This window comes from Malus domestica, chromosome 08 (genome assembly GCF_042453785.1).
Source record: "Malus domestica chromosome 08, GDT2T_hap1".
In the NCBI taxonomy this organism is placed as follows: domain Eukaryota; kingdom Viridiplantae; phylum Streptophyta; class Magnoliopsida; order Rosales; family Rosaceae; genus Malus; species Malus domestica.
The window spans coordinates 6,353,448-6,641,805 of record NC_091668.1 but is presented as its reverse complement, the minus strand read 5'-3'; the positions used below and the strand labels follow the sequence as shown (position 1 = coordinate 6,641,805).

General features: G+C 37.1%; 18 protein-coding genes, 8 long non-coding RNA genes, 1 other non-coding gene and 1 pseudogene across 56 annotated transcripts in view; 11 read left to right on the top strand and 17 right to left on the bottom strand.

Annotated features, from left to right (window-relative positions):
• Positions 1-1,621, top strand: part of LOC103426424 (strigolactone esterase RMS3-like) — a 1,701-nt gene extending 80 nt beyond the window's left edge. The window contains exons 1-2 of the mRNA XM_008364517.4: positions 1-589; positions 706-1,621. The exon at positions 1-589 is cut by the window's left edge and continues 80 nt beyond it. Coding sequence (XP_008362739.2) covers positions 216-589; positions 706-1,135 — 804 coding nt within the window. The 5' untranslated portion in view covers positions 1-215 and the 3' untranslated portion in view covers positions 1,136-1,621. The remainder of the gene's footprint in view (positions 590-705) is intronic.
• A 29,854-nt stretch (positions 1,622-31,475) lies between these two features.
• LOC103426434 (strigolactone esterase RMS3-like) lies at positions 31,476-33,013 on the top strand. The gene is made up of 2 exons (XM_008364526.4): positions 31,476-32,134; positions 32,252-33,013. The coding sequence occupies exons 1-2, from the start codon at positions 31,761-31,763 to the stop codon at positions 32,679-32,681; spliced, it is 804 nt and encodes a 267-aa protein (XP_008362748.1). The 5' UTR covers positions 31,476-31,760; the 3' UTR covers positions 32,682-33,013.
• An 8,446-nt stretch (positions 33,014-41,459) lies between these two features.
• LOC103426443 (U-box domain-containing protein 4-like) lies at positions 41,460-43,559 on the bottom strand. The gene is made up of 2 exons (XM_008364533.4): positions 42,265-43,559; positions 41,460-41,846 (listed from the first exon to the last, which is right to left on the bottom strand). The coding sequence occupies exons 1-2, from the start codon at positions 43,243-43,245 to the stop codon at positions 41,769-41,771; spliced, it is 1,059 nt and encodes a 352-aa protein (XP_008362755.1). The 5' UTR covers positions 43,246-43,559; the 3' UTR covers positions 41,460-41,768.
• Positions 43,560-49,811: 6,252 nt separating this feature from the next.
• Positions 49,812-50,726, top strand: LOC139197999 (2-hydroxyisoflavanone dehydratase-like; annotated as a pseudogene).
• A 1,272-nt stretch (positions 50,727-51,998) lies between these two features.
• Positions 51,999-52,072, top strand: TRNAT-AGU (transfer RNA threonine (anticodon AGU)). The gene has a single exon. It is a non-coding gene; the product is annotated as a tRNA-Thr (tRNA).
• Positions 52,073-55,438: 3,366 nt separating this feature from the next.
• LOC103441238 (F-box/kelch-repeat protein At5g43190-like) lies at positions 55,439-56,948 on the bottom strand. Its single transcript, XM_008379939.4, has one exon. It carries the CDS (start codon positions 56,892-56,894, stop codon positions 55,731-55,733), a length of 1,164 nt encoding a protein of 387 aa, XP_008378161.3. The 5' UTR covers positions 56,895-56,948; the 3' UTR covers positions 55,439-55,730.
• Positions 56,949-58,515: 1,567 nt separating this feature from the next.
• On the bottom strand, positions 58,516-61,065 carry LOC139198238 (uncharacterized). The gene is made up of 2 exons (XR_011583586.1): positions 59,726-61,065; positions 58,516-58,881 (listed from the first exon to the last, which is right to left on the bottom strand). It is a non-coding gene; the product is annotated as an uncharacterized lncRNA (long non-coding RNA).
• A 676-nt stretch (positions 61,066-61,741) lies between these two features.
• Positions 61,742-69,757, top strand: LOC103426654 (increased DNA methylation 1-like). The gene is made up of 2 exons (XM_008364742.3): positions 61,742-63,771; positions 69,619-69,757. The coding sequence occupies exons 1-2, from the start codon at positions 61,742-61,744 to the stop codon at positions 69,755-69,757; spliced, it is 2,169 nt and encodes a 722-aa protein (XP_008362964.3).
• Positions 69,754-71,496, bottom strand: LOC139197998 (WD repeat-containing protein ATCSA-1-like). The gene is made up of 6 exons (XM_070826222.1): positions 71,288-71,496; positions 70,980-71,188; positions 70,514-70,581; positions 70,230-70,319; positions 69,876-69,944; positions 69,754-69,795 (listed from the first exon to the last, which is right to left on the bottom strand). The coding sequence occupies exons 1-6, from the start codon at positions 71,494-71,496 to the stop codon at positions 69,754-69,756; spliced, it is 687 nt and encodes a 228-aa protein (XP_070682323.1).
• A 4,383-nt stretch (positions 71,497-75,879) lies between these two features.
• On the bottom strand, positions 75,880-83,011 carry LOC139197965 (probable disease resistance protein At4g27220). Its single transcript, XM_070826151.1, has 5 exons — positions 82,833-83,011; positions 82,590-82,734; positions 81,987-82,067; positions 77,045-79,419; positions 75,880-76,749 (listed from the first exon to the last, which is right to left on the bottom strand). The coding sequence occupies exons 4-5, from the start codon at positions 79,415-79,417 to the stop codon at positions 76,168-76,170; spliced, it is 2,955 nt and encodes a 984-aa protein (XP_070682252.1). The 5' UTR covers positions 79,418-79,419; positions 81,987-82,067; positions 82,590-82,734; positions 82,833-83,011; the 3' UTR covers positions 75,880-76,167.
• Positions 83,012-87,852: 4,841 nt separating this feature from the next.
• LOC139197997 (uncharacterized) lies at positions 87,853-98,178 on the top strand. Its single transcript, XM_070826221.1, has 2 exons — positions 87,853-87,999; positions 97,636-98,178. Exons 1-2 carry the CDS (start codon positions 87,853-87,855, stop codon positions 98,176-98,178), a joined length of 690 nt encoding a protein of 229 aa, XP_070682322.1.
• A 307-nt stretch (positions 98,179-98,485) lies between these two features.
• Positions 98,486-109,612, bottom strand: LOC139197964 (probable disease resistance protein At4g27220). Of its 7 annotated transcripts, XM_070826145.1 has the most exons (8): positions 109,274-109,562; positions 108,000-108,160; positions 107,190-107,298; positions 106,581-106,661; positions 100,996-103,361; positions 100,233-100,598; positions 99,467-100,127; positions 98,486-99,338 (listed from the first exon to the last, which is right to left on the bottom strand). In XM_070826145.1, the coding sequence occupies exons 5-7, from the start codon at positions 103,357-103,359 to the stop codon at positions 99,471-99,473; spliced, it is 3,387 nt and encodes a 1,128-aa protein (XP_070682246.1). In that variant the 5' UTR covers positions 103,360-103,361; positions 106,581-106,661; positions 107,190-107,298; positions 108,000-108,160; positions 109,274-109,562; the 3' UTR covers positions 98,486-99,338; positions 99,467-99,470. The 7 variants fall into 7 exon arrangements, 6 of the variants coding, with proteins under 6 accessions (XP_070682246.1, XP_070682245.1, XP_070682247.1 ...); XR_011583392.1 differs by lacking the exon at positions 108,000-108,160 and having other exon boundaries at positions 101,073-103,361; positions 109,274-109,556; XM_070826144.1 differs by lacking the exon at positions 108,000-108,160 and having other exon boundaries at positions 109,274-109,558.
• Positions 109,613-120,238: 10,626 nt separating this feature from the next.
• LOC139197966 (uncharacterized) lies at positions 120,239-122,585 on the bottom strand. Its single transcript, XR_011583396.1, has 3 exons — positions 122,275-122,585; positions 121,759-122,013; positions 120,239-120,690 (listed from the first exon to the last, which is right to left on the bottom strand). It is a non-coding gene; the product is annotated as an uncharacterized lncRNA (long non-coding RNA).
• A 3,193-nt stretch (positions 122,586-125,778) lies between these two features.
• Positions 125,779-126,779, bottom strand: LOC103441236 (WD repeat-containing protein ATCSA-1). Its single transcript, XM_070826220.1, has 2 exons — positions 126,383-126,779; positions 125,779-125,873 (listed from the first exon to the last, which is right to left on the bottom strand). Exons 1-2 carry the CDS (start codon positions 126,777-126,779, stop codon positions 125,779-125,781), a joined length of 492 nt encoding a protein of 163 aa, XP_070682321.1.
• A 7,652-nt stretch (positions 126,780-134,431) lies between these two features.
• On the top strand, positions 134,432-136,324 carry LOC103426272 (uncharacterized). 2 transcript variants are annotated; one of them, XR_011583393.1, is made up of 5 exons: positions 134,432-134,983; positions 135,298-135,373; positions 135,493-135,542; positions 135,664-135,694; positions 135,794-136,324. It is a non-coding gene; the product is annotated as an uncharacterized lncRNA (long non-coding RNA). The 2 variants fall into 2 exon arrangements; XR_011583394.1 differs by having other exon boundaries at positions 134,530-134,983; positions 135,207-135,373.
• Positions 136,325-136,996: 672 nt separating this feature from the next.
• On the bottom strand, positions 136,997-145,544 carry LOC139197963 (probable disease resistance protein At4g27220). Its single transcript, XM_070826143.1, has 6 exons — positions 145,434-145,544; positions 143,088-143,154; positions 139,409-141,786; positions 138,750-139,115; positions 137,982-138,644; positions 136,997-137,853 (listed from the first exon to the last, which is right to left on the bottom strand). Exons 3-6 carry the CDS (start codon positions 141,779-141,781, stop codon positions 137,125-137,127), a joined length of 4,131 nt encoding a protein of 1,376 aa, XP_070682244.1. The 5' UTR covers positions 141,782-141,786; positions 143,088-143,154; positions 145,434-145,544; the 3' UTR covers positions 136,997-137,124.
• A 13,485-nt stretch (positions 145,545-159,029) lies between these two features.
• LOC103434119 (uncharacterized) lies at positions 159,030-172,690 on the bottom strand. The gene is made up of 11 exons (XM_070826153.1): positions 172,435-172,690; positions 171,920-172,223; positions 171,603-171,657; positions 170,605-170,646; positions 169,931-170,009; positions 163,431-163,666; positions 160,875-162,592; positions 159,850-160,007; positions 159,652-159,741; positions 159,339-159,407; positions 159,030-159,251 (listed from the first exon to the last, which is right to left on the bottom strand). Exons 1-3 carry the CDS (start codon positions 172,538-172,540, stop codon positions 171,630-171,632), a joined length of 438 nt encoding a protein of 145 aa, XP_070682254.1. The 5' UTR covers positions 172,541-172,690; the 3' UTR covers positions 159,030-159,251; positions 159,339-159,407; positions 159,652-159,741; positions 159,850-160,007; positions 160,875-162,592; positions 163,431-163,666; positions 169,931-170,009; positions 170,605-170,646; positions 171,603-171,629.
• On the bottom strand, positions 161,118-162,590 carry LOC139197996 (probable disease resistance protein At5g63020). The gene is made up of 2 exons (XM_070826219.1): positions 161,909-162,590; positions 161,118-161,716 (listed from the first exon to the last, which is right to left on the bottom strand). The coding sequence occupies exons 1-2, from the start codon at positions 162,588-162,590 to the stop codon at positions 161,118-161,120; spliced, it is 1,281 nt and encodes a 426-aa protein (XP_070682320.1).
• Positions 172,691-188,191: 15,501 nt separating the features above from the next.
• LOC103443108 (probable disease resistance protein At4g27220) lies at positions 188,192-207,083 on the bottom strand. 10 transcript variants are annotated; one of them, XM_070826134.1, is made up of 10 exons: positions 206,636-207,083; positions 205,208-205,361; positions 204,231-204,375; positions 203,901-203,981; positions 200,778-200,965; positions 195,717-195,904; positions 190,759-193,136; positions 189,938-190,303; positions 189,170-189,832; positions 188,192-189,042 (listed from the first exon to the last, which is right to left on the bottom strand). In XM_070826134.1, exons 7-10 carry the CDS (start codon positions 193,129-193,131, stop codon positions 188,320-188,322), a joined length of 4,125 nt encoding a protein of 1,374 aa, XP_070682235.1. In that variant the 5' UTR covers positions 193,132-193,136; positions 195,717-195,904; positions 200,778-200,965; positions 203,901-203,981; positions 204,231-204,375; positions 205,208-205,361; positions 206,636-207,083; the 3' UTR covers positions 188,192-188,319. The 10 variants fall into 10 exon arrangements, with proteins under 10 accessions (XP_070682235.1, XP_070682233.1, XP_070682236.1 ...); XM_070826132.1 differs by having other exon boundaries at positions 190,759-193,133; XM_070826135.1 differs by lacking the exon at positions 195,717-195,904 and having other exon boundaries at positions 190,759-193,133.
• LOC139197967 (uncharacterized) lies at positions 194,246-196,282 on the top strand. The gene is made up of 4 exons (XR_011583397.1): positions 194,246-194,471; positions 194,573-194,641; positions 195,382-195,431; positions 196,106-196,282. It is a non-coding gene; the product is annotated as an uncharacterized lncRNA (long non-coding RNA).
• LOC139197968 (uncharacterized) lies at positions 199,413-201,343 on the top strand. The gene is made up of 4 exons (XR_011583398.1): positions 199,413-199,534; positions 199,636-199,704; positions 200,443-200,492; positions 201,167-201,343. It is a non-coding gene; the product is annotated as an uncharacterized lncRNA (long non-coding RNA).
• Positions 207,084-227,016: 19,933 nt separating the features above from the next.
• Positions 227,017-231,082, top strand: LOC139198323 (ubiquitin-conjugating enzyme E2 4-like). Of its 7 annotated transcripts, none has more exons than XM_070826848.1 (9): positions 227,017-227,153; positions 227,819-227,933; positions 228,039-228,091; positions 228,169-228,297; positions 228,845-228,901; positions 229,362-229,424; positions 229,529-229,600; positions 229,682-229,781; positions 230,631-231,082. In XM_070826848.1, exons 7-9 carry the CDS (start codon positions 229,568-229,570, stop codon positions 230,825-230,827), a joined length of 330 nt encoding a protein of 109 aa, XP_070682949.1. In that variant the 5' UTR covers positions 227,017-227,153; positions 227,819-227,933; positions 228,039-228,091; positions 228,169-228,297; positions 228,845-228,901; positions 229,362-229,424; positions 229,529-229,567; the 3' UTR covers positions 230,828-231,082. The 7 variants fall into 6 exon arrangements, with proteins under 7 accessions (XP_070682949.1, XP_070682953.1, XP_070682955.1 ...); XM_070826851.1 differs by having other exon boundaries at positions 227,027-227,529; XM_070826853.1 differs by lacking the exon at positions 227,017-227,153 and adding an exon at positions 227,375-227,529 and having other exon boundaries at positions 229,529-229,593.
• A 13,967-nt stretch (positions 231,083-245,049) lies between these two features.
• Positions 245,050-254,225, bottom strand: LOC114826487 (probable disease resistance protein At4g27220). Its single transcript, XM_070826152.1, has 9 exons — positions 254,092-254,225; positions 253,318-253,498; positions 252,568-252,595; positions 252,362-252,470; positions 251,761-251,841; positions 247,141-249,523; positions 246,475-246,840; positions 245,706-246,368; positions 245,050-245,582 (listed from the first exon to the last, which is right to left on the bottom strand). Exons 6-9 carry the CDS (start codon positions 248,128-248,130, stop codon positions 245,493-245,495), a joined length of 2,109 nt encoding a protein of 702 aa, XP_070682253.1. The 5' UTR covers positions 248,131-249,523; positions 251,761-251,841; positions 252,362-252,470; positions 252,568-252,595; positions 253,318-253,498; positions 254,092-254,225; the 3' UTR covers positions 245,050-245,492.
• Positions 254,226-257,302: 3,077 nt separating this feature from the next.
• Positions 257,303-259,342, bottom strand: LOC139198386 (uncharacterized). The gene is made up of 2 exons (XM_070827044.1): positions 258,895-259,342; positions 257,303-258,746 (listed from the first exon to the last, which is right to left on the bottom strand). Exons 1-2 carry the CDS (start codon positions 259,138-259,140, stop codon positions 258,552-258,554), a joined length of 441 nt encoding a protein of 146 aa, XP_070683145.1. The 5' UTR covers positions 259,141-259,342; the 3' UTR covers positions 257,303-258,551.
• A 2,918-nt stretch (positions 259,343-262,260) lies between these two features.
• Positions 262,261-264,674, top strand: LOC108172483 (uncharacterized). The gene is made up of 7 exons (XR_011583395.1): positions 262,261-262,563; positions 263,481-263,556; positions 263,673-263,722; positions 263,834-263,870; positions 263,973-264,009; positions 264,135-264,210; positions 264,289-264,674. It is a non-coding gene; the product is annotated as an uncharacterized lncRNA (long non-coding RNA).
• A 689-nt stretch (positions 264,675-265,363) lies between these two features.
• LOC103434122 (probable disease resistance protein At4g27220) lies at positions 265,364-275,404 on the bottom strand. 8 transcript variants are annotated; one of them, XM_070826125.1, is made up of 9 exons: positions 274,962-275,404; positions 273,747-273,930; positions 272,646-272,785; positions 272,462-272,542; positions 268,191-270,571; positions 267,641-268,006; positions 267,112-267,477; positions 266,343-267,005; positions 265,364-266,214 (listed from the first exon to the last, which is right to left on the bottom strand). In XM_070826125.1, exons 5-9 carry the CDS (start codon positions 270,564-270,566, stop codon positions 265,495-265,497), a joined length of 4,491 nt encoding a protein of 1,496 aa, XP_070682226.1. In that variant the 5' UTR covers positions 270,567-270,571; positions 272,462-272,542; positions 272,646-272,785; positions 273,747-273,930; positions 274,962-275,404; the 3' UTR covers positions 265,364-265,494. The 8 variants fall into 8 exon arrangements, with proteins under 8 accessions (XP_070682226.1, XP_070682225.1, XP_070682230.1 ...); XM_070826124.1 differs by having other exon boundaries at positions 268,191-270,568; positions 274,962-275,399; XM_070826129.1 differs by having other exon boundaries at positions 274,985-275,351.
• Positions 275,405-279,812: 4,408 nt separating this feature from the next.
• On the bottom strand, positions 279,813-280,345 carry LOC139198245 (uncharacterized). The gene is made up of 2 exons (XR_011583600.1): positions 280,209-280,345; positions 279,813-280,120 (listed from the first exon to the last, which is right to left on the bottom strand). It is a non-coding gene; the product is annotated as an uncharacterized lncRNA (long non-coding RNA).
• A 1-nt stretch (position 280,346) lies between these two features.
• On the bottom strand, positions 280,347-281,246 carry LOC103439856 (uncharacterized). Its single transcript, XR_011583599.1, has 4 exons — positions 281,066-281,246; positions 280,942-280,973; positions 280,776-280,838; positions 280,347-280,617 (listed from the first exon to the last, which is right to left on the bottom strand). It is a non-coding gene; the product is annotated as an uncharacterized lncRNA (long non-coding RNA).
• Between the last annotated feature and the right edge of the window lie 7,112 nt (positions 281,247-288,358).

The following is a 288,358-nucleotide window of genomic DNA, read 5'->3' as shown; positions in this document are numbered from 1 at the left end:
GAAAACAAACCTGTCACAATTTCCATCAAATTTCTCACCCAAACCAACAAAATGCTGCCAATCTTCTTCCCTCCATACAAAGATTTTGATACTCCCTTACCAATATAAATACCGCAACACTCCTCCACAATCCACTCCTCCACAATCCACTCACCACCACTCTCCAACTAATTCCCATTGACTTCAATCCTCCCCCAAAAATTTAACAGTCAAACATGGTCAGCACCACCATCCTCGACGCTCTCAACGTCCGCGTCGTTGGCTCCGGCGACAAGTACGTCGTCTTCGCCCACGGCTCTGGCACCGACCAGTCCGCCTGGCAGCGCATTCTCCAGTACTTCACGCCATACTACCGCGTCATTCTCTACGACCTCGTCTGCGCCGGCAGCGTCAACCCGGACTACTTCGACTTCCGCCGCTATACCACCCTCGACGCCTACGTCGACGACCTCCTCAACATTCTCGATGCCCTTGGCGTCAACCGCTGCGCCTATGTTGGCCACTCCGTCTCCGCGATGATCGGCATCCTAGCCTCCATCCGCCGCCCCGAACTCTTCTCCAAGCTCGTACTCATCGGCGCTTCCCCGAGGTAAAATTAAAATTCGCACATTTTCTCAAAAGCTAGAAATTTCTTCAAATTGTTAATACCCAATTGGATATTTCATCCGAATTGAAGAACCCAATTGTTTAATTTTATTTATTTAGGTTTCTAAACGATCGAGATTACCATGGAGGATTCGAGCAGGAGGAGATTGAGAGGGTCTTTTCGGCAATGGAGGCCAATTACGAGGCATGGGTCAACGGCTTCGCCCCGCTGGCCGTTGGGGCCGACGTCCCGACAGCGGTCCGAGAATTCAGCCGCACCCTGTTCAACATGCGACCCGACATCTCGCTTTTCGTCTCTCGGACCGTGTTCAACAGCGATCTGAGGGGGGTTTTGGGGCTGGTCCGAGTGCCGTGCTGGATAATCCAGACGGCGAAGGACGTGTCCGTGCCGGCGTCGGTGGCGAACTACCTGAGGGACCACCTGGGCGGTCGGAACACGGTGGTGATTCTGGAGACGGAAGGGCACTTGCCCCATCTGAGCGCCCCGGGTATGCTGGCTCGGAAGCTTCGCCACGCCCTTGCGTCGTAGGTGGGGGCGGCGGGAGGGGAGGACTAGCTGCGAGGCGAAGAATTCAAGTGGTACACATGTGTTGTGCTGGGACGTGGTGAGAAATTTTATATTTTAAGTTGTTAACTTTTAGCACATATATTTTAGTATTTGTATAATGATACGTAGGATATCATCTTGTGTACCGATTACGTTAAAAAATCTATCATGCGGGACGGGTTCAAGATGAGGTAAATAAGCATGGAGATAGCGACACGTGGTCCAATACCTGTGGACATTAGTCCTTTTGGAGCGAAACTAGTTTTGGAAGGATAAGAATCTCCACGTGAATATCACGTGATGACGTAGCCCTCTTTTGTCAATTAGCAATGGCCCAATCCTCCTCCTTTTCTTCTTCCATTGTTCTTGTGCTTTACGATATGTCTTCTTTGGGTTGAAATCTTTGCCTTAATTCTGCAATTGTACTCGACTTCTTATATCCAGCTTTTTCCATTTCACTTTTAAAAATATGTTCTCTATGTTCAAAAATATGATTGTGTTTCGGCTTGAGGAATATGATTGGTTAACGGAAAGAGGTCTACATGATTGAGAGTAACAAATTGCGAAAGAAATTTGTAGCTGAAGTGGTTATACACTTGAAATTCCAAAGATTTCTCATTTCCCTAGTTTCATTTGTATAAGAAGAACAAAGACAAGTGAAATATTGATACAATAAGTAATTAGATTGATCTATCCATGATAACGAGAGATTATGAGCAAGGTTATTTGCCACCATTATTTTTTCCTCGTAAACACGAATCAACTGACAGGCAACTCCACTATATGTGAAGCAAGTCCTTACAAAATCGAATGGAGCTATAGAGAAGATGATATGATGAGCACCGAATTGCGCTTATCTGTTCTTCATATACAAAATTCATTCCAATGAAGCTAATAATGGGCAAAAAGAACACAATTTCATTGCGGAGGACTTGTAGCTTAGCGGCTTAAGATCATTCATTCTTACACTCGATGTTCCGAATTCATTTCTCCTCTCCCAATATTTCTTGTATCAAAATAATAACCCAACCTATCTTGTTCCTTTTGGGCTTTTATTTGTAACTTTTCATGTGCAAGAGCATCACTTGTAGTTAGAGCCCAGTCTTGGAGTTTCCACAGACAAATTAACAGTTCATAAGCTGTGTTTGTGAAAGCCTTCTAATTGTTGCGTTAGCCTGTTGGGTTTACCGTTTACCAAAGTCTCCACCCAACTAATTATTTTTTCTTTTCTTTTTTCATTAAAAAACAATAGATACACAATCTTTTTAGCATCTCACATACTTTCAATGGTTGCTTAGTTTGATTTATTCCCTTCAATGATTTTAAATAAGAGGGGTGTATGATAAGCTCAAAAGGATGTGAGAATTAGTTCCCATTTCATTTTGGGGTCATTTGGGATTGGACAATGATCTTCTTCAATTCAACCAATCAGACGACCGAAAATTAAGAATGGTGTCTGAGAAGTAAAAATGAGTGTGTGACAGCACGACCCAAAAAATATGGTCAATACAAGGAATTAATCTAACCAATATATTTCAGTAATGAAAATTGTTGTTTGCATATAAAAAAAACTGATTTTCAATTACTTAAGATGTAACACCATTTTGTTCATGTCACTTGGTACTACAATTTAGTAGAATTCATCTTTACTTTGTAAGTTAGAGGTTTTAGGTTCGATTCTCGTCAAAGATGAATTTGAACCACATTATTGCTAGCCCATTGTGAGACTAAGCTCATCCCCTCTCTATTAGTGTATATAATATCGTTTATTAAAAAAAAACACTATTTTGTTCATTTGTCAATAAAAATAAGATGACTTTATATCTGAAACTATTATAACATAAAATATTATCGAAAAATTAGATGGTCGCCTGCTCAAAATTTAGAAATATTTCACGGCTTTAACCAAGCTTTTATTGTGACATCCCACATCGTCCAGGGGAGTGGATTCTGTAAGCCTTATATGTATATTCCCATTTCTACCTAGCATGAGGCTTTTTGGGAGTTTACTAGCTTTGGGTTCCATCGGAACTCCGAAGTTAAGCGAGTTCGCGCGAGAGCAATCCCTTGATGGGTGACCCACTGAGAAGTTCTCGTGTGAGTTCCCAGAAACAAAACCGTGAGGGCGTGGTAGGGGCCTAAAGCGGACAATATCGTGCTATGGTGGAGTCGAGCCTGGCACGTGGTGGGGGCCCGGGCCAAGATGTGACAATTTGGTATCAGAGCCAATCCCTAGCCAAGGGTGTGCCGACGAGGACGTCGGGCCCTTAAGGGGGGTGGATTGTGACAACCCACATTGCCCAGGGGAGTGAATCATGTAAGCCTTATATGTATATTCCCATCTCTACCTAACACGAGGCCTTTTGGGAGTTCATTAGCTTCGGGTTCCATCGGAACTTTGAAGTTAAGCGAGTTCGCACGAGAGCAATCCCATGATGGGTGACCCACTGGGAAGTTCTCGTGTGAGTTCTCAGAAACAATACCGTAAGGGCGTGGTCGGAGGTCAAAACGGACAATATCATGCTATGGTGGAGTCGAGCCCGGGATGTGGTGGGGGCTTAGGCCGAGATGTGACATTTATTTTTTTTTACCCCCGCACATCAAATTTGATTAAGCATTTGACAATTGAAGGATGTAACTTGTGTGTGCAAAGTTGATGGGAAGCTTAGAGGAGTAACCAAAGTCAACTAATTAACCTACTAATCATGATTAACATCTACTAATACAGAATAACTTGGTCGAAAACAGAATAAAACACAAGTTAATTATGATCTTATAAGCTGGAGCTTTTGTGTGGTCAAAATTGGGTGCCAAAAGTGGAGAGAATTTTTAATGGGGTACGAGACGTAGCGCGTAAAGTCATGTGTTATTATACAAATAGAAGAATTTTTTTTTTCAAGTGTTCATATACTCATATAATGACATATTGCGTATGTGCCTGTATTCCTAACACACTGAAAAATTTCTCAACAGAATCCTATTTGACCGCAATTTTTAAAGAGTGGGTCGGTAGAGATAGCAAAGTAGAGGGTCCATATCGTCACACCCCCAGATGACTCAAGCAAGACCTGGTCAGTTTTGAACCACCCATGAGCCTAGTGGTGCAAACAAATAAACCACCACAAAAAAAAAAAAAAAACTAATGAAAAGGGTTTGAAAACTTTGAGTTTTAACGATAAGGACAAAATAAAAGGTAAAGTGAATAGTATCAGGATTGACTTTTTAGTGTAAAAATGTGGTTTTTTGTTAAAGTGAACAATACCGGGAGCTTTTCGTTAAAGTTCCAAAAAAATAAAAACGAAACGTCACTGTGTCACACCCAATTTTCTCAAAAATGTTGGTCCAACTTAATTATTTTTGGGTATGAAAACGAAATTGGAAATTATGATTAGTTAGGCTGCATGGAATTGGATCCCCTCCGGACTCAAAGAAACTGAGTCCAATGATCAAATGATCTGGGCCATTGAAATCAACGACTACAAACAGGAAGTCCCTCTAAAGTTATAATAATTGTAGCCATTGAATTAAATTTCAATGGTTCGAATCATTTGATCCTTAAGCTCAGTTCCTTTGGGTCCGGAGGGGATCCGGTTCCAGGCTGCATAGAGATGGATGACTCATTGAAGTGATGTGATGTGAAAGCTTCTTTGTCACAAGGAACCTAATGTGCAAGCAAATGGTGATGTAATGGAACAAGTTGGCTTCTCCTTGATCTCATGTTTTAGATCAATTTTTCAATGTACTAGTAACACGGCTCAGTATATCAAATGTCATAATACAACTAGTTGAAAAAAAAAAATTCTTTCAAATATTTATGTTGACTTGTATTTCCTATAATTTAGGATTTCCTAGTTTAGGATGGATCCCGTGTAATTTGGGAGAAATCTCTTTGTAATCTCCTGTAATTATTCTTTCCTATTTGGTTAGGATTAATATTGTATATTATACCTCTTCATGAGAAGAATAAACATATCATTCAAAGCATTCTCTTCTTGGCACCATAGCCTAGGTTTAATAATAATAAAAAAAAAAGTTGCGCACTATGCGCAGAACAGAACTCATAGTCACATACCAGTTGTGCTGTGCCATCCAACGAGCAAGCGACGCCATCATTGCTGACCCGAGTCCACCGTCCCAATCCCGTATCCATCATGATCCACTACTGCATCACGCCCAGATCGAAGCTCGCATGCCTCGTAGCTCACGAACCGACATCGAATCATCGCTGCTGCAATACTGACGCCAACCCAGTTGTCGATTCACTGCTTCTACTGCTGAATCGACGGGAACACTTTGCCTGAAATCATTGTTGCACAAACCTATATGACTGAAATCAATTTGACCCACATCATCATCTTGATCTAAATCTGCACATGTCGCTATAGTCTACTGCTTCTCATCTGCACTTGCGCTTGTTTTGAAAGCCCCATGATGAAGAAAAAAAATGGGTTTTTTCTTTTGCAATGGGGAAGGTTGTCCCACCTTCCACTTGAAGCCACGCTATTCACCATTTTTTACGCTACAATTTAATGGCTTGCAATGAGATCAAACCAAAGGAAGATATTTCGACTCTTGGTTTGTTCTAATGTCTACCCAACAAGTACTCTCACTATAGTTTGAAAGGGCATTCAAAAGATTTTTTGAACTTATTGGCTATCCTGTTAATTGGGATAAGACTCGTGATCCCCGTTGTAATAAGTCGCATGCATTAATTGCTAAAACTAAGGTACATTTTGAACATACAGTTAATGATGGTAAAACTTTAAAGGTTTCTGCATCGGTTACAAATAATACATGGATAATTGATTCTGGTGCTACTGAACATATGACTTGTGATTCTAGACAAGTACAAACCCTAAAACCATCTCCCAAAATTGTCGTGAGTGTTGCCAATGGTAATGTTGCCCCTATTATCGAGGAAGGCGATGTTTCATTTTCTGATACCCTGAATCTTGATTCTATACTCGTTGTTTCTTCTCCTGACTATAATTTATAATCTGTTGCTCAAATAACTGTCATCCTCAATTGTCTTGTGATTTTTTGGCCTTTTTTGTGTTTTAAAGGACATTCAGACTCGCAAGACGATTGGTTATAGTATTGGGAAGAGGAAGCTCTACTACTTGGAGCTAATATCGAACAGTTCTTGGATTGACTCAAGCTCTTGCAGTGGAAGGAAATCAGGGGGATAAGACTAAAGCTTCAGAGATTTGGTTGTGGCATCGTTGACTTGGACATGCTTCGTTCGGCTATATGCGGAGCTTGTTTCCTAGCCTATTTGTTAAGCATGATATTTCTAACTTTAAATGTGATGTTTGTGAAATGGCTAAAAGTCACCGTACTTCGTTTTCACCTAGTTTGAATAAAAGTTCAATCTCGTTTATGATAATTCATTCTTATGTTTGGGGACCATCTAAAACTGCTACACTTTGTGATGCTCATTGGTTTGTTACTTTTATTGATGACTGCACACGTATGACTTGGGTTTGTTTAATGAAGTCCAAAAGTGAATTTACTTCTTTGTTTTAGCAGTTTTACAAAATGGTACAAGTACAATATAAGTCACAAATATAGGTTCTCAGGAGTGACAATGGCAGCGAATATGTAAACTCTGAAATTTGGGCCTTTCTTGATCATTATGGTATTTATCATTAGACTACATGTCCATATACTCCACTACAAAATGGTGCTGCAGAATGCAAGAACAGTTAGCTTCTAAAGGTTGTTTGTGTTTTTTTGCTAGAGATGCGTCTCTCGTTATCTTTTTTATGACAAACTCTTACCTCAGCTGCGTATCTCATGAATCATGTTCCATCTAGATTAGTCGACTTTCAGACACCGCTCCAGACTCTCTCTTCATATGTTGATGTTCATACAGTTCCTAATCTTCCACCTCACGTGTTTGGTTGTGTGGCTTTCGTTCATCTTCATAAACAGCAGAGAAGTAAGCTTGAACCTCGGGCATTACTGTGAGTGTTTGTAGGGTATACCTCAAATTAAAAAGGGTATCCTTATTATCACCCTTTGATGAAAAAATTGTTTGTCACTATGGATGTTGCGTTTCATGAGAATAATATGTACTTTGCCAATCCTGAGTCTTCACTTCAGGGGGAGAATCAGACAGAAGTTCAAACTATTGATTATACTATTCCACATATAGTTAATGTGAATGATTTGGATTTAAGTGGTGATGTCTTGAAAATAAGTGGTGATCATTCACATGAAAACAATGATGTGAATGAATTAGAACTAAGTGGCAATGTCTTAGAGACAAGTGGTGATCATTCATATGGGAACAATGTTGAAAATCTTGAAAGGGAATAGTTGACATCGCCAGATAACTCAGTGCCAATTTCCTCACCACCAGACAGTCATGTGTCGCTAACTACCTCACATTCGATCTTGAGTCCCAATAACCATAATCAATCATCTTTGATCTCGGATACACCACCACCATGTCATCTCCCTGATTGCGTCAACCGAGGTATTCCTAAACTTACTTATAAAGCTAACCCTAAATGCAAAACTAGGTATCCGATGAGTAATCTTAACCCTAAGTCTAATGTGTTATACATGTTAAGTAATTATGTGTTTACCAGTCACCTGTCAGAATCAAATAAGTCATTTGTGCATCAATTATATATCGTATATATTCCTAATAGTGAGCATGAGGCTTTAGCTGATCCACGTTGGCAAGTAACAATGAATAAAGAGTTGAAGTCTTTGAAGAAGAATGCTAACTGGGAGACCACAAACTTGCCAGCTGGCAAGAAACCTGTGGGATGCAAATGGGTAAGTACAGTGAAGTACAAAGCTGGTGGGACGATGAATCGCTTCAAGGAAAGACTAGTAAAAATGATACACTAAAAAAATATGGAATTGACTATATAGATACATTTGCCCATGTGGCCAAGATCAATACAGTCCATGTTTTGTTGTCCTTGGCTGCAAATCTTAATTGGCTATTACAGTAATTCGATGTGAAGAATGCATTCTTGCATGGGGATTTGACAGAAAAGATTTACATGGAACTCCTACCAGAGAGTAATTTTCCATAAATGCATAGACAAAAGGTGTGCAAGCTTCAAAAATCATTGTATGGGTTGAAGCAATCCCAAAATCGTGGTTCGGTAGATTTACCAAGTCTATGAGAGCATTTGGATATAAGCAAAGTAACTATTATCAACGCTGTTCTTGAAACGTTGGAATAGAAAGCTTACATCACTCATTGTATATGTGGATGACATGGTATTTATCGGTAATGATCCGGATGAGCGTGTAGCCTTGCAGAAATATTTAAGTACACAATTCGAGATGAATGATCTTGGGCCTCTAAAATATTTTCTCGAGATTGAGGTATCAAGAAGCAAGTCAAGAATCTTCCTGTCACAGAGAAAGTATATTATTGACCTGTTAAAAGAAACTGGTATGTTAACATGCAAACCTGTGACTACTTCGTTTGCAGAAGGAATGAAGCTGAGAATTGATTTAAACCAAGTACCGGTAAATAAAAGGAGGTAACAACGGTTTGTGGGAAGGTTAATGTATTTGACATATACTAGACTAGAAGGTTAATGTATTTGACACATATTAGACCAAACCTTGCTCATGATCCAGGAGAAAAACACATGAATGCAGTTATGAGAATATTAAGTTATTCATGATCCAGGAGAAAAACACATGAATGCAATTATGAGAATATTAAGTTATTTGAAAGGAAGTCCAAGGAAAGGGATTTTATTTTAAAAAATGGTCATTTTAGTATTGAAGGTTATACGGATGATGATTGGGTCGGTTCAAGTGATGATATGCGCTCAACATCAGGTTACTTCACCTTTGTTGGTGGAAATCTGGTTACTTAGAGAAGCAAGAAATAGGGAGTACTAGCAAGGTTATGACGACCAGTCCCTAATTTTCTATGTAATTTCCTTCCTGAGTATGTAAAATGACAATTATACCCTTGATAGTAAAGTGGAATCTGACGTGGACGTTGTCATTCAACATTTACTTTATTTTTCGTATTATCTTAATTAAATATTACTCGTTATAACGGACGCGTGAGCGCTAACTAAACCCAAATCGGGGTTTGTAACGAAAAAGTTATGCTTAGTTAAAGTACGTTAACAACGGATAAAATTGTACATGAATGTACAAATTATGCAGTATTAATTAACAATGTAGTGTATAATGGGTTAAGTTTCTGTATTTTTCAAATCATGAAAGTTGGATCCTTTCCAACTTTAAAAATCGGCCAGAAATCCACCATACCTACCACACTAACCGAAGATTCATCCCATTATTTCTATCAGTAATCATTCCTTTAATTTTTTTTATATAGCAATCAGACACTTACTCCCTTATCATTCAGACATTTTCTCTCTCTCAAACCGTATACCTTTCTTCTCTCTGCAACATAAACACCATCATCATAGTAAATTAAACTTCAAATCATCACCATCGTGTTCCTCTCATCCCCACGAGTCCATCCATATGAACATATTCAAAAGTAACCAAGTTTTGAATGTCTAACTCGAAGCTCCGACTCTAGTGTAAATTCTCTGATGACTTTCCGTTCGAGTTACAAGGTTTTGGAAGGTTTAGAAGCTACTACACAACTCCTCGATGTCCCTAGCCTAAGTTTGAAGTTAAGCCAACGTGAAAACACACGGTTACGAGACATCGAAAAAAGGGCTAAGGCTTCATGTGTATGTTCACATTACACCGTATGCTCACCTTGGATCCATTGTAGGTGCCTGTCATGTCCTAGGTTGCAATGGGCAACTAGGACTCGTATCTGATACGCATAGCGCCAATTTTCACGTGATTATAGTACTAGAGCATATATATTATGATTACACCCAATGATGTTCATGTCAGAATTTCTCTGAATGAACTCGTGTGTTAGCATAGACTGATGAGCACTTGATTTACTAATGAGAACTTGATTTTCTTATGCCGCAGTTGAGATATTATGAATTGAATGTTCCTTGAATTATTGTTGAAATACCTTTGATTTCATACTTATACGTAGTATGATTTTCAGGAAATTATACTTGATTTACGGTGAGGGGTTAGTATGTTCAAAAAGGAAATGTGTTTCATAAACATTTTGTTTTTCGCCCTTCCATGACTTAATTAGCTGAATCTTCTGTGACGCACCCAAATAAATGTAGGAGTTTATTTCTGGTTGTGTAATAAGTACCTTAACTAGTTTCGACTGCTTTACTTGTGTCGTATTGTTATTTATGCTCTGACTAGTTACGCTTTATGGGTTCTTTCTACTACTGTGCACACTCTTTATTAGCTTAAATAAATTTTAGCTTTGTTTTAAATTTATCCACATTTATACATAACTTATCTTATGGCTACGTCACCTTCGGGTGTCAGCCAGCATGCCTTGACTCCAATCGGGGTGTATCACAAGTCGAATGTAGAAGCGGAATACATAAGTATGGCTCTTGGTATTTGTGAGATTTTATGGCTTAAACTACTACTACAAGATTTGGGTGTCAAATATAGTCAACCGATGAAGTTGTTTTGTGATAATAAGGCTACTCGCGATATTGCTCATAATCCGGTGCAACATGATAGAACTAAACATGTAGAGGTTGACAAGTTCTTTATTAAAGAAAAGCTAGAAGGTAAAATAATTGAAGTGCCTCCAATCAAAACGGAAGATCAAATAGCTGACATTCTTACCAAAGCAGTTTGTAGTGAAAAGTCAAGTTGGGCATGTGTAACAAAATTAATCTGCAAAATTGAATAAAAACCATAAGATTAATTGATCTAACAGTTTTTATTCAATTGTATTGGTTCTGTAGTTGTAATGTGCACTAGTAAAAGCTTTTTAATGAGTTCCCAATTTTGCATCATGGTTAAAAATTAGGATAGGTCTTAATGAACTGCATTTACGAAAAGGGTGTGCTATCCACACACACATTTTTACTTCTCACACACTCCTTGTTAATTATTGTCATTTGATCTTCTTTAATTCAATCGATCTGACGGTTACAAATTAAGAGGGTGTGTATGAAGTAAAAAGAGATATGTGGATAACACATTCCTTAAGAAATAGTCTTAATACGGTTGCTAAATTGGTTAACGAGGTAAAAACACGAAGATTGGTTTGGTATTTAGAAATTTGTTTACACCGGAATGGTATTTTCAGACATAACTACTCCCATGTTCGGTATAACATCTCTGGTGGCCTCTTCGCCGGAATCACCGCCCCCTACTTCTCGATTCCTCTTGGCTCCCCACATGAAAGCACAACGATAAAGTGCAGTAACAAAGATTTGGGCCTTTGAAACGGTACTTTTCAATTGAGGCCAAGAGGCCCAAAATAAAAAAGGGTTCAAACACTCGTGGACTCTGATTTCATGGGTTTCAAAATTCTAGCTCAACAGAAAGAAATATAACATTTTTAGAGGCACCTATACATTATGTCATAGAGATTTGAGATGAAATCGTCACGTAATAGATAGAACAGTAACAAAAACACTAAGCAGACAACAACTTGGAAATCCAACAATCTTACAATTACATATCCAAAAATGTGTGGACGTACATTTGTTTCCAATGCACGCGTGCGTGCACACCATATCTAATCTAATCATACTACAAATTATAGCACTTTATATATTACCTAGAAACCACCACCGGCGGCTCAATGGTTGAGGCGAATTTCATGCCTGTATTTTACACAGCTCGTCCTAAGTTTGATTTCTGGTGTTGGTGAATCATGTGATGGTGGTCAGAAGAAACTGAAATGCATCTTTGAGTATTTCTAACACTTAAAATAATGGATTGTTGTGGCTCCACCACCAAATGGTCATTTTTTTTATTATTAAAATAATAATAATAATAAGCTAGAAGAATTCAGATCCTTGTCTCTTTGTAATATGCTAGATTGATAGAATCTACGTGTGTGCCAAAATGTGAACATTCAACTCAAAATTAATTTACTAGTGATACAGAACTCTAAGATCATTCAAACTCTTATGAAATGTGTTATGTTACCGATGTGATATCAAAGCTAACCCACCATATACAATAGAACTATGTAATAAGACGAGATAACAAAAGTACTACACGTGCATGACCCTAAACATCCATGGAAGACTTAACCAAAAAGGTCCAAAACCAATTCACTTTCTCGATGTTTCCACTTGGTTCTTCTTTTTACAATTTTCTATATAATATAATACTCCAATATCATAGTTCATCAAGTCAAAAAATGTGTATGTAGTCCAACGTTTTAGTAAAAAAGATGTTAAATTTCTACCAATACATTTTGGATGTGAAATGCCCTCTCTTCAAATTATTGTAATAGGTCTGAATCCTACTCTTTTTCTTTGACAATAATAATTTATAAATAAAAATAAAAAATAAAAATTCATAATAGAGAAATTAGGGCATGTGGTTGAATTTTTTGCGTATGACCATAATCCCACCACCTGATACCAATCAATCTGTTTTAAATTATTAATTATATGCAACTTGTTATAATTTAAAGTATAAATTTCGCATTTTGCTCATGTATAATTATAACACGTAAAATTAATAACACGATGTAAACGATGCTATCAAGACACTCAAAATCTTTTGGAGTTGATGCATGATGATCTTCTAAATTGTGTAATAGGAGGAAATTGGTCGATCGTACGTTGTTATCCACCTTATCCAGGTACATCAAATCTAATCTAATCTAAGTGATGAAAACTGAAGATGCAAAAGCAAAACACAAAGTCGCATCCTAGCATGGGAAACCAATAGATCAGTGGGAGGCAGATTCATGCACACGCGTGCTCTCTGAGAAAAATGAAATATGTTCAAAACTTCTTTATTGTTAGTGATTTTTTAGTATATAGGATACTCATAATTAGACCTAGCATTCATGTCGTGTTTTCCTTGTTCGTGTCGTTTTCGTGACATACCCGATATCTTAACGGGTCGTGTCGTGTAATACCCGTTAAAATAAATGGGTAAAATGACCCGACCCGAAATCGACCCGATAATATTAACAGGTAATATGACCCGACCCGTTACCCGTTAAGGAAAATATATTTTAAACCAATAAATAATCAAATGAAAAACATAAAACTAAATAAGTATATACATATCATATTGTCACATCAAAAACATAAAATCGCATTTTTCTTTTAAGTATATTTCACTTACCTAAAGTCTTTAATAGTTTTTTAATTAATGTAGAACTGTAAAAAAATATAGAAAAAATATATAAACACTCGTAATGACAAGCTTTACAACTTTCATGAAGAGCTTAACTTCGAAATTCGCCACTATAATCATATAAATCATAGATCAAAAATATAGAAAAAATATATAAACACTCATCAAATTTTGTTTTTTTAGAATTTGTTTTTTGAAAACTTGATCTATTAGAGGATGTAGGAAGATGAACGGTTTGGATCATTGATATTATATTCAGAGTTTTACGGTTAGTGAAAATATTGCTTGATGTTTATAAAGTTTCTACAAACTATATGACATCGACTCATATTTCAGTTAAACCAAAATATCAAAACGTGATATCAAAGATCTGAACCGTTCATCTTCTTACATCTGCCAGATGATCATGTTTTCAAAAAAGAAAATTTAAAAAATGAAATCCAGTAAGAAGAATAAAGCGTAAATGGTAATCGACGGTTAAATATAAATTTAAGGTTTATGAATTATAGCGTTGGATTTCGAAGCTGACCCCTTCATGAAAGTTGTAAAGTTTGTCACTATGATTGATTGTATATTTTTTTTACATTTTTTACACTTCTACAATAATTTTATTAATTTTATTAATTTTGCCCTCAAATAAAAAATATTATTTGTGAAGGTTTGGAGGATTTTAAAAATCTAAACTATGATGTAAGTATGACCATTATCTACTCGTTGAGGAATAATGATGAATCACGAGTGTTTATATACTCTTTCACATTTTTCATACTTGTATGTATATCTTCTTAGTTAAGAGCCTATACAAATACTATATTCGTTTATTTTAATTTTGGACAACAACATGTTAAATAAAATTTATCCTAATAATGATAATAAGGAACTCTCATAATAAAAATAAATAATGACTAAACCTTTTTTTTTGAAACTTATATAGAATAATAATACAAAACTATATATTTAATATAGAATATATTGTATATATTTTAGTAATTAAACTTTAAAATTATCAAAATAAATTTTTTCTTAACGGGTCAAAACGGGATACCCACGTGTTACCCGCGTGTGTACCGGTTAAGAACCCGTTATTAACGGGTCACCCGATAATGATCTAATAAGTTATCGTGTTGACCTGAAACCCGTTATTTTCGTGTCGTGTCAGAAACTGCCGGGTCTATTCATACTTAACATACTATTTCATTCGAATTAATATATGTGTATATACACTTTTTAGGATAAGTATCTCAATTCTTCTAATCTTTTAGTGTTATTCCAAATTGGTCTCAACCTTTTTAAACATTCCAAACAAGTACTCAACTTCAAGATTGACCTTGAGGGTAGTCGAAGTAGGAGCTCGCCCAGGGCCCCGTTTCGGAAGGACCCCAAAAATTTTCAATTCAAATTCAATAAAAATATATAAAAAAAAAATATCATAGGCAATAATTTTTTTTTTCTTTTCCACACCTACATGTAACTATAGTTTTACACACATATACAAAATTACTATCTTCTTCACTCTAGTATTTTTCCTAGCCGTCAGATGCAGTTAATCCAAACGTTCATTCATTTAATGAACATAATAGTAGCACTGTAACAATAGAAAAATGATTGGAATTTGACGTACTGGGTAGGAACTCCTCTTTCGGTCCCACTTGGTGGCGACTGGCAGGCGAGCTTGGCAAGGCGATATATTCTTTCCCTACTTACAAGTCAGGTCACTGCTTCTCTAGCTTCTCCGTCTTCTTTTTCCTATAATTTTATTTGTAAACTTGTTTGTAAATGGAATTAGGGTTTTCAAATCCATGCTCCATCTGGGGATTTAGGATTTGAAATATATTAGGGATTTAGAGAGTTAATCCTTTAGAGGTTTCTGGATTACTATATGGACTTAGGATTTGAAATATTTTAAGGATTTAGAGATTCAATCTTTTAGGGATTTATGGATTCAATTTTAGGGTAATGTTGTAATGGGTGGAATATATTGGTTAACGTGGTTTGATTCTTTATTATGATGAATCTGAATATTTGATCGTTTACTTGATTGCCTATGCTTTGCTTATATTAATGGGAGTTCTAACGAAAATGGCTTGGAACTATTCATTCTTAATCAAAAGGATATTTTGTGTATAAAAAGTCCATAATGGATCATGTTCTTTTCTTTATTTACTCTTATGCCATTACAGCGGGGTCCACAATGATGTTGACATTTCTGTCTGGGAATACATTATTTTACATTATGCTATTAAACTTATGCTAATTTACAGCTAGCTCTTCAGGCTTCCATCATGTTGTCGATGTTATGCAGCTCTTCTTCTGTCAAATTATTCCAGTACTGTTCATCGCCTTCTACTAACTCCGCATCTCTTTCTCTATCTTCTTTCACCTTGTAGTATATTTCTGCTATTTCTTCTTTGAAATTTTGGGGCTTCCAATAAGGCTGATGACTGATCCTTGTCTTGCTGTAAATATACATCTCTTCTTCTTCTGCCACTAGTACCATGTTATACCTAAAATCTTCAAACTCATCTAAGGCAAACATTTGGATCCCTCTAAATTTTAAAATATTTTTGTATGAAGGAGTCCACCTATGTGAGGAAATAAGGGTTAGTCTAAAGGACTCTTCATTGATCATGGCTATATGTCTAGTTTTCTCCTTATGCATATGTACATACCAATCTAGAGGACTACTAATAAAACTTATGCAAATTTCTTTCCACCTTTTTAGATAATCTTCTGCTACTTTTATAAGCTTTTCAAGAAATGATTCTAATTGAGAAATACAGTTAATAAATATTTAATCGAGATAACCAAACTCTAATAGTAAGACAGGGGTAACTTCTGCCACATTATGCTTTTTCTGATGCTCATAACTAAAATGCCATGATTTAAAATCTCTCATGTTAATCATGGCCACAGCTACGCTAACCTCTGGTTTACAAATACAATTATCTATACTATCACAAAGACATGGAGGATACATCTTTGTAATAATATACATCCCTGGTTTTAGATCAAAGATGGACTGATACAAGGCACATTGTAATTGTAATTGTAACTCTTTCATAGACTATGATGCTCTGCTCAGGATCTCATTTTGCATATATGTTGACATTATTCTTAGTTTTGCCTTTGAAATTTTATCTAATAAAACATCATCTAATATTAAGTCTAAAGATATATTCCTAAGAAAACTTTCATATTTTTCTTGTTTTTCTTTGTCACTCAAAACCTGATACTGCTCATTACTTTGATGTTGCTCCATTTCAACGTCTTCTTTTAATAGCTCAATCTTAATTTCTTCTATGGGCTCATTAGCCTCTTGTTCTATGGGTTCAATAACCTTTTTTTCCTTTATCCTTATGCTAATCAATTTCTAAACCTATTTTTAATTCTTTTTTCAAGGTGTCACTTGCCTTTTGCTGCATTATAAGATATTGGAGTTCTTGGTTCATTTTGGTAAACTTACCAAGCAATGACTCGTGGTCCCTAAAGATGACTTGAAGGTTGTGCTCAAGAGAATGAATATGATGTTGGTTTTGGTGGAAATTAAAATTAAAGCTATCAAACTCTTGCTCCAAGGCTCTAATTAATTTTTCATGACATAACCTCATGTTTGGCTGCTTAATTTGGATATTCCAAAAATTATCTAAGAGAACCTGCTGCCTATCAGAAAGCCCTGGTACCCTTGATCTATATCTCAAAGTTGGATTTCTGATTCCTTCAACAATATTGCCATTAAAGTTGAACATAGGTACTGGTGGTGATGCTGGTCTGCTCATGCTATTTTTAAATCCATTGAATGGTGGAGGTTGATGGTGCATCATCATGCTATTGAAAGAAACTCTTCTACCTTGCAGCCTTGTGCTCTTTGCTGATGATGGTCCACGATATTCCATACATGTTCAACAAATTAATCTTGATAAGATATCAGCTAATGTATTGTCATTACCTTTTATATGTTAAAAAATTGGTTTAAAACCATTTCTTGCAATTGAATCAACAAAATTAACCCATATTCGGCTGCCTGTTTATTAGCATGTATCTTGTTATAATGAGAAACTATATTTTAACAATTTGTTCTAATCGTAAATACTTCATTATGTAAAAATAAAGAAAATGATTCAAGTGAATTAATTATCCCTAAAATTTCTAAATCTGTTGATGGTAATCTTGACTGTACATCACTAAACTTTCCTTAGGAATATCTACAAACTTGTTCGTCAGACTTTGGAGACTCCCTATTCTTTTTCTGGTATAGTATACCTGCCCACCTTAATGATGAAACATCTGTTTCAACTATCTTGTAACTATCATCTAATGGTAATGTTAATGGCTTAAGTTTAGTAATTTCTTCTTTTATTTTTTGAACTAATTTAATATCTTCACTATTAAAATATTTTTGCCCTGTTTTGCTAATTTTACTATGTAATACTGCTATTTTTCTTCCTAAATCAGGGATAAAATTTCTTGCATAATTTAGCAATCCTAAAAATGCTTGTAACTATTTCTTATCTTCTAAGTTGTCTGGAAATTCTAACACCTTTTTAGTTATATGATCTTGTAATTGTATTGTACCTGACTTGATATACATTCCTAAAAATTCTATATCTTGTTTTTCCAATGCTATTTTATTTTTGCTAATCACAATTCCATTATTGATAAATTCTTGTAATACTATCTCTAAATGCTTCCTATGTTCATTTTTATTTTTACTATATACTAAAATATCATCTACATAAACACTACAAAAATTATCATATTTCTTGAAAATTTGGTCCATCTTTCTTTGAAAGATCAATGGAGCATTTTTAAGTCCAAATGGCATAACAAGCCACTCAAAATGTCCTTTTGGACAAGTAAAAGTTGTCCACTCAATTGATTCTTCTGCTAATCTTATTTGCCAAAAACCTGATTTACAATCAAATTTGCTAAAATATTTACTCTCTTGAATTTTATTTATAAGCTCATCTATATTTGGTAATTTATAACTATATTCGTATGTATTATCATTTAATCTCTTGTAATTATAAACTATCCTAGCCTTACATTTCTTTAGTTTTGAATGTTTTCTTACAATAAATGATGCTAATCTACGTCTAGACTTAGAGGGTCTAATTACTTTTAAATTTAACAACTTTTTTATTTGCTGCTCAAACTCTTGTTTATCTATTAGACTACAAAGCATATCAGTCGTCTTAATGGTTAAATCTGGGTTAATTATATCTAATTTTGTTAGTATTTTATTTTTACTCAAATGTAATTGTGGGTCTTCTCCTATAATCCTAGTTTGTTATGCTAATTGTAACAATTCTTCTAAACTCTTTGGTCTATCTAATTATAATATTTCTATACAGGTTCATTCTTCTAAAGTTAGGTATTCATGTTCAAATATGTCTTCATCAAACTCTTCTACGTTATTACGCTCATCATTTTCTTTTGAGTTTTCTAAATGATAACTATCTTGGCCACTAGGCTCTTCTATACTTATATTTTTGTATGCTTCTACAGTATTACTTTGGTCAGTTATTGTAATGCCTCTTTTGAAAAATGTTATGTTAGGGTTCATAAATAAAAAACCTTGCAAACTTTTCAAAAAGTTTAAACCTAAAATAAATAGATATGATCCTACTGGTGAAACAAATGTTAATGGTAAATTAAATTGTTGTTTTTCTACTTTAATAAACTCATTATTTATACAATGTGTTAAGTAAACTGGTCTCTCATCGAATTGTGTTATTCTTACTAGTTTTGATAATTTTTGTCTACATTTTTCTGGTACTAACTCTTCTCTTATGACACTCTTTGTACTCCCTGTATCTATCATAGCTATCGTTTGTATCTTATGTTCTTTTACTAATTCTATTTCGCAATTTATGGTAATTAAAGAACTATTTTTTGGTTTTTCTATACTATGAACAATATTTCCTAATATTTCATTATTTTCTTGTTATTCTTCTCCATTTGGATAAATATCTTCCTCTTTAACTACTTCTTTTTCTTTTTTCCTAAAGAGTTCCATTTTCTATTATAAAAAAGATTTAGCTTAGGTCTTCTATTATTATTTGCACTAAGTTAAATTTTCTAATTTATCTAGCAAAGATGGTGGAAGTGATGAACATGCGTTATGTAAAACGTGGTTTATTTCTGCTAATTGTTCTTCAACTTGATCTAATTTTTCAGCCAAACTTAAAACTAATTGAATAATCAAATTATTTTGCCTAATGGGAATATTACTATTGGATACGTGTGTTGAAAAATCTGTTAAACCTACTGGTTCTTTATCTAACTTACTAACTTCTTTCAAAGCTTGAATATATTTTATACTAGTTCTAGAATCAGTCATTAAACTAATAATTTATCTATTTTATTATGCAACTTATCTACTTGCTCACTTAACTTTTTTTTGTACTAATTGAATTTTTTGAACTTCTAATTTTAGCTGCTCAACTATTTCTAATGATCTAAGTTCTACTTGCTTCGGCTTACTATCTATAAGATCAACAAGCTCTTTTACCTCTCTTTTGCTAGGAAACCTATGAATATTTTTATTATTATCTTCTAACTGAGATGTAATATAGTCTAAATTCTGGCTAATTATTTTTTTGGAATTTTTCTGGAAATGTTCTAACAACTGGTTTAACAAATGATTATGCTTATTATTTTCTAATTTTATATTTTCTGCTTGACTAATAATAAGATCTACAATAGTATTGGCTTGTGAATTTTCTTCACTGTGCAAAATATGATTATACTTTCTTGATGGAAAATAACAAACTAAACTATTTTGGTATAAAGTTATTTTTCTTTTTTGAGGTTCACTAATTTCTAAATTAAGATAATCTATCATAAACTATAGTCTTTCGCTAGAGTTACGGCTAACTGGTTTCTTAAAAACTCTCTCTCTTCTCTCAAGGTCTCTAAAACTTGATATGTTGTTCTTTTTGCTTCTGAAACTTTATGTTGCACTTCCGTGTTATTATATTTACAAATAAATGAAGAATGGTCAAGATAGCCAAGATAAAACTTTTGCTTCTTCAAAGTACTAATAATTCTTTTGGATATATATGTTAATCTTCTCTTTATGCTAGTTATAGTTGGATGTCTGGGACAATAAATGCCTGGTAATTGTGGTTGATAGGGTCTACATGGACAATAATATCTGTTGTTCATACACAATAAACAAAATATGATATCAGTTGTATCGATGACTTCTATCCTCAAGGTACTTTACTATTATAATTATACTATTAAAATGCTAAACTTGGCTCTGATACCAAATTCGCAACGCATACTCGATTAAATAGTCGGATGACCATTATAACAACTAGACATAAAACCTTGCACATGGAACTCGACATGTTTCAGCATGACGGCCACTCACAGTACAAGTATAAGGCCTTAACGGCTGAACTCAGAGGTACGAAGAACTCAGAGGTACCCTAGTTAATGTCTAGTTATTTATATGGCAAGCATTTAACTATAATAGAGTGCTCGAACAAAGTATAATCGTCAGTTTAGCAGGTTAATAATATAATCACAATAGTGTTTCCCTGTTTTGGACTAGAAGTCTAACTAAACAAACACACTAAAGAAGGAAAAGAAAACTTATTTAAGACTTGGAGATTGCTTGAATATGTACACTTGAACTTTTATTGATATATGGAATGTTTACAAAGATAGTTGTTTACAAGAAAGTGATTACAAAGAAGTGTTTACAAGGATGCTATGAAGGCTACGAATGCTTGAGTGTATGAAGTGGGTATGATGTTTTCAGATGTTCAGATAGGTGTCTTGCATAGGAGGAAAAACTCTCTTATATACAAAAGCTGATTCCTAAACCAAACAAAATAACTTTTCAATATTTACAACTTTTTGGATAGTGACAACACACTGTTTCTGAAAACTGCTGAAAGCCACGTGAACCCATATTGTTTTGGTTGCTGCAATGTTTGCCACCTCAATTGTGCCATGCAAATTTTTTCTGAAAGTGTCACCTTCATTGCTGCAATCTTGTATGCATGTGTGAAGGGTATGATTGGCATTTTTGCTAAGTTTTGTCCTAATGATTAAAAAGAAAGTTTTTTGGGTGTTTTGGTCAGTTTTCCATATATTAATATATAATATATGGATAATGGGTGGAATTTGTGTTTTCAGTTTGTTTCTCTCTCAATTTGTTGTTTTAGGATATTGAGTTGAATGTTGATTGTTGCATTTACGTGTAAAAACACGAGACGGGTAATATGTAAGTAATGTTTGTATATCTTTCTCCTTTTGATATTAATTTTTAATGATATTTGACGTAGAAATTGACTTTTTCACGTATTTAGCGATTTTATTTTTTATTTTTATACATATCAATATACAAAGAGTTGGGGGTCAGAGAACTCTAGGACCCCTTTTGAAGGCTCGCCTAAGGCCTCCAAATTCTTAGGGCTAGCCTTGCACAAATTATTGGAAATGTCACATCTGTTAATCTCTAATTAATTGTTTCGTTAAATGTTCATGTGGCAACGATGAGTCTCACTTTTTAGCTTACATGAACAATAAAATAATAATAAAAATAACTTAAAAAGACATGAAGATGACAAAATAAATAAACAAATTCACAAATAAAATGGAAAACAAAAATGAAGATTGAGAAATATCAAGTGTCACCACGTCCAAGCTCAACCTACAACTACCGAAACCCCATGACCTTCTTTTGAATGTTGGCAGCTTGAGTTTTTGGGTGGAGTTGGATTTGGAGGTGATGGCCTGATGGAATGGTGGTGACTGTTAGTTGGTGGAGGCCATGCTTCCATAATTTATTGATTTTTGAGACAATGTGAACCTAGTAATTTAACAGAAATTTAATTAGAGTCTAACAGATGTGACATTTCAATAGATTGAGTACTTGTTTGTAATGCTTAAAAAGTTGAGACCAATTTAAAATGACACTAAAAATGTTGGGAGATTTTATGCTCAATTTTATTTTTTAATATAGAAATACAATGCATTAATTTTGCCGTTCACTTATATTGTATCATGTAAAAAAATATATCATATGACAAGTGTTTATTGTACACAAAAATTGCTCAAAATATGTTTGGAGGGTTAGGATTGAAAAGTGGAATGAAGTTGGTCCATGAAAATGGAAGAAAAAACTAAAAAGTAGAAATGGATTATCCAAACCAGCCTTTTTTAGTGGACATGGAATCAATGACAAAAACTAGGTTCATGGACTTATACAAGTTCAAAGTATATACATATTCCTCTCTTTTGTAATATTTCAGCTCAACAATAATTTTTTTTTTTTTTGTCAAATTCAGCTCAACAATAATTAAGGACGCTACTTTTCACCTTTGAAATATTGAGGGACCGTGGTTATTGGTAGTACCATGTGTTGGTTTATAAGATGGCATGTCACATAAAACCCAACTTAGTGGGAAAGAAAAACAATTTCAAAATTCCAACATTAGTTATTGATGAATACCTAATTACAACTTTAATGTGGTCTAATATTTTAGTGGTTATGGTGTTGGATTTAGGATCATATGTTCCGGGTTCAAAACTTTATTCTCCCTTAAATTAATATAATAATTTTGAACTGCCATCCTTCTCTTTAATAATAACTAGCAGAGAGCACACACTTTGTGTGTGTGAACAATTTGTCTTAATAAGTGCTTATTTTTTTTAATATTACATAATTACTGTTTTGTCCTCCTTATGTAAGTATTGTGTATCAAAAGTGAGGGTAAAATTGGAAAATAAGTATAAAAAGGAGGGTAAAATAAGAAAAATAGGGATATTGTTGTCATTTTGTCAAAAGGTACAAAATTACTATTTTGCCCTACTCATCTCAATATTGTGTATCCAAAAATGAGGGCAAAATTGGCAAAAGTGGGGAAAAAAGTTGACAAGGGCTCTTCTCTTAATAATAATATAGATAACAATAATTTTCTTTAACAAAAACTTACAACTTCGATGAATGATATGAGTGGCTATTCCCTTGACATAAACGTCATTGAATTTTGAGTTTTGATGGCCTAATAATATAAGATAGCTTAAGAAAGATATCGATTGATTTCTCATTGACTAAAATGGAATAATTCATAGCCAAAATAGTAATATACTTTTAGCTAAACAATGTAAGCAGTGAAGAATTCAAAATTTGTATGTATATAGCTTGGTGTGGTGTTTTTGGCCAAACTTTTTTGTTGGTGGGCAAGTTTTCGTGAACTTTGAGGGAAGTTGGTGAATTTGGATGAAACAGGTTTGCAACGGAGGAGAACAGCCAAAAATGACTGTTGGTTTTTGGTACAACAACAACAACAAAATTTCTTCCACTAAGTGAAGTCAACTGTTTGAATCTTAGAAAAGCACCCGTACTCTCAACCTTCTTCAACTACTAGATGGGTGAATCCAGTATTATAAAGAGATTGTTCAATTCTTGGCATTAAATAAATCTACTCTTAGGCATGAATATAGGAAAAAGTATTGGTTATGACCAGAGTGGGTGAGTGAAGAGTTTATATTTTAGGCTCTAGCATTAATAAGTAAAGTGCATGTGCTTGCATAGGGTACCCCTTTCTAATTAGCCATGGCCAAGTCAAGGATAACATGAAGATTCTACATATAACAAAGTAGAGTATAGAAAAGCAAGGCCAATAAAGTGAACTAGATAAGATGATAAGCTTTATGACTCGTCACCACCAATCTCAACCCAAAGATATTGCACGTACAACTAGTATGAGAGAGGATCCTCGCCAGATTCTCTTTGTGAGGATTCTGAGAATTCTCCAATCGAATTCGTTCATCGTGCATTGTACGGCCAGTTTTATATCCATCTTGGTCACGCGGACAACATATGACAACTGTATAAGGGCAAAAAAGATGAAAAAATTGGATGGATGAAAGGTTTAAAATCTAATGCCAGAAGAAAGATTAGCTATTTATATAAGTTGAGAAAGATAATCGGCTAAAATTAAAATTTATGAGAAAATTAGTTAATTATAAAAGTTCAAAAGGATAATCGACTAAAAATAAAGTAGAGAGAAAATTCACAGCTCTATACAGAATCGGAAACAAATCGACAAATACATCATATATGTACTCACTTCTCTTCTTCCATTACTCTCTCTTCCTAACATTAACATTGTATTGACAAGTATCAAAGGAGTGGGGGACACAAATTTTTTATATCTTTACCTGCAAAACTTTCTAGCTCACATGCCTTCATCCAATTGATGGAACCCTACTTTATTTCTTAGGCTATATATATAGATAGTTAGATAAGCTAATTAGCTGCATCATATGTCACCTAAATTTTCTCTTTAATTCCCGTAATTGATATTTTTTATCTTCTTACCTGATTTTATGTACTTTACTTCAACTACGCACTTAAATTTTTTGTATATAAATATAGGACTTTGAATCCTATGAAATTCTCAAATAAGAAGAAGAGGTTATAGTTTTAACAAGTTACATGCCATTTCGATGTTTACCGGTACTAGCTTTTAGGCAGATTTTTAATATTACTACATATTAACATTTATATATGCAAATGAATAGCGATTACAAAACAATCGACACTTCCAGTTCAGTTTTCTAACACACGATAAATGTATAAAAATAATATAACACACATGCACGATTCAACATATCTAGCGAGCTAGACACATAGTAAATAATAAATATCCCTATTGGCCATGTGTCTCTATAGCATCCACAACTTTCGTTATTTCTCTATTTCTTGCAATGGATCCAATATCATATGTGATTTCTTTTTATGAAGACGGAATGATCAACATTGTTTCTCTGGAAACCATTCGATCTTCGCCATAACTAAACTTCATATCTCGAACCAAGTCTGAGGAGACTGCTGAATAGGGGTGGGCACTTGGAACCGAAAACTGAAACCGAAACATGAATCAAACTGAACTGAATAGTTCAGTTTTGCGGTTTCGAAACCAAACCGCAGTTAGGAAAACGGTTTGGTTTCGGTTTTGGGTTTTCAAAACTGAACCAAAACCGAAACAGCACCATATATTAAATGTCATGTTTTAATTGGTTCTTTATTTGAGTCCATACATTTATAGTATAGACTCAACTACACTAGAATGTCATCCCTTTCCATTTTCCACCTCTATTCGACGGAAGTCATTTTCCACCAGACAGAATGTCATCCCTTTCATTTTTCTTCTCATGGCTGATTCTCGTGCTCATCCTAAACAACCAGCATAAACCTGTAAAAGCAAGCCCCCCTTTAGCTACCAGTTTTGGAATATGGTTGCTACCGTGGCTGGATTTATCATAAACCTAATGATGGCTTTTGTATCCCAAAAGGGTTTCCTCCAACCCCAGTTGCCTTTCATCTCTTTCATAGTTCTATTGGTTCCCTACCTTTTGCTTATTTCAGTACAGATTCTGAGATGCTGACTTGGCATTGGCAGTCGCCGGTTTGGCTAGTGACCCCTGTAGTATAGGAGTCTTACCGGCTATGTTTATAATTAAATTTCTCAATTCTTCGTTTCTTCAAAACCCCCCAAAAAAACTGACTCAACATTTTTCCTTCCTTCTCGAACCAAAACGAAAAGAACCAAAATTCCAAGGAGAAAAAAAAATCTCAAAAACCGAACCGAAACCGTTTGAAATCCCACCAAACCAAATCAAACGGTTTGGTTTCATTTCGATTTTGACTTCAAAACCGCACCGCAAAATGTTTTGGTTTCGGTTGCGGTTTCACTCGAAACCGCACCGCGCCCACCCCTATTGTTGGATGCGGCAACGTGAAAAAGAAGGAGCATATTTCTCATTCAATATGGTATATATTTTCTTTATGTTGAAGGCTACCCCCATTGAATCAGATTCTTCTGTAACCGGCCCTATATAGCTACATCAAACCAGTTCATCATCCATTGTTCTTGGACACTGGCTTTGCTTCAGATGACTCATGACACTCATTACAATCTCATCCATATACCAGGATAGAATTCAGTATCTCATAAAAATAGACATGTGAAAATCATTATTCGCATTCCTAAGATGAGTCGGAAGACTCTAAGTAATATCCACAATGTATGTTGATAGAATTATTTTAATTATAGTTCATGTGATCACCAAGAATATTGAATAGCAACTTGCATGAAATAAATTCACCGTCGCGAAAAGTTTCTGCCCAACAATCTAATGTCATGCAAAAAAACACTTGCAAATAACATTACATTATTACATCAAAACATCACAATAACGATGAACTCGATGCATAAGTCATTCTCAAGGCGTGATACTTGCCTGGCTAGTTCCAACACTTCAGTCCGGACAGGCCCGTCTCATGTGCACATCTTCCCTTCAATCTAATCCAGAATTTAGCTAATGTGTTTCACACCTGGGAGTCCTCCACCAATGCATCGTTATCATGCATGGTGTCCGTACGTCACTTCAACTGTCAGCAATTGTACCATGCTAGGGCATGCATTCAATAGATCTAGGGTAAAAGAAGCGCCATGTGGCACACGACGAAGACTTCGATCGGCACATGATTAAGCTTGTTAATTAGATATTGAGCTCCGTAGAAGTACCCACGACTCTGTCATTCCCAGTACTTATCCTATAACTTGGGTAATTAATGCTTGCCAGGCAAGTCTCTATGTTGGAACAACTTTAGAGCCTTTCTGTTACGTATGGATTAATATATCACTTGATTTTTTTTTTTTTTTTTTAACAAACAATAATGCTGACACACCCCAACCGAAGTCGAGACGTGTTGGCCGTCACGTGAGCGTGACGTAGCCTTGTGCGCAAAGCGGAAGCGATAAAGAGTAAGGAAATACGAACAATTTAAAACCAAGCAACTAGCAATCTCAGTTAAGATAGGATGCTAGTGAGAGTCTAAGTGTATAAATACACTTTCAGAGCAATAAGAAAGTCTAGTTGCAGTCAAATAAGACAATTACTAAGATACAACACCCGAAGGTGAATCCTACTTTTTCAGATTCTGTCAGAACACCGTTGGATTACTCGTGACCACCAAATTCAGCTACCTAAGACCTGGAGGGGCGAAAAACAAAGTTGAGTGGGTCAGTAAAACACAATTACACGAAAACCTTATTTTCCTTTGAATATACTAACCCCTCGCCGTAAAACAAGTATACAGATACTTTCCCAGAAAATAGAATACATAAATATGTATATATCTCAAATCATGCTCAATAAATCAAGATTCATATTTGTATAAATATATGCCATGCCCAATAGCATAAAAATACCAAAAGTAAGCTAGGTGATGCAATTCACAATAACCATCTACTAGCCGAAGTCACATGACGTGATCTATACGGCAGAATCTAGAGCTCATCTCAATCACAACATCAATCTCATATCTCATCATATAAATCATCATGTATATACGTCACATATCTCATCATGTATATACATAACTGCACACGAGTCGGAACCACCTCACGTGGTCTGACCGACAAGACTGGGTGTAAAATAATAGTACGCTCTAGTGCTACGATCACGTGAAAACTGTGCGATAAATCGCAGGTCACCTACGAGTCGGAACCACCTATAGTGGTCTATTCGACAGGACTGTGCACCTAACTTGGATCCAAGATGAGCGTGTGGTGCGGGAGATGAACATCACGTGAAGGACTACGCCCCTAACTCTGGGCGGAAGCACTAACACCGGGGTGCAGATTATGAGCTCTAATATACATCTCAACATCCTCATCATCATATCTAATAACCATTATCAGCATAATGTACTCACATGTAGCTTACCTAGGACGCCACAGCACCATGCAACGATAAGCATAATTATGATAATGCATATACTAAAATATGAGGCATATATGACATGGCATTAAAATCACATTTCCTTTAAATACGTTTTCTGGGAAAAACGTCAAGTATATATATATATATATATACTGAAAATAACTGCCCACTCACAGATATGCAGCTAGGTCGTAACCCTTATGCCTAGCCTGGCTACGCTTGTCCTCCGGATAGGTCTCGCCTATAGGAGAAGTACTGAAATAACGTTATTTAAGCACATATACTAAACTATATAATAACTTGTCATTCATTGCTCAAATTGGGTATATGAATATACCACAGTGACCTACACAATCTCAGGATCTTCCCCATAATTTTAAAATAATTTTTCATCCACTCATGTTCCGCCACGCGCCGGCGAGTGCACGGCAAGACACGCGGCCACGCGCATGGAGCCCTAACGGAAACAGTAACGGCAGTTAGGGAATATTCTATTAAATCCTAACAGATTTCGTTAAACTTAACTGACGGCGTCAGAATATTTCGTCAGAATTGACGGAATATTCCGTCGTCTTCAACCTTAGACTCCGGCGACCGTCGCCGTCGCCAGAAGACTGGGAATTTTTCAAATTGCTATATCTCACTCATTTTTCATCCATTTCCTACGAAATTTGCACCAAAATGAAGCTTACAACTTGAAGAGCATTTCCTTACCAATTTGAAGCTCTAAAAGTCATGGAATCTCGCCGGAGAAATTCCACAAAATCCAGCTAAGCTTGAAACTCACGATCCCGATGTCCAATTTCATCCAACGAACCACTCCAAGCTTCCTTAGGACCTCCTAAAGCTTCCTATGTCCTTAGAATTCCCTAAAAATCAATATTTTACGTGAGCATGAATAGTACCTCAAATCGGGGTTCAGATTTCACGAGTTTTCAAAGGAGTTCTTACCTGAAAATGGTACCATTCAACTTGTCTGAGCTTCATGAACACAATGGTTCCCTTTTCCACTTCGATCCATCACGTTTACAAGGGTTTTGGGTCTCGTCTGTACAAGAGAGAAGAGAGAGAGTGTGTGAGTCTGAGAGAGAGAGTATGGGAGGGTGAGAGAGAAAGTGGTACTTTTGTGTGTGTGTGGTTTACAAACAACCAACCAATCACCACTAATTTCCTTTAGTCCCAATTGGTCCCAAAAACTTAGGAATTTAACATATTAGTCCACTTCCAATAGCATGTCACACACAACACATCTCAACGCCCAAGGGCATTTTAGTCTTTTCACATCAACGATAATTGTTTCTTGGGACGGGCTGTCACAAATGCTATCTAGTTTGTGGCGGAGTCATGATTTTTTAATAATGGTGTCACGATTTTAACAAAAAAAGAACTTTATTGGAGCATTTTGTTGAGCACATGGTAGACTTGTCAATTTTTGGTAACATGCCAACAACTTCAATAATTGTTGAAGGTGGCAATCAGACAACTATGGAGTAATGTTGAAGACTGACAATGTTTGTCAACTGAGGCATTTTATCAAGTATTTAGTGTGCACAATAGAGCTGCACACAAGAAGAAAGAAAGGAAAGACAAGGATGATAAAAAAAAAATAGAAGAAGTAGGATGAGAATTTTTGTAAATTAGTTTGTCCTTACTGTTCATGTGGTTAAATACAATACACAAATATACATGGAGTTTTTTAAGTTGTTGAGGTCACGTATAACCAATGACCTATGCTGCCTTCGCCAATGACGCTAGCGGTTTAAATTGTTACTTGTTAGGAAGAGGAACATTGGTGGAAAAAACTCGTATCATGGTTCATAAACATGGATTTTTTTTACCATAGCACTGCGGTATAATTGTCAAACGACCCTATATTTTTTTATTGATCTTTTCTGAAATTTAGGTTTGTGTTTCGAGAGCAAAATGCCATCTCTATCAGGATGTCGCCGTATATGCCAATGCCATAAAGCCTGTAAAAACATATGAAGTTTCTTTCTGCAAGTTGTGACATATTTTTCTCACACCTTTTGCTACCAGGAAGCTGGACCACATGGAAAAATGCTAGTGATATAGGTAAGCGATGTACTTTGGAAAATTGGCCGAAGTGAGGATTTGTTAAAATAATCAAAATTAAATAACAACGGCATATTGATCGAATATTAATGAGGTTATCAATTAGATTTTGATGACATTTTGACAAAATTTCAAAAAGTAATTATTTCAGCGACTGAGATTTGTGTTTTCATCATTTTAGCTAACTTCACGTTTGCTTTTGACCAACAATATCCATATGAAACATACCATTACCCAATAACTCAAGTTCTAATCAGAAGTTCACCATGAGGATAATCCCCAATTAGAATAAACTAATACTACCAATTGGATTAGTTGCTTGAGGTCTGGTACATGTCAAAGTGTTATCCAGAGACAAGCATGCCTTTGCTACATGATCAGGAGTCATATCATTCATGATTAAAGTTGGCTTTTGGTTTTTGTTGAACTACACACATATATTTGTGAGAAATTATCCACAAAATACCATGCTAAACATACAACTTAGGTGGTAATTACCTTTTTTTCTCTACTCAAAATCAATATTAGTGTAATTTGGTGTTTACGTTATAGAATTCACATTATTGTATATCTTCATCTTTTGAAGAGTGAGATACGCACATAATTATATATTCTCGTTTCTGCTCATGACAATGTGATTTTCAAATTTGCCATACATTTATGTTTTTTCATTTCAGGTTTGATGTTTTGTATTTCACTTGTGCTACATGAAATTTTTAAGTCAAAATGAATGGACCATGTGCCATTTAATTATAATTAAACCCACAAGGGGTGTGCTATCCACATACCAATTTTTACTTCTCACACATCCTTTCTTAATTTCTGTCCGTTAATCTTCTTCATTTCATCTGATCCGACAGCCGAAAATTAGAAGGGGTGTGTGAAAAGTAAAAAAGGATGTGTGGATATCACACCCCAACCCACAAAAGAGTGAGAGACCGTAAAGTTGAAAGAGTGAGGTTTTTCGTGTTTTTGAGACTTCCAACGATACCACCACATGATTCGTTCGTCTTGACTTAAGAATATTCATTACAAACAAACAACAACAACAACCAAACTTTAGCCCACTAAGTAGAGTTTGCTATATAAATCATAGAACGCCACTGCACTCTGTTATGTGTCAAATCTTCCGTTAACTCCAAGTATTCTTAGGTTTTCCTCTATTCCATTTGACTTGAGCTTCCGTCTCATGATCACATCTTCTAACCGAAATCTCTATAGCCAAGCCACCTTAACCCATTTCTCTCATCTAAATCACACGAGCCACCTCTTTATAATGCCAACTAAGTGAGAGAACCATCACACTCCAAGCCTTATCACACATGATAGAAATCTTTTGTCCTATGTTCACCAGTCACTCCTGCATAAAACGCAAAGCTCCACAACACAAAAAAAAACAAACCTGTCACAATCTCCATCACAATTCTCACCCAAACCAACAAAATGCTGCCAATCGTCTTCCCTCCAAACAAAGATTTTGATACTCCCTTACCAATATAAATACCACAACACTCCTCCACAATCCACTCGCCACTCTCCACCTAATTCCCATTGACTTCAATCCTCCCCCAAAAATTAACAGTCAAACATGGTCAGCACCACCATCCTCAACGCTCTCAACGTCCGCGTCGTTGGCTCCGGCGATAAGTACGTCGTCTTCGCCCACGGCTTTGGCACCGACCAGTCCGCCTGGCAGCGCATTCTCCAGTACTTCACGCCATACTACCGCGTCATTCTCTACGACCTCGTCTGCGCCGGCAGCGTCAACCCGGACTACTTCGACTTCCGCCGCTACACCACCCTCGACGCCTACGTTGACGACCTCCTCAACATTCTCGACGCCCTCGGCGTCAACCGCTGCGCCTATGTTGGCCACTCCGTCTCCGCCATGATCGGCATCCTCGCCTCCATCCGCCGCCCCGAACTCTTCTCCAAGCTCGTACTCATCGGCGCTTCCCCGAGGTAAAATTAAAATTCGCACATTTTCTCAAAAGCTAGAAATTTCTTCAAATTGTTTATTACCCAATTGGATGTTTCATCCGAACTGAAGAACCCAACTGTTTAATTTTTTTTATTTAGGTTTCTGAACGATCGAGATTACCATGGAGGATTCGAGCAGGAGGAGATTGAGAAGGTGTTTTCGGCAATGGAGGCCAATTACGAGGCATGGGTCCACGGCTTCGCGCCTCTGGCCGTTGGGGCCGACGTCCCGACAGCGGTCCGAGAATTCAGCCGCACCCTGTTCAACATGCGACCCGACATCTCGCTTTTCGTGTCTCGGGCCGTCTTCAACAGCGATTTGAGGGGGGTTTTGGGGCTGGTCCGAGTGCCGTGCTGGATAATCCAGACGGCGAAGGACGTGTCCGTGCCGGCGTCGGTGGCGAACTACCTGAGGGACCACCTGGGCGGTCGGAACACAGTGGTGATTCTGGAGACGGAAGGGCACTTGCCCCATCTGAGCGCCCCGGGTTTGCTGGCTCGGAAGCTTCGCCACGCCCTTGCCCCGTAGGCGGGGTCAAGAGAGGGAGGTAATTTAGCAATAAGCATGGAGATGGCGACACGTGGTCCAATACCTGTGACATTAGTCCATTTGGAGCGAAACTAGTTTTGGAAGGATAAGAATCTCCACGTGAATGTGACGTGATGACGTAGCCTTCTTTTGTCAATTGGCAATGGCCCAATCCTCCTCCTCCTCCTCCTTTTCTTCTTCCATTGTTCTTGTGCTTTACAATTTTTCTTCTTTGGGTTGGAATCTTTGCTTTAATTCTGCAATTGTACTCGACTTCTAATATCCACTTTTTTCCTTTTCACTTTTAAAAATATACTCTCCTTGTTCCAAAATATGATTGTGTTTCATTTTGAGGAATATGATTGGTTAACAGAAATATGTCGACATGATTGAGAGTAATAAATTGCGAGAAAAATTTGTAACTCGTGGTTATGCACTTGAAATTCTAAGGTTTTCTCATTTCCCTAATTTCATTTTGTATAAGAAGAACAAAGACAAGTGAAATATTGATACAATAAGTAATTAGATCGATCTATCTAAGTTATACATGATAACAAGAGATTATGAGTAAGGTTATCCATCACCATATTTTTTTTCTCGTAAACACAAATCTACTGACTGGCAACTCCACTATATGTGAAGCAAGTCCTCACAAGATTGAATGGAGCTATAGAGAAGATGATATGATTAGTACTGAATTGCGCTTATTTGTTCTTCATATACAAAATTCATTCCAATGAAACTAATAATAGGAAGAAAGAACACAATTTCATTGCGGGGGACTTGTAGCTTAGCGGCTTAAGATCATTCATTCTTACACTCGATGTTCCGAATTCATTTCTACTCTCCCAATATTTCTTGTATCTAAATAATATTGCAACCTATCTTGTTCATTCCCCGTTAATATTCTTAGGCTAGTTTTTCCTTTTGGGCTTTTATTTGTAATTTTTCATGTTAAGAGCATCACTTGTAGTCAGAGCCCAGTCTTGGAGTTTCCAGAGACCAATTAACTCAGTCCATGGGCTGTGGTTGTGAAAGCCTTCTAATTGTTGCGTTAGCCTGTTGGGTTTACCGTTTACCAAAGTCTCCACCCAACTAATTATTTTTTCTTTTCTTTTTTTCCTTAGAAAACGATAGATACACATTCTTTTTAGCATCACATACTTTCAACGGTGCTTCGTTTGATTTATTCCCTCAATGATTTTAAATAACAGGGGTGTATGATAAGCTCAAAAGGATGTGTGAAAATTGGTTCCCATTTCATTTTGGGGGCATTTGGGATTGGACAATGATCTCCTTCAATTCAACCAATCGGACGTTTAAAAATTGAGAAGGATGTCTGAGAAGTAAAAATGAGTGTGTGACAGCACGACCAAAAAAATATGGTCAATACATGGAATTAATCTAACCAATATATTTCAATAATGAAAATTGTTGGTTTGCATATTAAAAAACTGATTTTTCAATTACTTAAGATGTAACACCATTTTTTTTATGTCACTTAGTATTACAATCTAGTAGCATTCCTCTATACTTGTAAGTGAGAGGTCTTAGGTTTGATTCAAAGGCAAATTTGAATCACATTATTGCTAGATCATTGTGAGACTAAGCTCACACCCTCTCCGTTAATATAGATAATATCGTTTGTTAAAAAAAACACCATTTTGTTTATTTGTCAATAAAAATAAGTTGACTTTGTATCTGAAACTATTGCAACATAAAATAATATCGGAAAATTAGATGGTCGCCTGCCCAAAATTTAAAAATATTTCACTGCTTTAACCAATTTTTTTTTTTTTTTACCCCCGCACATCAAATTTGATTAAGCATTTGACAATTGAAGGATGTAATTTGTGTGTGCAAAGTTGATGGGAAGCTTAGAGGAGTAACCAAAGTCAACTAATTAACCTACTAATCATGATTAACATCTACTAATACAGATCAACTTGTCGAAAACAGAATAAAACACAAGTTAATTATGATCTTATAAGCTGGAGCTTTTATGTGGTCAAAATTGGGTGCCAAAAGTGGAGAGAATTTGTAATGGTGTCCAAGACGTGGCGTGTAACGTCATGTGTTATTATCCAAGTAAAAGAATTTTTTTTTTTTTAAGTGTTCATATACTCATATAATGACATATTGCGTATGTACTTATATTCCTAGCACATTAAAAAAATTCTTATCAGAGTGTCATTTGACCCCAATGTTTAAAGAGTGGTTGGGTAGAAATAGCAAAGTAGACGGTCTATATCTTCACACCCCCGGATGACTCCAGCAAGACCTAGTCAGTTTCGAACCACCCATCACCCATGAACCCATTGGTGCAAACAGATAAACCACCAAAAAAAAAAAACAAAAACAAAAAACTTACACCCAATTTTCTCAAAATGTTGGTCCAACTTAATTATTTTTGGGTATGAAAACAAAATTGGAAATTATGATTAGTTAGGCAGCATGGATATGGACGACTCGGTGAAGTGATGTGAAAGCTTCTTCGTCACAAGGAAACGAATGTGCAAACAAATGGTGATGTAATGGGACAAGTTGGCTTCTCTTTGAGTTCATGTTTTAGATCAAGTTTGCAAGATGTTTGGCACATCAAATGTCATAATACAATTGATTAGATTTTTTTTTTCTTTCAAATATCTAATCACTGATATTGTAAACTTAGTGAACTGGACCATGTTCCCGACAAAATAAATAATTTCTTCTATGTTTCAAACCTTCACCAAAAGTAGGTACATATAATCAAGTGCGTTGACTAAAATTTGGACACATCAAGAAAGGTTAGGACAATAGTTAGAATTGGCCTTTTGTCCGAATTTAAGAAAGTTGCCGACGATAAATGAATACCTCAACATACAAAATCCTAAACATTATGTCTCCAAGTTGTTAAGATTTCAAAGTGAATCTAACGACTCGCTACTAATCAACATTAATATTTATTTTAAATTTAATCACATGTGTAGTTCGATAGGTGTAGAGCTTTATACGAAAAATCAATAATTCAATTTCGCTAGATTTTTGGAGTGGAACTTTACACTCTTCACTTCAACACGAGTGTTTCTATTGAAGGATGGACATAATTTACTATTTGTGCAATCTTTTAGTAGTTTCGGGTAGTCTATCGTATTGTTTGTTCATCTTCTTTTAGACACCAAAATATTTTCAATAAATTGAAGATCAATAACTTGCATGCATTGTTTGTTCATCTTCTTTTAGATACCAAAATATTTTCGATAAATTGAAGATCAATAACTTGCATGCATGCATTACCAACAACGACATCCCCCTTCTCGACTGCCTAGTCTTCTTATTCCGTGTTGATCTTCTTTTGTTCGCTTTCCTCTCTATCTTGGTATTTTTCGTGTTTACAAGTCAAATCAAATAGACATGACTTGAGAGAAATGACCTAAAAGGGATAGAGAAAGAAACATACACACAGAGTTGATGTCAACACCAACGGGTGAGAAGAGGTTTTTGATTTGTGAAATGATTTTTGCACTTCCCCTTTGTCCCTTCGCGATCATTCTTTATAATCTGCAGAGTTACCTAATTAAAAAAGAGAAACAGTGGATATACATAAATAAAAGAAGTGAATAAGAAGAAAAATGAGAAGTAAGAAATTTACCACCCCTATTATTATTGGTTCATTTTTCAATTATTTTTTTAGCAGAAGTAGGAATTTTAATTGTTCAGAATGACTCTCATCATGTCTCAAAAGTCGATTGATGGGTTCTAATACGTTAGATATAACGTATTCCTTCTGAAATCCTTATAATTAATAGTTTTAATTAGCTGGTTGTTGGTACTTCAAATTTTCATACACAAATATTCATTCACATATGACACTTAGGCCTTGTTTGACAGCCCGTATAAGAAATCAGATAGGATACTTATACGGAGCCGGGTGTTTGGTGCAACTATATACTAAATAGTACTCGTATAACTTAAACTGGGCCCACATCTTTTATCCGGTGTATGCCCGCTTATTTATCCTTCCAGAAACCTATGTATTAGTTAGTCGGGTCGGTGTCCTCGCTCTATCGAACTGGCTCTCTCGCATCGTTCTGCAAACTCACTTCCATTGCCATCGTCAATCCCAGGTTCTTCTTCTTCTTCCTTTTGCACTCCATACCATTCGCCCTTCTCTTCAGTTCCTCGTTGCGGCCATCGCCCTCCTCTGTAGTTCCTCGTCGCGGGACCCGCACGGGTTCGCGTGCCATCGATCCTGGATTTGAACTAGATCCAACTGAAACCCACGTCGTTGGAGCACCGCCTGCATTCACCTACTGCCTAACATCGCCGCAGCACCGTTGGAATTGGGTTGACTCCTCATGGAAAGAAATGCGAGAGATTAGGGAGCAATCTCACATGCATAGAACATTTGGGAAGAAGTCTCATGCTATTGGGTATAGGGTCTATGTTGATTCTATTGTCCATCCCATTTGGTGTGGTGAATCCTGGGGAATCCTGTGCAGTGGAGAAGATCTGGGGAAGAAAGGATATATTTTTTTTTATAATTTGATTTAAATAAAGGACAAATAGAAAATGCAATATTAAGATTATTTTTATTTAATTTGATGCATTTGGTTGTTGTGAATTTTTATAAAAAAAATTTCCTTTTTTTCATTAGTCATCACTTTTTTTGGTAAAAATAATACAATCCAATCTCTTATCCGATACGGTAACAAACAGATTATAAATAATACGATCATTAGTACGATACTGCACCAAACACCCGATTAATTTAGTCAGTATAGTCCGGTGACAGATTATCCTATCCGACTGAAATAGTCAGTACAGTCCGAGCTGCCAAACGAGGCCTTAGGATCAAGGGACAAAAAATTTTACACTCCTTTGTAGCATTTAGATCTTATAACATCTAACGGTCTTGATTAAGAGGAATTTGGAGACTTTTAAACATTAAATGACTTGATCATGATGTGGATTATAGCTAATAAGGAAAACACTACTTTAAGTTAAAAAGATATATCAAATAACAATCAAACTTTGAAATATCCGGGTTAAAAAAAATAAAAATAGAAAAACAAAAACATGAAAAATCCATCTCCTTCTTTGCTGATGAGATCTGCAACTTCCAGATGAAAACTCTTCTTTCCTTTTATTGAACAATGAACCCTAATTATAACAACAACAAAAAATATCAAGCAGAAAGAACATGAGAAGGGAGAGAAAATTCCAGCAAATTTCACCACTCGCTTATTCGATTCGATTGAAACAAAATATTATAAGCTACCATTTGATCTTTTTATTAAAATCAAACCTTAAACCCAACATTAGAATTGATCAAGAACCCAAAACATAAGAAAAAGGACTAAAAATGGTTAGCAAAAGCATAGGCAAGCATTTGGCAGCATCATTGGTTTCAACCCCACATGATTTATATTTGATCGAATTTTCATCCGGATCTAGAGTTAGAGTTTGATGCAAACACAGAATGTCATTTTCCCCCTTTTTGCAATCTCAAAACATTATTGCTACCCCCTGCTTTAACATCGCTGAGTTTGATGGTGTGAGTGATAGGAAGTCGAAGTTTTGAGGTTGGAAGAAGCAATTGGGATGGTCGTGCTTCTACACTTGCATCCAAACATGCCATTTTCGTTCCTTCTTCGGGTTTTTTTTTTAATTAAAAAAAATTCTCTTTGTTTTTATTATTAGTTCTATTCCACATCATCATCCAAGTCATTTAATGTATAAAAGTTTCCACATCTCTCTTAATTAAGACCGTTGAATGTTATAAAATCTAAAGCTACAAAGATGTGTAAAAATATTTATCAAAATGATTGTCCCTTGATCGGATCCTACACACACACACACACACACACACACATATACATGTACATATTTATGGTGCCGATTTATGACATCACTTTTTTTGCATAATTTTTTACACACGTTTTTATAGAGCCCATCCCATAATGTATTTTAACGATGCAAACCGTCTATCTTTTAGGTCCTTCCTCAAAGATTATGTACCAAAAATCACTCAAATCTGAAATCATATAATCCTTTGATTAAGAGTTTAGGGTTTCTTTGTAGAATTGTATTCATCTATTTCTTTCACTACAAATGAATGTTTTTTGGATTTGTCTGTTTTTTTTGTAAGGATGATTATGAATGATATTCTACAAGATAGACGGTTCAGATCCTTAAAATATATTACGTAGTGAGCCTTACAAAAAACATGTGTCAAAAGTTGAGTAGAAAAAAATGACACCACAAGTTTGCCCCATATTTTAAAGACCAAACAACATATAATAATCGTTGTATATTCGTATAGTTAACTTTTCTTCAAATTGATGATATATCGCTATCTTTTCTTGACAAATCATCTACTAATCGTTGAAATAACAATCTATAATTTTGAAAAAGAAAAGAAAAGAGAAAACTATCTATAAACTTGTAACATGGATCGTGACATGCATGCGAATGCGATGGGGACTGCATGCTGCATATGAATCTCACAAACCCTAACCCTAGAAGCCCGGCTCAATTATCTCTCAAATTTCAATCTATTTGTCAAGCCCTAAAGTAGAAATTAAGAAATGGAAAATCACGAAACCTTTAATTAATATTCATATTCCAAACAACGTGTCAATAATTCAAAAGTTAACCCTTACTTTCTCAAAGCTGTTAGCACTTAGCCGTCATGGATGGGACCCATAACTGAGACCCATGTGATGAGACCAAACGACCAACCGCTATATTAACAGAAACTCGCACACGTGGCGAGCACTTGGATTGCATTTGAATAGGCTCCGAAATTAAAGGTTAATTGTAGGTCTAATTACAGTTTGCGTCCCTCAACTTTAGGATAAATAAAGAGATTCCTTGCAAACTTGCCCCTCAACTCTTTGATTCCCATTTTGGTTCTTACATATATGACAAAAGCGGTCACGTGTCAAGCACGTTGAAGACATTATGTTAAGAAAAAAATAATACTTAGTTACTCAAAGGATAAGTAAAGCTCCTACTCCAAACTATTTGTTCCCAAATCATATATAGAACTTTGTTTTTATGATCATACCGTTTATATTATAAATCACTTTATAAAATTGCTTATGCAAAAAATCAACTAAAATAAGATCATTTAGTCATCGAACTGTATATAAACAGATGAATGGAATTAGTAAAAGCATTATAAACCGTCTATATATTTGCTACAATAAATTGACTAAACTTAGTTTTAATTTATTTTTTGCATGGATGATCTTTATAAAGTGATTCATAATATGAACAGTTATGATCATAAGCACAAAACTTTGTAAGTTGAACACGAAGAGTTTTGAGTAGGAGTTCTTACTCATCCTTAAGTAGCTAAGCATCGTTTTTAACACAAATGTGTTGCACCCCTTGTAAGCCCTTTCGCTTTGAGATTGGATCTTACCAGGAGACTTGATTTTTCTTTTTGGAAAAATAAAAAAACAATCCAAACTCAAATCATTTGTAAAGAAGATTGTTCCTAAGTGACATTAGCGTAACAACAGTATAAGTGGAATGTGGCGAATGCAAATAATGTCTTTGAATTGAGTTTTCAAAACATGAATGACATCCAATCGCTAGAAGTGGTGGCAACAAGTCCGTTGCAAATGTTAATGAGAAACTTTGCTCGAGTGGTCCGTTACAAACATGTAAAAGTTGAAGGCCTAACTTGGAAGAAAATAAAGTCTCAAGGACCAAGGTGGACAAAACCCAAACATTTGGGCAGTGTCAGTGTAGTTTCCTAACCACAGTTGCGACATAACTTTCATTTCCTCATCGTCGTTCTCATGCACGCGAATCTCGTGGTTTATAAAAAATCAAACACCAAAAAACACTTGATTAGTTGATTTCTTAAAGCAATATCCCACTCCCACCGGCGACCCTTCTAGAGTTCATACTGCTTTTTTCCTCTCCACTCGATTCATCATCCTTTTTTTCTCCCTTTTTTTTCTAGTTAATACAGTACAACGATATATTAAACTATACTATACAGTGTTTGAGTTAAGTTACAACGATTGGTGACCTACTACAAGTTTTGTTGTTATGCTGGGGTCTAGTCCTATTTCCTGGGCATCAAAGAAACAACATACTGTTTCTAAATCATTTCCTGAAGCGGAATATCAAGCTATGGCTACTACAACTAGAATTGGTTTGGATTACTCAACTACTTAAAGATTTACAATTTCGATTCCCTCTGCCTCTACGTTTACACTGTCTGCTATGGCTTTAGCTACCAATCCTATGTCACACTCTAAAGCTAAACACATCGAAGTAGATTGTCACTTTGTTAGAGAAAGTGTTCAACAGGGATTTTTGCAACTTCAGTTCGTTTATCAGAATTTGACTATCATTGCTCCATTCTCATGCGTATCATGAGCTTGCGGGGGATGATAATGGTATAACAACTTATAAGTTAGTTTGTATAGGATTGTGACAGATGTCATTGATCCGATGGTTTACGTTGGTCATGTTAGAGTCGAATAGAAAGAAAAGAATATCATTCTCTCACTTTCCTATATCTCTTTCTCATGAGTCCATTATAATAATTTTTTTTGTTAAACGAGCCCATTATAATAATTTAATACTAAATTACCATTAATAATAATCGAACCTAAAACCCTAATAAAGAGCGCATTCGTTTTGCTTTGTTTAGTGGGAAGTAGAACGTACTTGTTTTTCCTATATTCTTTTCTCTCTCCTCAACTCCCACATTTGCCATATTAACCGATAAAATAACACACAAAATGCACTATTGAGAAACACAGTGTTCACTAGTGGTAGGCCAAGAGACACATTTCTTTCAATTTTTTTTTTTAATACAAAGAAAGATAAGCTCCAAAAAGGCAAACCAAACTCAGCTCAATTCAACACATTTATCACAAGCTTTACAAATCCTCTCGTAACACAGATACTTACAAGTTTTCGATTTTTCTTCCCTTTTTTTCTTTTTTCTGGCCTTGTTTTTTCTTCTCTCTTCTGTTACTCTTTCACTGTTTGATTACATCTTACATGGCAACCGGCAATTGTTACATCGGGGAGATTAGCAAGGTGGTGGGCCCACGGTGTTGACGTGGAGGCGAATCATAATGACACGTCGGACGCTCGTGCAGCGACTTTGCCGGATCTCGGTTGCCGGAGAAGCTCTGTCAATGTCTCCGCCTGTTCCCATAAAGACAAACAAAACGACAATCAAAAAACCACTCAACCATCAGACACCCAATTATTTAAAATATAATAAAAGCGACAAAAGAATTTAGTGGCTGAGAAATAATCCACGACGAATTGACGATCCTACCCATGGTCTGATGGCATAAATTATCAGCATAATTGTGGGGAAGGGGAAGTGGGATTTTGCATTTCGCATTTTATTTTTCAGCGAAGAAGTATAAATCGGAAAAGAATATGCCACGTGGCCCACACCACAAGACAGAAAAACCCATTAAATTGAGGAATATTTTCAAAAAGCCCACGCCACGTCAGCGAGGGACTCGGTGGTTGTTGCCCACGGACCGATTGGACCCGAGAAAAAAAAGGAAGGAAAATGTTGACTGTTTTTTTTGTGCCGGAAAATGCTCACCTTTTGCTTGGCGCGATTGGTGCCGGACTGAGACAAAGCGACGAGGGGAGGAATCGCTCCTTCGCGGGCCACCATATTACGGTGGACTCCACTGTTCTCGCAAATCTGCAACAATATCGCAACCGATATCTCCTTCTGCCGCTGCGACCCCACCTCTATGATCTCCACCAGCACCGGAATCCCGCCTTCCTCCACCAACGCCGCGCGGGCCTCCGATACCGATACGAGGACGCTCAGCACGTACGCCGACTTGTCCACCATGTTCGAACCGAAGTCCGCCATCAATTCCACCAGCGGCTTCATGATTCCCGATTGTACGGCTCTAATCTTGTTCTCTTTGACTGAGCAGAGCGAGTACAGAGCCGTCGACGCGTCCTTCTTCCCGCGAAAACCACCGTACTCCAGAAGGTTCACCAGCAGCGGAATCGCACCCGACCGTCCAATTGCGACTTTGTTCTCTTCGATTTGCGAGAGGCGGAGCAGAGCGCAGGCGGCGTTCTCTTTCGCCGTGGCGGTCCCCGTCTTGAGCGACCGGACAAGCGGCTTGATCGCTCCCGATGAAGCGATGAGGTCCTTGTTCTCGTCGCACAGCGAAAGGTTGAGTATCGCGGTGACACCGTACTCCTGGAGCTGGAGATCGGTCGACGATAGGAGCGAAATCAACGGCTTAATCGCGCCGTTTCGGGCGATTTTGAGCCGATTTTCGGACTTGTTCTTGGCGAGGAGCCTGATCTCCATCGCCGCCTGCTTCTGCTCCTCAATCGAACCGTCTTCGAGGACGGCCACGAGCTGTTGAATCAGATCATCGGAGTTGTCGGAAGCGCAGGCAATCAGAAGCCGCCGGCCCTGAGACGACGTCGTCGGAAACTCTTCGGATCGGTCGCTGTTACACTCGCTGAAAGCAGAAGAGTTGTCGCCGTTACTCATATCACTGAAGTTCCTCCCCATATATTTGAAATTCGGAGGATTTTCCATCGCCATATCTGAAATTCCGAAATTCTCAGCCCTCAACGCATCAAATCGTCACCGAAAAACTAATCCGAATCGGCGAAATTTGTTATTTGGCGAAGTTTCGGGTTTGATTCGGATTTCGTGGGTTGGGGGCTCTGGTTTTTGAAAAGTAAGGAGGAGATGGAGGCGTGGATATAAAAGAAGGATGTGAAGGGTAAGACGTGGAGGAAGGCCTTGGGGGTCGCGCAGACACGTGCTCCTTTATTGAGAGATCGCAGTCGGAGTTGGGGGCGAGGAGAACACGTTCGAAGGGTCGCTTTTAACGCGTGCATGGAAGGTTCGCTATTCGATGAAAGTTTTCCAAGCTTGGTCTTAACAAATGAAATAGGAAGAGGTCCTTCTGAGACTGTGGATTAAATGATCTGGATTCTTAAAATTTAATCAAATGATTACAAATATTATGTTCTTTTAAAAGTTATAATAATTTTAACTGTTAGATCAAATTTCAAGAATTTGGATCACTTGATTTGAGGGTTTAGATGAAAGAGATCCGAAAAGAATCTATTTTCAATGAAATAAAATAGGAAATGGCATAGTACGTCACACCGTAACATTAATTTAGATTATATTTTGTAAATCATATAACGTATTTACATCACCATAATCTAATGATATTACTCTTTATTTGTAACTGATAGGTTTTAAGTTCGATTCTCGCCAAATACGAATTTGAACCACATTATTGCTAGCTCATTGTAAGACTAAGTCCACTTCATCTTCCTTAATGTATATAATATCTTTTGTTCAAAAAAAAAAGTTACATAATCAATTTTTAAATGTGATCTGAAAAATTAATTTAGCTAATATTATTCTTAATTTTTTTCATATGGTACTAATATGTTCCTTTATTCCGTCGAATATAATTGTAAATAGGGGGTGATATGAACAATTAACCTAATAAATATCTAAAAAAATTTATAGGAAAATTAGGTTTTAGACTATATTTTATAATCTACGCGATGTAACAATTGATGGTTATAAATAATCTCACAATCAACTGTAAATCACATGATTTACAAAATATAGAGTAAAAAATAATCCCCCTCGCATTTTTCTTGCCGATCTTTATTAGGTTTTTTGTTTTTAGATAATGGTACAAAAGTGTGTGACATCCTAAAATGCCTTTGGTATGCGTATCTTTGACTTCATTAATACTCTGATACGTAAACCGTTAATAGTAAATAATTACCTAATGATACATTTTAAAATTGACTCCAACCTGTTTCATTTCTGGTTCAATCTCTCAGTATATCCCATGTTGAACCTAAACAAGCAATGGATTGTCCTGATAATTAGACCATCAACCCAATATATACCAATTTCAATCTCCCCCTCTCGTTAGTAGAGATTAGCATAGTATGTCGCTTGTAATAAAAATAAAAATAAAAGATTTCTAGTCAAAATGGTCTTTGAGATTAGTATAACTCCTCACTTTGGACCTTGAAATTTAAAATCAATAGAAGTAGTCAATGTGTTTGTCCACCATCAATTAATTTGGTCATTCCTTGAAAAAATCTCTATTAAATAAAAATAAAATGACGAAAATATCATCAATTTAAAAAATAATGGACCAAAAATAATTTGACAAAAAGTGAAGGTACTTTAATTACTTTTTTCTTATTTAATACAGATTTTTCACAAAAAAACTAAAGTGATTGACTGTGGATAAACTCAAAGACCAGTTTTATCGATTTTGATTTTCACGGATGAAATTTAAAAATTATGTCAATCCGAATGACTATTTTAACTGAAAAGCGTAAAAAAAAAATTAACTCAAACCCTCTATTTCATTTCTCCCTTGGGACTCCAAACCTTATAATGCTATCGAATATTTTCAGCCCAGCAAAAAATTTCAAAAGAGAAACTGAAATTTTTAAGGGAAATTTTATTTGAACCCATCTAACTTTTTTCTACACTCAACTTAAATTATAAATATGAATTGTCTATTTTATCCTATTGCATAATTACCATCAAGTACAAGATGAAATTAAGAATAAAACTAAAATTTATTAATAAACTCATACTCAATAATCAAGCTCTACCATCACACAATTTTTATCCTACGTTCATTATGACTAAATTCCTAAGAGCTGCCATAAAACCCTACGATCACCTAATAATCAAATCCGGTTGCTTTTCATTTCCTCTCTAGCTTCATGTTAACTCATTCAAGAAGAGCAATAATTACAAGCAATAGCACCACAAGAAACAAAAGAGTCAGAAGGCTTTCAACACATCGAAATGTTTTCCATGTCATTACGAGTGCATGTTTAAAGTATGAGTTCTCTTCTCGCTATTTGTTTAGTTATGCTTCATTCAACTATGTATGCCTATAAAAGCATCATGTATTGCTCAAATGAAAATTATTGCCATGATCCTTTAAGAAAACGTTATGAGAAGTTCTACTGAAATTTACTTTCACTAAGGTGTCCACATAATTTTACATGATTCAAATTCCAAAAGTACTAGTTTAATTGCTTACCTAGTAGCTACTTAACTGTTTAATCTTGAATTACAAATTCATCACTCAATTCCATGAATCACATTCAGGCTAGCTACTTGGACTACTTTATTAAGAGATTGGCGAAGATCATTTCCTAACAACCTTGCACTCCAAACCGATGTCAACAAAATTTAAAAAACAAATTGATGGTGTTGATCAATTCATCTATAACAATTGGTTGCCATGACAAAATCTTAATTCTGCATTCTCTTATTTGGGATTTTATTTTATAAATGGGTGTAAAGATGAATTTTTATATATTGAATTGAGTTTGTGAGGGCATATTAGATAGTAAATTTGAGTTTAAAGAGAGATTGATTCTTTAATTAAAAATAATATGAATGGAAAGATTAAGTTAAGTGTAAAAAAAAGTTGTATGAATTCAAATAAAATTTTCCAAATTTTAATTCCCCGTACAGTAAGGTATGTTTTGCGTTTTCCTACGTTTGCATGCTGGTTGTGTGCCACGTAGCACGTGAACACAAGAATTTGATTTGTTTATTTCACAGGCTGCACATGGTTTGGTCCAGTATTTGCATCTGTGCAGGTGAGGGGGTCAGGCCCGCCCATAGCCGGTGGGGGCAAATTTATTTATATTTTCTTTATTGGCAAAAAATAAATATCAAAGACCAAGATAACAATTTAGCATTTTGCAAAATTTGTAAATCACCACGTGTGAAACAATAATAATACAACACATGTATTTTTTATTTTATTTTGTAATGACTCGACAAAAACCTAATTAAGGAGATACTTGGCTAATCTTTTGCTCCACATCCAATTCCTCATGGTTTAGTTCATTTCATGCTCTAGAATATAATAAATGCTTATTCAGCTAAAATAATGACTGAGATTGTTATAATTATATATTTTGATTCATGAGTTTTAAAATCAATATGAGTGGTCTATAAGTTTGTCAATCGTTAATTATTTTGATCATTACATGAAAAATCTCTATTAAATAATGATCAAATGACAAATATACTCTCAATTTTGATCAAATCATTTAATCCATTGATTATTAAATTGGAGGTCTTTTAGTCACTTTGGTCTATATTTGATAGAGTTTTTTTTTTACGGAATGACCAACATGATTGTTTGTAAACTAACTCATGAACCACTTTTATTGATTTTAAATTTTAGGAACCAAAGTAAGGAGTTATGTCAATATTAGAGATCATTTTGGCTAACATTCTTATTATTAAAAAAAAAAAACTAAAAGTTCTCAAAAACTTTAGATTTTAACGAAAATGACAAAATAAAGGTGTAAGTGAATAGTACCAGGAGTGACTTTTCAAGGTAAAAATGTCATTTTCGTTAAAAGTTAACAGTACCAGAAGTGTTTCATTAAGATTCCCTGTAAAATATGCATCAAATTAATAATACGATATTTGTTGGGAATTTTTATTAGCACTCCAAAAATCTTATTCTACACTCCAAACTTTCTATATTAGGAAGGAAAAATACATATGTGAAGAATGTAGAATGAGATTTTTAGAGTGTCAATAACACTTGTCTATTTGTTTTAAAGAAATCCATAGTACATATGTCACTACTTACTTCTGGATACGCGATGATATTGAATAAGACATACTATTCCTACTAGACTCAAATATTATCCATTAAATATATAACCTAACAAATACGTCACGAAGTGGAATCAATCAAAATTTTAGAACCAATCACCATTGACAATATAAACAAACCAAAAATAATACTGAAGAAAAGTCTAGTAAGATACTTCACCGGATAATGCTAGAGTTGGACGTGGTATGCGATTTGCCCAAATATTTATTTATGTTTAAAAGATTTGGGATTGGCGATTGGACTAAACTAAATAGGAAAAGGGTTATCTGCCCTTTCACTTCTAGTGTTTTTTTCTTTGTGTAATTACAGTTAAACCACGTCAACATTTTATATTACTATTCATTTTTGTCTTATTATCTCTATAAAAAAATAAAATAAAATGTTGACATGACTTAACCGTGATCATACAAAACAGGATGGCACCAGAAGTGGGAGGGCAGACAATCCTTGTCCAACTAAATATACCCCAATAGTTGTATATGATTACTTTTTTTAATTTTAGTGTCACATTCAAGTGCGTAGGTTGGCAATTTGGAGAGCTTAATTAATTAGGGATTTCAATTGAGAAATGTTAAGGGTTTCTCTCAAAAGTGAGAGCTTTCATGAAATTTTTATCATCTCACAGTTTAACGTTAATTTACGTATCAACATTTAATATATAGAATATTGTACAAAAAACTTGAGGTGGTAGAGTATACACGAAGAGCTCTACTTTTGAACGAGTCTCTTAACATTCTCAATTTTTTTTTACAAAATATATTATTTACACTAAGGGAGTGGGATGGTAAGATAAACCTCATAATGAACTAGTAATAATGTAGTTCAAATTCACTTTTAATAAAAATTGAATCTAAAATCTTTCACTTACAAGTGAAAAGAAAATAATATTAGAAATTTAAGCGGTTTAATAGGGAAAAATTAATTTCAACTCATGGGCTTCAAGTCCCATCCTCATGGGCTCTTCTCCTATGCAGAGGAAAAATGGTCCCCAAACTCTTGAAGCCCTTGTTATGTTTGTTTGTCTTTTCTTCTGGTTTTCATAACGTGAAAAGTTAAATGGTGAACCATTGGAAAATTAAATACATGCTCCCTGCTTATTACCAAAAAAAAAAAAAAGAAAAAAGAAAAAACATGCAACCAAGCGACGGCGGATTTAGAAACTTTTCCTATTCGAGTTAATAAAACTCTGTACTCTAGTTTGACTCGTTGATTTTTATCCTACATTGTTTTTTTTTTGAGGTATTTTATTAGGTATTTTACTCCCGTGACAAGATAGTATAGAAATCTCTCATTTAAATACGGTTAATATTTGATAGGCTTAACAGTTTCTCACACGATTGCTAGTTCAACATGAAACGATAAAAAAATAACAAGCTTCGGATCAACCCGTTAACATGTTGGGTCTTATCAAATCACTAGTTAAGAATTTGTTAACAAGTTAGCTCGTTATCCGAGTACCCATTAAGACCCTGTTAAGATAATAAGTATGACATGAAAATGATGCAAAATAATAGGTTTCAGGTCAACCCGTTAAAGAGTTTGGTCGTTATGATATTCTGTTAAGAATCCATTAAGATAATGAGTTTGACATGATACGATCAATTAAGATAACACGTATGATACGAAAACTACATTAACACGACATACACAACCTATTTGACAAGGCAAGATTGTTGATTTTGTAAGAATAGGAGTATGAGATAGAGAAGTTTTAGGACTAGCTATAGGTGTTCCATTTGATAGAAAAGTCATGTTGATAAAAGGAATGCTAATCCTTGACAAAGAAGGATTTTGTATAGCATTTAGATCAGAACAAGGAAACAAATATTTGATTCCTATATGGATTTTAATAGGGGATCCTAATATGTTATGGTAAAGATTATATGTATGTATATAGTGGTCTCTCTTCTCACAGGATACACGCTCATATTGGACTTTAACCTATTTGTAAGTTGAGTTCTTGAGAATCTGCAAGAGAAGAGAAGGCTCACCGAAAGCTTGCCACCATGACTTCGAGTTCTTGAACTGCTGCAGGTATGCTTTTCTTCCTAGTTTTCTTATACACATAAACTGGTTAAGTCTCTCTAGGTTGTGGTTCATGTTTTGTTCTTGGTGTTTGTTTGTTCTAGTCTAACAGATTTTACATAAATATTAGCTACTGATATACAATATATAACATTGTTAATGTTACGTTAATATTCAATTACAATATCATCGTTCGAATCACTCCGTGTTAGGCTGTTAGCAGGTTATGTGGGCCTCTTTGATGGGCCGGACAAAAAAATGGCTCAGTCGCTCGCACAAATGGCTCCGTCCAATCGAACACAAACCCAACTCCCCTCTCACATCTCGCGCCTCCGAGCACGTAGTCGCGCGCGCTCACAGAGCCACCAAAATCCTAAAGGCGGAGGAGACCCAAACCTGCCTAGAGAGCAACAACCATACCATGGCGGCCCCAGCTATCGAATGGATCCTTCGGGCGGAAAAAGACGGCGGTGGCAGTGAGCTACTGCAAGCGCAGACGCGGTCTGATCAAGATCAACGGCTGCCGAATCAAGCTGGTCAAGCCGGAGATCCTCGGTCGGAAAAGCTAATCGTAAAGATCATTGTTTGCGCTAGTGCCTATATCATTTAATCGCCTCCTTGAACAAAGTTCCGTTGTCGGATGTTTCCATTTTCATGTGCATTTTGCCATGAATCTGCCTGCCTTCTCGTTTCTTTTCCACCTTTATCTCTCAACCGATTGGTCTCAGAAGCCAAAGTTGTAGCTATCTATGTTGCGTAGAGACTTGCCCCAGAGAACCCACTTCCTTGTGCTTATGAAGATGCATGGCTGGGCGGCTCTTCAATGGGTTGCTTCTCACACAAGCAACAAAGAATCAGATGGCAAAAGAGAGCCATGGTTAGTCAACTATGGAGGTGAGATTGTACATAGGTGGTGATAGTGCGGGTGGAAATATTGCACAGAGCCTACGAGTTGAGAGCTTGTTTGGCGTTTCTGTCCCACCCTTATTTTTGGGGTTCCAAACCAATTAGGCAAGTTAGAACCTAGAGGTGAAGACTTCGATAAGACTCTGGTGTATAAAGGTTGGGACTTTGATTACCCGGCCATCAGCTCCCGGAGGGATTGACAATCCAATGGAGAATCTGGCGGTGCGGGTGGCTGGACTTGGGTGCTCTAAGCTGCTTCTTGTGTGTGTTTCTGGAAAATATGAGTTGAGGGATCGATCGGGTGGTTTTGTATTATGATTTTTTCAAGGAATGTTCGTGGAAAGGACAAGTAGAAGAAGGAGATCAGGATCATTTCTCGATTGAGACTGAGGGGAGATCGCCAAGGAGGGACTGCATCCTAACATTCTAACATATAGTTGGGAATGCTCCTAATCCACAAGGCATCCTGCAAAATTGATAAACTCGTGCTCATAACATGAACCGGTAATATTGCAACACATGTTTTCTTGTTTTAAAAACTATTTCATAAATACTTCATGCTCAACCAATGGTAGATTCATAATTTTTTCCTATACGAGTTAATGAAACTTTGTACACTAGTTTGGCTTGTTCTTCATGGTTTCTTACTCTATTCCAACTTCTGCGAGGCATTTTTCAAACATTTTGCTCTTGTGACAATTGTGTTCAAGAAGAACATAAAATAAACCATGAATGAGAAATAATTATAAAAAACTGGGGCATTTGAATACATTGGTCCATACGTGGATCCACCATCGCAATCAACTGGTAACGAGTGCCACATGTTCCATAAAGTTTGCCAAGCCATCAAAAGATATCAAAGTCTATTTGATAGATTTTCATTAGTGTCTAGAAAGGAAAAATTTAGAGCCCTGCTGAAAAAATTTACCTCACCTAATTGCAGACTTTGCAGTTAATTAGAATTCCTCCTATTTGTGTGTTTAAACTCTCAATGGAAGCAGATTGTGTTTACTGTTTAGTAAGGGACTTTTGACTCTGAAGGAAAACAGTTTAGAGAGATTATATTCACACACCCCAAATTACTTTTCTCACACCTTTGTAATTTTTTAATATTTTCTACACACCACTAACACTTGATAGAAAAAATGAAAAGGGTGTGAGAGAAGTAATTTGGGGTATGTGAATATAATCTCCCAACAATTTAGTTAGGGGGTGTATTCAATTGGGAATTTGAGAGATTTTAATACATTCATAAATCCATGAATTTTTATGGAGTTTAACTGATTTGTAGAGATTCCATGTAAAATTTTAATTCAATTCGCTCAAAATCTCATGGGGAGAGGTGAGATTTGTGGATGCTTAAAATACACTACAAAATCTCTCTAATTCCTCTAATTCCTCAACATTTTCAAATTATTTAAATTTAAATTCTAATTGAATACACCTGAAATATTATAAACTTCTTTAAAATCCTAATTGAATACACCCATAATTCTAAGGATTTTAATAAACTATCTTAAAATCCTGATTGAATACACATTGAATTTCAGAGAATCACTTAAAATCCTAATTGAATACCCCTAAATTCATTAAAAGAATTAAAATCCTTCAAAATCTCAATTGAATACACCCCGCTAGATTAGTTTTTCTTTCACTATAACAAACTAATATATATATTTTAAACGGAATCTTAAGCATCAGGGCTCTCGTAGCTCAGTTGGTTAGAGCACCCGTTTAGTAAGCGGGAGGTCTTGAGTTCGACTCTCAACGAGAGCAATTTCTTCTATCTTTTTCTCCCCTTTTTTTGGTTCTGCAAGTACTGAACTCTAGGGTTTTACATGAACTTCAGGTTCTCTCTCTCTCTCTCTCTCTAGAACAAGCTTCTAAAAGTTTCTCTATCCTCTCTACCAGCAATATGTCGACCAAATGCCCTGGCCTCATTCCACCATTGGCAAGAAATCCACAGGTCTCTCCTCTCTCTCTCTCTCTCTCTCTCTCTCTCTGAATCTCTACTGGCAACAAAGCCCCAAAATCCTAGCGAAGGGTTTTACATTTTGAATTTTCTGTTATGGGTTTTTGATGTACTGTTTACATTTGCAGACTTGCTGAACAAGCACCACAGCACTGACCAGAAGATCACCACCTACACTGAAACTGGACTTGTAAGCCCAAATACTATTTAAAACGCTTTTTTTTTTTTTTTAATTTTGTTGGAAAATTTCTTTTTTGGATTTTTGGATTGCTATGTATTATGATGTGCTTTACGATTTGAATTATCAGTTGTTTGCTGGTGGGATTTTTTAGGTAGTTCTTGAGTTGCTGCGTTGGATTTGAAGCAATTGAATCCAGAATCATCACAGTTGCATATTTTGGTTTGCTTAGTTCATAGAGGTAGAAAAATTGGATTCCTTTTGCCTTTTTCCGAATCCATTGTCTTCAACTCAATTATAAACGACTTCTTGAAACGTTTCTTGTCAATTTTGTGGACTGGTTCTTGGAAATTATAAGCTTTAACTCAAATCAAGCGACCTTGTTGGTAGACCTGTAAACGGGTCGGATTAATTGGGTTTGGGTCGGGTTGAACCCGACCCGTTAAGCTAACGGGTCATCCGAACCCGACTCGTTAAGCTAACGGGTCATTCGAACCCGACCCGTTAAGCTAACGGGTCACCCGTTTCACCCGTTAATACCCGTTAACAATTATTTTTATTTTTATTTTTTGCATAAAGTTTATTTTTTGTTATTAAGATTTTACTAAAATTACTAAAATATCCTCAACTAACGGGTGCTAACGGGTGTTAACGGGTCCTAACGGGTCTAACGGGTTGACCCAAAGTGACCCGTTATTTAACAGGTTGTTAACGGGTTCACCCGTTAACGACCCGACCCGTTAAGCATCTACCCAAATACAAATATTAACGGGTTGGGTCGGGTCGGGTTAACAGGTTGGGTTCAAAATGCCAGGCCTACTTGTTGGTATGTCGGGCTCGTTTGGCAATGGGATTTGATTGAAGTGGATAACTCGCATCATCTTTGTTTGCACCTAAAATGTGCACCATTTTACTTATTTAGGCCATTTGGGTAAAATATGGCATTTGGAGGATTATTGTGCAAGATGGCTAATTTGGAAGATATTTGGCTGTATCAAGTGAGATAGTTTGACATTATTTAATGCTTTTCCCATTTGTTTGGATGGTGGAGGTGTGTCTAGAGTTTTGTTTAATCAAAACAAATGCATGCTTTTTCATTGCAAGTGGATGGGAAGGCACCACGCAGGCTTTCGGGCAAAGGGTATATGGTGAAAGAAGCCAACTTGCTTCTTTTAATTATTTTATTGCAAGTGGGAGATAGACATGTGGTGGAAATGCAAGCTTGCCTATTTTAATATTATTTCACAAGCAAGCTAGCAATGGAGTTCATTCGGGCAAGTTTAGGGTTCTCAGCAATGGGCTTTCTCAGATCTCTATATAAAGAAGCAGAGGCACAAGGATTATGGACACTCAAACAAACAATCAATCAACTCTACTCAAATCAGCTTCTCAATATCTTTGTAGACATTTACCTTTAGCCAAGCTCCATTTACTTTCCTTGTTTATTAGCTATGTTGCTCACTAGTGGTATCGATCTCCTTTGTAGTTTTTTACAACTCATTTTCAGTCATTTAATTTACAAGCAATCTACCATACCAATCATTTACTTTCCTCTATCATTTACACTTCCAGGAAACATGTCATTTACATATTGTTACATTTCTCCACATAAGTGAAGTCTTTATCCTTAAGGCAAAGAAAGAACCTTGATTTGAGCCACTTTCACTCAATGGCACAATCTCGTGGTTAGAAGTCGAACTCAGGTGCAATCTCAATCAGTCAAATCCCGTCTACTAGCGGCATCTAGTAGTGGCACGCTCGCACCCTCCAGTTTCATGTTCGAGTAAATTCCCAACATGCCTGCAAGGCTCATGACGAATTTAGGGGGCGAACAGTCTTCAAAGCTTAAAGCAGTTAGATGTGATGAATTTATCTCTGCAGTTTCAGGCCCTTAACTCGGGTTTGGCTAAGAAAGGAGGTCTCACTTTTGGGGATGTAGCAGCACAGTACAGATACAACAATGCCACCCTCGATGTCAAAACTGATACACAATCAAATGTGGTTTGCCTACTTCATTTTTCTTCTGATGTTGATATTTGTTATTTTGTTAGAATTTACTTTCGTATGTTCATAAAAGTACAACAAACTTGTATTTTTGTGACCTGTTCAACTTGGTTCTAGTTTCTAGAGTAGTTGACGAGTGTGGCATGCGTTCTCTTCCCTTTTCTTCAGTTTCTCTCAACGATCAACCAATTTCTTTCTTTTTGAAAAGTCATCTACTTTTAGAAATTAAGAGACTTACTGCTTACAATTTTCCAACCTATTTTTTTTTATAAGAGAAATGTTAAGAGAACTTAAAAAAATGAAATTATTTATAGATTTTCTATCATCTCGTATTTTTAACATAATTTCCGTGCACATATTAGTGAATATTGTGTAAAAAAAAAAAAAATAAGACAACGAAGAATTCATAAAAAATCTTATTTTTAAGAGTTTCCTTAAAATTTATTGTTGGACAAATAGTTTGGAAGGAGGACAATTAGTGTGGAAAGCAATAAAGAATAATTAAGAAACCAACCACTATTTGCCTTCTTTCACTCCAAATTTCAATGCCTTTTTTTTGAATTTACGGCTGAAATGAAATAACTTTCTTCCTATCATGTTCAAAGAAATTTTCGTATCCATAATTATGTTAATAGTGACACGCTAATTAGTATTTTGTTTGGTATTAAATTAAATAATTTAAATGACCAATAGCAAGCAAAGAAAGGGTCAACGGTTGTGTCAGCTTTTCATTTCTGTCATGTTAAGTCAATTCAGACGATATTACTTGCATTAAATAAGAAAGAAAAGTGTTTATCACATAAGTTTTTTCAGTCTTTTACACAATTTGTATAATTTTGACGATTTGTTCTGATTAATTTATTCAATCTAATGGTTATAAATAAAGAGAAATATATGAAGTTAAAATTAATGTTTGAAAATCACTTTTGATAAGAAATTAATGTCAAATTAGCATTTCTTGTACTATTGAATAGGAAAAAAACAAAAATGATACAAAAACGTGGTAGTATATCATTACAAAATATCGTGACACAATGTTCTGAAATACCACAACAAATAAAAATAAAAAAAGTAAAAATCTAATGTCTAAACAGATCTCCCTTTATGAAAATGTACACAAGCAGAATCGGATCAAGGTAACAAATAAGTACATATCAGAAGCAGAAGCAAAAATTGAGAAAAGACTTGCACCCCTTAGATACTACCACCGTCACCTCTCGGACTAACAAGTTAATAACACAACGCCATCGATGCTTATCGTTTCATGCAATTCTTTCTCCTCAAGCCGATGCAAACAAGTTCGGCATAAAGGAAAACCACCGGAACCCGCAGTTGGATTTATCCGGCAGAGAAGGGCATTTGGGGACCCAATGCCACGTCCTCCTCGAAACCTTGAAGTACAAAACCTCCGGCCAATTGTAGCAGCAGACGCAGATCAAACCCTGATGCCAAAAGCAGTACAGGTGCTCGTAATTGTGGAAACAAACCGACATCAACTTCTTGCACATCCTTTCCGGCAATCTCTCCACCTCCACCCACTTCATTCCGCCGCTGCATTCCCATTCCCACACTTTTAAGCTCCTGGCAATCCCATTTCTGCCGACCCCACCAATCAGACACAGCTTCTTCCCCTCTCCTCCTCCGCCGTCTCCGCTGCTGACCAGCCGAGCAAACATGAGCTCTGCCGGCAGCTCCGGAATCGGTCTTCCCCACTTCCCGCTCTCCAATTCGAAGCAGACAATCGAAAAAGGCTCCGGCGTCACGAAATACAAACACCCTTTGAAGTAAACTCCCGTCTCCTGACAATTGTTGCTTAAAACCGTCTCTGAAAAGTTGAATTTTTGCCAAGATTGGGCCTTCGAATCGTAGAGCAAAGTGCTTTTGGACGATGACCCGGAAGAGATCATGAACATATTGTACCCAGCAGGGGTGGCAATCAAAGAGAAAATCTCGAATCCGAAAGGGTAATATGGGAATTCGATCACTCTGGAGGACTTGGTCATAAGGTTCAAGACGAGAAACGAATTGGGAAGAAGAAAACAGAGCAACCCATTGGACGAAGTGAGGAGGGAGGCTTGTGCTGCGCCTGTTGCACAGGGTAGCAGAGGAGAGAGAGACAAAGGTAACTTGCGCCAGGTGGCGGCGGTGGTGTCGTAGAGAGGGAAGTGGTGGAAGCACTGAGGGTGGGAGAGGAGGAGGAAGGAGGGGAAGGGGGAGGAGGAGTGCTTGAAGACGAAGGAGGGAGAGAATAACAGAGACTTGAAGCGCTTGCAAGTCGATCGAAGATTCAGTAAGTTTTTGAGAGGGAGGAAAGAGAGGACGAGCTCGAGGAGCTCCTCCGGCAGCTTGCTCCATATTCCGGCATCCATATCCGGTGGGGTGGAAGGAGAGGAGGAGACGGCTGTGGTTTGACAGTTGTGGTTTGGCTGAGAGTGGTCTTTCATTTGAAACAGAGCATTTGGGAGGAGAGTGTGTGTTTGTACTTTGTAGGTTTTGCCGCGAGAGCGTTGAAGATTAAATACGAAGTGATGTAGAAAGCATTGACTTACGCTAATGACCTTAATTATTCACACTTAATGCAACTGTTAGCTGGTTAATCATTTTTAAGTGCAAATTTTTGGATGGGAAATATTAAGATTTTGATCTAAGAATGTTAGACATGAACGCATGTTCACCTACTGCATAGAAAACTTGAACATAAAGTTGTCAACGATACATGATACGTTATTACGAAGGTTTTTTAATCAAAATGGTCATTGAAATTGACATAACTCTTCATTTTTGTTCCTGAAATTTGAAAGCAATAGTAATGGTCTCTAAGTTTGTTTACCATCAATTATTTTGATCATTCCGTGACAAATCTCCATTAAAAAGGTAAAATGACAAATATATCCTCAAATTTTGTCAAATTCTTTTGGCCCAGTGTTTATTAAGTTGTGGGCCTTTTTTTCTCATTTTGGTCCTTAATTAACAGATTTTTTAACGAAATAACCAAAATAATTGATGGTTGATAAACTTAGGAATTATTTTTATTGATTTCAAATCTCAAAGACTAAAATGAAGAGTTATACTAATTTCTAAGATCATTTTAGTTAAAAAAGCCTATTAAGACTGCGCGGAACATCTTTATCTTGCATACCAATTTAGAATAAATAAATAAATACGCCTCAAGAGAAGCGAGCATGATACTAAAATATATGTGCTAAATAGAACTTTCCATAGATTTGTAATCAAATATAGGACTAAGACATGACACTAAAGTATGAATTATTATTGATTTAGTGTTCCTCTCCCTCAATTTTTTAAAACACAAAATTAACCTTTTTTCATATTTCCCACTAACTTCTGGTTGGCAAAGTCTAAATTAGTTAACCATGAACTACAATTTCAACTACGTGCTTGCTTGTTTTGGATTAATTTCCAATTTTATATGCAACGTATATTGGTGAAGTGATAAATTCTATGAAAACTCGGTGGGCGGTGTTTGTGATGGCATGTGAAAGTCAATTTGGAGTAACTTAACTATATATGATTGGGGGATTCAACCTCCCGTTTCGTGCAAGAAAGATTGTTTTGGACCGTTGATTTGAGCCCTCCACACTTTTTGGATTGATTTATCAACCGCTCTTAGAAACTTATTCACGGGTTGATGCCTAAACATTTTGAATAGATATTTCTAATCCTTTAGACCAATTTTTTATGATTGGGTTAAAATTCAAAATTCAAGTTTTTAACTTAACCAAAACTTCTTTAATCGTTGAGCAAAAAAAAAAGAATTTAGGTTAAAACTTATTTTTAAGCCAAATTTAGCCCGGTTGTTGACTCTGTTGGCCACTTGCGGACAAACTAACAATTTTTTTTTTTATTGTACGACCCACGTGGTTAGATTGCTAGTTCAATCAGTGGTCTAGATTCATTTTTTATATCAAATTTATAAATACATTAAATCCAATGCATAGGATCGAATATGAGCAAATCTAACAGTAAAAAAATTTGACAACTTAAAATTAAATCCAATAGCTAAAACAATTTAAAAAACAATTTAAATAAAAATTCACTCAAACAGTTTATAAATACCTATGTATTTGTTCAAACATCTACAAAAAAATCACTTTTGACACACCCCGACCGAGATCGAGGCATGCTAGCCGTCACATGAGGGTGACGTAGCCATGTGCATAGTGCGGAAGCAATAAAGATAAGAAATATACGAATAAATAAAAACCGAAAGCTACTAATGTGCACTAATAAACAGGAAGTGCTAGGAGTGAGATACAAGTGTAAATACTCTTAATTAGAGCATAGAAAGTCTAGGTGCACTCCAGTAGGACAAATACTAGTTATACAGTACCAGAAGATATCCTACGAATATTTTATTATGTCATAACCGCCGAGATCCTCAATGCCACCAACAGCAAGTCTACCTAAAACCTGGAGGGGCGCAAAACAGAAAATGTGAGTGGGCAAAAACAAATGTTTTTCAAAACAATTTCATCATTAAAATGCTCTAACCCATCGCCGTAAAACATGTATAAATTTTTTCCAGAAATAGAATATAAACATATACATATATATCAATTCAAATCATGCTTCACATATTCATCATTATAAGTATGCTATGCCAAGATATAAACAGAATAAGTAACTCAGGTGAAAATAAATTCATGGAAAATAACACATTAGCCGGAACCCCTGCAGAAGTCTGTACGGCTGAATTCATAGCTCATTAGTCAATCTAGCCGGAGTCATTGCAAATGACCTATACAGCACTACACTGCACACGAGTCAGACCTATTAGAAGGGTATGTACGACAAGACTGGTGTAATATAGTTATGCTCATCATTACGCTCTCATAATAGCTGTGCGATAAATCGCTAGTCACATACGAGTCGGAACCACCTATAATGGTCTGTACGACAAGACTGTGCACCTAAATTGGATCCAATGAGCATATGGTGCAGGAGGTGACATTATATACAGGCCTGTGCCATATCTCTGGCTAATCACTAACATTGGGGTGCAGGTTTATGAGCTCAATGTTTCTCAATTAATCACCACCATTCAATACACATTCACAATTCATAAACTCACCTGGAACCTGGAACTTACCTGAGCACCCACAGCACCAAATCACATTTATGCATACAATTCTAACTCATGGTTTAAGCATAAATCAATAGGCATGGCATTTTCAAAGCATAACTCATTTAAATGCATTTTTTTGGAAAAATATCAAGCATACACGTATATACTTAAAACCAAAAGCCCACTCACTGGTATATCGAAGGGTCGTAGCCCCCGAGTTGCCCTTGACTGCGCTCGTCCTTGGGATAAGTCTCCCCTATATGCGAAACAACTATAAAAACGTTAATTTAAAGCACATAACCAATACTAGCTAATAAATTCTCATACATTGCTCAAATGGGATGTTTGAATATACCAACGTGATCTACACAACCTCACGAACATCCCCATAATTTAAAAAAAAAATTCCGACCCCACGCGCCGCCACGCGCAGGCAAGGGCACGGCAACATGCGCCCCCAAGCGCGGGCACGTGCCGCACACATTGACGGTAACCCTAATGGCGTTAGAAAATATTCCGTTAAAAAATAGCATATACCGTTAAAACTAACTTGACGCTGTTGGAATATTCTGCCAAACTTGACGGAATATTCCGTCGTCTCCTTCCTTGATTCGCCGGACCTTCGTCGTCGCCGGAAAAACTGGAAAAACTTTAAACCTTTATATCTTAGTTGTTTTTCATCCAAATTTCATGAAATCGGTACCAAATTGAAGCTCTTAACTTGTAGAACATTCCCTTACCTGTTTAAAGCCCCAAAAACGATGAAATCTTGCCGGAAAAATCGCGATACTCTGGTCACCCCTGCAACTCACTATTCCCGAGCTTCCTGACGTCCAATTCGCCTCGTTTTTCTTCTCTGAGCTTCGTGGAGATGATCTAAAGCTCCCTAGAAGCTCAAAAACCATTGAAACCTTCACATTTATGTGTGCATGAACAGTGCACCAAAACTGAGTGTCTCAGGTTCGAAGGTTTCGCGACCAGAAAAAGGTATGGTTGAGCTTGTGACAATGAGATGAAGAGGATGATGGTAACTACGAGCTCAATCCGTGCGTGAAATGGAGGGTTCAATGGTCGTCCGTACAACTTGTACAGAATTTGTAGAAAAACCGAGAGAGAAGAGAGAGAGAGGATCAACAGGATTTGGTGTGTAGGTGTGTGGTCCAGTTTGGGTCACCAATAAAAAAAAACAAAAGAAAAATTAGTCCTAATTGGTCCAACAATTAGGAAAGAACTTAATTGGTCCAAAACCTAACTTAACCCACACAACAACACTAATCGTCCAAGGGTATAAAAGAAATTTCACGCCGTCGAAAATAAATATTTCGGGACGGCCTGTGACAACTTTTGCCAAACAATTCTTCTTCTTTATTTTTTATTTTTTGATCTTTCTGCGCACTTGTGTATTTGATTTTAAGAATGGGGTAGGTCGTGTGGTTTTCCATGTTCTTTCATGTGGTGTATATGCGTAAGAATGAGATAGATTTAGCGATTTTCTATTGTTTATCCAAATTTAAATACTTTTATGTTAAAATGTTCATAAATATAAAGTAGGATAATCTACACAAATTTTATTTATATAAAAAAAGTAGTAAAAAAAAAAAAATCATTCTTTAATAATTTCCGCTAAAATTTTAAGCAAATAACATTGAAGAAGAAAAACTGTTTTGAGTTGGAACTTAAATTTTTTGGACTAAAAGTTTAGATTTAATCCCAACCATTGAGGTTGGTCTGAAAAATAAGTACTAAATCGGAACGTTCCAATAAATATAATAAATTTCAAAAAACCAGAAATCCTCAGCCCATTAGGAAAACCCGACCGCCCCATACATATCACAATCCTCAACCGACCCAAATACTTCACTATGAATCTCTCTCAGTTGTTCTCCAACTACTGATTTTCTTACATCGTCAAATATTTACAGAGATTGGCATTTTTCGTTCCATGCCAACAAAATTCGAAAAAAATAGTGGAGACGAATTCAGACCGTTGATCTGGGCAAAGATCAAAACTTTCCTGTTGGTACTAGGAATTCCGTAGCGCCCAAGTTAAATATCCCACAGCTCCTCCATCACATTGAACCCTAATATAACTCTCTCTCTCTCTCTCTCTCTCTCTAACTTCTCTGTCTTTCGCAATTTCTTGAGTTCTTGGATTATATTTTTCTGCATTAGAGTTTTTAGGGTTTGAAGATTTTGATGAAGGCGATGAAGCAAAAGCTGGTACTTACAGTGGAACCAGAATTCTGCCCCTCGGCAGTTCAATACTGGGCGAATGGCAACACGAAGCGCGGACGCGGGAAGTCCGACGTCACTGAGAAGGCGAAAAGGCACCTCTCCGCCTTGGGATGGAAGTTCTGGTATGCTAACAAGCAGCAGAAGACTGAGTTGCGGTACGAGTCTCCCATCGGAAAAGTCTACTATTCGCTACGCCTGGCTTGCCAAGCCTGTGTAAATTCTCCAGGAGGAGTGTTTTCCGAAAGCACTACTTCAAATTCCGTGGTGTCCGTGGAGTGCTCTGCTGCTCCTGATATCGTAGTAGATGTTATGCCGCAATCGACATCAAGAAAAACGGTTAAGAAGAGAAAGATTGGTGAAACATCGAAGGTCGATGATGATTGGAGTCCGAAACAGAAGCGAGGGAAGGTTCTTGCGGATATGAAGAGAATAAGGAAACAGAATAAAGCTACTAAACAGCAGGTCACACGCCTTTTACGGTCTACCAAAACAGCGAGAGAGATTGAGATAACGGATCCTGGTACTCGAAACCCTAGGACAGTCCTGTCTTGGTTGATAGACAGTAATGCTGTGTCGCCGAATGCTAAGGTACACTACCGCCCTAGAAGAGGCACTGACAGTCCATTGGCAACCGGTCAGATAACCCGCGAGGGAATCAAGTGTGACTGTTGTTCTAAGGTGTTTACCCTCACTGGATTTGAAACACATGCTGGTAGCACAAACCATAGACCAAGCGCCCACATTATTTTGGAAGATGGCAGGACTCTCAACGATTGTCAGAGGCAGATGATGAAGAGTCGGAAAGGAAGCACCAACACTGTCACACGGTCAAATGACGACTCGAGGGCTGACAATGTGCGTCAAGATCATCATCATCATCATGAGCAGAATGATGATATATGCACCGTGTGTCACTTTGGAGGCGATCTGATTCTGTGTGATCGGTGTCCTGCTGCATTCCACACTAGTTGTCTCGATTTGAAGGACGTGTTGGAAGGCAATTGGTTCTGCCTATCGTGTTGCTGTGTGAAGTGTGGTAAAGGAAACCCTAAGGAGGATAGAAATAATGATTTTGTGATATGTAGCCAATGTGATAAAAAATACCACTTTGGGTGCCTGAGGAATGAAGGGGTTGCGGAATTGGAAAGGGATTCCAAAGGAAACTGGTTTTGCAGCAGAAAATGTGAAGGCATATATAAGGGAATCAACAAGATTGTGGGGAAACGAATTCTGGTGGGTCCCGACAATCTGACCTGGACAATATTGAGGCCATCTACTCCGTCTGATTCTGACATGGAAGACTTGACAGAGAACTACAGCAAGCTCAATTTGGCCCTGAGTGTGATGCACGAGTGTTTCGAGCCTTCTAAGGATCCTTACACGAAAAGAGACATTGTCGAGGACATTATTTTCAATAGAGAATCGGACCTTAGCCGCCTGAACTTCAGAAGGTTTTACACAGTGCTTTTGGAGAGAGATGAGGAAGTGATTACCGTCGGTAGCGTGAGGATATACAGTGAGTTGGCGGAAGTACCTCTGGTGGCAACTAGGTTCCATTATCGTAGGCAAGGAATGTGTCATGTTATGATGGATGAGCTCGAAAACCAGCTCGTCAACTTGGGAGTTGGGAGATTGATTTTGCCTTCTGCTTCTAGCACACTGGATACATGGACCAGCACTTCATTTGGGTTTTCAAAGATGACAGCTAATGAGAGGATGCAGTTTCTGAATTATACTTTCATGGATTTCCAGGACACCATCTTGTGCCATAAAGTATTGAAAAGGACCAACTCTACGACGCCAGCAACCATACCGTTTGAAGGAAGTATCAAATTTGATGGATCGCCCGGTGCCACCTCTACAGTAACTCAGGCAGAAGACAATCAGCTGGATAATGGAGCTTCAGACCAAGAATTGGGGAACGTTGCCTCCGGTGACAAGTTTTTGATTGATGTTGACTGCATGCTGTTGGACAACAACGAACCTAGTTTCTCGGCATGGTACAACAAACAGAATTTTAGGTTGATTCCAGGATTTTGTTAGGGTGTAACTTTATAGGATAACTGAACAAATTATCGAGGGAAATATTTGACAGATACATTTGGTAATTATGTACAATTTTTTAATGTGTTATTAAACTAAATATCACTTATCAAATTTTATTTCAACAGTGCACAAGTTTTTCCATGAATTCTTCTTTTAATTCAACAGTGCACAAGTTTTTCCATGAATTTTTCCCTTGATTCTACTTTAAGAATGAGTTTAAATGTACATATATATACACGCCGCAAGAAAATATAAACTCAACTAATCATTGTGCCTATCTGTTGTGCTAGGATAGCACCAAATCTTATGGAACCAACTCAAGCTAATCCACAGGAAATTTATCAAATGAAATACAAGAACAAAATATTAAAGACACCAAGATTTTAACGAGGTTCCTCAACAGTCAGTATAACTGGAGTACGTCCTCGGAGCAGTAGGAGCTCACCCAATAATCCACTATCAACCAAATGGGAGTTTACAAAGTGTTGGCAATCTCACAACCCAAATAACCCAATACACACAATAACTCTCACACACTAAAGAAACAAATAGAGAAAGAAATATAGTGATTAATTTCTTCTCTATACAAAACTCAAAGCTATTACAACAATAAAACTTTGATGGAGTGAGAACTAACCAAGAAAGAAAATCACCTTTCTTTCTTATATGGGAGCTGCGTACCTCTCTTCTTCTTTCTGCTGCTCCCTTCTAATTTTTTTTCTTCTATGCGACAACCTTTCTCCCACACCAAAAGGCAGCTATTGCTGCTAGTTAAAAACCAAAGAGTCCCGTGACTTCTCACATGGACCAAAGAAAAAACTTTAGACAAATTTCACTTTTCTTTTCCCCAAAACAAGGAAACATAATCATGTTGTCCTTTCCCTTTTTTTTTTCTTTTGGTTTGTTTATTAGGAAAGGTGATGGCCACTTGGCCACAATTCAACAATCTCCACCTTGGCCAAGTTCCGAAAAACGCCATGATAAGCCAACCAACACAATTAACACACAACATCACTCCCAAACACTAGCAAGAGAACAACTCATGCTGAGCCAAATGCTCCAAAACTCCTACTGCTCAACGCCTTCTTTATATAGGCAAAATATGAGCCAAGTTCAAGCAATGAACAAACTTGGCTACACCAACAACCTTAGTCAACATATCAGCGGGGTTGTCTTTAGTTGGAATCTTCTGGAGAATGATTTCCCTTTCACCAACAATTTCGCGAACAAAGTGATAGCGCACATCTATGTGCTTGGTCCTCACATGATGAACCTGATACTTAGCCAAATAAATAGCACTTTGACTATCACAATGTACCTCCACCTGCTTCTGATCAACCCCCAAATCTCTAATCAGCCCATGTATCCAAATGGTCTCCTTTATAGCTTCAGCAACTGCCATATATTCAGCCTCTGTAGTAAACAAGGCAACAGACGACTGCAAAATGGACCTCCAACAAACTGGTCCTTTAGCCATAGTAAACACATAGCCTGTAGTAGACTTTCTTCCATCCAGATCACCTGCATAATCTGAATCAACATAACCAACTGCAAAATGACCAATACCAGAGTCATCTCTCTCAAAGCATAAACCAACATCTCGAGTACCATGGAGATACCTCAATATCCACTTAGCTGCTTGCCAATGCTCTTTACCTGGATTATGCATATATCGACTCACCATGCCAACTGCATGAGTAATATCCGGTCTAGAGCATACCATTGCATACATCAAACTACCAACCAAATTTGCATATGGTATATTTTTCATTTGCAGCTTCTCTTTATCAGTTTTAGGACACTGTAGAGAACTCAATTTAAAATGAGGAGCCAAAGGGGTACTAACCGGTTTAGTTGAATCATGAACTCCAAACTTCCGAATCAACTTCTCAAGGTATTGTCTTTGATTCAAACTGACCAAACCCTTCTCTCTATCTCTAGTAATCTCCATGCCAAGGATCTTCTTTGCTTCACCAAGATCTTTCATCTCAAGCTCATTCTTCATTTGTTTCTTCAATTTCTTAATCTCTTCAACATTCTTTGAGGCAATCAACATATCATCAACATATATCAATAAATAAATGAAAGACCCATCTTGCAACTTCTTGAAGTACACACAATGATCATATTGACTTCTAGAATAATTTTGGCCTCTCATAAATTTATCAAACCTCAAATACCATTGCCTTGGAGATTGCTTCAAGCCATAAAATGATTTCTTCAATTTGCAAAACAAATTTTCCTTCCCTTTCACTATATACCCATCCGGTTGACACATATATATCTCTTCATTCAAATCACCATGTAGGAAAGCCGTCTTCACATCGAGTTGCACAAGCTCAAGATCATATTGTGCAACAAGAGCTAACATAATACGAATTGAGGAGTGCTTCACAACCGGAGAAAAGATTTCATTGTAGTCAATGCCCTCCTTTTGTGCATACCCTTTAGCAACTAATCTTGCTTTAAATCTCACATTGCTTTTCTCATCAGCATTTTCCTTCTTGGCATACACCCATTTGCAACCGATAGCTTTCTTGCCCTTAGGCAATTTAGCTAACTCCTAAGTCTTATTCTTCAAGAGAGAATTCATCTCATCACCCATGGCATTGCACCACCTCTTCTTCTCCTCACTTTCAATGGCTTCCTCGAAATTGGATGGAATATCATCAATGATAATAGGAAGAGCAAAAGCAACATAGTCACTATACCGAGCTGGCTTGGTAATTTGTCTCTTTCCTCTGTTCTTGGCAATAGACTCTTGAGGTGAGACTTGCTCTTCAACTTGAATAGAATCTTCAAGTTCAACTTCTTCAACATCCTCATGGTCTCCAACTTCTTCACTTGTAGTGGCTTCGACATCAGCGGAAATAGGATTTGAAGTACCAGAGACAACTTTCTCAAGCTCCACCTGTTGGACATCTTTCACATTCTTCTCAGAGACTTTGTACATACTTTCTTCATCAAATGTCACATCTCTGCTGATTACAAGTTTTTTCATCTCTGGGCACCACAACCTGTAACCTTTGACACCACTACTAAAACCAAGAAAGATAGCCTTTTTGGCTCTTGGATCAAGTTTATTTTCAGTCACATGAAAATAAGCAGGTGAACCAAAAATACGGATATAGTCATAATCAGAAGAAGGTTTTCCAGTCCATACCTCCATTGGTGTCTTACCCTGAACAGCAGCTGAGGGTAACCGGTTGATGATATGACATGCATAATTAACTGCCTCTGCCCAAAATGACTTACTTAAACCCGACTGAGACAACATACATCTAACCTTCTCAAGCAAGGTTCGATTCAATCTCTCTGCAACTCCATTTTGTTGTGGAGTTCCCTTGACACTGAAATGTCTTACAATCCCTTCTTCTTTGCAAACTTTAGAGAAAGGATCGAATGTGTATTCACCACCATTATCCGATCTCAAAATCTTAATCTTTCTCCCAGTCTGGTTCTCAACCATTTTCTTCCAACCCAAGAAAATGCTTAACACCTCACTCTTGTGCTTCATAGTGTAGACCCAAGACCTTCTTGAATAATCATCAACAAAGGTCACGAACCAATGTCTACCACTCAAAGATGGAGTCTTTGTAGGACCCCAAACGTCTGAATGCACATAATCAAGAATGCCCTTCGTCTGATGTACAGCAGTACCAAACTTCACTCTAGTTTACTTCCCCAAGACACAATGCTCGCAGAAATCAAGCTTACAAGTCGTGGCACCTTTTAGAAGACCTTTTTTCACAAGCCCTTGTAGAGCTTTCTCACCAGCATGGCCTAATCTCATATGCCACAATCTAGTAGTATCTGAATCAAATGTGCCCATATTTTCAGAGACTACAGATGCTTCACCTGTCACAGTGCTTCCTTGCAATAGATACCAATGGCCACATCGAGGAGCTTTCATCACAACAAGTGCACCATAAGTAACTTTCAATGTCTGTCCATCTGAATGAAACCTGAAGCCCTTGGATTCCAAAGTACCCAAAGAAATAAGATTTTTCTTCAAATTCGGTACATACCGAACACCTGTCAACTCTTTAACCATGCCATCATGCAACTTCAAACGAACTGTACCAATCCCTTTTGTTGTGCAAGGATTGTCATCTCCCATGAACACAACACCACCATCAAACTCTTTCAAGCTTGAAAACCAATTCTTGTGAGGAGTCATATGATGAGTACAACCCGTATCCAACACCCATTTAGTAGCACAATCAAATGATGAGGAAGTGGTTAAAGCAAAATCAAAAACATCTGTTTCAACTTCAGCAACATTGGCTTCAGAACTTTCTTTTCCTTTGGTCTTCAACTTAGGACAATCTTTCTTCCAATGACCCTTATTATGACAAAAGACACATTCATCCCTTTCCAAGGTTTTTCTACCTTTAGAGTTTCCTCTAGGTCGAGAGTGTGATTTTTTTCTACTAGAAGATGACTTCCTCTCCGATGATCTACCTCTAACAAATAAAGCTTCAGAGGTACTATCATGATTTTTATCTCTATGCCTCATTTCATAATTCATCAAAGTATTTGACACATCTTCAAATTTCACAGTTTCTTTACCATGCATAATAGTGGTAACAAAATGCTCATAAGAGTCCGACAAGGAATTCAACAATATTAAGGCCTTATCTTCATCCTTAATATCCTCATCTAAATTTAACAAGTCGGCAATCAACTTATTAAAAGCATCAAGGTGTCTAATCATTTTTGTACCTTCTTTGTATTGAAAGCGGTAGAGCTTTTTCTTCAAGTGTAGCCGGTTCTCTGCACTCTTCGTCATATACTTGTCTTCCAATTTTTGCCACAACACACTTGCTACCGTCTCCCGCATCACAAAATACTTCTGAGTTTTTGCAAGGCACAACCGAATTGAAGAGCAAACCAACAAATTTAATTTTTCCCATTCCGGCTTCGACATAGCTTCCGGCTTCTCTCCCAAAGCGGCAAGTAGATCTTGTTGAGCCAACACATCTTTGACCTCACATTGCCACATCCCGAAGTTGTTTGTGCCATCAAACTTTTCAACTTCAAACTTTGCATTTTGCACCGTAGTTCTTGCAAACCCGGAGCTGCTTCCAAAAGGATTCTCATCTTGCCCGTCTGACATCTTTGGCAACTAGACAGTACCCAAGAGCAACCAGTGCTCTGATACCAATTGTTGTGCTAGGATAGCACCAAATCTTATGGAACCAACTCAAGCTAATCCACAGGAAATTTATCAAATGAAATACAAGAACAAAATATTAAAGACACCAAGATTTTAACGAGGTTCCTCAACAGTCAGTGTAACTGGAGTACGTCCTCGGAGCAGTAGGAGCTCACCCAATAATCCACTATCAACCAAATGGGAGTTTACAAAGTGTTGGCAATCTCACAACCCAAATAACCCAATACACACAATAACTCTCACACACTAAAGAAACAAATAGAGAAAGAAATATAGTGATTAATTTCTTCTCTATACAAAGCTCAAAGCTATTACAACAATAAAACTTTGATGGAGTGAGAACTAACCAAGAAAGAAAATCACCTTTCTTTCTTATATGGGAGCTGCGTACCTCTCTTCTTCTTTCTACTACTCCCTTCTAATTTTTTTTATTTTATGCGACAACCTTTCTCCCACACCAAAAGGCAGCTATTGCTGCTAGTTAAAAACCAAAGAGTCCCGTGACTTCTCACATGGACCAAAGAAAAAACTTTAGACAAATTTCACTTTTCTTTTCCCCAAAACAAGGAAACATAATCATGTTGTCCTTTCCCTTTTTTTTTTCTTTTGGTTTGTTTATTAGGAAAGGTGATGGCCACTTGGCCACAATTCAACACTATCAAATACAGCCCCTTAGATCTAAAAGCAAAACAGGAAACTCCGAGAAAGACAAAGGTGCTCTACCTAGCGGAAATGAGGATCACAAGCACAGCGGATGCTAGTCACTCCAATTATCCTCGTCCTTGTAGGGTCCTTTATCCTGCATTTCCAAACATGCATCAGATACAAGCCGCTAAGCAACTAATAATGTTAGATACACAAAATTATCAGGTGTCCCACCTCATTGGAAACCATTCTTGGCGGCGACCAAACTAGAATTTGTCTATCATCGCCACCAGTGTACAATTCCTGCAATGAGAGACATGAATTAATTACAATTCATACAGGATTCAAAAATCTTCAATAATCCATAGATAACAAGGTGAGCTCATGGAATAAATAAATTAACGGAGGAAAACTTCAACAGGCTTTGAAATTTTTAATCTGATCTTAGAACATGGAAAAAGGGCTTACAACTCCCGTTAATTGACATAGAAGTTGGAGCAACTGACCTTAATATTAAATGCCGTTTTAGTTTATAAAGCATTGATTGGAAAAGACCTATAGAAAAATCGTAAATTGTTTGAAGAGTACCTGATCCTGTGAACTAAACCAGCAACAGTTTACATGTTCATAGTGACCACGAAATTTCAGGGATGTTTTACCTGACCACATATCAAATGCCTGAAAAACAAAATCTGGATGTCAAACGTTGAAGTTTGTAGAGATGGTTGTATTTTAATCCACATGTACAATTCAAAAGACTCAAACCTACAAAAAGAATGCATTACCTTCACAGCTGTCATGCATGGAACAAAAACAAGCTCCGAATTCTAACTTGTAGCTAACTGTATGGGCTTGCTGGTTTGCATACGCACAGTTTCAAAGTTCACCAAAGTGTTGCAGCCAGATTCTATATCCCACAACCTCAGTCTTGAATCGGAACCTGAAATGCAAAAACTCGATCAATGACATGGGCAGTGAGGAATGAGTGAAAAACCAATTAGACTGACTTATGTACGAAAGGAATGAATCAAACATTAGGAAACTAAGGTGTGAGATCCCCCATGCATGCTTTTCTCTTTTTATTTTTTATTTTCTGTTGGAGGTCATATTCTGAAGTGTGATCTATACGGTATGACACCAGCGAATCGGGTTAAACTGCAATAATTCTGTGATAAAGTGTAAACTGATGGATATAATTAAAACAAAGTCCACAGTGAACCTGAACTACTATGATTAGTATAAACATTAACGCGGTTAAAGAGACTCAAACATAGGATAGACAATTTAAATGGATTTCCTTCTTAAGCATAACAAACTTCCAAAATTAAATCACTCAACCTGCACTTAAAAGGTACATGCCGTCTTCAGTGACTTTTAATCCAGTAACAGCACCGTAATGAGCAGTGGCACGATCCTGACTAGACAGCATCCCTGGATGTAATCTTTGCTTCATAGATCCCTTTACTGGACCTTTACCAATAGGTGAGTGTTTTGCACCACTCCCATTCGTAAGAAGCGAATTTTTGCAACATTCGTGATTGTCCACCCTAAATTTCAAGAACAACCCCTGCTTATATCCTCAATATTGTCATCCAAAATGTTTCATGTGTTCACATAACCAGGATAAGAAGTTTAAATTTTCTAACTTTCTATGTATCAAGTGTGCATCAAACGTCGAATTCTGTGAATTTTGGGACATACCACGGTGGCCAGACAAGGTGTGAGCAAAAGCCCCAGAGGCAATATCACAGAGGCGGACTTGAACATCTTGGGTTCCGGCAACAATGAGCATGTGAGAAGTTGCCAACGGCAACATTGCAGTCCGGTACACCTTCCCCGGCATCTTGAAGTCCATCACTACCTAAGTCGTATTCGTGTCCTTAACATTGATATGATGATCGTACGACCCCGTCACAAACAGTCCGGTGTCGACGGGATACCACACGGCGGAGGACATCGCGTACTTATGCCCGTGCTCGTGCTGCTTATCCACCGCAAACAGGCACTTGTGAATCTTGATAGTTCCACCGCCTACGTAATCGGTCCGTCGCTGGACATCGAACACGGCTGCGGAAGCATCGGAGGCGCTGGATAACAGGTACCGGCCCTCCGTCAAATCGAGCTGGAGAGAGTTGACGGAGCCGCGGTGAGGGGAGATAATGCCTTTGTGATTGAAGAGTTAGAGCGTTTGGATCAGGGTCGACTTGATTCGATTCGAGAACAAATTTGGGCGGAGCTTGCCCGCTTCCCTGTCTCCGATTTCCCGCCACATTTTCGGAGCATCTTCTTCTTGTACCAAATGCAAAAGCGAAGCAGAGGTTCACAACACAACGGTGTCGTATCGCAGTGTTTTCTCTCACACTCTGAAGAATGAATTCTCAAACCGGAACCGATTTTGTTGTTACTGAATTCGTTTTCTGTTCTTCCGGGCTTCGCTTTGATTTTCATCCTGGTCGACTCGGACAGATTATTGAGCGGGTTCGGGTTATACTGGTTGACATATGGCTCGTCAGCATAGCGACAACGTCAGCCTATCCAAAATTGACAAGTGGGGCTGTGAATGAGATAGGGATGACAACGGTTCTGTTTGGGGACGTAAATGCTATATCCGTCCCCATAATCTCAAAAATTAACCATATTCATAACTGCCAATTAACCATTGGGTATTATCCATAACCATACCCATCGGGTAACGGATTTCCCATCGGTTAACAGTTATACTCATCTTCGTCAATACAAAAAATATATTCATTTAATTGATGCATTATAATTTAGTAAATATTAATTTCGTCATTAAATATTTGATGTATAAAATGATTTAATGAATGGATCTTGTGGAGCATAAAAATTAAAGCTAAACATTGATAATGTTAGCTGATATTTGATATCTCCCATAAGTACTATTGGTCTGGATTCTTATAAATTTTGATTCATATCAAAACTTTTTAACTTGCCCACAAAATGCAACTCACACAGTGCAACTTTTGTATTCTCAATGTAATAGATTGGGTGAATAATAAATAAATAAATAAATAAATAAATAAATATATATATATATATATATATATATATATTATAATACAATTATATATAAATACTATTATATTAAATATAATTCGGTTTGGATTCGGGGATGGATACGAATTGGAGATCCCTATAACCATACCCAAAACCATAACCGAATATTATTCACGGTTTTTCTTCATATCCAAATTATACACGAATTTTCATGCCAAATCTAATCCATTCGGACATGTAACAACCTGTTTTTTTAATTTAAATGTGGGACCCACTATGTTGTGTTGTAACCCGGCCCATTCTCTTTTCTTCCCCTTTTCTTTCTTCTTCTCCTCTTTCCCCATGAACACTCTAGAACTTTCTATATTCTTTCATTTTCTGCAACCTTTCTCTCTCTCTAAGCTCTCGACTCTCTCTCTATCTCTCTAAGCTACGAGAAGTAAACCACCGCATTTCCTCTCTAATTCGACCAAACCAACTTCCAAAAGTCTAAACGTTGAACTTTTGGGACATAGGGAACTCACCTGTGGCGTTACATGTTGCATCGAGGCACCCCGTGTGCTTTGCCATTAATGCCGAAGGATTGAGCTCTCTCGAACTCCAACTCAGCTTCTGGTGTGGAGCTCCGGTGTGGAACCCGTCGAAATTGGGGTCCCATGAGCTCGAATTGGTCCGGTTCGAAAATCAGAAATCTGGTGACCTTGCTGGTCATTTTTCTGTCGAACTCGAGAATAAATCTACACCAACTGCCAAATCTCAACTCTGGGTAACTCTCTTGACTTTATCTGTGAAGTTTGAAGTTAAATTCGAAGGACTGGGGCTAATGCATGCTCTATATTTTCTACCCAGAAACTGACGAGCATATCCGGTGAAATTCAAGTTGAAATTCGGAGGAATATCTGTTAATCAAGCTTAGCCTTGACCTGATGACGAGGCACCTATTATGGATTTATGCTTGCTATAACGGTGAGTGGAGCCCTTCTCAAATGAATATTTTATAATTAACCATCTAGCATGCAAATTCATATTACCTGATTGGAATACATTTTATAATATACTTTGCTTTACGGATTTCTATATTATGATTTATTTAAATTACGCTTTATGAAATGTTATAACTATTGATTTCACACTTAGAAAAGGTTTACGACTATTGCTTTTATGCACATTGAGATATTTCCGATTTATGAAAGATTACGGATTTGTGGTTTACGAGAATGATTGAGTTAGAATGCTTTCATGGTTTTATATGATTTATGATACGAGATTTTGAGATATGTTTTGGTACTTACCTAGTGGGTCATCATACGGCATGTATAGATGTCTATGGCCATAGGACACAAATGATGCAAGAGTGAGTTATGATATATATTATATACCCCCAGCTTCATCGTCGAAAGCGGAGTTGAACAGCTTCACTAGCTGTGGCTAGTGTCGGTGTGGATGTACGCTATTTTATACAGCTTCACATTCGGGTGATAGACAAGTTATTCAGCTTCACCTTCGGGTGATGGACATGGACTGCCTTCGGGCGACTATGATACCCTTAGTTGAGTACATTGCGGATTTGATTTATAGAGGTTTTACAGATGTTTTACATGGCATGCTAGGATTTTTATCAAACCTATGATGTAGTATTATATATATTTTCAAAACAGGGGGTTAGTATGTTCTTAAATAAACTGATTTTCGCACTATTAGTATTATTATAAACTTTGGTCCACTCACCTTTTCTGTTTTGCGCCCCCTCAGGAGTTAGGATCGAGGCACACGATCCCGACGTTAGGGCACTCCTGCTTAAGCATCTTCGAGCCTCCTCTGCATAGATCCCATTCCTCGGTTCGTACTTTTCCATAATAATTCTTTCACTTTATTCTTGTTTAGTTGTATGCTCTGAATACGATTCTGCATTTGTGTATTTCCTTCTAATCACCTATTTTATTGGTATGCATGTGTTAAAATGGCTTCGTCACCCTCGGGTGTTGGCCAACACGTGCCCATCTTGGTATTTGGGAATATCGGGATCGGGACGTGTCAGTACGGTTATCCACGGTTATTGGTTTTAACGGTTAAAATTGCCATCCCTAAATGAGAGATATCAAGTTTCGTTCTCAAATGATAAATTCAATTTTTAATAGGACTGGCCTATGGGCTATTGTGATGAATGTGATTATTGTGATAAATTCAAGAATACTAGTTCGCTGCTGAATTTTTAGATGAACACATGTACAATTATAATTTTTAGTTTTAATTATTTAGACACGTGTTTATTTATGATTGGAGTTCAGCAACTGTTATTTTATTCAGTAGCAAAGTAGTGTTCTACATTCAATGATAGGCTAACCTAGAATCTACTACCCAACCCAAAATCATTAGGAATTGAGGAGTCGAGGTCTTCTTTGAATCTCTGTGCCTGGAGCCCAAGGACTCAAAGATCGAGGTCGTTGAAAAGAGCAAAAAAAAGATCCAAATCATTAGTTTGTGTGAAATTGGCCCTTAAAATTAACTAATATTATTGCTGTATCATTAACATTTGATCGCTATATTGCCAATTTTAGTTCTAATCAATTCAGCACGTGAAGTTTAGTTTCTAATCATTTTTAGGTTTGACATTGAATAGATAATTTGTACAATATTATTAAGAGACAAATATCTGTGCAAAACGTAGAGGAAAAAAAAAAAAGGAATGAGTGGGTGTGGATCAAAGTGAATTAAAGATTTCAAAAAGTCAATTTACTGGAATCCCATACTTCGTATATCCTAAAAAGGAATGATCTTTGGACTGGAATTAACCTCTGATAATAGGTCATGTCTTACTAATATCAATCCATTTGATTCTATTTATTCAAAGAAAAGGATTCATTGTCCCATGACAATCAAAAGAGAGAGAGATGTTGATAAAAAAAGGTTTGATCTTTTGGGAAAAATGATAAAAAGGGTTGAATTTAATTTTGATATATGATTAAGAATACGTGCTTTCGAAAGGTTTAAGTTTTTTGTGTTCTTAAGTTTATGTCTCTAAAAGCACCTTAATTTTGTGATTGATTTAATTATTTTCATTTTGAAGATGAAATTGGCGGAGAGAATGTTGCGTCAAGATGATCTTGGAGGCCGTCAATATACATGCTACTCTTAGGCACATATATATTCATAACTTTCTACACCTTCAACAATATTTCAAACACCGTAATAATGAGCGGGTGCACTAACTTATGAAAACTAAAAATCAAGCAAATTATTATTTTAAATTATTCAAAATTTAATTTAAAATGCGCAGAAGGTTGTCTTCGTTAAAACCCAAAAGCATTACACACAGAAATAACAAACATGTTAATTCTTTATATATATATATATTGAGTGTAGTTTTGCCACGACCACCACGATCCATCAGCAACATCTGCATCACCTTCGCTCTCTTTGTTAGAATCATCATAGCTTCCGTCATCATTAACATCGTCGCCCTCACCAACACCAGCATCTGCATCAACAGTCATCATCATCATCCTCATCACCCCCACAAATAATCTTCTGTTATCTGCAGTCCTTGTAGTTCTGGGGAACTCTTCCACTCAAAGGAGTTAATCTTCAACTTAGGGCATTCGTATATATTTACAGTTTTCAAGGATGGGAATTTGACAATACAATTTCCAGAGAAGAAATCCTGCAGACTTGGTAGAGAGAAAAGGTCCAAACGTTGCAACTGGCAAAAAGAAATCTCACCATCATTTCCTGCATCATCTCCATCTGATGTCGTTGCCCCTATTTCTGTAATTGTGTTACAATCCCCAATCACCATTTCTCTTAGCCGCTTTAAAGTTTTGGCTATCGTATATGTTGCTAAATATTTCAAGCTGCCACAACCAACTACTTCCAAAGTTGTTAAATTCTGGAAGGGAATAGCAGATGACCCTATATCCTTCAATGCAGAACAACCATATTCTTTTGTCGAAACTATCTCTTCCATTGATGCACAGTTGGTTATCTCAAGTTTTTGAAGTTGTACGAGATTTCTAGCCATGGAAGACGATAATGCAAAAGTTAAATGATCACACCAATGCACCGCCAAGCTTGTTAAGTTGGGCAACACAACCTGCAGTATTTGTACATTCCATTTTTAAGAGAAGAGAATTCACATTAATTGTTATTATCTAGTCAAATGGTATCTTGAGATAAAAAAATTATACCAACAAATATTTCTTGATAAGCACTAGATAAAACGAATCACTTCAAATGATCAAATATATGTAAATTTAGCCACACAAAATCTAGGAGTTCTATGGTGGTTGTTTCTTATTTCTTTATAAATTATATCGCTCAAAAAAAAAAAAAAAAAGAAAAAACAAGTACTAATGGCATAATGGGAAAGAATGACACCAGTGGCATACCTCTTCAGTAATGATACGTGTAAATTGGGCATTGTATTGGACATGGAGATGCTTGAGTTGTTGAAAATCTTCATTACCTGAGTGGTACACAACATTATCAGCTCCCTCCGACCCATCCAAATACAAAACTTCACATGATCTCTTCAACAACATTTCTAGACCATGGTCCAATTCACAACCAGTTGGGAGCTTGAGCTTCAATGTGTTGAGGTTTTCATCCACATCGTACCATTCCCTCGAAGAAGTGCCGATTAATATTTGGTATCTTTTTAACTTGTCAGTGAACAAGTCCCTCGGAATACTGCCAGCCTCTGGAACTTGTATGCTTAATGCAGCTAAATGAGGCAAGTCCTTCAGTTCTGAAAGGCTAGCATTACTTCTTTCTCCGCTTACTCCTTTGGGCACCCATCTGTTGAAGCTGGTTTTCATTCTCAAGTCTTCTAGACTTGTCAGACGTGATATAACATTAGGTGAAATCACTTCGAGTTGAGAGCAGCCGCTTAAATCCAGCAGTCGAAGACGAGTCAATTTCCCTATTTCTTCAGGCAACTCTTTAAACTTGGAATATATAAAGCTGAGAATTTCTAGTTGCGATAGCTGTCCGACTAGAGCTACGTCTCCCAACACGCAACTATCCAAACACAATGTCCGAAGATTTTGCAGGAGATGAAGAGATGGAGGCAGCGACGAAATACGCGCTCTGGTTAAATCCATCACTTTAAGCTCTTTCATCTCCTCAAAGAAGTTACCTGGGATTTCAAGCAAGTCACCATTAAAGTACAAATAAAAATACTCCAGTTGTTGGCATTTCAAAACTTCAGGAAGCCTAGGGATGTTTTTGCAAGACAAAGAGATCATTGTGCAATTTTCAGAAAACTCCTTATTGTTTGGCCATTCCTTCAAGTCATCTCCTTTTGCTCTTAGTAAGGCACGGTGGCCTTTGGATGCAATCGAGATGGCAACATCACGTAACAAATCATGCATTGTGATTGATGTATTGTCCTCGAAGTCGAGTAACAGACCAGAATCTTTAAGCTCTTCAATCCGTGCATGCAATGCATATCGTGCGTCCTCCACTGAATCGATGTTCTTAAACAAACCCAAACCAATTGTATATTTCAACAAGTCTGTCAGATTAGCGCGTCCCCAACGATTTACCACAATTCCACAGATCAAGAATAGTGGCTTCAGCTTTTGATCATCCAATTGATTGTAACTCCACACTAAAGCCGAGTATGCTTCTTGATTGGCTGGGTCTTCGTTGTCAAACACTTTTAGGCCTCTCAAGACATCCTTCCATACTTGTAAAGTACTATTTCTTAAAGAGCTTGCAACCGTGACAACTAAAACTGGCAAACCTCCGCATTTTTTTGCTACATCGGTTGCCACAGTTCGTATGTCGGGATTTTTAACAACATCACCTGCTTTCATCTCAAATAAACACCAAGCTTCTTTCTCGTTTAAAACTCGAAGCTCAAAGTCTTTTTGCAACCGCTTCTCTGAGGATAACAGTTTTCGAGTTCTGGATGTCAAAAGTATTCTACAATTCGGCAGACAAGGAAGTCCTACCGCCTGCAAGTCAATGCTTTCCCAAATGTTGTCTAAAATTACAAGAACTTTCTTGTCTTTTACCCTGTCACATAGACGAAGTGCTCTTACTGACATAGTTTCGCTTTCTTTAACTTCCATACCCAACTTTATGGCAATTTCTTTTTGAATTCCTTCAAGGTCCGGATTTTGCACACTTCTTACCATAACCGCATCAGCAAATAACTTCTCATTTACAGCTTGCTTAAGGACTTCTTCAACGAGTGTGGTCTTCCCCACGCCGCCAATACCATAAACCAAAATCAGGTCGGTACTAGGAATTCTCAGCTCATCCATGATTTTCCTTGCAGTTGAAGTCCTCGAATCAAATGCCTCGTACTGTTTCTGAGAAACCATGCATACCTCTTGTGGGAGGACATCGTACGAAATGTCCTCCCTAGCGAAATTTCCTTTTTCGTAGAGCTCAACAACCGCCTGCTCCAACTTTGTTGATCTCCTGCCTAGCTTGTAATGGAGCACCGGGTTTGGACAAACCCCACGGAAACAGCTCATCTTTGTTGATCTCCTGCATAATTCGTTCGTCTTCTCGGTGATCTCATCCACGCTTTTCAGCCAGTTCTGGACGACAGTGTGGATTTTTTCACCTTTGTCTTCAGCTCCAACAACCTCGCGCTGTAGCCGCTCTCTAGCGGCACTTAATTCGTTAACTTGAGTCTGTAGACTCTCGAGGTTTCTTTTACAGTGAACTAGGTAACCCACTTGGCGTATAGCTGGTTCAACTGCATACTCGGCAACTTTTCCGACAATTTGATTAACAATCTCCATGCCTGCTGATGAATACAAATTAAATTAGAAAAAAAAGGAGCTCAAGAAATACTTTGCTTTTCTAATTGACTTATGAGTAATCTTTCAACAACTTATAAATAAACACAGTACATTTCAAAGTGTATTATGAAAAACGGAAAATTCTATTCCACTTCTTGAAAAAGATTAATTTTTTAATAAAACCTTGTCTAAGATTAGAAACTAACTCTAGTTTTTTGGCATTTAATTGTAATTTTTGAATATTAATTACGTTTTAATAAAGTGGTGCCCACTAACACATTTGGTTTTCATCTCTATTAGAGAAATGATACAAGTGATGGTAAAATTATGTGCTAAGAGTAGCGTTTTTGTTTTCAAAAAGTTCAAAGCAATGGTTGAACTACAATGTGGACTAAAACTAAAAAAGCTTAGAAGTGGTAGAGGTGGGGAATATACCTCAATCGAGTTCAAGGAGTTATGTGAGGATATAGGACTACAGAAACAACTAATTGTTGCTTACTCATCACAGCATAATGGTATTAAAGAAAGGAAAAATTAGACGGCGATTGAAATGGCAAAATCCATGTTGCTTGAAAAGAAGATGCCACATTCATTTTGGAGTGAAGCAATTAAAAGTATAGTCTATCTTCTCAACTGATGTCCAATAAAGACACTTGATAAAATGAATCCTTTTGAAGCATTTAGTGGCAGGAAACTTGGTGTGAAGCATCCAAGGGTGTTCTATTTGTTATGCACAGATGCCAACACAATTGAGACACAAACTTGAAGACAACACCACCAAATGCATCTATGTGGGATATAGGAGTTGAGAGAAAGGGTATAGATTTTTCAAATCTTGAAACTTACAAGGTGATTATTTTGAGGGATGTCATATTTAATAAAGAAGCTGTTAGGAATTGGGATAAAAAGATTGAAGATATCATCTTAGTACCACTTAGACTTGATGAAGTGGAATGTGAAATACAAACTGAGAGTGAAATTGTGTTTGAAATGTAGTCTCCCCAACGTTTAAGTTCAACACCGGAGGACCTAGAAGTGCAAGACTCTTCCTTAGGATCAACTTCATTAAGAATGAGGAGGTTGAGTGAGATTTATGCAACCTGCAACTATCGTATAATGGAACCTGAAAGCTTTGAAGAAGCTGAGAATGTCCAATCTTGGCAGAAGGCAATGAGTGATGGAATTGTATGATTGAGAAAAACTCAACTTGGGAACTTGTGAATAAACCAAGGGACAAATTAGTGACAGGTGTGAAATGCGTCTATAAGACCAAACTGAATCTAGATGGCTTTGTACAAAAGAACAAGGTAAGATTAGTTGCTAAGGGTTATTTCCAACAACCTGGAGTGAATTTCAATGAAACCCTTGCTCTAATGGCAAGGTTGGACAGTATTAGGACTTTAATTGCTTTGGCCACACATAAATTCAGCTTTTCTCAATAGCATACTTGAATAAGGTTTTGTGGTTCCAAATAAAGATGAGAAGGTGTTCAAATTAAGGCAGGCACTGTATGGACTGAAGTAAGCACCAAGGTCTTGGTACAGTGAAATTGACTATTACTTCAGGAAGAGAGGTTTCAGAAAAGGTTCAAGTGAGGCAACAATTTATACAAAGACGGGAAAAGGCTCAGAAAGCTAATTGTGTTATCTATGTTGATGATGCAGTGTTCACTAGAAGCAATGAATGAAGCTATGATTTCTGAACTCATGGAGGATATGATGAAGCATTACGAAATGACTAATTTGGGATTTCATCATCACTTTCTGGGAATTGGAGTGATTCCAAAATCCAGTGGTATGTTCATACATCAGCAAAAATATGCACAGACCTTACTTGAGAAATTTGGACGGAAATGATGCAAGTCAGTTGCTACGCCATTGATTACAAATGAAAAAGTGTAAAAATGATGGAACTGAAGCTACCGATGAGAATTTGTACAAGAAATTTGTTGGCAGTCTACTCTATTTGACAGTAACAAAAGTTGATATCATGTTTGTAGCAAACCTACTATCAAGATTTATCTGAGAGGACTGCTTGGAGTCAAAGCATAATCCATTTAGAAGGGAATGTTGGAGCTAAATGAGATTTGGTTTTGATACTACAACTTGGAACGCAAGAAATTTGTTTGTGTTTGTTTGCTTGAATTCCATAAGGCCAGTGTTACGTAGATGCTAGTGTTACTTTGTTGTTAGTGAACTAGGTGTGGACTTGGTTTCATTAGACAAGTGTATGCACCAAATTAGTTTTTTAGATTGACGGGCTCAGAGTAATTGTCTTTGTTTGGTGGTGAAGGAGAAGAGATAACAATGTATGAAGGATGCTGAGTTGCTACTATTAGCTCAAGCATTTCATCTCTAAAATTCTCTGGTTTGTTCTTCATTCTTTTTCAAGATTACATCACGTATGTACGCTAAACTATTGCAGATTTAACATAAACACGATAAATAATCAATATACTGACTGAAAAGTATAAGCTTGCATGGCACCATATTTAAAAGCAAACCAAATGCCATAAATGAGATCCAAGATTCCAACTCAAATCAAATATGGTTATAATTAAAGAACGTACCCTTAGCTCTGTTGGTTATGGATGAAGTGAGTTGCTCTTCAATATATACGTTCCTTGGAGTACCAATACAAATTGGTCGTACTGTAAATTGAGAATAAACTAATGAAGTAAGAAGGGAGAGTACGTAATAATTTCTTTTTTTCTTGCAAAGTTCTTCTGGATACAATTGCAATTTGCTAACTAAAAGCAAAAACAACTAAGAAATCTAAAAGCACTAAGTTTTATATTCTTCTTCTAATTTAACAACATGTGTACCCTAAAGCTAAATGAAATGGTTATCAAATGGACTCTAAACCGCATGTAAAATTGTGTACTTCACTAAGATCAACTAAAAAAAGATGTAGGTCAACAATTAGGATTGAATAGAAAGTTATGCCCGCGTGTTTCTGGGAGATTAAAAATTGTAAGAGAGATCGTGTTTCAAAGATACAAAGAGTATGCCAAAACAGGCATATTTTTTTTTGCTTCAACGCTAAAAGCTTGTGTCCAGTATTTGTTGATTGTTAAGGAAGCATCCTAGGCAAGGAAAGAAAAATATTGAAACACATGAAGCAAATTTATATGACATCAGAATTATACTACAAAGAAAAAAGGTATGGTTACCTAGTTTTGTTTTTGTTGTTGTTGTTGTGTGGATAGAGTCTGGTTTTGTACCAATTGGAGAGGACGTTCTTTCAGCAATTCAGCAGGACTTCACTACCAACATTCTTAGCTAGATAGTGAACGTTGTATGAGGCATCGTTATTATCTACAAACATGGAATTTGAAAAATATAACTGTTAATTCAAGCTTGAACCAATTTCTGCCTATATACAATGAAAAAAACAAATCACAATTTCAACTCACTCTATCATCAGAATGTATAAGATAATCTGAACTAAGAGGAAATTGATGCAGGGTGGTTGTGCAATTGCTGTTCTTCTTTGCTAGTTTATATAGACAGTGGACGCTTATGTATTTCCAAAAAGTCTCATATATGAAGAGGAAATTAATGCAGAATGGTTGTGCAATTGCTATTCTTCTTTGCTAGTTTATACAGACAGCGGACACCTATGTTTTCCCGCTTGCTTTCTACAATGCAAGATTCTTTGCTCATATTACCAAAAAGATTTGCCTTGATGCTGCTGTTTACTCTCCTTGGACGAAGGGAATAACAGGGTTGAGAGGTGAATGGCAGTGTCGGCCAGCTACTATTTTTTTTATAGAACGTAAACCTTGTTTTCAGAATCTCATATAAACAAACATGATGGCTTACGAATCAATCCTCGACAACAGAAGCAAGCATATACGTCACGGTGAAGCGGTATTTGGCATTCGTGGCCGCTGTTCTCTTAAGCAATTATTCTTTTTTTTTTTTTTTTTTTTTTTGAAAAATTTTATATTCAGTCTTTAGTTACTAATGTTCTTTAATTGAGATCTTATTGACTTTCTGGTTATGATGGAAGTTTCTGACATTAATTTATTAACGTAGAGATTGGACAACCCCGTTTTCCTGAGTGAGGATCCCGAAGATTCTCAAATCACATTCGTTCATCGTACATTGTGCGGTCAGAAGTTATTGTAATTTTTTTTATTTAAAATTAAATATAAACAATACCTAACGAAAACTGATCATACGATGTACGATAAACGATTATGATTAAAGCATCTTTGGAATCTTGATAAAGAGGATCATGCGAGAATCCAAAAGGGTTTTCCTGTTTGCGTTTTGATTTACCAATATAGGAATATGGTGACTTCTTATCAAACAGATTTTGCTAAGAAGTTATCGTATTGAGAGGGTAAATGAGGCGTGGTAGAGAGGAATTAGTGGATTGCAATGATGAGTCAGATTGACGCATGATTGAAGCGCTGAAAGGGAGGAAACTCGCCAAAAGGAAAAGGAAAAGGGCACAGGCTGAGGGAAGTGGGGCCCTGCCTGATGAGTTGTCGGCCATCCATGGGCAATTCCAATTGCATTATTTTGATCGGACGACATGTGGACTATTGGTTGATCCAACGGTCTTGATTTAAAATTATTAATTTTAAATTTTAAATTTATAAATACATTTAATTTAAGAGAGTTTTAAAGAAAATGGTTTAAGCCAGCAAATATTTAACAAAAAATCATACCAAAATGTTATTTAACCAAAATGGCTCAAAGTTTAATAAAAAAATCATCCAAAACTATTGTCCACGGGTCAAACTAACAAGCCTAACCCACTACAAATCTACACTTCTGCAAATACCCCTAAATGATTTGATATTGTCTTGACTCTTCACCAACCTCAACCCAGCACGAAACCATCATAATAACTCTCTGTCTTCCTATCAAATTGAATTCCTACATTTCAAAAATAATCAATTCAAAGTTGAAAACAGAAGCATTCATCGAAACAAAGCCGTCGAAACAAGTTCAAAGAAGTTTAATGGCATAAACTAGCGAAAAAGTGTCTGGAAAAAAAAAAAAGAACCAAAACATAAAACTATTTCTAGATAACCCAAAACATAACACTGTTTTTGGAAGAAAAAAAATCAGATACAATGTTTGTTTCGTCTATGCACAAACAAACACTGTATCTAAAAAGAAAATAAACAAAATAAAAAAACAGTGACTTAAATTCCAAAAACAATGACTTAGATTCCAGAAACAGTAACTCAGTTCCAAAAACAGTCAATATTTAATAAACATTGTGCTTATTTTGCTTTGAATCCAAATACAGTGAACTTCACTATTTCTTTTGTAGCTTACATTTAAGAAACAATGTGTCTATTTCATTTGGACCCAGAAACAATGACTTAGATTTCAAAAACAGTAACTTAGATTCCAGAAACAGTGTTACTTAAAATTTAGAAACAATTTATTTTTACAGTCCAGAAACAGTGACCCGTCGTTATTATTGAATAGCATGTAGATCTCAAATTTATTTTCTGGAGAAACAAACGATGAACTCCACTGACGATGAAAAATTGAAAAGCAATACCTCAAATACACTATGAATAATAACGACGATCACATTTCAACGAAATAATACAAAATATAAATTAAATAGCATGAGGATCTTTTTGTTTCAAAGAAAAAGAAGAAGGTCTGTAAAACAACGATGAACTCCATTAACGACGAAAATCTGGAACTCAACCTAAAAAAGAAGAAGGACACCACCTATGTTGCTCTTTTGTCCAATTATTTACACTAGCCATATATAAATGAAGAAGGACACCACCTATGTTGCTCTCTTCTTGTGATCCAAATTTGAAGACGACCGATGGGGAGGAGCAGTTATAAGTGTCATCCTCTTTGTTTCTCTTATCCCTGCATTGTCAACCAAAAAAACATCAAACCAAGTGCAATATGATAGGATTTTTAACGTCTATGCAAACAGGGTCAAAATCACATGAAATACTTGCAAGAATACAAGAATGTTGTAGTATAAATGTTCATGCAAGGTCGTTCTCCTCAAGGACAATTTGGATAATTTATGTAGAAACAATTCCTAATTACATACTTAGAATTCAAAGTTGAGAAAAAAGATTTTGAAATTGGGTAATATTAAAAACGAATTTTAATTAAAAAAACTAATATGACAAAAGAAAAATATTTTAAATGTCAATTTATAAAAGCACTAGGGTTCCACCATCACCTAGAAATTCTATGTATTTTTACCAATTACTTATGATCTACACATGCCACTTTGAAGGTTAGGTTTTCCTAATTTATATTTTACTTGAAACCTTTAACATAGAATGTATATCTAACATGCAACTCGTCTGGAAGTACAGATCAAATCTAAACATGAAAGACTCATTATGCTTTATGAAAACCCTTTGAAAAACCATGCAACCCTTAAGATATGGTGTTCATCCTAAGTGAAATTACAATTATTAATCACAAGAAACCATCGTCAATTTCAGGGAACCTTTTGACCAAAATTGCCTCGAATTATTTGTCTAAAGATCCTAATGATGACCAGGCATTAAGACAATTAGATAGTTTTAATCACGATGATTAATAATTCAAAGTATGCACGCTATCAATCATAAGCAATTAAATAAAAATCACATATTCATGCTAAGGCTCAAGGCTTCGCCCTAGCGAAATGAATTAGTTACGCATATTCATAATTGAAATCATAGAAAATATTATTAAGAAGAAAAGGAATGAAAACACCTTAAAGTAGAAAATCTCTAAAAACCCTAGCAAAGTTCTTTTTCTCTGAAGTTGAATAATAATAAGTGTAGAGAAAAACTGTAGACGGCAAAGCAATATATCTGCTAAGCCCTCCGACAAACCCTAGGACATAGGTCTTTTATTCCAACTAGGAAACTAAATACTAATAAAATATCTTAGAAAATAAAACCCTAATTAAACTAGGAGAATCTGCCAAGTACTTGTCCAGCCACGTTTTAGCCTCTGATCTCCTCCAAATCTGGCCCAAGATAGCTTGTTTTAAAGATCAGGACGTTCCGAACACATCTCCAGATGACCATGAAACCATCCGAGGTCATCTTGGGCTCCAAAAATGCAATTCAAGCCCAAAACGTCACTATTCCAGCACTGCACATTGCTCTTTATTTTATTGCCAAAAAATAACCGCTTGGTGGAAAAATCTGATATTTTGATACATTCAATCCAAGTGACACATGAAAGTCCTCCAACTGGAATTACTCCAAAATTCATCAATTTGACCACATTTTACTCCAGAGGAAGTCGAAATTCCTGTATTAGAAATATAATTCATAGTATCAAAATTCTTCCAAAATATACTAAGAATAGGGTTAAATATATAATATAAAATCTACTCATCACAATAAAATCTACACAGGTGAGATTTCATAATTACCGAGCTTTATCAAAATTCTATTTGCATTTTTGTGTTTGTATGTGCTGGTGGTGGTATGAGCGTCTACTGACAGTTATTAATGGTATATATCCTCTAAGCATGCATGTTGGTTGGAGTCAAATGAAAAATCATAGAATCAGAAATTAAGGTAATCTATATGCATTTCATTTGAAGTTTCATTTCATAGATTTGCTTCACCGGTGCAGATAATGTTATACCTGTTTTAATGGATGATTTAGAACTGCTTCTTCGTATGCAGATTACCATGTGTATTCAAGCACAGCTGATGTAAGTTCTCTCTCTCTCTCTCTCTCTCTCTCTCTCTCTCTCTCTATCTGTGCATCGATCTGTTTTGTCTGTCAACTTTGCTTATAACTTACTCTCCTAGCTTTCCCCTTATCAGGAAAATTTTACTGATTGCAAATGATAAATGTTACGAGCATGGGAAAGGCATAACCAATTTTAAATCAGCTTTTCAGGTATGCATTGATTCCAGATTCAAACCCTCACTTCCGTTTAGTATGTTGTTTATCATTTAGTGATCATAATGATAAACCTAGTACGTCAGCACCACCAAACCTTCCCGCTACAATCTGCAACCGAAAGGATCATAACTGTTAAAGAGAAAAGAATTCCACTAGCTGTATAGCCTGGACAAAAGGAATGTTGCACATGGATACAACATTCCTTGACAGCTAGACTACCACATGGTTTCTGCACCTGTGTTCTAGTTGCTGCATCGTGGTCAGCAAGGACACCACTTGTATTGCATTTGTTTATTGCATGCGTGTATGTAATAGTGTATATAAATATAAACTCTGCTGTCCATTGTAGTAAGGGGGTAATAACAAAACAGTTTTGAATACCAAGTTTATCATGGTATCTAAGAGCTGACAGTCTAATGACCAAAAGCTTTAATTTTTTTTTCTCTCATGGCGTCCAGTTCAAGTCCCTCAAATCCCATTGCTTTTCCCTTTCTTCCAAATGCTTCCAACTTTCTGACTATCAAGTTGGATCGTACCAACTATCCCTTATGGCATGCCCAGATGTTGCCCTTGCTTCGTAGCAGGAATCTGGTGTCTTTTGTCGATGGAACCAACCCATCTCCTCCTGCCTTTTTGAAGGATGATGCCGGCCAACTCACTGATAAAGTCAATCCTGACTTTGATGCATGGATTCAGCAAGATGCTATGGTTCTCTCTTGGATCAACAGTTCGGTCCATCCCACAGTTCTTGCCTCTCTTATTGGTAAGACAAGTTCTCTTTCTGCATGGACTTGTTTATGTGACATGTATGCTTCTCAGTTTACTGGCTGTCTCCTCCAATTGCGTAGTGAGCTTATGAATACCCATCGTGGTGATTCCTCTATTGATGAGTTTCTTGATCGCATTAATTATCTTGCTGATGAAGGAATTATTTTGAAAAACATGTTCATTTGAGCAACATCATATAGCATGCAATTAACAATTAAAGGCGGAATCATACTTGTATGCACTCAAAAACAAAACATTACCATGAAATTCAAAGCCTAGTAGATTGGTGAACCAATTAATCAACTCAAAACAAAGTGAGTTGAAATTAATACCTTTGTAGATTCCTCTTTGCATAAGCAAAGGCTAATCACCCAAAGAGATAAGGCCTTCATTCCTTGCTTCTTAGATCCATGGATTTGGATGGAAGAATAGGTTCTCCAAGTTCCCAAAATTGAGAACCTCTAAGTCTCTTCACCAAGGTTAGATTGTAGAAGAAATGAGTGACCTTGGAGTAGTAGGATTGCTAGATGTACCCTCCAAGGTGTTGGCCTCTTTAGAGAGAAAATGGAGAGACAATTCTCACAAATTTTCCCCAAAAATAAACCCTTTTTAATCCTTAATGAATATTTGGCTATAAAGTCATTTATATAGTCACTTCTTTAAGTGACCTAAATAACCAAAACCCTAATTCATCACCATATGGCCGGCCACCTAAGGAATTTTGGGCTTTTGGGCTTTAATGAATCTTTATTCATTAAATTGTCATACAACTTAAGTTAATGGGCTTGACGTTCGAAGCCCATTGGGCCTTAAGGTCCAAAACTATCCCCGAGGTCTTTAACGAACTTATTCGTTTGATTAATTAACATATTAATTAATCTTTGCCATAAATAAATGATTAAACCATTTAATCATTCTTACTCATTTCCGTTTAATCTCCAATCTCTACCTTTTATGGTGTGCGATCCATTAGGTTCCTTTTAGTGAGGTAGTGGACGATTAAAACCATTTTACATCGATTGTGAATTGAAACTATTTTCAATTCTCCCTTTAGTGATTACACACGTTTAAGGCTTCTACAAACCATGGTTGACGCCTAGCAGCATGTCATGGTTACCCAAGCTAATCAGAAGAGGTTAGAGAACCTATTCAGTTCGGGATTACAAATGCAATACGGTCTTTCTCTAATCTAATTCATACTCTGGCCAGAGATTCTAAATCATATCATAGAGTATTCTCCCTCAACTGTTTGAAGGTTAGAGATCCCTTGTTGCGCATTCACTTGTCTCCATAGCTAAGTCACTTGACCCCAACGATGCCGTGGACGCCCCGAGGGGGTGACTTTGACATAATCAAAGATCAAGGACTTAACCACAAGACAACTGTGATGCCTCAGGTCAAAGGACTACTTTGCATTATCCCAACCATGAGTTCTTATGTGACATAGAATATGAGAACTCTTCGTTGATCACGTTCAGTGTACTCATTCTCTATTGAGCACCTACGTACTTGTCTTGATGTCACACACACCAATGACTCGAGACTAATCACTCTCCCTGAGAGAAGACATAGTACGTACCGATCTTAACGGACTGTCAATGCCCAATTGACAATCCTATGATCAGGAACATTTAGGATGTGTCTACGAAAGAATGGTCTCATGAATCTAACTTCATTAGATTACATTCTCCCAATCACATATTCCTTGGACTTTATCGTTTAAGCATATAACATTTATATGAGACGGCTCAAACAATAATCTTTGCCCTTTATATGTAAAACTAGATTAGTTTAACATGTGAAATGTCCGTAAAGTATCATCACATGATTGGCTTTAGGGCACATTTCCAACAATCTCCCACTTGTACTAAAGCCAATCAGCTTGGTCATCAGTATGATACCTCTTCTGTAGTCATTTCATAAATGGCTGAGTAGTAGGCCTAGTCAATGGATATCTATATGTTATCCATAGAAGCAACGTTGAGAATAACGACGTCACCATTATACATGATTCTCAATCATGTGGTTCAGTCTCTCATTTGTGTTCGGATCTTGATGAGACCTTGATTCCCAGGCTTGAGCTATCGCCCCATTAGTGTCAAACACTTTCTGGTTGGAACCGAATAGAGAGTTCATAAATGAACTTTCCCATCCAAACAACATTGTTGTAAACTTCTATATGGCAATATACCTTGCATTCATAATGGAACACACTAAAGTCATTACTTTAATGTTTCCATCCAAATATCTCTTTAGTCATAATAAAGAGATATCTGTTTATCTCTTCATTCATAATGAAGAAACATCCAATGATGGATTAGATTCATAATCTAATACATTTACGCTTCCATTACGTTACTTTGATTCTTCCTCGATCTTTGAGGAATTTATCTTTTAGTATTTCTTAAATACTTAAAGACTCACTTGACAGTTGTCATGGTTCTGATCCTGGGCTTGCACTGATATCGTCTTGTCCCTGTTCTAGGTACAACTCATATCAATGTTTTTCATACAATATGAAATACATAAATCACCTTTCTGCGTATGCATAAAGGATTCAATTTACGCATTATTTCTTTGGGAGTCAAAGAGTACGTTCTCTTTGAGAATGGCAACTTGCTAGTCTTACTAGAGTCATCCTTCTAATTGAAGTTTATCATCATATGAGAAACTTCCTAGCATCCATTGTCTATTATTAGGGATTGATATAATCCAATTATATCATGAAATATATCATTATAGATTTCCATCCCATGTATATAGACTATATCTCCCATATACATTCTATCTTCATATAATGTATTAAAGTCATAACTTTAACGAAGAAGTATTCTTTTCATTTCCAAAATTAATATATCATATATATTTAAATTTTTAGGAACATGATTAACTCCCACTAATCTTTTGTAAAACTAGTAAACAAAAGATTCATTTACATCTTTATGAGAAATCAAACGATTTGATCATTTTTCTCATAAAATGCAAATAGCTCCCACTAACTTGCTAAGATCCATGATGGATGGATCTCTACAACTTACATGTCTTGTGATTTATAGTTTTAGACATATTATCAAGACTATCTTAATAATGGTTTCGGAAACCCATATTACGTCCAAACATTGAATCACCATTTAGTTGTAGCTAGCAATCTTCGAATTAATTGAAACTAAGACTACGTCAAAAATGGTTCCTTTAAAGTCAACCATTCTCTTTGATTGTAGTCACCTTAAGCTACCAATTAGCTTATGAAGGTTTCATTATTTCGAGTCAAATGGTACTTTACCATTTTCTTGAGTATATATCGTATATGCACTCAATGTAGTCATAAAGTTCAAAACCATTCAACTGAGACGGTTTATAAATCCTTATCGACTACCTTCGAGCTTGTGGTATAGGAACTAGGTTGTTATATTTGTTGATTACTATCTTGTCTCTCAAAGAACCCATTCTTCGAGTTCTATCTCTCGTTCATTTGCTTTTAGGCAAATCACATTGTAGAATTACAATGAACTACCCAACAAAACAACATTTGTTAGTTGGTTTATAGAAGCGATATCCAAAAGTTATTTTTAAGGATATCCTACAAGATTGTTATCTAACAAATATTGCTTATTAGCACACAACCCCAAATCTTTAACATGCTTAAGATTTGTCTTTCTTTCCAACTACATCTTATGGAGTCATGAAAATATTGGAAGATCTTCTCATTGACAATCATATTGTTTTTAGAAGTATATATCCTATATATGGGTAATAGATAACATCTAACGAACTAAAACTTATTCGAGTTCGTTCTTCTCCTAATGGAGAAATACATTATCTTATGATGCTATTTTCCTTGATATCTTTCAAGGAAACTCATCTAAAGTGTTACCTTTCCTTGGATCAAATCTAAGGAGGTAAATAGTTTAGATGTCTTACTCATCAACTTACATTTCTTGAATTCTTTGAAACATTTTGCAAAGTATTTGGACTTGTGTTTATTCAAAATAAACTATAGTCCAACCGAGAGTGATCTTCGGTGAATGTTATCAACATGAGTAGTATTTATGTTTGTGGACAAGTGCCACTAACATCTAAGTGAATTGGCCTCAACAACTTTGTGATTCTTTCTTCTTTTCAAAAGAATAAAGATTCGAACATTTCGCCTCCATACAATTTTAACAAGAAGGTATTGGATCCGGATCTAACGATCCAAAGCGTCCATTTATGACCAACTCGTAATTTATGTTTTAGAGGTATCACAACTTTAGTTGGGATTAGTCACTACCTTGCAACCTTTTGGGTTTTAAGCATCATTATTTTCTAAACAGTTAACACTACCATATTATCTCTACTATAGAGACAATTAATTAGATTACCATAATCCAATCATTGATTAATAAAGAACATTGTTTTGTCAAACAAAACATTTATCCATTTCACATAGTGACGGAATTTAGTTCCTTAAAATTGGAATATAAAGACAATCTATGTTTTTCCAATTTCTTTGGTAGTTCATATGAGGAAGTAAGTATCATCTGCTTTCGCAGAGATCTATATTTGATTCACGTTTCCGAATGTGAAGCACCTTTTCTTCACTCATATATCTTCTACTTCTTATTAGTCACACTTTTACAACGATTTGTAAAACATAGTTACTAATACGGAATCAAGCATTCAAGTAGAAGAACCAACTGTTTGGAACTATTCAAGAACAATTTACAACACCTTCGAAAGGTGTGTTCTTGACACTTGCAAGACATTTCTTGCAAATACCCCTTCCAATATCCATCCTTTCATAAAGAAAGTTTGTTCCCTTGGAGTTATTTATCTTCTTTATCTGACTTCTCCTTTTGACTACAATAGTCATGGTCCCTAAACTCCCACTATCTCTCTTGAAACCTTTTTCAATTGTGTTATACACATCAAACATTTTGGAGAGCATGTGGTTATTTTTCACTACATAGTTTACAATAAACTTAGTGAACGATTAGGATAGGGAAACAAAGGTGAAGTTCTTGCCTAGTTTCCGTCTCATTAAGTGGTTTTATCACTTCAACACTTAATGATTCAAAATCATTATAAATCCATGTTAATGGACTATTTTTGTCAACCAACCATTATGTTCTAAACATAATTACAAACTTTAAAGAGTTGTACAAGGCAACTCTTATTTCTTCACACAACGAATTGTAAGTGAAGAATCATGGCACATAAAGTGTCCATGCCTTTGTGCTTTCTTCTCAAGTTCCTTGTTCATGCAACAAAGAAACAAGCACTAAGTGTTTGCATTGACTAAGGGTTGTTCAAAGCAACTCCTATTTCTTTATACAACAATTTGTAATTGAAGAATTATGACATTAAAAGTGTTGTCCTCTTTATGATAGACCTTTTCTAACATATTCTTCTAATGATACATTATCAATAGTAAGATTGTGAGGATGAGACTACTTAGATACATATGCAATCCTTTTAAGACATTCTTTGGGATTGTGTTACCTAAGTACGGAAACTAAAACATTCGGTTTTTATTTGTCAAGTGTTGGATAGCGTTTGCAAATATATTGGTAAACAAATACATAACGAATATAAATTGATTGATTTTAAGCCATTTGATTCGGGTCTTTAAATCAAAATAGCACCACCCACTATTTTTGGCAAATTCCATATCCCTCATCGGAATTCGAGAGTTTTGGATGAAACTCTTAGTAGGTTATGGGAGACTCACTATTACCAAGCCCACCTCAGAAGAACTCCATATTGGCTAGCAACAATAATAATGAGAGAGTACGCTTACTCATTTGCAACTAATGCAAGTACCCATCTCGTTTGGCCTCTAGAGAATGATGCCTCAGAAGAACTCCATATTGGCACCATTGCACTTAGTTAAGTCATTCCCACCATGCTAGTTCAAGTAGGGGTTCAAGAATGGCCTCAGAAGAACTCCATATTGGCCACACTCGTTGCCTACCTTTCACTTCATCATATGTGTATAGGCTTCTCCTGAATGTAAGCACATACTTTGCAACCCCAGAATTGGACGAATACGGTGTATGAGTCACACACGATTGAAGCCTACCACGGTGGAAGGCCACGAAAGAGTGTTCTAAGCACTCTCCGCTTATCAACTTAATATTGGTTTGGTTGAGGGTTTTAGGTCTCATCACATATAAACATTCATTTTAATCTCTATTAAAACAATTTTGGTCCTCTTACAACTATTGGTCCATTTGATTGTTTTAGTTGTACATAATACTCCCACTATGCTTTTAAAACGGTTTTTAAAGCAAGAGTATATGTTACTACTAACATAAGGTTTGCATTCATTTGATGGACTATATAGTTGCCTTAGGGCCTTAGGATGACTATGAACCTTTGTTTAGATTCAACACGAGCCTTGTGTTGAATCTCGGTCTAGGGATGGAGATTGATTTTAATTACGCGTTTAACCACATTAAGGCGTGTTGTCATAGGGGCGTTGGACCCAATTACTTCATTTTCATGCATATCATATAAAGCAAGAAAGAAATACTTCAAAGTAAAAGTGAGCTTATGCTCATTACAACATTTGAACAATTCAAATTACAACCAAAATCTTATCTACACATTCCCATGGTTCAAACAAATTTGAAACGGCCTTTCACATAGCTCAATTATTATAGGCTTTGGTTCATAATCATCCTTTAATTAATTAACATTTTAACTAATTAAATTGAATGCAACATTTTCATTTGGATTTTGTATCCATAAAATTGATTTAAGTGGAGCTAAACAAAATGAAAATCCAATTCTCATTTAAAGAGACAAAACAATTTTGTTCTCATCCTATTTGGGCCATCATGCAATAACCACAACTTTTTGGGCCATATTGCGAAAACATAAACTTTTGGGGTCACTTTGTAAAAACACAAAAGTCACTACTTCATGTAAATACAACTAGAACCCAAAATTTAAATAAACTCAAAACTTCATTAAAGGAGCAAAACAATTTGTCCTTTAGCGTTTTTAGGCCTTAACGTCAAAACGTAAACTTTCGGGTCAAAGTACAAATACACAAAAGTATCAAAACTTTATGTAATTGCATAAAAGCCCCAAAAATACCCTATTTTAATAGGGTGGCCGGCCATTTAGGGATAAAAGGTGTGGTGTGTGTTTTGATTTATTAGTTTTGTCAAAAACATTCAAGTGGTGCATAAGAAAAGAAATTCTTATCACCTTTTCTTTTACCTTTCATAATGATGATATATATTTCTTTTGCTATTTAATCAAATATCTAATATTTTAAATATATGATAAATCATTTGAAAAACATATAACATAAACTTTATGAAATAATCAAAACTTTGAATCAAAACACAAAACCTTTTAGTTCTTGGCAAGAACATCAAGAACAATGAAGAACATCCATGAAAACCCATAAGAGCTCCATGAATGTTTTCAAGCCATAAAACTCAAATTTTCACCATTCGAAATGATGTTAACATCTTAGGGTACTTAGGGGTTACAAAAGTCACCTTAAAACACTTTTAACAAGACAAACATGAACCCAAAAAATCACCCTTTGGATTTGGCCGAAAATTCCCAAAATCATGGCACCAAATTTTAGCTCCAATATTCATCCTCATATGAACTACATCTACAACATTTGAGATGGCAAATTTTCAAACAAAATTTACATTCAAAGAAGCAAGAATAAAGCTTGTAACAATTACAACTTTTAAATCATAAACTTATGAACTACAAAACCCAAAAGGATTCACCAACTACTAGACCTAGGCTCTTGATACCACTTGAAGGAATTATTTTGAAAAACATGTTCATTTGAGCAACATCATATAGCATGCAATTAACAATTAAAGGCGGAATCATGCTTGTATGCACTCAAAAACAAAACATTACCATGAAATTCAAAGCCTAGTAGATTGGTGAACCAATTAATCAACTCAAAACAAAGTGAGTTGAAATTAATACCTTTGTAGATTCCTCTTTGCATAAGCAAAGGCTAATCACCCAAAGAGATAGGGCCTTCATTCCTTGCTTCTTAGATCCATGGATTTGGATGGAAGAATAGGTTCTCCAAGTTCCCAAAATTGAGAACCTCTAAGTCTCTTCACCAAGGTTAGATTGTAGAAGAAATGAGTGACCTTGGAGTAGTAGGATTGCTAGATGTACCCTCCAAGGTGTTGGCCTCTTTAGAGAGAAAATGGAGAGACAATTCTCACCAATTTTCCCCAAAAATAAACCCTTTTTAATCATTAATGAATATTTGGCTATAAAGTCATTTATATAGTCACTTCTTTAAGTGACCTAAATAACCAAAACCCTAATTCATCACCATATGGCCGGCCACCTAAGGAATTTTGGGCTTTTGGGCTTTAATGAATCTTTATTCATTAAATTGTCATACAACTTAAGTTAATGGGCTTGACGTTCGAAGCCCATTGGGCCTTAAGGTCCAAAACTATCCCCGAGGTCTTTAACGAACTTATTCGTTTGATTAATTAACATATTAATTAATCTTTGCCATAAATAAATGATTAAACCATTTAATCATTCTTACTCATTTCCGTTTAATCTCCAATCTCTACCTTTTATGGTGTGCGATCCATTAGGTTCCTTTTAGCGAGGTAGTGGGCGATTAAAACCATTTTACATCGATTGTGAATTGAAACTATTTTCGATTCTCCCTTTAGTGATTACACACGTTTAGGGCTTCCACAAACCATGGTTGACGCCTAGCAGCATGTCATGGTTACCCAAGCTAATCAGAAGAGGTTAGAGAACCTATTCAGTTCGGGATTACAAATGCAATACGGTCTTTCTCTAATCTAATACTCTTGACCACATTGTTTGGTTTGATAGTTTATTTGTTCATGTCTACTATCCAATGTGAATCTTGTGCTTATATGATTTACTTGAATGTGATTTGGAACGCATTCCCTAATCTCATTCATACTCTGGCCAGAGATTCTAAATCATATCATAGAGTATTCTCCCTCAACTGTTTGAAGGTTAGAGATCCCTTGTTGCGCATTCACTTGTCTCCATAGCTAAGTCACTTGACCCCAACGATGCCGTGGACGCCCCGAGGGGGTGACTTTGACATAATCAAAGATCAAGGACTTAACCACAAGACAACTGTGATGCCTCAGGTCAAAGGACTACTTTGCATTATCCCAACCATGAGTTCTTATGTGACATGGAATATGAGAACTCTTCGTTGATCACGTTCAGTGTACTCATTCTCTATTGAGCACCTACGTACTTGTCTTGATGTCACACACACCAATGACTCGAGACTAATCACTCTCCTTGAGAGAAGACATAGTACGTACCGATCTTAACGGACTGTCAATGCCCAATTGACAATCCTATGATCAGGAACATTTAGGATGTGTCTACGAAAGAATTGTCTCATGAATCTAACTTCATTAGATTACATTCTCCCAATCACATATTCCTTGGACTTTATCGTTTAAGCATATAACATTTATATGAGACGGCTCAAACAATAATCTTTTCCCTTTATATGTAAAACTAGATTAGTTTAACATGTGAAATGTCCGTAAAGTATCATCACATGATTGGCTTTAGGGCACATTTCCAACAGCTGACACTCTCTCCCTCTCTGGTTCTCCTGTGACTGACTCTGATCTTGTTGCCATTATTTTAAATAATCTTGGGCCTGCTTATGAGAGTACTGTTGCTTCTGCACAAGCACGGGATGAGGCCATCACTTACAGTGCCTTGGAGGCTCTTCTTCTTGGTGCAGAGAGACGTCAAAAGCTTCATACTGTGTTTGAAAATGGGCTCACTGCTGCCCTTGCTGCTGGAAGAGGTCGTTCAGGACCTTCCCGTGGTCCCGGTGCTCCTCGCGGAGGCCGTGGTCACTTCAATGGTGGCCGTGGCCAGTTTCCCCCTCGTCCTCAAGGCCAGGAACACCATGCTCCTCCACCCCGACAACCTCATGATGGCGTTTTTGGGGCTCCTCCTTCTCCAACCCAATCTGGTGGCCGTATCCAATGCCAAATATGTCGTCGTCACGGCCATTCTGCAATCGATTGTTTCAATCGCCTCAATATGGCCTATGAAGGACGTGTTCCTGCTCCACGTCTCCAAGCTTATGCTGCTGCTTGAGAATATGTGCTTTCGAAAGGTTTCAGTTTTTTGTGTTCTTAAGTTTATGTCTCTAAAAGCACCTTAATTTTGTGATTAATTTAATTTTTTTTCATTTTGAAGATGAAATTGGCGGAGAGAATGTTGCGTCTAGATGATCTTGGAGGCCATCAATATATGCGCTACTCTTAGGCACATATATATTTAGAACTTTCTACACCTTCAACAATGTTTCAAACACCGCAACAACGCACGGGTGCACCAGCTTATGAAAACTAAAACTCATAATCAAAAAATTATTATAAATTATTCAAAATTTAATTTAAAATGGGCAGGAAATTGTCTTCATTAAAACCCAAAACCATTACACACAGAAATAACAAACATGTTAACAAGAGAACTATGCAGCAAAGTTGTTAATTCTTTATATATATTGTGTAGTTTTGCCATCACTACCATGACGACCACCGCCGCCAATAATCTTGTGGTCGCTTCTCTGTTATCTGCACTCCTTGTAGTTCTGGGGAACTCTTCCACTCAGAGCTGTTGATCTTCAACTTAGGGCATTCATATATATTTACAGTTTTCAAGGATGGGAATTTGACAATGCAATTTCCAGATAAGAAATCTTGCAGACTTGGAAGAGAGAGAAGTGTCAAACTTTGCAACTGGCAAAAAGAAATCTCACCATCATTTCCTGCATCATCTCCATCTGATGTCGTTGCCCCTATTTCTGTAATTGTTTTACAATTCCCAACCACCATTTCTCTTAGCCGCTTTAAAGTTTTGGCTATCGTAAATGTTGCTAAATATTTCAAGCTGTCACAACCAACTACTTCCAAAGTTGTTAAATTCTGGAAGGGAATAGCAGATGACCCTATATCCTTCAATTCTGGACATACCACCACTTGTAGAACTTCCAAGTTTGGAAAAACTGGGCCTGCCCCTGGGAAATTCTCGTTGCGTAGATGCGTCAACTTCCGCATTTTGTAAAGCTTCAAAACACTTATATGTGGGAAGGCCGCATCTGGATTTACATTATTCTCAAATAAAGAAACTTTCTGGCCCCCCTCAAACGTCAACGATTTTAGTTTCCTAAACAACTGTGATGCGGATGGACCGCACCATATCTCCATGTCTCCGTGTAAGGCCATCGTTTCCAAGTTGGGGAATGATACATCCTGAAATATTACCAACGCAAGAATGATAAACGGCAACAAAAATAATAACACAAGGAGATTTTTTTTCTTCTATGAAGTAGCTTGAAAGGCTAACTTTCGTTTAAGAAAATTGTGTAATGTATTTTTACCTTGTCAATTAAGAAGAGAGTGTTTAATTGGAGTGTCAAGACCGTCCAACTCATGCTTCTGGAAACTTGAAATTTTGGAGACTAAAATATCCAATTTACCACATTTCCTCACCTCTACTCGTTCGAGTAGCGGCCATTCTGAAGCATGGATTCCTGGGTAGAAGCTCTTAAGTTGGTCTAGATTTAAAAATTCAATATTTGTTGCTTTTGGAAACACAAACTTAGGCATCATTTCTAGTCCCTCTTCCTTGGAAACGATTTCCTTCATTCCTTTACAACTAAACACTTTCAGATATCGTAGTTGCTGAAGACCTCTAGCCACTGAGCATGGAAAAATATATTTCAATTTCTCACACTCATATATCGATACTGAATCTAGATTTTCACAACCAGACATTTTCAACTGAGTCGTAGACGTGTCTGGTGTTTCTTTGATCTCAAAAACCACCTCTAAACGATCGCACTCCATTATCGATAAACTTCTTAAAGCATTCAATCTCCCTGCAATACTAGGTGTAAAGATGCTTATTAGTCTACCGCAGTGATCAACGTCAACATCTCTAAGTTTGTAGAAAGAGCCTGGATCAAGTTTGTTGTGCCATACTGTAGTCGAAATAGATAGCTCACTGATGGACAATTTCTCCAACTTTGGAAAGCCTACCTGTATTCGAATTATGAAATTGTTAAATTCTTTCTTTGTCGAACTGAATATATTAGACATCAGATAATGATCTATAAAAGAGATACAATGGTATAATAGTTTTACCTTGTCGTCAAAAAGAAAGTATACTTCTTCAGTCTCAGGTTTAGGATCAAAGATAAATCCCTTTAGTTCTTCACAATTCTGAATTTCCAAACTCTCCAAAGACGAAAACTGGACATTACAGCTTGCTGAGCAGAATCTATAGAGTTTTGGAAGATCTCCTAGCTCCAGATGTTGTAGCTTACAAAACATGCCATCTGTTTTTTCTTCACCATATTCTTTTGTTGACACTATCTCTTTCATTGATCCACATCCAGTTATGTCAAGATTTTGAAGTTGTACAAGATTTCTAGCCATGGAAGACGATAACACAAAAGTTAAACGATGACAACCATCCACCACCAAGCTTGTTAAGTTGGGCAACACAACCTGCAGTATTTGTACATTCCATTTTTAAGAGAAGAGAATTCACATTAATTGTTATTATCTAGTCAAATGGTATCTTTAGATAAAAAAAATTATACCAATAGATATTTCTTGATACGTACTTAGATAAAACTGAACCACTTCAAATGATCAAACATATGTAAATAGAGCCACACAAAATCTAGGAGTTCTAGATATAACATTCGGGCACCCATATGTACTAGATAAAACTGAACCACTTCAAATGATCGAATATATGTAAATAGAGCCACACAAAATCTAGGAGTTCTATGGTGGTTGTTTCATTTTTCTTTGTAAATCATATCCCTCAAATAAAAAAATAAAAAAAATCGTCACTAATGATATGTGTAAATGGGAAAGAATGACACCAGTGGCATACCTCTTCAGTAATGATATGTGTAAATTGGGCATTGTTTTTTATACGGAGATGCTTGAGTTGTTGAAAATCTTCACTACCTGAGTGGTACACATCATTATGAGCTCCCTCGCACCCATCCAAGTACAAATCTTCACATGATCTCTTCAACAACATTTCTAGACCATGGTCCAATTCACAGCCAGTTGGGAGCTTGAGCTTCAATGTGTTGAGGGTTTCATCCACATCGTACCAGTCTGAAAAAGTGCCGATTAGTATTTGGTATCTTTTTAACTTGTCAGTGAACAAGTCCCTCGGAATACTGCCAGCATCTGGAACATGTATACTTAGTGCAGCTAAATGAGGCAAGTCCTTCAGTTCTGAAAGGCTGGCATTACTTCTTTCTCCGGTTACTCCTTCGGGCACCCATCTGTTGAAGCTCTCCTTCATTCTCAAGTCTTCTAGACTTGTCAAACGTGATATAACATTAGGTGAAATCACTTCAAGTTCAGAGCAGCCGCTTAAATCCAGCAGTCGAAGACGAGTCAATTTCCCTATTTCTTCAGGCAACTCTTTAAACTTGGAATATATAAAGCTGAGAATTTCTAGTTGCGATAGCTGTCCGACTAGAGCTACGTCTCCCAACACGCAATGATCCAAACACAATGTCCGAAGATTTTGTAGGAGATGAAGAGATGGAGGCAGAGACGAAATACACGCTCTGGTTAAATCCATAACTTTAAGCTCATTCATCTCCTCAAAGAAGTTACCTGGGATTTCAAGCAAGTCACCATTAAAGTACAAATAAAAATACTCCAGTTGTTGGCATTTCAAAACTTCAGGAAGCCTAGGGATGTTTTTGCAAGACAAAGAGATCATTGTGCAATTTTCAGAAAACTCCTTAATGTTTGGCCATTCCTTCAAGATATCTCCTTTTGCTCTTAGTAAGGCACGGTGGCCTTTGGATGCAATCGAGATGGCAACATCACGTAACAAATCATGCATTGTGATTGATGTATTGTCCTCGAAGTCGAGTAACAGACCAGAATCTTTAAGCTCTTCAATCCGCTTGTGCAATGCATATTGTGAGTACTCCACTGAATCAATGTCCTTAAACAAACCCAAACCAATTGTATATTTCAACAAGTCTGACAGAGAAGCATCTCCAAAATGATTTACCAAAATTCCACAGATCAAGAATAGTGGCTTAAGCTTTCGATCATCCAATTGACTGTAACTCCACTCTAAAGCCGAGTATGCTTTCTTTTGGTCTTCGTTGTCAAACACTTCTAGGCTTCTCAAGGCATCCTTCCATACTGGTAAAGTACTTCTATTTCTTAAAGAGCTTGCGACTGTGACAACCAAAAGTGGCAAACCTCCACATTTTTTGGCTACATCAGTTGCCACAGTTCGTATGTCGGGATTTTTAACAACATCACCTGCTTTCGTCTCAAATAAACGCCAAGCTTCTTCCTCGTTTAAAACTCGAAGCTCAAAGTCTTTTTGCGACCGCTCTGAGGATAGCAGTTTTCGAGTTCTGGATGTCAACAGTATTCTACAAGTCGGCAGACAAGGAAGTCCAACACTCTGCAAGTCAATGCTTTCCAAAATGTTGTCTAAAATTACAAGAACTTTCTTGTCTTTTACCCTGTCACATAGATGAGGTGCTCTTTCTGACATAGTATCGCTATCACGAACTTCCATACCTAACTTTTTGGCAATTTCTTTTTGAATTCCTTCAAGGTCCGGCTTTTGCACACTTCTTACCATAACCGCATCGGCAAATAAATTCCCTTTTACAGCTTGCCTAAGGACTTCTTCAACCAGTGTGGTCTTCCCCACGCCTCCAATACCATACACCAAAATCAGGTCGGTATTAGGAATTCTCAGTTCATCCATGATTTTCTTTACAGTTGAAGTCCTCGAATCAAATGCCTCATACTGTTTGTGCGAAACCATGGATACCTCTTGTGGGCGGACATTGTACGAAATGTCCTGCCTAGCGAAATTTCCTTTGTCGTAGAGCTCAGCAACCGCCTGCTCCAACTTTGTTGATCTCCTGCCTAGCTTGTAACGGAGCACCGGGTTTGGACAAACCCCACGGAGACAGCTCATCTTTGTTGATCTCCTGCATAATTCGTTCGCCTTCTCGGTGATCTCATCCACGCTTTTCAGCCAGCTCTGGACGACAGTGTGGATTTTTTCACCCTTGTCTTCAGCTCCAACAACGTTGCGCTGTAGCCGCTCTCTAGCGGCACTTAATTCGTTCACTCGAGTCAGTAAACTCTCAAGGTTTCTTTTGCAGTGAACTAGGTAACCCACTTGACGTATAGCTGGTTCAACTGCATACTCGGCAACTTTTCCGACAATTTGACTAACAATATCCATGCCTGCTGACGAATACAAATTAAATTAGAAAAAAAGGAGCTCAAGATATACTTCTTTTCTAATTGACTTATGAGATATGATCTTTCAACAACATATAAATAAACACAGTACATTTCAAAGTGTATTATGAAAAACGGAAAATTCTATTCCACTTCTTGAAAAAGATTACTTTTGGAATAAAACCTTGTCTAAGATTAGAAACTAACTCTAGCTTTTTGGCATTTAATTGTAATTTTCAAATATTAATTACGTTTTAATAAAGTGGGGCCCACTAACACATTTGGTTTTCATTTCTATTAAAGAAATGATACAAATAATGGTAAAATTATGTGGTAAGAGTAGCGTTTTTGTTTTCCAAAAGTTCAAAGCAATGGTTGAACTACAATGTGGACTAAAAATAAAAAAGCTTAGAAGTGGTAGAGGTGGGGAATATACCTCAATCGAGTTCAAGGAGTTATGTGAGGATATAGGACTACAGAAACAACTAACTGTTGCTTACTCATCACAGCAGAATGGTATTACAAAAAGGAAAAATTAGTAGGCGATTGAAATGGCAAAATCCATGTTGCTTGAAAAGAGGATGCCACATTCATTTTGGAGTGAGGCAATTAAAACTGTAGTCTATCTTCTCAACAGATGTCCAATAAACACACTTGATAAAATGAATCCTTTTGAAGTATTTAGTGGCAGGAAACTAGGTGTGAAGCATCCAAGGGTGTTTTATTTGTTATGCACAGATGCCAACACAATTGAGACACAGACTTGAAGACAACACCACCAAATGCATCTTTGTGGAATATAGGAGTTAAGAGAAAGGGTATAGATTTTTCAATCTTGAAACTTACAAGGTGATTATTTTGAGGGATGTCATATTTAATAAAGAAGCTTTTAGGAATTGGGATAAACAGATTGAAGATATCATCTTAGTACCACTTGGAGTTGATGAAGTGGAATGTGAAACACAAACTGAGAGTGAAATTGTGTTTGAAATTTAGTCTCCCCAACGTTTAAGTTCAACACCAGAGGACCTAGAAGTGCAAGACTCTCCCTTAGGATCAACTTCATTGAGAATGAGGAGGTTGAGTGAGATTTGTGCAACCTGCAACTATCATATAGTGGAACCTGAAAGCTTTGAAGAAGCTGAGAATGACCAATAATGGCAGAAGGCAATGAGTGATGGAATTGTATGCTTGAGAAAAACTCAACTTGGGAACTTGTGAATAGACCAGGGGACAAACTAGTGATAGGTGTGAAAGGCGTCTATAAGACCAAACTGAATCTAGATGGCTTCGTACAAAAGAACAAGGTAAGATTAGATGCTAAGGGATATTTCCAACAACCTGGAATGAATTTCAATGAAACCTTTGCTCTAATGGCAAGGTTGGACACTATTAGGACTTTAATTGCTTTGGCTAATGGCAAGGTTGGACACTATTAGGACTTTAATTGCTTTGGCCACACATAAATTCAGCTTTTCTCAATAGCATACTTGAATAAGGTTTTGTGGTTCCAAATAAAGATGAGAAGGTGTTCAAATTAAGGCAGGCACTGTATGGACTGAAGTAAGCACCAAGGTCTTGGTACAGTGAAATTGACTACTACTTCAGCAAGAGAGGTTTCAGAAAAAGTTCAAGTGAGGCAACAATTTATACAAAGACGGGAAAAGGCTCAGAAAAGCTAATTATGTTTATATCGATGATGCGATGTTCACTGGAAGCAATGAAGTTATGATTTCTGAACTCATGAAGCAATGAAGCTATGATTTCTGAACTCATGGAGGATATGATGAAGCATTCTAAAATGACTAATTTGGGATTTCTTCATCACTTTCTGGGAATTGGAGTGATTACAGAATCCAGTGGTATTTTCATACATCAGCAAAAATATGCACAGACCTTACTTGAGAAATTTGGACGGAAATGATGCAAGTCAGTTGCTACCCCATTGATTACAAATGAAAAAGTGTAAAAATGATGGAACTGAAGCTACCGATGAGAATCCAGTGGTATTTTCTTGGGCTTCAGTCAAGCAACAAAGTTTTGCACAGTCCACCGCAGAAGCTGAGTATGCGAGTGTTGTTGAAGCAACATTTCGAGCTATATGGCTAAGATTTATTTTGAAGGATTTTCAGGAATGCAATTGGATGCCACACCATTCATGTGTGACAACAACTCTGCAATAACCAAGACTAAAAACCATGTGTTCCACCAGAAGACTAAACACATTAAAAGAAAATTTCATTTCATCATAGAGGCATTGCTGGAAAACACAATTGAGTTGTTATATTGCAAGTCTGAAAATAAGACTGCAGATATTTTCAGCAAAACTCTGCCTAAACACAGATTTGTTTATCTGAAATGATTGCTTGGGGTCAAAGCATAATCCATTTAGAAGGGAATGTTGGAGCTAAATGAGATTTGGTTTACAACTTGGAACACAAGAAATTTGTTTGTGTTTGTTTGCTTGAATTCCATAAGGCTAGTGTTACTTTGTTGTTAGTGAACTAGGTGTGGACTTGGTTTCATTAGACAAGTGTATGCACCAAATCAGTTTTTTAGATTGAAGGGCTCAAGGTAATTGTCTTTGTTTGGTAGTGAAGTAGAAAATATAAGAATGTACGAAGGATGTTGAGCTGCTACTATTAGCTCAAGCATTTCATCTCTAAAATTCTCTTATTGGTTCTTCTTTCTTTTTCAAGATTACATCACGTATATACACTAAACTATTACAGATGTAACATAAACGTACAATAAATAATCAATACACTGACTAAAAAGTACAAACTTGCATGGCACCAGATTTAGAAGCAAACCAAATGCCCCACTTTTTACCCAAAAACTCACAATTGTAGTTAAAAAAAAAATCATAGGGTTAATTGTTATGACCTAGGGTTAAGCGATTACGAGTTTAGGACTCTGCCCAAAGGACGAGTCCTAAACCCTAAATTATAAGCTCCACCTGCCCGCATCCCGATTCCGACACCCTTATCCATCCACTTGTCATGCTCCAATTGATTCGTATTTGTAAAATTGCTTTAGTGTTATAAAGTAAATTGATTCTACAAACTAATGAATTCGGAGCATTTTTCTCTTTTACGAAGGGCCTAATTACATGTGAAATGCCCCTAAATCAAATCAAATATGAAGACAACCACCAAATTACCATAAATGAGATCCAAGATTCCAACTCAAATCAAATATGGTTATAATTAAAGAACGTACCCTTAGCTCTGTTGGTTATGGGTGAAGTGAGTTGCTCTTCAATATATACGTTCCTTGGAGCACCAATACAAATCGGTCGTTCTGTAAATTGAGAATAAGCTAATGAAGTAAGAAGGGATAGTAAGTAATAATTTCTTTTTTTCTTGCAAAGTTCTTCTGGATAGAATTGCAATTTGCTAACTAAAAGCAAAAAGAACTAAGAAAGCTCAAAGCACTAAGTTTTATCTTCTTCTTCTTCTTCTAATTTACCAACATGTGTATCCTAAAGCTAAATGAAATGGTTATCAAACGGACTCTAAACCGCATGTAAACTTGTGTACTTCACTAAGGTCGACTAAAAAAAGAAGCAGGTCACCGATGGACTAGAAAGTTCTACCCGCGCGTTGCCAGGAGATTAAAAATTGTAAGAGAGATTGTGTTTCGAAGATACAAAGAGTATGCCAAAACAGGCAAATTATTTTTGTGTCAGCGCTAAAAGCTTTTGTCCAATATTTGTTGATTGTTAAGGAAGCATCCTAGGCAAGGAAAGAAAAATATTGAAACACAAGAAGCAAATTTATATGACAATAGAATTATACCACAAATAAAAAAAGGATAGAGTATGATTACCTAGTTGTTGTACTAATTGGAGAGGGCGTTTTTCAGCAATTCAGCAGGACTTCACGACTACCAACATTCTTAGCTAGATAGTGAACGTTGTATGAGGCATCGTTCTTATCTACAAACATGATATTTGAAAAGATATAACTGTTAATTCAAGCTTGAACCAACTTCTATCTATATACAATGAAAAAAAAAACAATTCACAATTTTAACTCACTCTCTCATCAGAATGTATAAGATAATCTGAATTAGAAAAATTCACCCAAAAAAGATTAAAATTATCATATTTATAAATCTCAAAATCACAAAACTCCCAAATTTAAACAAAACAAACTACACATATATGTGTTTTTCATGTTATAATCTCAAGTAGAATAAACTTACATACAACTGTTATAAAACACTTATACCAAAATTTAGTCACATTCTTAGTTGTAAGTTATTGATTTGGTAAAAGTTGGTGAATCATAGTGTATTGATACATTCATAGTTTTTTAATCAATTTTTGCATACAATTAATAATATGGGTTGCATGTTTACATTAGTTCTTTCCTAAATTTGTGTTCTCAGATTTTAATTTATATGCCTCTGCGAAAAAAAAAACTGAAGCTTGTAATAGTGCTGAAAAGCATATATGATGAAAGGACCGATAAATGATTAAAAAATTAGAAATAACTTTAATTTTTATACTATTATATACTGGAGTCCCAAGTGGCATAGGAAATTACAAAAAGAATAGAAAAAAAAGAGAAAATGTGAAATTCCCAGATTAACAGTGGTCCTGCTATACTGAAGTGTAAGAACTCTAGTAATCACCTTGTTTATGTTAAAAAAAATAGTTTAAATAATGTTTTGTTGGAAAATAGCATTGGCATGCCAGCTGTCATCGACTTGAGCACTATGAAGAGAATAATTTGCTTCAGTGTTCTTGAATTTGCAAACATTTGAAGCACATTGCGAATTGTTGTTGTGTGTCACTACCAATGAAGTAGAATAGCAGGCACCGAAAAAAGCAAATAATTTGTTATTAAGCATGTAGACAATATATTTCACACTTATCAAAACAATTATTTCTATTAAATACAAATTAAATATCTATCTTATTTATAAAAAATTGCATGGTGGAACAACTCAATTATATATATATATATATATATATATATATATATATTTTAGTACAATAATATATTTTACATTAAAGACAGGATGACTACACTACATAATTGGTAATCTAATTTGATATCTAATTCGTCGTTCACTATATTTAAACTTAAGACCTCTCATTCACGAAATTCGAACCTAATAATAACATACTTAAAACAATTAACAAACATGTGTGATATCCACTCTTTTTACTTCTCACACAACTTTTTAATTTTCAATTGTCAAACAAGATGAATTAAAGTATAAAACCTGAAAAAATTCTATAAAAACATGGTGAAAACACAATTTTCTAAACAACTTAATCATCAAGTGAGTTGAAAATGATAAAAAAGTTAGTAAAATTATAGTGGCAAATCTGTATAAGAAAATATGAAATACCTCAGGACAAATAGATTGGTATTAGAGGACGATCAAATATGTAATTTAAGAGTATTTAATTAAAATTTTAAGTGATTATATGAAATTCAATATTCAATCAGGATTTTTAAAATAGTTTATTAAAATCCTTAAAAATCCAGCTGTCTTTAATTAGAATTTAAAAAAAATTATAACATGTGTATTTAATTAGAAATTGATTTTAAAGAATTTGAAAATGTTAGGAATTCAAGGGAAGTTGAGAAAATTTTAAGCATCTATACATCTCACCTCATCTTATAATATTTTGAGAAAATTGCATCAAAATTTATATGAAATTTTTACAAACTAATTAAATTCTGTAAAAATCCATGAATTTATAAAATTCATTAAAATCTTTGAAATTCCCAATTGAATACATCCTACTAACACTCAACAATTCATTCTAAAAACAACGAACCATTAACCCTCATTAAAAATATATGAACTATTATCCTTATTACTGTGTATTTAATCAGGTCACAAACAATCCCATGATATTCTCATAATATCATGAGGGCATAAACACATACAATTATCAAGAAGAACACAGAACCATTAACCCACTTCTCCATCGCCTTGACTCCTTTAACTTTTGGGTGAGTTTGGGTGGTGTTTGGAGGTGATACGGTGGTGGTTCTTGGTTTTGCCGAGAGGGAGAAGGAGAGTTGCAGAGGGGGACAGATGGTATGAGAGAGAGAGAGAGAGAGAGAGAGTGACGGTATTGGGAAATGGGGGAGTCTGAGTGCAATGAGAGAGTAAATGAGGCGTGGGAGGGAGGGAGGGAGAGAGGAATTAATGGAGTGCAATGATGAGTCAGATGAATTGGATGGGTGATAGAAACCATATGAAAATTTCGGAGATCCAGCTGGAGGGCAGTCTAGGCACAACAACCAGGAAAAAGAAAAAAAGATGACGGACGCGTCTAAACTGTAAAAAAGGTTGGAAACGTGCATGATTGACGCGCCTGGTGAGTTGAAGGAAAAAGTACAGGAAAAAGGAAGAGGACGTAACAATTTCTTGTTTTTTCTTGCAAAGTTCTGCTGGATACAATTGCAATTTTCTATCTAAAAGCAAAGGGAACTGAGAAATCTAAAAGCATGTAGTTTTTACGAAGAAACCGAAATGTCTTTATGAATTTTTTCAATCTTCATAATAGATCATTTAAAAAAAAATATCCATGAGTTCCAAAAAAATTGAAACCTGTAATAATGCTGAAAAGCGTATCTGATGAAAGGAATGATAAATGAAAAAAATAAAATCAAAGAAGGAGAAAATGTGAAATTCCCAAATTAGTGTTACACTACAACACTAGCAATCACCTTGTTTATGTTAAAAAAATAGTTTAAATAATGTTTTGTTGGAAAATAGCATTAGCATGCCAGCTGTCATGGGCTTGGGCACTATGGAGAGAACAATTTTGCTTCAGTGTTCTTGAATTTGCAAATATTTGGAGCACATGGTAAATTGTTGTGTATCACTACCAACGAAGGAGAATAGCCGGCACTAAAAAATGCAAATAATTTGTTATTAAGCATGCAGACAATATATTCACATTTATCAAAACAATTATTTCTATTAAATACAAATTAAAGCAGATTAAATATCTATCTTATTTACTAAAACTAATCATGGTGGAACAAAACAATCATATACTTAACATGAATATTTTTTTACTTTTTCAAATATTTTTATAATTTTCAATCGTTAGATCAAATGAATTAAAAAATATTTTTTTTATTTATAAAAACATGGTGAAAACACTTCTAAACAACTTAGTCATCAAGTGAGTTAAGAATTATCAAAAAGTTGATAAAATTATATTGGTAAATCTGTATCAGAAATGTTGAAATTTCTCAGGACAAATAGATTGGTAACTATTAACGTAAAATATTAATTAATTGAAACCATTGACGAAAAAATCGAATTTGAGAACATTTTTTTCAATGGATTTTGCTTCGTTCTTCACATTGTACATGATCTTGATTAGAGGACGATCAAATATGTAATTTAAGGGTATTCAATTAAAATTTAAAGTAATTATATAAAATTCAACATATTCAATCATGATTTTACGATAGGTTATTAAAATTCTTAATTAAATATGAAGCCCTTTTGGTTAAATAATAGTATAGGATGATTTTTTTATTAAATTAAACTTAGCTGAAGCCCTTTTCATTAAAGCTCCCTTTTTCTAATTGTCAACTTAACAAGTCGTTTTTTAATGATAATAAAAAATATGCTGTCCCAATTACAAGTTATAGGAGTGGGACTTCATAGGATTAAGCTTATACTCTGTTACAAACTTATCCAGTCTAGGCCACCATACAAATCCTTAAAGGTTCATGTGCCAATGTAAGGTTTGCTAGACTATTTCTTAAAGTTCAAGTGATGATGAGCAAAGGTTAACCTGATTGTGAAATTTGTTTGAGGGCACTTTAAATTGATTCAACACTCTTTCACATGGGGTGTGATCAGCATAGTCAGATAAGACTAAAATACAAGTCTTATATATGTTTGGTTAAAATGTGTCTTACTAATAAAGTGATCAATCAGAGAATTCATGTTCCAAAAAAAAAACAACAACAACAACAAAGCCTTTTCCCACTAAGTGGGGTCGGCTATATGAATCCTAGAACGTCATTGCGCTCGGTTTTGTGTCATGTCTTCCGTTAGATCCAAGTACTCTAAGTCTTTTCTTAGAGTCTCTTCCAAAGTTTTCCTAGGTCTTCCTCTACCCCTTCGGCCCTGAACCTCTGTCCCGTAGTCACATCTTCGAACCGGAGCGTCAGTCGGCCTTCTTTGCACATGTCCAAATCACCGGAGCCGATTTTCTCTCATCTTTCCTACAATTTCGGCTACTCCTACTTTACCTCGGATATCCTCATTCCCAATCTTATCCATTATCGTGTGCCCACACATCCCACAAAGCATCCTCATCTCCGCTACACCCATTTTGTGTACGTGTTGATGCTTCACCGCCCAACATTCTGTGCCATACAACATCGATGGCCTTATTGCCGTCCTATAAAATTTTCCCTTGAGCTTCAGTGGCCTACGACGGTCACAAAGCACGCTGGATGCACTCTTACACTTCATCCATCCAGCTCGTATTCTATGGTTGAGATCTCCATCTAATTCTCCGTTCTCTTGCAAGATAGATCCTAGGTAGCGAAAACGGTCGCTTTTTGTGATCTTCGCTAGATTGCTCCGGTCATTAGTGTGGATAAGTATATAAATGGATAGAGATAGGAAAGCAAACACAAGATGTACGTGGTTCACCCAGATTGGCTACGTCCACGGAATAGAAGAGTTCTCATTAATTGTGAAGGGTTTACACAAGTACATAGGTTTAAGCTCTCCTTTAGTGAGTACAAGTGAATGATTTAGTACAAATGACATTAGGAAATATTGTGGGAGAATGATCTCGTAATCACGAAACTTCTAAGTATCGGAGTGTGGTGTCGTCTTGACTTGCCTTATCTGTCTCATAGGTAGATGTGGCATCTTCTCTGGAAGTACTCTTCCTCCATCCAGGGGTGGTATCTTTAACTGGTGGAGATGCACAAGGTAATGTATCAATTTCACTTGAAGCTTACTTGTAGTTTCAAGCTTGGTCAAGCGCGATACAAACCATGTAGTAGGAGTCCCCCAAGTCGCCGAGCTAAGGGGTCTGCTGAAAGAGGTGACAGACAAGGTAAGCAATCAGAGCTCCGACTGATTGTTCACCTTCTCCCCATCTTGCAGCAGCATGAAGGATAAAGAGAAGAAAAATGAGAAGAGATGATATGAGATACTTTTGCTTTTGAAGAAGTAACTTTCCACAGGCTTATTCTTGAACTGAGCTGGAGGGTTTTCTGGTTTCCTCCAGAGTATAAGGCCGACTGAAGAATTTGAGGATCAAAACAAGTCCATCAAATCTAGAGTACGTTCCACCCTGCTGATATGGGATACTTTTGCTTTTGACAGAGTAATGGATGTATCGGCACGTGTGCTGTTACGCTTGTCTCCACATGCTTCCTTGTATCCTTCGCACTTGCCCTATCTGTTCCTCAAGCAGATGCGGAATCTTCCCTGGAAACATAAGATGTTGAAGATGAGTACTCGAGAGCAATGCCAGGTAAGGGATCAGGTAAGGGGTTCCAGGCAGTCAGTTCTTGGCTGGAAGCTTGATTCCAAGTGCTGACTGATTGCTCTCTTTCTCCTTGTCTTGCAGGTAAAAACAAGGCCAAAGGAAAAGACAGGAAAAAAGCATGATATGGGATACTTTTGCTTTTAACCCTGATGATATGAGATATTCTTGCTCTAGTATAGCTTGTTTGCAGAGGTATTATCGGGGGGAAAGAAAGCTGAATATTTCGAAAGGCTTCGTTGGGAGTGCCCTCTCAGATATGATGAAGAGTTGAGCATTTTTGCAGGTCTGCCTGTCCGTTGGGGATGGAGGTCGACATATATAGGAGTCTCCCTAACAACAAGTAGTAATGCTATTCATTTACCCTGCTTGGTCATAGCACGGTAGTGGGAGCTGCCAGTTTCACATGTTTTAACTCTGTCAGAGCACTTTGAAAAAGTGGTCTGTGGTATCTGGCTCTCGAGATTCGGAGAACGATGCCTCTTCGATTTTTGAGAAAGCAATCATGCTGGGGGTCTGGCTCTCGAGATTCGGAGAGCAGTCTCTTCGATTTTTGAGGAAGTAATCATGTTGGGAGTCTGGCTCTCGAGATTCGGAAGGCGGTGCCTCTTCGATTTTGGAGCAAGCAATCCTGTTGGGAGTGTTGTCTCGAATGTGAGTAAAGGTTGCGCATGTTTGCTAGTCTACCTTGCCCCGAAGCACAAAGGTTGACACACAGGGACTTTCCAATTATCTAGCAATGGTACTGTTCCTTTACCCTCTCTTCGCTTTTGAGAAAGTAGTCATGTTGGGAGTCTGGCTCTCGAGATTCGGAGGACGGTGCCTCTTCGATTTTGGAGCAAGCAATCTTGTTGGGAGTGTTTTCTCGAATGTGAGTAAAGGTTGGGCATGTTTGCTAGTCTACCTTGCCACGAAGCACAGAGGTTGACACACAGGAACTTTCCAATTATCCAGCAATGGTACTATTCCTTTACCCTTGTGGGTAATAATATGGTAGCTAGACCTTCAAAATTTATGTGTCTAAACTTTGTTAGTGCTGTTTCTTTGCTATTCTTTTACCTTTCTTGGTCAGAGCGATGTAGAGGGAGCTGCAAGCTTCACGTGCTCAACTTTGGCAGAGAACTTTGGCAAAGTTATCTGTGGTACCCATGAGCTATTGTTGCGTGTGGGAAGTGAGTGATTGAACAGTAAGATTCATGTGCTTTCTACTTCACCAGAAGTCTTCGACAGAATGCCCATAATTTCTGCAAAGCTGAGTGTGCGTGTGACAGGTGCTGACAAGGCTAGAATAGTAGGTGCCTCTTCGATTTCTGAGATCGGCCCTCGTGGTCTCTGAGCAGCCCAGCTTTTGAGAAAGCGAGCGCCTCTTCGATTGATTCGGAGAACGATGCCTTATCGATTTTTGAGAAAGCAATCATGCTGGGGGTCTGGCTCTCGAAGATTCGGGGAGCAGTGTCTCTTCGATTTTTGAGAAAGTAATCATGTTGAGAGTCTGGCTCTCGAGATTCGGAGGGCAATGCCTCTTCGATTTTGGAGCAAGCAATCTTGTTGGGAGTGTTTTCTCGAATGTGAGTAAAGGTTGGGCATGTTTGCTAGTCTACCTTGCCACGAAGCACAGAGGTTGACACACAGGGACTTTCCAATTATCCAGCAATGGTACTGTTCCTTTACCCTCTCTTCGATTTTTAAGAAAGTAGTCATGTTGGGAGTCTGGCTCTCGAGATTCGGAGGACGGTGCCTCTTCGATTTTGGAGCAAGCAATTTTATTGGGAGTGTTTTCTCGAATGTGAGTAAAGGTTGGGCATGTTTGCTAGTCTACCTTGCCACGAAGCACAGAGGTTGACACACAGGGACTTTCCAATTATCCAGCAGTGGTACTGTTCCTTTACCCTTGTGGGTAATAATATGGTAGCTAGACCTTCAAAATTTATGGGTCTAAACTTTGTTAGTGCTGTTTCTTTGCTATTCTTTTACCCTTCTTGTTCAGAGCGATGTAGTGGGAGCTGCAAGCTTCACGTGCTCAACTTTGGCAGAGAACTTTGGCAAAGTTATCTGTGGTACCCATGAGCTATTGTTGCGTGTGGGAAGTGGGTGATTGAACAGTAAGATTCATGTGTTTTCTACTTCCCCAGAAGTCTTCGACAGAATGCCCATAATTTCCGCAAAGCTGAGTGTGCGTGTGACAGGTGCTGACAAGGCTGGAAAAGTAGGTGCCTCTTCGATTTCTGAGATCGGCCCTCGTGGTCTCTGGGGAGCCCAGCTTTTGAGAAAGCGAGCGCCTCTTCGATTTCTGAGATCGGCCTTCGTGGTCTTTGAGCAGCCCAACTTTTGAGAAAGCAAACGCATCTTCGATTTCTGAGATCAACCCTCGTGATCTCTAAGCAGCCCAGCTTTTGAGAAAGCAAACACCTCTTCGATTTCTGAGCAGGCGCCTCTTCGATTTCTGAAGCTCCGTCGAGTGCAGATTTTTATAGGGGCTGGCATTAAGTTCCAAAGCACACTTGAATATCCACCAGTAGAAGCTTCATTCTTGCACTTCTAAGATCTTAATTTGTCCGACCTCTTCTCTCTTCAACACCTTTGAAAATGTCTGGCCCCTCCGACCGTCGTTTTGACTTGAACCTTGTTGAAGAGGCAGCCCCGCCTTCTCCAGACAACATATGGCGCCCATCCTTCGTCTCCCCTACTGGTCCTCTTACCGTTGGGCATTCCGTGATGAAGAATGATATGACCGCTGCGGTGGTGGCCAGGAACATTCTCACTCCCAAAGATAACAGACTACTTTCCAAACGGTCTGATGAGTTAGCTGTTAAGGATTCGCTGGCTCTCAGTGTTCAGTGTGCAGGTTCTGTGTCTAATATGGCCCAACGCCTATTTGCTCGAACCCGCCAAGTTGAATCATTTGCGGCTGAAGTGATGAGTCTCAAACAGGAGATTAGAGGGCTCAAGCATGAGAATAAACAGTTGCACCGGCTCGCACATGACTATGCTACAAACATGAAGAGGAAGCTTGACCAGATGAAGGAAACTGATGGTCAGGTTTTACTTGATCATCAGAGATTTGTGGGTTTGTTCCAAAGGCATTTATTGCCTTCGTTTTCTGGGGCTGTACCGCGTAATGAAGCTCTGAATGATCAACCTCTGATGCCTCCTCCTTCTAGGGTTCTGTCCAGTACTAAGGCTCCAAATGATCCCCCTCCGGTGCCTTCTCTTTCTGGGGCTCTACCGACTACTGAGACTTCTCCTAAGCAACCTTTGTGAAGGCTCCCTCTTGTGTGTTTATTTTGACTCATGTATATGTACATATTTGTAGCTTATCGGGGATATCAATAAATAAGCTTTCCTTCATTTCAACGTATTGTGTTAAATACACCAAAGCCTTCTTCGCTAAGTTCTTTGAATTTTCTTTTGTTGAAGCTTGTATGTTGAAGCTTTCTGAGTGGAGCATGTAGGTTGGGGTGGTGTTCCCTTAATTTCCCGAGTGAGGAAAACTTCTCGGTTGGAGACTTGGAAAATCCAAGTCACTGAGTGGGATCGGCTATATGAATCTTAGAACGCCATTGTGCTCGATCCTGAGTCATGTCATTCGTTAGATCCAAGTACTCTAAGTCTTTTCTTAGAGTCTCTTCCAAAGTTTTCCTAGGTCTTCCTCTACCCCTTCGGCCCTGAACCTCTGTCCCATAGTCGCGTCTTCTAATCGGAGCGTCAGTAGGCCTTCTTTGCACATGTCCAAACCACCGTAACCGATTTTCTCTCATCTTTCCTTCAATTTCGGCTACTCCTACTTTACCCCGGATATCCTCATTCCTAATCTTATCCTTTCTCGTGTGCCCACACATCCAACGAAGCATCCTCATCTCTGCTACACCCATTTTGTGTACGTGTTGATGTTTCACCGCCCAACATTCTGTGCCATACAGCATCGCCGGCCTTATTGTCGTCCTATAAAATTTTCCCTTGAGCTTCAGTGGCATACGGCGGTCACACAACACGCCGGATGCACTCTTCCACTTCATCCATCCAGCTTGTATTCTGTGGTTGAGATCTCCATCTAATTCTCCGTTCTTTTGCAAGATAGATCCTAGGTAACGAAAACGGTCGCTCTTTGGTATTTCTTGATCTCCGATCCTCACCCCTAACTCGTTTTGGCCTCCATTTGCACTGAACTTGCACTCCATATATTCTGTCTTTGATCGGCTTAGGCGAAGACCTTTAGATTCCAACACTTCTCTCCAAAGGTTAAGCTTTGCATTTACCCCTTCCTGAGTTTCATCTATCAACACTATATCGTCTGCGAAAAGCATACACCAAGGAATATCATCTTGAATATGTCCTGTTAACTCATCCATTACCATCTTGAATATGTCCTGTTCCAAAAAAAAATAAAAAAAATTTAGAAAATCAGATGTGTCATAGAGTCATGGAGAAACAAACATTATGATTTTGATTCAGCCCGATATGACTTTGGTTTGTACTGATTCCCAAATTAACATCCTTATCAAACCAATTTGAATCCCCCAAGGTTTTTAGCTGGCCTGATATTTCTCTTCATACACAACCCCATACCCACCTGCTTCAAGTAACTACCATAAATTCAAATTCAAAATATCAGAAATTTTACCATGTTTCGGTGCCTCTTTTTTTTTTTTTTTGGCGTTTAAATTTTGATCATTGTATTCTTAACCCAAAATTTAACATTTCAAAGTTTCAAAATATAAGATTCTCTGCAACGTTCTAAACACTCTCCTAAAACAATAGATACTCTTAACTATTTGTGTTGTTAATGAAGATGATGATGCATGCCAATTGCCAAGGAGGAGGTTGGAGGGTTTTATTTTTTGGTCAACTATTAAGTTTTATTTAATTTAGTAAACTAGCTACTACTAATTATTATGTTTCGTTCACAATTCAACTACTAAATTTGCTAGTAAACACTGACTGAAGGTATTTCAACTAAAATATTACGGGATTAGACTATAGAGAGTATTAATATTTTGACAAAGTCCTAAGAAGGTGGTTAGCAAACCAATTACTAAAGTTGCTATTAAACAATGACTGAAGGCATTTAGTTAAGCTAAAATATTATGGAAATTAGACCAGAGAGAATATTAATATTTTGATAAAGATATGGGAAGGTGGTTGGCAAACCAACTGCGTACTAAATTTGCTGGTAAAAAATGATCGAAGGCATTTCAGCCAAAAATTGTCATTGTTTTTCCTGGTCATCGAGGAGGTAGTCAAGTTATTTGAATCTCTGGAAATATCGATACAAACCGAAATGAAAAAAATATATATATATATAATCGAGTGCTCCCAGAGAATCAGCTTGCATATAAGGCCAGAAAGTATGAAAAAGAGTGCTAGATGCCCTAATAGACTGCTGAGACAGTTGGGTGGCCGCATGCGAACTAACAGCTTGGACGGCAAATTATTCTGTCTACAACCCAACGACACAGCCAATAATGCATAACAAACGACACGGCCAATAGTGCGTGACGATCGACACAGTGTGCAGAGTATGCAGACTTGTCTTAAAAATTGATAAGCAAATCAAATGCACAAAAACTTAGACGAAGTAAGGCATTTGATTTAAAATCACAATAAACAGAACCTGAATTACATCATTACAAACACAAACAAAAGAAAATGAAATATTCCCCATTTGGTGGCTAAGAAAACCTTAAAAAAGTAAACTACCACCAAGAAAATACACACAGAAATTGCAATTCCCACAAATCCACAACAATTCAAGGAACCCATGACCCCATTTTCTTTCCCAAATTTTCCAGGCAACCAAACAGACCCCAACCCAACCCTAATCTCCAAAATTCTCAATCAAACATCACTCAATCACCCGTCAAAAACCAAAGAAATTCAAGAAAACTAAGAATGCAACAGTGGAAAGGTCTTGTTTCTTATCAAAATAAATCCCTCTTAAGAAAGGGGCTTATGTGCACTAAATTTGAATACTCCTAAACCCACAAGTTCCTAATCAATCAAGTTACCAAGGTCCTAAATCCTAAATTGCAGAGAAAGTCTTATGTTCGTTTTAAAAGTGTCTTACTAATAACATGATCAATCAGAGTATCCATGTCCCGATAAATAAGTTAGAAAATCAGAGGTGTCATGGAGTCATGGAGAAACGAACATTATGATTTCGATTCAGCCGGATATGACTTTGGTTTGTACTGAGTCCCAAATTAACATCCTTATCAGAAATTTGAAGCCCCAAAGATTTTCAGCTGCCTGATATTTCTACATTCAAATTAACATCTTTATGCATAACCCCATACCCACCAGCTTCAAGTAATTACCATAAATGCATATTTAATTTTATCATATTAAAAATATGATCATTGTATTAAAAATACAAATATTCATATTAAAAATATCCGAAATTTTATCATGTTTTGGTGCCTCATTTTTATTTTTTGGCATTGTATTTCGATCATTGTATTCTTAACCCAAAATTTAACATTTCAAAGTTTTGGAATCTTATCTCCGCAACGTTCTATAACCTCTCCTAAAACAACAGATACTCTTAACTATTTGTCCTGTTAATGAAGATGATGATGCATGCCAACTACTACTACTAATTATTATTTTTGGTTAGCAAACCAACTACTAAATTTGCTAGTAAACAATGATTGAAGGCATTTCAACTAAAATATTACGGGGATTATACTATAAAGAGAATATTAATATTTTGATAAAGTTCTGAGAAGGTGGATAGCAAACCAACTCCCAAATTTGCTAATAAACAATGACTAAAGGCATTTCAGCTTAAAATACTACGGGAATTGGACTATAGAGAGAATATTAATATTTTGACAAAGTCCTGAGAAGGTGGTTAGCAAACCAAGTACTAAGTTTGCTAGTAAACAATGACTCAAGGCATTTCAGCTAAAATAAAATTTGCTAGTAAACAATGACTGAATGCATTTCAGCTAAAATATTACGGGGAATAGACTTATAGAGAGAATATTATTATTTTGACAAAGACCTGAGAAGGTGGTTTGCAAACCAACAATTAAATTTGCTAGTAAACAATGACTGAAGACATTTTAGCTAAAATAAAATTTTCTAGTAAACAATGACTGAACGCATTTCAGCTAAAAATATTACGGGGATTAGACTTATAGAGAGAATATTAATATTCTGACAAAGACCTGAGAAGGTGGTTTACAAACCAACAATTAAATTTGCTAGTAAACAATGACTGAAGACATTTCAGCTAAACTAAAATTTTCCAGTAAACAAAGACTGAATACATTTCAGCTAAAATATTACGGGGATTAGACTTATAGAGAGAATATTAATATTTTGACAAAGCCCTGAGAAGGTGGTTAGCAAACCAACAATTAAATTTGCTAGTCAACAATGACTGAAGAAATTTCAGCTAAAATAAATTTTCAGAATCCATTTGCAGAAAAGTTACAAAACGACATCAAAACCATCACTGTGCCCTGCTCCCACTCCTCTTCCCAAGGTTCTAATCATACTACCAGAGATTCTGGTACGTGACATAATAGAGAAAAAAATAAGACACAAAAAGTAGGTTGCTTCTTTTTTTTTTCTTTTTTTTTTAATTTATAAAAATAATAAATGTGATTTTGCAGTACTGAAATGTTTCACAATGTCACCATTTTTAATTTGTTTGTATCTGGCTTTAACGGATCACTTAATGCTATGAGTGTTTTAGTTATTAGATTTAATTTTCACAATTATTAGGTCTTTTATTTTGAAACCACAATCCAGGACAGACATGAATTGTTTTGACATAAAGGAACCAACTTCTCCCTCCAACGACCCAAATTCCTGAAATTCCCAAACATAGTAAATCCATTAGCAATTTGTTGATGTTTCTTAGTTTTATTTAGTCTAAAGATTGAAATATATAAGGATGTGCATATATATGGAGTAAAAAGAAGTGGTGCAACCATTAGCAATGGAGTAAAGATTGTGTATTGTGTGTGATTTATATGAGAATTTTAATTCAATTTCTGAGCTGTCATTGTTTTTCCTGGTAATTGAGGTGGTAGTTAAGTTATTTGAATCTATGGAAATATCGATACAAACCGAAATGGAAAACAACAAAAAAAAAAACATGGAATTGAGTGCTCCCAGAGAGTCAGCTCAGAAATTATGAATAAGAGTGTTAGGCGTCCCCAATAGACTACTAAGACACTTGGGTGGCTGCATGCCAAAGGCACGAGCATCTAACAGCTTGGACGGCAAATTATTCTATCCACATCCTAACGACACAGCCAATAATGCGAAACAAACGACACAGCCAATAGTGTGTGACAAACGACACCGCGTGCAGAGTCTGCAAACTTGTCTTAAAAATTGGTAAACAAATCAAATACACAAAAAATCTAGACAAAGCAAGGCATTTGATTTAAAATCACCATAAACAGAACCTCATTTACATCACTACAAACACAAACAAAAGGAAATGAAATATTCCCCACTTAGACGAAGAAAGGTAATTAAGTTATTTCAATCAAGTGGATGCATATTTCAATCAAGCCTCGTTAAAAACAGAAGCTTGGAAAAAAAAAATTCTTACATTTTTAATCACATCCAACAGTAAAAGTCAGCCCTGCCAATATTGGATTTTTTTTCCAGTTGCAACAACATGTATTACCACATAAAAACTATGTTTGATTAAAAGATTTATAAATGCAACTATGTTCGGTTAAACATTTTCAAACACAATGCATGACAATCAATTAGAAAAGTAACTGAACAAAAGAAGATGCATATAGAGATTTAGATGATGAAATAGAAAACGTTTGCATTTTCTTTAACAAAAGAAGACACACATAGAGATTCAGTTGATGAAATCAGATAGAGATTTAGGTTCGAGAAAAAACTACGTACCCCGCTGCAAAGTGGGACTCTTTACTACCCTCTATTTGTGATACAACACCAACCAAAGGTTCCAACTCAGCTGCCCCAACATGAAGAAAAACCAAATCATACTGGCTTGACTCCGCTGCCTTCCCTTCTTGAAAACCAAGCAAGCTTAAGTAACTCATATGCCCCAAAATCAACTGGTTGGTCGGCTCTGGCTGGACTGTTTTTTTAGAAAACAGTCGATTGTGAACACGCTGAAACTCCTTCTCGGCTTGTCCCCTAAACGAAGCAAAGTAAAATCATCAAACCGTCCCACGCCAAATTCCCCACTACAAAGATCATGCAGCAGTTAGAGCCAAAATACTATATTATCCCAAAATCCATGAAAAATCTAACAAATTTAACTAACACCCCAAGCTAAAGGCCTCAAATTTCCCAACTGGGTTCTCATTCAACATGATTATAATCTCAAATTAAACATAATTAGTATGATATTAAGCAACTAATGATAATTAAATTTTCAAAACTTGAACTACATACTTGTTATTACAGCAACAATCGTATTATCCTCCAAACCACCTTCCCTCATGTGATATTTCAGAGAGAGGGAGAGAGGACCTGAAGAGAAATGTAATGGCGATGTCATAGATGGAGGAAGAGAGAAGTGACAGAGAGGGAGAGATGCAATCCCTCAACCCCACCTTATCTCTGCAGTCTGCAGCCAACACACCCATTCCCTCAGAACTCAGAACCCATTGCCTCAGATCACCCTCTCTCCCCCACCCTGTGAAGGCACCGACACCAGACCCCTCCCCACTCCCACCCAAACCACCCCTAATCCCTAACCGTTCGATTTGGATTGAATCAAGCAAAATTGATATTTTACCTACCCAAGGGACAGCCCACTTCGGGCCCAAAAACAACAGCCCCACCCAGCGGTTTTGGGTGAAGCACAGCGCGCGCACACACAATGGGACAACTGTAATTCAGTCAAAACCGAGGGCCCATTCCATAAGAAACATAAATAGTGCAATTTAAATCTCTACAGTAATGTTGAGAGTACTACGACGTATAACATAATGCGAGTGACACAAACATAAATGATATATCATAAATTTAAAGTATAATATATTAATATTAGTTAGCAAAGATAATCAAATCAACGGTGTTGTTCACCGTCTAGCTTGACATGCTCTCCACATAGATATTTCTTTTTGGACTTGGTTTGAAGAATCTTTTATTTTATTTGTTTACTTTCAGATTGTAATGTTGATGGTAGTGTTCTGCGTCCCTGATTTGTAATATGTTTTCTCTTGTCATGAAATTCTACCGTTGCTATTAAAAAAAATAAAAAAATAATCCTATACTCAATTCATGAAAGCTATGAAAAACGCATCAATTAAGGGAAAATAATTGCAATGTGCATATGGGCTGTTATTTTCAAGATTTTTTCCATCAATAGGCACTTCATATCATTGTCTATGATAGAAACGTAGAGAAACAATGGAATCAACTTCCATTTTCCAACGACGAACTCCAATTTTGTTGATGGATTCCATTTTTTTAAGCCTAATTAGTTGTTGGAGTTGTGGTATTTCCTACATCTATGAATTCTAAATAAATGAAATCATGTATGCTTTCATACAATGGTTGAAATGTTGAATTGATGAGGACTTAATTTTATTTATCAAATTGGAAACATCATAACAATGCTCTAACTAAAGGATTATATAGATTGCAATTTTGTGTGTTGAATATCAGGATAGAAAAAAATAATATCTCTAAAACACCATCTTGTCCATTTATGCATTTGTTTCTCTGAGTTAATCATTCTGCAGGATGAGGATTTATACTTCACCTTTTTAACATTTGATATCATAAAAGGATGCAATAACCATTTTCCGTCCGCTGACCAGAGATCTAAAAAAACTACTCTTCAAATTTAATTTGACTTGGAACTATATAGACCTTTACATGTGCCAAATATGAATAACAACTTTTACTTGCGTATTAGACTGAATTGGCTTGAGCATGATTGAATTGATTAGTTTGAGTATGAAAGATTTTGAAAATTTGGATTCATTTGGAATTTAAGGTTTAGAGCTTAAAATGAGTGAATAAAAGGCATGCTAATCTGTGGTCAAGTGGATGCTGAAATGCCTTTATGAGTCTTTCCAGCCTTCAAAAAGAATGGATAACCGTGACTTACTACCTGTTGTCCTTCTTTTTTTTAGAAAAAAATAAAAAATAAAACGCATGTTAAACCGGTCCTAATAAAAAAACATAAGTCCTCGTCAAATGTTGCCTTCTTGCTCAACCTCGGCCAGAGCGTAGAGGTTACAAGTTGCACATAATTGCTATTGTCAATTTGAAACCAAATGATTGAATTGGAAGTGAGCCAATAGATTTCTAAATGGTTCATTGAAACTATTTGCAATAATCTGAGACCTCATTCGTCTGACTCCGAACACCAATCCCACTGGCAATATTAGTGGAGGATTCACTAACTGGTGCATAAATATGGAACTGGATCCCCTCTTAAGCTCATGAGGCTGACCAAATCACACAGACCGTTGAAATTTGATCCAACGGCTGCAATTATTATAATTTTTAAAGAGATCTCCTGTTTGTAACCATTGGATCAAATTTCAACGGTCCAGATCTTTTGCTCAAAAGGCTTAGCCTCCTAAGCCCAGGAGGGGATCAAGTTCCCATAAATATATGTGTAAAGTCCACATGTCACACACACACACACACACACATCTTTTTCAACATACTTTAATCCTTCAAAGAAATTAACTCTCTACATGGATATCATCTTCATATTCCTATTCATATTTGGATTTCAAATCACCAAAAGTGCTTCAGCCTTCTGTGTTAGACAGAAAAAAAAAAATAGAAGTACTTTTGGGGGTCAAAAAAACATTTGAAATATTTCTAAAAGAAACACCATGTGTGTAAATTTTTCAAGAAGCACCTTAAGTGCTTTTCCAAGAAACACTTAATGTGCTTCTAAAAAAGTGCTTTTAATGGGGTCAAAAAAGCACGTCAAGTGCTTTTTGAAAGGAACACCATTTGTGTGATTTTTACAAGAAGTATTTCAAATGCCTTTTCAGAAAGCACCTCAATGTGCTTCTAATGCCTTTTCAGTCTAAACTGACGTATTAGACTGAGGCCTTCTCCTCCATCTGATTCTGATATGGAGGACTTGACAGAAAACTACAGCAAGCTCAATTTGGCTCTGAGTGTGATGCACGAGTGTTTCGAGCCTTCTCAGGATCCTTACACGAAAATAGACATTGTCGAGGACATTATTTTCAACAGAGAATCAGACCTGAGCCGCTTGAACTTCAGAAGGTTTTACACAATGCTTTTGGAGAGAGATGAGGAAGTGATCACCGTCGGTAGCCTAAGGATCTACAGTTAGTTGGCGGAAGTACCTCTGGTGGCAACTAGGTTCCATTATCGTAGACAAGGAATGTGTCGTGTTATGATGGATGAGCTTGAAAACTAGCTCGTCAACTTGGGAGTTGAGAGACTGATTTTGCCTTCTGCTTCTAGTACGCTGGATACATGGACTAGCACTTCATTACACCTAATGAGAGGATGCAGTTTCTGAATTATACTTTCCTGGATTTCCAGGGCACTATCTTGTGCCATAAAGTATTGAAACAGGCCAACTCTACGACACAAGCAACCATACCGTTCGGGGGAAGTATCAAATGCCGTTGCCACCTCTACAGTAACTCAGGCAGAAGACAATCAACCGGAGAATGGAGCTTCAGAGTTCAGACCAAGAATTGGGGAACGTTGCCTCCGGTGACAAGTTTTTTATTGATGTTGACTGCATGCTGTTGGACAACAACGAACCTAGTTTCTCAGCGTGGTACAACGAACAGAATTTTAGGTTGATTCCAGGATTTTGTTAGGGTGTAACCATATAGGATAACTGAACAAATTATCGAGGGAAATATTTGATAGATACATTTGGTAATTATGTACAATTTTTTAATGTGTTATTAAACTAAATATCACTTAGCAAATTTATTTTTGGTTCAGAGACCTCATTGCACCATCACATCCACCTATAAGCAAAACCCACTCGCTAGAAGTAGACCATTCCACAGTCATCACACCATCTGCCATCAAGAAAATACAGCACTTAGGACCATCTAGATGCACGAAACTTTATTCTACGTTATATGTTAAAACTTAAACCCAAGAAACAAAACTAAAAACACTTGTACTTTTGTAAACAAAAACTAGAGAACCGAAAGGAAGAATATGAATCTATCAAGAGCAGAAACCTAGTTTTACGATACTAAGGTTCTAAGCATGAATCCCGCCAACACGGTGTATTGTAAATTTCCTGCTGTCCACAATTACAGGGTTCAACCAAAAAATCCAAATGCTACAAATTACAAAATGCTGAGAAAACCGACTAGGCTGGATTGTTTAAAGAAGTGAATTTTCGCAACATTCGTGACTGTCCACCCTATATTTCAAGAACAACCCCTTCTTATATCCTCAATATTGTCATCCAAATGTTTCATGTGTTCACATAACCATGATAAGAAGTTTAAATTTTGTAACTTTCTATGTATCAAGCGTGCGTCAAACGTCGAATTCTATGAATTTTGGGACATACCGCGGTGGCCAGACAAGGTGTGAGCAAAAGCCCCAGAGGCAATATCACAGAGGTGGACTTGAACATCTTCGGTTCTGGCAGCAATGAGCATGTGAGAAGTTGCCAACGGCGACATTGCAGTCCGGTACATCTTCCCCGACATCTTGAAGTCCATAACTACCTGAGTCGTATTCGTGTCCCAAACATTGATGTGATGATCGTACGACCCCGTCACAAACAGTCCGATGTTGACGGGATACCACATTCCGGAGGACACCGCGTACTTATGCCCGTGCTCGTGCTGCTTATCCATCGCAAGCAGGCACTTATGCCTCGTGATAGCTCTGCCGCCCACGTTATCGGTTCCACGTTGGACATCAAACATGGCGGCGAAAGCATTGGAGGCGCCGGATAACATGTACCGGCCCTCCGTCAAATCAAACTGGAGAGAGTTGACGGAGCCTCGATGAGGGGAGATGATGGCTTTGTGATTGGAGAGTTGGAGTGTTTGGATAACAGGTATCGGCCCTCCGTCAAATCTACATGCCCAATACCTCGAAGGAAAGCTACTTGCTTTTTAAAGTATGCACCATAAAACTTAATCGATTTGAGTTTGCAAAAGAGCCACACCAACTCTCTATATTGCTGGGCAACTTCAACTTTCCTAGCTTGGGAAATGAATCCTGGAACACTACAGGCCAATGTGGGGATGTTTTACAACAGGCATGGCAAAAAATATTGGGTCTTCAATAACTTTTATTCTGTTGTAAAATCGAGTGCAGTGGAATAAATGAAACAAGACACAAAATTTACGAGGTTCCACTACAGTCAGTGTGACTGGAGTACATCCTCGGGGCAGAGGTGGTGCTTTCATTATAATCTGATATAATAAGAGTACAAAAATAACTCCCTCTATTATCTCCTCTCCTCTCCTCTTCCTCTCTTTTCTCTCTTCCTCTTCCTCTCTTTCTTTTCTTTCTTTTCTTTCTTTCTTTCTTTTCCTTCCTCTCTCTCTCTCCTGTGAACCTCTTCACCTTCTTCACCTCTCATTCATTTTATAAACAAAAGAAAGCACTATTCACTTTACAATTTTTCCACAAATGAATAGTGAAAATACTGTGCATAAATAGTAATAAACTATTCATGTGGGTCATCCACATATTATTCACAACACTCCCCCTTGGATGACCATAAATCTTCGATTAACTCTGTAAAATCTTGATCTGTTTTGAATGCTCCCTCTGATGAGTATCTTCCCCTGATTTCAAATCATTTAGGCTGATCGTTGATCATTCTGCTTCAGTCTCTTAGTAAGAAGAGTTGCCGAAAGAGATGCTTTACTTGTTGTTAACTTTCTACATGCTTGTTCTTGGACTGGGCTTAAGGGCCTTCTGTTAGACCTGCTCCAAAAGTCTGAATTTACTTCTTTTATCTGGAGCTAAATTTAATTCAAGGGTGGTAGACAATTGATCTTGAATCGAACTTGTGATTTCTTCAAGGACCTTCTAGGCTTGATCTTGAATGAAGTTGTACTGTGAAGAACTTCACGTGGCAAGTGATCTTCGGCTTTGTCGGGGATGAATCAGCACGTGTTTATTGCACTTGTCTTCACATGCTTCGCTGTATCATTTTCACTTGCCTTACTTGCTCCCCTTGCTTAAGTAGTATTTTCCCTGCTTTTTCCTCATGCATGTGTGGCATCTTCTCCTGCAATATTTGCCTTCTGATGCAGGAGTGGAATGCAACTCTTGCATTTGGATGGTTCATCACTTCTTGGTGACTAGAGACCCAGCTCTAACAATATTTGAAGATGGCTACTCGAGAGCAATACTAGGTAAGCAATCAAGAAAGGCTCCAGGCAGTCGGTTCCTTACCGGGAGTTTAAGTGGAGGTTCCGACATACTGCTTTATTTATCTTTATCTTTGCAGGTAAGAACAAGGACAAAGGAAATGACAGAGAGATTGTATGATATGAGATACTCTTACTCTCGTCCCTGAAGATATGAGATAATCTTGCTATGGTGTGACTTGTTTGAAGAAGTATTCTCGGAGAGGAAGAAAACTGAGTATTTCGAGATGCTGTGTTGAAGATGCATTCTCGGAGATGAGGAAGAGTTGGACATTCTTGCAGGTCTGCCTTGTTATGGAGAACGAAAGTCGACATATATAGAGATTTCCCAATAGCAAGTGGTGGTGTTGTGCCTTTACTCTTGTCAGCAACTGTGGTGTAATTAGAACAGTAAGATTTACGCGTTTTCAACTTTGTCAAAGATTTTTGACAAAATTGCACGCGATATCCGAAAAAGCTGAGATTGTGTCTGAAAAATGCCAACGAACTTTATTCAGGAAAATCTGGCTTTTGAAATTCGGAAAGCGGTGCCTCTTCGATCTCTAAACAAGTGGCTATGTTGCCTCTTCTTTTATAGAGACATCAATTGTGCTCAAGAGTATGCTCAGAAAGTTGCTGCCTGTAGAAATTTCCCCCATCTTGCACTTCTGAAATTTTATTTGACCTCTTTTTTTCCTTCATCATTTCTGAAAATGACTTGCCCATCTAACATTTGCTTAGATTTAAGTCTTAGGAGTGATATAGACGAGCAGCGTTAGGATAATATATGGCGCACGTCCTTCTTATCTTCTAATGGTCCTCTTACGGTTGGGGACTCTGTGATGAAGAATAACATAATTGCTACTGTGGTAGCTAGGAATCTTCTCACTCCAAAAGATAATAGGATCATTTCAAAATGGTATGATGAGTCGGTCGTTCAAGACTCCTTGGCTCTCAGTGTTCAGTGTGCTGGCTCTGTTTCAATATGGGTCAACGCCTACTTGCTTAAACTCGCCAAGTTGAATCACTGATAGCTAAGGTGGCAAGTCTTAAACAAAAGATCAGAAGGCTAAAACACGAGAATAGAGTGCTACAAGTGCTTGCAAATAATTACTCAACGAGCATGAAAAGAAAGCTCGACCAACTGCAGGAATCTGAAAGTCGGATTCAAAGTGATCACCAGAGGTTCGTTGCTAGATTCCGAAAGCAACTGATGCTTTCCCCTTCTGGTGTTTTGCCAAGTACTGGGGTGCCACATGATCAATCTCCAGTGCCTCCCCTTCTGGGGTACTTCCGAGTACTGAGGTTTCACATGAGCAACCTTTATGAAGGTTCCATCCTGTTTGTTTGTTTTAACTCATGTGTATGTACATATCTGTAATTTCTTGGAGATATTAATAGATAAGCTTTATTTCATTCAATGTATTTTGTCAAATACAATAAAGCATATACTTCACTAAGATGTGGTACTTCTGGACCAAATATTAATTTATCTTTACCTTCACGAAGATAAATGATTATTCTTAGTGTCTTCATCATTTGAGTGTTCAACTCATAATCTTCGATCTATATGGTTCTTTTAATATCATAAACATCATGGATAATATTCGTGTTGGTAGATTGTTCGATCTGCAGTTTGAGACAATAATTCTCTCAACACTTTATAATCTTTCTTGACTCTTCAGGAGTCTTAATTTAATATCATCAACTCTTCAGGAGTTCTAATTTAATGTCATTGACTCTTGCAAGAGATTTTAGTATGTTGCAACAATATCATAATGATAGTACTCACTAAGGCAATTTATATTGAGTACATATTTTATGCTTTACCCTTCGGGGGCTTACTTCAAGCAATTTGAATCATTCAGGGATTGTCTACACTTCATGACACATTTTCCTTTGGAATTTATACAGAGCAATTTGCTCTCATGTATACTTGAGTGCTTTACTTATGGAGATATGATGTGGGCGACTCACAACCCTTCATATATAATTCTCCATTTATATGAACTCGTTTACAAGAGTATAATTTCAGGTTTCAATTAGTAACCTTATGTCATATCATGTGAGTGTATTACACTGTATTACAAATGCCCATATATAACCTTATTGGTTCAACATTTTTTGGCTATTTGTATTGTATTCAAATATATAGGTCCATTTTTACACATTCTAACAAAATTGTAATGGAATTGCCTTTCTCCATTTTGGCCAATAATTTTCCTTTTGTCGACGAACAAAAGAACGTGACTCAATATTAACACAGCTCATTGATGAATTTAGTAGCTACTTGTAAAAACCAAAATTACCATTGGTTATCATCAATCCGTGATCCCATATTCTCATGTGCATGCGCATGCATAAAAGCTTTTCATTTCTTTGGATATCCATTGCCTCTTAAAGGGTATGACACTATCTCTTCAAGGATAGTCATAATTTAGAGAATGTGGATCATAACCTCTTCTTGAGCGTTATAGAGCTTGGATTTTAATCTCCACTTCCGGGGAGTTGAGTCATTGGAACCTATACGTCTATCATGCTACATGCATGAGACATCAATATTCCCATGTCAGTGGATTGTCTTATCTGGGACGTGTATCCATGCGGCGACTGTCATGCTTCTGGCATGCAACAGTTATGATTTGGGAATGCAATAGTTCAGTAGTGCCATATTCTTTTTCTTTCAAATAACTAAACCTTTTGAGTCTAAAAGTCTGCCACGCTTCAGGCGTGCAACAAATAAATCATTTACTGTCTCGTTATTTTGTCCAACAGGGACATCAATTCTTGTAGGCACATTTGCAGCAAGTATATATGATTTCATCACTTTCGTTGCATCATTCAATTATTCCTATTTCATTTTCTCATTGATTGCTTTGTGAATCAAAATAAGACAAATTTTCTTCGTTCTTCTGAAACGGTATTTTCTTATCATTCTTCTTGAATGATATTTTCTCATCTTTCTTCTGGAATGATGTTATTTTCTCCCCCTAATGGCGGAAAAATTATCTTATCAAAATGATAGTCCGCAAACCACGCAGTAAACATATCCCCAGTCAAGGATTCCAAATATTGAATGATAGATGGTGTTCAACATCAATGCCTAATCCGCGATGATGCCTCATTTCAGTACGTTGTGGAAGTGCAATAGGCACATAGATAACATAACCAAAAACTCGTAAAAGTATAATGCTTGGATGGTTCCTAAACCCGAGTTGTACTGAGAAGTATTGATGGTTGGTAACATGTCTCAACCGAATTAATAATGCATCATGTAAAGTTTACATGTCCCCATGTAGAAAACTGGCAATTTCGTTTTCATGAGCAGAGCGCGGGAAATCAATTTCATCCGCTTAATAAAGGCTTCTGCTAAACCATTTTGAGTATGGGCATAAGGAACTTCTGGTCCTTATTTAATAATATATAGACTGAGACTCTTATGACCTTTATTATAATTAAGTTGAGGCACTGTGGCACTTCAAATTTACGGTGCTCATCAAGTAACTTCATGTCCTGATCTTTAGGATCAAGGGACTTTATGCTTGATTTTTCTATATGATGGAACTTCGGGTCCAATCATTTTATATGATGAGGATCAATAAACTTCAGGTTCTGATATGATCAAGGAATTTTGGGCCCTATGTATACTTATCGTAACAAAATGTAAGTACAATAAATAAATTAAAGCAATATGCGGTAATTCCAGCCATAGTAAATAAATTGCATTTAAGTAAATAAAACTTATAACAAAAGCTTTAATTCAACACCATTCACATAAATATCAAAGCTTTAAAGCAAATGGTAATAATTATATCCACTGTAAATAAATAGAACTTGTGAAATGATTTTAAGCCAACACCATTCACATAAATCAAAACTTAAAGCAGTAGGCGGTAAAACCGTCCATGATAAATAAATTGCTTTAAAGTAAATAGAACTTGTGAAAGTGTTTTAAGCCAACAACATTCACATAAATAAATATATTTTTTTCCTTTTTTTTTTCAAATGGTACAACACCATCCAAAAGCCTTTACCTATTTTTATTATTATTATTTTCTTATTCATTCACATGTTGCAACATTCCAAGAACTTTGGTTTTTTTTTTTCACATGGTGCAACGCACTTTTCCAAGAGCTTTGGCCCCATTTCCCTTTTTATTTTTGTTTTCATTTCACAACTCTAAGTCATTTTAGTTACTCAAGAAATAATAGTAACAATAAGTTCCAATTGGTGTTCCTCCTCCGGTGAGTTTCGAAAAAATTGAAACGGTTCCCATAAGTTTTGGAGTCAAGAGTGTCTGCAACTTATGAGAAGATTAAACCGTTAGATTTAGTTCAAAATTTAGTATGATATGGATAAGAGGATACCGAACAACTTTCATGAAGAAACAATTTCAATCTGAGCTACCGAAATGGAGTTTTGGTACTCATAAGGTGGCTGTCTAGTTTTCTGCAGAAATTGGAAACTGGTTTGGTATTTCAGACATCTGCGACGATCGCACCATTAAAGTTTTCTGATATTTTGATATGTTGTAGATAGTGAGCAGACGAACAACTTTTAAGAAGAACGTATTTCAATCCAAGGTCCGCAAGTTGGAGTTCCGACGCTGTTTACATGGATGTCAAATTCTCTACGAATTTTGAGTCTGTACTCTTTTGCTTCTGCAAATGATGATATACAATCATACAAAAATCTATATAGTTGCTTCAAGAAAATCAATTGTACTGAGATTTGAAGATGAAATGAAAAGATTTTCTTATCTGTGAGATTCCAGCTGAAAGAGGTGAACAGGATTTGTGGTGTTGTGCTTTCCACTGGCATAAGAGCTTCTCGTGCTGATAACGTGTTGTAAAATCGATGGTGGGTGCAGTAGAATAAATGAAACAAGACATAAAATTTACGAGGTTCCTTTACAGTCAGTGTGACTGGAGTACGTCATCGGGACATCATTGGTGCTTTCATTATAATCTGAAATAATAAGAGTACAAAGATAACTCTCTCTATTATCTCCTCTCCTCTTCCTCTCTTTTCTCTCTTCCTCTTCCTTCCTTTCTTTTCTTTCTTTCTTTTCCTTCCTCTCTCTCCCGTGAACCTCTTCACCTCTTATTCATTTTATAAACAAAAGAAAGCATTATTCACTTTACAAATTTTCCACAAATGAATAGTGAAAATACTGTGCATAAATAGTAACAAACTATTCATGTGGGCTATCCACATATTATTCACAACATATTCATATGAGCAGAAAGAAATGTTCTATTTTGCTTGATAAATTTCAATACAAGTACACTTACTAGGGTGTAAATATATGGATACTTCATTTGGGTATTTACCTAGATCAGGTTCTTGTAGATAGGGGTAGATATCAAAGAGTTGTGGGGAGGTGAATTTATTTATCTCATACTCGTCCTGATATTGCATATGATGTGAGTGTTGTAAGTTAGTTTATGCACTCGCCTAGTAAAGATCACATGGTTGTGGTAATGGAAATTTTGACATATCTGAAGTCTGCACCCGGTAAAGGAATACTTTATGGAAAAACATGGGCATCTAAAAGTTGAGGGGTTTACAGATGCAGATTAGGCTAGCAATGTTACTGACAGACGATCTACATCTAGGTATTTTACGTTTGTTGGAGGTAATTTGGTTACGTGGCATAGTAAGAAGCAGAAAGTGGTGTCAAGGTCGTTTGTGGAAGCTGAGTATAGAGGTACAGCATAAAGAATATGTGAACTTCTGTACTTACGTAAACTTTTGAGATGTCTTGGTTTTGAACTAAAGGAGACTATGTAGTTATATTGTGACAATAAATCTGCAAGGGTGATAGTTGCCAATAAATATGCACGTGGAGATTGATCGACACTTTGTCAAGGAAAATCTTGAAAAAAAAATGTCTCTATACCGTTTGTGGGTTCATGAAATCTTCTTACTCATGCAGTATCTAGTAAGGTTTTTCAAGACTTAAGCATCAAGTTGGACATGTATGACATTTATGCACCAACTTGAAGGAGAGTATTGATTTGAGTCTTAATTGTAAATGTTATTGGAGTCATGTTTTAAGTAGGATGAGAATATGTAATCTTTAGGATTTAGTGTCCTTATATTTTGCAATTACTTTCGTTATAGAATAAGGTGTATGTGCTTATATGTTGTAAAATCCTAAAGGATCCCTCCAACCTCATCTTTCCAAATTCAATTATTTTTCTTTAATTTTAGTACATACACCATCATTCTCCTTTTATGTTTCCTTCGTGTTGATCCAAGTTCCAACCACTCTATTCTTCGATCACACTCATTTTTTATTTCAACCCATCACTGACCTTCTCTTACAATTTCCCCTAAAGAACCATCTCTACCATCTTTCTTTTAAACCTTCCTTTCTCGTTATTTTCTACAACCGGCCCCCTCTTCATCGCTCTTTCTTTTTCTCTTCCTCTCTCTCTCTCTCTCTCTTTGTTTCCTTGTTTCTTTTTTTCTTTTGAGTTCTTTTCCTTTTTCACTCACCTTTCACAAAAAAATAGGTGAAATTCATCTCTGTCGCTCACAATTTGCAAAAAAAAAATCTAAACCTCAAACAAACAAATCGCATAAAACCTCAAACCCTCTTATCAACGAGGAGAATTCCCACACAATCGAAGTTTGAAACCAACAAGTCAGTTTCAAGTGTTAAGCTGCTAGGGTCTGGGTCTTCGAATTCCGACGAGCTGTTTCCATACGAACCGCGGCGCACCGTACCGTGCCGTGCCGTCGAACACAATCCTCGCTGCTCTATCTCCGGCGTTCAAACTATTAAGGTAAGCAATTTCTTATTTATAAAACGAATTAGGGAGTTACATCGGGCATTTGAATTAGGGATTTACAAATTGGGGATATGGACATTTATTTTTTATATAGGGTTTTAATTTTGGAGAAATTAGTAGGCTATGCAGGGGATTAATTTGATTGCGTCAGAATTTGAGTTTTGGGATTGTTGATCTGTGTTTGTTTTGTTATTGTATTATTGGGTTGGTTTTGCAGTGATCCGTGGATTCTTGTGATATCTGAAATTGATTAGATCAGCCATTTTCAATATGAACAAAATGTTTGACTGTTTTCCCGCTTTGATCAGTATGAACAAAATTCTTGCGCGGAACCATAAAAGTTGCTATTCCTCACAAGACAATGTTGCTGAGAACGAAACACAGGTGATATTTCATAATTACCGAGCCTCATCAAAATTCTATTAGCATTTTTGTGTTTGTATGTGCTGGTGGTGGTATGAGCGTCTACTGACTGTTATACTTGATGGTATATATCCTCTAAGCATGCCTGTTGGTTGGAGTCAAATGCAAAATCATAGAATCAGAATTTAAGGTAATCTATATGCATTTCATTTGAAGTTTCGTTTCTTAGAATTTGCTTCACGGGTGCAGATGATGTTATAACTGTTTTAATGGTCTGAATGGATGATTTAGAACTGCTTCTTCGTATGCAGATTACCATATGTATTTGAGAGCACAGCTGATGTAAGTTCTCTCTCTCTTTGTCTCTGTCGCTCTGTGCATCGAACTGTTTTGTCTGTCAACTTTGCTTATAACTTACTCTCCTTGCTTTCCCCTTATCAGGAAAATTTTACTGATTGCAAATGATAAATGTTACGAGCATGGGAAAAGCATAACCAATTTTAAATCAGCTTTTCAGGTATGCGTTGATTCCAGATTCAAACCATCACTTCCGTTTAGTATGTTGTTTATCATTTGTGATCATAGCACTGTCAGGCAGTGTTACTGTTATGGGAGAAAGCAAAGAAAATTCTAATGGGAGAAAGCAAAGTTAAGGTGAAGATTTTGGTTTGTACGTTAGCTTTCAATAATTTCAATGCTAATTAGGGGTTTTTCTTCATTTGTTTTCTTTCGTGTTTCAACTTCCGATTTCACTCAATTTTATGTATTTGCTGAACGCCTTCTTTGTTTTACAAAATGTTTCTATATTCCCAAATAGTTGTACCAAGAACCAACACTACTTAGATCACACGGATAGTACTTGGGCCTAAAAAAAGAATGGCCAAACGGATCTTTTCTCAAAGTCAAATCTCAATTGTACAAATGACTGATTTTTTTAATGTGTTGTTAACGTTTGATCGTTTTATCTTCAAATTTTAGTTCTAATCAATTCATCACGTGAAGTTTAGTTTCTAATCATTTTTAGGTTTGACATTGAATAGATTATTTGTACAATATCATTTTTAAGAGGCAAAAAGTAGAGGAAAAAAAAAGAATGAGTGGGGCGTGGATCAAAGTGAATTAAAGATTTCAAAAGAGTCAACTTACTGGAATCCCATTCTTCGTATATCCAAAAAAAGGAGTGATTTGTGAACTGGAATTAACCTCTTGTAATAGGTCATGTCGTACTAATATCAATCAATTTGATTCTATTTATTCAATTAAAAGGATTCATTGTGCCATGATCTTTTGGGAAAAACGATAAAAAGGGTTGAATTTAATTATGATATATGATTGAGAATATGTGCTTTCGAAAGGTTTCAGTTTTTTTGTGTTCTTAAGTTTATGTCTCTAAAAGCACCTTAATTTTGTGATTAATTTAATTTTTTTTCATTTTGAAGATGAAATTGGCAGAGAGAATGTTGCGTCAAGATGATCTTGGAGGCCATCAATATACACGCTACTCTTAGGCACATATATATTTAGAACTTTCTACACCTTCAACAATGTTTCAAACACCGCAACAACGCGCGGGTGCACCAGCTTATGAAAACTAAAAATCATAAGCAAAAAATTATTTAAAATTATTCAAAATTTAATTTAAAATGGGCAGAAAATTGTCTTCATTAAAACCCAAAACCATTACACACAGAAATAACAAACATGTTAACAAGAGAACTAACTATGCAGCAAAGTTGTTAATTCTTTATATATATTGTGTAGTTTTGCCATCACTACCACGACGACCACCGCCGCCAATAATCTTGTGGTTGCTTCTCTGTTAACTGCACTCCTTGTAGTTCTGGGGAACTCTTCCACTCAGAGCTGTTGATCTTCAACTTAGGGCATTCATATATAGTTACAGTTTTCAAGGATGGGAATTTGACAATGCAATTTCCAGAGAAGAAATCTTGCAGACTTGGTAGCTTGTAAAGTTCCAATCTTTGCAACTGGCAAAAAGAAATCTCACCGTCATTTCCTGCATCATCTCCATCTGATGTTGTTGCCCCTATTTCTGTCATTCTTTCACAATTCCCAACCACCATTTCTCTTAGCCGCTTTAAAGTTTTGGCTATCGTATATGTTGCTAAATATTTCAAGCTGTGACATCCATATACTTCCAAAGTTGTTAAATTCTGGAAGGGAATAGCAGATGACCCTAGATCCCTCAATTCTGGACATACCACCACTTGTAGAACTTCCAAGTTTGAAAAAACTGGGCCTGCCCCTGGGAAATTCTCGTTGCGTAGATGCATCAACTTCCGCATTTCGTAAAGCTTCAAAACACTTATATGTGGGAAGGACGCATCTGGATTTACATTATTCTCAAATAAAGAAACTTTCTGGCCCCGCGCAAACGTCAACGATTTTAGTTTCCTAAACAACTGTGATGTGGATGGACCGCACCATATCTCCATGTCTCTGTCTAAGGCCATCGTTTCCAAGTTGGGGAATGATACATCCTGAAATATTACCAACGCAAGAATGATAAACGGCAACAAAAATAATAACACAAGGAGAATTTTTTTCTTCTATGAAGTAGCTTGAAAGGCTAACTTTTGTTTAAGAAAATTGTGTAATGTATTTTTACCTTGTCAATAAAGAAGAGAGAGTGTTTAATTGGAGTGTCAAGACCGTCAAACTCATGCTTCTGGAAACTTGAAATTTTGGAGACAAAAATATCCAATTTACCACATTTCCTCACCTCCACTCGTTCGAGTAGCGGCCATTCTGAAGCATGGATTCCTGGGTAGAAGCTCTTAAGTTGGTCTAGATTTATAAATTCAATATTTGTTGCTTTTGGAAACACAAACTTAGGCATCATTTCTAGTCCCTCTTCCTTGGAAACGATTTCCTTCATTCCTTTACAACGAACCACTGTCAGGTGTCGTAGTTGCTGAAGACCTCTAGCCACTGAGCATGGAAAAATATATTTCAATTTCTCACACCTATGTATTCTTACCAAATCTAGATTTTCACAACCAGACATTTTCAACTGAGTCGTAGACGTGTCTGGTGTTTCTTTGATCTCAAAAACCACCTCTAAACGATCGCACTCACTTATCCATAAACTTCTTAAAGCATTCAATCTCCCTACAATACTAGGTGTAAAGATGCTTATTAGTCTACCGCAGCGACGAACGTCGACATCTCTAAGTTTGTAGAAAGAGCCTGGATCAAGTTTGTTGCGCCATACTGTAGTCGAAATAGATAGCTCATAGATGGACAATTTCTCCAACTTTGGAAAGCCTACCTGTATTCGAATTATGAAATTGTTAAATTCTTTCTTTGTCGAACTGAATATATTAGACGTCAGACAATGATCTATAAAAGAGATACAATGGTATAATAGTTTTACCTTGTCGTCAAAAAGAAAGTATACTTCTTCAGTCTCAGGTTTAGGATCAAAGACAAATCCCTTCAGTTCTTCACAATTCTGAATTTCCAAACTCTCCAAAGACGAAAACTGGACATTACAGCTTGCTGAGCAGAATCTAGAGAGTTTTGGAAGATCTCCTAGCCCCAAATGTTGTAGCTTACAAAACATGACATCTGTTTTTTCTTCACCATATTCTTTTGTCGAAACTATCTCTTCCATTGATTCACATCCGGTTATCTTGAGTTTTTTAAGTTGTACAAGATTTCTAGCCATGGAAGACGATAACACAAAAGTTAAAAGATTACAACGATGCACCTCCAGGCTTGTTAAATTGGACAACACAACCTGCAGCATTTGTACACTCCATTTTTAAGAGAAGAGAATTCACATTAATTGTTATTATCTAGTCAAATGGTATCTTTAGATAAAAATAATTATACCAATAGATATTTCTTGATACGTACTTAGATAAAACTGAACCACTTCAAATGATCAAATATATGTAAATAGAGCCACACAAAATCTAGGAGTTCTATTTTTCTTTTTTCTTTGTAAATCATATCCCTCGAATAAAAAAAAAGTAAAAAATCTTCACTAATGATATGTGTAAATGGGAAAGAATGACACCAGTGGCATACCTCTTCAGTAATGATACGTGTAAATTGGGCATTATTTTCGACGTGGAGATGCTTGAGTTGTTGAAAATCTTCGCTACCTGAGTGGTGCACAACATTATCCGCTCCCTTCGACCCATCCAAATACAAATCTTCACATGATCCCTTCAACAACATTTCTAGACCATGGTCCAATTCACAGCCAGTTGGGAGCTTGAGCTTCAATGTGTTGAGGGTTTCATCCACATCGTACCATTCCCACGCAGCGCCGATTAATATTTGGTATCTTTTTAACTTGTCAGTGAACAAGTCAGTCGGAATACTGCCAGCATCTGGAACATGTATGCTTAATGCAGCTAAACGAGGCAAGTCCTTCAGTTCCGAAAGGCTAGCATTACTTCTTTCTCCGGTGACTCCTTCGGGCACCCATCCGTTGAAGCTGTTTTTCATTCTCAAGTCTTCTAGACTTGTCAGACGTGATATAACATTAGGTGAAATCACTTCGAGTTGAGAGCAGCCGCTTAAATCCAGCAGTCGAAGACGAGTCAATTTCCCTATTTCTTCAGGCAACTCTTTAAACTTGGAATATATAAAGCTGAGAATTTCTAGTTGCGATAGCTGTCCGACTAGAGCTACGTCTCCCAACACGCAATGATCCAAACACAATGTCCGAAGATTTTGTAGGAGATGAAGAGATGGAGGCAGACACGAAATACACGCTCTGGTTAAATCCATAACTTTAAGCTCATTCATCTCCTCAAAGAAGTTACCTGGGATTTCAAGCAAGCCACCATTAAAGTACAAATAAAAATACTCCAGTTGTTGGCATTTCAAAACTTCAGGTAGCCTAGGGATGTTTTTGCAAGACAAAGAGATCATTGTGCAATTTTCAGAAAACTCCTTAATGTTTGGCCATTCCTTCAAGACATCTCCTTTTGCTCTTAGTAAGGCACGGTGGCCTTTGGATGCAATCGAGATGGCAACATCACGTAACAAATCATGCATTGTGATTGATGTATTGTCCTCGGAGTCGAGTAACAGACCAGAATCTTTAAGCTCTTCAATCCATGCGTGCAATGCATATCGTGTGTCCTCCACTGAATCGATGTTCTTAAATAAACCCAAACCAATTGTATATTTCAACAAGTCTGTCAGATTAGCGTATCCCCAACGATTTACCACAATTCCACAGATCAAGAATAGTGGCTTCAGCTTTTGATTATCCAATTGATTGTAACTCCACTCTAAAGCTGAGTATGCTTCTTGTTCGGCTGAGTCTTCGTTGTCAAACACTTTTAGGCGACTGAAGGCATTCTTCCATACTGGTAAGGTACTTTTAGTTCTTAAAGAGCTTGCGACTGTGACAACCAAAAGTGGCAAACCTCCGCATTTTTTGGCTACATCGGTTGCCACAGTTCGTATGTCGGGATTTTTAACAACATCACCTGCTTTTGTCTCAAATAAACGCCAAGCTTCTTTCTCGTTTAAAACTCGAAGTTCAAAGTCTTTTTGCAACCGCTTCTCTGAGGATAGCAGTTTTCGAGTTCTGGATGTCAAAAGTATTCTACAATTCGGCAGACAAGGAAGTCCTAAAGACTCCAAGTCGATGCTTTCCCAAATGTTGTCTAAAATTACAAGAACTTTCTTGTCTTTTACCCTGTCACATAGATGAAGTGCTCTTACTGACATAGTTTCGCTTTCTTGAACTTCCATACCCAACTTTCTGGCAATTTCTTTTTGAATTCCTTCAAGGTTCGGATTTTGCACACTTTTTACCATAACTGCATCAGCGAATAACTTTTCTTTTACAGCTTGCCTAAGAACTTCTTCAACCAGTGTGGTCTTCCCCACGCCTCCAATACCATGCACCAAAATCAGGTCGGTATTAGGAATTCTCAGTTCATCCATGATCTTCTTGACAGTTGAAGTCCTCGAATCAAATGCCTCATACTGTTTGTGAGATACCATGGTTATGTCTTGTGGGCGGACATTGTACGAAATGCTAGCGAAATTTCTTTTGTCGTAGAGGTTAAAAACCGCCTGCTTCAACTTTGTTGATCTCCTGCCTAGCTTGTAACGGAGCACCGGGTTTGGACAAACCCCACGGAGACAGCTCATCTTTGCTTGCGTATCAGGCTTCCATAATTCGTTCGCCTTCTCGGTGATCTCAACCACTCTTTTCAGCCAGTTCTGGACGTCAGGTTGGATTTTTTCACCTTTTTCTTCAGCTCCAACAACCTCGCGCTCTAGCCGCTCTCTAGCGGCACTTAAGTCGTTCACTTGAGTCTGTAGATTCTCAAGGTTTCTTTTGCAGTGAGCTAGGTAACCCACTTGGCGTATCGCTGGTTCAACGGCATACTCGGCAACTTTTCCGACAATTTGAATAACAAACTCCATGCCTGCTGATGAATACAAATTAAATTAGAAAAAATGGAGCTCAAGAAATACTTTACTTTTCTAATTGATTTATGAGTTATGATCTTTCAACAAATTATAAATAAACACATTACATTTCAAAGTGTATTATAAAAACCGGAAAATTCATTTCCACTTCTTGAAAGATTACTTTTTGAATAAAACCTTGTCTAACATTAGAAACTAACTCTAGTTTCTTGGAATTTAATCGTAATTTTCGAATATAATTAGGTTGTAATAATTATTGTATTTTGTGTAGGTCATATATTGATTCCTACAAAATAATAAAAATGTTATTTATCATTGATAATTATTATTAAGTTCTCATAATAAGAAAAGTCATATATCTACTATCTACTTTTCATTGTGCGATCATATATATATATATATGTGTGTGTGTGTGTGTGTGTTAAGACCCAAAATTGCGTCATTGGCCCGTGGAATCAAGGCCGTTGAGTGAGTATTGCTCCCAACCGTCGGATGAAAAAGTGAAGATAATTTTGTTATTATTGAAGGATAATATTATGGTTTTCGTCATAATAATTATCTTTTAATATGATTCGTCTTGACATTTTCTTATACGGGATAAATGGGATTCAAATTATCTCTAATTTGAAAGCAATAACAGAGTTCAAGTTAACTTGGGACACGTAGATTGGAACAGCTTGAAGTAGGAGATCATCACAAAGATATTAAAGATGGGATTGCATTTGCATGCAGCGTGAGGCCATGGAGAGACTTCTATTTGGAGATTAATTCGACTACAATTTGAAGAAATTAGCAATGTGAGTGGTGTTTGATTAATGCCGTGCATGTCCCTGATGTGCTATTGGCTTAGTGATAACAACCGGATGATTGGAGATAAAGTGTTGCCTAAGAAAATTTACTTGGATGATTACACAATCTTTTAGCTCTCATATATTATTCCGAGTCTAAATTTCTTCTTGATATTTTTACCTTCTTCAAATATGATTACACAATCTCTTAATCTATACTCATTTAGTCAATCTTGGCTTCAGCTCTACTTTTCTCGGAATTTTTGGTATGAATAGTTTTCACCATGACCAACATTTGGTAATTCGGCTAAAGTGTTGCCTAAGAAATGATGTGAAATCGAACTAGCTTGTTGTTATTTTGTGCAAATATACCGCACTTTGTTCTCAGAAGTTTTGGCTTAAACGGGGTCTTAAGCATGCTAGGAGTTTATTCTTGATAAATAAACATAAGTAAAATACGTAACTTTAAAATATTAAAAATATGAGAATGCATGAAGATGTTCAAAGCATACCACTAATCGCAGAGCTACCGATATAAGAATGCCTCAATGTCGTGATCGTACGCCTTATTTCTAAATCCTGAAGTGGGCACAAAACAAAACGTAAGTGGACCAAAGTTAAAATATAAATAAGTAAAACCGATTTTTCTTTTGAACATACTAACCCCACGTTTGAGAAAATCATATAATAATACATAGTAGATTTTTTTGAAAACTCTAGCATGCCATAAAAACTTTCATAAATAATATAACCATGTACATAAATAGTTGCATCGTAATTTCCCAAAGGAAAGTCCGTAAAAAGTACGTAAATCATATAACAATGTACTTAAATAGGGGCATCAAAGTCCGTAAAAAGTACGTAAATCATATAACAATGTACGTAAATCATATAACAATTTACTTTTTTGATCTGATACCCTATATCTGATGATCAGATTTCAAATTTAATCTGTTGTTAATCTAGTTTTAAGGGGATTGGTTGTTTGTTTTTGTGGATTATAAATATAGGGATGTGCTATCCACACATCCCATTTTACTTCTCACACATCCTTGATAATTTCTGTCCGTTGATCTTCTTTAATTCATCGATCTGATGGTCGAAAATTAAAAAGGTGTGTGAGAAGTAAAATGGGATGTGTAAATATCACACCCCTAAATATATGACTAGCATCTTGAATCTTTTTGAAAGTTGAATTCCCCAGAAATGATAAATCAGTGATTTAAAATCCCCCTGATGACAAGAATGATGTTAAAGCATTCAACTTGATGGGAAACTCAACTGAGATCATGCAAGTTATTTAGAAAAGAGAGATGATCAAGTAAAATTCTGTTTTGTTTTTTGACAAAGCGGCAGGAAGATTTGAAATTGATTTATTCAGATGCAATCATTCATTGGGTAATTACCAAGAATAATCATATTGTTCGACGCTACATCGGTATTTGATTGTTAAAAAAAAAATTATGACAAATTTTTTATTTTTTTTTGTAAATTTTAAGTTGTTAAAAAATGTGTAGATAGGTAAAAAAAAGGGGTTAAAAAAGGGCTATGCAGTTATGGTTAAATGGGTATTGTTAACCGTTTATAACGGTTATGGGTATGAGTATAACCAGTTATGCAATTACTCAAAATGGGTAAACGGTTATGCGGATAAGGGCTTAAACGGTTATGCGGATAAGGGCTTAAACGGTTATGGGAAATACTGGGTTATGCGGATAAGGGCCTAAACCCCATCATTCGGTGAAGCTGTACAATACTGGGTTGAGTGAAGAAACACATATCATAAAGTACCTCAATACACGTAAACTGAGTCATATGGCCATAGACAGGAACATACTCATCTATGTGTGTACGTATTGTATGATTACCCACTAAGTAAGCACATAAAACATAAACCAGATCTTCAATATCACATCATCGGAGCTCAAAAGCTCAAAGCATTATAAATCTATAAACGTGAAATCATTAAATCATAGATCTTATTCATAAACAGTATTTATAATTATTTCAATAAAACATAAATTCAATAAGGGGTGTGTTATCCACATACCTCTTTTTACTTCTCCCATACCCCTTATTAATTTCTATTATTTGATCTTTTTCAATTCATCCGATCCAACGATCGAAAATTAAAAGGGTGTTAGAGAAGTAAAAAAAAGTGTGTGAATATCACATCCCATTCAATAATTCATAATATTTCATCAGGCGTAAATTCAAAAATTTATATATGTTTCGTAAAACGTAAATTCAGTAAACCTATAAACGTGAAATCATTAAATCATAAATCATAGATCTTATCCATAAACATTATTCATAATTATTTCAATAGAACGTAAATTCAATAATTCATAATATTTCATAACAAATAAATTCAATAATTCATAATATTTCATAACGAATAAATTCAATAATTCATAAACGTTTTATAAAACGTAAATTCAATAAATCGTAAATAATTAATGAAACGTAACATCATGATCATGCTTTTCATAAATGCAAGCTTAGTATTTTTATAAAATCATCAAATTTGAGAATGAGTTCACTCACAGATACTGACCACCAAGGAACCACTCAAGTTAGGGAGGACGAGATCACCACTAACCAACGCACCTTACCACATAAAAAGACTATTTAGTAAAATCCTAGTAAAATTAGTAAAATGATTGAATTTAGAAAAACGGACAGCAAATTCCGGAGAATATTTCATTTTCTAAAACGGGTGGGGTCAACGGTTCCCGGTACACGGTCGGGGTCGGATCTGGGTTTTGGGTCACGGGTTGGGTCGAGCTCAAATCTCAACCGTTTTCAGCATATGATATATGGAATTGAAGCTCAACATCAGAAGAAAAGAATCATACCAACGTGGAGCCGATTCGTGGTCGGTGTTGGCCGGAAAAAGGTCCTGAAAGTGGCTGGTCAGTCACCGAAAAACTGGGAAGAAAATCCTCCAATGTGTTTTCTGCGTTATAACGTCACCAATCTCTCAGGAATGCCATAAACGCACACCAAAACACGATCCAAGACGATTTAAGTCAGTTTCGAGGCTTACTTTGTTGGAAACGACGAGAGCTCGCGGTGAGTTCGTTGGGAGAAAAGTGAATAGTGGCCTCTGCCACTGTCGGGGTTGTAAGGCCTTAGCCTGGGTTCGGGTTCACCCTTGTTTTCTGGGTTCAAGACGAGGAGAATCAGGTGGTGGTTTGGGTTGTGGTGGCAGTGCTCGCCAGAGTTGCGAGTGGTGGTGATGGTCTGTGTTCACGGAGAGGGAGGGAGAGTTTTGGAGAGAGAGAGAGGGAGAGAGTGTCACGGAAGAGTCTGAGAGAGAACCAGAGATGAGGGAGAGGGCTGGAGAGAGTCCCCGAGAGGTTGGGGTATAAAATGGCACGGGGAAGGAGGGGAAGTGGGTTGTGGCCCCCACGGGTGAGGAATACTTTAATGCTTTCACTATTAGCGTTCTGTTTTGGAAAGTGGAGTTGTAATATAACAATCATCTTTGAATCATATTCCTTTCTTACAGTCATCTATTATTTCATTTTTATTTTTAACTAACGATATTATCTAAAGGAGTAACTTCATGTTTATCCTTTTAATTTCTTTGCTTTTGTAAATTGGGTGATTTTTCTTTCTCTTTGAATTTGATATTTAATTCAGGACTTCATTAATTCGTTTCTAGAGCAGCAAAAAGATTTTATGAGGTGGAAGTCTTGCTGGGAAAAATGCATTTGTTCAAAAATGTTTGCTTTCAAGTTTTTATTGTTTTTAATTTTTTTTTATTAGACATAAAATGTGTGTAATAAATGGGGGTAAGGCTAGCCGACATTCACCTCTCCCAGACCCTGCGTAAAGCGGGAGCCTTGTGCACTGGGTACAACATTTTCTAGACATAAAATGTGTGTCACATTACAATATATGTTTATGAGATTGGGAATGTGTTGTAGGCTTTTTTCATTTTGATGAAAATTTAAATTTTCCATTTCCTCAATTTCAGTTTCAATTTTCAAATTTTGATTTTTTTAAATTTTCCATTTCCTCAATTTCAGTTTCAATTTTCAAATTTTGATTTTTTTAATATTTAATTCATGTTGCCACGATTACAATATGAGGTTGTTTGTTATCCTTCACTAAAGTTCACTAGACAAGATTGGACTAAGGGTTAGTCTAGTTTTGCTCCCCATAAAGCCTAGATTTAAAAAAAAAAAAAAAAAAAAAAACCCTCTCTTCTCACTTCCACGTTCTCCCTCTCTCTCCTTCTCTCTTCTTCAATTTTAAAAACAAAAAAAAAAAAAATTTCACACATTTTGTGTGTGGACATATACTAGTGCAATATAAGTAGAACTGGACCTAGCATAGTTCGTTAGACCACTTATCGAGAATAATAAATTGGTTACTAACTTGAATTTCGTTTACCACGATTCAAATTGGATAGGAGTATAAGCAATATGGGCGGCGGAGAGTTGAACGTGGCCCTAATGTACAAGGTGAACGCTCTTTTACCAGACCAAGTTTATGGAAGAGAATCCTCTCCGGAGCTCAGGATGGGGATCCTCCTGATCACGAAATCTGGGTCTTTCAAATTTAATCCAACGGTTGCAATTATTATAACTTTTAGAAGGTCTCCTTATTTGGAACCGTTGAATTAAATTTGAACGGTCTGGATTTCGTGGTCAGGAGAATCCCCATCCTGAGCTCAGGAGAGTATCCTCTTCGCAAGTTTATTGCCCTTTACCACATCTTTTGACAAAGAAAAGTAGTACACATGACACGTGGAAGGAGGGGAAGTAGACCACTTGCTAGAAGTAGACCATTCCACAGTCATCACACCATTTGCCATCATGAAAATACAACACTTAGGACCCTCTAGATGCACGAAACTTTATTCTACGTTACATGTTCAAACTTAAACCTAAGAAACAAGACTAAAAACACTTGGTACTTTTGTAAACAAAAACTAGAGAACCCAAAGGAAGAATATGAATCTACCAAGAGCAGAAACCTAGCTTTACGATACTAAGGTTCTAAGCATGAATCCCACCAACATGATGTATTGTAAATTTCTTGCCGTCCGCAATTACAGGGTTCAACCAGAAAATCCAAATGCTACAAATTACAAAGTGCTGATAAAATCGACTAGGCCGAATTGTTTAAAGAAGCGAATTTTCGCAACATTCGTGATTGTCCACCTTAAATTTCAAGAACAACCCCTGCTTACATCCTCAATATTGTCATCCAAAATGTTTCATGTGTTCACATAACCATGATAAGAAGTTTAAATTTTCTAACTTTCTATGTATCAAGTGTGCATCAAACGTCGAATTCTGTGAATTTTGGGACATACCGCGGTGGCCAAACAAGGTGTGAGCAAAAGCCCCAGAGGCAATATCACAGAGGCGGACTTGAACATCTTCGGTTCCGGCAGCAATAAGCACGTGAGAAGTTGCCAACGACGACATTGTTGTTCGGTACACCTTCCCCGGGATCTTGAAGTCCATCACCACCTGTGTCGTATTATTATCCCAAACATTGATGTGATGATCGTACGACCCCGTCACAAACAGTCCGGTGTCGACGGGATACTACACGGCGGAGGACACCTCGTACTGATGCCCGTGCTCGTGCTGATTATCCACCGATAAACAGGCACTTATGCCTCATGACAGCTCCGCCGCCTACGTAATCGGTCCCGCATTAGACATCGAACAAGACTGCGGAAGCATCGTAGGCGCCGGATAACAGGTACCGGCCCTCCGTCAAATAGAGCTGGAGAGAGTTGACCGAGCCGCTGTGAGGGGAGATGATATCTTCGTGATTGGAGAGTTTGAGCGTTTGGATCCGGGTCGACTTAATTCGATTCGAGAACAAATTTGGGCGGAGCTTGCCCGCTTCCCTATCTCTGATTTCCTGCCACATTTTCAGAACATCTTCTTTTTGTACCGAATGCAAAAGCGAAGCAGAGGTTCACAACGCAACGGTGTCGTATCGCAGTGTTGTCTCTCACACTCTGAAGTATGAATTCTCAAACCGAAACCGGTTTCGTTTTCTGTTCTTCCGGGCTTCGGTTTGATTTTCGTCCTGGTTAACTCGGACGAACTCGGACAGATTATTGAGCGGGTTCGGGTTACAATGGCTGACAAATGATGCGTCAGCAAAACGACAGCGTCAGTGTGAGCCTATCCAAAATTGAAAAGTGGGGTTGTGTTGCGAATGAGAGGTGTCAACTTTCGTTCTCGAATGATGAATTCAATTTTTAAATAGGATTGCATTTATGATTGAGGTTCAACAAAAGCTACTGCTATTCTTTCAGTAGCAGAGTAGTGTTCTACATTCAATGATAGTCTAAACGAACGAAATAGCCTAACCGGCAAACCAAAATCATTAGGAATTGAAGAGTCGAGATCTTCTCCATATCTTTGTGCCGAAGCTCAAGAACTCAAAGATCGAGATCATTGAAGAGAGAGAAAAAAATGATCCGAACCATTGGTCTGTGTGAAGTTGACCAATAAAATCAGCTCATAAGGATTGCAGAATTTAAAATAAGGACCATTACAAAGAAACAAACATGTAATTTCCTCTGTGTGTATCGTTCTTTTACAATTCCCAACTGTCAATTCTTTTACATGTTTCCAGCTGTGACAACCAACAACTTCCAAAATTGTTAAATTCTGAAACGATATTGCAAATGACCTTAGATTTGGGTCTGCTTGTGGGGAATTCTTCTTCCACTGATACATCAAGTTCTGCATTTCCTCAAGCCTCAAAGCACTTAAATTTGGAAAGGTGGCATCTACATGCCCACTACGTCGAAGGAAAGCTACTTGCTTTTTAGAGTATGCATCATAAAACTTAATCGACTTGAGTTTGCAAAAGAGCCACACCAACTCTCTATATTGCTGGGCAACTTCAACTTTCCTAGCTTGGGAAATGAATCTTGAAACATTACAGCCCAATGTGGGGATTTTTTACAACATGCATGGAAAAAAATATTGGGACTTCAATAACTTTTATTCATTTGAGCAGAAAGAAATGTTCTGTTTCTCTTGATAAATTTCAATAGAAGTACTCTTATTAGGGTGTAAATCTGTGGATACTCGTGTGGTAGAAAAACATCACTTGGGTATTTACCCATATCAGGTTCTTGTTGATAGGGGTATATATCAAAGACTTGTGGGGAGATTAATTTATTTATCTCGTACTCGTCCTGATATTGCAAATGATGTGAGTGTTGTAAGTCGGTTTATGCACTCGCCCAGTGAAGATCATGGATGCGATAATATGAATTTTGGTATATCTGAAGTCTACACCCAGTAAAAGAATACTTTATGGAAAACATGGACATCTAAAGGTTGAGAGGTTTTATGATGTAGATTGGGCTGACAATGTTACTGACATATGATATACATCTGGGTATTTTACATTTGTTAGAGGTAACTTGATTACATGGCATAGTAAGAAGCAGAAAGTGGTGTCAATGTCGTCTTCGAAAGCTGAGTATAGAGATATGGTACATGGAATATGTGAACTTCTTTGGTTACGTAAACTTTTGAGATGTCTTGGTTTTGAATCAAATGAGACTTTGGAGTTATATTGTGACAATATATTTGAAGGGGAGATAGCTGATAATTTGGAACATGATCGAACAAAGCATGTGGAGGTTGATCGATACTTCGTCAAGGAAAATTGTGTCTATACCGTTTATGAGTTCAGGAGAGTAATTGGCTGATATTCTTACTGATGTAGTATCTAGTAAGGTTTTCCAAGGCTCAATTATCAAGTTGGGCATGTATGGTATTTACTTGAGGGGAGTGTTGATTTGAGTCTTAATTGTAAATGTTATTGAAGTCTTATTTTAAGTAGGATTAGGATCTGTAATCTTTAGCATTTAGGGGGCGTTTGTTTGCCCTCACTAAAGTGTACTGGACTGGACTGGACTAAGGATTAGTCCAGTCCCATGTTTGCTCCTAACATGGACTAGGTTTAATGAGACTAAGTCTCACTGGCCTAGACTAAATCCAGGACTAGCTAGTCTTAACGAAACCCCTTGAAAACCATGGGACTAGCTAAGACTATCCCTTTTCTCTCCCTCTCCTCTCCTCGCCTTGCTCCTCGACCACTCACCCTTGAAAACCATGGGATGCTTTTCACAACCAATTTTCATATAAAATACCAAATTGAAGATGGGAGTGAGGGGATTACGATTCTACCTGAATCGAGGCCAAAAGGTGATCGGAGGTGGCCGGAAAATGGCCTGGAAGTCTCGGCCGGTTTGGGTTTTTTTTTCCGAATCCATGACAGATCGCGCATGCAAAGCTCGAATATGGGACCAGAGATGGGGAAGAGTTTGTTAATGGTGGAAACCTCATCTAATCCGACGAGGTTTAGTTGGAAAACCCATCGGGAAACCTGCAACTCATCGGAAAAAAATGAGGCAGAAGGCGAAATGCAAAGGCAGTGAAAAGGCTGTGAAGAGGCAAAAAGGAGAGGTGAAGTGCAGAGGTAGGAGACGAAGAAGATGAAGTGAAGAGGAAGAGGATTTGCAATAAAAATAAAAAGGTGGGACAAAAATGGGAGAAAAGGGGAATGGGGAGGGAGAGGCGGAGATAAAAAAAAATGAATGTAGAGATAGGAGAGGGTTGTAGAAAAATAGGGAAAAGATAAAGTAATAATAAAATATTAATTGATATATTAAATTAAAATTAAAATATTAATAAATATATATTGAATAATATAATATTATAGTCCTGCTTTTTAGTCTGACACTGCATCAAACGTTTCACTAAGTCAGTCTAGTCTAGTCTAAGCCAGTCCAGCTTAGTCCCTGAAGCTAGTCCAGTCTGAGACAGTCCGGTGCAACAAACGCCCCTTCAATGTCCTTATATTTTGTAATTATTTTCATGTGCCTATATATTGTAAACCTTAAAGGATTAATAATAGGGAGTTTTAACGAAAAGCCCACGGTACTATTCACTTTAACGAAAAATCATATTTTTACACTAAAAAGTCAAACCTGGTACTATTCACTTTACCCTTTATTTTGTTCTTATCATTAAAACTCAAAGTTTTCAATCCATTTTTATTAGTTTTCCTTTAATAATATAACATAGTATTCAAAGTATTTCTTCTTCCCTTCTCCCCCCTGTTATTCAAAGTATTTCTTCTTTTACTCTCTCTCCCCCCCCACCCCCCGGGAAAAAAAAAAAACAAAACATCATCTTTCCAAATTCACTCATTTTCTCTAATTTTAGTACATACACCATCACACCCCTTTTGGGGGTGTTTGTTTGGCCTCATTAGCTTTCACTGGACTGGACTACTTGTTAGTCTAGTCCAACGTTTGTTCTATGCATGGGCAAAGTTTAAAGGAAAACTAATGAAAAGGGTTTGAAAACTTTGAGTTTTAACGAAAATGACAAAATAAACGGTAAAGTGAATAATACCAGGATTGACTTTTTAGTGTAAAAATGTAGTTTTTCGTTAAAATGAACAATACCGGAAGTTTTTCGTTAAAGTTCCCTAAGTTTAATGGTACTAAGCGGGACTCGTGTGGACTAAGTAGCTCGCTAAGAGGTCTTAGCGAGTCCCCCCGAAAACGTCGGTACTACTAAGACCTTCACTTCTTTTCCTTCACATCCCAACACCTGCTTCATTTCTTTCCTAATAACGGGTAAGTTTCTTCCCTAATTCCCCATCTAGCGGACAGACTATGTGATTACACCTGCGTATAGAAAATCAGGAAGATGAAAATCACGGCCTTGCTAGTCCTTAAGTGAAATCCAAACGAATCTGACCCGATCACCAACGCCTCTGATATCAGCCACTTCGGCTACTTCCAAAGGTCTAAGGTCCAGGAGTTCATCTTTTTTGTCGGTCGCATCGCTGCCAGACGGAACCCGCCCCCAGCACCTGTCCGTCAAGCACGAATGGTCTTTTGGTATGTGACATGAATATGAAGAATGGTTTGTGGATAGGACTGGAAGGATCGAAAGAGTTGGAATTTTTGTCAAACCAAGAGAGATTGAAGGAGGAAAAGGACGACGAAGTCGGAATTGAAGCTTGTCGAAGAAGAGAAAGGAAACGAATTCTCTGGATGCAAAGAAGATAAAGAAAAGCCCACGGGTGAGGAATACTTTTATACTTTCGTTAGTAATGTTCTGATTTGGAGAGTGGAGTTGTGATATAACAATTATCTTTAAACATGTGGTGGAAAAGCCCCCGAGTCATATTCATTTCTATTGTCTTTTATCCCTTCATTTTCGTTGCTCTTGTAAATTGTGTGCTTTTAAGTGCCAACATGGTTTGGAAAGGTTATTTGACAAAGTTGTCAGAAACGAGGCACAAATGGACTAGGGGTGGGTTCAAAAAACCGAAAACCGAAAACCAAACCGAACCGAAACCGAAACCGAACAAATCGAACCGAATTGAAAAAACCGAACCGAACCGAATTCTTTTGGTTCGGTTCGGTTTTAATGATCTAGAAACCGAACCAAACCGAACCGAACCGAATTAATTAAATTAATTTTTTTATTTAATTATTTGTTTTGGGTATTATTTTCTAAACCCAATTTGTAAGTTAAAATGTGCTAAACCCAATGTGTTGCCAAACTTTAAGCTCAAAATATTAAAAAAAGGCCTATAAAAACTCTAAACCCTAACCTATTATTTCTCTCCCATATAAGGTTCCGGAACCAAACTTCCTCCTGAAGTACCTACATCCATCTCCATAGCACTGTCTACTTCTGCCACAACTTTCTTTTTCAAATCTACTCTCATATAACATGTAACAGAATCCATAAACATTTATTTCGGGTAGATTACTTGGGTAATTTGTGATGGAAAAGAATCCAACACACACTAAATAAATCCACCCACGCATTACTTTTACTAATCAAGTTGTCAACATGCAGTTACAAGCAAACATCCCTGATCTTTGAACAACATCATACAATTTAACTTTTCTAAGTCATTTGTACGATTTTTATGTTGTGAGGTTGTTAGTTTGGACTTTGAAAGACTTGATTGATGATTTTAGTTCAACTTTAAATGTTTATTTTCATTGTCTTTGATTCTAGTTAGAATGCTTACGTTATGATTGTGTTGGATATGTTAAAATTTAAAATTTCAATGTTTTTCATTTTTTGAAAAAAAAAAAAAAACCGAAACCCAACCGAAACCAAACCGAAAAAAAAAATGAACCGAACCGAACCCACCCCTAAAATGGACCACTATTTGTGCTTGCCTTTTTTAGCATAAAACACCTTTGTGCTCTTTCAGCAAATGACACACTCATAGAGGGTAAACACACAATTTTAGTTGCTGCACTATTGTTATTGTTATATAGACAAATATATTGGTTTCCTTAAACCTCATAAGGCACAAATAACTTTTTGTGCCTACTTGAACGGTTAGGATTAAGACACATCAACATCTTATATTGATTTTTTTTATAGAAACAAAAGACAAAAAACAAAGTGTAAGAGGAGGTGAAGAAATGGATAAGAATAGGAAGGGAGATAATCCAACTCCATACTTACCATCTAGCTATATCATCAATTGTATCATCTCTCTCATAAATATAGGGCTCACCAATGTCAGAGCGTTCCAGGATGGGTGGACGTCTCCCTACCTGAGACCCAGATTGATCCAAAACAAGAAAACATCTGGCACGTCTAATGTCCCAAAAACGTATTGCACCATCACATCCAACTGTAAGCAAAGCCCACTCGCTAGAAGTAGACCGTTCCACAGTCATCACACCATCTGCCATCATGAAAATGCAGCACTAAGGACACTCTAGATGCACGAAACTTTATTCTACATTACATGTTAAAACTTAAACCCAAGAAACAAGACTAAAAACACTTTGGTACTTTTGTAAACAAAAACTAGATAACCCAAAGGAAGAATATGAATCTACCAAGAGCAGAAACCTAGCTTTACGATACTAAGGTTCTAAGCATGAATCCTGCCAACACGATGTATTGTAAATTTCCTGTCATCCACAATTACAGGGTTCAACTAGAAAATCCAAATGCTACAAATCACAAAGTGCTGAGAAAACCGACTAGGCCGGATTGTTTAAAGAAGCGAATTTTCGCAACATTCGTGATTGTCCACCCTGAATTTCAAGAACAACCCCTACTTACATCCTCAATATTGTCATCCAAAATGTTTCATGTGTTCACATAACCATGATAAGTTTAAATTTTCTAACTTTCTATATATCAAGTGCATCAAACATCAAATTCTGTGAATTTTGGGACATACTGCAGTGGCCAGACAAGGTGTTAGCAAAAGCTCCAGAGGCAATATCACAGAGGCGGACTTGAACATCTTCCGTTCCTGCAGCAATGAGCATGTGAGAAGTTGCCAACGACGATATTGTAGTTCGGTACACCTTCCCCGGCATCTTGAAGTCCATCACCACCTGCGTTGTATTCGTATCCCAAACATTGATGTGATGATTGTACGACCTCGTCACAAACAGTCCGGTGTCGACGAGATACCACACGACGGAGGACACCGCGTACTTATGCCAGTGCTCGTGTTGCTTATCCATAGCAAACAGGCACTTATGCCTCGTGACAGCTCCGCCGCCTGCATAATCAGTCCCGCGCTGGACATCGAACATGGCGACAGAAGCATCGGAGGTGCCGGATAACAGGTACCAGCCCTCCGTCAAATCGAGTTGGAGAGAGTTGACGGAGCCGCGGTGAGGGGATATGATGTCTTTGTGATTGGAGAGTTTGAGCGTTTGGATCTGAGTCGACTTGATTCGATTCGAAAACAAATTTGGGTGGAGCTTGCCCGCTTCCCTGTCTCGGATTTCCCACCACATTTTCGAAGCATCTTCTTCTTATTGTACCAAATGCAAAAGTGAAGCAGAGGTTCACAACGCAACGGTGTCATATCGCAGTGTTGTCTCTTACACTCTGAATTATGAATTTCTCCCTTGATTCTACTTTAAGAATGAGTTTAAATGTACATATATACACACGCTGAAAAAAAAAATTGTGTACTAATCGTTGTACCTATTGATAGGAGCATATTTATGCGATTCAATTAACATGTTTTCTTGCATTTACTTAGCTAGTTATTGCTTATAATAGTGTTTTAAGCTATTTTTGTATGTTTGTAGGTCCTAATAACAAAGTTGGCAAGAAAGTGCATTTTGATGCATTTTGGAGCAATTTTGGGCTGAAATGGTGAAGAACATGTGTGTGCAAATGCAAAGAGGAACACACACATGCAAAGTGCACGGAAAGGTTGGAGGGCAGAGAGACACGACACATGGATAGAATGGTGAGACATCATTCATACACACACATGCAAAGAAGAGCTAGCACATGGAAGAAGGAGGATGCACGACACATGCAAAGGAGAAACATCCACCCACTACACCCATTACATCCACTCATTACCACTAGGGGTGGGTTCAAAAAACCGAAAACCAAACCGAAATCGAAAAAATCGAACCGAACGAAAAAATCGAACCGAATTGAAAAAACTGAACCAAACCGAATTCTTTTGGTTCGGTTCAGTTTTAGTGATCTAGAAATCGAACCAAACCGAACCGAACCGAATTAATTAAATTAATTTTTTTATTTAATTATTTGTTTTGGGTATTATTTTCTAAACCCAATTTGTAAGTTAAAATGTACTAAACCCAATGTGTTGCTAAACTTTAAGCTCAAAATATTTTAAAAATGCCTATAAAAACTCTAAACCCTAACCTATTATTTCTCCCCCATATAAGGTTTCGGAACCAAACCTCCTCCTGAAGTACCTACATCCATCTCCATAGCATTGTCTACTTCTGCCACAACTTTCTTTTCCAAATCTACTCTCATATAACATGTAACAGAATCCATAAACATTTATTTCGGGTAGATTACTTGGGTAATTTGTGATGGAAAAGAATCCAACACACACTAAATAAATCCACCCACGCATTACTTTTACTAATCAAGTTGTCAACATGCAGTTACAAGCAAACATCCCTGATCTTTGAACAACATCATACAATTTAACTTTTCTAAGTCATTTGTACGATTTTTGTGTTGTGAGGTTGTTAGTTTGGACTTTGGAAGACTTGATTGATGATTTTAGTTCAACTTTAAATGTTTATTTTCATTGTCTTTGATTCTAGTTAGAATGCTTATATTATGATTGTGTTGGATATGTTAAAATTTAAAATTTCAATGTTTTTCATTTAAAACAAAAAACAAAAACAAAAAACCGAAACCGAACCGGAAAAAAAATGAACCGAACCGAAATTTCGGTTTGGTTTCGATTTTGGCAAAAAACCGAACCGATTTGAACCGAACCCACCCCTAATTACCACAACACTCACCCACTACACCTATTACATCCACTCATTACCACAACACTCACCCACTATACCCATTACATCCACTCATTACCACAACATCCACCCACTACACCTATTACATCCACTCATTACACCCATTACATCCACTCATTACCACAACACTCACCCACTACACACATTCATTACCACAACACTCACCCACTACACCCATTACATCCACTCATTACCACAACATACATTATCCTCTCCCTAGCCTATAAATACATCCATCATTTCCCTTCCTAAGGGATGCCATCTTCATCCATATACACACTACATTTCACAAACACAAATACATTTTCTCCCTTTGCCGTGACCTCCATCCAACCTAAATACATTCATAACATTTCCATATATCCATACACATCCTTAGACACTTATGCCGCAACAAGGTGGTGAAAAAGACGGTCCTTGGCGTTTCAAGCTTGAAGATTAGAGCGTTTTAGGTGTACTTCATTCTTGCTTTCAATGTCTACTTTGTTATTTTCTGATTTTGTTGCAACTATGAGTGGCTAAACCCCTATTTAGTTAGGGGGAAGTTTAAAGCCATGAACATGCTTGAGATATGAATTGATTTCTTCCAATTGTGATTTGATAAGTTGTGATTGCAATTCAATTATCTATTTTCTTCATAACTGATTCTTGTATGTTTATTAAGGATGCATACTTAGTTTTCATGCATGAATTAGATGCTAGAATATAAATAAGTTTCACCTAATTGTTACAAGTTTATATTCATGAGTAGTGAAAGTTGTTTGTCACAATCGCGTTAATTGAATTATTGGCAAATGTATCATGCATTCATAGTTAGGGGTGGTTCGGTATGGGATCCCATACCGAAACCCTTGTCCCGATTCCCAAACCAAAAATTTCGGGAATCCCAATTTCAATACCGATCCCAAACCAAATTTTCGGGAATCCCAATTTTCGGGAATCCCGAAATAGTTTCGGGATTTCGGGACAAATCGGGAATCCCGAAATGATTTTGGGCTTTTGGGCTTTTGGACTAAAATATTATGTTTTTGGGCTAAAATTAAACCTTTTAACACTTTTGGGTTGCAATCTGCTAAGAAGCCCGTTGCAATATGTGCCAATTGCAAGTTATGTCAATTTAAATGTAGATGATACAATTGCAAGACTTTGCCAATCTGGATTCAAATGTAGATGCTACAATTGCAAGACTCTGTCGATTTAAATCATTCATACAGAAATATGTGCAACTATTGAAGCCTTCATTTTCTATGGACTCTATCGATCTAAATATATATTTAAAAATTAAATAATATATATATATTTTTTCGGTTCGGTTTGGGAATACCGAAATCCCAAAAACTTGAGACCGATTCCCGTACCGAAATTTCAGGATCGGTTCGGTATTGGGTTCCGAAATTTTCGGGAATTTCGGTTTGGGATTTTTTCGGTTTGGTTTCGGGAATTTTTCGGTTTGGTTTGGGATTTTTGGGATTTTTTTCCAGCCCTATTCATAGTTACAATTGTCTCGTCAACACTTATGATTTTCATTGAACGTAATGATCTCTGATTGTATCTCTATTATGCATTCATATAGGGGACTTTTAGAGAATGATTTGAGTTGTTGCATGCATTCATCCAACTCAATGAGTAAAGGAAAATCTGAGGGTTAATTTGTGCATCACGGTTAATCTGGGGTGTTAAGCATCATAGTTTATTGAAATGCAATTGGAAATCAATTCATGTACAAGTGTGTCATGTGTGAATAACGGATCTCTAACTAATACATTCATCATCGTATTCCTCAAATTTGTCTTACAATCTGCTTAGTTTTATAACTTGTTTATTTGTTTCAAATTCATCAAAACCAAAATCCCCTTTTACTTTCTTGTTTCAAAGTGTTAAATTTCTGTTTTGTTTGTGTTTTTTAGTGTTTTGATTCAAGCCAAAACACTAAATTTGTCTAAAGTTGTGTTAGAGTCAAATCTGCCCAGTTTGTGTTTTTAAGTTGTTTTGAGTATTTAGAACTTGTTTTGAGTCCCTTGACTCTATTCAAACGTTTTTAGTTTTGTTTTTATGTTTTTGAGTCAGTTTAGAGGTTTTAGCAAGCCCTCATAATCCCCAATTTAGAACGATCCCTACTTGCATTTATACTACAATTTGACAACAAGAAGGTTTAATTTGAATGCTTAATTTTCATCGCATCACCTATCAAATACAGCCTCTTAAAAGCAAAACAGGAAACTCCAAAGAACGACACAGGCGCTCTACCTAGCGGAAATGAGGATCACAAGCACACCGGGTGCTAGTTGCTCCAATTATCCCCGTCCTTGGAGGGTCCTTTATCCTGCATTTCCAAACATGTATAAAATACAAGCTGCTTAGCAACTAACAAGGTTAGAATTCAGATACACAAAATCATCAGGTGTCCCACCTCATCGGAAACCATTCTTGGCAGCGACCAAACTAGAATTTGTCTATCATTGCCACCTGTGTACAATTCCTGCAATGAGAGACATGAATTACAATTCATACAGGATAAAAAAATCATCAATAATCCATAGATAACAAGGTGAGCTCATGGAATAAATAAGTTAACGGAGGAAAACTTCAACAGGCTTTGTAATTTTAAATCTGATCTTAGAACAGTTGGAAAAAAGGCTTACAACGCCCGTTAATTAACATAGAAGTTGGATCAACTGATTTTAATTGACCTATAGAAAAATCCTAAATTGTTTGAAGAGTACCTGATCCTGTGAACTAAACCAGCAACAGTTTACATGTTCATAGTGACCACGAAATTTCAGGAATGTTTTACCCGACCACATATCGCACGCCTGAAAAACAAAATCAGGATGTCAAACGTTGAAGTTTGCAGAGATGCTTGTATTTTAATCCATATGTACAATTCAAAAGACTCAAAACCTACAAAAAGAATGCATTACCTTCACAGCTGTCATGCATGGAACAAAAACAAGCTCCGAAATCTGACTTGTAGCTAACTGTATCTGTATGGGCTTGCTGGTTTGCACACAGAGTTTCAAAGTTCACCAAAGTATTGCAGCCAGATTCTATATCCCACAACCTGAGTCTTGAACGGAACCTGAAATGCAAAAGCTCGATCAATGATATTGACAGTGAGGAATGAGTGAAAAACCAATTAGACTGACTTATGCATGAAAGGAATGAATCAATCATTAGGAAACTAAGGTGTGAGATCCCCCATGCATGCTTTTCTCGTTTTATTTTTATTTTCTGTTGGAGGTCGTATTCGGAAGTGTGATCTATACTGTATGACACCAGCGAATCGGGTTAAACTGCAATAATTCTGTGGTAAAGTGTAAACTGATGGATATAATTAAAAAAAAAAGTACAGTGTAACCTGAAACACTATGATTGGTATAAACATTAACTCAGTTAAAGGGACTCAAACATAGGATAGACAATTTAAATGGATTTCCTTCTTAAGCATAACAAACATCCAAAATTAAATCACTCAAGCTGCACTTAAGAGGTACATGCCGTCTTCAGTGACTTTTAATCCAGTAAAAGCACTGTAATGAGCAGTAGCATGATCCTGACTAGACAGCATCCCTGGATGTAATCTTTGCTTCATAGATCCCTTTACTGGACCTATCTCTTCCATTGATTCACATCCAGTTATCTCAAGTTTTTTAAGTTGTACAAGATTCCTAGCCATGGAAGACAATAACGCAAAAGTTAAACCAGTAAAATCATCCACCACCAAGCTTGTTAAATTGCGCAACACAACCTGCAGTATTTGTACATTCCATTTTTAAGAGAAGAGAATTCAGATTAATTGTTATTATTTAGTCAAATGGTATCTTTAGATAAAAAAATAAAAAAAAATTATACCAACAGATATTTCTTTGTAAATTATATTGCGCAAATATATAAAAAAAAAAAGTACTTATGGCATAAATGGGAAAGAATGACACCAGTGGCATACCTCCACAGCAATGATATGTGTAAATTGGGCATTGTTTTTGACATGGAGACGCTTAAGTTTTTGAAAATCTTCACTACCTGAGTGGTACACAACATTATCAGTTCCCTCCGACCCATCCAGGTACAAATCTTCACATGATCTCTTCAACATGTCTAGACCATGGTCCAATTCACAGCCAGTTGGGAGCTGGAGATTCCATATCGTCCCATTTCCACGAAGTGCCGATTAATATTTGGTATCTTTTTAATATTTGGTATCTCCTTTTGCTCTTAGTAGGGCACGGTGGCCTTTGGATGCAATCGAGATGGCAACATCACGTAACAAATCATGCATTGTGATTGATGTATTGTCCTTGGAGTCGAGTAACAGACAAGAATCTTTAAGCTCTTCAATCCGCGAGTGCAATGCATGTTGTGCGTCCACTGAATTAATGTGCTTAAACAAACCCAAACCAATTGTATAGTTCAACAAGTCTGTCAGATGTGCGTATCCCCCATGTACCAAAATTCCACAGATCAAGAATAGTGGCTTAAGCTTTTGATCATCCAATTGATTGTAAGTCCACTCTAAAGCCGAGTATGCTTCTTGTTCGGCTGAGTCTTCATTGTCAAACACTTTTAGGCATCTCAGGGCATCCTTCGATACTGGTAAAGTACTTCTATTTCTTGAAGAGCTTGCAACTGTGACAACCAAAAGTGGCAAGCCTCCACATTTTTTGGCTACATCGGTTGCCACAATTCGTATGCCGGGATTTTTAACATCACCTGCCTTCGTCTCATATAAACTCCAAGCATCTTCCTCGTTTAAAACTTGAAGCGCAAAATCTTTTTGAGACCGCTTCTCTGAGGATAGCAGTTTTCAAGTTCTGGATGTCAACAGTATTCTACAATTCGGCAGACAAGGAAGTCCTACACTCTGCAAGTCAATGCTTTCCGAAATGTTGTCTAAAATTACAAGAACTTTCGTGTCTTTTATCCTGTTACATAGACGAAGTGCTCTTACTGACATAGTTTCGCTTTCTTGAACTTCCATACCCAACTTTATGGCAATTTCTTTTTGAATTCCTTGAAGGTCTGGATTTTGCACACTTCTTACCATAACCGCATCAGCAAATAACTTTGCTTTTACAGCTTGCCTATGGACTTCTTCAACCAGTGTGGTCTTCCCCAAGCCTCCAATACCATACACCAAAATCAGGTTGGTATTAGGAATTCTCAGTTCATCCATGATCTTCTTGACAGTTAAAGTCCTCAAATCAAATGCCTCATAATGCTTGTCAAATACCATGGATACTTCTTGTGGGCGGACATTGTACGAAATGCTAGCGAAATCTCTTTTTGCGTAGAGGTTAAAAACCGCCAGCTGCAACTTTGTTGATCTCCTGCCCAGCTTGTAACGGAGCACCGGGTTTGGACAAACCCCATGGAGACAGCTCATCTTTGCTTGCGTATCACGCTTCCATAATTTGCTCGCCTTCTCGGTGATCTCAACCACGTCCTTCAGCCAGTTCTGGACGTCAGTTTGGATTTCTTCACCTTTTTCTTCAGCTCGAACAACCTCGAGCTCTAGCGCCTCTCTAGCGGCACTTAATTCGTTCACTTGAGTCTGTAGATTCTCAAGGTTTCTTTTGCAGTGAGCTAGGTAACCCACTTGGCCTATAGCTGGTTCAACTGCATACTCGGCAACTTTTACGACAATTTGAATGACAATGTCCATGCCTGTTGATGAATACAAATTAAATTAGAAAAAAAGAAGATCAAGAAATTCTTTACTTTTCTAATTGAAAAGAATCTAAAAAGAATCTTATTTAACCACTAAAGACTAAAAGCCTCTATAAAAGCCATTACGGTCTAGTGGTATTCCTCTTTACTTGTAAGTGAGAGATCTTAGGTTCGATTCGCCATAGTCGAATTTGAACCACATTATTGCTAGTCTATTTTGAGGCTTAGCCCAATAACACACCCCCTTAATGTAGATAATATCATTTGTTCAAAAAAAAAAAAAGCCCCTAGAAAAAATCATTTGACTATTCAAAACGCCTAAACTGTTGAAACTAAATGAGATTTGGTTTGATCCTACAATGTAACGTCTAGTTTTATTTTGTTGTTAGTGAATTAGGTGTGGACTTACTCTCATAAGGCAAGTGCATGCACCAGATTAGTTTCTTAGAATGAAGGGCTCAGATTGCTCACTAAGTAGCTGTCTTTGTTTGGTAGTGAAGCTTTTTGATCCAATGAAATATCCTTGTTGAGCTATTACGATTAGCTCCAGCATTTTATCTCAGAAATCCTTTTGTTATGTTTTAAAGAACTCGCCTCGGGGCGCGCCTAGGGCGCCCTTGAGGCTGGGCGGTGAGGCAAACGCCTCAGTTTTGCTGGAGTAGGCGAAATGCTTCGCCGGAGACGCCGAGGCGGCGGCGGCGCGCCTCAACGCGTCCAGGCGCCGTGTCTCACCCTGTTTTTTTTTTTTTTTTTTTTTAAAAAAAAATCATCCAAACCCAAAACGACGCCGTTTGGGTAAGGATTTTCAGCTTTAAACATCCTCTTCATTCCATACCTTCGATCGCCTGCCTTCTTGCTTCTTCTCCCGCGCGCCAGAAGCCCAGAACAGAGAACACAGCCGCCACGCCACGCCGCTTGGAGCAGCACCGTCGCCACCATCACCTTGCCGCCGTCAGCCCAGCGCCGTCAGCAAGATCCCAAAGCTTAGGGTTTCAGAAAAACTTAGGGATTTAGTTTTCTGGGGAAGGTTTTCTGGGGGGAAGAGCTCTGCCTCTGCGTGGTGCCTTTTTTCTGGGGAGTGGGGAAGGATTTAATTGAATTTTGAATACTTTGACACGATAAATAATGTTAATTAATTAATGGAGAATACAATTATCTGCAGCATTGCACTCTTTATTTAAACAAATAAAGTAAACTCAGTAAGCTATTGGCATGCCGTTGAAAGAAGTGCGATCTTGATTGAAAATAAAAAAATAATACACAAACTTTTGAAAGTTATTGAGAAGCCATTTGATAAAGTTGGCAAAACAAAGTAGTTTAGTTTGTAATTAGTGAAAAGGGTTTTAGAGCTATAATGTTTTGATGTATAACCCGTTTATTATTATTAATTAATTAATGACATACCTTACAAGTTCATCTAGAGTTGGCAATGAAGAGGATGATGCCTTTTATTTAGATGAAGAGGATTTGGATGATTGATTGATATCTTTGTTTGTATTTTGATTTCTATGAAGAGGATTTGGATGAATGATTGTTTTCTTTGTTTGTATTACTTTTTGAATGATGAATTTGGATGATATTACCTTTGAAAGATGAATTTCGATGATATTATCTTTTGAATGACTATGGATTTTAATGAAAAATTAATTGATGTTTATTTTACTTAGTATTATTTTTATACAATTATATGTATAATATATAAAACATATATATAAAAAAAAATTAAATCCCGTAAGGCTTCGCCTCACGCCTAGGCCGGGCTTCGCCTCGGACGCCTCGCCCACGCCTCACGCTTTTAATACATAACTTTTACATCACATACATACACTGAAATATTGCAGAGTTAACACGGTCTCAGAGCTCAGGTTCTGATCATCAGGATTGGGTGTTTCGTTTCTTGAATTTGTGAAGAAGAAACGGGGAAACAATACCCAAGTCTCGAAGAACCTAACTTTCGATTCAAAGTCTCACATGGCTGGTTCGAAAGTGGTGGAGACTTAATGGCTTCCATCTTCTACAATTTTTGGTTTGTTGAAATGAAGACTATTCAAGTCTCACGATCTCTGGAAACTTGTGGAAAAGGGGTTTGAAAACCCAGAAATGGAGGATAACTAGGGTGATGATGAACATCTATCAGGAATGGAGGATGATCTCTGGAAACTTGAGTGCAAACAGTGGCAGATCCAGAAAATAATATTAGGGGAATTTTTTTATACTAGAAATAACATGCATATTGCTATTTCATTGAGTCTTGGTAGGCCTGAAGTCATTTGAAAATGCATACTACACACATGTTAATGTATGCAAGGGGCATCACCTAAGGTATTCATAGACATTCATTGGGTTTTGGTAGGTCTGAAGTCAGTTGGAGGGCATTATGAAGCCAACTCTAATCTTCAAAAGGGCAGCACTTAAGGTATCCATGGACGTTCACCAAAGTTCGGAAGGTCAGCACCTAAGGTATCTATAGACGTTCATCGAAGTTCGAGGGTTCAGCTGACCCCCCTTGCCCCTTAATGGATCCGCCAGTGAGTGCAAAAAGGGTAGACATGCTACCCTGGCCAAAAGAATCACATATGCTGAACTGAAAGCTAATATAAAGAAACACTTGGGTTGGGGATATATCCTAAATTGCCTTGTTTAGCAAAATTAATATAAGAGAAATGTGTTTTCCATTGTTGTATGTGTTCTCCAATCATATGACTGCACATGTATATTTGTTGTTCAACAATGACAGGAAGTTCACTTGTAGAGTCAAAATGGAAAATGGTCAGTTGGTTAAAGCTATTGAGAAAGGAACTCTTGTTATAGAAACCAAGAGTGAAAAAGGTTTATCAAGGATGTAATGTTGGTACTTAGACTTGATGAATATTTGTTGAGTGTAGGGCAAATGATAGTACATGGTTATTTTCTAAAGGCTAAATCGCGAAAATGGTCCCTGAGATTTATATAGCAAATCACTTTGGTCTCTGAGATTTCAAATCAATAGAAGTGGTCCCTGAGATTATCCACCATCCATCATTTTCGTCCTTCCGTTAAAAACTCCGTTAAGTGTCCCGGAGCTCTTGGCGGAAGTTTGGGCAATTTTCAAAGCTTCATAACTCAATCATTTCTTAACCAAATTTGATCCATAATATATCAAAATGAAGATAGGAAAGTGTAGAATAAGATTATATCTATTTGAAAGCCCAATGGCTGCTGGAGATGATCGAAAAATAGCCTCAAAGTTGACGGGTACGAGGGAAAACTGGAAAACTCACAAGAAACTGGGTAAACTTTAAACGTTCATAACTTCTTAAATACTCAACGAAAACAAGTCATTCAAAAACAAAAATCATACTTCTCGACAAGATGAAGAGAATGGTACCTTCTTCGATGGCTAACTCGCCGTGGTTTGGCTGGACAACGGCTCGAAACTGACTGTCTTGGTCTCGAATTAGTCACTTTCGAGCCGTTTTCCAACCAAACCATGGCGAGTTAGCCGTAAAAAAAGATACAATTCTTTGTCTCGTCGAGAAGTATGATTTTCATTTTTGAATCACTTGATTTCGATGAGTATTAAAGAAGTTATGAACGTTTAAAGTTTACCTATTTCCAGCAAGTTTTTCAGTTTTCCCTCAGACCAGTCAACTTTGAGGCTATTTTCCAGCCATCTCCGGCAACCATTGGGCTTCCGAATAGGTATAATCTTATCCTACACTTTCTTTTCTTCATTTTGATATATTATGGGTCAAATTTGGTTAAGAAACGATTGAGTTACGAAGCTTTGAAAATTGCTCAAACTTCTTGCCAATAGCTCCTGGACACTTAACGGAGTTTTTAACGGAATGACGAAAATGATGGATAGTGGACAATCTCAGGGACCACTTCTATTGATTTGAAATCTCAAGGACCAAAGTGATTTGTTATACAAATCTCAGGAACCATTTTCGCGATTTAGCCTTTCCTACAATTTGGGAATGACATGGCAGAGATCTTTGAGGATGAGTTTTCAAAACTTGGTGACTCAAGTTGGAATGACAGAGAACATGAGTTCCCCATTGCCATTAGATTACCACAATTCAGTTGCTCTTAAAGCTAGAATTGTTGAAAACCCTTGGTTATGCCATAGTTTTGAGGAACTTGCAAAGATCAGAAATGGTAATTGGACTACATTAACTACAAAAAGCTGACAAAGTATGTGAATGATGATTGGTTGGCAAACAACATAGAGATTCATATGAAGCAGGAAAGGCATGGAGAGCTACTAACCCTTAGAGCTCATCCACACTGATGTTCATGGTCCAATGAAGACACCATCACTCAATGAAAACAACTATTTCTTGTTGTTCATTGATGACTGCACAAGGATGGTTTGGGTGTATCTCATAATAAACAAGGCAAACTTGTTCACTATTTTCAAAAAAATAATGCTACACTTACCACATATTTGTACTATTTCTTTAATAAAGTAGGGCCCACTAACACATTTGAGTCTCATCTCTACTAGAGAGATAGTACAAATGTTGGTAAAATTATGTGGTAAGACTAGCGTTTTTGTTTTCAAAAAGTTCAAAACAATTGTTGAACTATAATGTGGACTAAAAATCAAAAAGCTTAGAAGTCATTGAGGTGGGGAACATAGCTCAATTGAGTCCAAGGAGTTATGTGAGAACATAGGACTACAAAAACAACTAATTGTTGCTTACTCATCAGAGCAGAATGATATTACAGAAAGGGAGAATAAGACAGCAATTGAAATGGCAAAATCCATGTTGCTTGAAAAGAAGATGCCACATTCATTTTGGAGTGAAGCAGCACTGCTTCTATCTTCTCAACGGATGTCCAACAAAGGCACTTAATAAAATGAATCCTTTTGAAGCATTTAGTAGCAGGAAACTTGGTGTGAAGCATCCAAAGGTGCTCTATTCGCTATGCAAAGATGCCAACACAATTGAGACACAAACTTGAAGACAACGCCACAGTTGTGAGAAAGGGTATAGATTTTTTCAATCTTGAAACTTAAAAAGTGATTATTTTGAGGGACGTCATATTTAATATAGAAGCTGTTAGGAATTGGGATAAAAAGATTGAAGATATCATCTTAGTACCAGTTAGACTTGATGAGGTGGAATGTGAAACACAAACTAAGAGTGAAATTGTGTTTGAAATTTAGTCTCCCCAACGTTCAAGTCCAACACCAAAGGACCTAGAAGTGCAAGACTCTCCCTTAGGATCAACTTCATTAAGAATGAGGAGGTTGAGTGAGATTTATGCAACCTGCAACTATTGTATAATGGAACATGAAAGCTTTGAAGAAGCTGAGAAGGACCAATTTTGGCAGTAGGCAATGAGTGATGGAATTGCCATGATGGAGAAAAACTCAACTTGGGAACTTGTGAATAGACCAAGGGACAAACTAGTGATAGGTGTGAAATGGGTTTATAAGACCAAACTGAATCTAGACGGCTTCGTACAAAAGAACGGTACAACTAGTTGCTAAGGGTTATTTACAACAACCCAGGGTGGATTTCAATGAAACTTTGCCCTAATGGCAAGGTTGGACACTATTAGGACTTTAATTGCTTTGGCCGCATAGAAAGGTTGGAAATTGTATCCGTTGGATGTAAAGTCAACTTTTCTCAATAGCATACTTGAAGAAGAAGTGTATGTGGATTGATTTCTTCCTCACTTTATGGGAATTGGAGTGATTCCATAATCCAATGGTATTTTCATACATCAGCAAAAATATACACAGACCTTACTTGAGAAATTTGGTTTGAAAGGATGCAAAGTCAGTTGCTACCCCATTGATTACAAATGAAAAAGTGTAAGAATGATGGAACTGAAGCTGCTGATGAGAATTTGTATAAGAAAATTGTTGGCAATCTACTTTATTTGATTGCAACAAGACTTGATATCATGTTTGTAGCAAACCTACTATCAAGTTTTATGCATAGTATAACAAAGATTCACATGGGAACTTCAAAAAGGATCCTCAGATACATCTCATGAACCTTGGACTTTGGACTCAAGTATAAAAAGTGAAAATGCAGATCTAATTGGCTTCTGTGATAGTGATTGGGGTGGAAGTGAGGATGATATGAGAAGTACCTCAGGTTATGCCTTTACATTTGGATAAGGGATATTTTCTTAGGCTTCAGTCAAGCAAAAAAGTTTTGCAATGTCGACCACAACAGTTGTGTATGCGAGTGTTGTTGAGGCAACATGTCAAGCTATATGGCTAAGATTTGTTCTGAAAGGATTTTCGGGAAATGCAATTGGATGCCACAACGTTCATGTATGACAACACCTCTGCAATAACTAAGACTAAAAACCATGTGTTCCATCAGAAGACTAAGGACATATAAAAAATAAAAAAAAATAAAAAAAAATCCATTTCATCGTAGAGGCATTGCTGGAAAACACAATTGAGTTGTTGTACTACAAGTCTGAAGATCAGACTGCAGATATTTTCAGCGAAACACTGCCTAAACACAAATTTGTTTATCTGAGAGGACAGCTTGGAGTCAAAGCAGAATCCATTTAGAAGGGAATGTTGGAGCTAAATGAGATTTGGTTTCAATTCCAACGGCCAGTGTTATGTAGCTGCTAGTGTTACTTTGTTGTCAGTGAACTAGGTGTGGACTTAGTAATAGTCTCATAAGACAAGTGTATGCACCAAATTAGTTTCTCAGATTTAAGGGCTCAGAGTAATTGTCTTTGTTTGGTAGTGAAGGAGAAGGATAAGAATGTATGAAGGAAGTTGAGCTGCTACTATTAGCTCAAGCATTTCATCTCTAAAATTCTCTGATTTGTTCTTCATTCTTTTTCAAGATTACATCATGTATATACATTGGATTATTGCAGATTTATCATAAATACAATAAATAATCAATACACTGACTAAAAAGTACAAGCTTGTATGGCACCAGATTTAGAAGCAAACCAAATGTTGTTTTTAAAAAACTCACAATTGTTTTTTTTTTTTAAAGCATAGGGTTAATTGTTATGGCCTAGGGTTAAGTGATCACAAGTTTAGGACTCCGCCCAAGGGCAGAGTCCTAAACCCTAAATTATAATCTCCACCTGCCCGCATTCTGATTCCAATGCCCTTATCTATCCACTTGCCATGCTCCAATTGATTTTTGTTTGTACAGATTCTTTAGTGTTATAAAGTAAATTGATTCTACAAACTATTGAATTCGAAGCATTTTTCTCTATTATTAAACGCTAATTACATGTGAAAAGCCCCTAAATCAAATCAAATCAAATATGAAGACAACCACCAAATTACCATAAATGAAATCCAAGATTCCAACTCAAATCAAATATTATTATAATTAAAGAATGTACCCTTATCTTTGTTGGTTATGGATGAAGTGAGTTGCTCTTCAATATACGTTCTTTGGAGCACCAATACAAATCAGTCGTTCTGTAAATTGAGAATGAGCTAATGAAGTAAGAAGGGAGAGTATGTAATAATTTATTTCTTTCTTGCAAAGTATTCGGAACTATTATATGTCCAAGGTCCAATATTGAAATAATTTCAGAGGTTTTCCTTGACTTTGTCCGTGTCAACAAACAATTCGAAATTCATATCTGAAAGAGCTTGACAATAAGTTCTTTCAAAATTGACTATGTCCCTCTGTTAGAAGTGTTTCTTCTGGATACAATTGCAATTTGCTAACTAAAAGCAAAAATAACCAAGAAATCTAAAAGCACTACGTTTTATCTTCTTCTAATTTAACAATATGTGTACCCTACAAGTAAATGAAATCGTTATCAAACGGGCCCTAAACCACAGGTAAAATTGTTTGTACTTCACTAAGGTCGACTAAAAAAAGAAGCACGTCACCAATTAGTACGGATATGAGACTTTTTTTTAGATAACAAAATCTTGTTGTGGTATAAGATGAAATCTGGATCCTGCTTTCACTAAAGATCATTCACTAAGAGTTTAGGAACAATTAAAACCGAACAAAAAAAACAAAGCAAATGAAGTTAAATAAGAAGATTAAATGACGTACCTTTATCACTTTTGGTGGTGAATGCTCTTCAAATTCTTCTACCTAGACCAAAGAGTTTGTGATGCTCTTTCTTTGAAGTAAACAGATAGAAAGAAAGAAAAAGAAGGTAGCTGAAATGAAGAAACTGCAAGTGTGCAGGAAACTGACTAATTTAAACAGAATGAAATTCCCAAACATAGTAAATCCATTAGCAATTTGTTGATGTTTCTTTGTTTTATTTAGTCTAAAGATTGAAATATATAAGGATGTGCATATATATATGGAGTAAAAAGAAGTGGTGCAACCATTAGCAATGGAGTAAAGATAGTGTATTGTGTGTGATTTATATGAGAATTTTAATTCAATTTCTGAGCTGTCATTGTTTTTAATGGTAATTGAGGTGGTAGTTAAGTTATTTGAATCTATGGAAATATCGATACAAACCGAAATGGAAAACAACAAAAAAAAAACATGGAATTGAGTGCTCCCAGAGAGTCAGCTTGCGTATAAGGCCAGAAAGTATGAATAAGGGTGCTCGGCATCCCCAATAGACTACTAAGACACTTGGGTGGCTGCATGCCAAAGGCACGAGCATCTAACAGCTTGGGCGGCAAATTATTCTGTCTACAACCAAACAACAGCTTGGACGGCAAATTATTTTCAACAACCTAACAACAGCTTGGACGACAAATTATTCTGTCTATATCCTAACAACACAGCCAATAATGCAAACAAACGACACAGCCAATAGTGCGTGACAAACGACACTGTGTGCAAAGTCTGCAAACTTGTCTTAAAAATTGGTATACAAATCAAATGCACAAAAAATCTAGACAAAGTAAGGCATTTGATTTAAAATCACAATAAACAGAACCTGAATTACATCACTACAAACACAAGCAAAAGGAAATGAAATATTCCCCATTTAGACAAAGTAAGGTAGTTAAGTTATTTCAATCAAGTTGATGCATATTTCAATCGAACCTCATTAAAAACAGACTTGGAAAAAAAATTCTCACATTTTTAATCACATCCAACAGTAAAAGTCAGGCCTGCCAATATTGGATTTTTTCCCTGTTGCAACAACATAGATTACCACATAAAAACTATGTTTGATTAAAAGATTTATAAATGCAAGAACTACGTTTGGTTAAACATTTTCAAACACAATGCATGAAAAATCAATTAGAAAAGTAATTGTACAAAAGAAGATGCATATAGAGATTTAGATGATGAAATAGAAAATGTTTGCATTTTCTTTAACAAAAGAAGACACACATGGAGATTCAGTTGATGAAATCAGATAGAGATTTAGGTTCGAGGAAAAACTACGTACCCCGCTGCAAAGTGGGACACTTTACTACCCTCTATTTGTGATACAACACCAACCAAAGATTCCAACTCAGCAGCCCCAACATGAAGAATAACCAAATCATACTGGCTTGACTCCACTGCCTTCCCTTCTTGAAAATCAAGCAAGTTTAAGTAACTCAGATGCCTCAAAATCAACTGGTTGTTCGGCGCTGGCTGGACTGTTATTAAGAAAACAGTCAATTGTGAACACGCTGAAACTCCTTCTCGGCTTGTCCCCTGAAGGAAGCAAAGTAAAATCATCAAGCCGTCCCACGCCAAATTCCCCACTACAAATATCATGCAGCAGTTAGAGCCAAAATAGTATATTATCCCAAAATCCATGAAAAATCTAACAAATTTAACTAACACCCCAAGCTAAAGGCCTCAAATTTCCCAACAGGGTTCTCATTGAACATGATTATAATCTCAAATTAAACATAATTAGTATGATATTAAGCAACTAATGATAATTAAATTTTCAAAACTTGAACTACATACTTGTTATTACAGCAACAATCGTACTATCCTCCAAACCACCTTCCCTCATGTGATATTTCAGAGAGAGGGAGAGAGGACCTGAAGAGAAATGTAATGGCGATGTCATAGATGGAGGAAGAGAGAAGTGACAGAGAGGGAGAGATACAATCCCTGAACCCCACCTTATCTCTGCAGTCTGCAGCCAACACACCCATTCCCTCAGATCACCGACACCAGACCCCTCCCCTCTCCCACCCAAACCACCCCTAATCCCTAACCGTTCGATTTGGATTGAATCAAGCAAAATTGATATTTTACCTACCCAAGGGACAGCCCACTTCGGGCCCAAAAACAACAATCCCACCCGGCGGTTTTGGGTGAAGCACAGCGCGCGCGCACACAATGGGACAATTGTAATTCAGTCAAAATCGAGGGCCCATTCCATAAGAAACATAAATAGTGCAATTTGAATCTCTACAGTAATGTTGAGAGTACTATCACGTATAACATAATGCGAGTGACACAAACATAAATTATATATCATAAATTTAAAGTATAATATATTAATTTTACACGTCTTGCCAGTAGTACTTGCCATCACCAAATTAGTTAGCAAAGATAATCAAATCACCGCCTAACTTGACATGCTCTTCGCATGGATATTTCTTTTTGGACTTGGGTTGAAGAATCTCTTATTTTTTTGTTACTTTCAGATTGTAATGTTGATGGTAGTGTTCTGCGTCCCTGATTTGTAATATGTTTTCTCTTATCAATTAAATTCTACCGTTGGTATTAAAAAATAAAAAAAAAATAATCCTATACTCAATTCATGAAAGCTATGAAAAACGCATCAATTACGGGAAAATAATTGCAATGTGCATAAGGGCTGTTATTTTCAAGATTTTTTCCATCAATAGGCACTTCATATCATTGTCTATGATAGAAAGTAGAGAAACAATGGAATCAACCTCCATTTTCCAACGACGAACTCCAATTTTGTTGATGGATTCCATTTTTTTAAGCCTAATTAGTTGTTGGAGTTGTGGTATTTCCTACATCTATGAATTCTAAATAAATGAAATCATGTATGCTTTCATACAATGGTTGAAATCTTGAATTGATGAGGACTTAATTTTATTTATCAAATTGGAAACATCATAACAATGCTCTAACTAAAGGATTATATAGATTGCAATTTTGTGTGTTTATCAGGATAGAAAAAAAGAATCTCTAAAACACCATCTTGTCCATTTATGCATTTGTTTCTCTGAGTTAATCATTCTGCAGGATGAGGATTTATACTTCACCTTTTTAGCATTTGATATCATAAAAGGATGCAATAACCATTTTCCGTCCGCTGACCAGAGATCTAAAAAAACTACTCTTCAAATTTAATTTGACTTGGAACTATATATACCTTTACATGTGCCAAATATGAATGACAACTTTTACTTACGTATTAGACTGAATTGGCTTGAGCATGATTGAATTGATTGGTTTGAGTATGAAAGATTTTGAAAACTTGGATTCATTTGGAATTTAAGGTTTAGAGCTTAAATTGAGTGAAAAAAACGCATGCTAATCTGTGGTCAGGTGGAGGCTGAAATGCCTTTATGAGTCTTTCCAGCCTTAAAAAAGAATAGATAATTGTGATTTACTACCGGTTGTCCTTCATTTTTTTTAGAATAAAAAATAAAAAATAAAACGCATGTTAATCCGGTCCTAACAAAAAAACATAAGTCCTCGTCAAATGTTGCTTTCTTGCTCAACCTCGGCCAGAGCGTAGAGGTTACAAGTTGCACATAATTGCTATTGTCAATTTGAAACCAAATGATTGAATTGGAAGTGAGCCAATAGATTTCTAAATGGTTCATTGAAACTATTTGCAATAATATGAGACCTCATTCGTCTGACTCCGAACACCAATCCCACTGGCAATATTAGTGGAGGATTTACTAACTGGTGCATAAATATGGAACTGGATCCCCTCCTAAGCTCAGGAGGCTGACCAAATCACACAGATCGTTGAAATTTGATCAAACGGCTGCAATTATTATAACTTTTAAAGAGGTCTTCTGTTTGCAACCGTTGGATCAAATTTCAACGGCCCGGATCTTTTGCTCAGAAGGCTTAGCTGTCACAGCCCGTCCCGGAATTTTAATTCCGAGGACGTGAAATTACAGAAATACCCTTAAACGGGATTAAGGTGTGTAATTGTATGACATTTGTTTTACTTTAAGATCCTAAACTAGGGTTAGAATTATTTTATTGTATGTGTTAATATTATATGGGTTAAGGTAGGGCCTTATACCCGTTTTGTTGTCTCTCTCTCATCTCCTTAGTCACTCTCTCTCTCTTATTCTATCATTTCAGACTCTCTCTCTTACTCTCGAACTCACTCGAACTCACGGCAAACACCAAGCATAACCACAATCCTACACCAACGTCCAATCTAAGATCATCATCGTGATCTTGGGAACTTCACAAGCACGGGGGTATAAGTTTCAGGTGAGTTTCACTTCGGGAAACCCTAGTTTTTAAAGCCCCGTGATTTTGTACTGTTCACAAACTTAAATATGGTTATGTTTTAGGTTAAAACAAGATCACCATGAGTCTTAGGAAGTTCCAAGGAGGCTCGGAGTGCCTCGTTTGAACAAAATGGACGTCGGGATCGTTGGGTTCGAGTTTGGCCGAATTTGAGGAATTTTGGAAGGTATGATCTTGTTGTTTTTAGACCTTAAAACACTTCCAACGTGATAGTAGGTGTTAAATGATTCATTTTGGTATAAATTACGTGAAAAATGGACGAAAAATGAAGAAGAATAGTGAAATTGAAATTTTTCCCAGTTTTCCGGTGACCGGAGTCCGGCGAGGGACCGTCGGAGAAGACAATGGAATATTCCGTTAACTTTAACGGAATATTCCTAACGCCGTTACCGTTATCGTTGGGTTTTAACGGAATATTCCGAGAATATTCCTAACGGCAGTTACTGTGCCGTCAGTGTGCCAAGCACGTGGGCCGCGCGTGGGGGGCGCGTAGGGCAGTGCCACGTCAGGCGCGTGGGGGCGCGTGAAACCTCCAAAAATTATTTTAAAAATATGGGGATGATCCTGAGGTTGTGTAGGTCACTGTGGTATATTCATATACCCAATTTGGGCATCGTATGAAGAATTAATTGTCTAGTTTGGTTTAGGTGCGTTAAATGATTGTTTTAAGTTATTTCACTTATAGGTGGGTCATATAACGAGGACGAGCACATCCAGGGGCGTCAAGGGGGTTACGACCCGGCGACATACCAGTGAGTGGGCATTGTTTTCTATATATATACCTATATACTCGATTTCCCCAGAAATCAAATCTAAATGAAAAGTATATTGAAATGAAATGAAATATGATGTGATTGCCATGCATAGAATGTTATGGATATTATGAACTGTCGTATGATGCATATATGTATGATGGTGCTGTGGACGCACAGGTAAGTATTTAATTAATATTATGATGATGATGACATATACTGAGCTCATATCCTGCACCATGGTTTAGTGCTTATAGTATTCACCGCATCGCATGCTCGTCTTGGATCCAAGTAGATGCTGGTCGCACAGTCCACGCGGAGTGGGTGCGACGGGCCAGTCGTAGAGTGTTAGTGAGATTATGACTGGTGGGTGACCTTAGATTATTGTATACAGATGATTGATGAGAGAAGCACTAGAGCGAATATTACCATGAGTCGTTCAGACTACATTAGGTGGTTCCGACTTATGTGCAGAAGGTCGGACAGGTCACAGAGGTGACTCCGGCAGAGTGAGAGTGATAGATGTTGAGCTCTAGGTTCAATCGTTCAGGGCTATTAGAGGGCCTCCGATTGATTGTTTCTTTTACCTGATTTATATCATGTCAATGCATTCATACTAAACTGTTGAAATTGGCATGGTACATTCTTATTGAATCTGTTATAAGATTGATGATCGAGATGTTGAGATATATATATGCTATATATACTATTTTTCTGGGAAAATATACAGGTTTTCCAAAAAGGGGTTATAAATGTGGATTTATGAAATGATTTGGAAAAAGCTTGATTTTCGCCCACTCACGTTTTCTGTTTTTCGCCCCTCCAGGTTCTAGTTGATAGTTGAGGCGTTGGTGGCCTACGAGGACTACTTCGGTGTTTCTGACAGAATAAATAAATGTAGGACTCACCTGAGGGTGTTGTAAAATAGCTATGTTCCTACTTGACTGCACCTAGATGCTTGTGCTCTGTTTACGTGTGTTTAGTACACTTTTATGCACATAGAATGCTAAGTTGTTGATAACTGTATAATTAGTGGTTTTCGTTGACTCGTATTTTGTTATATAATCGTTTCCGCTTGCGTTTATGGTTACGTCACGCTCACGTGACGGCCAGCACGTCCTAGTCTTCGGGTTAAGGGTGCGTCATTAGCCTCCTAAGCTCAGGAGGGGATCAGGTTCCCATAAATATATATGTGTAAAGTCCACACGTCACACACACACACACACATCTTTTTCAACATACGTTAATCCTTCAAAGAAATTAACTCTCTACATGGATATCATCTTCCTATTCCTATTCATGTTTGGATTTCAAATCACCAAAAGTGCTTCAGCCTTCTGTGTTAGACAGAAAAAAAAATAAATTAGAAGTACTTTTGGGGGTCAAAAATACATTTGAAATACTTTCTGAAAGAAACACCATGTGTGTAAATTTTTCAAGACGCACCTTAAGTGCTTTTCCAAGAAACACTTAATGTGCTTCTAAAAAAGTGCTTTTAATGGGGTCAAAAAAGCACTTCAAGTGCTTTTTGAAAGGAACATCATTTGTGTGATGTTTACAAGAAGTATTTCAAATGCCTTTTTCAGAAAGCACCTCAATGTGCTTCTAATGCCTTTTCAGTCTAAACTTACGTATTAGACTGAGGCCTTCTCCTCCATCTGATTCTGATATGGAGGACTTGACAGAAAACTACAGCAAGCTCAATTTGGCTCTGAGTGTGATGCACGAGTGTTTTGAGCCTTCTCAGGATCCTTACACGAAAAGAGACATTGTCGAGGACATTATTTTCAACAAAGAATCAGACCTGAGCCTCTTGAACTTCAGAAGGTTTTACACAATGCTTTTGGAGAGAGATGAGGAAGTGATCACCGTCAGTAGCCTAAGGATCTACAGTGAGTTGGCGGAAGTACCTCTGGTGGCAACTAGGTTCCATTATCGTAGACAAGGAATGTGTCGTGTTATGATGGATGAGCTTGAAAACCAGCTCGTCAACTTGGGAGTTGAGAGACTGATTTTGCCTTCTGCTTCTAGTACGCTGGATACATGGACTAGCACTTCATTACACCTAATGAGAGGATGCAGTTTCTGAATTATACTTTCCTGGATTTCCAGGGCACTATCTTGTGCCATAAAGTATTGAAACAGGCCAACTCTACGACACAAGCAACCATACCGTTCTGGGGAAGTATCAAATTTGATGGATCGCCTGTTGCCACCTCTACAGTAACTCAGGCAGAAGACAATCAGCCGGAGAATGGAGCTTCAGACCAAGAATTGGGGAACGTTGCCTCCGGTGACAAGTTTTTGATTGATGTTGACTGCATGTTGTTGGACAACAACGAACCTAGTTTCTCAGCGTGGTACAACGAACAGAATTTTAGGTTGATTCCAGGATTTTGTTAGGGTGTAACTATATAGGATAACTGAACAAATTATCTAGGGAAATATTTGACAGTTACATTTGGTAATTATCTACAATTTTTTAATGTGTTATTAAACTAAATATCACTTATCAAATTTATTTTTCGTTCAGAACAGACTCAGTTTTTCTTCTTTTAATTCATCAATGCACAAGTTTTTCCATGAATTTTTCCCTGGATTCTACTTTAAGAATGAGTTTAAATGTACACATATATACACGCCGCAAGAAAATATAAACTTACTAATCATTGTGCCTATCAAGTACAGCCTCTTAGATCTAAAAGCAAAACAGGAAACTCCGAGAAAGACAAAGGTGCTCTACCTAGCGGAAATGAGGATCACAAGCACAGCGGATGCTAGTCACTCCAATTATCCTCGTCCTTGGATGGTCCTTTATCCTGCATTTCCAAACATGCATAAGATACAAGCCGCTAAGAAACTAATAAGGTTAGATACACAAAATTATCAGGTGTCCCACCTCATTGGAAAAAATTCTTGGCGGCGACCAAACTAGAATTTGTCTATCATCGCCACTAGTGTACAATTCCTGCAATGAGAGATATGAATTACAATTCATACAGGATTCAAAAATCATCAATAATCCATAGATAACAAGGTGAGCTCATGGAATAAAGAAATTAACGGGTTTTGTAATTTTAAATCTGATCTTAGAAAATTTGGAAAAAAAGGCTTACAACTCCCGTTAATTGACATAGAAGTTGGAGCAACTAACTTTAATATTAAATGCCATTTTAGTTTATAAAGCATTGATTGGAAAAGACCTATAGAAAAATCGTAAATTGTTTAAAGAGTACCTGATCCTGTGAACCAAACCAGCAACAGTTTACATGTTCATAGTGACCACGAAATTTCAGGGATGTTTTACCTGACCACATATCGAATGCCTGAGAAACAAAATCTGGATGTCAAACGTTGAAGTTTGTAGAGATGCTTATATTTTAATCCACATGTACAATTCAAAAGACTCAAACCCACGAAAAGAATGCATTACCTTCACAGCTGTCATGCATGGAACAAAAACAAGCTCCGAATTCTGACTTGTAGCTAACTGTATGGGCTTGCTGCTTTGCATACGCACAGTTTCAAAGTTCACCAAAGTATTGCAGCCAGATTCTATATCCCACAACCTCAGTCTTGAATCGGAACCTGAAATGCAAAAGCTCGATCAATGACATCGGCAGTGAGGAATGAATGAAAAACCAATTAGACTAACTTATGCACGAAAGGAATGAATCAAACATTAGGAAACTAAGGTGTGAGATCCCCCATGCATGCTTTTCTCTTTTTATTTTTATTTTCTGTTGGAGGTCGTATTCTGAAGTGTGATCTGTACTGTTTGACACCAGTGAATTTGGTTAAACTGCAATAATTCTGTGATAAAGTGTAAACTGATGGATATAATTAAAAAAGTAAACAGTGAACCTGAAACACTATGATTAGTATAAACATTAACTCGGTTAAAGGGACTCAAACATAGGATAGACAATTTAAATGGATTTGCTTCTCAAGCATAACAAACCTCCAAAATTAAATCACTCAACCTGCACTTAAGAGGTACATGCATCTTCAGTGACTTTTAATCCAGTAACAGCACCGTAATGAGCAGTGGCACGATCCTGACTAGACAGCGTCCCTGGATGTAATATTTGCTTCATAGATCCCCTTACTGGACCTTTACCAATAGGTGAGTGCTTTGCACCACTCCCATTCGAAAGTTTCCTTTGTGCTGCCCGAGCTTTTGCAGATGTGCTTTGACTTGGGGACGAGGACTTAACTGTTGAACCTTGAGCCAGACATAAAATCAAATATTATCAGTAAGGAAAAGTTCAACATACCATTTTCTCCAGTTAAAACTAGATTCTTCTACTGACTACAAGCTTCAATAACAAACATTGCTAATAATGCAATGAAGTTATAATTGAAATTTGAAAAAGAGGGAACTCAGGACTTATACAAGCAAATAGACATCACATATAATGGGTTGTGCATTCACACTGTATCTTCAGTGTGGATCATCGTATTGGTTGAGATCTCATCACGTTTCATTGTCATAAAAGTCACAGATCCATGTGACACCAACAAGTTTAGCTGTGTTCAACTTTGTGTTGAATAAAACGGAGAAGAATAACATGACAGGAGTGAAAGAAAGCATAAAAACTTTTTCCAGTACCAATGATTTAATAGTTTAACAAAGAGGAAACAACATTTCCCAAAAACATATATAAAACCATTTCAGAAATGCTGGTGAAATAGGCTAACTAACAGCGAAGCAAATAATATTAAAATAAAAACTGAGCAAAATAAGTACGCTATAAGTAATTTGAAAACAAACTTTTTTGGCTCAGCCAAGAAAAGAAGAAAACCTTAACTGTGGCAGAGCGTTTCAGGATGGGTGGACGTCTCCCTAGCTGAGACTGAGATTGATCCAAAACAAGAAAAAATCTGGCACGTCTAATGTCCCAAAAACGTATTGCACCATCACATCCACCTAGAAGTAGACCATTCCACAGCCATCACACCATCTGCCATCATGAAAATACAGCACTTACGACCCTCTAGATGCACGAAACTTTATTCTACGTTATATGTTAAAACTTAAACCCAAGAAACAAGACTAAAAACACTTGTGCTTTTGTAAACAAAAACTAGAGAACCCAAAGGAAGAATATGAATCTACCAAGAGCAGAAACCTAGCTTTACGATAATAAGGTTCTAAGCATAAATCCCACCAACACAGTGTATTGTAAATTTCCTGCTGCCCACAATTACAGGGGTTCAACCAGAAAATCCAAATGCTACAAATTACAAAATGCTGAGAAAACCGACTATGTTGGATTGTTTAAAGAAGCGAATTTTCACAACATTCGTGACTGTCCACCCTAAATTTCAAGAAGAACCCCTGCTTATATCCTCAATATTGTCATCCAAAATGTTTCATGTGTTCACATAACCATGATAAGAAGTTTAAATTTTGTAACTTTCTATGTATCAAGTGTGCATCAAACGTCGAATTCTATGAATTTTGGGACATACCGTGGTGGCCAGACAAGGTGTGAGCAAAAGCCCCAGAGGCAATATCACAGAGGCGGACTTGAACAGTTCCGGCAGCAATGAGCATGTGAGAAGTTGCCAACGGCGACATTGCAGTCCAGTACATCTTCCCCGACATCTTGAAGTCCATCACTATGTTATGAACCCAATTTGTGATTGAGGCTTATGCTTTAATTAAAGAGTCAAAATAGTTGTAATTGAGGGTTTTACTGGTTATTAGGAGAGTTTGTTAGAAATGCTAGCTGGCAGGAGTCACACTTTGTGTATAAGAGCACTTGCTCTTTGGTTTGAAAACAGATCAGAATTTACAAAGAAATCAATACAAAAAATATTGGAGCTCTGCTCCTTCTTCTCTCCTTCCCTCTTCTTCCATAGCTTTCTTGTGCTACTTGCAGGTTGATTAAGGGAATTGAGAATTAGATCTTATCAATGGTATCATCCTTCTCGAATCCTGGTTTCCCTCATGTGGACGCCCACCCGAACCGTCTTCCTGCCATGGATGCACGCCTCTCCGCTGCAATCGACTCCTTTGAAGCTTCGATGCGTGCTGCGCTCCGTGATGCACTCCGCGAAGCTTTGGATTCTGCATTCGCAAATTTCACGACGAATTTCAGCCGTGATTGGGCCTTGCTCCGCCGCGACTCGGCTCTCAGAGCGGAGGGAGTTTCTGATCCAGTCCCGACGACTTCCGATGACACGCAATCAATCGCTCTCGGTCATCCCGGACTTCAAGGAGATGATACTCCGCCAAGACTTCCATCTCCAATCGAAGTCCATTCTGTTCCGCCGTTGTTTTCGTCATCACCATTGTTGCGAGAAATCGCAGCTCCGTCCGTCAAGCCACAGTTGAACTCGAACGATACGTTGGCATCGACAATTCACACCAGTGTGCAAGGTTTTGTGTCTCCTCTGAGGAACACAGGAACCACCAAAATTGCAGTCCATTTTCTACTTGCAGACCAAAACGTCAGTGACTCCATCAGCCTTGAGGAGTATGGAGATTACTGGAGCTTCAACCCACAGACTATATGTTTTTATATGCTGCACTTAACGCATACAAACACCACAAAGCGTCGACACGAGGTATTGACATCCTTGCTTTCCAATTTTACAAATCGGAAGGACAAATGGTATTGGGTTTTGCAGCTTATTCTGGCATATTATACTGGTGTTATTGTGATAATGTATGAAGACTTCTTAACTGATAAATGTGGATGGGGTAATTGGTACCTTGTGGGTAAAGTTGTGATGAAGAATTTCTATGCATTGCATCTGTTTGATGAAATGTTTGAGAGGCATAATATGGAGAATATGTCATTCAGTAGCAACCTGGAAGCTTTGGATATTGTTATACTTGTATATCGGTCTTGGCCTAAAGATCTTGTCGCTAGTTTCACTAAGGAGAATGGGACCTCGGGTCATATCCATGCTATCAAGCAGTTCATCTGCTTATCATTGTTACACATCTGTGCGTTGACAGTCATGGCCATTTCCCAGCTTCACTATTCTATTTTCACCAGATTATTATTGAAATTGAATAAGGAATTTTGTAATAGGGTTGATGTACACCTTGATGCTGTTTCTTTTCCTAATTGCGTGGAGAATGACCAGATTTTCCAGCAACCGGGTTGGTGTCACAAGCTCAATGATCCTTGTGACAATATATCTTATCAAAGAGTTTTCTTCAATAAGAGGAATAATACAAAATGGTTGATGGAGAAGCCCTGCATTCTCTCTTTCACGGTAGTAGAAGAAAAGGGGAAGAGAAAGGCTTTCGGGTTTGTTACATCCATTATCAGGCTCTTGGAAGAATCTGCCAACTTGAAAAGGCTTAAAGGTGGACATGTCGGACAAGAACAGGACATGTTTGCAATTCTCAGCTGTAAACACATAAATGATCTTCTTAAAATCAAGGCAGAGTTATTCCCTTGTAATTTCCAGAAACTGCTTCCTATTGTTCTTTGCCTACCTTTGGTTATTGAGCATGATAATGCATGGAAAATTGCCATATTATTCTGTGATGCTGCACTAGATACTATAGTATTACAATTCCTCTTGGAGCTATTGAGTGTAGGAAAGGCTAGTGTGGGTATTGTTATAAGAGAGGGAACTACAAATGAAAATGAGTACCTTATCAATTTATATTTGGCAGCGATGGATCAACATTTTCCTGATGACACCTACTTATCTGATGCCTTCCCACTTAATCCAAGGAAATCACTGATTGCACAGACCTCTTACTTCAAGAAAGTCATTTTCATGGTTACCAACAATCTCACAAGTTCCCCAAATTTAGAGATTGAGGTCAAGCTTCTTTTTCAGGAGAATGGAACAACAACATCTTCAATCTTACTTTTCTTATTTCATGGAATGCATTCCAAGGAGTGTGGGAAATCTGGGAAAAAAAAGGCGCTACAATTTGTGGCTGAAACTGCGCAGCAGTGTGGTACCGTCAATGCAGTGAGGCAGTACTTGTGGTTGTTTGAAGAATTTCCTCCAAAAGTTGTGCATGCTTATGTGGATTCCTTCAATTTCAGAGGTAGAGGCTTTGATGAAGCATGGTTCCACCGCTTTGCAGGAAAATTCAAGGAAAAGTACAAGATTGATGTCTTCCAAAATGCAACGGCTTGCCTTCTCCTTTGTACCGCATGTGAGATGCTCAAGAAGGTACTTAGTGCAAATCATGAGGCACCTTTGAATACAGAGTGTTTAATGGAAGAGAAGGTATTTTCACGCATGAAGTTAACTAGTATACTTGGTCTTTTCCATGATAACTCTTTGTACTATGAGATGACTGATGAATCTCTGATGAGTTACAAGGGAAAGAGTAATGAAAATGAGTACCTTATCAATCACATTGATTCATCCAAGCACATTGATTTTTCATCTGGGGGGGTCACATCTGCTCTTCGTATTACTGATGGTGCACTTGCGATGGTGGATGGTATTGAGGAGGCTTCAACTTGTAGATCAGTTGATCTGCAATCTTCAATTGCCACAATTGAGACAATCATGAACAACTTATATGATGACCTTACTGTAGTTATTCTCTTGCTACTAAAAAATGCTGATGCCCGTGAGAATGTTCTTAAGTATCTTGCAAAGGTGATCAACAGATACTCATCATGGGCTCATATTCAGGTGGATCCTCTTCCCTGTGATATTTCGAGGTCTGAATATCAGTGGCATGTCCCAAGTCACCAAAGTGCTTAGAAACAGATTACTAAGGAGGGTTCATATAATGGCCAGTTCCAAGGATAGTTTCACTTTGTCTTTATTGTCGCCAGCAGGACAAGCATCTTCAACACCAAGGCTGAAATTGCGTTGAAGGAAAATTTTGCTACTGCCGCCACCCTGCTAGTTGCTGCTCGTTTCAAACAAGTTTCCACAGTTATTTTTTTAAGCCTTGAGGACAAGGCTAATTTTCAAGGGGGAAATATTGTTATGAACCCAATTTGTGATTGAGGCTTATGCTTTAATTAAAGAGTCAAAATAGTTGTAATTGAGGGTTTTACTGGTTATTAGGAGAGTTTGTTAGAAATGCCAGCTGGCAGGAGTCACACTTTGTGTATAAGAGCACTTGCTCTTTGGTTTGAAAACAGATCAGAATTTACAACAAAGAAATCAATACAAAAAATATTGGAGCTCTGCTCCTTCTTCTCTCATTCCCTCTTCTTCCATAGCTTTCTTGTGCTACTTGCAGGTTGATTAAGGGAATTGAGAATTAGATCTTATCACACTACCTGAGTCGTATTCGTGTCCCAAACATTGATGTGATGATCGTACGACACCGTCACAAACAGTCCGGTGTTGACGGGATACCACATGGCGGAGGACACCGCGTACTTATGCCCGTGCTCGTGCTGCTTATCCATCGCAAGCAAGCACTTATGCCTCATGATAGCTCCGCCGCCCATGTTATCGGTTCCGCGCCGGACATCAAACACGGCGGCGGTAGCATCGGAGGCGCCGGATAACATGTACCGGCCCTCCGTCAAATCGAACTGGAGAGAGTTGACGGAGCCTCGATAAGGGGAGATGATGTCTTTGTGATTGGAGAGTTGGAGTGTTTGGATAACAGGTACCAGCCCTCCGTCAAATCTACATGCCCAATACCTCGAAGGAAAGCTACTTGCTTTTTAGAGTATGCACCATAAAACTTAATCGATTTGAGTTTGCAAAAGAGCCACACCAACTCTCTATATTGTTGGGCAACTTCAACTTTCCTAGCTTGGGAAATAATCCTGAAACATTACAGGCCAATGTGGGGATGTTTTACAGTAGGCATGGCAAAAAATATTGGGTCTTCAAAACTTTTATTCATTTGAGTAGAAAGAAATGTTCTATTTTGCTTGATAAATTTCAATAGAAGTACACTTACTAGGGTGTAAATATGTGGATACTTCAATGGTAGAAAAACATCACTTGGGTATTTACCTAGATCAGGTTCTTGTAGATAAGGGTAGATATCAAAGACTTGTGGGGAGGTGAATTTATTTATAGGAAAACTAATGAAAATTGTTTGAAAACTTTGAGTTTTAATGATAAGGACAAAATAAAGGGTAAAGTGAATAGTAGCAGGTTTGACTTTTTAGTATAAAAATGTGGTTTTTCGTTAAAGTGAACAGTACCGTGGGCTTTTCGTTAGAACTCCCTTTATTTATCCCATACTCGTCCTAATATTGCATATGATGTGAGTGTTGTAAGTTAGTTTATGCACTCGCCTAGTGAAGATCACATAGTTGTGGTAATATGAATTTTGGCATATCTGAAGTCTACATCCGGTAAAGGAATACTTTATGGAAAAACATGAGCATCTAAAAGTTGAGGGGTTTACAGATGCAAATTGGGCTAGCAATGCTACTGACAGACAGTCTATATCTAGGTATTTTACGTTTGTTAGAGGTAATTTGGTTACATAGCATAGTAAGAAGCAGAAAGTGGTGTCAATGTCGTCTGCGGAAGCTAAGTATAGAGGTATGGCACATAGAATGTGAACTTCTTTAGTTACGTAAATTTTGAGATGTCTTGGTTTTGAACTAAAGGAGACTATGCAATTATATTGTGACAATAAATCTGCAAGGAAGATAGTTGACAATAAATATGCATGTGGAAATTATCGACACTTTGTCAAGGAAAATCTTGAAAAGAAAATTGTCTCTATAACGTTTGTGAGTTCATGAAAGCTTCTTGCTCATGCAGTATCTAGTAAGGTTTTTCAAGATTTAATCATCAAGTTGGGCATGTATGATATGTATGCACTAACTTGAAGGAGAGTGTTGATTTGAGTCTTAATTGTAAATGTTATTGGAGTCATGTTTTAAGTAGGATGAGAATGTGTAATCTTTAGGATTTAATGTCCTTATATTTTGCAATTACTTTCCTTATAGAATAAGATATATGTGCCTATATATTATAAAATCCTAAAGGATCCCTCCAACCTCATCTTTCCAAATTCACTCATTTTTCTCTAATTTTAGTACGTACACCATCAGACTCCTTTTATGTTTCCTTTGTGTTGATCGAAGTTCCAACCACTCTATTCTTCTAGGGGTGGGCATAAAAACCGCCAAATCGGAAAACCGAATCGAACTGTGACAAAAAAAAACTGTAAAAAACCGCGTTAACCAAAAAAGTCAAACCAGAACAAAAATTGAACCGAACCGTTTCAAACGGTTCTGGTTTCGGTTTGGAAATATTAAGAACCGAAGGAACTGGATCGAACCGCTTTTAATATAAATTATTGTTTTATTAATATTTTTATATAAATAAGACATTTTTCCAAGAAGACCATGTGCATAAGCCCAATATTTTTCTTCACTTCTCTTCCCCTCCTTTGTTGTTTTATCACTTTTCTCCCCTTACATTATTTTTCTCCATTCTTTTCCGATATATTATGCATTATGTACATTTTAGTTTTAGTTTAAAATTTACACTCTGGTCTTGATATGAGTCGTTCTATCTTTATATATATATGGGTAAAAGACTGTTTACTACCCTCATGTTTCGTGGTTTTCAACATTTAGTACATTAATTTTTTAGAGCTGTTAGACCCACCCCGTTGTCTTATTTTCCCACCCACGTTATATTTACACCCGCTATAAAAAGTTAAAAAATTAAAATGTTATTTCTCCACCCACTATTATTACTAAAATAACCCTTAATATATATATATATATAATTATATAATTATAAACTCGTCTCTTAAAAAAAAGAATATAAACAAATAATATTATTCTCTTCTAAAAGCCACCAAAAAAAACACCGGAGTCTTCCAATCTTTAGCCTAATGTACATGTTTGGTCGTGTTTGAAAATGGAGGAGTTTACTCAAGTAAACCATTTCTCAACCTATAACCCCTGGAGTTATGCTAGGTGATTGATGGAAACAGCTTCAAATGGGAAAAAGTTTTATATCATATAATAATTTTTTCCAAATACCTGATACAAATTAAAGAAAACATCTTGAAGCTTAATAGTTTCGGGAGATTGTGAAGGAATCTCCATAGGTCCCATGAACACACTGATGGCATAGGATAGGAGCGTTATGACTCAGATCAGTGTCTAAATAATAAGGATTAAATAGAATGATGAGTTAGGGTTTGAGAAAGATAAATAGTCTAAAGAAAAACAGTAATGCAAAAGAGGGTAACTAAAGTCCTTATTAGTCATTTTACAAATAGACAAATTTGTAATTAAAAAAGTCATTAAAAAGTGGGTGGGAAGATAAGACATTGGGGTGGGAATAACAGCTCTCTAATTTTTTTTCGTTTCAGATTCATACCTAAAGTGTAAATTTTGGGACAGTCTCATACATTCGTTAGTTAAACTGTTAAATCTGCCGTTAATTGTGAAGTGGCGCCCATGTAGACAATGACTGGACACCACGTTTCATCCATGTTTTTTTTTTCTTCCTCCTCCTTCCTTATGAACACTAAAAATCATAAGCAAAAACTTATTTTAAATTATTTAAAATTTAATTTAAAATGGGCAGAAAATTGTCTTCATTAAAACCCAAAACCATTACACACAGAAATAACAAACATGTTAACAAGAGAACTAACTATGCAGCAAAGTTGTTAATTCTTTATATATACTGTGTAGTTTTGCCATCACTACCACGACTCCCACCGCCACATATAATATTGTGGATGCTTCTCTGTTAACTGCACTCCTTGTAGTTCTGGGGAACTCTTCCACTCAGAGCTGTTGATCTTCACCTTAGGGCATTTGTATATATTTACAGTTTTCAAGGATGGGAATTTGACAATGCAATTTCCAGAGAAGAAATCTTGCAGACTTGGTAGAAGGTAAAGTTGCAAACTTTGCAACTGGCAAAAAGAAATCTCACCATCATTTCCTGCATCATCTCCATCTGATGTCGTTGCCCCTATTTCTGTCATTCTTTCACAATTCCCAACCACCATTTCTCTTAGCCGCTTTAAAGTTTTGGCTATCGTATATGTTGCTAAATATTTCAAGCTGTGACAACCATATACTTCCAAAGTTGTTAAATTCTGGAAGGGAATAGCAGATGACCCTATATCCTTCAATTCTGGACATACCACCACTTGCAGAACTTCCAAGTTTGAAAAAACTGGGCCTGCCCCTGGGAAATTCTCGTTGCGTAGATACATCAACTTCCGCATTTCGTAAAGCTTCAAAACACTTATATGTGGGAAGGACGCATTTACATTATTCTCAAATAAAGAAACTTTCTGGCCCCGCGCAAACGTCAACGATTTTAGTTTCCTAAACAACTGTGATGTGGATGGACCGCACCTTATCTCCATGTCTCTGTCTAAGGCCATCGTTTCCAAGTTGGGGAATGATACGTCCTGAAATATTACCAACGCAAGAATGATAACGGCAACAAAAATAATAACACAAGGAGATTTTTTTTCTTCTATGAAGTAGCTTGAAAGGCTAACTTTCGTTTAAGAAAATTGTGTAATGTATTTTTACCTTGTCAATTAAGAAGAGAGAGTGTTTAATTGGAGTGTCAAGACCGTCCAACTCATGCTTCTGGAAACTTGAAATTTTGGGGACAAAAATATCCAATTTACCACATTCCCTCACCTCCACTCGTTTGAGTAGCGGCCATTCTGCAGCATGGATTCCTGGATAGAAGCTCTTAAGTTGGTCTAGATTTATAAATTCAATATTTGTTGCTTTTGGAAACACAAACTTAGGCATCATTTCTAGTCCCTCTTCCTTGGAAACGATTTCCTTCATTCCCTTACAACTAGTCACTCTCAGATGTCGTAGTTGCTGAAGACCTCTAGCCACTGAGCATGGAAACATATATTTCAATTTCCCATACCAACCTATCGATACCGAATCTAGATTTTCACAACCAGACATTTTCAACTGAGTCGTAGATGTGTCTGGTGTTTCTTTGCTCTCAAAAACCACCTCTAAACGATCGCACCCACTTATCGATAAACTTCTTAAAGCATTCAATCTCCCTGCAATACTAGGTGTAATGATGCTTATTAGTCTACCGCAACGATGAACGTCAACATCTCTAAGTTTGTAGAAAGAGTCTGGATCAAGTTTGTTGTGCCATACTGTAGTCGAAATAGATAGCTCATGGATGGACAATTTCTCCAACTTTGGAAAGCCTACCTGCATTCGAATTATGAAATTGTTAAATTCTTTCTTTGTCGAACTGAATATATTAGACATCAGATAATGATCTATAAAAGAGATACAATGGTATAATAGTTTTACCTTGTCGTCAAAAAGAAAGTATACTTCTTCAGTCTCAAGTTTAGGATCAAAGACAAATCCCTTCACTTCTTTACAACCCTCTAGTTTCAAACTCTCCAAAGATGGAAACTGGACATTACAGCTTCCTGAGCAGAATCTGGAGAGTTTTGGAAGATATTCCAGATTTAGATGTTGTAGCTTACAAAACATGACATCTGTTTTTTCTTCACCATATTCTTTTGTCGAAACTATCTCTTCCATTGATTCACATCCGGTTATCTCAAGTTTTTGAAGTTGTACAAGATTTCTAGCCATGGAAGACGATAACACAAAAGTTAAACGATCACAATCAGCCACCACCAAGCTTGTTAAGTTGGGCAACACAACCTGCAGTATTTGTACATTCCATTTTTAAGGGGAGAATTCACATTAATTGTTATTATCTAGTCAAATGGTATCTTTAGATAAAACTCAAAATCTCGTGCTAAAGAGCGTGGAGGTTCGAGTCCTCTTCAAGGCATAATATTGAATATTGAGAATGCTCATTGACTTGGAATAAGTTCGGCAGCGGATCACAAAATCTTGGTGATCTTCTCTATCTAATGAATGGGGAGTCTGCTTTGAAATCGTCCGCCCTGCATAGATATTTCTTGATCCGTACTTATACAAAACTGAACCACTTCAAATGATCAAATATATGTAAATAGAGCCACACAAAATCTAGGAGTTCTATGGTGGTTGTTTCATTTTTCTTTGTAAATCATATCCCTCGAATAAAAAAAAAATAATAAATCTTCACTAATGATATGTGTAAATGGGAAAGAATGACACCAGTGGCATACCTCTTCAGTAATGATATGTGTAAATTGGGCATTGTTTTCGACGTGGAGATGCTTGAGTTGTTGAAAATCTTCACTACCTGAGTGGTGCACAACATTATCCGCTCCCTCCGACCCATCCAAATACAAATCTTCACATGATCCCTTCAACAACATTTCTAGACCATGGTCCAATTCACAGCCAGTTGGGAGCTTGAGCTTCAATGTGTTGAGGGTTTCATCCACATCGTACCATTTCTGCCGAGTGCCGATTAATATTTGGTATCTTTTTAACTTGTCAGTGAACAAGTCCGTCGGAATACAGCAAGCATCTGGAACATGTATGCTTAATGCAGCTAAATGAGGCAAGTCCTTCAGTTCTGAAAGGCTAGCATTACTTCTTTCTCCGGTTACTCCTTTGGGCACCCATCTGTTGAAGCTGTTTTTCATTCTCAAGTCTTCTAGACTTGTCAGACGTGATATAACATTAGGTGAAATCACTTCAAGTTCAGAGCAGTCGCTTAAATCCAGCAGTCGAAGACGAGTCAATTTCCCTATTTCTTCAGGCAACTCTTTAAGCTCGGAAGATATAAAGCTGAGAATTGCTAGTTGCGATAGCTGTCCGACTAGAGTTATGTCTCGCAACACGCAACTATCCAAACACAATGTCCGAAGATTTTGTAGGAGATGAAGAGATGGAGGCAGCGACGAAATACGCGCTTCGGTTAAATCCATAACTTTAAGCTCTTTCATCTCCTCAAAGAAGTTACCTGGGATTTCAAGCAAGTCACATTTACATCCCAAAATAAACAACTCCAGTTGTTGGCATTTCAAAACTTCAGGAAGCCTAGGGATGTTTTTGCAAGACAAAGATATCATTGTGCAATTTTCAGAAAACTCCTTATCGTTTGGCCATTCCTTCAAGTCATCTCCTTCTGCTCTTAGTAAGGCACGGTGGCCTTTGGATGCAATCGAGATGGCAACATCACGTAACAAATCATGCATTCTGATTGATGTATTGTCCTCGGAGTCCAGTAACAGACCAGAATCTTTAAGCTCTTCAATCCGCGAATGCAATGCATATTGTGCGTCCTCCAATGTATCAATGTTCTTAAACAAGCCCAAACCAATTGTATATTTGAACAAGTCTGTCAGAGTTGCGCCTCCCACAAGATTTACCAAAATTCCACAGATCAAGAATAATGGCTTAAGCTTTTTATCATTCAATTGATTGTAACTCCACTCTAAAGCCGAGTATGCTTCTTGTTCGGCTGAGTCTTCATTGTCAAACTCTTTTAGGCTTCTCAAGGCATCCTTCCATACTGGTAAAGTACTTCTATTTCTTAAAGAGCTTGCGACCGTGACAACCAAAAGAGGCAAACCTCCGCATTTTTTGGCTACATCGTTTGCCACAGTTCGCATTTCGGGATTTTTAACAACATCACCTGCCTTCGTCTCAAATAAACGCCAAGCATCTTCCTTGTTTAAAACTTGAAGTGCAAAGTCTTTTTGCGTCCGCTTCTCTGAGGATAGCAGTTTTCGAGTTCTGGATGTCAACAGTATTCTACAATTCGGCAGACAAGGAAGTCCAATACTCTGCAAGTCAATGCTTTCCCAAATGTTGTCTAAAATTAAAAGAACTTTATTTTCTTTTATCCTGTTACATAGACGAAGTGCTCTTACTGACATAGTTTCGCTTTCTTTAACTTCCATACCCAACTTTATGGCAATTTCTTTTTGAATTCCTTCAAGGTTCGGATTTTGCACACTTTTTACCATAACTGCATCAGCAAATAACTTTTCTTTTACAGCTTGCCTAAGAACTTCTTCAACCAGTGTGGTCTTCCCCACGCCTCCAATACCATGCACCAAAATCAGGTCGGTATTAGGAATTCTCAGTTCATCCATGATCTTCTTGACAATTAAAGTCCTCGAATCAAATGCCTCATAATGTTTGTGAGATACCATGGTTATGTCTTGTGGGCGGACATTGTACGAAATGCTAGCGAAATCTCTTTTGTCGTAGAGGTTAAAAACCGCCTGCTGCAACTTTGTTGTTCTCCTGCCTAGCTTGTAACGGAGCACCGGGTTTGGACAAAGCCCACGGAGACAGCTCATCTTTGCTTGCGTATCACGCTTCCATAATTCGTTCGCCTTCTCGGTGATCTCAACCATGTCTTTCAGCCAGTTCTGGACGTCAGTTTGGATTTCTTCACCTTTTTCTTCAGCTCGAACAACCTCGAGTTCTAGCCGCTCTCTAGCGGCACTTAATTCGTTCATTTGAGTCTGTAGTTTCTCAAGTTTGCTTTTGCAGTGAGTTAGGTAACCCACTTGGCGTATAGCCGGTTCAACTGCATACTCGGCAACTTTTCCGACGATTTGAATGACAATCTCCATGCCTGCTGATGAATACAAATTAAATTAGAAAAAATGGAGCTGAAGAAATACTTTACTTTTCTAATTGACTTATGAGTTATGATCTTTCAACAACTTATAAACACATTACATTTCAAAGTGTATTATGAAAAACGGAAAATTCTATTCCACTCCTTGAAAGAATTACTTTTTGAATAAAACCTTGTGTAAGATTAGAAACTAATTCTAGTTTCTTGGCATTTAATTGTAATTTTCGAATATTAATTACGTTGTAATAATTATTGTTTTTTGTGTAAGTTATATATTGGTCCCACATATACTAAAAATGTTATTTATCATTGATAAGTATTATTAAGTTCTCACAATAAGAAAAGTCATATATTGATTATCTGCTTTTCATTGTACGCTCCATATGTTTGTTATATGCATATGCATGTTTAGATACCATAGTTATGTATAGATACATTCGTACTGAAACTTATGTGGGATACATTTGTACCTATACTTATGGATACATATGTACTGATACTTCCATACTTACAAGTTCTTTTTAATTTTTTTTTTTGTTTTGTTGTTGACTTTTTTTTTTAATTATAAGAATGTGAATTTTGAATAAATTTCGGATGGTAAGTTTATAAATAATAAATGTGCTATAATTACTTAAAGGGTTGTTTTATTAACACCCCTCATTTTGTTGACTGCATTTTACATACTTAATTCACCCCATATTTTTTTAATTTAAAATTTATTTTAACACACCCCACTCATTTTCCAGTACTACCCTCGCACCTCATACTCTCATATACCACACAATCATCAACTAACCACACATTAAACTCTTTATCTCTTTTAAACAAAAGAATAATCCACATTTGAAAGACGAGAGATGTATTAAATTGTTGTATAGAATCTCTATCTTGCCGTTTGATTTATATAAACATCAAAGTACTCTCTCACATTTTCTTGAACAATCACGTTGGATTCTAAGAAGTGATGGACAAACAGTAATGAAACATCCCAACCCTCTTTTATATTTTAAAATTGTTTTAAAGCCTTAATTGGTGAGCCCGTGGGGCCCACCTTGTTTATTTTTTTTATGTTTTCTGATCTCTCTCTTCTTCTTCTTCGTTTCTCCCTCCCGTAGCTCTCTCCTTCTCAGCTCTCCCGTCTCTCTCTCCCTCAACCTTTCGCATCTCTCTCTTCCCCTGGACTCACTAGGACCGAGTCACCATCGAAGAGAGGCTCGCAACGAACCCCGGACCCTGCCCTGCGAGTTCGACGGCACGGAGTAAGCTCCGGCGAGCACCGCCCCTTTCGAGGCCATTTCCGGCCAAACCACAGCGAGTTGGCCGGCGTGTAAGGTATCAATCTCTTCGTCTCGTCGAGTACTACAACTTTCCTTTTTGTTTCACTTACTTTCGTTGAGTATTGAAGAAGTTATACTCATTTGAATCTTACCCAGTTTTCGGCGAGTCCGACAGATTTCGAGGCATTTTCCGGCCAAACCACGGGGATTTAGACGTCGTGTGAGGTACCATTCTCTTCGTCTCTTCAAGGGCTACAACTTTCATTTTTGTCTTGCTTGATTTCGTTGAGTATTGACAAAGTTATGGCCATTTAAATTTGGGTGGTTTCCCGGCCGAAATTCCGGCCTTCTCCTTCGACAAACCCAGGCCATCCGGCCTTTCCCTCTCCCTCGGGCCTTAGGCCCGTGTTGCCTTAGCCCAGTACCCTAACCCATTCAGTTTTTATTTTTAGTTATATGTTTTTAAAACCCAAAAGGCTCGGGCCCTAGTTTTGGTTGGCCTTGGGCCGGTTTTCAACCCAGGGGCTTAAAGCCCTGATTTCTGTTAGGAGGCCTTAGGGCCTTGTGTAGTGTGTGTGTGTGTGTGTGTTTATAGTATATGTATGTGTTTGGGCTTAAACCCAAACCCCTTTCCTAACCCTAAACCATTTTAACCCAAAACCTTAGAAATCCAAACCACCCATTTTCACCCTAAACCCTTTTAACCTTAGAACCCTAAAATCAAAACTCAATAAATCCTAATCCTATTTAACCTAAACCCTAATCCGGATTTCAAGCCTAAAACCCGTTAGACCTAATTTGACCGTTGACCTCCGGTCAACATTGACTTTAGAGTTGACTTTTCGGGTTTTCGTCCGGGACCCTTCTTAGGGTAATTCGACGTTCTGAATCCGTTTCCAACGTCCGTTTTCCCAAATCCAATTGCTATTATACAGTTTTATTAATTGAACCATTTATGTGCTTAGGGGCAATATTGGTGACGTTAGTTTGCGTGGCTCTTCGGCGGCTAAGTACGGTGAGTGGACCCCTTCAAAAGCATGTTTTAATAGTAGAAATGCATACATGAAATGCATGATTTAATGATTACGTTTTATGAAACGTTTTGAGATAACATGCTTACTGAGGCTACCTTGAATTATTACTATTTTTCCTATAACCCGTGTTCTTATAGAATATCTGATTGATGACGATATGATATTTAGAACATGTTTCGAACACCTCTTTATAGTATAGATGATGGATGACTTTATACTATGAAGTTGTTTTTCAATATATGTATGTTCAATGGTTTTGTACTTACCTAGTGGTCTTTTCCGCTACGGGACGTAGGGATAGATTCCGGTCCGTCCCGGGCGACGGTTTGGTGTTGGCATAGGGCCTGGAGTGTGTTTCCTCTGGCTATTTAACACAGGGACGGGGAGCCGGCATGGGGCCTGAAGTGTATTTTCCTCTGACTGTCTGCTCAGATACGGGGAGCCGGCATGGGGCCTGCAGGTTATCGGACAATTCACTAGTGATTATTATATATGAGTTATGATTTGAGATACTGCACATCATGCTAGGTTTCGGAAAACCTATGTTCATCATTATATATTTGTTTTCATAAACCTGGGGGTTAGTATATTGATAACTGTTTTATTATATATATATCAACTTGGTCCACTCATGTTTGTTTTGCGCCCTCTTCAGGATTTAGGATCGAGGCGTACAATCCCGACAATCAAGGCACTTCCGCATCGGCATCTTCGAGTCCTCTTGGTGTGGGACTCATTCTTTTATTCATTCCATTTTATATCATTCTTTTAGTGTTCTAGTTAGTTGTATGCTCTGAACACGTTCCTTAAATGCATATTCCTTATTCTTTTACATTTATAAGTTTTATCTATCCTTTATTTTCAGCAATTGCACTCAATAAATGGCTTTCGTCACCCTCGGGTGTCGGCCAGCACGTGACCATCCTGATATCCCGAGGATATCGGGATCGGGGCGTGTCAGATTGGTATCAGAGCGTGGTTTGTTGAGAGCATACTTAGGGTTCTTTTCTATTCTCTTAAAGTGTTGGTTTTGACATCATTTGGATGTCACGACTTCCGGATTTTGTGCCAGTCGGTGCAGTTGTGTGAATCTCTCTCTGATTGAATTGTCACCTTCTTGTTGAAATTCAAGAATTCGTGTCGGGATTGTGCCTCATCGGTGACGTGTTTGAATCGTTGGACGACTTTCAGCATCGGATCGATACTCAGCGACGTGTTTTAAAAATCTCAATTTGAGGAATTCTGGTTAAGACCAGCTATAGATTTGAAATGGCGATGCCACTCTGCAACACGCGTTCCCTAGGAATTGCGGGCGGAGTCGGCTCTACATCGAAATCTTTCGAAACTCCTCAGTAGCAGACGTTATTCTCATCAATTTTCAAATTGAGTTGCAATTCTTGTTGTTGTTGTAGTTGGATTTGGATGATGAATATCCAGTTTTGTTTGGATAAACAGATTCCTTGAATTTCACCTGGGTTGGGTACCTGGTGGCAAACCCTAGTTCCTCGTCCGCGTACTTTTTGGCGAAGGTGAACTTAGTCTATTGCTTGCAGCCTAAATGTTCAGTCTTGTAATTTTCATTGTAATGGCTTGAGACTCTACCATGTTTATCATTGTACGAAGATCGAACTTTACTCTAAACTTCTCTGGACTCATTGAGCTTTGGTTTGCTCAAGAGCATTACTTTAAGGTAGCCAATCGTGTCACTGCATGCATACGCAGGTTGCTTTGTATCTTTCTTCTTCGTCATTCTGCTGATTCAGAGGTTCTATGTTTAATTTCTGAACTTTGAAACAACTCTCACAAAGTATTGTGAATCTCGTAATGTTTTTGACCTCGTCAAATCTTATTATCAGTTCTTAACTATCCTTGAGCTTAGCCCTATTTCCTTTTGGCTAAGAACCAGTTGACCATACTGTGATGATTTGCAAAATAATCAGAAACAATGACTCTATTTCTGCATCTTTATCTTCCTTCGCTTGTTGGTTTCTCAATGTAAAATTGAATCATGCCGGAACAATATGAGCTTGTTCTTGGCGTGGTTTCTGGTTCAAATCCTGATTTCTTGTAATCTATCTTTTTATGGACTTGTTTTGATCCTCAAATTCTTAAGTATTCTTTTAGCCTTCTCGACATGGTTTCTCGCCTAACCAGTGAGAAATTCACAATCGATCGTTTCGGTGAAAGTGGGCACCCAGTTCGTGTTGATTCGGACATGAATGTTGGGAGCATAATCTTTTCACAAGCTTACCAGACTTACCATAAAGAATTTCATGTGGGTATGAGGTTTAAGCTGTATTTTGGTAAGAGACTGGTGAAGATTTTGGTGCAGAAGGTCAGCATATTGTATCACCATCTTACTAGAATTCATAGGCATCACATCGGTTATTTTCCAACTATATGTGTTCGCCTCAACGCACATTTCCACTGCTTCATTTCTGAACCTTATTATTGTGAGTACGTGGTTGTTAAAACATTTCTAGCAGATCTGTTTGGTGCATTCTGAGATGGCACTACAGGACGGTCGAAGCGAGAATTGGATAATCTTTACACTTCTCTCGAAATGTGCGTGTTGTCTTTGGTTGTTAGGATAACCATTTGCGAGTCGTTCTTCTTTCCACCAACTTTGATCTTGTTTGACTTGAAATCTGCAACTAAGCAAAAATGGAGAGGTGGATTGAGCACTACAACAATTCGTAAGAGATACTGCGTGTTGAGGAAGATGACTTCTCGTTTTCTGCTTGCTTGATTTGAGCTTTTGGGTCTACTACTAACATGGTAGCCACTTCTCTTGAATCCCAAGGTACAATTTTCAAATGGGTTCTTTACTGGTGAAATTCTGAAGTAGTTGGTCACATTTGGAAGAACTGAGAAGGATATGATGCTTGGTGCTGGATAGAGTTTTATGACGGCAGTTTCTGTTTTGTTCGGTTTGGTGTATGGTACTTTTTACGACCTGGTACGATAGTTTTTCATGGAAAACACTGGTTGACTGAAAAGTCTTGCGAACTTGTATTTGGAGGATCGATCCTACGATATGTGAAATTGTACACCATTTGAGAAATTACTACTTGCCTATCGAGACAACAAATGTGAGGTCGATATTGCGGGCTGCAGACTATGATATCGATAGCTTATTTGGTGGGTTCGTTAAGCAAGTGGGCAAGAAGATTCGTCTACAGCAGCTGATGCAGATTCAGAATTTATATTTCTTGGGACTCGACCTAAAGGCACATCTATTCTCAGAATATATGACATTTCGAATTCTTGGGCGAGACCCACTCTCATTTTTCAATTTTGGTTTTCAGTATAAGTATTTTAACTTCATTTACTCTAGTTAATTGTTTTGACGTTACAAATGTTTTTGGAAAAGTATTTATGTTTTCATTTTTAAGTTGATTCGAGTTTTTGAACTATATGTTAGTACATATCTATTTTGACATTATCTGGCCTTAAGCTATTTTGTGTTTTCAACTTTATATTTTATTAAAGTATGTGTTCTATTTTTACACTGATGGAAAAAAAAAAAGTTTGAGCCTGGAGGCACGAAAGATGGAATCATTGCAGCCGATCGCGACGGCATGGCATTTTCCCTTTTGTGAAACCGCTCTTACCTGATCTCTTCGTTACATATATATATATATTATTCTTCTTCCTATTTTCAAGTATTTTCGGTGTAGTATGTTGTTTTAAATTTCGAGGACGAAATTTTTTTTATAAGGGTGGTAGATTGAAACACCCCAACCCTCTTTTATATTTTAAAATTGTTTTAAAGCCTTAATTGGTGAGCCCGTGGGGCCCACCTTGTTTATTTTTTTTATGTTTTCTGATCTCTCTCTTCTTCTTCTTCGTTTCTCCCTCCCGTAGCTCTCTCCTTCTCAGCTCTCCCGTCTCTCTCTCCCTCAACCTTTCGCATCTCTCTCTTCCCCTGGACTCACTAGGACCGAGTCACCATCGAAGAGAGGCTCGCAACGAACCCCGGACCCTGCCCTGCGAGTTCGACGGCATGGAGTAAGCTCTGGCGAGCACCGCCCCTTTCGAGGCTATTTCCGGCCAAACCACAGCGAGTTGGCCGGCGTGTAAGGTATCAATCTCTTCGTCTCGTCGAGTACTACAACTTTTCTTTTTGTTTCGCTTACTTTCGTTGAGTATTGAAGAAGTTATACTCATTTGAATCTTACCCAGTTTTCGGCGAGTCCGACAGATTTCGAGGCATTTTCCGGCCAAACCACGGGGATTTAGACGTCGTGTGAGGTACCATTCTCTTCGTCTCTTCAAGGGCTACAACTTTCATTTTTGTCTTGCTTGATTTCGTTGAGTATTGACAAAGTTATGGCCATTTAAATTTGGGTGGTTTTCCGGCCGAAATTCCGGCCTTCTCCTTCGACAAACCCAGGCCATCCGGCATTTCCCTCTCCCTCGGGCCTTAGGCCCGTGTTGCCTTAGCCCAGTACCCTAACCCATTCAGTTTTTATTTTTAGTTATATGTTTTTAAAACCCAAAGGGCTCGGGCCCTAGTTTTGGTTGGCCTTGGGCCGGTTTTCAACCCAGGGGCTTAAAGCCCTGATTTCTGTTAGGAGGCCTTAGGGCCTTGTGTAGTGTGTGTGTGTGTGTGTTTATAGTATATGTATGTGTTTGGGCTTAAACCCAAACCCCTTTCCTAACCCTAAACCATTTTAACCCAAAACCTTAGAAATCCAAACCACCCATTTTCACCCTAAACCCTTTTAACCTTAGAACCCTAAAATCAAAACTCAATAAATCCTAATCCTATTTAACCTAAACCCTAATCCGGATTTCAAGCCTAAAACCCGTTAGACCTAATTTGACCGTTGACCTCCGGTCAACATTGACTTTAGAGTTGACTTTTTGGGTTTTCGTCCGGGACCCTTCTTAGGGTAATTCGACGTTCTGAATCCGTTTCCAACGTCCGTTTTCCCAAATCCAATTGCTATTATACAGTTTTATTAATTTGACCCTTTATGTGCTTAGGGGCAATATTGGTGACATTAGTTTGCGTGGCTCTTCGGCGGCTAAGTACGGTGAGTGGACCCCTTCAAAAGCATGTTTTAATAGTAGAAATGCATACATGAAATGCATGATTTAATGATTACGTTTTATGAAACGTTTTGAGATAACATGCTTACTGAGGCTACCTTGAATTATTACTATTTTTCCTATAACCCGTGTTCTTATAGAATATCTGATGGATGACGATATGATATTTAGAACATGTTTCGAACACCTCTTTATAGTATAGATGATGGATGACTTTATACTATGAAGTTGTTTTTCAATATATGTATGTTCAATGGTTTTGTACTTACCTAGTGGTCCTTTCCGCTATGGGACGTAGGGATAGATTCCGGTCCGTCCCGGGCGACGGTTTGGTGTTGGCATAGGGCCTGGAGTGTGTTTCCTCTGGCTATTTAGCACAGGGACGGGGAGCCGGCATGGGGCCTGAAGTGTATTTTCCTCTGACTGTCTGCTCAGAGACGGGGAGCCGGCATGGGGCCTGCAGGTTATCGGACAATTCACTAGTGATTATTATATATGAGTTATGATTTGAGATACTGCACATCATGCTAGGTTTCGGAAAACCTATGTTCATCATTATATATTTGTTTTCATAAACCTGAGGGTTAGTATATTGATAACTGTTTTATTATATATATATCAACTTGGTCCACTCATGTTTGTTTTGCGCCCCCTTCAGGATGTAGGATCGAGGCGTACAATCCCGACAATCAAGGCACTTCCGCATCGGCATCTTCGAGTCCTCTTGGTGTGGGACTCATTCTTTTATTCATTCCATTTTATATCATTCTTTTAGTGTTCTAGTTAGTTGTATGCTCTGAACACGTTCCTTAAATGCATATTCCTTATTCTTTTACATTTATAAGTTTTATCTATCCTTTATTTTCAGCAATTGCACTCAATAAATGGCTTTCGTCACCCTCGGGTGTCGGCCAGCACGTGACCATCCTGATATCCCGAGGATATCGGGATCGGGGCGTGTCAAGTAAGAACTATTTTTATAAGATCATGTCAGTTTTGTTTAAATGGCTTTTCCTTTTGTGTTTTCAAATTTGTAAAAAGAACACATTTATTTGTTTAAAAACTTCCAATTGACATACATCATTTTATGAAAGATTATAACCCAATTCCAAATTCCTTTGAAAGGTTATGGCCTTGCTTCAATTCCAACAAGCGAAGAAACATCTTCATCATCAAATAGCCACAATAATAATACATACTAGCCTTCATGCACGTGCTCAAATGCGTGCGCAGAAGGCATTTCTAAAATCACGGCATGCTACGTGCGACTTACATGTTTTAAATGTGCTTATATGTGTAAATTGACAAATGAAAAGTCAAATATTTTAAGAAATGAATAATCTTAGATTATGCTCGAAGAAACCTCTCATAAACCAATTAAAGCAGCTGAATCCACATAATAAAATCGGTCTTTATAGAATTTACATTAATAATTGAGAAAAAATATTTAATAAATAACCGATTGAATCACATTATTGCTAGCCCATTATGAGACTAAACCCACCCTCATCCCCCTTAGTGTAGATAATATCGTTTGTTTAAAAAAGAAAAATCATTTGACAACTAATTTAATCATATTATTATCCGCGTGTAAAAGACCTTATTCGTGCTACGCGTGATTTACACGTTTTAAATGTATTTATATGTGTAGATTGACAAAAGGAAAGTCAAATATTTGAAGAAAATGAATAATCTTAGATCGTACTAGAAGAAACCCTCATAAACCAATTACAGCAACTGAATCCACATAATAAAATCGATCTCTATAGCATTTACATTAAGAATAGAGAAAATAATATTTAATAAACAACTAATTGAATCACATTATTACTAGTCCATTGTGAGGCTAAGCCCACCCCTCCATTTTAATGTAGATAATATCGTTTGTTAAAAAAAAAATCATTTGACAACTAATTTAATCACATTATTATCCGCGTGCAAAAGACCTTTTTTTATAACCGGCATTATACGCCTCTTAAGATGTTATCAACGTGTTTAAAAATAGAGAAAATAATATTTAACGAACAACTGATTGAATCATATTATTGCTAACCTATTGTGAGGTACTAATTAAAAAAAACAAAAAAAAATAATTATTAAAAAAACACTGTTAAAATAACGAAAATAACCCTACATTATTTGATGCATTATTTTGGGATGCCTTTGAAGTTTTTTGTCTTGGGGGCATTTTTGCCCAAATATTTTGTTGAAACTTGGTGACACCAAAAATACTATTCACCTTTTGTGTTGGCTTTATATATAGATAATAATATCTAAAAGTTTACAACAACCTCCACTTTTCTTCCTATTTTTTGGATTTCAATTAGAGCAGAGCTTTACAAAAGTCAAATTTATATTCCATTATTTAAATAATTTCTTGAAAGAGAAAACCAACCAATGAACGGAAAGCCAAAACTTGAATTTTTATAAAACAACACTTGTATAACACTTATACCAAAATTTACTCACATTCTTAGTTGTAAGTTATTGATTTGGAGTCAAAGCATAATCCATTTAGAAGGGAATGTTGGAGCTAAATGAGATTTGGTTTTGATCCTACAACTTGGAACACAAGAAATTTGTTTGTGTTTGTTTGCTTGAATTCCATAAGGCTAGTGTTATGTAACTGCTAGTGTTAACCTTGTTGTTAGTGAACTAGGTGTGGACTTGGTTTCATTAGACAAGTGTATGCACCAAATTAGTTTTTTAGATTGAAGGGCTCAGAGTAATGGTCTTTGTTTGGTAGTGAAGGGGAAGAGATAAGAATGCATGAAGGATGCTGAGCTGCTACTATTAGCTCAAGCATTTCATCTCTAGATTTCTCTGATTTTCTTCATTTTTTTTCAAGATTACATCATGTATGTACACTGAACTATTGCAGATTTAACATAAACACGATAAATAATCAACACACTGACTAAAAAGTACAAGCTTGCATGGCACCAGATTTAGAAGCAAACCAAATGACCCACTATTTACCAAAAAATTCACGATTGTTGATTTTTTTTTTTAATTTTTTTTTATAAAAAGCATAGGGTTAATTTTTATGACCTAGGGTTAAGCGATAATGAGTTTAGGACTCCGCCCAAAGGCCGAGTCCTAAACCCTAAATTATAAGCTACACTAGCCCACATCCCGATTCCGACACCCTCATCTATCCACTTGTCATGTTCCAATTGATTCTTATTTGTAAAATATCTTTAGTGTTATAAAGTAAATCGATTCTACAAACTATTGAATCCGGAGCATTTTTCCATGTTATTAAGGGCTTAATTACATGTGAAAAGCCCCTAAATCAAATCAAATCAAATATGAAGACAACCACCAAATTACCATAAATGCGATCCAAGATTCAAACTCAAATCAATTATGGTTATAATTAAAGAACGTACCCTTAGCTCTGTTGGTTATGGATAAAGTGAGTTGCTCTTCAATATATACGTTCCTTAGAGCACCAATACAAAACGGTCGTTCTGTAAATTGAGAATAAGCTAATGAAGTAAGAAGGGAGAGAACATAATAATTTCTTTTTTTTTTCTTGCAAAGTTCTGCGGGATACAATTGCAATTTTCTATCTAAAAGCAAAAGGAACTGAGAAATCTAAAAGCATTAAGTTTTATCTTCTTCTTCTAAGTTAAAATGCGTACCCTAAAGCTAAATGAAGCAAATTTTTATGACAACAGAAATATACTTCAAAGAAAATAAGGATATAGTGTGGTTACCTAGTGATTTTTTTTTTTTTTTTTGGATTGGAGTTTGGTTCAAACAAATTTGAGAGGACCTTTTTTTTCAGCAATTCAGCAGGACTTCACCACTACCAACATTCTTAGCTAGATAGAGAACGTTGTATGAGTGCATCGTTATTATCTACAAACATGGAATTGGAAAAAGATATAACTATTAGTTCAACCTTGAACCAACTTCTGCCTATATACAATGACAAAAACAAATCACAATTTCAACTCACTCTCTCATCAGAATGTATAAAATAATCTGAATTAAAAAATTCACGAATTAAAATTATGATATTTATAAATCTCAAAATCACAAAACTCCCAAAATTAAACAAAACAAACTCCACATATGTGTTTTTCATGTTACAATCTCGAGCAGAATAGACTTGCGTACAATTTTTATAAAACAACACTTGTATAACACTTATACCAAAATTTACTCACATTCTTAGTTGTAAGTTATTGATTTGGTAAAAGTTGGTGAGTCATATAATGTATTGATACATTCATAGCTTTTTTAATCAATTTTTACATACAATTAATAATATCGGTTGTATGTTACACTCGTTGTTTCCAAAATTTGTGTTCTCAGAATTTTATTTATTATTAATTCATAAGAAAACAATTTTTTTTAAAAGGCAGAGAATGCAATAAATAACATATTCATCGAGCTAAGAAAACTAAAAAGTTACTCATTGCATCAACAAATATAGCTAGTGAGTCAGCTTGAATGTGCTGCTTAATTGTGGCTAGAGAAAAATTGATATGTCTCTATAAATTTATCCGACCTCCAAAATAGGTCCTTTTAAAAATTTAAAAAAAAAAATTATCCATGAGTTCCAAAAAAACTGAAACCTGTAATAATGCTGAAAAGCGTATCTGATGAAAGGAATGATGAATGAAAAAATAAAAACAAAGAAGGAGAAAATGTGAAATTCCCAAATTAGTGTTACACTAGCAATCACCTTGTTTATGTTAAAAAAATAGTTTAAATAATGTTTTGTTGTAAAGTATGGAGAGAATAATTTGCTTCAGTGTTCTTGAATTTGCAAACATTTGGAGCACATCGCAAATTGTTGTTGTGTGTCACTATCAATGGAGTTTGACAACAGCTGGCACCTAAAAAAGCAAATAATTTGTTATTAAGCATGCAGACAATATATTCACATTTATCAAACAATTATTCCTATTAAATACAAATTAAAGCAGATTATATATATATATATATATATATATATATATATATATATATATAGGAATTGCTTAAGGGGAGGGATCCCTATTTTTTCAAAAAAATGGGGACACACCGTTGGATTTGAATTAAATGAAATCATGTGGTTGAGATTCTATGGCCTGTGTTTTAATCTCAACCACACAATTTCATTAAAGTCAATCTAACGGTGGGGAGCGTGTCCCCATTTTTTTTGAAAAAATGAAAATCCCTCCCCTTAAGCTCCCTGATATATATATATATATATATATATATATATATATCTTATTTACTAAAACTAATCATGGTGGAACAACACAATCATATACTTAACATGAAAATTCTTTTAATTTTTAAATATCTTTATAATTTTCAGTTGTTAGCTCAGATGAATTAAAATTTAGAATTTGAATTTTTTTTTTTATAAAAACATGATGAAAACACTTCTAAACAACTTAATCACCAAGTGAGTTAAGAATTATCAAAAAGTTGATAAAATTATATTGTTAAATCTATATCAGAAAAGTTGAAATATCTCAGGACAAATAGATTGGTAACTATTAACGCAAAATATTAATTAATTGAAACCATTGAGGAAAAAATCGAATTTGAGAACATTTTTTTCAACGGATTTTGCTTCGTTCTTCACATTCGATTATCTTGATTAGAGGACGATCAAATATGTAATTTAAGGGTATTCAATTAAAATTTAAAGTAATTGTATAAAATTCAACATATTCAATCATGTTTTTATGATAGGTTATTAAAATTCTTAAAATCCGATTGTATTCAATTAGAATTTTAATAAAATTTATACTTTGTAAGTGTATTCAATTACAAATTGAAAATTTGATTTTAAAGAATTGAAAAAGTTAAGAAATTATAGAAAATTTGAGATAATTTTAAGCATTCATATATCTCACAACTTTCATAAAATTTAAAAAAAAATTAAATCAAAATTTATAAAATATCCCTACAAATCAATTAAACTATATAAAAATTCATTAAAATCTTGTAAATTCTGAATTGAATACGTGCACCTAACACGACAATTCACCGTAAAAAAAATAGAACCATTATCCCTCATAAAAAAAATGAACTATTATCCTTATTGCGATGTATTTAATGGGATCACAAACAATCCCATGATATCTCATAATATCATGAGGGCATAAACACATACAATTATCAAGAAGAACACAGAACCATTAACCCACTTCTCCACCGCCTTGACCGCTTTGATTTTTGGGTGAGTTTGGGTGGTGTTTGGAGGTGATACGGTGGGTTTTGCCGAGAGGGAGAAGGAGAGTTGCAGAGGGCGACAGATGGGAGGAGTTTGTGAGGGATGAGAGAGAGTGACAGTATTGGAAGATGGAGGAGTCTGAGTGTAATGAGAGATCAAGTGAGAGGCGTGGGAGAGACGACTTAGTGGGAGGGGTACAATGATGAGAGAGGAATTATCTAGAAGAACACAGAACCATTAACCCAATTCCGGAGAATGAGGATTCTCTGTGTGAGGATTCCGAGAATCTTCAGGTTGTGTCCGTTCATCGTAAATCGGACGGTTATAAATTATTTTAAATATTTTTATTTTATATTAAATATAAATAGTATTTGATGAAAACTGATCTACAATATACGATGAACGGACATGATTTAAAGATTTTCAGGATCAAGACCCGAAAAGGATCCTTCTGGAATTCCGGAGATCCAGCTGGAGGGCAGTTTCGGCACATCAACGAAGAAAAAGAAAATAGATGGCTGGCGCGTGGAAACTGTACAAAAAAAGTATGGAAACGCGTATGATTGACGTGCATTATTGACTCACTGAAAGGAAGGAAATAGATGGGTTGTCAACCCCCATGTGCAATCCCAATTACATTATTTTGATCGGACGACATTGATCTGGACGGTCCTGATTCAAAATTATTAATTTTAAAATTTAAATTTATAAATACATTAAATCTAACGGATGAGGTCGAATATGATATATTTAACTGTAAAAAAAAGAGATCTAACGGTCTAAAATTAAATCAACATACAATGCTTTGTTTCGAGAAAATAATCAGTTTAGTGTTTTTTCATTATATATCAGAGTCTAATTATTTTTCAGTCAAAATGTTTATGAAATTAAATTAGGATAATCTATATAATTTTTAATTTTTAAAAGGTTACTTAATGAACATAATTCAGCTTAATTTCATTTCTTAATAATCTTTCGTTAAAAATTTAACCTATAATAGTTGGAACAGAAAAACTATTTTTGAGTTAAAACCTAAATTTTTTGTCTTAATATTTGGAGATGGTCTTATTATAGGTATAATATGAGACTTTTTTAGATAACTAACTGTATAAGATATATGAGATCGGGATCCTGTTTTCACTAAGTTTATTCACTAAGAATTGAGGAACAATTAAACAGAACAAAAAAACAAAGCAAATGAAGTCAAATAAGAAGATTAAATGAAGGTTGTGATGCTCTTTCTTTGAAGTAAACAAACAGAAAGAAAACAAAAAGGTTGCTGCAACGAAGAAACTGCAATTACATGCCTAGACCTAAAACTTTGGTCAACTTCTCAGGGTTCTAAATGGGTATACAAGAATAGGAACCATCGGTTCCAATGTAGCCAAAGAAACTCAATTTTTTTTTGTGACATTTTAGGAACCCATCTATGCATACTGCATAGGAATGATTCAAGCTGCTATAATCACTTATTATGTTTCATATTTATATGTATATGTCTGCTTTTCAGAGTCTTTCTTGCAATTTACTTATACATGCACTCTGGCATGCTAAGTTTTAATTGGATCCACAAAAATCATGAAAGAACCAAATTTAGTTGGGTTTGGGAGAACAGATAAATATACAATGGACATAAATTTTTACAGGTTTTGACCAAATATATAACTTTTTCACTAAAGGGTCAGTGATGAGTTAGGGTTTAGGGTTTAAATTAGGCTGTAATGCTTGTTTCTTTTCTATTCAGAACGATTCTTTCTAACTCTTGTAATTATGTATCAATGTGAATTTCTGGTATAACGTTTTTTAATTCTTGTGATGTTTTGAGGGCTTTTTTTCTATAACGATATTCTACTTTGAGGAGAGAATTTAGGCTAAATGAGATAATATGTCGGTTGAATATGAGACTTCTCATTTACTAATATAGATGAATATCATTGTATTATAGTGTTACTATATATACAAAGATCGTTAGAACCTTTCAAATGTAAAAGATTGTTCTTATGTTTTCACATCTTTCGTTCCAACTTCAATTTTGTGTCATTTTTAGCTTGGATTTGCAACTTGAATCATAGAGCACTTACCCATGAAACAAAATCAAGAGCAAAACAAAATGTCATGGAGTTTCTGCAAGGGAACAGTAGTCCAGTTGATTAAAAGTATTTACTTTGTATCCAAAGTCTCAAGTCTAATTTAAAGTATTTACTCTATATCCAAAGTCTCAAGTCTAATTTTCTCTCCCTCAATATTGCTCATATAAAATAGAAAAAATAAAATTTGTGTGGTTGTTAAGAGTTTCATGATTTCATCTTGTACTCCCCCCATCTTCCCATTACATTACACAACTCTGATAGTGCCATAGTGGGCTACAAGTCAAGGCACACTTTACATACTAAAGATTATTCAAAAGGTTTTTAGCCCCAAAAAAATGCAAGTAACCAATGCTTGATTAGAGGTGGAGATAAGATTGTGATGGAAATTGAGGACCATAAACCATCCCATCATGGAAAATGTAAGTAACCAATGCTTGGTTAGAGTTGGAGATAAGATTGTGATGGAAATTGAGGCTCATAAACCATCCAATCATGATGGAGGAATCCGTGAAAAGTCTCCCCACAAGAACATCAAAAAGTGATAACGGATAAATCCCATCATGTTAGCATTGTCTTATATTATGTGTTATTAAACCAGAAAAAAAAAAAAAAAAGGTTGCTGCTATGAAGAAACTACAAGTCTATAGGAGACTAAATCTAATTTAGCCAGAATGAAAATAATGAAAGAATCGTAGAAACGGAACTATCTTTCTAGGCTTAATTCGATCATAGAGAAAATGCTAAATCATGAAGAGATAGGAGTGGGACTTCATAGGATTGAGCTTAGACTCTGTTCTAGGCTTATCCAGTCTAGGCTGCCATACGAGCCATTAAGGTTCACATGACAATAGAATAACGTTTGCGCGACTATTACTTAAGGTTCAAGTGGTGATGATTGCTAAAGTTAACATGATTGTGAACTAGTTTTAGAGTATTTAATTCTCAAACTGAAACCAGTTTTGTTGTTACTGAATTTGTTATGTTCTTACAGGATTCGCTTTGATTTTCCTCCTGATCGACTCGGACAAATTCAGACAAATGATTGAGCGGGTTCGGGGTATCCTAGTTGACAAATGATGCGTTAGCAAAACGATAGCCTAAGTCCATCCAAAATTGACTAGTGCGGTTGTGAATAAGAGGTGTCTAAGTCATAGTTTCCAATGATAGATGGACACGTGTTTTCAGTTTCAATTATTTGAATACGTGTCTATATGTGATTGGGGTTCTGTAGCAGCTTTCAATAGCGAAGTAGTGTTCTACATTCAATGATAGCTTAACCTAATGAAATTGCCTAACCTAGAATCCACTAGGCAAACTAAAATCATTGGGAATTAAGGAGTCGAGATCCTCTCCAGGTCTCTGTGTCTAGAGCCTTAGGACTCTAGGATTCGAGTCCATAAAGAGAGAAAAAAAAGAGATCCAAACCATTAGTTTGTATGAAGTGAGCTAATAGAATAAGCTAAGGACCACATGATTTAAAATGAGGACCATTATAAAGAAACAAACATGTCATTTCCTCCTGTATCCTCTCATTCTGATGTTTCCACTGTGTATCATTATTTTATAATTCCTAAATATCAATTCTCTTAGTCACATTGAAACTTTAGCCGTCGATTAAGTAGTTAAATATTTTAAGCTGTGACAACCAACCACTTCCAAAGGGTATTGCAAATGACCTTAGATTTGGGCCTGCTTGTGGGGACCTCTCTTTCCACTGATACATTGAATTTTGCACTTCCTCAGCCTCAGAGCACTTAAATTTGGGAAGGTAGCATACATGCCCAATACTTTGAAGGAAAGCTACTTGCATTTTTTGAGTATGCACCATAAAACTTGATCGATTTGAGTTTGCAAAAGAACTCGGCTGGGGCCGAGCAACACGAACTCTCCATAGTGCTGGGCAACTTCAACTTTCCTAGCTTGGGAAATAAATCCTAAAACATTACAAGCCAATGTGGGGATGTTTTACAACAGGCATAGCAAAAAATATTGGGTCTTCAAGAACTTCTATTTCATTTGAGCAGAAACGGATGTTCTATTTCGCTTGATAAATTTCAATAAAAGTACTTTTACCTTCTAAATTAAAAGGAGAGGTTATTTTGTTGAAGTGCACACACCACCCTGAAAATGTTTCTGAAAACTTGAAAGTTCCAATTTAGGGCAAGAATTGATATAGAACAAATGGCCATGTGATTGAATAGGAATTGGACCGATGGAAGTGGAAGGGACGCAATAGGAATTTGCAGAATTGACATCTGGCCTCAAATTAAGCCCATGATATCTTTTATGGAAAAAAAAAGGGCGGCCCGGTACCAACTCAAAAGCTTGCATTCCCAGATGGAAACTCTTCTTAACGTAGGGCATATCACCAAATTCAATATATACTACTTTTAGGAACACAAACTTAAGCATTGTTAGTCCCTCTTCCATGGCAACGATTTCCTCCATTGCATAGCAATTCTATACTTTTAGACTATATAGTTGCTGAATGCCTCTTGGTGTTAGGACCCGTCCCTGATTTTATGGTATTTTATTATTTAAGGTATGAATGGACCAAAATGCCCCCAAAGGTGAGGATGTTGACCATATTGTCATGACACGTATGAGCTACTATTTTAGTGTATTCTCGAAGTACTCCACGATACAGACGTGGAGGCGTAAACGAAATTGAATTCGGAACTATAACGAAGTTTTACAAAATTCAAAACGTCGAGGGGTAATTTAGTAATATCACATTTGTGGGAGATATTTTTATATTTTATATTTTGTGGAATTGTTTTGTGTGCCACTGGGTCCCACTCCACCTCTCTCCCGTGTTCCTCAGCTCTACCAGGCGAGAAATTTTTCCTTGTGCCCATAAGACAAGTGGTACACCACGTGTTATTATATAAGATGTGAGAATTTTTTTTTTTTATGTTATTAATTTTGTAACACAAGAATCTCACCATTTGTATAGAGACACGTGGTATGCCACCCTGTGTTCCGGGAGATTAATCTCTCCACACACTCGGCTTTCTCTCTTATCCCTCACTTTCCTTCACCAAGCCACACCCATAACCCATAACCCACATCCCAAAATCATCATCGAATCACATTTTCAACATCACCATTGTCTTTATCGCTTCACTACGAACACAACCATAGTCTTGGTATCTTGAAATTTGAACTACGAAGCCTTGTTCACAAGCTCCGACGCGGAGCTACTTACCCAACGAGTTTCTCGTCGATTCTATTCAAGGTAAAGCCTAGAATCTCCACCAATGTGTTCCTTATGTTGTGCATATGAGTTTTCATATATTGTATGTGTATTTTGGCTAAGAAATGAGAAAGTTATAATCATTTGAATTTTTCCTAGTTTCCTACGACCTCTGCGACTTTGAGACCATTTTTCAACCAAACCACATCAAATTAACCATTGAGAAGGGTACCAATATGTTTGTGTCATTCCGAGGTATTATTTTTCTTTTTGAATTGTGCAGCAAAACTGACCAAAACTCATTTCCGGTGAGTTTTTCGAAACTTTGGCGAACTTTTCCGACCAAAAGGCAAACCTCGAGACCACCACAATTGGACTCCCCTCAAGGTAAGCAACAAAGCCCAGTCATAAAAAAGGACGTCGATGCACGCACGGCGGCCCGACGAAGCCACGAAGAACTTCGACGAAAACCTTCATTTTTTGGTGAGCTCTTTGTAAACAGCTTGGCTCGGCTCAGTTGGCTGACGTGGTTGACTGTTGACTTTTTTGGTTGACCATTGATTTTTTTGTTGACTTTTGACACCTTTTTACGGAATCACTTCGGGCCCTTCTTGGGGTATTTCGACGTCCTGTTTCCATTTTCTCAAATTCAACCCTTTTAATGTAGTTCCTTTAATACCTATACTTTAAACAAATTTGTAAGTTCACTTTAGTTCGTAGTATTTACACTAGAGGTTTCATATTTAGGTGAGATGCATATCAAGGACTTTCATAACTTGCAAGACGGCTATGACTCGACTACATGACTGCGAGTGAACCACTTCTCAATTTCATGATTTTGTAGAAATAGTATTAGACTTGTTGCATTCATGAAAAACATGATTTATTGATTTTACGTTTTTTATTGATTTTACGTTTCATGAAATATTTATGATTTATCGAATTTACATTTTATGAAATGTTATATTTGGCACACCCCGACCGGAGTCAAGGCGTGCTGGCCATCACCCGAAAGTGACGTAACCAAAAGTGTAAGTGATGAAGAAAATGTGTGGAAAAATTAAAATCGAACTAGTACTTAATTAAACTAGTAAAGTGAGTGCAGTTGAAACTAAATAAGTGTTTAGCACACAACCAGAAACAGTTCCTACTTTTAATTGGAGTATGTCAGAATCACCAGTTATTCCTTATACGCCACCAAGAAATTCAGCTATCTAGGAACTGGAGGGGTGAAAAACAGAAGGGTGAGTGGGCACAAAAATAAAGGTTTATAAAATCCATTTGGTTTCTAAACATACTAACCCCTCGCTGTAAAACAAGTATAGTTTCCCGAAAATCATACTACATATAGGTATGAAATCAAATGCATGCCAACAATAGATCCAGAATATGCCACAACAGAATATCTCAACAGCAATATGAACATAATCATGTGCCCAACAATCTATACTAGCACGCAAGTTGGAGTCACCTAATGTGACATGTACGACTGCACCTATTACTCATCAATCTATGCTAGCACACGAGTCAGAGTCGCCTAATATGACATGTACAACGGGTTAGGTGTAATAATATACGTTTTAGTGCTACGATCACGTGAAGCTAGAGCTATGCGTTGTCACCTATGAGTCGGAGTTGCCTAATGCGACCTGTATGACAGGCTAGCACCTACTTGGATCCAAGGCAAGCGTGCGGTGCGGGATGTGAAGATACACGTGGAGGACTAGCCTGGCCCTAGTAAGCACTAACACCTGGGTGTAGCAATGATAAGCCACTATATGAATATGAGCATGCCATACAATTCAATCATTCCAAACAACACAATAAACTCACCTGAACTTACCTGAGCGTCCTGTAGAATTACTTTAGCATTTCACAATAGTATAATATTTATGAGCTGGTAAATTGCATAGGAATATGCCATGATCAATTATAAATCTCAACCACCACAACATTATTTTAAAATTAAGTAAAACGTGGCACGACATGCATAAACCAATTTAAAAGCATTTATGGAAACTATACAATACATATATATATATATATATGAAAACAAAAATGCCCACTCACTAGTATGTCGTAGGATCGTAGCCCTTTGGCCTTGCTTGTCCTCGTAAGTCCTCGAGGTAAGTTTCCTCTATAAGCGAAACAACTAATAACAATTAACTAAATAACACATATACGGAAAAGCTATGAAAAACTCCCCATATTTTGCTCAAATGGAAGGTTTGAATATACGAAAATGTTTTACTCGAAGTCACGGACCCACATGTATCAACCACTCATTGGCCGGAGGCCGGACGCGCCCTCACGCGCCGTCCAACCCACGACCACACGCACGGCCATATGCAGGCACGTGCACAACAGAACCCTAACGGAATCCAGGAATATTCCGTCAGACTTGACGAAATATTCCGTTAAACAGTTAACAGATGTTCACGGTGTTACTTAACGCCGTTAGAGTATTCCATCAACTTTGACGGAATATTCTTCGTCTTCTATGGTGAACCTCGCCGTTCGCCTCCATATGGTTCGTCAGAAACTGGAAATTTTTCGCCGGTTTCTGGAAAAATTTCAAACCTTTATAATTGCTTCATTTCTCAACCATTTTTAACAAACTTTATATGGAAATGAAGCTCGTGACGAGGAGAACAAATCTATACCTTTTGGAAGTACAAAAACGGATGGGAAATGGCCTAAAAAAGCCTCGCAAGTCTTAGTCTAAAACTCACATTCTCGAACTTGCTTGTTTCGATGTTGTTTCCACTTCCTAACTAGACTAGGGACTCCAGGGAGTTGAGTAGAAGCTTCCCCACGTCCTAAAACCTTGTAACTCGGTCGGGATCATGACGATGCCAACTCGACCAAGTCGGAGCTTCCGAGTTATTCCTTGTTGACCACTCAAAACTCAACCATTCGAGAATCGGTTGGTATGGCTGTGTTTATGAGTTCGAGAGGAACACAATGGTGCTAATTGGAGGTTCGATCTATGAGTTTTGGTACGTGTTCTTGGTGGTCACAAAGAAGAGAGAGTTACGGTGAGGGAGAGAGAATGAGATGAGAGAAAGAGTGACAACTTTTCTAATTGGTGGAAAAGTGAGGGAAATTGGCTGGTTGGGTGAGAGAATTGAAGTGAGTGTTTGATTTGTTGTGAGGGATTTGAGGGCACACGTGACATATTTTTAAAGAAGAAAATGGATAGGATTTGTACAAACGTAATCAGACAAAATCTATCCAAAACAATGTTTCCAACATTGTAAAATTAATGTACCCGCGAATAAAACTACCCGATTTTAATGCACTTTAACGTATTGTAACTTTTCGTTATGAATCTAATTTCGGGTCTAACTCGCTCTCACGCGTTTGTAACAACGAGTACTATTTAATTACGCTAGCGAGAAAAATAATTTAAAGCTGCATAATCACATCCACATCACTTAGCCAACTAGGGCATAAATGTCAATTTACACAAAATTACATAGAAAATTAGTGACGGGTCGTCACAATATTTATTAAATTTACGTTTATTGAAATGTTTATGATTTCACGTTTCATGAAATGGTTATGATTTATGATGATGCTTTGTGTTGATGCACAAAATCAGCGAAGACTTTGGTACAACAGAAAGTGTCAGGTTTTGTGACCTTCGCTTGGTTGCTTCGGTCACTAGTGAGGATAAGTACGTAAATGAATAGAGACAGAGAAGCAAACACAGGATGTACGTGGTTCACCCAGATTGGCTACGTCCACGGAGTAGAGGAGTTCTTATTAGTAGTGAAGGGCTTACACAAGTACAAAAGATCAAGCTCTCAATTTAGTGAGTTCTTGTGAATGATTTAACACAAATGGCATTAGCCCATATTGTGGGGGAATGACCCCTATTTATAGAAAAACTTGTAGCTTTGTCACATTGACATGTGTCATGTTATGATTGGTTCTTGATGTCGACACGTGCTGCGCTCTGATTGGCTTCTAATCTTGACACGTGTCGAGTAATGATTGGCCTCCTGGTCGGAGGGGAACTCTTCTGGGTCCTTGACAGTATAGCGTTGGCCGGTGCTCGGTAGTTTCGGGATTGGTCAAGTATGGTACAAACAGTGCTCCCCTAAGTTCCCGAGTGAGGGAAACTCCTCGGTTGGGGACTTGCAAGATCCAATCCCTTGAGTAATCACGAAACTTCTAAGTACCGAAGTGTGGTCTGATCTTCATCTTCCCTTCTCTGGAAGTACCTTTCCTCCATCCGGGAATGGTGTATTTAGCTGATGAAGATGCACAAGGTAATGTATCAATTTCACTTTAAAGCTTACTTGTAGTTTCGGGCTTGGTCAAGTGCGATACAAACCCTATAGTAGGAGTCTCCCAAGTCGCCGAGCTAGGAGATCTGCCGAAAGAGGTGACAGACAAGGTAAGCAGTCAAACTTCCAAGTAAGCAACCCAGGATCAGAGGTTTGACTTCGGCTTCCAGTTGATTGTTCTCCTTCTCCTTGTCTCTCATTCAACTGCCAGGATAAGGAGAAGCAAATGGATAAGAGATGATATGAGATACTTTTGCTTTTGAAGAAGTTACTTTCCACATGCTTATTCTTGAACTATGCTGGAGGGTTTTCTGGTGCCCTTCAGAGTATAAGGCCGACTCAAAAATTTGAGGGTCAAAACAAGTCCATCAAATCTAGAGTACGTTCGACCTTGATGATATGGGATACTTTTGCTGTTGACGGAATAATGAATGTGGTATGGAAAGGTGTCGTGCTGTAGTGATCTGTTTCAGCTCACCGTTGAACCTTCTGCTTCAATCTTTTGCATGGCAGAAGTGGTGTGCAACCTTTGCATTTAAATGGTCCTTCAGAACATTCCTTCATAGTGACTCATCCACGCTTGGCAGCTTCAGTGTAAAGAGCCAATATCTGATCAACTGTCATGAGGTATTTGCCGGTGGAATTCGTGACCTTGACAGCAGTTGAGGATGAGTACTCGAGAGCAATGCTAAGTAAGTAACCAGGCAAAGGCTCCAGGCAGTCAGTTCCAAATTGGAGGTTTGATTTCAGGTTCCGACTGACTGCTCTCTTTCTCCTTGTCCTGCAGGTGTGGACAAGGACAAAGACAAACACCTTTCCCTCGTGCCTGCCCGTTGTGCAGAAGAAACAAGCAGAGAAGAATGCAGCTTGCACAATCATCCCAGCGGAAGGAGTCCGAACTGAGGAACTAGAGAAGCTGCCACATCTGCTTGGAGAACAAATAAGGAACTGCAACATTCCCAAAGAGCAAAGCTCCGCCGTACAATATCATCAAATAGTAAAAAGCTAAGTGTCACCCTGTTCAAGAGGAAAGCTGTGGAAAGTCAACAAGCACGACCAATGATTACTTATTAGTTTTATTCATTATCTTTTATCGTAATTTTCAATTTTTCGTTTGCAATTTTTTTTTAATTAATTTTCTTGCGTACTTAACTGAATTATTTCTTTTCTTTGCATGAACTTTTGGTTATTTCCACCCTTGAAGTTGATTGCAGAATTTAAGCTTGGGGATCATCGCTTGATTTTACTGCAAATTAGGGAAGTTTTCAGTCCAATTGCGTTATTTTGTTTCTTATTATTTATTTGTTTTATTTTATTTTTTATTTGCATTATAGTATTTTCTGACATTGGGGACAATGTCAAGTTTAAGTGTGGGGGTAGACATCTCTAGACTTTCATTTGTTTCTGTGTTGTTGCTTTTTGTTTTCTTTAAAAAAAAATAAAAAATAAAAAAAAAATAAAAAAAAAATCGGAAAATTTAAAAAATAAAAATTGTCTTGTTTCCCTTATTGTTTTGAATTAGATTTTTGTTAGTTTCCCGACCCAATGATATAATTGGATCAAATTTTGAATCATGATTATCAAGAACTTAGTTAACATGTGTTTTGTGAAATTCCTAATTCTCTTGTTAGTTTTGTACATGTTTGATCATCTTTGAAAAAACCAAATGCACATAGCCTTGTTGATGTGAAACTAAAGCATGACTTAAAGCTTCATATGTGAATTTAGTGACCATATACTTCCTATGTGAGTTTTTGAGCCTATTGAAAGTGTGTGCATTTTTCATACACTCATATTCTTTCATGTGTGATGAACTTATGTGAGATACATCTCTAGAACTTGCGTAACGATCTTTCGAAATGTTTGTCATTGATTGCATGAACTTGGAAATGATAGAGGCATTAGGTTTATCACTATGGCCCAAATAACCATGTTTCCCAAAGAAAAATGATATCATTAGATTGCCAATTTGAGCCATGTATGTTGAGCCTTTTATTTCTTATCACCAGATATGTCTACCCTTATACCTGAAACATTTTTCCTTACCCTTTCCAAGCAAGCTAGTGAGCAATGTGAGATTGTTTTATGAGAAACATTTGTGAAGTACTGTGAAGATGTTTAGCAAAAGATTAAGTGTGGGGGTATTTCATGTTTGTATTAAAAAATAAAAATAAAAAAAAAAAAAAAAAAGAGAGAAAAGAAAAAGAAAAAGAAAGATTGTATACGAAGAAAAAAAAAAGAAGAAAAAAAAAAGAAAATAAAAAGTTTTTTTTAAAAGTTTCAGTTTAAGGGTATGGTTGGAGGTGCTAGAAGAATCGCTGAAAAAATTGAGTTCTTATAAATCTAAACAAAAGAATTGCTTGCAATATAGCTTGGAACTTGTGTTTTCCTATTCTTTCATTTCAATAACCCTATCCCTAAGCCTCATTACATCCAATAAAAGTCCTCTTGATTTAAGTTTTGCAATTATGACTGTGGAGAAGTGATCTTTATGCAAGCTTATGGTAGAAATTTCACATTTGTTTCTTTGAGCGAAACACATTAAAACTAAACACATGTGTGATTGAGTGCATATCCCGTGAGAAGGTCACTAGTTTGCATATGATGATTTTAAAAATAAAAACTTGAAATTGCATTAGCATGGCTATCTCACACACTACACTTCAAGGATGATTTGAAGACTACTGCTAATATTTGAATAAGGAAGATGAACTTGGATTAGTTCCTTGATGCTAGCTATGGTTCTTGATGATTTGTTTTCTTAAATGAAATTCTATGAGGGTCAGATAGGGAGAAACTAATGTTTTTCTTGTTACTTCTTGTTCTTGTTTTCTTTGTTTTGCTCGAGGACTAGCAAAAGTTAAGTGTGGGGGTATTTGATCGGATGATATTTATATATATTTTTACTTCGAATTCACTCGTCTTTTCTTAGTTAGTTCCTTATATTTTTGAGCTATTTACGTTATTTTTGTGTTTATAGGATTTGTTATGCAAAGAAAATAAAAATAGAACAAGTGAAATTTTATGTAATAAATTCGTCAAAACTGTCTGTGTAGATCAGCTTTTAAATAAAATTAAAAAAAAAATATATATATAATAATAATAACAAGTCATGATGATGTTTGAAACATCATCATGATTCATGTTTTGTAGAAGAAGAAAGGAACGGCAAAGAAGAAAAGAAAAAGAAAGAAAAGAAAAAGAAAGGAAAAGGAAAAGAAGGAAAAGGAAAAGAAGAAAAAAAAAATATAAACAAGCAGAAAAAGGGAGAGAGAAGCAGCAAGCAGACAGCTGCCTTGCGGCAGCAGAAAGAGGATAGAGAGAAGTGGGAGCGGGAAAAGTCAGTGGAAGCAGGAGAGACAGCTGGGAGCGCAGTAGGCGCAGAGAATGTGGTGGACAGCAACAGAAAAAAGAAAATAGGAAAAATAATAGAGGAAGCAGGAGAGTGAGATTCCAGAAGTGAGGGGAGGTCAGAGAGATAGAAATAAGAGCGCAGGAAACGGGGGGGGGGAATTGGTGGAAGGCAGAGGGCTGCCCTTTGGGCAGCGTGAAGCTGCGGAGAGAGAGGATAGCTAGCGGGGGAGATAGAAGCTGCCTTTGGCAGCTGGGGTGTGAGGCGAGAAAAAAAGGAATGAAATAACTGACGGGAAGGGGGAGAGCTGCCTTTGGGGTAGCGGGAGAAAATAGAGAGAGACTTGCGAGGAGCTGCGGGAAAAAAGAAGTGAGGGGAGTACGGGACATGTGGAGAGAGAGGTCAGGAGTGTGCATAAGGCGCAAGGGAGAGGCCCTGACAGCGGGGGAGAGAAGGATAAGGCTCTGGCATCTGTAGGAGAGTCAGCACGCTGCCCTTGCAGCTTGAGGAAGGGAAGACACAGTGTGGGCACGAACGCAGCAGATCCTCTTTCGGTTTAATTTTTCCAAACTTCTCTTTTATTTCTGTTTTTAATAATGTGTAATTAAATTTTATTTTGGCTAGAGGTTAATTCAAAGCCATGAATATATTTGTAATATGAATTGATTACCTTCAGTTGTGATTTATAAGTTGTGAATTCAATTTACTTATCCGTTCGTATAAAAACTGATTTGTGTATGTTGGTTGAGAGTGCACGCTTAATTTACATGCATGAATTTGATGCTAGAATATAAGTGAATTTCACCTAATCGTTATGAACTTATTTTCACAAGTAGTAAAGGTTGCTAGTCACAATCACGTTAAGTAAATTCTTGGCAAGAGTATCATGCTTTTCATAGTTACGAATGCCTCGTCAATGCTTATAGTTTTCACAAAGTTTAATGATCTTTGATTGTATCTCTATTGTGCTTTTCACGTAGGGGACTTTTGAAGAATGTTTTGAATTGTTGTATGCGTTTTCCCGTCCAATTCAATAACTTAAGGAAAACTTGAAGATTAAAAAAGTGCTGTTCACGGTTAATCTGGAGTATTGAAATTTACAATTTATTAAAAGAACAACTGGAAATCATTTTGTATGCAAGTATAACATGTGTGGAGAAGAACCCTCTAGCTAGTCCGTCATTTATCATTTTACCTTAATTTTATGTTTTTGTCAATTCTGTAATTTAATTAAGTTTAATTTACTTTTCATCAAAACCAAACACCCATCCATTATTAAATTATATTATTTAGTTAGTTTTCTTTATTGTTAGTCTTTTAATTTAATTTCCGTCCATTTCAGTTCCTAGTGTTTAATTTAATTGTTTTCATTATTTTGAGTCATTTTAAGTGTGTTTCGAGTTATTAGAGTTTTTAGCCTAGTTTTGTGTCCTTGAGTCTTATTTAATATTTTTAAGTTAATTTAATAGATTAGCAATCCCTCCTAATCCCCGGCCTAGAACGATACCCTATTTACATCTATACTACAATTGTCAAAAAGAGGGTTTAATTTTATGTGTTAACTTATTTTACACATCAGGTCGTTGATTCTACCTTCTGAGCTTCCGATGGTAATGAAGCTACTGCTTCAGGTGTAGAAGCAATGTCAACAGGATATGTGAAGTCGGCGATGAAATCTGCTACTGCTTGGCCTTTTTCGACTGGTTTTGGTTGGTAGGAGATGTCAAACTCACCCAATGCTATCGCCCATTTGATCATTCGTCCAGACGTGTCAGGACTCTGGAGTATCTGTCGAAGAGGGTGATTGGTAAGCACGATGATGGCGTGTGCTTGGAAATAAGGGCGAAGTTTCCGAGCAGACATGACCAATGCTAGAGCTAATTTCTCAATGTTGGAGTATCGTGTCTCCGCATCTTGTAGGGCCTTGCTAGCGTAGTAGACGGGCCGTTCGACAGCACTGTCCATTCGAATAAGAACAGAACTGACTGCTGAAGCCGAAACCGATAGATAGATGATGAGAGTGTCACCAACTTCTGGTTTGGAGAGCAGATGGGCTTTACTCATGTACTCTTTGAGGTTCCTGAATGCCTTGGCACATTCCTCCGTCCATGTAATGTACTTCTTATTTCCCTTGAGTGCTTTGAAGAAAGGAGCACATCTGTCTGTGGCCTTAGAGATGAATCTGGTTAAGGCTGCCACCTTGCCAGTAAGGCTTTGGATGTCTTTTGAAGTTATTGGCTCTTTCATGTCGAGGATTGCTTTGATCTTTTCAGGGTTAGCTTCAATGCCTCGTTGGCTAATCATGAAGCCTAAGAATTTGCCAGAGCCCACGCCGAAGGCACATTTGTTGGGGTTCAACCTCATTCGATACCTCTTTAGAATGGTGAAAATTTCAGATAGGTTGGTGATGTGTTGGTCAGCATGTTTGCTTTTGACTAGCATATCATCAACGTAAACTTCCATGTTCTTCCCAATTTGTTCGGCGAACATTGAATTGACCAGTCTCTGATAAGTTGCTCCTGCATTCTTTAGGCCGAAAGGCATGACTTTATAGCAATATAGTCCCCTGTCAGTAGTGAAGGCCGTGTGTTCTTGGTCTGAGGGGTTCATGAGGATTTGGTTGTATCCTGAATAAGCGTCCATAAAGCTCAAGAGCTCACACCCTGCCGTAGAGTCTATAAGCCTGTCAATAAGAGGAAGAGGGAAACTATCTTTCGGACACCCTTTGTTTAGGTCGGTGTAGTCAACACACATCCTCCACAAGACCTTTTGAAGCGAAAGACTTTCTTTGGTCGGATTTTTCCTAACAAGGACCACATTTGCTACCCATGTCGGGTAATTGACTTCGCGGACAAAGCCTATGCCTTTGAGTTTTTCAACTTCTGCTTTCATTGCCTCGTATCGTTCAGCGTCATAAGATCTTCGCTTCTGTCTCACCGGCTTGATCTTGGGGTCAATACTCAAACGATGACAGATGACATCGGGAGAGATGCCTGGCATGTCCTCGTATGACCAGGCGAAGACTTCAGTGTTCTCTTTCAAAAAAGATATCAATGCTAACCGAAGGGGTGGTGACAATGTGGTGCCAATATTCACCATGCGGTCTGGATGATCTCTTGAGATAGGTACCTTCTCCAACTCTTCAGCAGGTTGGGCTTGCTGGGTGAAAGAGTCATCTCGAAGATCATCGGGTTGATTGTTGCTATCAGGAAGATCCAAGTTCGCTTCATCTAGGCTGGTCTTTGTGACTTGGTCATGTACAGACAGGGTTTCCTTGGGTCCGGGCAAGTGTTGTTGCTTAACTGAAGTGTTGTAACATGATAGTGCACTAAGTTGATCTCATCTGATGTAGCTGTTGCCATGGGGGGTTAGAAATTTCATCAACAGCATATGCGTGGATACCATAGCCTTGAGATCATTGATGCCTGTGCGCCCAAAGATGACATTGTATGTCGTTGGGCAGTCAACCACTAGGAAGTTAGTGGTAATGGTAGCCGTGTAAGGGCCTGTACCAATAGTAAAGGGTAAATGTATGCTCCCTAAGGGTTGCACGATATCACCGGAGAAGCTTATCAGAGGAGAAATCGAGCGATCGAGCAAGTGTTCAGCTACACTGAGTGCCCTGAAAGCTTCGGCAAACATGATATTGACCGAAGCCCCTGTGTCTACGAGGATTCGTCGAACATCAAAGTTGGCTATGTGAGCCTCCACGATCAATGGGTCGTTATGAGGGTAGATGATGCCTCTTTCTTCCTCAGGGTAGAAACATATCGGATCCCAGTTAGGCTTTTGATACTTCCCTCCCCTGATGTCTTCCACGTGAAACACTCGGTGACCAGGCCTCAGAATTCGTTCACTGTTTTTCATGGCCTTATTGGAAGATTCAGATATGGGTGTGCCGCCGCTTATGGAATATATGACATTCACCTGGCGTTGGTTACGGTTATCCCTTTGAGGGTGAAGAAGGAATTGATCAATTTTTCCTTCTCGTGCCAAAGCTTCAATACGATCACGGAGGATGATACATTTCTCGCTATCATGGCCGTTATGCTCATGGTAGCAACAAAACATGCCCGCGTTATTCGGGGGCGTGTAATCTGGGTGCCTCGGCTTTGGCTTTGGTATCAGGTGAGCTATGCTGGGGTAAATGGCCGCGCATGTGGCATTCAAGGGCGTGTATGTCTCATACCTTGGGGTAGGGGGTATCTTGACGCGGGTTTGACCCACTGCATTGACTGCCTGGGGGCGAGCGTTATTGTGGCGATACCCTTGGTTATCGGGATAGTGTCCCTTACTCTTTTTACTGGAAGGAGAGTGGTGAGGATGGAAATCCTTCCTCTTGCCTTGAAATTGATATGTCTGTTGATTCGGTGAAGCATTATGCAAGGCATGGGGAGGTGCCACTGCTGTTTGGAAAGTCGAGGTCTTCTCATTTAGGTGAGTCTGGCTTCCACCTCCCACTTGTTGATAAAGGATGGTTGTAGGGGGTTTCTCCTGATATGTCTTTGCCTCGGCGGAGGCATGGTTATAAGCATGCGCCATCACCTCAGAGTAAGTCTTCCAAGTATTGGCATTGATCATGTATTTAAAGAAACAATCACGTAGGCCTGCCGTGAAGGCTTTGAGGGCAGTCTTGTCGTCTGCCTCGGCACACCGGGAGTATTCATGGCTGAAGCGGCCAGCATACATACGTAATGACTCGTCTGGCTTCTGGCGGATAGTGTACAAGTCATCTGCAGAGTGCAAGCGATCGGTTTGGAAAATGTGTTGGGAAACAAATAGTTTCCTCAATTCCTCAAATGAGTCTACCGTCTCAGGTGTAAGACGACAATACCAATTTAGAGCTCCACCAGAGAGGGTGGAGGGAAAGAGAAGACATCGCTCTTCGTCGGTGTGCATCCAGTATGCCATGGTGGACTCAAAGAGGTTAAGGTGCTCAATCGGGTCCTCTTTTCCAGTATAAAGTTGCAAGCCAAGCTTTTGCTTTGTCTTTGCTTGAAGGGGGGTGTTGAGGATCCTCCTTGTAAGAGGGCCAGGCCTGGGTTGGTTCCAGTCAGGTATTTCAGCCTGACGTTCAGCCTTCAACTTGTTTACTTCCTCAAGAAGTTGTAGGACAAGGGGGTCCTGAGCGGAGTTATGTGTCACTGGAGCTTTCTTTCGTAAATCTCCATCTCCTATTGGAATTAGGAAGGTTTGATCAAGGGCATGTGATTTTTCCCTGGACTCGCTGTACTGGCTTCCAGGGTATGTCTGTCGGAACACCTCTGAGTCCCCTGTACCCTCATGTCTCTCTAGGACTTGTTGCCCCTTCCCCAAATTGGTGGCCGGCTTGGGCCGTGGCAGGGGACCGAGTCTCTCAGAAATCCTTGGGTCATTAATCTTTGAGCTTATATGGATGGAATTCTCTCGACGTTGCTTCAGGAAATCCCGACAATCGCGAAAGACGGCTTTCGATCCTTCTGCCCCTTCAGCAAAGAGGTGTCTCCCTCCACTTCTCATGGTTCGGGTCGAAGCAACTGGGTTAAGAGAAGCCTCATGTTGATTATCAAGTCGAGGGGTAATCTGTTCCCTATCAGGGATATCTATGTCGAATGCATGTGACCCTCCATGTTGGAGGGCACCCAGTTGATGGTTGACTTCCATGGGGGCAACAAGCTCGCGTGTCTGAGCTTGCCTAGCTTCGTGGAGTGTCTCGAAGAGCTTCTCATATTGCTCCTGGAGGACCTCATTCCTCATTGCTATCTTGTTGTTATGAGCTTCCAACTCATCGACTTTAGCTTGAAGAAGAACTCGTTTTCCTTCCTTCTTTCGTTGTTTCGCACTATGTGCAAGGGGGGTGTCATTCTGTGTGCTGTGGCTTCCTTCGCTTCCCATGCTGGAGAAGGATGCCTGATCAAAAGAAAGTGTACGAATGATAGAAACCAGCTTGACACAGCTGAAGAGAGTAGGAATAAGTGTCGTTTCCCACAGACGGCGCCAAATGTTGATGCACAAAATCAGCGAAGACTTTGGTACAACAGAAAGTGTCAGGTTTTGTGACCTTCGCTTGGTTGCTTCGGTCACTAGTGAGGATAAGTACGTAAATGAATAGAGACAGAGAAGCAAACACAGGATGTACGTGGTTCACCCAGATTGGCTACGTCCACGGAGTAGAGGAGTTCTTATTAGTAGTGAAGGGCTTACACAAGTACAAAGGATCAAGCTCTCAATTTAGTGAGTTCTTGTGAATGATTTAACACAAATGGCATTAGCCCATATTGTGGGGGAATGACCCCTATTTATAGAAAAACTTGTAGCTTTGTCACATTGACATGTGTCATGTTATGATTGGTTCTTGATGTCGACACGTGCTGCGCTCTGATTGGCTTCTAATCTTGACACGTGTCGAGTAGTGATTGGCCTCCTGGTCGGAGGGGAATTCTTCTGGGTCCTTGACAGTATAGCGTTGGCCGGTGCTCGGTAGTTTCGGGATTGGTCAAGTATGGTACAAACACTTTGAACTAGAACACTCCCATGGTTTTATGATACGACGTTTAAGACATTGAGCTCATATATTACGATATGAAAGAATATGTTCATGTTTTTTGTGCTTACATGGTAATCATACAACACATAACTCAAGACGAGTATGTATTTGTCTATAGCCATATGACCTAGTTTACACATATCAAGGTACTTTATGATAAACTCCCAGCTTCACTGACGAAACCAGTGTCGGACAACTTCACTAGTCAAGGCTAGTGTCGGTGTGATATGTACTATGTTTTTTTCACTGGCGCAATCCAATGTCGTACAACTTCACCTTCAGGTGATGGGCCCCACCATATTTCTTCAATAACGTAACCCAATGTCGTATGGATTTTCCTTTGGGCGATTATGATACCACTATTTAAGTACATTAGTATTTGGTATGCGAATGTTTATTGCATGTTAGGGTTTTCAGAAAAAACCTACAACGTACCATTATATGATTTTTTTTAAAACAAGGGGTTAGTATGTTCAAAGAAAAGTGAATTACTTATTACTAATGTAAACTCTGGTCCACTACCCTTTGTTTTGCGCCCCCTTCTTTCCTATATTGTTAGCTCTGAGTCCTCCTCTGTGTAGGACATTTTTCTTTGTAATCGCACTTTTTATAGTATTCTCCCTGCTTGTAATCTTGATTATCGGTTTTTATCTATGGTTAATTATATGTTGCATTATCTAGAGTGACATCAAAAGACGGTCTCAAAATTTAAATAGCAGATAGAGAAAACAATGTAAAAAATTATACTATAAATATAGTGTTTAAAGATGTTTTCCAAAATTTACAATCAGATTCTTAATCTAAAAATTTCAAAAATGAGGCGTTTATATCAAAAGATCCCTATATATATATATTGCAATTCAAACAACTACATAACAATGTTTAATGTTCACCTTTAGTTTGAAAATTATTGTTAACCGTTATACTTGTCTGTGTTTTGTATAGGCAGGGTGCGCAGTGTAAGATCTTACAATGTTCAGTATCCACATACAATTGCTGGTTAAATTTTCTTCCATTTTCTTTGTACATCGATTAATTTGTTGCGTTAGTTTCTTTGATATCGTTATCTCTTCTCTCTGCAACTCGGCTCCTCCGTCTTCCTCTCTCTCTCTCGATCCTGATGAGAGATTGAATTGGATTTGGGGGTTTTGATTTGTTGAGAGAGTCAAGGAGTATACAGGGAGAGATGAAGTGTGTCGTTTGCAGAAATGGAGATTAGAGGGAGAGAGAAACGGGAGAGCAGGGGCGGAAGAGAAAATTGGGCTGGGCCTTTTTGCACTAAGTTTCCTTTTTTAAAAATTTATCTGAGGTTTTGTTCGAAGTAGGGAGGAACCTTTGAGAAAGAGAGCTGGGTTCGTGGTGTTTAGAGAGAGAGGTGGGTTCGGCTTTTGCATCCTCCTTCCCTATAGGCGATGATCAACATGTGCACAACATCTTTTGTGCCAATTTCTTCCCCATTTCTGCAATTTTGTGCATTGGGCTTTCTGAGATTTATGATTTGATTTTTTTGGTTGGCTGTTTTTTTTTTTTAATGGAATTTGTTGTTTGGTCATTGCTCTAATTGGCTTTGATGATTTTGGTTTCCAAAATAGCTGCTTGAATTGCCCGTAACTTGTTTTCATCGCATAATCCCCCCACTTCGTCCATTTCATGGATTGTGGCAGGTATTTATCAGGGAGGTGTGTGGGGGGTAAGAGTTGAGCTACCAGATGCTTATGCCAATAAATCTCCCTCAATAGGCTTTGACAATACGATCTACCATCCAAATGTTGATGAGATGTGAGTGCTCACTATCATAAACTCCTACCATTCTAAATTGTGTAGCGCTGTTAATTAAACGAAACGAGGAATACTATCCACCTCTAAGACGGGGTCTAATTTCAGGTCAGGCTCAGTTTGTTTAGATGTTATCAATCAGACGTGGAGCCCCATGTTTGGTAAACGCATTTAACTAGCCTTACTTTTTATACCGAAATCCAAGTTGTATTGGTCTTACATCTGCCTGTGTTTTCAGATCTGGCAAACGTATTTGAAGTGTTCTTGCCACAACTTCTGATGTATCCCAATCCCTCTGACCCTTTAAATGGAGAGGCTGCAGCTTTAATGATGCGTTACCGAGCTGCTTATGAACAAAGAGTTAAAGGTATTGATTGTTTTTTAGGTTCGTGTCTCCCTGTCATCATGCATCTGTTTTCCATAGTTTTTCACAGGTTTTGACTTAGTGTATTCGTGTCAGGATTAGTACTAATTAGAACATGGATTCTTCGAATGAAATCTTTTGAGTAGTGTTAAGCCTTTTGTTTGCGGGGTATCAACCTCAGAGTGTTGACGTTATAGTGTTACTCTTACTCCTGCAGATGTCGACTTAAGTGTGTTTGAGTTGAGAACCTTGCATTCTGTTACGTTTGAGAACCTTGCATTTCTGCATGAATGAGGCATAATGTGCATTACCGAATACTAAGTTGTGTATTTTCTTTAATTGTTTCCTCGAGAGCATTCCAATGCATCACTAAACATGACTTTATGCAAGCGAAGATCATGTTGTATTTAACTGATGTTACTAAACTCAAGCAGCAATTGTCATTGGACTTTCTTTCGAGCCTCAAGTTTTCTCAAAATTAGATCATTTCTAGTTCCAATCTGTGTTCTTCAATCATGTTGTGTTCGTCTGTTTTTAATTGTTGGTGCAGGCTTGAAAAATTGCACTGACTCCTCCAACAAAGCTTCCAATCGCCTCCTTGCCCAAGGTGCTTCTCTCTCTCTCTCTCTCTCTCTCTCTCTCTCTCTCTCTCTCTCTCTCTCTCTCTCTCTCTCAACCTGTGTCCTCACTTTGTCTTTGAAATCTTTATCCTTTTCAAATATATTTGTCTGATATTTGAATTTAAAGTTTTGGGTTTTTTCTATTTTAGGCCAAATAAAAAAAATTAGTTTTGGACTGAGGCATAGTTGTATTAATGGATCCCTAATTCTAATAAATTCTAGATTATGAACCCTGATATGATTTTGGTGGTTGTAAATTTTTCTACTCAAGGCTCGCGCTTTACGCAGGGACATTCACCTCTCCTAGACCCTGCGTAAAGCGGGAGCCTTGTGCACTGGGTACGACGACGATTAGTGCTTCAAAAAGTAAATATGTGGTTTGATATGTTGTATTATCCATTATGTAGATTTGGGATTTTGGAAGTAATACTAACTGGAATTAAACAGGTTGCTTAAATGGTGGAGGACAGATTAAGCCACTGTGAGAAAGTGAGGTGCCATGTGTTATAGGTGCTAATTTAGTTTTCTGCATTTGCATCTTTCTGATTTTTCCTTGTATTGAGTCAACACAGTAACTCTGGTATTAAATTAACGTTTACAATTACCTTGGGCAGTTCTACTCTAAACTGGAGAAAAAGATACATGCAAAGGAGATGGAGAAGAATAATTTGCTAGCCAAGTATGAGGTGGTATTCAATCAATGGTGGTCAACTGAAACCTGTGTATGAATTATGTTCTTATTATGAATGTTGTCTGTTCTTTTACAGGAAACTCTAGAAGCTGAGAGTAGGATGTTTAGGAAGAAACTGACTTTTAAAACTACTCCAATGTCAATCTTCTATCAGGAGCCTCCACCTCATGAAGAAGGTATATCTTTTTTCTTTCAAAATCACAAATGGCCTGATGTATATTATTTTGTTCATGTGCAATTTCCAATTCTCTGGTGAATCTGATTTCATGCTTTAGTTTGGAAAACTCTTATTTTTCTCATATATAGGAAAGTGGTGGGGCGTGCAAGTACATTATTGATGGACTTCTAAATGGTGGTTAGTTTAGTTTATAAATTTGTAATGCATGTGCTCTCTAACTTTGAGCATTTCTCCATCATGACCACATAAGGCCATGATCCTGTTGGACATATGCTGGTTGCATGTTTTCTTATATTACAGTTGTCGTTTAGGATGCCTTTGGTAGATGTTGCCCTTATATTTCTTAGTTTAGTAAGATGTGCAACTTTTAACAATTGCTTACTTGGTATACTGGTCCTAAGTTATTTTCCCATTTCATTCTTTGCAAATTGAACATGTTAATCAAGCCAATCCTTCAAGTTATCAATCGCTTAATCATGCTCTCACGATCCTACCTCATTCAATCTGTTGGTTGGAATGGTGGTCGTATCTGAGGTATTTTTGACAAATTACAGCTACCATGCTCCATTTGATTGGAAAGGAGGCACCAAAGGCGTATTTTGAAGCTGCCAACAACTGCTTTACCATAATTTGCACTGTGTATTACAGTTCTTACTTTGTTAGTCTACCGAAAGCTTATAAAAAATAATGTCAAGTATCTTGACGAATATGTAGTCTAAACATGCATTCCTACTACGATTAATTAAGTTGGCACTGCATTGTGATAATCCTTCTTCACTGTACTTGGCTGTTATTTGAGAGCATCTGCTTTATTTTGGCCTTGACGACTTTAGTGCAATTGATGCAGATATCAGCAACAAGAGCCAATCTCCCAAGCTCGGACATAGGAAGAGCTTACTTCCTGCAGTTTCTGAAGCAAACCGTAATATTAATGGTCGGTCTAGCAGGTTTAGTCTGGATGAGAAAGTACCTCAAACACTGCTAGAGGGCCTTCTCCTATGTATCCAAAGAAGCCACAACGGAAGTCTCTCCCTGGACTCCTGAACTTTTGTTGCGGAGAATTGTTGGTACTGTTTGAAAAATGCTTAGTTTGTACTGTGTTTTGTACTCTTTGGCAGTCAGGTGAGATATATATGTTTTATTTTTTTTGTTGCAGCCATATTTGTATGTTGAATATGGTGGTTAAGTTGAATTGAGTAATGAATCTGTAATATCTCTTTTTTTGTTGAATCCATATTTGTATGTTGAATTTGGTGGTTAAGTTGAATTGAGTAATGAATCTGTAATATCTCTTTTTTATTTAATGGTTGTGAAGATGTACCTGAAGAAGGTATATCTTTTTTCTTTCAAAATCACAAATGGCCTGATGTATATTATTTTGTTCATGTGCAATTTCCAATTCTCTGGTGAATCTGATTTCACGCTTTAGTTTGGAAAACTCTTATTTTTGTCATATGTAGAAAAGTGGTGGGGCGTGCAAGTACTTTATTGATGGACTTCTAAATGGTGGTTAGTTTAGTTTATAAATTTGTAATGCACTTGCTCTCTAACCTTGAGCATTTCTCCATCATGACCAGAGAAGGCCATGGTCCTGTTGGACATATGCTGGTTGCATGTTTTCTTATATTACAGTTGTCGTTTAGGATGCCTTTGGTAGATGTTCCCCTTATATTTCTTAGTTTAGTAGGATGTGCAACTTTTAACAATTGCTTAGTTTGTACTGTTTTGTACTCTTTGGCAGTCAGGTGAGATATATATGCTTTAGAAATATAATTTTCCCCTTTTCTGGTTTTATTCTTTTCTTTGTTGCATCCATAACTCCGCCGTGTAAGTTTATCTTACATTGCCGGTCCCAAGCCCGGATAAAGGAGGAGGGGGAGGGCGTCAGGTAGTCGACAGCCGGCACTCCATGATCACGTCGAATCCTTATGAAAATGAATCCAGAACGAAATCGTGCTAAAGCTAGGGCGTCACCCGTAAGTGGCGCGCTGTGTGGCCCGAGCACAATGATAAGTGAGCAAGGGTCGCTGTATCTTCATCGGCACCCGGATGTAGTGTTAAATGAGCAAGGGGCTATAGAAACTTCTTTTCGAACGACTCCACTCAAAGTAAGTTGTTTGGGAGCATATGCTCCTATCAACTTTACACGGGACACACAAAAGAAGTACTTTGATCCTATTAGACGGGGAAGGGTGAAGAAGCTAGGACAGAAAGGTAGAGTTCAAGAGAGCAAAATGCGTTTAGGAACGTGGAATATAGGAACCTTGACGGGAAAATCTATGGAAGTAGTAGAAGTTATGGTGAGGAGAAGGATAAATATTATGTGCCTACAAGAAACTAAGTGGGTTGGGCGTAAGGCAAAGGATCTAGAAAACTCAGGGTTTAAACTATGGTATTCGGGCACAAATAGAACGAGAAACGGTGTTGGCATCATCGTGGACAAGACCTTGACACAAGATGTTGTAGATGTCAAGAGGGTAGGAGATAGAATCATGGCAATCAAGATTGTAATAGGACAAGAACTTATCAATGTGATTAGTGCGTACGCATCTCAAGTACGGTTGGATACGAGTTCGAAGGAGAAATTTTGGGAAGACCTTGGAGACTTGGTGCAAGGAATTGCTCAGACGGAGAAGTTATTTATAGGAGGAGATTTAAATGGACACGTGGGCAGGGAGACATGCAACTATGGAGGTTTTCATGGTGGCCATGGTTTTGGGGAGAGAAACGAGGATGGGGAAGCTATCTTGGATTTTGCAATGGCATATGATCTCTTCTTAGCCAACACCTTCTTTAAGAAGAGAAAAGAACATGTGATCACCTACAAGAGTGGGTTGTCAAAAACACAAATAGATTTTCTTCTAATGAGGAAAGGCGATCGTATAACTTGTAAGGATTGCAAAGTTATACCAGGAGAGAGCGTGGCTAATCAACATCGCTTGTTGGTGATGGATGTACATATCAAACGAGTGAGAAAAAAGAACAAGACTTGGAAGTGCCCAAGGACTAGATGGTGGAATCTAAAAGAAGAAAAACAAGCCATTTTCAAAGAGAAAGTAATCACCCAGTGTGTGTGGGATAGAGAGGGGGAAGCTAACCAAATGTGGGATTCCATGGCTAGTTGTATCCGAAAAGTAGCAAAAGAGGTATTAGGAGAGTCCAAGGGCTTTGCCCCACACCAAAAGAAATCTTGGTGGTGGAATGAGGAGGTACAAACAAAGGTGAAGGCTAAGAAGGAATGTTGTAAAGCCTTATACAAGGATAGGACCGATGAAAATGGTGAAAGGTATAGAAAAGCGAAGCAAGAGGCGAAGAAAGCTGTGAGAGAAGCTAAGTTAGCGGCTTATGACGATATGTATAAGCGACTAGATACCAAAGAAGGAGAGTTGGATATCTATAAACTAGCTAGAGCAAGGGAAAAGAAGACAAGAGACCTAAACCAAGTGAGGTGCATTAAGGATGAGGATGGAAAGGTTCTTGCTACAGAGAACGCGGTTAAAGACAGATGGAAAGGTTATTTTCATAATCTTTTCAATGAAGGACATGAAAGTAGTGCTTCTTTAGGGGAGTTGAGTAACTCAGAAGAGTGTAGAAACTACTCTTTTTATCGTAGAATCCGGAAGGAATAAGTGGTTGTAGCTTTGAAGAAGATGAAGCATAGAAAAGCAGTAGGCCCAGACGATATACCAATCGAATTGTGGAAAGTTTTGGGAGAGACATGTATAACATGGCTCACTGACCTTTTCAATAGGATTTTGAAAACGAAGAAGATGCCAAATGAGTGACAAACGAGCACTTTGGTGCCTATCTACAAGAATAAGGGCGATGTACAAAATTGCATGAACTATAGGGGTATTAAGCTAATGAGTCATACAATGAAGCTCTGGAAGAGAGTCATTGAGCATAGATTGAGGCAAGAGACACGGGTTTCGGACAACCAATTCGGGTTCATGCCAGGGCGCTCAACCATGGAGGCAATCTATCTCTTACGAAGATTGATGGAAAGATATAGAGATGGGAAAAAGGATTTACACATGATCTTTATAGATTTGGAAAAAGCGTATGATAGGGTCCCAAGAGACATTCTTTGGAGGATTTTAGAGAAGAAAGGAGTACGAGTAGCATATATCCAAGCTATACAGGATATGTATGAAGGAGCAAAGACTGCCGTAAGAACTCATGAAGGACAAACCGAAAGCTTTCCCATAACTGTATGATTACATCAAGGCTCATTCTTAAGTCCTTACCTTTTTGCGTTGGTAATGGATGAGTTAACAGGACATATTCAAGATGATATTCCTTGGTGTATGCTTTTCGCAGACGATATAGTGTTGATAGATGAAACTCAGGAAGGGGTAAATGCAAAGCTTAACCTTTGGAGAGAAGTGTTGGAATCTAAAGGTCTTAGCCTAAGCCGATCAAAGACAGAATATATGGAGTGCAAGTTCAGTGCAAATGGAGGCCAAAACGAGTTAGGGGTGAGGATCGGAGATCAAGAAATACCAAAGAGCGACCGTTTTCGTTACCTAGGATCTATCTTGCAAAAGAACGGAGAATTAGATGGAGATCTCAACCATAGAATACAAGCTGGATGGATGAAGTGGAAGAGTGCATCCGGCGAGTTGTGTGACCGCCGTATGCCACTGAAGCTCAAGGAAAAATTTTATAGGACGGCAATAAGGTCGGCGATGCTGTATGGCACAGAATGTTGGGCGGTGAAGCATCAACACGTACACAAAATGGGTGTAGCGGAGATGAGGATGCTTCGTTGGATGTGTGGGCACACGAGAAAGGATAAGATTAGGAATGAGGATATCCGGGGTAAAGTAGGAGTAGCCGAAATTGAAGGAAAGATGAGAGAAAATCGGTTACGGTGGTTTGGACATGTGCAAAGAAGGCCTACTGACGTTCCGATTAGAAGATGCGACTATGGGACAGAGGTTCAGGACCGAAGGGGTAGAGGAAGACCTAGGAAAACTTTGGAAGAGACCCTAAGAAAAGACTTAGAGTACTTGGATCTAACGGAGGACATGACACAGGACAGAACACAATTGCGTTCTAAGATTCATATAGCCGATCCCACTCAGTGACTTGGATTTTCCAAGTCTCCAACCGAGAAGTTTTCCTCACTCGGGAAATTAAGGGAACACTACCTCAACTTACATGCTCCACTCACAAAGCTTCAACATACAAGCTTCAACAAAAGAAAATTCAAAGAACTTAGCGAAGAATGCTTTGGTGTATTTAACACAATACGTTGAAATGAAAGAAAGCTTATTTATTGATATCCCCGATAAGTTACAAATATGTACATATACTTGAGTCAAAATAAACAAACAGGTGGGAGCCTTCACAAAGGTTGCTTAGGAGAAGTCTCAGCAGTTGGTAGAGCCCCAAAAAGAGAAGGCACCGGAGGGGGATCATTCGGAGCCTCAGTACTGGACAGAACCCTAGAAGGAGGAGGCATCAGAGGTTGATCATTTGGAGCTTCATTACGCGGTACAGCCCTAGAAGACGAAGGCAATAAATGCCTTTGGAACAAACCCACAAATCTCTGATGATCAAGTAAAACCTGACCATCAGATTCCTTCATCTGGTCAAGCTTCCTCTTCATGTTTGTAGTATAGTCATGTGCGAGCCGGTGAAACTGTTTATTCTCATGCTTGAGCCCTCTAATCTCCTGTTTGAGACTCATCACTTCAGCCGCCAATGATTCAACTTGGCGGGTTCGAGCAAATAGGCGTTGGGCCATATTAGACACAGAACCTGCACACTGAACACTAAGAGCCAGAGAATCCTTAACAGCCAACTCATCAGACCGTTTGGAAAGTAGTCTGTTATCTTTGGGAGTGAGAAGGTTCCTGGCCACTACCGCAGCGGTCATATCATTCTTCATCACGGAATCCCCAACGGTAAGAAAACCAGTAGGGGAGACGAAGGATGGGCGCCATATGTTGTCTGAGGAAGGCGGGGCTGCCTCTTCAACAAGGTTCAAGTCAAAACAACGGTCGGAGGGGCCAGACATTTTCAAAGGTGTTGAAGAGAGAAGAGGTCGGACAAATCAAGATCTTAGAAGTGCAAGAATGAAGCTTCTACTGGTGGATATTCAAGTGTGCTTTGGAACTTAATGTCTACCCCTATAAAAATCTGCACTTGATGAAGCTTCAGAAATCGAAGAGGCACCTGCTCAGAAATCGAAGAGGCGTTTGCTTTCTCAAAAGCTGGGCTGCTCAGAGACCACGAGGGTCGATCTCAGAAATCGAAGAGGCGTTTGCTTTCTCAAAAGCTGGGCTGCTCAAAGACCACGAATGCCGATCTCAGAAATCGAAGAGGCTTGCTTTCTCAAAAGCTGGGCTGCTCAGAGACCACGAGGGCCGATCTCAGAAATCGAAGAGGCACCTACTTTTCCAGCCCTGTCAGCACCTGTCACACGCACACTCAGCTTTGCGGAAATTATGGGCATTCTGTCAAAGATTTCTGGCGAAGTAGAAAACACATGAATCGTACTATTCAATCACCCACTTCCCACACATAACAGTAGCTCATGGGTACCACATATAACTTTGCCAAAGTTCTCTGACAAAGTTGAGACACGTGAAGCTTGCAGCTCCCACTACATCGCTCTGATCAAGAAGGGTAAAAGATTAGCAAAGAAACAATACTAAAAAAGTTTAGACACATAAATTTTGAAGGTCTAGCTACCATATTATTACCCACAAGGGTAAAGGAACAGTACCACTGCTGGATAATTGGAAAGTCCCGGTGTGTCAACCTCTGTGCTTCGTGGCAAGGTAGACTAGCAAACATGCCTAACCTTTACTCACATTCGAGAAAACACTCCCAACAAGATTGCTTGCTCCAAAATCGAAGAGGCATCGCCCTCCGAATCTCGAGAGCCAGACTCCCAACATGATTACTTTCTCAAAAATCGAAGATAGGGTAAAGGAACAGTACCACGGCTGGATAATTGGAAAGTCCCTGTGTGTCAACCTCTGTGCTTCGTGGCAAGGTAGACTAGCAAACATGCCCAACCTTTACTCACATTCGAGAAAACACTCCCAACAAGATTGCTTGCTCAAAAATCGAAGAGGCACCGCCCTCCGAATCTCGAGAGCCAGACTCCTAACATGATTACTTTCTCAAAAATCGAAGAGAGGGTAAAGGAACAGTACCACTGCTGGATAATTGGAAAGTCCCTGTGTGTCAACCTCTATGCTTCGTGGCAAGGTAGACTAGCAAACATGCCCAACCTTTACTCACATTCGAGAAAACACTCCCAACAAGATTGTTTGCTCCAAAATCGAAGAGGCACCGCCCTCCGAATCTCGAGAGCCAGACTCCCAACATGATTACTTTCTCAAAAATCGAAGACACCGCTCTCCGAATCTCGAGAGCCAGAGCTCCAGTAGGATTGCTTTCTCAAAAATCGAAGAGGCATCGTTCTCCGAATCTCGAGAGCCAGATCCCCGACAGGATTGCTTGTTCGAAAACCGAAGAGGCACCACTTTCCCAACTTCAAGAGCTGGATCTCCTTGGATAAAGCTTGTCTGTAATCTTCACACGCAACATCAATTTTCCAGATACCACATACCACTTTTTCAAAGTGCTCTGACAGAGTTAAAACTTGTGAAGCTGGCAGCTCCCACTACCGTGTTATGACCAAGCAGGGTAAAGGAATAGCATTATTACTTGATGTTAGGGAGACTCCTATATATGTCGACCTCCATCCCCAACGGACAGGCAAACCTGCAAAAATGCTCAACCCTTTCTCTTATCTGAGAGGGCACTCCCAACGAAGCCTTTCGAAATATTCAGCTTTCTTTCCCCCCGATAATACCTCTGTAAACAAGCTATACTAGAGCAAGAATATCTCATATCATCAGGGTTAAAAGCAAGAGTATCCCAGATTATGCTTTTTCCCTGTCTTTTCCTTTGGCCTTGTTCTTACCTGTAAGACAAGGAGAAAGAGAGCAATCAGTCAGCACTTGGAATCAAGCTTCCAGCCAGGAACTGACTGCTTGGAACCCCTTACCTGATTACTTACCTGGCATTGCTCTCGAGTACTCATCTTCAACATCTTATGCTTCCAGGGAAGATCCCGCATGTGCCTGAGGAACAGATAGGGCAAGTGAGAAGGATACAAAGAAGCATGTGGAGACAAGTGTAACAGCACACGTGCCGATACATCCATTACTCTGTCAAAAGCAAAAGTATCCCATATCAGCAGGGTCGAACGTACTCTAGATTTGATGGACTTGTTTTGACCCTCAAATTCTTCAGTCGGCCTTATCTCTGGAGGAAACCAGAAAACCCTCCAGCCCAGTTCAAGAATAAGCCTGTGGAAAGTTACTTCTTCAAAAGCAAAAGTATCCCATATCATCTCTTCTCATTTTTCTTCTCTTTATCCTTCATGCTGCCTGCAAGATAGGGAGAATGTGAACAATCAGCCGGAGCTCTGATTGCTTACCTTGTCTGTTACCTCTTTCAGCAGATCCCCTAGCTCGGCGACTTGGGGGACTCCTATTACATGGTTTGTATCGCGCTTGACCAAGCCTGAAACTACAAGTAAGCTTCAAGTGACATTGATACATTACCTTGTGCATCTCCACCAGTTACAGATACCACCCCTGGATGGAGGAAGAGTACTTCCAGAGAAGATGCCACATCTACCTATGAGACAGATAAGGAAAGTCAAGACGATACCACACTCCAGTACTTAGAAGTTTCGTGGTTACGAGATCATTCTCCCACAATATTTCCTACTGTCATTTGTACTAATTCATTCACTTGTACTCACTAAAGGAGAGCTTGAACCTATGTACTTGTGTAAACCCTTCACAATTAATGAGAACTCCTCTATTCCGTGGACGTAGCCAATCTGGGTGAACCAAGTACATCTTGTGTTTGCTTTCCTATCTCTATCTATTTATATACTTATCCACACTAATGACCGGAGCAATCTAGCGAAGATCACAAAAAGTAACCGTTTTCGCTACCTAGGATCTATCTTGCAAGAGAACGGAGAATTAGATGGAGATCTCAACCATAGAATACAAGCTGGATGGATGAAGTGTAAGAGTGCATCCGGCGTGTTGTGTGACCGTCGTAGGCCACTGAAGCTCAAGGGAAAATTTTATAGGACGGCAATAAGGCCAGCGATGTTGTATGGCACAGAATGTTGGGCGGTGAAGCATCAACACGTACACAAAATGGGTGTAGCGGAGAGGAGGATGCTTCGTGGGATGTATGGGCACACGAGAAAGGATAAGATTGGGAATGAGGATATCCGAGGTAAAGTAGGAGTAGCCAAAATTGAAGGAAATATGAGAGAAAATCGATTCCGGTGGTTTGGACATGTGCAAAGAAGGCCTACTGACGCTCCGGTTCGAAAATGTGACTACGGGACATAGGTTCAGGGCCGAAGGGGTAGAGGAAGACCTAGGAAAACTTTGGAAGAGACCCTAAGAAAAGACTTGAGTACTTGGATCTAACGGAGGACATGACACAAAACCGAGCGCAATGGCGTTCTAGGATTCATATAGCCGACCCCACTTAGTGGGAAAAGGCTTTGTTGTTGTTGTTGTTGTCTTTGTTGCATCCATATTGGTATGTTGAATTTGGTGGTTAAGTTGAATTGAGTAATGAATCTATATTATCTCCTTTTGATTTAATGGTTGTGAAGATATGAGAATGTGGTGATGATTTGATGGACTTGCATGTTTAAAATCCGCAGCATAGCGCGGGCAATCTTTGCTGGTGACAATCAAAGAGAAAGAAATGTTGATAAAAAAAGGTTTGATCTTTTGGGGAAAATGATAAAAAGGGTTGAATTTAATTTTGATACATGATTGAGAATATGTGCTTACGAAGGGTTTCAGTTTTTTGTGTTCTCAAGTTTGTCTCTAAAAACACCTTAATTTTGATGAATTTAATTTTTTTTTTGTTTTGAAGCTGAAATTGGCGTCCGGGAGGGAGTGTTGTGTCAAGATGATCTTGGAGGCCGTCCAGGAGAGCATTTGTAAGGTCATTATTTGAGGATGTAATATTCCCTATATACACAGTACTCTTAGGCACATATATATTCAGAACTTTTACACCTTCAACAATGTTTCTAAATTATTATAAATTATTCGAAATTTAATTTAAAATGGGCAGAAGATTGTCTTCATTAAAACGCAAGACCGTTACACACAAATAACAATTCATCAAAGCTTCCGTCATCATTAATGTCGCCAACATTACACTAGACACCATCATTAGATTCATCATCCTCACACCGCAATTTTATCTTCACCGCAATTTATTTACCTCTGGGGAACTCTGTTTTCAACTCAGGGCATTGGTGTCTGTTTACAGTTTTCAAGGATGGGAATTTGACGATGCAATTTCCAGAGAAGAAATCTTGCAGACTTGGTAGAAAGTAGAGTTTCAAACGTTGCAAGTCGCTAAAACAAATCTCACCATCATTTCCTGCATCATCTCCATCTGATGTCGTTGCTAAAGAGATATCATATAGTTAATAGATTTTACAGCTGTATTTTTTGGTTTTACAGTCTTGTAACTAATCTCTATATTAAGAGATTAAATTAAGTATAATTAGTTACTAAGCCTAATTAGACAAATGTATATAAACTGAGTTGTATTTCTTTCTCATTAAGAAAAGATATAATAAAAAGATCCTCTTTTCTTATATGGTATCACCGCCTTTCTGCTTTACCGCTTCTCGATCCTTCGATCTCAGTTTTTCGGCCACCGCCACCGCCACCGCCACCGCCTCTCCGCTTCTTAATCTTCTTCGTTCTTTGCGCTTCAGTCATGGCATCTTCGACTTCTTCTCCTATACAACCTGATTTTGTTCCTTCTCATCCTGCAAATTCTTTCCCCAATTTTGCATCGATGAACCCTAATTTCTCTAATTCTTCTTCGATCTCGTCAATTTCTTCCATAACTGTTCAGAATATTAGCTGCATGGTCCTTACAAAGCTCAAGTATGATAATTACCTCGTCTGGAAAGCTCTGTTTGCTCCGATTTTCCGACGATACAAACTGACGGGCATTGTTAATGGCTCTGAAGTTTGCCCGCCGTCTTCTGTTCTTGATGCATCTGGTCACAATATTCCGAATCCGGCGTTCGAGATTTGGTATGAAAAAGATCAGAATATCTTGATTTGGTTGAATTCTATGCTTTCTGAAGATATAATTCCATTCACCGTTGGTGTCACATCGGCTCGAGATCTATGGCTGAATCTTGAGCATCGATTTGGTGGAGTCTTTGCCGTTCATATCCATCAACTTCGTTCTCGCCTTCACTCTGTTCACAAGGGCGATCTCTCTATTTCTGATTATTTGCAGAAGATTAAAGGTCTTGCTGATTCGTTAATGGCTGCTGGAGCTCTTGTATCTGACCATGATTTGATTGCTGTTACTCTCAATGGATTGCCTGATGAGTATGAGTCTTTCATTGACTCTATCATACTCCGCCTTTCGACCACAACATTAGATGAACTTCATGGATTGCTGCTCAACAAGGAGGTCTTTATGCTTCGCAAGAAAAAAGGTGTCAATTCTTCTGCTTCTGAGCCTTTTCAAGCTTTTGCTACGCAGTCTCAACCTCCACTTCTTCCTACACCACAGTTCTACAATTTTCCTCAAGCCTATGCGGCTCATCAGTCATTCTCCAATCCTCCACCAAAGTTCTCCAACAATAATCGTGGTCGCGGTTCTTTCCAACGCCGTGGTAATGCTAAGAATTTCAATGCTTCTCGTGGTCATTTTTCCAATTCTGGAGGTCCTCATGGCAATTACAGGAACAACTATGTCAATCGCAATACTTCTGGTGGTAATCGCAACAGTTTTGGTGGCCGCACTTCTTGTCAAATTTGCAACTCCTTTGATCACGAAGCTCTGGATTGTTATGAGAGAATGAACCCTGTTTTTGCTAGAAGAATTCCTCCTGCAAAGTTAGCTGCTATGTGTGCTCACACTGGTTCTACACAATCTCCTACTCCTTGGTTGATGGACTCGGGTGCCACCTCTCATATCACTAATGACATTTCTGCTATCCAATCTCCACATCCGTACTCTGGCGAAGACAAAGTGTATATTGGTGATGGACAAGGTATGGCAATCCATCACACTGGTAATTCTACAGTTTCAACACCCCTTGCTAATTTCAGATTGAGTAACATTCTTCATGTTCCACTGATGAAATTTAATTTGCTCTCTGCTTATCAATTCTTGAAAGATAACCATTGTTCTTTGACCCTTGATTCTGATGGCTCTGAAATCAAGGATCGTTCTTCGGGGAGGACGCTTTTTCGCGGTCCAGTTAAAGAAGGTTTCTATCCCTTTCAAGGTCTCTCCACTGTTTCTGCTCCTCATTCTGCGCTCCTCAGTACCAAAGCATCGTTGCAAACATGGCATAAAAGACTTGGTCATCCATCTTCTGCTATGTTTCGGAGAATATTAAATAAGCATAGTCTTGCTCACAGTGGTGACAAACTTGTATCTTTCTTTTGCACCGATTGTGCTATAGGCAAGAATCACAAGTTGTCTTTTTCTTCTAGCACCAGTTCTGTTTCTACTAGTTTAGAATTGCTTCATTGTGATGTTTGGGGTCCATCTCCCATCTCTTCTGTCAGTGGCTACAGGTTCTACTTGTTAATTGTGGATGAGTTTACAAAATATACCTGGTTGTTTCCCATGAAATATAAATCTGAGGTGTTCTCTCTTTTTGTCTCCTTCAAAGCTTATGTTGAAAATATGACTGGCAATACAATCAAAGTCTTGAGATCTGATTCAGGGGGTGAATTTACTAGCTCGCAGTTCAATTCATTTCTATCTCGCTATGGTATTTTTCATCAGTATAGCTGCCCTCATACACCGGAACATAATGGATGTGTCGAACGAAAGCACCGGCATCTCACAGAGACTGCACGGACTCTCTTGGCTTCTTCTCGCGTTCCCCATCAGTTCTGGGTTGAAGCTTTTTCCACTGCCCTGTATCTCATCAACCGACTACCAATCTCTCAACTGGACAGATCTCCCTGGGAACTTCTATTTCGTAAATCTCCTGATTATTCAAGATTAAAGGTCTTTGGCTGCAGCTGCTATCCTTGGCTTAAACCGTATACTTCTTCTAAACTGGATGGCAAAAGCACTCATTGTGTTTTTCTTGGTTACAGTCTTCAGCATAAGGGGTATCGGTGCTTAGATATTCAAACTCAGCGCATTTATATATCAAGACATGTGTTGTTTAATGAAGGACACTTTCCTTTTCATGCTGCACAGCATATTCATCCTTCTTCAATGCCACAAGGTTCGGATTCTCCTTCTCCACCCTTCACTCTTCCATTTCCCATTTCTTCCCATGCTCCAGCATCATCTACAGCGTCACCAGTCTCTTCTTCATCCCCTGTTTCCTCTATGCCATCTTCCTCTCAACCTTCTCCTCCACCTTCATCTTTACATTTGCCATCTCGTTCTTCCTCTCCACCTCAACCTCATATTCCTACCAACTCTCATCCTATGCTTACCCGATCTAAAGCAGGTATTTTTAAACCTAAAGCACTCTCCGCAACCAAACATCCAATTGCTATGGAAAACTTTGTGCCTACTACTTATCTGCAAGCATCCAAACATGCTCACTGGAATCAAGCTATGTTAGAAGAATTTCAAGCTCTTCAAAGCACCGGTACTTGGTCTCTTGTCCCCTCTTCTCCTCATCAAAACAATGTTGGCTGTAAATGGGTATTTCGCATTAAGCGCAAACCCGATGGCACAGTTGATCGATACAAGGCCCGTCTTGTTGCCAAAGGGTTTCATCAACAAGAGGGCATTGACTTCAAAGAGACCTTCAGTCCTGTTGCTAAACCCGTGACTATTCGCATCTTATTAACTCTTGCTGTTCAACATGATTGGTTCCTAAATCAGCTTGATATTAGCAATGCCTTTTTGCATGGATTACTGAAAGAGGAGGTGTTTATGCAACAACCTCCTGGTTTTGTTGATGCTTCTCAACCTTCCTCTGTGTGCAAGCTCCACAGGTCTCTTTATGGCTTAAAACAAGCCCCTCGGGCCTGGTATGACAAACTTGGTCATGCACTGCTTTCCCTTGGTTTTACCAATTCCAAATCCGATTGTTCGCTGTTTGTGAATACCTCTCCTCATCTTGTGATTGTATTAGTATATGTGGATGATATCATTGTCACCGGCCCCCATACTTCTTCTTGTCAAGCTTTCATTCACAAGCTCAGTTCCATGTTCCCTGTTAAAGATCTCGGGTCTCTCCACTATTTCCTTGGACTTGAGGTTCATCGCTCCTCTGACGGCATTTTCTTGTCCCAAAGCAAATATGCTATGGATCTGCTTCTTAAGACTAAAATGGAGGGCTGTAAACCTTGCGCCACTCCACTTGGTACTACCAAATTAGATCATCTCGGCACTCTGTTGTCTGACCCCAAGGAGTACAGGTCAATCGTTGGTGCTCTCCAATATCTCACCTGGACCCGGCCAGATATTTCTTTTGCTGTCAACCAAGTGTGTCAATTCCTTCATTGCCCCCAAGATACTCACTTCCAAGCAGTCAAACGTATTCTACGGTTTCTCAAAAGTACTGTTGATCACGGTATCTGGTTTAAAAAAGGTTCTCTGCACCTTACTGCTTTCTCGGATGCTGATTGGGCCGGCTGTGTTTTTTATAGACGTTCAACATCCGGTTATTGTGTTTACTTGGGTTCAAATCTCATCAGTTGGAGTGCTAAGAAGCAGCCAACGGTTGCTCGATCTTCAACTGAGGCTGAATACCGCTCTCTTGCTCTTACTGCTGCTGAAATCACATGGATTTGTAAGATCTTCAAAGATCTTACTTTTCCTCTCTCTCACCCTCCTACCTTATGGTGTGATAATGTGTCTGCTATTTCTTTAGCTTCCAATCCTGTGTTTCATGCTCGTACGAAACATATTGAGATTGATTATCACTATATCCGGGAGCTTGTTCTTGCAGGTCTTATCACAGTTTTGTATGTCAACACTGAGCATCAGATTGATGATATCCATACCAAGTCTCTGCCTAAGTCCCGGTTTCATTTTCTCCGATCCAAGCTTTCTCTGGGTGCTCCACCGATTAGCTTGAGGGGGTGTAAAGAGATATCATATAGTTAATAGATTTTACAGTTGTATTTTTTGGTTTTACAGTCTTGTAACTAATCTCTATATTAAGAGATTAAATTAAGTATAATTAGTTACTAAGCCTAATTAGACAAATGTATATAAACTGAGTTGTATTTCTTTCTCATTAAGAAAAGATATAATAAAAAGATCCTCTTTTCTTATAGTTGCCACTACTTCTGTCATTCTTTGACAATACCCAACCTGCATTTTTCTTAGTCGCTTTAAAGTTTTGGCTATCGTATATGTTACTAAATATTTCAAGCTGTGAAAACCAACTACTGTTAAACTTGTTAAATTCTTGAAGGGAATAGCTGATGACCCTAGATCCTTCAATGCAGGACAACGCAACACTTGTAGAACTTCCAAGTTTGGAAAAACTGGGCCTGCTCCTGGGACATTCTCGTTGCGTAGATGCATCAACTTCTCCATTTTTTCAAGCCGCAAAAAACTTAAATGTGGGAAGGTCGCATCTGGATGTGCACTATTCTCAAATAAAGAATTCTGGTCGGATACCTCAAATGCCAACGATTTTAGTTTCCTAAACAACTGTGATGAGGATGGACTGCACCATATCTCCATGTCTCTGTCTAACTAAGGTCATGTTTTCCAAGTTGGGGAATGAAACATCCTGAAATATTACCAACGCAAGAATGATAAACGGCAACAAAAATAATGACACAAGGAGATTTTTTCTATGAAGTAGCTTGAAAAGCTCACTTTCGTTTAAGAAGATTGTGTAATGTATTTTTACCTTGTCAATTAAGAACAGAGAGTGTTTAATTGGAGTGTAAAGACCGCCAAACTCATGCTTCTCGAAACTTGAAATTTCAGTGGCAAAAATATCCAATTTACCGCATCCCTTCACCGTCACTTTTTCGAGTAGCGGCCATTCGGAAGCATGCATTCCTGGATAGAAGCTCTTAAGTTGGTCTAGATTTGAAAATTCAATATTTGTTGCTTTCGGAAACACAAACTTAGGCATCATTTCTAGTCCCTCTTCCTTGGAAACGATTTCCTCCATTCCATCACAACTACACACTCTTAGGTCTCGTAGTTGCTGAATACCTCTAGCCACTGAGCATGGAAAAATATATTTCAATTTCTCACAACGAAGTATGCTTACGAAATCCAGATTTTCACAACCAGGCATTTTCAACTGAGTCGTATACGTGTCAGGTGTTTCTTCGATCTCAAAAACCACCTCTAAACGACTGCAATAAAATATCGATAAACTTCGTAAAGCATTCAATCTTCCAAAAATACTAGGTGTAAGGATGCTTATTAGACAACGGCAGTCTATAACTTCAACATTTCTAAGTTTGTAGAAAGAGTCTGGATCAAGTTGGTTGTGCCATATTGTAGTCAAAATAGATAGCGTTTGGATGTACAATATCTCCAACTTTGGAAACGCTACCTGTATTCGAATTATGAAATTGTTAAATTCTTTTTTCGTCGAAGTGAATATATTAGACATAAGAATAATGATCAATAAAAGAGAAACAATAGTATAACAATTTTACCTTGTTGTCAAAAAGAAAGTATACTTCTTCAGTCTCAAGTTTAGGATCAAAGACAAATCCCTTCATTCCTCCACACTTCCGAAGTTTCAAACTCTCCAAAGACAGAAACTGGACATTACAGCTTGCTGAGCAGAATCTAGAGAGTTTTGGAAGATATTCCAGATGCAGATACTGTAGCTTACAAAACATGCCATCTGTTTTTTCTTCACCATATTCTTTTGTCGAAACTATCTCTTCCATTGATGCACAGTTGGTTATCTCAAGTTTTTGAAGTTGTACGAGATTCCTAGCCATGGAAGACGATAACGCAGAAGTTAAACCAGTACAATGATCCACCACCAAGCTTGTTAAGTTGGGCAACACAACCTGCAGTATTTGTACATTCCATTTTTAAGAGAAGAGAATTCACATTAATTGTTATTATCTAGTCAAATGGTATCTTTAGGGAAAAAAAAAATTATACCAATAGATATTTCTTGATACGTACTAGATTAAACTGAACCACTTCAAATGATCGAATATATGTAAATAGAGCCACACAAAATCTAGGAGTTCTATGGTGGTTGTTTCATTTTTCTTTGTAAATCATATCCCTCAAATAAAAACATTAAAAAAGTCTTCACTAATGATATGTGTAAATGGGAAAGAATGACACCAGTGGCATACCTCTTCAGTAATGATATGTGTAAATTGGGCATTGCTTTTGATACGGAGATGCTTGAGTTGTTGAAAATCTTCACTACCTGAGTGGTACACGACATTATGAGCTCCCTCGCACCCATCCAAGTACAAATCTTCACATGATCTCTTCAACAACATTTCTAGACCATGGTCCAATTCACAGCCAGTTGGGAGCTTGAGCTTCAATGTGTTGAGGGTTTCATCCACATCGTTCCATTTTGATTTCCAGGAAAAACTGCCGATTAGTATTTGGTATCTTTTTAACTTGTCAGTGAACAAGTCGGCCGGAATACTGCCAGCATCTCGAACATGTATACTTAGTGCAGCTAAATGAGGCAAGTCCTTCAGTTCTGAAAGGCTAGCATTACTTCTTTCTCCGCTTACTCCTTCGGGCTCCCATCCTGTGAAGCTGTCATTCATTCTCAAGTCTTCTAGACTTGTCAAACGTGATATTACATTAGGTGAAATCACTTCGAGTACCCAGCAGCCGGTTAAATCCAGCAGTCGAAGACGAGTCAATTTCCCTATTTCTTCAGGCAACTTTTCAAACGTGGAATGTATAAAGCTGAGAATTTTTAGCTGCGATAGCTGTCCGACTAGAGTTATGTCTCCCAACTCGCATCGCTCCAAACACAATGTCTGAAGATTTTCTAGGAGATGAAGAGATGGAGGCAGCAACGAAATACGTGCTTTGGTTAAATCCATAACTTTAAGCTCTTTCATCTCCTCAAAAAAGTTACCTGGTATTTCAAGCAAGTCACCATCACGTTTCAAATGAAACAACTCCAGTTGTTGGCATTTCAAAACTTCAGGAAGCCTAGGGATGCTTTTGCAAGACAAAGAGATCATTGTGCAACTTTCAGAAAACTCCTTATTGTTTGGCCATTCCTTCAAGTCATCTCCTTTTGCTCTTAGTAAGGCACGGTGGCCCTTCGATGCAATCGAGATGGCAACATCACGTAACAAATCATGCATTGCGATTGATGTATTGTCTTTGGAGTCGAGTAACAGACAAGAATCTTTAAGCTCTTCAATCCGCGCGTGCAATGCATGTTGTGCGTCCTCCACTGAATCGATGTTCTTAAACAAACCCAAACCAATTGTATATTTCAACAAGTCTGTCAGAGAAGCATTTCCAAAATGATTTACCAAAATTCCACAGATCAAGAATAGTGGCTTCAGCTTTTGATCATCCAATTGATTGTAACTCCACTCTAAAGCCGAGTATGCTTCTTGGTTGGCTGGGTCTTCGTTGTCAAACACTTTTAGGCATCTCAAGGCATTCTTCCATACTGGTAAAGTACTTCTATTTCTTAAAGAGCTTGCGACTGTGACAACCAAAAGTGGCAAACCTCCGCATTTTTTGCTACATCGGTTGCCACATTTCGTATGTCGGGATTTTTAACAACATCACCTGCCTTCGTCTCAAACAAAACCCAAGCTTCTTCCTCGTTTAAGACTCGAAGCTCAAAGTCTTTTTGCGACCGTTTCTCTGAGGATAGCAGTTTTCGAGTTCCGGATGTCAACAGTATTCTACAAGTCGGCAGACATGGAAGTCCTACCGCCTGCAAGTCAATGCTTTCCCAAATGTTGTCTAAAATTACAAGAACTTTCTTGTGTTTTACCCTGTCACATAGATGAAGTGCTCTTACTGACATAGTTTCGCTTTCTTGAACTTCCATACCCAACTTTCTGGCAATTTCTTTTTTAATTCCTTCAAGGTCCGGATTTTGCACACTTCTTACCATAACCGCATCAGCAAATAACTTTTCTTTTACAGCTTGCCGAAGGACTTCTTCAACCAGTGTGGTCTTCCCCACGCCTCCAATACCGTACACCAAAATCAGGTCGGTATTAGGAATTCTCAGTTCATCCATGATCTTCTTGACAGTTAAAGTCCTCGAATCAAATGCCTCATGATGTTTGTCAGATACCATGGATACCTCTTGTGGGCGAACTTTGAACGAAATGCTAGCGAAATCTCTTTTTGCGCAGAGGTTAACAACCGCCTGCTGCAACTTTGTTGATCTCCTGCCTAGCTTGTAACGGAGCACAGGGTTTGGACAAACCCCACGGAGACAACTCATCTTTGCTTGCGTATCAGGCTTACATAATTCGTTCGCCTTCTCGGTGATCTCAGCAACTTCATCCAGCCAGTTCTGGACGTCAGTGTGGATTGTTTCACCTTTTTCTTTAGCTTCAACAACCTTGAGCTCTAGCCGCTCTCTAGCGGCACTTAATTCGTTCACTTGAATCTGTAGATTCTCAAGGTTTCTTTTGCAGTGAGCTAGGTAACCCACTTGGCGTATAGCTGGTTCAACTGCATACTCGGCAACTTTTCCGACAATTTGAATGACAATCTCCATGCCTGCTGATGAATACAACTTAAATTAGAAAATAAGGAGCTCAAGAAATAATTTACTTTTCTAATTGACTTATGATCTTTCAACAACTTACAAATAAACACATTACATTTAAAAGTGTATAATGAAAAACAGAAAATTCTATTCCACTTCTTGAAAAAGATTATTTTTTGAATAAAATCATGTCTAAGATTAGAAACTAACTCTAGTTTCTTGGCATTTAATTGTCATTTTCGAATATTAATTACGTTTTAATAAAGTGGGGCCCACTAACATATTTGGTTCTCATCTCTATTAGAGAAATGATACAAATGATGGTAAAATTATGTGGTAAGAGTAGCGTTTTTGTTTTTAAAAAGTTCAGAGCAATGGTTGAACTACAACGTAGACTAAAAATAAAAAAAGCTTAGAAGTGGTAGAGGTGGGGAATATACTTCAATCGAGTTCAAGGAGTTATGTGAGGATATAGGACTACAAAAACAACTAACTGTTGCTTACTCATCATAGCATAATGGTATTACAGAAAGGAAAAATTAGACGGCGATTGAAATAGCAAAATCCATGTTGCTTGAAAAGAAGATGCCACGTTCATTTTGGAGTGAGGCAGTTAAAACTGCAGTCTATTTTCTCAACAGATTACCAATAAAAACACTTGATAAAATGAATCCTTTTGAAGCATTTAGTGGCAGGAAACTTGGTGTGAAGCATCCAAGGATGTTCTATTTGTTATGTACAGATGCCAACACAATTGAGACACAAACTTGAAGACAACAACACCAAATGCATCTATGTGGGATATAGGAGTTAAGAAAAAGGGTATAGAATTTTCAATCTTGAAACTTACAAGGTGATTATTTTGATGGATGTCATATTTAATAAAGAAGCTGTTAGGAATTGGGATAAAAAGATTGAAGATATCATTTTAGTACCACATAGACTTGATGAAGTGGAATGTGAAACACAAACTGGGAGTGAAATTGTGTTTGAAATTTAGTCTCCCTAACATTTAAGTTCAACACTAGAGGACCTAGAAATGCAAGACTCTCCCTTAGGATCAACTTCATTAGGAATGAGGAGGTTGAGTGAGATTTATGCAACCTGCAACCATCGTATAATGGAACATGAAAGCTTTGAAGAAGCTGAGAATGACCAATCTTGGCAGAAGGCAATGAGTGATGGAATTGTATGATCGAGAAAAACTCAACTTGGAAACTTGTGAATAGACCAATGGACAAAGTAGTGATAGGTGTGAAATGCGTCTATAAGACCAAATTGAATCTAGATGGCTTCGTACAAAAGAACAAGGTAAAACCAGTTGCTAAGGGTTATTTCCAACAACTTGGAGTGAATTTCAATGAAACCTTTGCTCTAATGGCAAGGGTGGACACTATTAGGACTTTAATTGTTTTGGCCACACATAAAGGTCGGAAATTGTATCTGTTGGATGTAAATTCAGCTTTTCTCAATAGCATACTTGAAAAAGGTTTTGTGGTTCCAAATAAAGATGATAAGGTGTTCAAATTAAGGCAGGCACTGTATGGACTGAAGTGAGCACCAAGGTCTTGGTACAGTGAAATTGACAACCACTTCAGCAAGAGAGGTTTCATCAAAAGTTCAAGTGAGGCAACAATTTATACAAAGACGGGAAAAGGCTCAGAAAAGCTAATTGTGTTTATCTGTGTTGGTGATGTGGTGTTCACTGGAAGCAATGAAGCTATGATTTCTGAACTCATGTTGGAAGCAATGAAGCTATGATTTCTGAACTCATGGAGGATATGATGAAGAATTATGAAATGACTAATTTGGGATTTCTTCATCATTTTCTGGGAATTGGAGTGATTCCAGAATCCAATGGTATTTTCATACTTCAGCAAAAATATATGCACCAAATTAACCAGGTGTGGACTTGGTTTCATTAGACAAATGTATGCACCAAATTAGTATCTAAGATTGAAGGGCTCAGAGTAATTGTCTTTGTTTGGTAGTGGAGGAGAAAAGATAACAATGTTCGAAGGATGCTGAGCTGCTACTATTAGCTCAAGCATTTCATCTCGAAAATTCTCAAGCATTTCATCACGTATGTACACTATTGCAAATTTAACATAAACGCGATAAATAATCGATACACTGACTGAAAAGTACAAGCTTGCATGGCACCAAATTTAAAAGCAAACCAAATGCCATAAATGAGATCCAAGATTCCAACTCAAATCAAATATGGTTATAATTGAAGAACGTATACCCTTAGCTCTGTTGGTTATGGATGAAGTGAGTTGCTCTTCAATATATACGTTCCTTGGAGCACCAATACAAATCGGTTGTTCTGTAAATTGAGAATAAGCTAATGAAGTAAGAAGGGAGAGTACATAGTGATTTCTTTTTTTCTTGCAAAGTTCTTCTGGATACAATTGCAATTTGCTAACTAAAAGCAAAAACAACTAAGAAATCTAAAAGCACTAAGTTTTATATTCTTCATTGAACATGTGTACCCTAAAGCTAAATGAAATGATTATCAAATGGACCCTAAACCACATGTAAAATTGTGTACTTCACTAAGGTCAACTAAAAAAAGATGCAGGTCACCAATTAGGATGGACTAGAAAGTTATGCCTGCGCATTGCTGGGAGATTAAAAATTGTAAGAGATATCGTTTTTTTAAGATACAAAGAGTGCCAAAACAGGCAAATTTTTTTTGCTTCAACGCTAAAAGCTTTTGTCCAGTATTTGTTGATTGTTAAGGAAGCATCCTAGGCAAGGAAAGAAAAATATTGAAACACATGAAGCAAATTTATATGACAATAGAATTATAATACAAAGACAAAAAAAGGATAGAGTATGGTTACCTAGTATTTTTTTGTTGTTGTTGTGAGGACGTTCTTCAGCAATTCAGCAGGACTTCACTACCAACATTCTTAGCTAGATAGTGAAAGTTGTATGAGGCATCATTATTATCTACAAACATGGAATTTGAAAAGATATAACTGTTAAATCAAGCTTGAACCAACTTCTGCCTATATACCCAAAAAAAAAAATCACAATTTGAACTCACTCTCTCTCATCAGAATGTATGAGATAATCTGAATTAAAAAATTCACCAAAAAAAAAAGTTAGAATTTTGATATTTATAAATCTCAAAATCACAAAGTACTCTCAAATTTAAACAAAACAAACTCCACAGATGTGTGTTTTTCATGTTATAAACTCGAGTAGAATAGACTTACATACAGTTGTTATAAAACAACACTTGTACTAAAATTTACTCACATTCTTAGTTGTAAGTTATTGATTTGGTAAAAAATTGGTGACTCATATAATGTATTGATACATTCATATTTTTTTTAATCAATTTTTACATACAATTAATAATATGGGTTGTATATTTGCACTCGTTCTTTCCTAAATTTCTATTCTCAGATTTTTATTTATCATTACTTCATAAGAAAACAATTTTCTTTTCTTTAAAAAAGCGGAGAATGCAGTAAATTACATATTCACTGGGCTAGGAAAACTAAAATCAAATAAGTTACTCAATGCACCAACAAATATAGTAAAGCTAATTATCCATGATTTCCCAAAAAAAAAAAACTGAAAACTGTAATAAAGCTGACAAGCATATCTAATGAAAGGAATGATAATTTTTTTTTATATTAGAAATATCTTCAATTTTTATAATTATATACTTGAGTCCCAAATGGCATAGGAAATTACAAAAAAAAAAATAGATAGAAGGAGAAAATGTGAAATTCCCAGATTAACAAATGTCCTGCTATACTGAAGTATAAAAAACTCTAGTCACCACCTTGCTTATGGTAAAAAAATAGTTTAAATAATGTTTTGTTGGAAAATAGCATTAGCATGCCAACTGTCATCGACTTGAGCACTATGGAGAGAATAATTGCTTCAGTGTTCCTGAATTTGCATACATTTGAAGCACATCGCAAATTATTGTTCAGTGTCACTACCAATGGAGTTGAGAATAGCTGTAAGCAAAAAAAAACAAATAATTTGTTATTAAGCATGCAGACAATATATTTCACACTTATCAAAACAATTATTTCTATCAAATACAAATTAAAGCAGATTAAATATATATCTTATTTACAAAAAATAATGCATGGTGGAATAACGCAATGATATACTTAACATGGAAATTCTTATACTAATTGATAATGCAACATGAAGAAATCTGTAAAGATGAGAAATGAATCATACAAAGTAGAAAATTTAACTTATATATATATATATATATATATATCTTATTTACAAAAAATAATGCATGGTGGAATAACGCAATGATATACTTAACATGGAAATTCTTATACTAATTGATAATGCAACATGAAGAAATCTGTAAAGGTGAGAAATGAATCATACAAAGTAGAAAATTTAACTTATATATATATATATATATATTAAAACAATTAACAAATTTTGTATCGATGATGGATAAAAAATGTATACAAAGGTAATTATTTAATTTCTCAATTTCAAAAAAGCAAAAGATAACAAAAGGTACACAAACAACAACAACAATATATACAGTGGACACCTATGTATTTCAAAAAAGTCTCACATATGAAGAGGAAATTGATGTAGGATGTTTGTGCAATTGCTGTTCTTCTTTGCTAGTTTATATAGACAGTGGACGCCTATGTATTTCAACAAGGTCTCATATATGAAGAGGAAATTAATGCAGAATGGTTGTGCAATTGCTGTTCTTCTTTGCTAGTTTATATAGACAGTGGACAGCTATGTTTTCCCGCTTGCTTTCTACAATGCAAGATTCTTTGCTCATATTACCAAAAAGATTTGCCTTGATGCTGCTGTTTACTCTCCTTGGACGAAAGGAATAACAAGTTTGAGAGGTGAATGTATAGTGGCAGTGTCGGCAAGCAACTATTTTTTTTATAGAACGTAAACCTTGTTTTCAGAATCTCATATAAACAAACATGATGGCTTACGAATCAATCCTCGACAACAGAAGCAAGCATATACGTCACGGTGAAGCGGTATTTGGCATTCGTTCTGCTATTCTCTTAGGCAATTATTCTGTTTTTTTTTAGAAAAAATTATATTCAGTCTTTAGTTACTAATGTTCTTTAATTGAAATCTTATTGACTTTTTGGTTTTGATTGAAGTCTTTGATATTAATTTATTAACGTAGAGATTGGACAACCCCATTTTTCTGAGTGAGAATCCTTGATCCAACGAGGATTCCGAAGATTCTCAAATAACATTCGTTCATCGAATATTGTGCGGTCAGAAATTATTATAATTTTTTTATTTAAAATTAAATATAAACAATACCTGACGAAAACTGATCATACGATGTACGATGAACGATTGTGATTAAATGATCTTTGAAATTCTCATAAAGAGGATCATGCGAGAATCCAAAAGGGTTTTCCCTGTTTGCGTTTTGATTTACCAATATAGGAATATGGTGACTTCTTATCAAAAAGATTTTGCTAAGAAGTTATCGTATTGAGAGGGTAAATGAGGCGTGGTAGAGAGGATTTAGTGGATTGCAATGATGAGTCGGATTGGCGCATGATTGAAGCGCTGAAAGGGAGGAAACTCGCCAAATGGTAAAGGAAAAGGGCAGAGGCTAAGGAAAGTGGGGCCCTGCCTGATGAGTTGTCGGCCATTCATGTGCAATTCCAATTGCATTATTTTGATCAGACGACATTGATCTGGACTGTTAGTTGATCCAACGGTCTTGATTTAAAAATTATTAATTTTAAAATTTAAATTTATAAATACATTTAATTTAAGAGAGTTTTAAAGAAAATGGTTTAAGTCAACAAATATTTAACAAAAAAACATACTAAAATGTTATTTAACCAAAATGGCTCAAAGTTTATTAAAAAAAAAACCATCTAAAACTATTGTCCACGGGTCAAACTAACAAGCTTAACCCACTACAAATCTACACTTCCGTAAATACCCCTAAATGATTAGATATTGTCTTGACTCTTCACCAACCTCAACCCAACACGAAACCATCATAATAACTCTCTGTCTTCCTATCAAATTGAATTCCCCATTTCAAAAATAATCAAATCAAAGTTGAAAACAGAAGCATTCATCAAAACAAGTTCAAAGAAGTTTAATGGCATAAACTAGTGAAAAAGTGTCTGGAAAAAAAAAGAACCAAAACATAAAACTATTTCTGGATAACCCAAAACATAACACTGTTTTTGGAAGAAAAAAAATTAGATACAATGTTTGTTTTGTCTGTGCACAAACAAACACTATATCTGAAAAGAAAATAACCAAAATAAAAAAACAGTGACTTAAATTCCAGAAACAAGAACTCAGTTCCAGAAACAGTCTATATTTAATAAACATTGTGCTTATTTTGCTTTGAATCCAAATACAGTGAACTTCATTATTTCTTTTCTAGCTTATATTTAAGAAATAGAGTGTCTATTTCATTTGGACCCAGAAACAGTGACTTAGATTTCAGAAACAGTAACTTCGATTCTAAAAACAGTGTTACTTAAAATTCAGAAACAATTTATTTTTACAGTCCAGAAACAGTGACCCCGTCGTTATTATTGAATAGCATGCAGATCTCAAATTTATTTTCTGGAGAAACAAACGATGAACTCCACTGACGATGAAAAATTGAAAAACAATACCTCAATTACACTATAAATAATAACGATGATCACATTTCAACGAAATAATACAAAATATAAATTAAATAGCATGAGGATCTATATTTTTGTTTCAAAGAAAAAGAAGAAGGTCTGCAAAACAACGATGAATTTCATTAACGATGAAAATCAGGAACTCAACCTAAAAAAGAAGAAGGACACCACCTATGTTGCTCTTTTGTCCAATTATTTACACTAGCCATATATAAATGAAGAAGGACACCACCTATGTTGCTCCCTTCTTGTGATCCAAATTTGAAGACGGCCGATGGGGAGGAGCAGTTGTAAGTGTCATCCTCTTTGTTTCTCTTATCCCTGCATTGTCAACCAAAAAAACATCAAACCAAGTGCAATATGATAGGATTTTTAACGTCTATGCAAATAGGGTCAAAATCACATGAAATACTTGCAAGAATACAAGGATGTTGTAGTATAGATGCTCATGCAAGGTCGTTTTTCTCAAGGACAAGTTGGATAATTTATGTAGAAACAATTCCTAATTAAATACTTAGAATTAAAATTTGAGAAAAGAGATTTTGAAATTGGGTAATATTAAAAACGAATTTTAATTAAAAAAACTAATATGACAAAAGAAAAATGTTTTAAATGCCAATTTATAAAAGCACACTAGGGTTCCACCATCACCTAGCAATTCTATGTATTTTTACCAATTACTTATGATCTACACATACCACTTTGAAGGTTAGGTTTTCCTAATTTATATTCTACTTGGAACCTCCAACATAGAATGTATATCTAACATGCAACCCGTCCGGAAGTACGGATCAAATCTGAACATGAAAGACTCATTATGCTTTATGAAAACCCTTTGAAAAACCATGCAACCCTTAAGACGTGGTGTTCATCATAAGTGAAATCACAATTATTAATCACAAGAAACCATCGTCAATTTCAGGGAACCTTCTGACCAAAATTGCATCAAATTACTTGTCTAAAGATCATAATAGTGATCAGGCATTAAGACAATTAGATAGTTTTAATCACGATGATTAATAATTCAAAGTATGCACGCTATCAATCATAAGCAATTAAATAAAAATCACATATTCATGCTAAGGCTCAAGGCTTCGCCCTAGCGAAAGGATTAGTTACGCATATTCATAATTGAAATCAGAGAAAATATTATTAAGAAGAAAAGGAATGAAAACACCTTAAAGTAGAAAATCTCCAAGCACCCTAGCAAAGTTCTTTGTCTCTGAAGTTGAATAATAATAAGCGTAGAGAAAAAATGTAGACGGCAAAGCAATATATCTGCTAAGCCCTCTGACAAACCCTAAGACATAGGTCTCTTATTCCAACTAGGAAACTAAATACTAATAAAATATCTTAGAAAATAAAACCCTAATTAAACTAGAGGAATCTGTCAAGTACTTGTCCAGCCATGTTTTAGCCTCAGATCTCCTCCAAATCCAGCCCAAGATAACTTGTTTTAAAGATCAGGACATTCCGAACACATCTCCAGAAGGCCACGAAACCATCTGAGGTTATATTGGGCTCCAAAAACGTAATTCAAGCCCCAAACGTCATTATTCCAGCACTGCATTCGCTCTTTATTTTATTGCCAGAAAATAACTGCCTGGTGGAAAAATTTGATATTTTGATACATTCAATCGAAGTGACACATGAACGTCCTCCAACTGGAACTTCAAAGTTCGTCCATTTGACCACGTTTTGCTCCAGAGGAAGTCGAAAGTCCTGTATTAGAAATACAATTCATAGTATCAAAATTCTTCCAAAATATTAACCAAAATATAGAAGAATAGGATTAAATATATAATATAAAATATACTCATCACAATACAATCCAATTTAATGCTCACATAATTTGAGGTCCAAACAAAGTCACAGGTCAACAATCACCTAATCGATCATAACACCATTCCCAAATATGAAAAACATAAACAATTAAGTCAACAACATGATATGACATCCCTTTCATACAAACACAGATTGCAATTCATATATGCCACATTATTTACAAACAATTACAAATCAAGAAACAATTAAATCATCATCATGAATTACAGTGTAATATCAACACCATCAATTAGAAGAGACAGAGCTACATGGCAATAAACATAATGAGAGTAAACATGCAGAGATGAGCTGCTTCAGATCCTTCCCAAAAGCAATTTTCCGCAGGATAACAAAAGAGCGGTTGATCTCTGATCTAATTGCAGACGCAATCTGCATAACCGACTTCTATGGAATTTGAACTTGTGAAATGTGGGGTGGAGACCTGAATGTAAGAAATTGGTGTTAAGTGAATAATTCCAAACATATGAAATTTAGGTCATCACACCCGAACGCAATCAGAATAATTAAATAAAGAATCGAAGCCATATGCAATCTAATTAGACAAATAAGATGACGATTTCTCCCATTTGGATTTGCAGGTGGAGGAATCATAGCCGAGGGATTGCAGTCCGTCGGTGACCATCTTCCTCAAATCGTCTTTTTGTTTGAGATTCTTGTTTGCTTCGACCATCCTCGTCGTATCGGCCATGAGGTTTCTTTCCGAGACGCTCACGCATGGAATCAGACTCTGATTAAACAATAATTAAGCAAACAATCAATCATCCATATTCATATTCATATTATGTGTTTGGTTGCCAAGAAACCGCAAGAAAATGCAAAAACAATTTACTAATAAAAAAGTGCAATCAAAGCAACGATTATTTATAATTTTGTACCTTACGAATATCGGAGGCGTCGCAACCGAACGAATCGGAGGAGATTGAATCACCAAAACCTCCACCGAATATATCGAGCTCGTCGTCGGAGCTGTCATTGCTGTTGCCGTGAAAGCAATTACAGCGGTTTCGTCCACATTTCGGCGGAGGCTGCTTCTCGTTGCTTTCTTCGATGAAATTCTGAACCATCTTCAAGCAGACCGAACTCGGCTCGAACTCAGGCCGCGGCGCCGACGGTTCCTTCATCCTTGCTGATATTGAGGCAGCCGGAGTGGCGAGTTGTGATGTGGACTCAGGCCTCTCGGCCTCTGGGTTTTACGGAGAAGGTGAAGACGGTGAGGGTTGAGAGAGATGCAGAGTCTGAAAGAGAGTGAAAGAGAAACGGTTATAGAGAGGTTGAGTGTGACAGAGACGATCGAAGCAAAAGCACGATGATAGACGCGTGTGCTTGTTTCAGAATGGCAACCCCGTAAATACCCAATGAAAAATTTGTAAATAAAGTGAAATTCACTCCAAAACATTGTTCATTTGAATAGTGCCAATTGGAAACCTTACCTTAGACTAAAGTAATAATAATATGAGATCTTTTTTTTGATTAGATAACTAAATACCTGTTTAGTATCATATTTGAAATTTTTAATCATTTCTCAAAACATTTTTTAAGAACATTTCTTGAAAATGATTTTCTTTAAAACTCAAAAACTTGATTGGTTTGAGATTTAAAATTTTTAAATCTTACGACTTAAACTAGACAAAAAGATCTAAAAAGATGGAGAGAGGGAAAGAGGAGAGAGGAGGAAAGATAAAGAAGAGAGATGATCGTATAAGATAGAGAGGAAGATGAGTGAGAGAAAGAACAGAGAAAATGAAGATAGCGGATTGGAGGAGAGACGAAAAAGGTATAAAAAAAAAGAGAAGAGAGAAAGAAGAAAGGAGAAAGATAGATTTGGAGTAGGAGGGGAAGAGTGAGAAAAAAGAAATGAGTGACTTTAAGTTTAAAACTCTAAAAACTCACTTTTTATGTTTTTAGATAATATATTATATTTTTTAGTTAGTCTTGAGTTCAGTTTTTGAAAATAGTTCTATCAAACAAGTTTTTAAGGCTTAAAACTTGAAAATTCTTTTTGAGTTTAAAAAGTTGAATTCAAGTAGAGTACCAAATAGGTTCTAAAATTTTACGGATGTTTTACCCGACCACATATAGAATGCCTGAAAAACAAAATTTGGACGTCAAATGTTCAAGTTTGTAGAGATGCTTGTATTTTAATCCACATGTACAATTCAAAAGACTCAAACCTACCAAAAGAATGCATTACCTTCACAGTTGTCATGCATGGAACAAAAACAAGCTCCGAATTCTGACTTGTAGCTAACTGTATGGGCTTGCTGCTTTGCATACACACAGTTTCAAAGTTCACCAAATTATTGCAGCCAGATTCTATATCCCACAACCTCAGTCTTGAATCGGAACTTGAAATGCAAAAGCTCGATCAATGACATCGGCAGTGAGGAATGCGTGAAAAACCAATTAGGCTGACTCATGCACGAAAGGAATGCGTGAAAAACCAATTTATTTATCTCATACTTGTCCTGATATTGCATATGTTGTGAGTGTTTTAAGTTAGTTTATGAGTTAGTTTATGCACTCGCTAGTGAAGATCACATAGCTGTGGTAATGCGAATTTTGGCATATCTTAAGTCTGCAACCGGTAATGGAATACTTTATGGAACAACATGGACATCTAAAAGTTAAGGGATTTACAGATGCATATTGGGCTAGCAATGTTATTGACAGACGATCTATATCTAGGTATTTTACGTTTGTCAGAGGTAATTTGGTTACATGACGTAGTAAGAAGCAGAAAGTGGTGGCAAGGTCGACTGCGGAAGCTAAGTATAGAGGTATGGCACATGGAATATATGAACTTCTTAGTTACATAAGCTTTTGAGATGTCTTAGTTTTGAACTATAGGAGACTATGTAGTTATATTGTGACAATAAATCTGCAAGGGAGATAGTTGACAATAAATCTGCATGTGAAGGTTGATCGACATTTTGTTAAGGAAAATATTGAAAAGAAAATTGTGTCTATACCGTTTGTGAGTTCAAGAAAGCTTCTTACTCATGCAATATCTAGTAAGGTTTTCCAAGACTTAATTATCAAGTTGGGCATGTATAATATTTATGCATCAACTTGAGAGGGAGTGTTGATTTGAGTCTTAATTGTATTTGTAAATGTTATTGCAGTCCTATTTTAAGTAGGATGAGAATATGTAACATTTAGGATTTAGTGTCCTTATTTTTTGTAATTACTTTTCTTATAGAATAAGGTGTATGTGCCTATATAATGTAAACCCTAAAGGATCCCTCCAACCTCATCTTTCCAAATTCACTCATTTTTCTCTAAATTTAGTACGTACACTATCAGACTCCTTTTATGTTTTCTTCGTGTTGATCCAACCACTCTACTCTTCCATCACACTCATTTTTATTTCAACCCACACTGATCTTCTAGTACAATTTTCCCCAAAGAAACATCTCTTGTTATGATCCTGATTAAGTGACATATGAGTAGATTAATTAATAAGAATTAGTGAATGATTAGTTATTGCTAGCTGGCAATTTGTTGAGTGGAAGCTTATATATAAGAAAAACTAATGAAAAGTGTTTGAAAACTTTGAGTTTTAACGGTAAAGACAAAATAAAGGGTACAATGAATAGTACCAGGATTGATTTTTTAGTGTAAAAATATGATTTTTCGTTAAAATGAACCGTATATAGAGCTTTTCGTTAAAGTTCCCATATATAAGCTCCTTCCCTCTTCTTCCATAGCTTTCTTGTGCTACTTACAGGTTGATTAAGGGAATTGAGAATTTTGGGTCGTATCATCTCTACCATCTTTCTTTTAAAGAAAAACTAATGAAAAGAGTTTGAAAACTTTGAGTTTTAACGATAAAGACAAAATAAAGGGTAAAATGAATAGTACCAGAAGTGATTTTTTAATGTAAAAATATGATTTTTCGTTAAAATAAATAGTACGGAGCTTTTTGTTAAAGATATTTATTTTAAACCTCCCATTCTTATTATTTTCTACAACCGGCCCCCTTTTCATTGGACAAGGATTGTCTGCCCTCTTTGTTCCCGTACCCTCCCATATCCTCCTGTTTGTGTGGTCACGGTTAAATCACGTCAACATTTTATATTACTATTCATTTTTGTCTTATTATCTCTATAAAAAAATATATAAAATATTAACATGACTTAACCGTGATCACACGAAACAGAAAGCCATAGGAAGACACGAGAACATGGAGGGCAGACAATTCTTGTCCCTTTTCATCACTCTTTCCTGTTCTCTTCCTCTCTCTCTCTGTCTCTCTTTTTTTGTCCTTTTAGTTCTTTTCCTTTTTCACTCACCTTTCACAAAAAGATAGGTGAAATTCATCTCTGTCGCTCACAATTCGCAAAAGAAAATTGTAAACCTCAAACAAACAAATCGCATAAAACCTCAAACCCTCTAATCAACGAAGAGAATACCCACACAATCGAAGTTTGAAACCACAAATCAATTTCAAGTGTTAAGCTGCTGGGGTCTGGGTCGTCGAATTCCGACGAGCTGTTTCCGTACGAACCGCGGTGCACCGTATCTGTGGCATTCAAGCCATTAAGGTAAGCAATTTCTTATTTATACAACGAATTAGGGAGTTACAATGTCGGGCTTTTGAATTAGGGGTCGAATTAGGGATTTACAAATTGGGGATATGGGGATTAATTTTTTCATTTAGGGTTTTAATTTTGGAGAAATTAGTAGGCCAGGCAGGGGATTAATTTGATTGCGTCAGAATTTGGGTTTTGGGATTGTTGATATGTGTTTGTTTTGTTATTGTGTTATTGGGTTGGTTTTGCAGTGATCTGTGGATTCTTGTGATATTTGAAATTGATTAGATCAGGCATTCGTTTTCGGTTTTCAAAACTTCTCTGTATGTATGTATGTATGTATGTATGTATGTATGTATGTATGTATGTATGTATGTATGTATGTATGTATGTATGTACGTATAGTAAAATACAAACAGCCTAACTATAGTTGTTTAAAACTAACTCAATTTTTTGGTAGCGAGAATCTATTGCTAACTGAAATAATCAGCAAAAGTAATGAAAATGTTACGTGTGAGCAATCAAAGCAACCGACATATGATATAAACTAATAGCCTATCAGAATTGTAGCTACATATCTCCATGATACAAACATGTGAGTGTCATTGAAATTTATGGTTGATAGCTGGTGGGGAATAGTAGAGGGACATGCTCCTCAGGGAGTATAATTGGAATGGATGCCAGAGGCTCTTTCAGATGGTGTGCGAGCTTAAGCTGAAGCTACAGGCCCATGTTTTAACAATATCTTTTTCATATAATTTCCTCAGTTTCTCTATTGACTGCTGGAGTTTCTTAGCGTGCCGTGCACACACCAGTTGATCTAATCAATCTGATTTCATCTATCATCTCGCACTCAGATTTCTCTCTTTATTTATGTATTACCTCTAATTTAACTTTAAAATGTTTGACTGTTTTCCTGCTTTGATCAGCATGAACAAAATTCTTGAGCGGAACCATAGAAGTTGCTATTTCTCACAAAACAATGTTGCTGAGAACGAAACACAGGTGAGATTTCATAATTACCGAGCTTTATCAAAATTCTATTTGCATTTTTGTGTTTGTATGTGCTGGTGGTGGTATGAGCGTCTACTGACTGTTATTAATGGTATATATCCTCTAAGCATGCATGTTGGTTGGAGTCAAATGCAAAATCATAGAATCAGAAATTAAGGTAATCTATATGCATTTCATTTGAACTTTCATTTCATAGATTTGCTTCACCGGTGCAGATAATGTTATACCTGTTTTGATGGATGATTTAGAACTGCTTCTTCGTATGCAGATTACCATGTCTATCAAGCACAGCTGACTCAGCTGATGTAAGTTCTCTCTCTCTCTCTCTCTCTCTCTCTCTCTCTCTCTCTCTCTCTCTCTCTCTACCTGTTTTGATGGATGATTTAGAACTGCTTCTTCGTATGCAGATTACCATGTCTATCAAGCACAGCTGACACAGCTGATGTAAGTTCTCTCTCTCTCTCTCTCTCTCTCTCTCTCTCTCTCTCTCTCTCTCTCTCTCTGTGCATCGATCTGTTTTGTCTGTCAACTTTGCTTATAACTTACTCTCCTAGCTTTCCCCTTATCAGGAAAATTTTACTGATTGCAAATGATAAATGTTACGAGCATGGGAAAGGCATAACCAATTTTAAATCAGCTTTTCAGGTACGCATTGATTCCAGATTCAAACCGTCACTTCCGTTTAGTATGTTGTTTATCATTTTGTGATCATAACACTGTCAGGCGGTGTTACTATTGTGAACGTTATGCGAGAAAGCAAAGAAAATTCTAATGGGAGAAAGCAACATTAAGGTGAAGATTTTGGTTTGTCCTTTAGCTTTCAATAATTTCAATGCTAATTAGGGGTTTTTTTCATATGTTTTCTTTCGTGTTTCAACTTCCGATTTCACTCAATTTTATGTATTTGCTGAACACCTTCTCTGTTTTACAAAATGTTTCTCTATTCCCAAATAGTTGTACCATGAACCAACACTACTTAGATCACACTGATAGTACTTGGACCTAAAAAAAGAATGGTCAAACGGATCTTTTCTCAAAGTCAAATCTCAATTGTACAAATGACTGATTTTTTTAATGTGTTGTTAACGTTTGATCGTTTTATCTTTGAAGTATTATTGCTTTATCATTAACATTTAATCACTATATTGCCAATTTTAGTTCCAATCAATTTAACACGTGAAGTTTAGTTTCTAATCATTTTTACGTTTGACATTGAATAGATTATTTGTACAATATTGTGAATCAAAGATTTCAAAAGTGTCAACTAACTGGAATCCCATTCTTCGTATATCCAAAAAAGGAATGATTTGTGAATTGGAATTAACCTCTTGTAATAGGTCATGTCTTACTAATATCAATCAATTTGATTCTATTTATTCAAAGAAAATGATTCATTGTCCCATGACAATCAAAAGTGTTGATACAAAAGGTTTGATCTTTTGGGAAAAACGATAAAAAGGGTTGAATTTAATTTTGATATATGATTGAGAATATGTGCTTTCGAAAGGTTTCAGTTTTTTGTGTTCTTACGTTTATGTCTCTAAAAGCACCTTAATTTTGTGATTAATTTTTTTTTTTTTCATTTTGAAGATGTAATTGGCGGAGAGAATGTTGCGTCTAAAAGCACCTTAATTTTGTGATCAATATACACACCACTCTTAGGCACATACATAGTTAGAACTTTCTACACCTTCAACAATGTTTCAAACACCGCAACAACGTGCGGATACATCAGCTTATGAAAACTAAAAATCATAAGCAAAAAATTATTTTAAACTATTCAAAATTTAATTTAAAATGGGCAGAAAATTGTCTTCATTAAAACCCAAAACCATTATACTCAGAAATAACAAACATGTTAACAAGAGAACTAACTATGCAGCAAAGTTGTTAATTCTTTATATATATTGTGTAGTTTTGCCATCACGACTACCAACGATACCAAAAATATTGTGTTGGATTCTCTGTTAACCGCACTCCTTGTAGTTGTGGGGAACTCTTCCACTCAGAGCTGTTGATCTTCAACTTAGGGCATTCATATATATTTACAGTTTTCAAGGATGGGAATTTGACAATGCAATTTCCAGAGAAGAAATCTTGCAGACTTGGTAGCTCGTAAAGTACCAAACTTTGCAACTGGCAAAAAGAAATCTCACCATCATTTCCTGCATCATCTCCATCCGATGTCGTTGCCCCTATTTCTGTAATTGTTTTACAATCCCCAACCACCATTTCTCTTAGCCGCTTTAAAGTTTTGGCTATCGTATATGTTGCCAAATGTTTCAAGCTGTGACAACCATGTACTTCCAAAGTTGTTAAATTCTTGAAGGGAATAGCAGATGACCCTATATCCTTCAATGCAACACAAGCCCACACTTCTAGAACTTCCAAGTTTGGAAAAACTGGGCCTGCCCCTGGGAAATTCTCGTTGCGTAGATGCGTCAACTTCCACATATCGTGAAGCTTCAAAACACTCATATGTGGGAAGGACGCATCTGGATTTTCATTATTCTCAAATAAAGAAACATTCTGGCCCCACATAAACTTCAACGATTTTAGTTTCCTAAACAACTGTGATGTGGATGGACCGCACCATATCTCCATGTCTCTGTCTAAGGTCATCGTTTCCAAGTTGGGGAATGATACATCCTGAAATATTACCAACGCAAGAATGATAAACGGCAACAAAAATAATAACACAAGGATATTTTTTTTCTTCTATGAAGTAGCTTGAAAGGCTAACTTTCGTTTAAGAAACTTGTGTAATGTATTTTTACCTTGTCAATTAAGAAGAGAGAGTGTTTAATTGGAGTGTCAAGACCGTCAAACTCATGCTTCTGGAAACTTGAAATTTTGGAGACAAAAATATCCAATTTACCACATCGCCTCACCTCCACTTGTTCGAGTAGCGGCCATTCTGAAGCATGGATTCCTGGGTAGAAGCTCTTAAGTTGGTCTAGACCGATAAAACCAATATATGTTGCTTTTGGAAACACAAACTTAGGCATCATTTCTAGTCCCTCTTCCTTGGAAACGATTTCCTCCATTCCATCACAATGAAGCACGCTCAGGACTCGTAGTTGCTGAAGACCTCTGGCCACTGAGCATGGAAAAATATATTTCAATTTCTCACACTCTTCTATTGATACCGAATCTAGATTTTCACAACCAGACATTTTCAACTGAGTTGTAGACGTGTCTGGTGTTTCTTTGATCTCAAAAACCACCTCTAAACGATCGCACCTACTTATCCGTAAACTTCTTAAAGCATTCAATCTCCCTGCAATACTAGGTGTAATGATGCTTATTAGTCTACCGCAGCGACGAACGTCGACATCTCTAAGTTTGTAGAAAGAGCCTGGATCAAGTTGGTTGTGCCATATTGTAGTCAAAATAGATAGCTCACGGATGGACAATTTCTCCAACTTTGGAAAGCCTACCTGTATTTGAATTATGAAATTGTTAAATTCTTTTTTTGTCGAACTGAATATATTAGACATAAGAATAATGATCAATAAAAGAGAAACAATAGTATAACAATTTTACCTTGTCGTCAAAAAGAAAGTATACTTCTTTAGTCTCAAGTTTAGGATCAAAGACAAATCCCTTTAGTTCTTCACAATTCTCAATTTCCAAACCCTCCAGAGACGGAAACTGGACATTACAGCTTGCTGAGCAGAATCTAGAGAGTTTTGGAAGTTCTCTTAGCTTCAAATGTTGTAGCTTACAAAACATGGCATATGTTTTTTCTTCACCATATTCTTTTGTCGAAACTATCTCTTCCAATGATTTACACCAGGTTATCTCAAGTTCTTGAAGTTGTACAAGATTTCTAGCCATGGAAGACGATAACACAAAAGTTAAACAAGTACAATCATCCACCACCAAGCTTGTTAAGTTTGGCAACACAACCTGCAGTATTTGTACATTCCATTTTTAAGATAAGAGAATTCACATTAATTGTTATTATCTAGTCAAATGGTATCTTTAGATAAAAAAAATTATACCAATAGATATTTCTTGATACGTACTAGATAAAACTGAACCACTTCAAATGCTCAAATAATAGTTTTACCTTGTCGTCAAAAAGCAAGTATACTTCTTCAGTCTCAGATCTAGGATCAAAGACAAATCCCTTCAGTTTTTCACAATTACGAATTTCCAAACTCTCCAAAGACGGAAACTGGACATTACAGCTTGCTGAGCAGAATCTAGAGAGTTCTGGAAGATCTCCTAGCTCCAAATGTTGTAGCTTACAAAACATGACATCTGTTTTTCCTTCACCATATTCTTTTGTCGAAACCATCTCTTCCATTGATTCACATTTGGTTATCTCAAGTTTTTTAAGTTGTACAAGATTTCTAGCCATGGAAGATGATAACACAAAAGTTAAACCAGTACAACAACACACCTCCAGGCTTGTTAAGTTGGGCAACACAACCTGCAGTATTTGTACATTCCATTTTTAAGAGAAGAGAATTCACATTAATTGTTATTATCTAGTCAAATGGTATCTTTAGATAAAAAAATTATACCAACGTATATTTCTTGATACGCACTAGATAAAAAAAGAAAAGAACGAGTACTAATGGCATAAATGGGAAAGAATGACACTAGTGGCATACCTCTTCAGTAATGATGTGTGTAAATTGGGCATTGTTTTCGACATGGAGATGCTTGAGTTGTTGAAAATCTTCACTACCTGAGTGGTACACAATATTATCAGCTCCCTCCGACCCATCCAAGTACAAATCTTCACATGATCTCTTCAACAGCATTTCTAGACCATGGTCCAATTCACAGCCAGTTGGGAGCTTTAGCCTCAATGTGTTGAGGGTTTCATCCACATTGTACCATGCCAACGAAGCACCGATTAAAATTTGGTATCTTTTTAACTTGCCAGCGAACAAGTCCGTCGGAATACTGCCAGCATCTGGAACATGTATGCTTAATGCAGCTAAATGAGGCAAGTCCTTCAGTTCTGAAAGGCTAGCATTACTTCTTTCTCCGCTTACTCCTTCGGGCACCCATCCGTTGAAGCTCTCTTTCATTCTCAAGTCTTCTAGACTTGTCAAACGTGATATAACATTAGGTGAAATGACTTCAAGTTGAGAGCAGCCGCTTAAATCCAGCAGTCGAAGACGAGTCAATTTCCCTATTTCTTCAGGCAACACTTCAAACTGGGAACATATAAAGCTGAGAATTTCTAGTTGCGATAGCTGTCCGACTAGAGTTATGTCTTCCAACACGCAATGATCCAAACACAATGTCTGAAGATTTTGTAGGAGATGAAGAGATTGAGGCAGTGACGAAAAGTTTGCATTGTTTAAATCCATAACTTTAAGCTTTTTCATCTCCACAAAAAAGTTACCTGGTATTTCAAGCAAGCCACCATCATGTTCCAAATGAAACAACTCCAGTTGTTGGCATTTCAAAACTTCAGGAAGCCTAGGGATGTTTTCGCAAGACAAAGATATCATTGTGCAATTTTCAGAAAACTCCTCATTGTTTGGCCATTCCTTCAAGTCATCTCCTTTTACTCTTAGTAAGGCACGTTGGTCTTCGGATGCAATCGAGATGGCAACATCACGTAACAAATCATGCATTGTGATTGATGTATTGTCTTCGGAGTCGAGTAACAGACAAAAGTCTTTAAGCTCTTCAATCCGCGTGTGCAACGCATTTTGTGCATGCTCCACTGAATCAATGTTCTTAAAAAAACCCAAACCAAATGTATATTTCAACAAGCTTGTCAGAGAAGTGTAGCTTCCCCCGAGACGTACCAAAATTCCACAGATCAAGAATAGTGGCTTAAGCTTTTGATCATCCAATTGATTGTAACTCCACTTTAAAACCGAGTATGCTTCTTGTTCGGCTGAGTCTTCATTGTCAAACACTTCTAGGTATCTCAAGGCATCATTCCATACTGGTAAAGTACTTCTATTTCTTAAAGAGCTTGCGACTGTGACAACCAAAAGTGGCCAACCCCGGCATTTTTTGGCTACTTGGGTTGCCACAGTTCGTATTGCGGGATTTTTAACAACACCACCTGCCTTTGCCTCAAATAAACTCCAAGCTTCTTCCTCGTTTAAAAATTGAAGCTCAAAGTCTTTTTGCAACCGCTTCTCTGAGGATAGCGATTTTCGAGTTCTGGATGTCAACAGGATTCTACAAGTCGGCAGACAAGGTAGTCCTACACTCTGCAAGTCAATGCTTTCCAAAATGTTGTCTAAAATTACAAGAACTTTCTTGTCTTTTACCCTGTCACATAGACGAGGTGCTCTTACTGGCATAGTTTCGCTTTCTTTAACTTCCATACCCAACTTTATGGCAATTTCTTTTTGAATTCCTTCAAGGTCCGGATTTTGCACACTTGTTACCATAACCGCATCAGCAAATAACTTCTCATTTACAGCTTGCTTAAGGACTTCTTCAACGAGTGTGGTCTTCCCCACGCCGCCAATACCATACACCAAAATCAGGCGGGTATTAGGAGTTCTCAGTTCATCCATGATTTCCTCTACAGTTGAAGTCCTCGAATCAAATGCCTCATAATGTTTGTCAGAAACCATGCATACCTCTTGTGGGCGGACATTGTACGAAATGTCCTGCCTAGCGAAATTTCCTTTGTCGTAGAGCTCAACAACCGCCTGCTCCAACTTTTTTGATCTCCTGCCTAGCTTGTAACGGAGCACCGGGTTTGGACAAACCCCACGGAGACAGCTCATCTTTGTTGATCTCCTGCATAATTCGTTCGCCTTCTCGGTGATCTCATCCACGCTTTTCAGCCAGTTCTGGACGACAGTGTGGATTTTTTCACCTTTGTCTTCAGCTCCAACAACGTCGCGCTGTAGCCGCCCTCTAGCGGCACTTAATTCGTTCACTCGAGTCTGTAAACTCTCAAGGTTTCTGTTGCAGTGAACTAGGTAACCCACTTGACGTATAGCTGGTTCAACTGCATACTCGGCAACTTTTCCGACAATTTGATTAACAATCTCCATGCCTGCTGATGAATACAAATTAAATTAGAAAAAAAGGAGCTCAAGAAATACTTTGCTTTTCTAATTGACTTACGAGTAATCTTTCAACAACTTATAAATAAACACACTACATTTCAAAGTGTATTATGAAAAACGGAAACCACTTCTTGAAAAAGATTACTTTTTGAATAAAACCTTGTCTAAGATTAGAAACTAACTCTAGTTTTTTGGCATTTAGTTGTAATTTTCGAATATTAATTACGTTTTAATAAAGTGGGGTTCACTAAATGGGATTGGACTGGACTAGACTAGCGGTTAGTCTAATACCGTGTTCGTTCCGTGCTGGGATTAACATTAATGAGACTAAGGAGGACTCGCATTGACAAAACCCTTCGCTAAGAGGGCTTAGTAAGACCCCCTAATAACCATGGGACTGCTAAGACCTCCCTCTGCTCTTCTCCCTGTGTTGCTTGCTTTCTGTCCTCGCTCCAGCCAAATCACACCACCAGACCACCACACTCTCTCGCTCTCTTCTCGTTTGCTACTCGACTACGACGATGGCTCCCTGGGTGAGCAAATCTAGATTGTCGTTCACCCAAAGCTCGACGCAGACGTCGATGCCGATCTGCGCGTTCGCGCTCGCCCACACCATCTGCAAATCCAAGCCATCGCCATCTCTCACTTCCCCGACTCCATAAACCCCGACTTGTCGCCGATCAGCTAGCCATGCATCGCTGGAGGCCTGTTCCGCCGCTCCACAGACTTGGAGCTCCGATTGAATCCACGGACTTGGAAAGCTCTCTCCAATTGGGATCTTGCACCGAACAAAAACCTAAAAAACCAAGCTCGATTCTTCGTTTTGCAAAAAAAAAAATTGGCAATTAATCGGAAAAAAAAAAGAGGGAATGGAAGGAGAGCGTGGGACAGAGAGAACGAGGGAGAAAAAGATGGAGGCTTCCAGTGAGAAGGAGGGTTTTATTAGAATAAAAAAAAATTAATTAATATAATATTATTATATATGAATTAAAAAATATAATATTGTAGTTTGTTATTATCCTTCTTTTTAGTCCGACACTGCACCAAACGTTTCACTAAGTCAGTCCAGCTTGGTAGAGTCTAAGCCAGTCCAGCTTAGTCCCAGAAGCTAGTCTAGTCCGAGATAGTCCGATGCAACAAACGCTCCCTAGGTGTGGACTTGGTTTCATTAGACAAGTGTATGCACCAAATTAGTTTTTTAGATTGAAGGGCTCAGAGTAATTGTCTTTATTTGGTAGTGAAGGAGAAGAGATAAGAATGTATGAAGGATGCTGAGCTGCTACTATTAGCTCAAGCATTTCATCTCTAAATTTCTCTGATTTTCTTCATTCTTTCTCAAGATTACATCACGTATGTACACTGAACTATTGCAGATTTAACATAAACACGATAAATAATCAATACACTGACTAAAAAGTACAAGCTTGCATGGCACCAGATTTAGAAGCAAACCAAATGCCCCATTGTTTACCAAAAAACTCACGATTGTTGATTTTTTTTTTTTTTTTTTTTTGTATAAAAATTATAGGGTTCATTTTTATGACTTAGGTTTAAGCGATAACGAGTTTAGGATTCTGTTCAAAGGCCGAGTCCTAAACCCTAAATTATAAGCTACACTAGCCCACATCCCGATTCCGACACCCTTATCTATCCATTTGTCATGTTCCAATTGATTCTTATTTGTAAAATTTCTTTAGTGTTATAAAGTAAATCGATTCTACAAACTATTGAATCCGGAGCATTTTTCTCTGTTATTACGGGCCTAATTACATGTGAAAAGCCCCTAAATCAAATCAAATATGAAGACAACCACCAAATTACCATAAATGAGATCCAAGATTCAAACTCAAATCAAATATGGTTATAATTAAAGAACGTACCCTTAGCTCTGTTGGTTATGGATGAAGTGAGTTGCTCTTCAATATATACGTTCCTTGGAGCACCAATACAAATCGGTCGTTCTGTAAATTGAGAATAAGCTAATGAAGTAAGAAGGAAGAGAACGTAATAATTTCTTTTTTTTTTCTTGCAAAGTTCTACTGGATAAGGATAGAGTGTGGTTACCTAGTGTTTTTTTTTTTTTTGGATTGGAGTTTGGTTCAAACCAATTGGAGAGGACTTTTTTTTCAGCAATTCAGCAAGACTTCACCACTACCAACACTCTTAGCTAGATAGAGAACGTTGTATGAGTGCATCGTTATTATCTACAAACATGGAATTGGAAAAGATATAACTGTTAATTCAACCTTGAACCAACTTCTGCCTATGTACAATGACAAAAACAAATCACAATTTCAACTCACTCTCTCATCAGAACGTATAAAATAATCTGAATTAAAAAATTCACAGATTAAAATTATGATATTTATAAATCTCAAAATCACAAAACTTCCAAATTTAAACAAAACAAACTCCACGTATGTGTTTTTCAGGTTATAATCTCAAGCATAATAGACTTGCGTACAATTTTTATAAAACAACACTTATACCAAAATTTACTCACATTCTTAGTTGTAAGTTATTGATTTGGTAAAAGTTGGTGACTCATATAATGTAAGGAAAACTAATGAAAACTGCTTGAAAACTTGAGTTTAAACGATAATGACAAAATAAAGGATAAATGAATGGTACCAAGATTAACTTTTTAGTGTAAAAATGTGGTTATTTTGTTAAAGTGAACAGTACCGGAAGCTTTTCGTTACATTCATAGCTTTTTTAATCAATTTTAACATACAATTAATAATATCGGTTGTATACTTACAGTCGTTCTTTCCAAAATTTGTGTTCTCAGATTTTTATTTATTATTAATTCATAAGAAAACATTTTTTTTCAGAAAAGAAAAAAAAGGCATAGAATGCAGTAAATAACATATTCAATGAGCTAAGAAAACTAAAAAGTTACTCATTGCATCAACAAATATAGCTAGTGAGTCTGCTTGACTGTGGCTAGGAAAAAACTGAAATGTTTCTATGAATCTTTCCGGCCTTCGGAATAGGTCCTTTTAAAAAAAAAAAAAATTATCCATGAGTTCCAAATAAACTGAAACCTGTAATAATGCTGAAAAGCATATCTGATGAAAGGAATGATGAATGAAAAAATAAAATCAAAGAAGGAGAAAATGTGAACTTCCCAAATTAGTGTTACACTACAACACTAGCAATCACCTTGTTTATGTTAAAAAAAAATAGTTTAAATAATGTTTTGTTGGAAAATAGCATTAGCATGCCAGCTGTCATCGACTTGAGCACTATGGAGAGAATAATTTGCTTCAGTGTTCTTGAACTTGCAAACATTTGAAGCACATCGCAAATTGTTGTTCTATGTCACTACCAATGGAGTTGACAATAGCTGGCACCCAAAAAAGCAAATAATTTGTTATTAAGCATGCAAACAATATATTCACATTTATCAAAACAATTATTTCTATTAAATACAAATTAAAGCAGATTAAATATCTATCTTATTTACTAAAACTAATCATGGTGGAACAACACAATCATATACTTAACATGAAAATTCTTTTACTTTTCAAAAATCTTTATATACTTTCCAATCATTAGCTCATATGAATTAAAATTTAAAATTTGAATTTTTTTATTTTATAATAACATGGTGAAAACACTTCTAAACAACTTAATCACCAAGTGAGTTAAGAATTATCAAAAAGTTGATAAAATTATATTGGTAAATTTATATCAGAAAAGTTGAAATATCTCAGGACAAATAGATTGGTAACTATTAACGTAAAATATTAATTAATTGAAACCATTGAGGAAAAGATCGAATTTGAGAACATTTTTTTCAACAGATTGTGCTTCGTTCTTCACATTAGATTATCTTGATTAGAGAACGATCAAATAAGTAATTGAAGGGTATTCAATTAAAATTTAAAGTAATTGTATAAAATTCAACACATTCAATCATGATTTTATGATAGGTTATTAAAATTCTTAAAATCCGATTGTATTCAATTAGAATTTTAATGAAATTTATACTTTCTAAGCGTATTCAATTACAAATTAAGAAATTTATTTAAAGAACTGAAAAAGTTAAGAAATTATAGAAAATTTGAGAATTTTAAGTATTCATAAATCTCACTCTCTTCTATAAAAAAATTTAAAAAATTAAATCAAAAGTTATAAAAAAATCTCTACAAATCAATTAAATTACATAAAAATTCATGAATTTATAAAATTCATTAAAATCTTTTAAATTCTGAATTGAATACGTGCACCTAGCACTCGACAATTCACCGTAAAAAAATAGAACCATTATCCCTCATAAAAAAATATGAACTATTATCCTTATTGCGATGTATTTAGTGGGATCACAAACAATCCCATGATATCTCATAATATCATGAGGGCATAAACGCATACAATTATCAAGAAGAACACAGAACCATTAACCCACTTCTCCACCGCCTTGACCGCTTTGATTTTTGGGTGAGTTTGGGTGGTGTTTGGAGGTGATACGGTGGGTTTTGCCGAGAGGGAGAAGGAGAGTTGCAGAGGGGGCCAGATGGGAGGAGTTTGTGAGGGATGAGAGAGAGTGACAGTATTGGAAGATGGAGGAGTCTGAGTGTAATGAGAGATCAAGTGAGGCGTGGGAGAGAGGAATTAGTGGGTGGGGTGCAATGATGAGAGAGGAATTATCTAGAAGAACACAGAACCATTAACCCAATTCCGGAGGATTCTCTATGGGAAGATCCTGAGAATATTCAGGTTGTTGTGTCCGTTCATGTAAATTGGACTGTTAAAAATTATTTTAAATATTTTTATTTTATATTAAATATAAATAATATTTGACTGATCTACAATATACGGACATAATTTAAAGATTTTTAAGATCTAGACCCGAAAAGGATCCTTCTGGAATTCCGGAGATCCAGCTGGAGGGCAGTTTCGGCACATCAACGAAGAAAAAGGAAATAGATGGCGGACGCGTGGAAACTGTACAAAAAAAGTGTGGAAACGCGTATTGTTGACGTGCATTATTGACTCACCGAAAGGAAGGAAACTTGCCAGAAGTGAAGAAAAATGGGACCTGATGGGTTGTCAGCCACCCATGTGCAATCCCAATTGCTTTATTTTGATCGGACGACATTGATCTGGACGGTCCTGATTCAAAATTATTAATTTTAGATTTTAAATTTATAAATACATTAAATCTAAGGTCGAATATGATATATTTAACTGTAAAAAACAGAGATATAACGGTTTAAAATTAAATCAACATACAATGCTTTGTTTCAAGAAAATAATCAGTTTAGTGTTTTTTCATTATATATCGGAGTCTAATTATTTTTCGGTTAAAATGTTTATGAAATTAAATTAAGAAAAACTAATGAAAATGGCTTGAAAATTTTGAGTTTTAATGATAAGGACAAAATAAAGAGTAAAGTAAATAGTACCATGATTGACTTTTTAGTGTAAAAATGTGGTTTTTCGTTAAAATGAACAGTACCGGGAGCTTTTCGTTAAAGTTCCCATTAAATTAAGGTAATCTACATAATTTTTAATTTTTTAAAAGGTTACTTAATGAACATAATTCAACTTAAATTGATTTCTTAATAATCTTTGGTTAAAAATTTAATCCATAACTGTTGGAACAGAAAAACTATTTTTGAGTTAAAACCTAAATTTTTTGTCTTAAAATTTGAAGATGGTCTTATTGTAGGTATAATATGAGACTTTTTTAGATAAGTAACTGTACAAGATATATGAGATCTGGATCCTGTTTTCACTAAGAATTGAGGAACAATTAAACTAAACAAAAAACCAAAGCAAATGAAGTCAAATAAGAAGATTGAATGAAGGTTGTGATGCTCTTTCTTTGAAGTAAACAAACAGAAAGAAAGAAAAGAAAAAAAAAAGAAGAAGGTTGCTGCAACGAAGAAACTGCAATTATATGCCTAGACCTAAAACTTGGGTCAACTTCTCAGGTTCTAAATGGGTATACAAGAATATGAACGATCGCTTCCAATGTAGCCTAAGAAACTCAATTTTTTGTTTCATATTTATATGTATATGTCTTTCTTGCGGTTAACTCATATGTGCACTCTGGCATGCTAAGTTTTAGCTGAATCCACATAAATCTTGAAAAAACCAAATTAGTTGGGTTTGGAAGAACCGATAAATAAACATGGACATAACGTTTTGCGGATTTGATCAAATATGCAACTTTTCCACTAAAGGGGCAACGATGAGTCGGATGAATTGGATGGGTGATAGAAACCAGAGGGCTTTTTCAATTCTTGTGATGTTTTGAGTGCTTTTTATTACAACGATATTCTACTTTGAAGAGAGAATTTGAGCTAAATAAGAAAATATACCATACATAATTAATTATTGAACTCGTCATCTATATTAGTTGAACATAAGAATTTTTATTTATTAATGTAGAGAAATATCATTAGAATATAATGTTACTACATACACAAAGATCATTAGAACCTTTTAATGTTGTGTCATTTTTAGCTTGGATTTGCAACTCAAATCATAGAGCACTTACCCACGAAACAAAATGAAGAGCAAAACAAAATGTTATGGAGTTTGTGTAAGGGAACAATAGTTCAGTTGATTAAAAATATTTGTTTTGTATTCAAAATCTCTAAGTATAATTTTCTCTTCCTCAATATCGCTTGTACAAGATAGAAGAATAAAATTTGTGGGGTTGTTAAGAGTTTCATCTTGTACTCCCTCATCTTACCATTAAATTACACCACACTGATAGTGCCATAGTGGGCTACAAGCAAAGGCACACTTCACATATTAAAGATTATGGAGTTTTAACGAAAAACCCACGGTATTATTCACTTTAACGAAAAACCACATTTTTACACTAAAAAGTCAAACCTGGTACTATTTACTTTACTTTTTATTTTTTCCTTATCATTAAAACTCAAAGTTTTTAAGCTCTTTTCATTAGTTTCCTTTAAAATTATTCAAAAGGTGTTTAGCCCCAAAAAGTGTAAGCAATTAATGCTTAATTTATACTATTACTAAAGAGAAGATAACAATTATGTCCCTATTTTTGATACATAATATTTTAAGACAAAATAATAATTATATAACTTTTGAGAAAATAATAATCATATCTTTATTTTTTCTATTTTAATTTATATTAAGAAAAAATATATTTTTATTAAAAAAAATTATGTGTATGAACAATTTTATTTTATTTTATTTTTAATTAAAGGGTGTGATTAATTTTTTAAATTTAAAAAAAGGGTATGGACAATGACTAATGGGAGTGCGATGATGAGTCAGATTGATTGGATTGGTTCTGGAGGGCAGATGACAGACACGTGTAAACTGTAAAAAGGGTATGGAAACGCGCATGATTGATCAAAAGTGAAGGAAATTCGTCGAAAGTTGAAGGAAAAAGAAAAGTGAAGGAAAAAGGGACAGGATGAGGGAAGTGGGGCCCCGCATGATGGGTTGTCGGCAGCCCATGTGCAATTCCAATTGCATTATTTTGTTCATTCGGCATTGATTTGGACCGTTGGCTATTTAATTTTAAATTTATAAATACATTAAATTTAACAGATGAGATTGAATATGATAAATCCAGCATTAAAAATAGAATAACAGTCCAAAGTTAAATCAACAGCTACTGCCATGTCTTGTTTCGAGAGAATACTTGGTTTGGTGATTTTCATTATATATCTGAATTTAACTCTTTTATAAGTTAAAATGTTCATAAAAATAAATTAGAATAATTTATTTTATTTTTATTTTTTAAAAGGATACTTAATGGACATAATTCAGCTTAAATTCTTTTCTTAATAATTTTTGGTTAAAATTTTAACCTAGAACCATTGAAATAGAAAAACTATTTTTAGGTTAAAATCTAAATTTTTTGTCCTAATGTTTAGAGATGGTCTTGGTATATGTATAATATGAAACTTGGTTTTTTAGATAACTAAATCTTGCTTTGGTGTAAGATATATGCTTTCACTAAGTTCATTCACTAAGAATTTAGGAACAATTAAAACAGAACAAAAAACGAAGCAAATGAAGTCAAATAAGAGAATTAATTAATGAAGGTTGTGATGCTCTTTCTTTGAAGGAAACAAAACAGAAAGAAAAAAAAAAAGGAGGTTGCTGCAATGAAGAAACTGCAATTATATGCCTAGACCTAAAAGTTTGGTCAACTAGACATGGATCCTCTCCGGATCTAATTGTTCTAATCGACCAAATCTATGTATTCGGACCATTGAAATTTGATCCAACAGCTGCAAACATGGATCCACTTTAAAATTTATAATAACTTTAGCCGTTGGATCAAATTTCAATGACCCAAATACATGGATTTGGTGGGTTAGGATAATTGGATCAAGAGAGGATCCATGTCCAAGGGTATACAAGAATAGTAACGATCGCTTCCAATGTAGCCTAAGAAACTCAAATTTTTGTTTCATATTTATATATACGATGACTTTATGTGGCAACGCTATTCGGCGGCGACTATTTGCATTCACATTTACAAATCTGTTATTTATCGTTTCTGTGACAGGTTTGTATGGGTGTTATGGAAAGCTCTCGTACATATGGTAGCTGTTTAGGGGTTTACTATTATTGTCTCATTTGTGCAAATTCACTTCCAAATTATTTTCTTGATCACTGGAAGATTGTACTCAATTGACACATATGTATTGCTCTCAGTTGATTAATAAAATATCAAATACTGTTGCTCGTAAAAAAAAAAAAAAGAAGGTCTGCTTTTCATAGTGTTTCTTGCAGTTTACCCATATGTGCACTCTGGCATGCTAAGTTTTATAGCTAAACCCACAAAAATCATGAAAGAACAAAATTTAGTTGGGTTTGGGAGAACAGATAAATATACATGACATTACATTTTACGAATTTTGATCAAATATTTAACTTTTTCACTAAAGGGGCAATGATAAGTTTGTGGGAGGGTGCAATGACGAGTCAAATGGATTGGATGGGTGATAGAAACCAGAGGCTCTGAATCATGAGTTACTGAGAAGGAAAGATCTTGAAGAAAATATCAAACAGTTGAGTGTCGCATTTGGTTGTTGGAAGCAAGGAAGAAAATGTTAATAATATCGGTGATATTTTACCGATATTATCGGTTTTTCACGGTAACAATATTTTAATAGGTATCCAATTGGTTTTCGTCTAAATATCGCGATATTATCGATATTATCACAATATTTCCAAAACTATCGCAATATTTTCGATAATATCCCGAGATCACAACCCAAAAATATTTAAAAAATGCTAAGAAGTCTCAACAGATAACTACACTTGATCTTAGCCAAAAGGGCCGAGCAAGGCATGCTTTTCACAGCTTGGGAATGTGGCTTTTATAGGCATGTGTGCTTGCTCATTGCCCTTGTGTGGGCAATGTGGGATTACAGAAACCAAGCTTGGGAATGTGGCTTTTATAGGCCTGTTTGCTTGCTCACTGCCCTTGCGTGGGCGATGTGGGATTACAGAAACCAAAACGTTTGATGCTTGTCCAGGAATTGTGAAGAAGTACCAACATTTTGAGGATTTTCATTGGGCTATGAGAGAAAGATTGAAAACAATCAGGAACTTAGAAAGAGAAAAGGCTTACCAAAATCTGAATGAAAAGTTAAACATCAAAATCACCTTCCCAATTCGATCCCAAAAGGAAAATCACTATTGACTAACCACGATTGGCCTGCTTCTTTTTGTCCAATAATAAAAAATTTCAAGAAATATCGGGAGGAAAATTTGAGATATATCTGTAGGAATTACCCATTGCAATTCTTTGAATTCTATCTTCTCCTCGCAAAACTGCTCATTTCTTTTCTGATGTTGTGTTTGAGAACAGTATGAATATCAAAAGTACATAAAACATAGAGAAATAATACATGTAAACAATTAGCTATAAAAAATAGAGAGAAATAATATCTCTAAACACAATTAGCTAAATCATTTAAAACACAAAATTAGCCAAAAACAATAAAGAATTAAATCATAATCAAAACCTATCGATGATTGTCCATGCATGCTTGCTTTGCGTTCCAACCAAAATCTGCATTGAACAACAATAAAAAAAATTAAAAAAAAAAAAGAACATAGAGAGTAGCATTATGATTGATTATGCCAACATCAAAGCCAAACAATGAAGGAGTGGGAAAGAGAGAGAAATATTAAAATAAAAATCCAAAATAAATAACTTAAGAAACCAACCGTACGGATTTAGAAATTTAAAGCCCTTGTTCTCTTCATGAGTTCTTATTCCTGTGTGGTAGCCTGGTAGATGAATATGAGGGGCAGTTATGAGAAACCAAACGTATGCAATATTGCTTTGCAAAGAGACAACATGGAGTTTATTTGTTTACATATGAATACTAACCTGCAATTTTGAGTGTGACAAACCTTGTTATGCTGGATCCGGTGACAACATACAAAATATTCCAAAATAATCACACAAAAGAATATATGATAAAAATAGACAAAGACAATAGAAACGAAAATACCACTCAAACACCCAATGGCATTAGGATCCTTTGTAAATGGGTTGAAAGCCTCATCACCTCTTTATGATGCGATTCAAAAAAGCATGATCAAATCTCGGAATTGAGTAGCAATAGAAGAATCTAGTGGACTAAAAAAAATCCCAAATAAATTAAAACAGCAAAAAAAAAAAGGAAACAAAAATGGGGCCTTCTATCCTATATTTGTGGACAACGATCAAATGCTAAAGATTAAACAAACATAATATGTTCTACTGCTTAGCAAAAAAAGCTACAAACCCTTTTCTTATCAACAAAAAAAGACAAGTCATTGCACTAGATATACTTTCAAATTACGTTGAGTAGCAACCTGATATATGTATTCGGACGAATTATAAAACAATTGACACACTCCTGAATTCCAAAATTCAATTCTTTTACTTTATATAAACTTGAAAAAACATAATCGGCATCCAAATTAAAGTTTAGTCTTATTCAACGTATTGATTTTCAATCGTTAATTGATATACTATAATTTGGAACTTCAACGCCTAGACGCATGCTTATGTGTAAGAAATTTAAAGTGTCAAATTCGGCACATTATTCTTCATCATTTTATTCACTTCCTTTTTTTTTTTTAATATCCTAAATAAAACCTCCCAATATTGTACTAATTAATTATATATAAATGATTATGGTGTGTTTAAACTTCTTTCATTAATTACTACATATTTTTTACACTCATAATGTTTGCCAGCTCGCTATATAATCAACTTAAATCAGTTAAATCCATCATGCAATGCATTTCCTTCCAATTTTTTGTGATAAACTAATAGATAATTGACTAAATAAACATCCTGCAAAGTTTCAATAAAAATTTCCAAGTTTTTCTTACAATTTCCGTGGTTTCCATGTAATTTTTATCGATATCGATATTATCCCGATATTTCCATCGATATTTCCGTGTTTTCGGACTACCAATATTTCCGATATTACCGATATTTTCTTCTTTGGTTGGAAGACATTGCTCATGTCTTTCCACAGTGAGTTTTAAGTCTAAGATTGAGAGTTTGAGAGCCAAAAATTCAGTTTCAGTACTCAAAACTGTTGAAGGTTGAGATTATCAAGTGGCTTTAGTAGTAGTATTTATGTTGGCCGTAATGCTTGTTTCTTTTCTATTCAGAACAATTCTTTCTAGGGGTGTGATATTCACACACCTAATTTTACTTCTCTCATACCCTTCTAATTTTCAGCCGTTGGATCAGATAAATTGAAAAAGATCAAAGGACAAAAACTAACAAGAGATGTGGGAGAAGTAAAAAGTGGTGCGTGGATAGCACACCCCTTCTTTCTATCTCTTGTGATTATGTATCAAAGTGGATTCTTGGTATAACCCTTTTTAATTCTTGTGATGTTTTGAGGGTTTTTTTCCATGACGATGTTCTACTTTGAGGAAGGAATTTGGGCTAAACGAGATAATATGCCATACATAATTAGGCATTGAACTAGTCATTTATGTCAGTCGAACATGAGAACTTCTCATTTACTAAAATAGAGGAATATCACTGGACTATAGGGTTACTACATATACAAAGATCGTTAGAACCTTTCAAATGTAAAAGATTGTTCTTATGTTTTCGCATCTTTCATTCCAACTTTAATTTTGTGTCATTTTTAGCTAGAATTTGCAACTTGAATCATAGAGCACTTACCCACGAAACAAAATGAAGAGCAAAACAAAATGTCATGGAATTTCTGCAAGAAAACAGTAGTTCAGTTGATTAAAAGTATTTACTCTATATCCAAAGTCTCAAGTCTAATTTTTTTCTCCCTCAATATCGCTCATATAAAATAGAAAAATAAAATTTGTGGGGTTGTTAGAGTTTCATCTTTTACTCCCCACCTTTCCATTACATTCCACCACAGATAGTGCCATAGTGGACTACAAGTAAAGGCACACTTCACATATTATCGATTATTCAAAAGGTATTTAGCCCCAAAAAATTTGTAAGCAATTTGGTTAATTAGGGTTGGAGATAAGATTGTGATGGAAATTGAGGGCCATAAACCATCCCACCATGATGGAGATATCCACATCATGAAAGGTCCCCCACACGAACAACAAAATGTGATAATGCTTTCGAATATGATTTATATTACGGATTTATAAATATAGATTTAAGGGATGAGATTTTGAACTTTTGGGCTCCGGAATTGAGATGAGTTTTTGAGGTATGTTTTCGGTACTTATCTAGTAGGTTATCATACAGCACATCCACACAATACGGGTATGTAGATGTTTATGGCCATAGGACAGTTGAGGATAGATATGGATATGTTCCTTCTCCAGCATCACCTGGAGTCGTACAGCTTCACCTTCGGGTGATGGGGTCTACCATGTTTCTTCACTGGCATAACACAGTGTCGTACAACTTCACATTCAGGTGATGGACAGGTACTGACTTCGGGCGAATGAGGAGTTGATGATATTGATGATATGTTGCGAGTTATATATTAGTTAGAGTGTAAATAGTAGTTTATTGTCTCACATTGGTGAAGTACATATGTAATACCAATTGTAACTCCTATATATACTCCACTTTAGAGATTAATGAATATATAAGAAATTCCCAAATATTGTCATATATATTTTTGGTATTTACCATGTTTAGTTTAATATTGATATTTACCATGTTTAGTTCAATATGGCATCAGAGCAGTTCGCTCTTGGTGACCTGTGTGCTTTAATTGTGTGTCCACATTTTTCGTGATTTCCTTCGTAAAAAAAAAAAAAAAAAAAGAGTGAATAGTGGCACGCTACAGTACAATGCGTGAACATTGGTCATTTACAGTGTCGTAAACAGTGATTGCTACAGTCGTGAATAGTGCTTTGCTACAGTACCGTGAACAGTCTCTGCTACAGTATCTGGTAAATTGTTTTCATTCTGCTGCGTATCTTTTGTGCCTTTATTGTTCGTGATTTTTGTTCAATGGCTCAATATAATCATAGTGTTGTTATGCATCTTGGTGGAACAAATAAATGGATAATAGATACTGGGGCCACTGATCATGTGACTAGTGACCCTAGAATGTTTGATGAATTATGTGACTATGTTCGTGATCCGTATGTTACTAGTGCAAATGGAGCACATTCCCCTGTGAAGGGTGAAGGCACTATCTCTCTGACTCCAACCTTATCATTGGTCCGTGCTTTACTTGTTCCTGATCTTAAGTGCAATCTTTTGTCAGTAGGAAAACTTCTTGATACCTTATATTGTTCTGCTCACTTCTACCCTACGTATTGTTATTTTCAAGATATTCAAACTCAGAAGATAATTGGTCATGGTAAAAGAATAGGGGGTTTGTACATCTTGACTATGGAGGATACTGTTGTTTCTGGTTCAAATAATCATCAAGTTTTAAGTGCTAAAGTGGATGACAGACATCAAATTTGGTTGTGGCATCGACGATTGGACATCCATCATTCAGTTATATGAAACATCTATTTCCTTTTTTGTTTCGCACTTGTAGTGATTCAGAGTTCAAGTGTGAAACATGTGTCATGGCTAAGAGTCATCGTGCTTCATTTACTGTAAGTGATTCTAAAGCTACTTTGCCATTTGATTTGATACATTCTGATGTGTGGGGTCCAGCGAAAGTTACTTCTAATGGATTCCGTTGGTTTGTTACTTTTATTGATGATTGTACTCGGTTAACTTGGGTGTTCTTGATGAAGAATAAGAGTGATTTTCCATTACTTGTTCAAGAATTTTGTACAATGGTGTCTACTCAGTTTCAGACCAAAGTTAAGGTCTTCAGGTCTGATAACGGGGGAGAATATGTGAATCACACTTTGGCATGTTTTTTTCGTGATCATGATATTATTCACCAGACGACTACTCCATTTACACCTCAACAAAATGGTGTGTCTGAACGGAAGAATTGTCAAATAATGGAAGTTGCTCGCTCCTTGATGTTGGATAAATGTGTTCCTAATCATTTGTGGGGTCATGCTGTTTTGTCTGCTGTGTATTTGATTAATTGTGTTCCAAGTAGGGTTCTTGATTTTTAGACATCGTTCGATGTGCTACAACAACATGTTTCTCTTGTTTCTGTATCAAAGCTTCCTCCGAAAGTGTTTGGGTGTATTGCATATGTGCATGTCTACTCTCATCAAGGAAGTAAACTTGATGCATGTGCTCTCCGGTGTGTCTTTATTGGGTATGCTAACAATCAGAAAGGCTATAAGTGTTATCATCCTCCGACTTAAAAAACTTATATTACCATGGATGTCACCTTCCATGAGGAAGTTTCGTATTTTGTGAAGCCCTATTCCGACTCTCCACTTCAGGGGGAGAGGGGGAGTGAAGTGCAGATTCGAAGAGATGGTATGGATGATGTGTTACAGGCAGAGTTGGGAACAAAACCTATTATGTTGCGTGATACTGATCAGTCGACTACAGATAGTGATCGGTCACCTGTTATTCCCGAAATTATTTCTACTGATGATAGATCAGATGTGCCCAGCGAGTTGCCTATTAGTATGTCTGACGAATTGCCTTTTAATGATCGGTTGCCTGCTGCTGATATGTCTAACGAGTTGTCTGATGATGGTTCGTCCAGTGATGATTCTTCTAACAGTTTGGTACAAGATGGTGGCATACATGAGGTAAATTCTGACGATTCTTCTACTTATTAGTTGCCTCCACGAGCTAATCGTGGAAAACCTAAAGTACAATATGAGCCTGATATGCATGCCAAAGCCAAATATCCTATCAACAATTATGTGTCTACTCATCGTTTATCCAAACCATATGCATCTTACATATGCCAGCTATCTAGTGTATCAATTCCAATAAAATTGCAAGATGCCTTGTCTGACCCTAAGTGGGTTAATGCTATGCAAGTTGAGATGGAAGCTTTGGAAAAGAATTATACCTGGGATTTGGTTCCTTTACCAAATGGAAAAAAAGCCATTGGATGTAGATGAGTGTTTACTATTAAGCACAAAGCAAATGGTTCTATTGACCGGTATAAAGCTAGATTAGTTGCTAAGGGTTATACTCAAACCTATGGGGTGGACTATCAGGAAACATTTGCCCCTGTTGCCAAACTTAATACTGTGCCTGTTCTTCTGTCCTTAGCAGTAAACCAGGATTGGCCTCTGTTGCAGTTTGATGTTAAGAATGCTTTCCTTCATGGTGATCTTAAGGAGGAAGTGTATATGGATCTCCCACCTAGTATTGGAACATCTCTTGGAAAAGGTGTTGTATGCAGGTTACGAAAGACTTTGTATGGTTTGAAACAATCTCCTAGAGCGTGGTTTGGGAGGTTTACAAGTTCAATGAAGAAGTTTGGGTATATCCAGAGTCATTCAAATCATACTTTGTTTCTAAAGCGACAAAATGGTAAGCTAACTGCATTGATTATTTATGTTGATGACATGATAGTGACTGGTGATGATCAGAAGGAGATACAACGTCTTCAAAAGTACCTAGCTATTGAGTTTGAGATGAAAGAATTGGGTGAATTGAAGTATTTTCTTGGAATCGAGGTTGCACGATCCAAACATGGTATTTTTCTGTCTCAACGGAAATATGTTCTTGATTTGTTAGCTAAAACTGGTATGTTAGATTGCAAACCTGTTGATACTTCGATTGAGCAGAATCATTGTCTGGGCTTATTTCCAAATCAAGTTCCTACTCATAAGGAACGGTATCAGAGGCTTGTGGGGAGATTAATTTATTTGTCTCACACTCGCCCTGATATTGCTTATGCAGTTAGTGTGGTAAGTCAGTTTATGCACTCACCTAGTGAAGCTCATATGGATGCAGTAATCTGTATTTTGAGGTAATTGAAGATGGCTTCTGGCAGAGGCCTGTTTTTCTCCAAGAATGGTCATTTGAATGTCGAAGGGTATACAGATGCAGATTGGGCAGGTTCTATCACGGATCAGCGATCTACATCTGGATACTTTACGTTCGTGGGTGGTAATTTAGTTACTTGGAGAAGCACAAAAAATGGTGGCTAGGTCAAGTGCAGAAGCTAAGTTTCATGGTATGTAGCATGGTGTATGTGAGTTATTGTGGTTGAAAAAATTGTTGAGAGATCTTGGGTTTAACCCCAAAGGTGCTATGAAACTTCATTGTGATAACAAGGTTGCTATTGAGATTGCTCATAATCTAGTGCAACATGATCGAACAAAACATGTGGAGATTGATCAACATTGCATTAAGGAAAAATTGGATGCTGAAATTATTATGTTTCCGTTTGTGAGATCTGAAGATCAACTTGCTAATGCTCTTACTAAGGTTGTGTCTAATAGTGTGTTTTCCAACTCGCTTGACAAGTTGGGCATGCGTGACATCTTTGCACCAACTTGAGGGGGAGTGTTGAGAGTTATATATTAGTTAGAGTGTAAATAGTAGTTTATTGTCCCACATTGGTGAAGTACATATGTAATACCAATTGTAACTCCTATATATACTCCATTTTGGAGATTAATGAATATATAAGAAGTTCCCAAATATTGTCATATATATTTTTGGTATTTACCATGTGTAGTTTAATATTGGTATTTACCATGTTTAGTTCAATATGATATACCCTCAGCTTCACTAGCCCGGGGCTAATGTCGGTGTGTGTGATGTTATGCGTTCCTTCTTCGGCGTAAGCTTCACCTTCGGGTGATGGGACCTACCATGTTTCTTCCCTAGCGTAACCTAGTGTCGTACAACTTTACCTTCGGGTGATGGACAGGTACTGCCTTCAGGCGACTGTGATACCGCTAGAGAGTACAATATTGATGAGATTTACGGATTTGCCTTCGAGCGGCTATACTACTATTTCCAAGCATTGTTTTATACGCATTGGTTTTAGAATGATTTCATGGCATGCTAGGGTTTTCAGAGAAACCTATTATGTAGTATTATATGTGTTTTCAAAACAGGGGATTAGTATGTTCGTAAATAAAATGATTTTCTTATTAATAGTATTATTATAAACTTCGGTCCACTCACTTTTTATGTTTCTGCGCCCTTCATGATTTAGATTCAAGGCACACAATCCCAGCGTTAGGGCACCTCCGCTCATGCATCTTTGAGTCTCCTCTGTGTAGGACACATTTCTTGGTTCGTACCTTTTTATAATAAATCTTCTACCTTATTCTTGAGTAGTTGTATGCTTTGAACACGATTCTGCATTGATTTATCTCTTTCTAATTACATATTTTATTTATATGCATGTTTAAAATGGCTTCGTCATCCTCGGGTGTAGGCCAGCATATGCCCACCCTGATATTTGAGGATATTGGGTTTG

Coding starts and splice junctions, on each gene's coding strand:
- LOC103434122 (XM_070826125.1), bottom strand. CDS start 270,566: ATGGAGATTGTTAATCAAATTGTCGGAAAAGTTGCCGAGTATGCAGTT. Junction 268,007..268,190: donor CACACATCATTACTGAAGAG/GTATGCCACTAG, acceptor CAAATACTGCAG/GTTGTGTTGCCCAACTTAAC. Junction 267,478..267,640: donor ACTTGCTTTTTGACGACAAG/GTAAAACTATTA, acceptor CAAATACTGCAG/GTTGTGTTGCCAAACTTAAC.
- LOC139198323 (XM_070826848.1), top strand. CDS start 229,568: ATGGAGAAGAATAATTTGCTAGCCAAGTATGAG. Junction 229,601..229,681: donor ATTTGCTAGCCAAGTATGAG/GTGGTATTCAAT, acceptor GTTCTTTTACAG/GAAACTCTAGAAGCTGAGAG. Junction 229,782..230,630: donor GCCTCCACCTCATGAAGAAG/GTATATCTTTTT, acceptor CAATTGATGCAG/ATATCAGCAACAAGAGCCAA.
- LOC139197963 (XM_070826143.1), bottom strand. CDS start 141,781: ATGGAGTTTGTTATTCAAATTGTCGGAAAAGTTGCCGAGTATGCCGTT. Junction 139,116..139,408: donor CACGTATCATTACTGAAGAG/GTATGCCACTGG, acceptor CAAATGCTGCAG/GTTGTGTTGTCCAATTTAAC. Junction 138,645..138,749: donor ACTTTCTTTTTGACGACAAG/GTAAAACTATTA, acceptor ATTCGAATACAG/GTAGGCTTTCCAAAGTTGGA.
- LOC139198386 (XM_070827044.1), bottom strand. CDS start 259,140: ATGAAGGAACCGTCGGCGCCGCGGCCTGAGTTCGAGCCGAGTTCGGTC. Junction 258,747..258,894: donor ACGCCTCCGATATTCGTAAG/GTACAAAATTAT, acceptor TTGTTTAATCAG/AGTCTGATTCCATGCGTGAG.
- LOC139197996 (XM_070826219.1), bottom strand. CDS start 162,590: ATGGACATTGTCATTCAAATTGTCGTAAAAGTTGCCGAGTATGCAGTT. Junction 161,717..161,908: donor AGAAATTGCCATAAAGTTGG/GTATGGAAGTTC, acceptor TGCTATCCTCAG/AGAAGCGGTCTCAAAAAGAT.
- LOC103434119 (XM_070826153.1), bottom strand. CDS start 172,540: ATGACATCGCCATTACATTTCTCTTCAGGTCCTCTCTCCCTCTCTCTG. Junction 172,224..172,434: donor GATTGTTGCTGTAATAACAA/GTATGTAGTTCA, acceptor TGATATTTGTAG/TGGGGAATTTGGCGTGGGAC. Junction 171,658..171,919: donor GTGTCCCACTTTGCAGCGGG/GTACGTAGTTTT, acceptor TTGTTGCAACAG/GGAAAAAATCCAATATTGGC.
- LOC114826487 (XM_070826152.1), bottom strand. CDS start 248,130: ATGCATGATTTGTTACGTGATGTTGCCATCTCGATTGCATCGAAGGGC. Junction 246,841..247,140: donor CACATATCATTACTGAAGAG/GTATGCCACTGG, acceptor CAAATACTGCAG/GTTGTGTTGCCCAACTTAAC. Junction 246,369..246,474: donor ACTTTCTTTTTGACAACAAG/GTAAAATTGTTA, acceptor ATTCGAATACAG/GTAGCGTTTCCAAAGTTGGA.
- LOC139197964 (XM_070826147.1), bottom strand. CDS start 103,359: ATGGATATTGTTAGTCAAATTGTCGGAAAAGTTGCCGAGTATGCAGTT. Junction 100,599..100,995: donor CACATATCATTACTGAAGAG/GTATGCCACTGG, acceptor CAAATACTGCAG/GTTGTGTTGCCCAACTTAAC. Junction 100,128..100,232: donor ACTTTCTTTTTGACGACAAG/GTAAAACTATTA, acceptor ATTCGAATACAG/GTAGGCTTTCCAAAGTTGGA.
- LOC103426443 (XM_008364533.4), bottom strand. CDS start 43,245: ATGGCGATGGAAAATCCTCCGAATTTCAAATATATGGGGAGGAACTTC. Junction 41,847..42,264: donor CCAATCGCGCCAAGCAAAAG/GTGAGCATTTTC, acceptor TTATGGGAACAG/GCGGAGACATTGACAGAGCT.
- LOC139197998 (XM_070826222.1), bottom strand. CDS start 71,496: ATGGACTTCAAGATGCCGGGGAAGGTGTACCGGACTGCAATGTTGCCG. Junction 70,582..70,979: donor CATGTACCTTTTAAGTGCAG/GTTGAGTGATTT, acceptor TTTGCATTTCAG/GTTCCGATTCAAGACTGAGG. Junction 69,796..69,875: donor CAAGAATGGTTTCCAATGAG/GTGGGACACCTG, acceptor TTGGAAATGCAG/GATAAAGGACCCTACAAGGA.
- LOC139197965 (XM_070826151.1), bottom strand. CDS start 79,417: ATGGAGATTGTTAATCAAATTGTCGGAAAAGTTGCCGAGTATGCAGTT. Junction 76,750..77,044: donor CACGTATCATTACTGAAGAG/GTATGCCACTGG, acceptor CAAATACTGCAG/GTTGTGTTGCCCAACTTAAC.
- LOC103443108 (XM_070826134.1), bottom strand. CDS start 193,131: ATGGAGATTGTCATTCAAATCGTCGGAAAAGTTGCCGAGTATGCAGTT. Junction 189,833..189,937: donor ACTTTCTTTTTGACGACAAG/GTAAAACTATTA, acceptor ATTCGAATGCAG/GTAGGCTTTCCAAAGTTGGA. Junction 189,043..189,169: donor CTCTCTTCTTAATTGACAAG/GTAAAAATACAT, acceptor GTAATATTTCAG/GACGTATCATTCCCCAACTT.
- LOC103426654 (XM_008364742.3), top strand. CDS start 61,742: ATGAAGCAAAAGCTGGTACTTACAGTGGAACCAGAATTCTGCCCCTCG. Junction 63,772..69,618: donor GAACCTAGTTTCTCGGCATG/GTACAACAAACA, acceptor TTTGTTTATTAG/GAAAGGTGATGGCCACTTGG.
- LOC103441238 (XM_008379939.4), bottom strand. CDS start 56,894: ATGAAAGACCACTCTCAGCCAAACCACAACTGTCAAACCACAGCCGTC.
- LOC103441236 (XM_070826220.1), bottom strand. CDS start 126,779: ATGTTATCCGGCGCCTCCAATGCTTTCGCCGCCATGTTTGATGTCCAA. Junction 125,874..126,382: donor CACCTTGTCTGGCCACCGCG/GTATGTCCCAAA, acceptor TCTTGATGGCAG/ATGGTGTGATGACTGTGGAA.
- LOC103426434 (XM_008364526.4), top strand. CDS start 31,761: ATGGTCAGCACCACCATCCTCAACGCTCTCAACGTCCGCGTCGTTGGC. Junction 32,135..32,251: donor CTCATCGGCGCTTCCCCGAG/GTAAAATTAAAA, acceptor TTTTTTATTTAG/GTTTCTGAACGATCGAGATT.
- LOC139197997 (XM_070826221.1), top strand. CDS start 87,853: ATGTTGCCCTTGCTTCGTAGCAGGAATCTGGTGTCTTTTGTCGATGGA. Junction 88,000..97,635: donor GGATTCAGCAAGATGCTATG/GTTCTCTCTTGG, acceptor GATTGGCTTTAG/GGCACATTTCCAACAGCTGA.